Source organism: Ictidomys tridecemlineatus, unplaced genomic scaffold, assembly GCF_052094955.1.
Source record: "Ictidomys tridecemlineatus isolate mIctTri1 unplaced genomic scaffold, mIctTri1.hap1 Scaffold_174, whole genome shotgun sequence".
NCBI lineage: Eukaryota > Metazoa > Chordata > Mammalia > Rodentia > Sciuridae > Ictidomys > Ictidomys tridecemlineatus.
In genome coordinates this window covers 24,895-277,729 of record NW_027521507.1, presented here as the reverse complement: position 1 = coordinate 277,729, position 252,835 = coordinate 24,895, and the positions used below count along the sequence as shown (strand labels likewise).

The window sequence follows — 252,835 nt, the reverse complement described above, 5'->3', positions numbered from 1 at the left end:
TGGGTCGTACTGAAGCCCGAGACTGAAGGCACTGTATATGCCTCTGCATGTGTGCTCCATGGATGTCTCAGTGACCCAAGCTTTAACAAAATTGATTTTGATGATTCAATAGGTCAAGAAAGCAGTTATAATAACATCTGTGTGGGGTATAAGTGAAGTATTTGAATTTAAAAATATTATTACAACTTTTAAGACACCTACTTTTTAATTTTTTTGATTTTTTTTCAATTAATAGAATGTTCTGTGGAAAACTAACTGTGAAAAAAAATCATGGAAATATCTACCCTTCGGATCTGGCTTCTTAAGCTAGCTGGGTGTTCCCAGGTTTGCCCATTCCATAGCACGGGTCTGAATTTCCTTCCTTTCCAGGGCTGGAGGACACCCCGGAATGTGGACGACTACCCTTTCCTTAGCCATTCTTTGGCTGAGGGACCTTGGGAAGGTTTAGTCCATGGTGACCAGCACTGCCTTGTGAGCCCCTATTTCTGACTCTGCCTGTGTGAAATGTCCAGCATATGTGAATCCAGAGGGGAAGAAAGCAGACCAGTGAGGGTCAGGAGCTGGGAAAGAGGGAAGGGTGCAGAGGTACTGGCTTCCTGCTGAATGATGATGGGTCCATCATTTGGACTTGAATCCTGATTTGGTTTCATTGGGCTGATTTTTCTTTTCTGAGGCCTCAGGCACCTGCAGGATGAGCTGCTCCCATTGCTGAGTCCTTTGGAAAAACACCTAAGCCGCCCTCTGAACAAGGGCAGCATGCGTGTGGCTGAGGGCAGCATCTTACGTCTCCAGATGGTGTTGGTCACTGGTCATCATGTGGCTGTGCTAGGTATGAGCACAGTATGAGCCTTTCTGACCACAGTGATGACCTAGTCATTTAGCATGAGCAGGGTCCACTCATGGGCGAGGCTCGATGTCTGTTCAACTTCAGGGCCAGTGGTACAGGAGGAGGTGGAGATTTCCTCTGCTCCCTGGAGTTGGTTGCCATGGCAACCAATGGACCATCGCTGCACAGTCCTGGAAGAACTGGGACAGGGGAATCAGTAGGTCTCAGAACACCCCAACTTTCACCACGCTTCAAGGTCTGACAAGCCTGTTTGCCTCCCTTTGTTTTGCTGTCCTGGGAAAGGAGCCCGGGGCCCGTGCAGGCCTCCCTTCCCTCTGACAGATGAGGAAACTGGGGCTCTGGGGGGCAGGCAGCAGGCGGGGAGCCACTCAGCTGCAATCAGGCAGGTGGACATGCTGGGGACCATCAGAGCCCTCAGGGAGCTTGGGAACGCAGCCCCAGAACACTGCTTGGCTTTTGTGGAGATGGAGAAGAACAGGGAGGCAGGCCAGTCATTGCTACTCCAGTGTGTGAGTGCGCTGGAGAGCAGAGAGAATTCCTGGGGAGGTGTGGGCATGTGCTTTGCTTCTCAATTCACATCGTTTTCTTGTGAACATGAAATAAGAACTTAAGTAACAGCAGGGTGAATGTGCTTATGGCCCTCGCGGAGTTTCTACAACTGAGAACACCTTGTTGTATTCGTTTCCAAGCCTCCTTTTTAATTGCTCGCCATATTCTAATTGTAGGTTGAGGGGGAAGTATAATTAGCACATCAAATGCATCCTTTCATGGGACAAACCATGAGTAAATATTTAAGTCAAGAAAACAAGTCAACTAAATTAAATGTATGAAATTGCAGATGGCTGCGTACCAAGGAGCACAGGGCCACCTGCTGAGAGCCATAGCTGAGTTGGAATGACGCATGGCATTTTTGCCAGAATGGAGTGGTTGAGACGTGAAGCCAGGGATGGTTATGTTAAGCTGTGTATACAATTGTATATTAGACCCCTGCTGTCCGCCTCAGGCGATGGCTACTTGGGAGTTCTCGTGGGGATTCCTGGGGAGTTCTCATTGGTTGGAGAATTGCCGGAGGAGGGATTTCCAGTTGGTATGTGGTGTGTCCCAGGAGAAGGCCATGTGCGTGGCATTCGAGGGAGAACAGAAATAAAGTTTGTTCCTTCTTGAGTGGCTCGTGATTTGTGGCCAGCCAGACTGTGGCAGCCACCAAGGCATCCTGACTGAATCTGCAGGACACCTGGGGTCACTAGGGCCATAGGCCAAAGGCTTTAGCTCTTGCTGTGGGTGTTCTCCAAAGTCTGTGGGAAACTGTGGTCCGAGGTGCCCAGCCCTACAGTGTATTTTATAAAACATGAAAATCATTCCTTCCAAAGGAACAACATACGATGTAATGAGCCAGCTGTTCTGCTCCGGGGTCAGGATGTGAGGGTGGCCTGCTGTCACCACTAGGCAGCTCTGCACTGGTCCTGGTCTCTGCCTCTTCTCCCCTGCCTGTTATCTGTCATACTCACCTGAGCAAGTGAATGTCAGCAGCAGAAAATTTATGTTGCTCTACCCTAGAGGCAGGGCTCAAGCAGACTCTGTGTCCTTGCCACCTGTGTCCTTGAGTCCCCTGGGGCCAGAGATTTGGGTGCCTGTTCCCTTGCTAAGAAGGGATCTAGAGCGTGGGTGGAACAAGCCTGGTCCTTGAAGAAGCTGGCCGTGCTGCAGCTCAGGATGACTTGCAATTTGTTCCCAAGGCCCCACAGTGACACCCTGAGACAGGCATGGGCTGTCAGAGGCTCTGCAGCCTCCACCTGTGCCTACAGGGGCAAGAATCTGGGTGCTTCCAACCGCCTGAGTGACCATAGAAGCACACACAGAAAACTCAGCCCACATCAGCAAGGTCCAGAGCAAACCTGAAGGACCTTTCCAGAGTCCCCTCCCAGCAGGGTCCCACAGGATGAGCCTCGTTCCTCCAGCAAGGAGCTGTGACCACTTGTGTTCAAGTTGCGTGTCAGGCTGCGCTTCAGAGGCTCAAGGTCCAGGGCTGTCCTGGACGTGGGTCACTCAGGCACCTCTGGAAGCAGGTGCTCAGCATGAACCACATTGTCAGTGACAGCAGTAGGGTGTACTACACCATCCTGCACAGAAGGGGTGCCACACTCTAGAGAACCAAGTCCCACGTGTCATGGAAGCCTCTTTCTGAGAGTGGCAGCCCCAGGCCTGCTCTATTAACTCCTGCACAGGATCCAGCACGGGTAAGTGAGCCATCAGGTCCAGAGAAACCTCAAGGACAAGGTGTCCTGGGAGTGGAGCCACAGCAGGCCTCAAAGTCACCCTGGGGTGGGGAGCATTGTGAGGCTGGGTGGTTCATGGGGAAGACATGTGCTGTAGTGAGCCAGCGGTTCTACTGCGGGGCCAGGACAACAAGGGCAGCAACCCCAGCACCTGCTGGGCAGCCCTGCTGGGCCCCCATGGCAGTCTGCTATGGTCCTGGTGTGTGAACAGCTCAGGACCCTTTGATTCAGGGCTGACCATTGCTCCTCTCAGCTCTTCTCCCCCTCCAGCCTCCTCCAGGGAGGAAGCCACACCTCACAGCAGGCCAGGGACGCTCAGTGGGTTCACCTTGCCCCTGAGGCTGAGGGCAGCAACCCCAGCCTGCCTTGCCCTGGGCAGCACTCTCCTCCTTAATTATGGGATTACTGCCAGGAAGGTCTGACAACACCCACCTCCATTCTCAGATGGCACCACTGGACTGGAGACAGGGGGGTCCTGTAAGGGGGCCATTAAGAGATGACTGTAATTTAAGATCTCCTTGATCAAGTGTGTCAATCATTTGGAAGGTTCTAGGCCAGGGAATGTTTTGGATTGTAAGGGTCCGGCGGAGCGTCGGAGAAAGAGACCACAAGTGACTGGCTTCATGAAAAACACACAAGGGGATTTTTAAATTTAGGATCCAATTCAGCGCGCTGAGACTCTAGGCCCACTCAAGAAGCAAGAGCAGCCCAAAGCCCAGAGCAGGAGTTGAACAATGCTTAAGTACACTTTTTGGGGAGGACTGGGGGGGGGCTTTGCATACATCACAGTCTCCTTTAACAAATCACCTTACACCTCGGGAAAATCAAACAATAATTCTTAGACTTGATTAGTACATTTATTGGCGGAAACAGGGCTGGCTGGAGTGATAGGTCTTTCCTAAGGAGGGGGTTACATTTAAACTGATTGGTTTGGACCCTGAATATCTACGTGAGGAATTGCACAGGACTCCAGGCCATAATTCAACTAAATGGCCAGTGGAGCCTTGTCCTAACTGCCTCAGGAATTAACCCATGCTTTGCAGTTTAGAAACTTTACCCTTTCAGGATTAGCTATCAAAATCTAAAGTTGGGGGCTGGGGCTGAGGCTCAGTGGTAGAGCATTCGCCTGGCAAATGGGAGGCACTGGGTTGGATCCTCAGCACCACATAAAATTAAATAAATAAAATAAAGGTATTGTTTCTGTCTACTACTTAAAAAAAATTAAAAAATCTAAAATTCAGGAATCCTCATAGACCAAATTTTCAGATCCTCCTAATTCAGGCAGAACTGTGCCCTGTGGCCATGCCCCCCAGCTGCCATCCCCGGATAGTAGCAGAATCACCCCAGGGGCACCTGTCTGGCCTGTTCTCCACCAGCCCCTGCTTCCCCGGCTCTGAGGCCCCCTCGAGAGGGAAAGGTGGGAAGTGCATTTCTGATCCCTGCTCTTTGGGCCCTCCAGTCCCAGCCTGGGCTGCTGACCCAGCCCTGTGCCACCAGGCTCTCCTTGAGTTTCACAAGCCTGCCCCACACCTGCCTTGGCATAAGGGAGCCAGCAGATGATGCCTGCTAAGACCTCTCCTGTCTACTCACACCCATTTCCTTATTACAGGAGTCGGGCTAATGTGATTTCCTGAACATCTATCACATTAATCCACTGGCTGTCACCTTGTTTTTTGAGCCAAATGAAAAACATAAACTAATCTTTAATTTATAACAAACTAGTGACACCTGAATTTCATTAAACCACGTGGGACTGAGGACACCTTTGCCTTCATTCCAAATGCATGGGGGCAGGCCCACGGGGCACCATGTTTTCTCAGCAGGTGGGATGCTGGCCAAGCAGCTGTCACCAAGGGAGGAAAGTTGGTCATGCCCTCTAAAATCTCTCATCTACTCCAGCTTTTATTTGAGAAAACTTTTCTCATTTTGGAAAGAGATACCCCAGTAACCTTGGCTCTGGAAATACTGTGACAGCCCTCTGGGAACACCTTCCATCACCAAGTCATCTCTGCCCCTTCTCCTTCCACAAATTATTTCATCCGACTCCGGTAGGTACTAGGAACCATAGTAACACTGCTCACCCACCTGGAGCACAGGTTGTGCATAGCCACTGCCACAGCTGGTCCACCTGCTGGCAGGTTCTGCCTCCTCACACTCAATCCTTGGCAGAGACAAAACAAAACCAAAATGCACTTTTGACTTTCTTTTTTGACTTTTTTTGACTTTTTGACTTTCCCTAAACAACGATTTATGTAGCACATGCATCGTAGTGAGTATTATAACTAATCTGATGGTTTGAAGCCCACGGGAGGATTTACACAGGTCCTGTGCAAATACATGGCCACTTTACATAAGTAACTTGAGCAGCCACACATTTGGCTTTCTGAGGGATCCAGAACATGTCTCCTACAGACACCGAGGTGGCGGGGAGGAATGAAGCCTGAGCTCATGTACCCCTGCGTCTGTCATTGTGCATCACACACACTGGCCTGCATGGCCACAGCTGGGAGGAGCGTGTCTCTGAAAAACTCTAAGCTACTAGAGCCCCATGTCCCCCCAGGTGCAGGTAGATAGAAGGCCTAGAGGGGACATCACCTTGAAAAGGGGAGAAGCTCATCAGTTCAGCTGTGACAACCACTCCAAGCCCATCTGCCAGGGGATGGGGACTAGAATGTCCCAGGCAGGCACTAAGAGCAGGTGACCAGTGGGGGCAGCCGAAGGAAGATGGGGACAAGAACACTGGGCCATTAAGCAGCTGCGGTTGCATGGCCTCCAGCTAGATCCCCAGGGGCATGGCCTGTGTTCCCGCCTGCTGCAGTCACTCAGTGGATCATAGCGTGATGCTGAAGCCAGATTTAAAGTTAGGTAGTCAGTGTAGTTAGGTAAATTGGGTCTAATATCGAGTGAAATCCAAAATGGAGGCCATGCTGGGAATGACTCAGGGAAAACACAGGACAATTCATGGAATGTTAATGAAGTCCCAAAAAGGCCCTATGCCAAAGTCCATCCCAAAGAAGTGATAATGAAGTCCTTCCTGATCAGATTACTTCTTTGGCCCACCTGTGTCCCACCCCTTGGGCCCTCCAACCTACATTCCATCACCAAAACTATAAAAAGGGGAGACAACCGCACTTCCACAGATTCCACCTCTTCGGTCCCCTTCTTCCTCTGGGAGAAGTCTTTTCTGCTGTCCTTTAATAAACTTCTAATTTCTACTCTGACCTTGCCTCGGCGTGCTTCTTTGGTGTTATTCTTCAACATCGGGGAAGCAAGGACTCGTCACCGGCCAATAGTCACCGGTCAACAACACAGGACCTGTATACATATGCACAGGACCACGTGTATACATATGCACAGGACCACCCCTCTGTGTCTGCAGGGCCCCTGAGATGTCAGTGACTGTGAGCTAATCTTATTCTGGGTTCTGAGCACCTTCTCCAGCCATCGCACCTACCATTGTAGTTTCCAATCTGGTGAAGGGAAAAGAAAGACTCCTGTCGGGGTGTGGGTAGCAGAGGGCTCTTGTCATCAAAGACCCTTTGAAACAGCCAGTTATTAAGGCTATGGCAGTCCAGAGGGGGACAGAAGTGTGACTTCAATGCCCCTGCTCAGAGGACCCCTCAAGCCCCTCCTCAGACCTGGGTTCTGTATCATTAATTAGTTGCATAGCTTTGAGACATTTCTCTATGGATTTTAAAAAAATGCATTTGTAAATTAAGGAGCTTGTCACGCTATTTATTTATTTGTTTATTTTATTTTTGGTGGTGCAGGGGATGAACCCAGGGCTTGCTTGCTGCCACTGAACCACATCCCCAGCCCCAGTATCAGATTTCAAGAAAAAGTAGAGCTCTTTTGATTGAAGTCCAGGGTAGGAGCAGGGGCAGTGTCCTTTCTCCACTTTTACATAGTAGCCCTGCCCTTCACAAGATCCTGAGGATTCCTGTAGAGCAGGGTTTGAAAACTTTCTTATTTATCTTTTTTTTTGTGGGGGAGATGGTACCAGGGATTGAACTCAGGGGCACTCAACCACTAAGCCACATCCCCATCCTTTTTTATATTTTATTTAGAGATAGGGTCTCACTGAGTTGCTTAGCACCTTGCTTTTGCTGAGGCTGATTTTGAACTCATGATCCTCCTGATTCAGCCTCCCAAGCTACTGGAATTACAGGTGTATACCACCAGGCCCAGCTTTATTGTTTATCTTAAGGTACCTATTTATCCACATTCTATCTCTGCAAATAGCCAATTTTTTTCAAGCCTGGATCCTGTCCTAACTCTGAATTTACTTCATTTGTGTTCATTTAGCTAATTCAGCATTTCATTATACATAGCCTTATTTTCTTCTCTGGTTAATTATATAAGTAAAACTTGTCTCAAGAACCTTGAGAGCAGAAACCTGCTTCTAGAGACAGAATAGGCATTTAGGGTTAGGGTTAGGTTGGGTTAGGGTTAGGGTTAGGGTTAGGGTAGTTAGGGTTAGGGTTGTTAGGGTTAGGGTTAGGGTTGTTAGGGTGAGGGTTGTTAGGGTTAGGGTTGGGTTGGGTTAGGGTTAGGGTTAGGGTTAGGGTAGTTAGGGTTAGGGTTGTTAGGGTTAGGGTTAGGGTTGTTAGGGTGAGGGTTAGAATTGGGGTTGGGGTTGGGGTGGTTAGGGTTAGGGGGTTAGGGTTAGGGGGTTAAGGTTTAGGGTTGGGGTTGGGGTTAGGGTTTGGGGTTTAGGGTTAGGATTAGGGTGAGGGTAGGGTTTAGAGTTTAGGGTTAGGGGTTGGGGTTAGGGTTAGGGTTGGGTTAGGGTTAGGGTTTAGGGTTTTGGGTTAGTGTTGGGGGTTAGGGTTAGGGTTAGGGTTAGCATGTATTATGATTTTATTCCTTTTTATTGGTGAATTTACAGTATTACATTGTATGGCTGTCTCATGTTTTATGTGCCTATTCACTCATTAGTTGGTTGACATTTGAATTTTGGTTATTATCAATAAAACTGCATTGAACATTCATGTCAATATTTTATGTGGACACATTCTTCATTTCTCTTGAATAAATACCTATAAGTAGAATTGCTGAGTCATATGTTCAGTTTGTAACTTTTTACAGTAGCTGTCAAATTTTCCAAATTGGGTGTACCATTTTATATCTCTACCAGCAGTATGAAGGGGTTTTCTGTTTCTCTGTATAGCAGCATTTATTATTATTTTTTTGATTGTAGCTATTATCAGTATACTTAACTATAGGTTTAATTTACATTTTTCTAATGTCTAATAATGTTGAATGTCTTTTCATATGCTTATTTTTCCCTCTGTAAATCTTGTTTGTGAAATGTCTGTTCAAATCTTTTACCTATTTTTTAAATTGAATTATCTCTTACCTATTGAGTTGTAGGTGTTCTTTACATTTATGTGGTGCTGAGGATCGAACCCAGTGCCTTGTGCATGCCAGGCGAGCACTCTACCACTGAGCCACAACCCCAGCCCTGATTATTAGTATTTAAACAGGAGTTGAAAGCTATACTTTTTTTTTCCTGACAAAAATCCTGCTTAGGGGCTGGGGCTGGAGCTTGGGCTTATTGGTAGAGTACTTGCCTAGCATGTGCAAGGCACTGGGTTCCATCCTCAGCACCACATAGAATAAATACATAAAATAAAAGGTATTGGCTCCAACTACAACTAAAAAAATAACAAAACAAAACTATTTAAAGAAAAAAAAGAATCCTGCTTAGGTTGATAGCCACACTAAGCAAATTATATGTAGAAATATTCAAATAAAGAAACTATTACACTATAACTTCCCTGAACTCAGGGATGTATAGTTGACATTGCTAAGGGTGTATAGACCATGAATTCCTTTAAGAGTCCACATAGGTCAGCAAGAGTTTAAAAAAAAGAAAGCAAATCCAGAAAAAGGACAATGGGCCATATTTATTTGTACCTTCTCCTGCATAAGAATTCATAAAACTGTGAGACTGTGAGTAAGTGAATGACATTTTAGGAAAATATATTGTGTGGTTTCCAGCTTTGGAAGCAAGTAAGTAAATGGATGAAAATTTGACTAAGTAACATGGTGGAGCTATCTTAGCAAATGTTAAGATTTCTTGTAAGAATTTATTGCTTAATGATAAAGGATGCAGACTTTTCATAAAGAGGATAGAGACCATTGAGAATACTACTTGATCTTTAAGGATATGATTGCATAGAGTAGAACTCTTATCTAGTACTTGTTTTTTGGAACTGTGATGAACTCTCTTTTTTAATTGCCTTTTTCTAGCTAGCACTTGCTGCCATTCCTACTCCTATACCTCAACCAAAATAGCAATCTTATTTTCAAAATCTTTTGCTAGCTTTTTTCTTGCATTTTTTTAGCATATACCATAAAACTCACTATTTTAATGTGTACAGTGAAGTGGTCTTTAATGTATTCACAGTGTGTTATAACCATCACTATTGTAATTCCTAAAAATTTCTCCTACTCCCAGAAGAAACTTCATACCTGTGTCAATCATTCTAAATTTCTCCATATCCTGGCAACCACTCATCTGCTTTCTTTCTCTATGAATTTACCTTTCCTGGACATTTCATGTAAATGGAATCATATAACATGACCATTTACATCTGACTTCTTTTATATAGCATAATCTTTTTGAAGTTCATTCATACTGTAGCTAGCATATTATCTGAGTTTCATTCCTCTTTATGACCGAATAATATTCTACTGAATATATGTACCACGTTTTGTTCATCCATTAATTGATGGACAATTTGGTTGTATGACTTTTTGATTATTACAAATAATGCTGCTATAAACATTTGTGTACATGTGCTTTGTGCGAACATTTATTTTTAGTTTTTTGGATATATCCATCTAGGAGTTGATGGAGCATACAGTTCCTCTGTATTTAACTATATTAAACTTTTCCACAACGGCTGGCACCAATTTACATTCCCATCAGCAATGCATGAGGGTTCCAGTTTTTTCCGTACTCTCCCTACACCTATTATTTTCTTCATCTCTCTCTTTTTTTTTAAATTATATCCATCTGCATGGGTGCTAAGTAATTATTTTATGATTCTGATATGCATTTCCCTGATGTCTAATGATACTGAATATCTTTTCATGTGTTTATTGGCCATTTTTATATCTTGTTTAGAAACATGTCTAATCAAATACTGTGTCTAAAATTGGTCTTTTTTCCCCCTCTTTCTTCATAAGAGTAAATTTTTGCCTTTTACTGTCTCAGAAATAGCTTTGGATCTTCACTGTTGAGCTTGGACTAGCATCATAAATTCATCCTGGAAAACTCACTCAAGGCCTACCTGCCATTTTTAGATATGATGATAACTGGGCAAGCAGTATTTTCTGTTTTTGATTGGTGGACGGCTTTTCTTTATTTTCCATTAAAAATGTTTCAAAAGCATATTTTGATGGAGTTATTGTCATGGCTGTAATTTGGATTTGGGCAAATCTTATTGGGAAATTAATTATGATAGAATGATAACGTATCTATGGTTGATACTCTTATCGGTGCTCACTGGAAGTGTTAAAGTAGAATCTAGAAAACTATTTATTGGTTGTTTATAGAAGAAATTAGTGCATAATAAAGAAAGTTGAATTATGTGCTTTTTGAGATTCTTTTCAGCTTTAAGATTCTGAAATTTGTCCCAGTGAAATGGTATGAAAAGTATCTTATTGCATCATTATTTTGTACAAACTTTTTTTTGTAAAAAGTTTGATTCTCAGGGTAATGTAGATTTGCCTTGAAAATGTGGAATTACTTCAAAAACAGAACGAAGTATTATGTACTTTATTGTTTTTAAGAGATTTAATTTGTTTTACTTTGTTGCAGTTGAGATAGTTTGCTTTCAGTCCTTAAAAAAAAATGTTTTCTTACAGATTAGCAAGACATCTACAAAAAGAGGCCCAAGCTCAACACAACAATTCTGAATTCACAGAAGAGCAAAAGGTACCATCAAATAATATCTAGATATATTCAATTCCAAATGAAATTGCTCTTGAGTCCATTAAGCAGAAAAATAAACAAAAAACTGTTATATTTAAGTAAAAAAAATCAGATTGATCATGCTTTGCCTAACATTAAGTGAACATTTATACAGATATATAACTTATCACTTAATGAATTTCTTTTCTTAACTATTTAGGCCTTATTTAACTCTAACGGAAGTCATCCACACTTTAGTTGAAAAGCATGGGTAACCCATAGACTGGAGTTTGTTCCGAGTCACTTGGAAAAACAGAAGGATTGGGAATAAGTGCATTCCACCTCAATGCTTAACTCTGAATTTTCATAACTCTTTATGTATCACCTCTCAAACCAAAAAGGAAAACACACACAAAACCCCCAAAACCAAAAAACAAATGGAAAAAAAATTAGGTCAAGTCAAGAACTTGGCATACAGATCTGTCAGCTAAATAAACATATAAGATTGCAAAATGTTTCACTACTGTTCTTTCTTCCTTGAATTAAAATTTTTGTATGTCAAGTTGATTCCTGATAGAGATTATGTAAAAGGGGATACTTTAAAGTAACTTATTCTAAAAGAAGAGAAGAAATGGGAGGAAACAACACCCATTTTCTCCTGGCTCAGAGTAAGTAGTGTTAAGTCAATTTTTAATCTTGTAGATAGTGAAAAATATGTGTTAGTCTTTTCTTCATCTCTTTTTTTTGAATAAATTTTATTTTATTTTTATTTATTTATTTATTTATTTATTTATTATTGGTTGTTCAAAACATTACAAAGCTCTTGACATTTCATATTTCATACATTAGATTCAAGTGGGTTATGAACTCCCATTTTTACCCCAAATACAGATTGCAGAATCACATTGGTTACACAGCCACAATTTTACATAATGCCCTATTAGTAACTGTTGTATTCTGCTACCTTTCCTATCCTCTACTATCCCCCTTTTCCTCATCTCTTAAGAAAAGGCAGTGTGAAAACCCTGGTGACCTAATTCAGTCTTATTAATACTTTTCTTTTTTTGCACAAGGGGAAATGGGAGTAATTTTTTGCATAACTTTTTAATTAAACTTAAGTAAGTTTTTAATCCATAGGCCTGTGTTTATTGATTCTTAGTTCCAGGAGTTTGGGGAGAAAAAGCCCCCAGAGGGTTAGCTGTATTTCTTGCCCAAATATATTTGTATTTTTAAAATATTTAAAATCTACTTAAAAAAAATTATGTTACTACAATTTAAAAGGGTGTTTTTCGTTTTTCCTTAGTAAGTGCTAATATCCACAATAGATTTAAGAGACTTAGGATGTTAGTCCTGGAAAATAATTATCACAAAGGAAATAGCTGATATGCTTAAGGAAAGGAACAAAGACTATACACTATCCCACTTCTGTAAGATTTGTGAAATCTATCTAGGAACTGATTAGGAAGTGATCAGCTGGCATCATTGAATTAAGACTTAAAATATCTAAATCTTGATGAATAGAATCTTAGATATCCAGGTACATAAATTAATAGTTAATGAAGTATGTTATGAATATGAAGACAATAAAAAATGTAAAAAAGTTTTAATGATCCCATATTTTAGTCACCTATTTGCCTTCAATTAGTTAGATTTCTCCAGCATTTGTTGCTCAGGAGTAGAACCTGTGAACCACATGGCCTGAGATTAAAGTCTTTTGACCTCCTAAAACATTTTAAAATTACAAAACAAACAGGTTAATATCAAAAAATGAACCTTGTTAAGTGATGAGGAAAAAATTAACTTTTTCTTCATTTTCTTTATTATTCTGAGACTAGAGTTGTTGTTGATAATGCTATTGATTCTTTAATTTATAGCTGTCCAGCTTGTCTTTGGTTATAAAGACCCCCAGATCTTGTACTCCAAAAGATCCAGGAGGCTGCAGGACCTAGGGGAGAGAGCTGAGACCTAGAGTCAGAAGACTTAAGTCTTGCATCCTGGCTTTGGCTCTGGGGCCTGGTTTTCCTTATATAAGAAATGAGAGATTAGAGAACTCTTAAGTGACTTTAAAAGGTCTTTCCTTCCTAAAACTCCAGTGACCTCTACCTGTGAAGTGGTCTGTACCTCCTCCTTTCCTGGAAGCCTGATTTCTGAGGAACATATTATTTATAATACCTGCCCAGGAGGCATTTCTGGCTGCCAGGTGTAACTGCAGACCATATCTAATTAAATTATATATAATTAAATTATATATAATTAAAATAATATATGATTAAATTATATATAATTAAATCATATCTAGACCTATCACCAAACCAAACTTGATTTAGAATTGGTTGTGGCATATTAGTTTAGAAGAGAATATATACTCATCTCTCTCCCACTTCTCAGCCCTTTGTCTTCTGATTCTCTTCTCTAAAATCTGCAAGGTGCTAGAAAAGGAATAATAATTTATTTAAAGAAGTATAGATCTCTTTTGTAAATTTTTTAAATTGTAGATGGACACTATATCTTTGTTTTATTTATTTTTTTTATGTGGTACTGAGGATTGAGCCCAGTGCCTCACACATGTGAGGCAAGTGTTCAACCACTGAGCTAAAATCCCAGTCCCTATAGATCTCTTATAAATAAAAATTCTTGATTTTAGTAACTGACAGTTAAAATTATCTTGGGATTTATAGCATTTTTTTTCCTACAGAAAACCATAGGCAAAATTGCAACATGCTTGGAATTGCGAAGTGCAGCTTTACAGATAAATGGATTTTTTTAAATGAATTATTCTAAATTGTTCTGATAAGATATTAGACATTCATGCCCAAAGCAATATTATCTCAGAAGGGTTTTATAACAATTGGAATTGATCAGTTGAACTCACACTTAAATGATTTAGTTCATACTTTGTAAACGGTAGAAATAAACGATATGATTCTAATTTTTTCTGTTTCTATTAGCTTGAATATTCCAAAAATCAGTTTGGAACTTTTTATTTTCTACCTTTAAAACAAGAAATATATTTATTTTAAATATTTTATTCTTGCCATTTAAAAGACATGGGGTGCAGTGAAATCTTTGTAATGAAAAGATATAATATGCATATTTTAAATTTAGTCCACACAGTCCCAGGAAGAATTTAAACTGGAGGACCTGAAGAAGCTAGAACCAAGTAAGTTTTGTTTTATATTTTTTAGTGATATTTTTTTAGGAAGAGAGTTTTATCTGTTGTGAATATTAAGATTGTTTAGCACAGAAAGTGATTGGATTTATTTCTCTTATTTTTTGGTGCTTTTAAAATTCCTACAATATTTGTATTTTTAATTACCATTTGGATTTAATCTTTATTATAGAATATATATGTTGTACTTCATCTAAATATCCAAATTAACCTTTAATTTGTCATAATGGCTTTAATAAGATTATAATTATTTTGATAAACATTTTCAGTAGAGTCCAGTAGAGAATATAAGGTTACAGTCATTAATGCCCATTCACATTACATGTTATTGAAAACTACAGTCTGAATGTTGGGAATGCATTACAAAGTGTTTTTTTGTTGTCTCCATTTTTTTCCCTTCTTCAAAATTTTAAAAAGTAAACAATTCCTTCAGTTATCTTGTTGGTTAGGATATTCCCAAATAAAGCCTTTCTGCTGTTTCAAATGATTGCTCTCTTAGAACTGTCTGCAGTATGGGCAAAGGCACAGTGTGAATAACTGAATGAATGTAAGTTAATGTAGCCTTTTTAAAAAAACTTTTTTAGTTGTAGACAGGTACAATACCTTTATTTTATTTGTTTGTTTTTATGTGGTGTTGAGGATCGAATCCAGTACCTCACACATGCAAGGCAAATGCTCTGCCAACTGAACTATAACCCAGCTCCTGTACTCTTTTTTTATTGAGATAAGATTGCACATCTCAGTGCATTTATGTGACTAGGGAATAGTAGATTTTATTTATCCAACTAAGTAAGATTTTTAAGTAGGGAATCATAAAATCAAAGCATTTTCAAACAGAAAGGAGTCTCAGACTTGTGATCACATTCTCTATTGAGGAAAGAAATGAAATGATTTGTTTGTCCTGTTTCACTTCAATCTCCAGTAACTGAGCAGGGCCTAAATCTCAGAACATTTGTCAGTGTATCTCAGTTCACACTAGTGCAATCCTTTTAATGTAAACATGCTTTGAGTAAGAGATAAAATATTAATTTAAGAACTAAAGAGAGCCTTGCACAGTGGCGCATGCCTGTAATCACAGCCGCTCGGGAGGCTGAGGCAGAAGGATATCAAATTCAAAGCCAACCCTAGCAAAGCAAGGCACTAAGCAACTTAGTGAGACCCTCTCTCTAAATAAAATACAAAATAGGGCTGGGGATGTGGCTCAGTGGTCAAGTGCCCCTGAGTTTAATCCCAGTACCCCCTGCCAAAAAAAGAACTAAATAGAATGTTCCTATAAATTCCACAAACTGCCAATATCTAATTCATTATAGCAATTCTAACAAAGACATATATTATTGAGATAGCTGAAATGTGATTGTATTGCAGATCCAGGATAGAAAAAGGATTCTCAGAGTATACTGAAGGGGATCTGATTTTCTGTTGTTTGGGTTGGAAAAGAGAAGTTAACAACAACAACAGACAACAACAAAGGAATGCATAGCAGATTTGTTGTGATTCTGGTGGCTTTTCCACAGTTTTAGATGATCATATTTCATTTCTTCAGAACACCATTCTTCTGAATATGGCAAGAATTCTGTCATTTTAATAGTTTTGGTTTCTTTATGTAATCCAGATCATAAAGTTTTGTTTTCTTTGTGGTTCTGGGGATCAAACCCATGACCTCACACATGCTAGGCAAGTATTTCACCACTGAGCTACATCTCCAGCCCTAGATCATAAGAGTTGGAGATGTTATAAGAGACACAACTTATATTCAGAAATAGTTCTTATGCCTATATCCAATGTATATAAGGATACTAATCAATGTAATATTTCTCACAAATTTTGGGGGTTTTTTGTACCTAAAACTTTATTTCTCAAAAGCATTAATAAATACTTTGTATAAGATTGAGATATAATTTATATAAAGCACAATTCACCAATTTAACGTATCACTCAATTTTTTTAGTAAATTGGAAGAGTTATGCAGACATCACCACAATCAATTTTAGGACATTTTCATCACCACAAGAAGAAACCCTATTCCTATGAGCAGTCATTCACTTCTTGCCATCCCCCTAAAATCCCTTCCAATTCCCAGCCCTATGAAACCATTAGTTTGATTTCTGTCTATAAATTGTCCTATTGTAGACATTTTATTTAAATGGACTCATATGATATATGATCTTTTATGACTGGCTACATATAAGATTATTTTGAGAAAAACACATTGATGGCTTTAAATAAAAGATTGCAACAGTTGTTTATATGGTGGTTCTACTGAAAATTATGTTTGTGTGAGTGTGTGTGTGTGTGTGTGTGTGTGAGAGAGAGAGAGAGAGAGAGAGAGAGAGAGAGATGATGCAGGGGATTGAACTAAGGGCTTTGGGCATGTTAGACAAGTGCTTTACCATAAACTATGTCACCAGCCCTCAGTTTTTTATGATAAAAATTATTAGGATTTTGGCTTCTTATTCAGTCACTATTTCCTATTAGTTGTTTGTTTCCAAACAAAATTTAAGAATCTTATAGATACACAAAGTGGCCGTAAAGACTGTGGATGTTTATTTCATATATTTATTATCTCTTCTCTTTCTCTGAGCATACTCAAGTACTTCTATTGCCTCACAAGATCTTTCATTAATTGCCTTTTTTTTTTAGAATAGCATCTATATGCTAAGCACTCGAATCCTCTCAGTAACATTCTGCTAAGGACAACACCGACACTAGCTTGTAAATCCCAGCAATGAGTTTTAGGGTCACCTGGATTGGTTCTTTCACTATGCTGTTAGTAATACCTGTAGTGGTGCTGTACTACATCATTCCTAAGTACAGCTCTCCAGTTCAAATTCCTAAGAAATTATTGACCCATGTATTAGTCGAAGATCAGGTTAAAATCTATTACTTTTTTGGCTTTTTAAAAAAGATTTGGAATAGAAATGGAAAGAGTATTTTGGAGATTCACTTTATTATACTTTATATAATGTTTTTCATTTGTACTTTTCCCTTCTTGATAGTTATCTTTTTAGATGATTTTAATTTGCTGTTGCTTCTCAAAGAAACATAAGTGAGTATTCTGTATTTCAGTAGGGTAGACTCTGTAATTTGGAATTTATCCAAGCAGGGCACTTGTTGTGAGTTAATTATTGAGTTGGAATTAAATATTTTCTACAAATTGGTATTTAGTAATATTTCAGATTAAGTATACTTATTCAAGCTTTCTTTTTAAAATGTTAAGCCTCTTCTAAGGAAAATAGTGAATTCTAACTTTTAATATGTTGAACTTAACTGGTTTCCTTTCTTTTAAAAAAAGTTTTTTTTTTTTTAAATTTAATGCGTGTGTGTGGTGCTGGGGATCGAACCCGGGGCATTTCCCATATAAGGCAAATCCTCTACCACTGAGCTACATCACTAGCTCTTGGCTGGTTTATTAGGCTGATGTATTCTTTACTTGAACATTTTGAAATCTTTTAAATTCTGCTGAAAATACTAAAACTATGATTGTGAAAGTCTGAGCCATTTTTTCTTATGTTAATTGCAGTAATGTACTGCTGCTTACTCAAGCATATCTCCCCACCACCACCCTGCAAAATTCCCTTCTGTTAAGCCACCCTTCAAGGCTTCACAGAAATCCCACCTCTCCCTGAAAGCTTTCTCTGCTGTCTCTATAGAGGCAAAATTAAACTCTGCCTCCTCTCCTGTATAGAATCATTTTAACTATCCATTGTCAGATTCTCACATGTGTTATTTTCACTTGTATTTGTTTTAGTCCTCAAAGAGATTTGAATGAACTCTTCCCCCACCCCAGAGCCTATTGAATGCTTTAAGTGTAGTATGAACTTGGCAAGATTGTGTTGAGTTAAATAGATTTGAATGTTTTGAAGGAATCTTTTCCTATAATTTAAAAAATAACCTTTCAAAATTGAGGCAGCTGCCCATTTTCCTACCACGAAAATGAAACACGTCAGTCACCAAAAGCAAAATGCATTTTGATATTTGCCTGTGTGTCATCTTTTGAGGGTTAGCTTCAGGAGGTTGGTAGGTCTGTGCTCCAAGAGAAAGGCTGGGAGTGCTGAATTTTCCATGGTGGAGTAGCATCAGATGTCTGCCATGTAGTGATCCAAAGTGTGTAAGTCCTACCAAATCAGCCAATGCTTCATACTTATGATAATGTCTTTTGTAAAATTCAAGCTCCTCCTCAATTCCTCCTAAGACATCATTGCTAGTATTGGTAGAAAGAAAACTCTATGTAAAGTTTAAGCTATTTTAAAAGAACAATAGAATCTGTTATTCCATAGTTGTTGAAAATGTAAACCTATAATACAGTTGTAGAAAGTAAAACAGAATTTGTTTTAAAGCTATTTAAATTTGTTCTAAAGCTATTCACATAAATTAAATGTTTCATAGTACTTTAACTTGTAAAAATAATATAACAAAGCTATTATTCTAAAGCAAATACTTCCTCTTCAGAGCTTTGATACCAAAGAAATGAAAATACTATTTAATTATTCTGTCACAATACAAATGCAAGATAACCACTGAGCCACATCCCCAGCCCTATTTTGTATTTTATTTAGAGACAGGGTCTCACTGAGTTGCTTATGCCTCACTTTTGCTGAGGCTGGCTTTGAATTCTTAATCCTCCTAAGCCTCTGGGATTACAGGTGTGCACTACCACACTCAGCCAAGATATTCTTAATAACCAAGATATTTTTCAACTTTTTTGTTTGTTTTTGACATACTGGGGATTGAACCCAGGGGTGCTCTACCACTGAGCTATATTTCCAGTCCTTTTTATTTTTTATTTTTAAAACATTTTTAGTTGTAGATGGACACTATACCTTTATTTTATTTATTCATTTCATGTAGTGCTAAGGATTGAACCCATTGCCACATGTGCAAGGCAAGCACTCTACCACTGAACTACAACCCCAGCCCTTTTATTGTTTTATTTTTATTTTGAGACAGGGTCTCCCTACATTGCTTAGGCAGATGAACTTCTAGTCCTCCTGACTCAGGCTTTTGGTACCTGGGATTACAGACACATGCCACCATAACAGGATCAGCTTTTAAAAATTATTGTTATATACATTTTTAATGGTTGATTTTTTTTTGCTCATTTCATTAAACTCTTATTAAAATATGATCATTTCTGTGTGTTTGTTTCTGGTATGAGTGAGACATGATCTTTTTGTTACCTGCTCCCCATTCTTGGTATCTATTCCATTGTTGTGTAAGTGATCAATATTTATTAATATTACTTATTAATATTGAGTTGATTTAATAGTTTAGTAACAATGATCATGCAGAAGTATAGAAAAGATGTTCTTGTATTAAAAAATAAACAGTACTTCTTAGTGAGATAAGAAATATTAGGATTCTAGTCAACTAGATCAAAAAGGTCATGGAGAGAGTGAATGTCCATTTTAGATTTTCCCTTGCCATTTTGTATACATTTATTTAGGCTGTAATTCTCTCAATAGCCTGTAAAGGAAGTAGCATTCTCATTTTAGAACTGGGAGATTAGAGTATTTATGTAAATGTTCAAGTTATTGTTGTAATTGTAGGGCTAGGTTTTGGTTTAAACCTTCTACTTTGATCTCCTGCTGCTTCCCCTTTGCTTGTCAGACTTAAGTTCCCACAGTCCTTTCTGTGCCTTGAATAAGGCAAACTGTTTCCTACTTGGAACCTTTGTTGTTGCTCCAGCCTGTTCTTTAATACCTGGGAAGCCTTATGCTAGAGCCACTTATGAATGATTCCTCTCATCTCAGGTCTTGGCTCAAATGTCTTCTTACAGTTTAGTTTTGAAAGGCACCCTGTCTACCTTAGCTACTCTACCAGGTTCTCTCTGCTTTTACACAGCATCCTGCTTGTATCCTTCATACCACTAATCACATCTTACATTATCTTGTTTATTTGTTGGCATATTTATTGTTTACTTTTCCTTAGTAAGGTCTAAGGTCCAAATATGAGTTCTTGATTACTGTGTATCTTTAGCACCTAAAACAGTGATTGGAACATTGTGAGTACTCGGTATGCATTTGTTGAGAAGAAGAAAGAGATAAAGGATGAAGAAGAGCTAAAGGGAGAGAGAATAAGAGTGAGTAATGAGAATCTGGGTACAAGTTTCCAACTTCTTTCTCACTGTATGATTGACTCCTATTGGAATAAGTAATGTAATTACAACCTGTTCTTTTTGAATTTCCTTATTTAGGAACCCAATATGCCATACTCCTTTTAACTGAAATCTGCAAGACTCCAAAATTAAAGTCTGAGTAATTAGAGTAAAAACCATGGGTTGCCCAATTAATAATGCTAAATATTCACCTTAAAATAATTGCAGGTAGTCACTAGGAACCCATAAATTGGGAAATGAAACAATAAATTTCATAAAATACTTTTCCAGATACAGATAGAATTGTAGAACATCTGTCTGTAGGCTTACATGCCAGAAAGTAATCAACCAGGACACAAGAAGTGATAGCATTATGTTGTTTGATGACTTCCCTGAGGAGAAAGTCTGCTGTGTGTGTGTGTGTATGTGTATGTGTGTGTACACACGTGTAAATATATATATATATATATATATATATATATATATACACAAACACACATATATATATATACATGTATATATGTGTGCACACATATACAATAAATTTCATCATAAAAGGAATATTGGAATTATAACCTTGCTGCTACAAACCTTACCAGTGTGATAAGTATTGAGGGAAATCTATTTAGGATAAAGAATAAGATGTGATTATCTATTTCTCTTTAATTAGTCATCTTCAGTATCAATCTTTTAATTAAAATACTTCAGGAGAAGAGGTATTCTCTTTCACTGGTACCCCATATCACCTAGGACCTTGTACATTGGAGAACTATTTTATGGTTCATTTTCTATGAGGGCTCTGAGACTTTCCTTGGAGATCTTACAGTACTCTGAAAATACTGGTACCTGCAGTCCACTATGGACATTTTTATTTTGCTAAGACACTCAGTAGTCAATTGCAGAGTCTTAAAATGATAGTGAAGCTCGGAATTTAAAATACATATATTAATGTGTGCTTAATACACTATAAAATATGATTAAAAGTATCAATTTAAGATATAACATATAAGACTAACTAATATATAAGACTTACATAACATGTAAGACTAAGATATAAGACTAATGTTTGTCTATGTCTTTATTCTAGTCCTAAAAAATATTCTCACATATAATAAAGAATTTCCATTTGATGTTCAGCCTAGCCCATTAAGGTAAATAAATAAGCATCCATATTTTGTCTTCTGATTTTATTATCTATTTTATGCCTGTTTTTCAAATATTTCTGTATTTTTTCCCTATCAAATTTGGTATTGGTGATATGACTGGTAGCAATGAGATGATTGACATTGACATTTATATCAACATCAACCTAATAATCAGCATCTTATCTGGGAAGTTAGTGGCTATGAGGGTTAGCTGGTGTATTAAGTGGAGTAGCTCACTAATTTTTCTGTCCTTTTTTATATAGGAGAATTTTAGCCCCTGGTGAGGAAGAGCATTTGGAATTTGAAGAAGATGAAGAAGAAGGTGGTGCTGGAGCAGGGTCTCCTAATTCTTTTCCTGCTAGAGTGCCTGGTGGGTACAAAAAATGTACATTATATAATTCAAGGTCAGGTGTTTGGAACTTACTTTTGTACTTGTTAGTGGCGGGTAAAACATCTCCAGGTTTGCCAATCTTAAGCAAATTATCATGGCCATTCTGTTAGCGGTAGCTATCGGTTTATTGTGAAAGTATCTTACTATTTGTGTCAGGGATCCTCAAAACATCCCATGTTTAGTGATTGGCTAGGAATACCCACAGGACTCAGCATATAGCTGTACTCACAGTTGTATTCTGAGTCATTACAACAAGAAAACACAAGAACAAAATCAGCAAAGGGTAAAGGCACACAGGCAAATTCCAGAGGAAACCAAACTTCTAAGAGTCCTCTCCCAGCAGAGTCAAATATGTATTTGATTCTCTCAACATTCTTTCACACCTGTGAAATGAAAAAATATTGTCTATTGGGGAAGCACTGTAGAGATTCAGTGCAGAAGACACTTATTGGGGTTAGCATGAACCAAAACTACAGACTCCAGGAAGAAAGCAAGTGTTCAGCACAAACCATATTGTTTGCATGGACGGTTTAGGCACAGTGATCTTCTTAACAGGGCATGATGGGAATCCTGCTGAAATCCAGGTTCCCAGATGCTAGCCATAGACCAACATTGTAAGTAGGCTTTCAAGAGTAACTGTTTGCTATGTTAATTCTTTTCTTTATATATCTAGCTGTTCTTTAAATAATCATATATGATTGTGAAACCTGGACCTGGAGGAATAGATACTAAACAGTTGCCCTTAACAGGGAAATAAAGAATACATAGCAAGTCCTTTTTATTTTTGGAAGATCTTGACAAGGTTGTAAAATACCCTAGTCAAGCACCCTGAGTAAATTATTTGCCTCTTCTACTTCTATACTTTCTTCTGTTCTTATACAGTGCACAGTTTTTACTTCTGATGAATTAGTTCATTTTTGGAAGTGTAGAAATAGCACTGTACTATTGTGATGCATTTTTTTAAAAGACTCTATGCTTTATGGTATAATTAAATATAATATACATATCATCCAGAAAACTTCATAATTAAAGTCATATTCCAGTAATTTAAATACTCTTTGGTAGAAGACGTTTGAAATATAAACAGTATAGGCTTAGACCAATAAGATACCTGCACTTTTGAGTCTAACATCTGCCAATCAGTAGTTAAGTGACTGTACTTAATTCTTTATAAAAGGAGATGTTGACAATGTCTAATTCATAGGGTTACAATGAAAATTAGGCACCACATACAAATCATTTGGCATTATACTTTTCATTTGCTGGGGTAGTGGTGGCTACTGTATTTTCATTATCACCTATAAATGATGCTAACAGTCCTACACCATAGGATTATTAGAAAAATTACAATCACTATAAAATGTTATTGTTAGTGTTTCTTTGGTACAAGGTAATTATTTCCAATCTGCTTGTCTTTATGAATAAAGAGCTATATTTTACTTGTTATATTTGTAGGAAATTCAAGATTGCTGAGATGATGAGGTAAATAAATTTGCTAAAATTTTTCTGCATTTTTTATTTCCTTTTCAAACCACATGCTGTAATTGAAATAGATTCCAGTTCTATAAATTTCTGGGTTTGGTTATTTGTTCACTAGTTATACTTCTGTAGCAAACAAGATCCTTAAAGCAGATGATGTAAGTCATGAAATGGACAGGTCTTTATGGGGTTCAGGTTGCTGAGTTGAAAAGAAACTCTGTAAATTAAGTCTATTTGCTATGAAAGATTAAGCCCAAAGTAATTAGATTTTTTTTATTCTGATATAGCATTTTGGTATTTTATTTCAGAGATACAGAAAGCTAACTAAACCTTTCTATTCCATGAATTATTTTCCTCAAAGTAAGAAAGAGTACATATAGTTCAATTGGCTATATTTGATTTTTGATCATATTTTCCAGGGCCTGTGTCATTATAAAATTGAAAATGTCATTGAAGGACAATTTGACCTTTAACTTAATTGTAGAATGGGAAAAAATTGTTATACTGTGGACATCCAAGATTTCATTCGTGATAAGGCTGTTGTGTCTACATTATCATGGCAGGGTGCTTCTAAGAATTATAACATTTTTATTACCTTTATTTTATGTAATTTATATAATTGTAAGTTTGTTGTACTTTTTTTTTTTGGTACTGAGGATTTAACACAGGGGTACTTTACCAGTGAGCCACATTCTCAGCCCTTTTTATTTTTTATTTTGAGACAGGATTTCACTTAGTTGCTTAGGGCCTCACTTAGTTGCTGAGATTAGTCTTAAACTTGGGATCCTCCTGCCTCAGCCTCCCAAGTCACCTGGATTCCAGGCTTGTGCTATAGCATCTAGCTTATTGTGATCTTTTTAAAAAAAGATTTATTAAGGTGTCCCTTACATATATAAAAGGCATCTTTTTTAATGTACAGCTTTATAAGTTTTGACAAACACACATGGTAAACACTACTACTGTTAAGCTAATGAGATAAAGTATAATATATGAATATGGTATGATCAAGAGTAGTTTATTCCCATTTAAAATCAAAAATGGATTTTTATCCAACCTTTCTTGAAAAGAATAAAAAATTGTTGAACCTTTCTTTGACATTATTATCATTTTCAAAGCCTTCAATTCTCATAAGACAGTAACTTTTTTGTACTGCTTTAAACACTAACTGGCTTAAGTCCAAATAGTAGTTTAATTTTCTTAAGGTAATCTCAGTAGATTTCATTTAAATAGAGGATAAAAATTTATAACCTATTATTTATTACCTGAAAATTTATTTATCATGTTGAATATTAAAGCTTCTAAATAATAAACCAAAGTAATACAAATTTAAAAAAAAATAGCTGGCCAGGATTATATGCTTATAATCCTAGCTACTTGAGAAATTGAGGCAGGAGGATTGCAAGTTTGAGGCCAGTGGGGGCAACTTTGTCTCAAAATAGAAAGAACTAGGGATGTAGCTCAGTGGTAGGGTGCTTGCCTCACATGTGTGAAGCCCTACATTCATTTCCTAGTACCACATGCACAAATAGCCATGTCACAATTTTAGACAAAATTTAAAAAAACGTTTCTGAGTGACCTAAACATAAGCCTAGCAATCTCAACATTATTCTAAATTTGTATTGGTTATTCATCTTTTATATAGTCTTAGATATGTACAAAAAATGTTTTTTTGAAACTCAAAATGAAGAGTGAATTTAACTTCTTTAATATCAAACCTGTACTTGTTTCTTTCCTGCATAAATATTCAATTCTGAGTTGAACTTGAGAGTTAAGCAAATATGTATTTCATTTTCAGCTAAAGTGCAGTTTTTTTCTTACCCATGCATATAGGAAGTTGAAAACTGCAACAAAATATTCATTGCTGTTCCATGAATATTAGGGCATCCTTATTTCACAGAATTTCAGAATATATTTAGGGTTAAACAGTAAATACCACCAAAGTGTGCAGATAGACTCTGGCTCTCCGAGCACATCCTTTCTCTCAAAGTCTCAAATTCTCAGACTGAGCCAAACAGTCAGAGCCAGAGTCCCTCATCCAGTCATGTACTTATATTGAAAGGAAAGGAAAATACCATTCAATGTTAACTGGTAGTTCTCCTAGCTGTTTTTCAATAGTTTTAAGGCTTATTAATATTCTATTACTCTCAAGCAGTTTTGAAAGATTTCTTTTTTATAATTTGTTTCTACATGTTTGTTTGTAGTACTGGGGATTGAAGTCAGGGATGCTCTACCACCTAGCTACATCCCCAGCTCTTTGATTTATTTTTTTATTTTGAAACAGGGTTTTGCTAAGTTGCCCACGCTGGCCTCTCTTGCCTTAACTTGCCAAGTTGTTGGGATTACAGGCATGCAGCACTATGTCTGGCTCAGTTTGTTTTGTTTTGTTTGTTTTGTTTTTTAATCCACGAATCTTGTCACTTGAAGTCAAAAGGTTTTCTCCAGAGCTTTGCAGAAATTGGTTCATAGGAAATGTCTATTGAGTAGGCTCTTCATCAAGGCTCTAAGCAACATCTGGCCTGCTTTTTCTTTCTTTTTTTTAAAAGAGAGAGTGAGAGAGGAGAGAGAGAGAATTTTAATATTTATTTTTCAGTTATTGGCGGACACAACATCTTTGTTTGTATGTGGTGCTGAGGATCGAACCCGGGCCGTAGGCATGCCAGGCGAGCATGCTACCGCTTGAGCCACATCCCCAGCCCCAGGCCTGCTTTTTCTTGAAAGTCCTCTGGCCACTCAAATTTTAACCCAACACCTGTAGTAACTCTTCCTTGCATGCTAAATGGCATCTGTGTATGAAGCATATACCCACTGATTCATCTTAGGTTTTGTGAGAGTATTTATTATTTTTTTCCAGATATGATGGTGACACTTAAGAATTCAGCCATTATCCAAATCACATATTTCTGAACACAGAAAAATACATATTTCTAGTACCAGTCAATAAAGAAAATAAAAACAAGAATATACTCATATAACCTATATACAAACAACTTTAATAAAGTATAATTTTTGACAGACCTAGAAATATTATTGTTTGAATGCTAATGACCCCTAAGATTTTTATCAAACTTTTAATATAATTTCAAAGTGAATAAACTTCTTATGATTTTACTCTTTATCTTGAAAGGTTGGAGCAGTTCCTCAACTACTAATCAGTTACCAACCAAAAGAAATTGTGCATGTGTTTTCATATTTTCACACAATTTGTATGTGTGTACAAATTGCAGATGTGCAGTATAAATTGCAAAATTTTTCTCTTGCTAGATTTTTAAGACCCATTTCATGTTTTGTGCCATTTACAAAATGTTATGACCAAATAATGATTTGACAATACCATTATTTTAAATTATGTTAAAATTATCCCAAAATAATAGAAAATATTATTTTATATATATCCTTTTTATTGGATTTTAAAATTACAAAGAAATGTGCACTTAAAAAATGTGTGTGACAGACATTGAATTGGTAGTATCAAACATCTGAATTTAATTGCAAGTATGATAAATCTAAAACAAAGAAGACATAAATATATAATCACACATATGATAATGCTTAGTTTACATTTTAGATATCAGGTCCATCTCTGTCCTAAAAGTATGGACAACAAATTTTATACTCCTTATTCATGACATTTAATTCACCAAGCACCAAGGCAAAATGAAGACTGACTCACCTCTTATTGAAGTAAATGCCTGTGACAAACATTTGTACAATATCATGTAAAAAGCAAATTCAAATCAGTGTTTTAAAAAAATATAATCTTTGGTAATTTTCCTCTTTTAATGTTCTTACCTAGACAATAATGTACTATTTTGGAACAAAGACTGTCATGCCATTTCCAATTTTGGACTAGAAATTGTCCTTATGGTATGATATGAGATATAAACAATAGAAATTTTTAAAAAGCAAAAATAAAAAGTTGAAAGAAAAGAATGACTTCCTCTTCTGCATGTGAGGACAGGGCCTTAAGGATCCCACTGACCTTCATATCCATGTCACTCCAGACTCATCCTCGGGTTGGTGGTCCTTTTATTGTCTGATTCTCCATGATCTCTATGGCTACACAGAGACTATTGAATGTGAGGCCATCCTACTTGATACTTAGACCTTCATTTTTCTCAGCACCCTCTTGGAACAAAGAAGTTATGGGCGGGGGGGTGAGGGGCTTCAGATGTTCTCCCATTGTTTTTCTGTACCTGTTGCAGGTACAGTGGTGTTTCATTGCTGGGTCTGTGTCAGTGCTGTTGGGTGCCCAGCAGAGGCAGAGGCCTTACTTGCACAATTCCCTTTCCTCTCCACAGTGGCAGTGGCTGTAACATTCTTGGCTAGGTCAGATGTTTTTACACAGTTTTTAAAACATTCTTAAGCAAACTTGTCTATGTTTAACAAACAGCCATTTGGGGGATCCATAGCTACCTTCATAAATTGTTTTCCACAGATGAAGCACAATGAAATAGAGCAACTTAAGTTTTTACCCAAGTACCACCTGTTAATAAACAGTTTCCATCAACAAGATGGACTTTTTGGTATCCCCTGTTACAGTAGTGTGGTAAAATGGTTCCAAACCTTCCAATTCATTGTCATTATTTTATCAGAGTTGTCTTTAGGTTTAGGCTTAGAATCTTCCTCTCACAGAAAATCACACTGAATTCAGTAATTCCTTCCAACTCTTTTTGACACCAGTGAGAGCATGCTTACTCTGGTTGGTGCATAAGAGGTGGTTGGGGGCAGATAAGTCAGAAAAAGACGTGCTTTCTGTGTTCAGTATAACTTGGGGCTCACCAGCTACCAATGGCTTCCTTTGTCTTGCAGTAAAAACTGAAAGTGGAATTAACCAAATGAACACAGTCCTGCTGCTCACTGCTATATGAGTGTTAAAGACCTATCATATTGCTATCTGGGCTACTCAGTCTCTGTCCATTCCTGTGAATGTGCACTGCTCAGTGTACAAAGTTCAAATGTTACTATTTTTTAATCAATCCCTTACTTGGGAGTTCTTAGTGACAGCTCAATAACATCCCTGGGATGTTATTGAAAACTTGGTTTGGACAGCTGTAGCCATTTAGAGTTTTCCATATTTAAAAGTATGAGGCACAAATAGTGGCCTCAAAAAAATGTCTATATTCTAATCCTGGGAACCTGTGACTGTTATGTTTACATGGCAAAAGGAACTTTGCAGAAGCTTGAGATGGGGAGGTTCTCCTGCAGTTCCTTTTAAGGCTTTAGGGACAATTAAAATAAAAATATTAAAATGAGACATGATGGTTAAAAGCATGGACTCTGTAGCCAAACTGCTGTGTGATTATGGATAATTTGTTTTTCTATGCCTCACTTTTCACCTCTGAAAAATAGAACTAAACTATTGTTGTGAGAATTAGATGAGAGGAGTAGGATAGTATGTAGCACAACACAAATACTCACAAGTGTTAGCTATTTCTTATTTACATAGCAGTTCCATTTGGAAGAACATTTCTTCTGATCTTTGCTCTAGATCTGAGAGCAGATGATCTAGCTGGAATAGCACAGTTTACACTGGATTGTGTGTAGTGATTTCTTTCTTATCCTTGTTAGTCTTCGAATTTTATGAATGTAGTTGACTTGTTCTCATATTACACTATATAATTGGATATGTTAATTCTTCACTTAGAAATCTTCCTTTTAATGCATTGGCTCAATTTACAACTATCATGGTTCTATCTTTGATGCAAAAACATGCACCCTTTTTCATCTACCTGGGAGCTATAGATGGTATGGTATTATTCTAGTATTTGATCTTCTTTTATGTTTATTATTTCTTCACTCATTGATATAGATTCTCTAGCCATTTGTTTACTAGAGCATGATAACCTCTAGAACTGGAAATTCAGTTATTCATTCAATAAAATATTTCTTCAACAAAGATCTGTTTATTCCTTGTGCATACCACAAAAGGAACAGTTCCCACACCTTTCAGGATGCTTATTGTGTAGTCAGCAAGACAGAGCCAAAAGCACATGATTATGATTAGAGATGTGCACCAATGTCGTAGGTTGGCAAAAAAGAAGGGCTGAGGGAGTTCAATAAATCTGGCCAGATTTAGGACTCACTGAGTATGTAAGAGTTGACCATGTAGAGAGAGCACATCATAGAGCATTCTGAAACACCTTAAATAGGCACCTTTCTATGTAATCTATGATCTTAATTACAGTCAGCTTCCTTAATTATGGAACACAATGTTTGACATTCTACCTTGAATTAAACAAGAAATTCAGACTTGAAATCACTGCCTCCATATTAAATTATCTGAAGCATAATAATTACATTAAACCTTACTGTGTAGTCTCAGGCAAAAAGATTGTTGGTAAGGAATATAGCATCAGCCCTACCATTTCAACTGAAAGATCTAGATAATGACAGCTTATAAAATTGACTCACCCCAAAGTAACAACAAGTTTAATATCAACTTGGCAAAAAATAATCTTAACATCAAAAAGACTTTGAAAGTTGTAAAGCAATCATCTTTTGAATGTCAAAACAGGTAGTAAAGAGGTAATACATAAAAGAGGTAACATTCTTGGGGGTTTTTGGGGGTGGGGTGGGGTGGGTTCTCTTTTGTCTTTTTTAGAACTGGGGTTCGATTCCAGGATTTTGCAAATGCAAGGCAGACACTTTGCCACTGAGCTACATCCCAACCCAACATTCTTAATGTATAAAGAAAAATGTTAATTGTAATAACCAAAGCAGAATACATGAGAGGAACAGACAATATGAGCAAGCATGTGAGCATGCACACACACACACACACACAAACACACACACACACATTTTAAAAATACCCGTTAAACATATAAAAAGATACTCAACTTTATTTTTAATAAAAACATAAATTAAAGCTACTGTTGGAGAGTCTTAGGGGAAATAGATACTTATTAATCACTGGTGGGAATAGAAAAATGGTGCAGTTCCTTTGGAGGGGAATTGAGCATTCTCTAACAACATATAAGTACATATTTTTTCCTTAGCAATCCCATTCCTGAGAATTTATTCTGAAGATGCACCCCCAAAATACAGGAAAAAGAGGGGAAAACATATGCACATACACAAGATTCTCTGTTTAGGTGTTTTTTATAATGATAAAAAGTTAGAAATAATGTAACTGCCAAATGAAGAGTGACTGAATAAACATAGGATGCTGTGGAAAATAATTCAGAAAATCTCCCTGAACTAATGAGTGATTTTTCAAATTATTGTTAGCAGAATTTATCAAGGTAGTTCACATTAGCAGATTAAGGGGAAAGATTTCATAAAGTTGTCAACAATGCAGAAAAAGTTTTCAGTTAAATTTGAAATACAGCCTTGATTTTAAACAATTCTTGGCAAAGAACAGAAAAACATCCTTAACTTGATAAAACATGGCTACATGACATTTACAGCCCAAAATCATTTAATGATAAATTTGAACAAAACAAGATTATCTATTACTTCTTTTCATCAGCATTGTTTTGGAAGCTACTGCACTAGGACAAGAAAATGAAATATAAAAGGGGGGATGTTCTTTATTTGCATATTTATGAATATATAGAGAATATATGCAAAAACCTATTCATAACTCATTAATAAGATAATGCAGTTCCTGGATATAAAATCTGTACAGACAAATCAATTCTATCTCAAACAAGTAATAGTTGCTTAGAAAATGAACTATTATAATATTTATAGTAGTATTAAATAATATCAAGGACCTTATTATAAATTCAACAAAAGAAATATAAGAATTTTATGTAGAAAATAAACCTTTGTTGAAAAAATAAAAGAATATCAAAAGAAAATGAAACTGGAGCCATCTTGAAATTAGAGAAAAAGATGGAAGAGTGACTTAATAATTGTTATGGTTTGTGAGATGTTGAATTATACATTCTCTTTTACTTTTTTTCATTTCTCTCAATTGAATTGTTTATGAGAATGCATTTTATAAAAACAGTGAAGTCATTATTCTTTTTTTCATTTGTTCATAATAGTTATTCTTGACATTAGATTCATTTGGACTAATTATAAATGCATGGAATATAATTTGCTCCAATTCAGTCCCTTCACCCTCCTCATCCTCCCTCCCACTGTTCCCTTTCATCCACTTTACTGATCTATTTATTTACATTTTTTAAAATTAGTATCTTATAGATATTCAAAATGATGAGTTTCATTATTGTATATTCACATATGTGCATTGGAAAGTTAGTTCGGGTTCATTCCACAGTTTTTCCCTACCCACTCCCCATTCCCTTCTTTTTCTTTTATTGATTTTATTTTTTTTAATACACGACAATGGACAATTCTTATTACACATATAGAGCACAATTTTTTTTATCTTTGTATAAAGTATGTTCACGCCAATTCACGTTATTCATGTACTTGGTTTTTTTTTTGCATTACAATTCTTATTACACATATATACCACAATTTTTCGTATCTCTCTATATAAAGTAGGTTGACACCCAATTTGTGTCTTCAGACATGTTCTTTGGATAATGATGTCCATCACATTCATTAGGAGGCTAATCCCCTGCCTCCTTTCTTTCCCTCACTCCCCTCTTCCCTATCTAGAATCCATCTATTCATCCCATGCTCCTCCTCCCTACCCTATTATGAGTCAGCCTCCTTATATCAGAGAAAACATTTGGCATTTGTTTTGGGGGGATTGACTAACTTCACTTAGCATTATCTTCTCCAATGCCATCCATTTACCTGCAAATGCCATGATTTTATTCTCTTTTAAAAACGTTCATAGTGTATATATGCCACATTTTTTAAAATCCATTCATCCACTTAAGGGCATGTAGGTTGGCTCCACAGTTTAGCTATTGTGAATTGTGCTGCTATAAACATTGATGTGGCTGTGTCCCTGTAGTATGTTGTTTTTAAGTCCTTTGGGTATAGTCCAAGGAGAGGAATAGCTTGGTCAAATGGTGGTTCCATTCCCAGATTTTCAAAGAATCTCCATACTGCTTTCCAGATTGGCTGCACCAATTTGCAGTCCCACCAGCAATGTATGAGTGTGCCTTTTTCCCCACATCCTCTCCAATACTTATTGTTGTTTGTCTTCATAATAGCTGCCATTCTGACTGGAGTTGTATCTTAGTTTTGATTTGCATTTCTCTGATTGCTAGAGATGTTGAAAATTTTTTCATATATTTGTTGATTGATTGTATATCCTCTTCTGAGAAGTGTTTGTTCAAGTCCTTGGCCCATTTTTTGATTGGGTTACTTGTTTTTTCAGTGCTTAGCTTTTGAGTTCTTTCTATACCCTAGAGATTAGTGCTCTATCTGATGTGTGAGGGGTAAAAATTTTCTCCCAGGATGTAGGCTCTCTGTTCACCTCACGGATTGTTTTCTTTTGTTGACAAAAAAACTTTTTAGTTTGAATCCATCCCATTTATTGATTCCTGGTTTTAATTCTTGTGCCATAGGGGTCTTATTAAGGAAGTTGTGGTCTAACCCACATGATGAAGTTTAGGGCCTACTTTTTTCTTCTATTAGACGAAGAGTCTCTGGCTTAATTCCTAGGTCCTTGATCCATTTTGAGTTAAGTTTTTGTGCATGGTGAGAGTTATGAGTTTAATTTCATTTTGTTGCATATGGATTTCCAGTTTTCCCAGCACCATTTGTTGAAAATGCTATCTTTTCTCCAGTGCATGTTTTTGGCACCTTTGTCTAAAATAAGATGATTGTAATTTTGTGGGTTAGTCTCTGTGTCCTCTATTCTGTACCATTGTCCTACCAGTCTGTTTTAGTGCTGAAACCATGCTGTTTTTGTTACTATTTCTGTGTAGTATAGTTTAAGGTCTCATATAGCAATACTCCCTGCTTCACTCTTCCTGCTAAGGATTTCTTTAGCTATTCTTGGTCTCTTATTTTTCCAGATGAATTTCATGATTGCTTTTTCTATTTCTATGAGGAATGCCATTGAAATTTTGATTGGAATTGCATTAAATCTATATAGCACTTTTGGTAGTATGGTCATTTTGATAATATTAATTCTGCCTATCCAAGAGCAAGGTCGATCTTTCCAGAAATAGTAAATGAATTCAGCAAAGGAGCAGGATATAAATCAATACCCATAAATCAAAGGCATTTCTGTATATCAGTGACAAAGCCTCTGAGAAGAAAATGAGGAAAACTACTCCATTCACAATAACCTCAAAAAAATGATACTTGAGAATCAATGAAAGAAGTCAAAGATCTATACAATGAAAACTACAGAACCCTAAAGAGAGAAATCAAAGAAGATCTTAGAAGATGGAAAGATCTACACATTCCCTTCTTAAAAGGAGAAAGGGAGGAGGAGGGAGAGAGAGAGGGGGAAGGTGGTTAGGGTCAGATCAGAATATGATAGCCCAAAGGGTGAGGTTTTTGCCTGCTGAGAACTTCTAACTGAAGGAGATTGGAATCCCAAAAGCAACCTCAGCAGCAAAGCCTCTGCTCTCCTCCTGCCCTCCTTTCCATTCACCCTTCTCTCCCAAAGCCAGTCATAAAACCTAGAAAGCGCTCTTTCTCTCTTTCTCTTTCTCTTTCCTTCCCTCCCTGCTATTCCCTTACTGTCCCCCTACCCTCCCTTACCCCTCCCTTACAAACCCTCATTCCAGACAGGACCTGCCTTAGGTCCAGAAGGAAACAAAGCTATACAGAGAGGCCAAGAAGAATCTGACCAGACAGGGCTTGCTGGGACCCTGGCAGCCTTTTACCATTAGCTCACACCCCCTTTTCCAGTCATTTCTACATGGCCATACATTCTTCATGGAACATAAACAAAAAAACAGGAGTTTTCCCTGGATCTGTAGGTCTTTTTTTCTGAAGGCTTTTAGGTCAAATAAAATTCTATTAAATAATTGTTATGATTTTTAAAATGTAAAGATATATACTAGTTCATAAATTAGAAGAAGCAGTTTATAAAGATAGACTCTTTCTGAAACTCATCTGAATTTTTATTGCAGTTCCTGGACCTTTTATACACCTATAGAATTAAGATACTGTATTAGTGGTAAGAGGATAAACAGTCCGGTAAGACAGAATAGAAAACTCAGAAAGTGATTGCCACATGATTTATGATTGAGGTGGGACTGCAGATCAGTGGTGGAAAATGTCAGTCTTTTTAATGAGTAGTGCTGAGACAATTGAGTATTTATGTGAAATTGAATAAAATTAAAGCTCCTACTATACACCGTAGTCAATAATTCTATGTGACATATAGAATTAAGTGTGAATGGCAAAACTATGCTTTCAAGATAATACCTTTATGATTTTGGAGTGGGGTAAGTTTTCTTAAATATGACATAAAAAGCACTGATTGTAAAGGAAGATATTAAGAAATTTGAATATTACTAGCAGTAATATAATAATATCTTTTGGAAGAGTGAATTGGATAGGGTGGGGGGAAGGACATTCCCAGGAGGCTGATCATATCTTTCCTAGATCTGATACTAGTTATACAGGTGTATTCACTTTGTGGAAGTTCAGCAAACTGTACTAACAATTTGTGCATTTTAAAATGTATATGCTCTACTTCAACAAAAAGTCTTTATAAAGGAAAACTACTAAGAAGCTATTTGTAAAACATTTGTCCAGCAAAATAATAGAGACCTCCTACAGCTCAATAAGATAGACATCTCAATAGAAAATCGAGCAAAATAATTGAACACACTTCAGAAAAGAGGAAATCATACATTTGATTTATTCTAAAAGGTGCTCAACCTTATTAATCTTCAGAGGAATGCAAATTAAAATGATTGATCTCTTTATACCAAAATTGGCTAACATGAAGAATCTGAGAAAACAGTACCTAGTGAGGATGTGGAGCAATGGGAACACTACTGCACTTGGGCTAGGAATAAAAGTTGGCACAACCACCTTGGGAAATGGATTGTCATTACATAGTAGGTATGGAGGTAACATGCCAGGTGACTTAGTGATTCCCCTGTTTCAGAAATGGGTGCTTATGGGCACTAGAAGATGTTAGAAGAGTATTTATAATAGCCTGTTAACTATATCCAAACACTTGAAGTAATTCAAATGTCTATCAACACAAGAATGTGTACATAAACTGTAGCATATTTATACAGCCATGTACTACATAATAGAATGAACTTTTCTGCAGAAAAATTCATATATGATATACATACATATGAATATGTATGTATATATATAAATATAAATGTATACATATTCACATTTTTCATAAAATTTCAGAAGTGTTTCTTAACTTTCTGAAGTTCATCCCAGATGTCCAGGTACAAGCCCCTCTTCTAAAAGTACCTTCACTTGTCAATCAAAGAACATGCATAAAAGGTATTATGTATATATTTAATGATATCAGCCTGAGCCCATTTAGGTTTGTTAATGCAACAGTGGAATGCAGCCTCCAGGCCTTCCTATTATTGCATTTGTCTGTATTGTCTTCATATTTGTTTAAATTAGAAAGTAATACATTTTTAACAGCACTGTTGAGGTACAATTTGCATTTCATAACATTTCCCTTCTGTAAGTATAAAATTCATCGATTTTTGACACCTCTATAGAGTTTTGCATCTGCCATCACTATACAAGTTCAGAACATTCCCATCACCTCCCAAAATTTCCTCAAGCCACATTTGCCATCAATCAAATGTGTATTTTCAAATGTAGTGTGTTGATTACTTCATGTATTTCAAATAACTCATCATTAAAAGTAGCATAACACATTGTTGAATAGAAACTTGAAAAACATCAACCAAAATCTTTTGTTAAGTGTATTTTGAGGTTCTGTATACATACTTGATTAAAATCAGCTTATTTGCATCTGTTCTCTATTGGTAGTTTCAAAAAAGGGAACATACTGAACAGTTGATTTCTTCCTTCATATGTTCTTGGTGGGTGAATGTTGTCATGTTGTTCTGGTGGGTTTTAGTTTTAAAAATTTTAGTTGGTTTTGGAAAAAATGTTCAGTTATACAAATGGCCATTTTATATGTCAGTCTGTATAGTACTAATTTCTGAGGGAATAAATCATACAAAATAGAATGAAGAATAGAAGTTAGACTATATAGTTAAATTAAAACATAAATATCAAATTGTAAATTATTTTCTTTATTAGGAGTAACTAAAGAGAAGAATGTATTGATCAACTGTTAATTAAATGTCTCAGACTATAGAACAGAATAACAAGTATTTTAAAAGCTTTTCTTGTCTTTGTTCTACCACTTCATATTAAGATGCTGAATATAATATAGAAGTACATATTGAATATAAATATTATGTGAGCATATTATACTATTATGTATCATTGGGCTTCCTCAAGTGATGTTTTTAACATACTTTTATTATACATACTATATACTATTATTATAGAAATTATTATTTCTGCTTAAAGGTGATTGTATGGGTGGGAAATGCAGATATATTATGTGTAAATTTAAATATTTTTCTAAAAAAGTATAACATCAGATGTTCATGAATTTTGGAAATAAAAATACATAATGCCTAGCTAGTTCCTAAGAGGTAGGCTATATCTTCTGTTTGTCAAAGTATTTACTCTGCATTATTGGTGGAGCTAACTTTTATTGAGGTTTCTCTGTTGCCAGGTACTTTATTACCAAGGTTGCCATCAGAACCGGGAATGACATTACTCACTATCAGGATTGAGAAAATTGGTCTGAAAGACGCTGGACAGTGCATCGATCCCTATATTACAGTTAGTGTAAAGGGTAAATAACTGGCAAATTGCATTATGTTTTTTCTCATATGGGACAAAGTTTTTGACAGGGGATGATCTTGTATATGTGACAACTTACTTTAATGCATTCTATAATGAGGCAAAATCCTAGAAGAGATCATAACAGAACATAGTTCGAAAGACTTAAAAAAATATTTCCTACTTATACACTCACTTTTGCTTTTGAGTTTGTATAGATTTTTGCTCTTCAGATTCCATCTAACGTGCAGACTAAACATACACATTGTCCTTAAAAGCAGCTACAGCCTTCAGGATGTAGATTAACAATAGCACCCCTCACCTTCTCCTACCCAGTCTATATTCATTTCTCTCCACAAAGCCCCATGTCCTCTTTTCCCATCTCTCCTGCTTCAACCCCTTCTTCTTCCTGTGCTACTGAGGTATCTACTTAGGTGAGTCCTACAGAGGCAGATGAAAATCAGGGGACAGGGAAGTAGGGTGCGTCCATAACATCCATGCCCTGAAAGCAATCCCGTGGGATGATGATGTGATTAAGGAATAAATTATACCATTTTACAGAAATAACTATAGTTAGTACAAACGGCTTATTTTAATCTATAATTTTGCACCAAAGGAACAGATTGGTGCTGAAATTAAATGGAGGAACTTTTATCAATTGACCACAAAGAAAAACATTTATTTAAAGAACAGAATCCACAGCACTAATACTGGTACACTTTTAAATTCCGATGTTACCAGTTATCAAATATATAGTATACTGGAAAATATTTACATTGTTTCATAGGCCATTTGTAAAACTGCATACTCATTCAGAAAGTATACTTAAAACACAAAAATATTTAATGATGTTGTAAATGTTAAATTACCTTTGCATATGTTAAACTGAAATATTTTTATGTAAATATTTTTTAATTATTAAATGTACTAAATTGTTTTTGAGCTTTTTGAGACACATAAATGAATAACACATAAACACTGAGGAGTTATTAAATGAGTCCATGTTGCATTTGACTAAACTGAGATTTTAAAAACCAGAAAATTAAAACTATATATAACGTACCATCTGGTTGTTGTAAATTCAGGGTATGTTGTAAACAGTATAACCAGAATTTATATATATGAAAAATTATTCATTAACAAAAGGTTTTTTGTTGGCTGTTCTCATCCATTTTTGGTTCTTAACAGGGAAATTATGATAAGGTTAGGTTTAAAGGCTTTTCTAAATAAGTCATACTTGATCAAAGTTAGAAATTGGTGGCAGAGCTCCATGTGGCAAATTAAATACTCCAGATTTTTTTTTTGCATAGAAAAATATAGTGGGCTATTCCCTAAGAAAAACATGTTTGTTCTTTTTACCACTTTACTATGAAGATCAAGTTTTGTCCACTTGGCCATGTAAAGGCTTCCTTGTCCCCTTCATGAGGTCTCCTATCCAGTCTATATTCATTTCTCTCCACATACCCCATGAACTTCAACAACTGTCACATACTTGCTCACACTAAATAGGAATCTCTTAACCTGAGAATCTCCTCTCAGCTCTTTCCATGCCTCTTTAGGAACTGTAACCTTTGCAGTTTCTATATTTTCCGTCTGTATATGTGAATGCTCATAAGCAGAAACTTTTCTCCAGATCTGAATGGCATAGATTTAACTCCTGTGCAAGATACTCCTGTGGCTTCAAGAAAAGAAGATACATATGTTCATTTTAATGTGGACATTGAGCTCCAGAAGCATATTGAAAAATTAACCAAAGGTTTGTAATTATCAGTTACTGACTTCTTAAGGACACAGTACTTATCTGGGTTTGTGTTCATAGTGTACTTAACACAAGATCTTATGTCACATAGTTATGAATATTGACTTAAAGTCAAATCAATTTTTTTAAAATATGAGAATTAGCAGTTGCATTATCTAGTTGTGTAATAATGTGGTTAAATATTATTTGATAGGGAAGTTTTTCTCATAATACAGAGTTAAGGAAGCAGGTTCCCTAATAATTACCTTAAGTCCTTTTAGGAACCTAATGATTACTTTCTAACAGTTAAATTATTTTTTTTCTTTCAATAAGATGCATTGGGTAAAAAGATACTATAACTGGCAGTTAGTTTGTAAGAATATGGAAAGGACAATCTGGGCGTGGTTGTTTCAGGAGGGAGAGAAATGATATAAGGTAGAATTTTTTTTAAAGGAACTCTTAAATTTCTATTCTATCTAATATAGGTGCTTATTGAAACCATTTTTATAGGTACTGCTGATACTTAAGTAACTTCTGTTTTTCTTGTGGTATTTAATATTTTATATTCTTTGGTAGTTTATGATTCTACCTGTGCACATAACTTACATTCTTGCTATACAATTTTGTTGTACTTTGTAGAATTAAATGATATGGAGAAATGTCACTCAGACATGCTAGTACCAGAGCTTGGAGTGACAGCCACAGTGAGTTATCAACAGTTGTGTCATCAGACTGTTTGACATGTTACTTTGTAAAATCATAGGCTTCTGGTGACACATAAGAAATGTGTGGTCTCTGGCTTATGTTGTTTGTTTTAATTCCTTAGGTGCAGCTATCTTCTTTGAATTCAAACACTACAAGCTTACAAAAAGGTTTACCAGCACCAAATGTTTTGCTTTCATGGAGATGGATGAGATTAAACCTGGGCCAACTGTAATAGAACTGTAAGTGATATACATATAGGATTCATACTTTTCTAATGGTTACTAGTTCATGTTTCTTCTTAGTCCCTCTTATCGAGAATGTAACATTGGAGTAGATCAATCATCAAAGTATTTTAAATCTATTGTGGTGACAGATACAAGAAACCCACTGACTTTAAAAGAAATTGCAGTTATTGACCAAGAAACCACTTTATCTTCATCTACATCAAACTTTGCACAAGAAATGATTCTGACATGAGTAGTGTCTAATTTCTGTGAATTTTACCACTCAGTAGAAACCATCATAGCTCTGTGTAGCATATTCATCCTTCAGGAGGCAGGAAGTGAGCCATACCTATAGGCCAGTGAGTCCATTGCAAAGCTGTACCACAGAACTAAAGTCTAGCACCTCATTGTTATGACTCCTTTGGATACAGTTTTATTGTAGATTTTGAAACTTGTTTTTACTTTCCTATTAATTGTGCAATTAATAGTCTGTTTCCTAATTTACCACTGTTCCTACCCTGCTTCCTGGAACAATACTGCTGTGGTAGGTATGCTCATCTTCAAACTTAATACAGCAATAAGAATGTGCTAGGATTTACACATTTGCTCACTTTTGCTCCAATATGGTCTTTTGATTTGAATTAACTTCAAACTTTTGAATTGAAGTGGGTAGGATAGTACCAGATTGCTTTGAAAGGAAATTGGATCAGTTATGGTCTGTCTTATAGGCTGTTCCTTAGAGCTGACCTAAATTCACCCTCATCTGATAGTTCTACTTAGAAATAGTGTGCCTTGATCAGATCAATATCCTATATGGGAGTGTTCCCCAGATTGTAGCTGTGATTTTTTTTTCCAGATGACCAGATTGTTTTTCTGAAAGTGAGCACATTTTTAGTCATGTTGATTAGTTGTTCTACATCACATTGCTATTGTTTCTAGGGTTAACATTAATGATTCTAGGGTTAACATTAAAACCATCTCTCTCAGAATAATTACAAATTTTGGGGTGGGTTTACGTCTTCTAAATCATGTCATCTAAAAAATTGAGTCAGATGCTAATGAGATACTTTAGGAACAACTGCTGTTTTTCTGACAACTGATTGTGAAACCTTAAAACCTGCATACCTTGTCTTTATAAAGTGATGAGTATGAAAAATCTGAAAAGATATATATTTTTTTAATATAGGTAGATATGACTGCCATTTATTTCCTATTTAGATATATTGACATTCATATAAAAATATGCAAGTCATTAGCTTATTATAATTTTACTATTTACATTACTTTTAACTTGATGAGACATAAATAAAACTTTCATAGTACACAAGGTGCATATTTGATACACAGAACATAAAGATTTGTGAGGAGCTTTTTTGTGGGTTACATGTAGAACCCACGTATTTTAATATTCACTATTTTAAATGAACAATGCATGAAGGGAATGCAATACTTGGCCTATTTTTAAACTAGTGTAAACCCTAATCATACCATCTGTTTGCTTTTTAAAACAAATAACAGTTGTTTTAGCCCTTGCACTTCAAGAGATCTAGTCTTTAATTTTTCAGTTGTCTGTTAGGTCAGTTTTGTTTACTAGACTCATAAAACTATATGAGCCTGAAAGAATTATCAACCAAATTTAGTCTTTTCTTTCATCTGGATTGGGTTAATTTCACAAGTGCAAAAATAGTTCAGTCTACAGTAGTTCTAGGAAATGAAGAATTTGCCTTAATAAAATGTTCACTCAACTGAAACTCTGAGTAGTCAAAATTTCCAGACTGTAAACTTCTCAAGAGAAGGGCCTCATCTTCTCCATGTCATGTATACTTTCCAAGGTGCTTGGCAGCACTCTGTACCCTGTGGAGTACTCAGTACCTTTTTGTTTGATGTTACTGATGTTTGATGTTGCTCCCTTAAAATATGCTATTAAAATGTAGCAAAATGGATACATTGTTCTTTCTGTTCTCTCATACTATAAAACATGTATATCAAAGTGATAATTTAAAAAAAAACAAACCTTTTTTTTTTGGTTGTAGATGGACACAGTACCTTTATATTTATATGTGGTGCTGAGGATCAAACCCAGTGCCTCACATGCAACCCCACCCCAGCCCCTCAAAGTGATAATTTATATGAAGAAACATTTAGCATCCTTCACATAAGAATGCTTTTTTTAACCTCTATTTATTTATGTGGTGCTGAGGATTAAACCCAGGGCCTTGCCTGTGCTAGGCAAGTACTCTACCACTGAGCCACAACCCCAGCTTCCACCAAAGAATGGGGTTATATGAAAAAAAAAAAAGAGGATGCTTTGTATGAATGTCTTTCATCAGCATTAAACAAACTTAAATTGAACATTGTCATCAGCTTAGCTTTAATTCAGACCTGAATGACCAAACCTCCCCCCCCCAAAAAGGTGATTTTATCTTGAAGCAGTTAACACAAAGCAATCTGTATCTCACAAATTAGTTGTTTAAATTTACTTTCTAGTGTGGGAGGAGATGAGTTACTGGACAATAATTACAACTATAGCAATAATACTTTCAGGTTGAAACACTACTGCTTCACAAATGAAATGATTTTAGTAACTAAATTCAAACACAACTTGCTGGAGAGAACTTCTAAAACTTTTGAGATACAAAAGTATACTTGAATCAAGGGACAGTATTCTCTACACAACCTGTATATGGGCAGCTACCTTGGGCTTTGCTACAGAAGTGGTACAATCAATCAGATGGATGTAAGGAGAGGCAACTATGGGTGGGTTCAGAACTGCTCAGATAAACTATGTAGAATGCATTATAACTTACTAATAGAATAAATACAAAAAAGGCTTTAGAGGGAAAACTACTGTTGCTTTGAATAAAATAATAAATCTGCCTTTTCTTGAAAATCTATCTTCCTAGCTGACATCACCTTTATTTAAATGCTATTTTAAAATTAGAAGTTAAGTAACTTCAGCATTGCCTTGTGTCCTGTAGAGGTTGAAAGATACATTCAAAATGTGTTTGTGACTTAAATTTTATTTTACATGGTTAAAAATGGCATAAGCTATTATATGGTTTTCCTCTTACACACAGCTGCTGCTTCTAATATTAAATGGAGGTTATGTAGATAGAATTTGAGTCCTTTAGGAAGAATTCATTTTTACTCTGAGTTATCTTCAGTAGTTTAGAGATTTTGTTTCACAGAGATTTTGTTTCACACTGAAGCTTTTGCCCCTATTTTGAGAATACTTAGGGGACATAAAAAAACAATGATATGTTATGTTCTAGGTTTCAACAATCCTATTACTTTCTAGAATTTAAAAGAATGGAAGAATATGGTCTAGCAGTAAACAAAAGTATCAGGCTTTTATAATTTTACTTAAATCTTAAACCTCTTAAAATGTACTGTTAAAATTGCCGTAATTAAAATTACAGTTCTGGAGAGCTAGTTCTTAGAAACATTGTTTTAAAGACAGTAGTTACAGATCCAGGACTTGCTTTAATTGTTTTTTAAATAAAATATGTTTGAGTATCTATCAAAAAAAAGAATTTAATTCAGCCCGTAGTTGCTGAGTAAAGACATTATAAGCCTTAGAGTTTCATTCATTCTTAGAGGATTATACTTTTCTAATTTTTTTTATCATATTCCTTGAAAATCAGTGGGAAGGTATGGGAAAGAGAAGAGTGTGTTGTGTACATTTTTAAAAAGAAATTTCCTTATTTTTTATAGACACAACATACCACCTTATATTTTACTGTTACAATGCAATAATGGCAAAAGCAGTAGCTCTTGCTACTAATGTAAACTCATTCTCAGAAAAGCATTCTCACATGGACAGTGGTTAGAAAAAAGTACATGAATGTGCTACAAAAATAGAGCCACAAGACTTCTCACAAGTAAAAGAAATCCTCTGTAGAAGTCCACAGTTGACCAAGGTCCAGCCTCCTTAACAGTGAGCAACAGGGAATATGCTGCCAAGTCACTATCTTCAGTTCTGAGAGTGTGTTTACATGCTTCCCCAATGGCACAAAATCTCATGACGATCCAATGAATCAACAGACACTTGGGAAATATTAATAAACAATTTTTATGAACTATTACAACAAAGAACTTCAGCAAGAAGGAAAATGATGTTTATGATCTTTGAGTAAACATTTTTAGCCCAACAGTCTCTGCGACCAGATATTGAAAGAGAAAAAAAAATCAAGCTTATAAAACACCATTTCTCTGTTATCAACTGGAATACACTAATAATAGAATAATGGAAATACATGTTCTTAAAGCATTTCCACAGGAAATGTCCATAATTATGACATTCTAAATCATTTAGCAATTGTATATGCTACATTAACTAAAACAAAGGTATTCCTTATTGCACATTTTTAAATTGGAAGGATACTCTAGCTTAAGTGGGGGATATTTAGGGGGAAAATATTTTGGCTCAAAATGTATACTGCACCAAGGCAGCTTCATTCTGAAAACATAAACCATTTAAAATAAACTTTTATATTTTGAAGCCAATAATCCTTTAACTCTGACTAAGTGTCAGAGGTTAATTTTATGGGCCCTGTTTTTAAGGCCTGTGAACAGCCCTCACTACTCTTGAGAATTAGGTGGAGTTTCATTTTTAAAGCCTAAAGGCATTAAGTCTTTTGCAGCAGGTGGTGGCCCATAGTCTTGGGGACCATGAGTTGGAGGTGGTAATGGGGCACCAGGAATGAAGTACTCTCTTGGGCCAAATGAGCCTAAAGATCTAAATGGTGCTGGTGCAGGTCCTGGAAAAAAATCACGAGGGTCAAAAGGCAAATCCCATTTTCCAGGTGTAACACCTGGTGCATATTCTCTGAAGCCTATTGGTGGACGCATACCAGGACCTGGAAAATAAAAAGGAAGTTATGTAAATACCAGAAATTTCTGAACTAGGGTGATTTCAAGTATGTTAATATAGTCTTTAATTTCTCCCAAGCCTAGAACATCAGCTGGTGAACATCCTGACTTGCCAGATGAGGCAAACTGAGATGGAACAAGTTTAGGTTATAGCCTTTGACCAACCAGCCATGAAGCAACATATTAAGGATTTAACATGGCTCTACCTAGCTCCAGGCTTGTCTTTTTTCTTTCCCTACTATATAATTGCAGAACTATTTCTATCTCACAAGAGCTCCATTTATATTTGGAAGTATTACCATGACAAGATGATAGATTATGAAATAAGAACTTTACTACATCAAAGAAATTTTGATAAAAGGAAATCTCACTATCTATTACTGTATCCATTAAAAATTCATGAAGTATTTCAGCATGGACTTTACACATGCCATCAGAATCAAGGTGCACGCATGCCCTCCTGGAAAAGGCCTTCCACAGCCACCTAATTAAACCAGGAATATTTATTAGGTAACTGTTAAATCCTCTTTAACACTTCCCTCTGACTTTTTTCAAGTTAAGGAGGGTTTGACTTTTCCTTTTCTATATTCTATAACCTACTGCTTATGCTTCCATTATGGGTGATTACAAACTTTATGTTATAGGATTTTCATATCTGTGACAAAATTTTAAGTTATGGCATGCGTCTCATCCACCTTTCCATCTATTGCAGTGCATATCAACAGATTTTCAACAAACATCTGCAGAAGTAATATTTCTGGCTTTTCTGTATATAGCCCCTTATCCTTGTCTATGAGAGATAGCTATTGCCTATCTCAGTATAAGATTATGTAGTGTCCCATATGTCCCAGAAAACTGGAGGAAAAGTTAAAATGTACTCAGCTTTATCCTTTCATTGTTAAGACCTGAGATAGCAACCAACTGTTTTAGCAAGCAATAGAAGTGGAAGATGAATGTGATTTATAAGTCAATCACTACTGTTCAGATCATCATACCAAATGGTGGAGGAATTGGCCGAGGCCCAAAAGGCCCACCGAGCTGAAGTGGCGGTCCATACCAAATGGGAGGTGGTGGAGGCCGTCCCATCGGGGGTCCCATGAAGGGTACCCCTGAGAAAGGAGGGGGCCCTTTCATAGCCATATGAACCTGCAATTTAAGATTTGAAAGCAGTTAAAAGTTTTAAAATTCCTATGTATTAAGACAAAGTACCAATACCTATAAAAGCTAAAACCCAAAACCTGTCCAGAGAACACCATCAGTGCAACAAAACTCTACCCACCCCTCCTGTGTATTCCCACTGACAGCTTACAGAAGTTGGAAGGATGCCACAAGAGGGAGCAGTTTGTTACTGATTATATCTGCACAGGAAAGGGAAAGGCAAGAGGACTGGCAGGGGTTATTAACAGAGGTGATTTCTGACCAGTATGTCATGCTGTATTCACTACAATCTATTTCAAAGGGAGTCCCCCCATCCCCATCACTTCCCTTTTATCACAATAGCTCATTACTTCCATATTAAGAATGAACAGAATAAAATGAAAAATCCATTCTCTACTCATGTAATAATAGCTACTATTCTACTATATCTTCAGTAAGTCTTTCATATATTATTCAACCTCTGAGATCTTTTAAGTAGACTGTCTTGTTTTAAATAAGAGGGAACAAAAGCAAATGGGATATCATAATTTGTTGAAGGCCACACTGCATATTAAAGAACTCAATCCCAGGTTTGCCTCCAAGCCATGCTTTTTCCCAACTCTATTCCTCTCTAACAATGGGTCTTTGCTCTCTTTTAAATTTTCTACTACAAAGGGGTTTGGGGTCTTATCTAAGCTGCCCTTAGATTTCTCCAGAGATGTATATTCCTGGAATATATATACACTGGAACTTGAGAAGTATTTTCCATCACAGTGCTATATATACAAATTAGGAAGACAAGCCTTTAATATTTACTTTCATTTACTGTACACCATTTGAGATATTTATTTATCATTTCCTATGAGTAGTGGGTTTGAAACTAAACAATTAAAAATTTATTTTATTATAGAGCTGCAGAAGACTTACTAGATATAATAGCAACACAGTTACAAGAGAATACACTTATGTGAACAAATGAGACCATTTCTTGGGACTGGCTCAAGAGGTCATTTCAGATGATCATTGTTTCACAGAAAATCTGATACCAATCTAATTCAAATCACTCAAAATAGGGTTTGCACAAATGGAGGAATTCTTAAATAACATTCTTCCAAACAAAAATAAAAATGATGAATTATATAATTTATAATGAATTTACTTTGCCTTAGAACATTCAACACAAAACACCATATAAAGTTAGAGTGATAACTTTTCACATTCTGTAGTTCATTATAGTTGTACACACTTAAGCAACATTCCCAAGTTAAAGAGAAAAGTAAGCTCAATATTGCATGCAGTTTAAAGCAAACAAGATCAGTGTCATGCTCTGAATATCCTTCCCATAAATGCACAGAATAAAACCCAATTCAGTTCTCAACCTCTAAGTACTTACTCCAACTGGATGCTCAGTCAAAGAAGTAAGGGTGGAGACTGAGGGGGTCTCAGGTTCTTGGGGAACAGTTTGCTTTTTAAAAAACAAATGGGATAGTACAAATAGAACACAAAGAAGGATAAAGCAAAGAGCAAGTACTGTAGGAAAGCTACATGTTCCTGCATGACCACATGATTCACAGTAACTACAGAACTTACCTTGCCCTCATTCGTCACCTTAGCTGGAGAAGAACTTCTGGAGCTGCTGTTCATGTGAGCTGGACCACATCCTGAATCTGTTAGAGATCAAAGAATGGATTCAGACTATTCTAACATGAAAAGAATAAAAATCCTCCATCCACAATTACAGATTCTTTGAAATTACTTGGTCCCTTTACCAGAGGCAACGGGTTTCCCAGATGCCTCAGAAGACCAGTACGAGGTAAAGGTCCATCCATTGACCTTGGGAAAGAAAGATCAGAGCCCTTGTATGTATTTTTCAGAAGAAATAAACCACTGGTGGACAGGTCAGGGTTCAACAATAACTAGAAAGCAACATGAAAAATGGGTTGCCCAGGGGTTGGTGTCATAGCTCAGTTGTAGAGTGTTTGCCTAGCATGTGTGAGGCACTGGGTTTGATTCTCAGCACACATTTAAAAAATAAATAAAGATATCATGTCCACCTACAATTAAAAATATTTTTTTAAATGGGTTGCCCAATACGTAAATCACAATTTATGAAGAGACTTAAGTAAAATAAAGAACTGCCTTGGGTTGATAGAACAGGAGATTAATAAGTACTGGTCCTAAACTTTAAGCTATAGACTTAAAGTATGTGTAGGCTGGCTTTTCTTTAGTCTGTATAACCTGACTTCCAATCTTACCAAGACTACAGTCCTATTTAGAATTTGAAATAAGATTCAGTATTTCATGTTGGAAATATGTATGCTACATAAAGTTTAAGGCTACTTTTATAATATTTGGGAAAAGAACACCATAGAGATTTAATTTAAAGATAAAGGTTTACACTTCGCAGTGTAAAATTTAAAAGAAAAAAACAATACAGGGACCTCCAGGGAAAAAAATGCTTTCTATTCTAGAACAGATTTTCCAGAAAACATTCACTAAGATAAAGTAAGAAATTATCTTCTATATATTGTACAGGCCCAAATTCAATGTTTTCATTAGATATTCAAAAGGGGGAAAAAAAAAACCTTGAAGCAGTTTACTATAAAGCAACATGTGAATGCTCACTAAATCCGTTTCTAGGCATATCTTTTTGATTAAGAGTAGCAGAAGGTGGAGAAGGGGAACATTCTCCACCACTCATGGGGGATGGACCAAAAGAGCCATTATGGCTCAGTGGACCTAAAGACAACAATGCCGTGTTACTACTTTAAGGCAGCCTTCTCCCTGACACCAACCCTCACCTCCTGCTTTAGCAAATCATTCAGATTATTTCATAACCATTACACACAGAAATAAAAAGTAATTTACATACATTTGCACCAAGAAATAAAATAGCCCCTTTTACAAAGTGCCCCCTACCTCTCTGAGGAGGATTTTGTAAATCTGGTCTTCCCAGCATAGGTTTTACAATCCCGGGTTCATCTTGACGCACTGCAATCTTTTGGGTCATTTCCAATAGTCTTGAATATTGAGAAAGAATGGACTGAATTATGAAACAGCAATCTATTCCTTCATAGATAATATCTAGCATAACCTTAAAACACTATAAAACATATAGGAAGATACCAAAATCACATACTTCTGTCTCAAATTAGCAACTTCCCTTTTCTCTTCAGCTATAGCTCTTTCTGCAGAACGAGCTTTGAGCTATTAAAGAGAAAATATTCAAATTCAGTTGCAGTAGGCTATGCTCAAAATAAAGAAAAGGGGGAAAAAATCTTACCCAATTATCATGAGCTTTCTTCTCATGCATAGCAATCTGAAAAAGACAATACATTAAAAAATATGTTTTTAGGGACTCATTATAATAGCCTATAATTGTCTGTATTAGATATCAAGAAATTCTGCAACTACAGGACAGTATTAATTACTACCTGGTTTTTAAACGAGTGCTTGGTTTTCTGTAATGCTTCTTCCATCTCTTCAATTCTCCGCCTAAGAATTACAACAATTGAATAACATTTGAAACATTTCTGACCATTTTCCCTTTATTCCATCAGCTATACTTTTAAAGATTTTATCATACATAAGAAAAACATTTCTATAGTTATATGAATCCAGTGTGATCAAAACTAATACTACAGGCCAGGTGCAATGCCACATGCCAGTAATCCCAATGATTGGGAAGCTGAGGCAGGAGGATCACAAGTTCGAGGTCAGTCTCAGCAATTAAGTGGGAACCTATGCAACTGAGACCCTGTCTCAAAGTAAAAAAAAAAGGTCTAAGGATGTAGCTTAGTAGTAAAGCACCAAAAATAAATAAATAAATAAATAAATAAAATAAAGACCCAATACTAATAACTTCTTTATCATTTAATTGCTAGAGATTCTGAATGATAAATTATAATTTCCTTAACTGTTCATCAGTGTGTTCTCAAGTAATTCTGCTAGAAATATCTTCCTCCTTAAAACTTTTTTTTTCTTTTTTTCAAATTATATCCATAAAAGATTTCCAAGGTCTATCAAATGCCACACTTTTGTGGGTCTTGATACATCACACAGCAAACTGATTTCTTAAAGAATTACTACAACATACAAAACCCCCAGAACTGTTTGCATTGACCAAGTTCCCTATGGTCTTGCCCATTGGGTATAAGTAAATTTTTGTTAACATTTTTCATTTGTAAAGTTGAAATTTATTTTTTCTCCTGTGTGAATTGAATGTATTCATATCCTCTCGTTATTTATACTTCCATGCTATTTTCTTCTATCTACATAATGTAAAAAAAGATTAAAAAAGAAAACCACCACTAGTTTATTAGGCATTGACACCCTCCTTTAGAAACTGAACTCACTTGTAATTTTTAACTTCCTGTACAGCGGAAACCACCTTTTCATCTGCAGCTGACAGCCGCTGCTCTTTTTCTAGTCTCTCATATTCTTCTTGGCTCACTTTCCTAAAATAAAGCCAGTTATCAAATCAAAAGTTTCTTTCTGTGAATATCACTTCCCACAATTCTATAAAATGCTTAGGCACATAAAATAGGAATTCAAACCTGCAATTTCGTAAATCAAACTCTGGCAAATCACTTACATTTTCTAATTTTTCCTCTTAATTCTCTATTTACCAGTAAATAAAATAAATGTGAAAACAACATGTGCCCCAAGGGCAAGTCTCCTGTGTGTAAGATAATAAAAACTCACTTTACTTCAATGTGGAAGATCAGGACTGATAAACCTAACATAATTAAACATATTAGGATAAAGCAAGGGATAATTCTTTTCTCGTTTCTGCCATGGGTAGGACACTAAGTATATCTTTGTCATGGAGGAACTCTTTTCTCAATCCAAGACTGGTACCATAATAAAGATATAGTCAATCAAAGAAAAAATCTTCTAGAATATGTCTTTTAGCTATGCAATTAGCCACAGAACATTTTTCACACTTTAGATATATATTTCAAAAGAATTGCAATTAAGCAAAAAGACAAATCTGCTTTTTGATAATGTCTGTCAACCAGAAAAAGAAGCCAAACTGACCCACCATCAGAGTATTATCTACTGACAAGTTTTAACTCTGATCATGAAACTCAAGATGTTCATCTACTGAGACAAAGGTAGCCACATTTAATGATTTTAAAAATACTATTTTCTGCTATCCTTGTACTACTTTAGCCATAGTTCCAATTCAAAAGATAATTAACTTGAAACTTAATTTTCCATAAATCAGAAGAACTATAGTAAAAAAGGATTATTGATACCAAATAGAAAAAGGGGATTATATATTCTTATATAGCTTCTCATTTAATTCTTCAGCAAGTATTTTATGAGTGGCTATAATATACTAGTTACCTTGTAAGATGCTAAAGAATAAAAGAGCTCACTGTTTCAGGTATAAATGACGCCTAAAGGAATAATAATTTTCCCCACTGGCTTAAGAAGGAATATGGAGAAAACTGAATCTTGAAGGACAGAGAGAATTTTGTTTCCAATTACCAAAGAGTTAGTCTGAGAGCACTAAGAACAATCAAAACATCTTTATAAGAATATAAAATTGTGTTTGAAAGGATACAAGCTAAAAAGGCAGTGAAGATATATGTATGTGGCCAAGATCCATTAGAAAAAGGAATCTCAGAATTACAAGTAAAGCTGGTACTTTAAGGTACTTTTCTCCTAGGTTTACCCACATATTGAAGATAACACAAAGATATAATGAGTCTGAACTAAGCCTTCATCAAATTCCTGGGCTTAGAGGAAAAAAGAAGTGTTTGGGGCTACAAATAAAGGGACCCTTAATAAAAGCCCTAGCCTTTGAGTTTAGATTAGAAAGTACTGCACACTTAAGTGATGAACAGGCAAAAAATCCAAAAGGAACAATACTGAAACATTGAAAAGACAAGTCATTTTTGAATTATCTTAATTGCTGACTAAGTTTGAAGTGACAATCTTACTCAAGTAACCTCAACACTTTTCTATAAGAAGATAACTTCATCTTAGTTCCTCAAATTTCATGTATAATTATCACAACAATGTTAGCCAATCAAAACTGACCAGGCACTCCATAAGACAAAATTCTGTGAGAAAAAATCCCACAGAAAAGGAAACCACCTAATGGGGTTAACCACACATGTTTTAAAATCACTGTGCTTTATATAGTCAAAAAAGTAAAGTCAAGATTATTAATTTCAGGTCTGGGAATATAGTTTAGTTGGTAGAGTGCTGCCTTGCATGCACAAGGCTCTGAGTTCAAACCCCAGCACCACAAAAGAGGAAAAAAAAGATTATGAATTTTGTCAAAGGATTAGAAACTATAAAACCGAGAAATAGTTGGGTGTGGTGACCTACATACAGTCGAAGATACTTGGAGGCAGAGGCAGAATGATGAGATTAAAGATAGCTTGGAAAGCAGTAAGACACTAGTCCCTTATGAGAAAGAGCAAGGAGTCTGGGGAGGTAGCTCAATAGTAGAACACATGGCTCAAGGTCCTGCATTTGAGCTGTAGTACTGAAATAGGACTGGGGTTGTGGCTCAGTGGTGAAGCACGTGCCCCACATGTGTGGGGCACTGGGATCAGTCCTCAACACCACATAAAATAAATAAAATATTGTGTCGGGCTGGGGATGTGGCTCAAGCAGTAAGGCGCTCGTCTGGCATGTGTGCAGCCCGGGTTCAATCCTCAGCACCACATACAAACAAAGATGTTGTGTCCGCCAAAAACTAAAAAATAAATATTAAAATTATCTTTCTCTCTCTTAAAAAATCCTATAAAAAATAAAATAAAATATTATGTCCATCTACAACTAAAATAATATTTTAAACCCTGAACTTTTTAAAATCCTAAACTCAATGAATGATTTTAACAACAGATTTGGGAAGTAAAATAAATCCTACCGCTTTTAAGACAGGTCAGAAGAAAATATCCAGAAGAAGTAAATCCAGAATGTAGGAGGCAGGGGAAATCAAATTCTAATATGCATTATTATAATCAGAAGAGAGAATGAGGTAAAATCAACATTTAGAAAAAGACTCGAAAATTCAAGAAATGTTTAATGGTCCCAAGCAACATAACTGCAAGAGGAAAAAGTGGGTGGGGTGGGGAAAACTACACCTAGGCACTTCCCAATACAACTGTTAAAAAAAGAGAGAAATGACTACAGGAACTAGGGGAGGGAGATAAGACCAAACAACAATGATAATGGACTCCTTAAAGAAAAAAAATTAAAACAGATGGTAATTAATTGGATATTTTCAAATTGCTAAAACTAAGTAACAGTCAAAATTCAGTAGCCAAAAGAAAGATCCTTTAAAAATGGAAACTGGTTTTAACTCTAATCATGAAGTTCATGTCAACCTAATACAGATTATAAAGGTAGCAATATTTAGTGGATAAAATACTATTCTGTTTATCCTTGTACTACTTTGATACACTAATCAAATCTATCATTAAAGGACAATGTTCAAATAGAATGAAAATAATTTCAACTAAGAAACCAACAGTGTAGAATGCAGAACTACAGAAACTTTAAATATGTGTATAAATTGAATGAATGTCTTGTGGAGTTCACAGTATATGAAGTACTAACATAAGATGCCACAACAGTTATCTGATTCAGGAGCTACTTAAAGCCCATAAAAACAAGTAATAAACCTATTAATCTATGTCAGGTTTTTATTAAATCCAGAATATATACCAAGGCCTTTAAATTATGAGAAGATGAATAAAATTATAATTATATAATTATAATTCCATTATAATTTATGATTACATCAAGCTTATACAGGTGATGAGGAAAATAATTAAAAATATTTAAACTATTAAAAAGATACAAGGAAGAAAAAAAGAACAGGTCATCAAATAGAAAGCAAATTCTTCATAAACCACAGGCACATATTGACATGGACAGATTTATATTTTAGAAAGTCCACTCAAGGGGCTATAGAGAAAATTACTAAGAATTTGAAATAAATTATATAAAAAATATAAATAATGGAGAATGAAGACAGATGACCTAGGTTAGAAACAGAAAAGATGACACAGGCATGAACTAACATAGTACATGGGGATGAGAAAAAAAGAGTACAAACCACAGATGATGACTGAATGAATTTTGGAGGAGTTGAGGAAAATAGTGCTACAATTTAACTGCATTACAAAGAAAATTAATTGCCATTTAGGTCATTCATATTACTTGTAGGGACAGAGAAAACAAGTGTTCTTTTGAAAAAAAAAGTGATAAAATGAGAAATGTTTCTTTGAAACAGGCCAGGCATTTAGAACTGGCCTGAACAAAAATTTGAGATTCTAAAAAGGTCGCTTGGAGATCACAGAATTTTAGAAAAGTTAATGGAAAGGTTTCAATATTTAATGCATTAATTAGGCAACAGAAGTCAAAATACCTAAAAATAGTTAGGTCTATAAGAAGGTCTGTCTTTGCTTTAACAAGATATATATATATCTTGTTAATAAATCAGGTGCAAACAAATAAAATCTGACACAAAAAAAACTATTTTTAGAGAATTCAAGTATTTTTGTGGATTAAAAACTTCAAATGAACTTCCAAAAAATAACTAGCTCCACACTGAGAAGATTAATATATAAATATATACTACAAACAAGTACTTCTGTAATCATAACTCCTAAAATCCTTGCCACAGTTCAATTTTTAGTGTGAACATCTGAGATACTCAAGTCCAAAACTTGTACCATCAATAAGTAAATATTATTCCTTTTTGAAGTTTTTATTCTACTAAAACATGTCATTCCAAAACACTCAGTATTTTTAAAGGTCCAGAGTTAGAGATACAAGTTCAAAATATTAGAATTACATAACTGATCACAATGAAAGGAAATTAAAATAAATAGTGGGATCATAGAAAGGGTCTAGATCTTTGAGAGGTATTTCCACATCAGTGACTGTTAATACCAGTTTACCACTTCTTGCCTTCATATGAATTTGACAATTGATTATGATGTCCTCACAGCCTTAGTTTATGGTTCCAACTACCTCAGGACTCTTAAGACTGATGATGGAAAGAAAAATGCAACTTATAGGAAACAAAACACAAAGGAAAAAAGACAAATCTCTACTAGATAAAATTATCTGTTAGTTCACACAATGATAACAATAACAAACAATGGAAATCTTACTTTTTTAGTGCCATCTCATTTTGCTGGTAGAGTTCATTTAAAATCTCCACTTTCTGCCTAAGAGTTTTGCATTCCTCTTCCAGTCCAACTTTAGAAGACCGTAGTGAATTGCAGTCACTTTCTAATTTCTTTATTTGGTCTGTAAAGGATAAAACAGCTTATCTCTATATGTGTACAAGGACTTAAGAACTTGTTTGAGGGAGTAGTGCCAAGAAAAGTAAGAAGCATGAAAGCAAGAAGCCATTCTTTATCTTTCCAATAAATTTTTAAGTCTTTCCAACATGGCAATTTCTTCTCAAGAAGAACCCACCTTCTAGATTACATTTTGTGGACATCGAGGCTCTTAGCTTAAGTTGTAAAAGTTTTAGATCCTCTTCAACTACTGATATTGTAGTTTTTGTCTAAAAATTGCAGAAAAGAGAGGTATTCTTAAAAGTGAGGCACAGGAAGAATTCACAGGTACTATGGGACTCTTACAAAAAACTATACCTGAGAGACATCCATCATCTGCTTAATTTGATCTTTGATCTTCTCGTTCCGATCACCTAAAAAACAAAAGACTTTAGCTTTTTCTTTCCTTACTTTTAACTCTATATTCTCCTAACTTCCCTAAACTAAAGAATGATTGTGTTCAAACACTGGAAGAAAAAAATCAATTAAATAATTATACTGATTAGACTAATGACTTTTAAGAGAATTGCAAGCTTAGATTTAAAAAAAAAAAAAAGAGAGAGGTGAATTTCAGACTGGGGTTGTGGCTCAGTGGTAGAGTGCTCACCTAGCATGTGTGAGGCACTGAGTTTGATCCTCAGCATAAAAATAAATAAAAGTACTGTGTCTGTCTTAAAAAAAAAAAGGTGAATTTCTAGTTTGCACAACTAAAATGTTATCTATGCTATTCTTGTAAGATAAAAGCTTTTCTTCTCTCTCAGATCTATCTTCACCTGGGCAATAAGTGTCTTGTTTAGAAAGATTCAATCCTCTATTTTCTCCCTGAATCTACTACCAGGTGTGGTTTGAAATACTTGCTATGTAAGCAATATCCAACTTGGGAGAAAACATCTGGAAATATTTTCCTCATCAGTAAACACTGTTACACTCCCTCTCTAGCTTTCTGATAGTCTCTAGCCTCTGTTCTCACAGCCTTAGTTTATGGTTCCAACTGCCTCCGGACTGACTGTGGACCTTAAAACCACAGAGCCATAGAGATGATGAGTATCAAAATCAAGTATCATCTGCATAAGTTAAGAAATAAATTTCTCTTACTGTACAATGTTCAATACTTAGAGGTATAGGATATGACTATTGTAGCTGCAGTGTACTTACTAGTTTTCAATAGGATAGAAAAAGTCAGTGTTCTTCACATGCCTATTGCTACATTATACCCCAACAACCCACCTCTGCCAATGCAACAGACATATCTATAGATCCAGTGATATGTGTCTACAACCCTGAAGCTTAAGAAGAAATTAAGCCAGCTGAAAAGTGGCATCTGTATACTTAATTAAAGACAGGAAAGCAAAAAAGGATTCAACCTCCCTGAGACTGATCTTACCTGCTAACTCTCCATTGGTTAATTCATCTGACTCATCTCGACTTTGATCCTCAGATTCAGATTCACATTGTAACCGATTCAACTGTGTGATGTAATTAGTTAGAGCCTAGAAAAGAAGCAAAAGGTTGGAAGACTCTCGATTTTAATTCAGAAGATTTCAGGAGAATTCATGAGATGAAACATGTATTTGGAGTATAAACTTACATGAATAGTATCATCTTTTTGACTAAGAGCTACTTGTAAATCTTTCTGGGTCTTCTCAAATGATTTCATTTGTTCACTGAGCTCAGCGTGTGATGTACTCCAGTCTTTTACTTCCTGCTGCAACTGAAAAGTCAAAACACATGAATTCCTATGGGTTAGGGAGGGGTTTCTGCACTGGATATATCAGGACTACAAGACTTAGACAAAGAAATAGAGAGCCATACTCCTTGGTGGCCTGCCTCAATCGAGGGGGTTGAGACCTTGGTTAAGGAAGAGGGCAGAGTGGCCCCAACTCTCACAGCTGCAGTAAGAACATCAGAGCTATCAGGAAGTTGACCCTGTTTATTGCATTCCCCAGAAAATTGCTGCCAATTCAAATAATTTATCTCCAGCAGGAATGGCTGGGCACATATGACTGTCTCCTAAATTTAGATTCCTTATCATGTAATCTTCCCTTGGCCGGTGAATCAGTAACTATTCAAAAGAGGATCATAAAATACTTAATTTTCTGGTTTAAAAAGTTTCTTTGAGGCTATGCAAGTTAATAACTGATTGACATTTGATAAGGAAAGCAATAATCCAAAAATCCAAAACAGATGGAGACCATATATATGCACTCAATTTGGGGAGCATTGTTTAAACTTTGCATATCTAGAAAAGGTCCTACATGAAAATTCCTTACCTCAGAAACAGATCCAAGAAAGATACAAGATAATGATATTCACTTCTCTAGTTTACATTATGTATGACATCAAATTTTCTTTACCTGCTCTTTCTCCTTCTTAAGCATGGTATTTTCTTTCTGAAGCTGACAGCATTTCAACTTCACCTTCTCTTCACGAAGCTTAGCTTCAGTAAGGAGAATTTGAAGCTAATGAAAAACACTACAGTTAGTGAATTAATTCCAAAGAAGAAACAAAGTTATACTTTCCCAAACAAGACATCATATAGTTCTCATTTTTTGCACATTTTAGCACACCTCAAATTTTTGGTCCGCAACAAAACTAAGATGTAGTACTAATATCCGTTAGCAATAGTTGGCAGCTTTACCTCTGAAAGTTCAGAAGTATTTACTGAAATGACATCTTTAAGCTTCTCTATAGATTTCTTATTTTCCATTATCTGCCAGGTGAAAACAGAACACAAAATATGCATTAGGATTTCAGTAGAAATACGAATATATATCTGTGTGTGTGTGTGTGTGTGTGTGTACGTACACATACATATATATACTAAAAAAGATAAACACAACAAAATTTTTGTCAAGCCATCCCATTACATTTCAGGTAAATGCAGGGGATCCAGCTTTGGACTAAGCAAAAAAATCAAGAACTGAAAGAGATGAGGGAAAATGAAGTCATAAATATTTCATGGCATCCACAACCTTACTGTTTATGAGATAACCAGAAAAAAAGTTCAAAGTATAGAAAATCATAATGCAATAAGTAAATAAAATGTTTTAAAGCATAGAAAATTAACTAATTAATTACTGTTTCAAGTAAACCAGTTCAAATTAGTAATTTTTTTTCTAGTGATAGAGAAAAAAATTTCCCAAGATCATTTTTAAAATTTTCTTATCTGAAGTAAAAAATGATAAAATTTAAGGAAGAATAGACTAATCTCACATACAGAAGAATTCCAAAAAAATTATAAAGATACTTGCTCCTTAAGGAAGTGGACATAAATCTGCAATCTTTGTTTGCAATGCCTGGGATTGAATCCTGGGCCTCATGCATGCTAGGCAAGTGCTCTACCATGAGCTGCATCCTGAGCTTGTAACTCTTCATACTTTAACTGTGGGCTGTGCATGGTAACTTCCAAAGAATGCAATATGAAAAGGATTGGAAAGAATTTTTACAGTGGAGAAATCTGATAAATACTACCTCAGCTAGGTGATCAAGCTTACTTGGGGGTAGGATATTTCAGAACACACTCTCTACCATCTTTTGCAACTTTTATGTAATTACAGAAACTTATAGAAATTGAAAATGAAATATGTAAGTAAAAATTTTTTAAGTTGTTGTATCAGTACTTAAAAGTTCCACAAAATGGGCAGAAGTGGGTTCAACTTCCTTGACTCCTAATCTTACTTTAGTTAACAGCTGGACTAAGTTCAACTTAACCAATTTTACAAAATATTTCAAAAGCCAAATTGCAGTAATACTTAGCAGCAAAACTCTTACCAAGTCCTGATTCTTAGCTTTCTGTTCTCTCTCAGATTCTAACATAACATGAAGACTTTTAGCTCCCTCATCCAGAAGTTCTTTAGCTTTTTCAAGAAGCTTCATTTTATCCTGGAAAAAAAAGGTGTCAAGATTACTCACTCATTACATTTACTTTTGAGTTTAGAATGTAATTCCCCCCAAAGAAGGGATTTTTACCTTATAATTAGTTGCTTCATCAGAAAGAATCATATTTTGTTTCATGGTCTCTTGGACCTGTTTCTTTGATTCCTTCATCTATGTAAATAAAGTATTCAGAATTAAGATACACAAATTATAGTGCTACCATACAAGTTACTTCCAGACAAGTGACCCTTTCCAGAAGAAAGCAGTACTTAATACATATGACTGTTTAGAATTTGGATGATTTGTAGGAAATAATGAAACAAAAATTTTAAAATATGATTTTTAAATTAAAACAGGTAGGAATGATTCAAGCTAGAACCAAGGGAGAAAGAAACAAAAAAATAATTATACCTTCTGTTCATAATTTGACAATTTCTGCATTAGTTCTTCATTTTCTTTCATGAAATTGTTCACCTTTTTGGAAATTTGCTGTTCACTGACTAAAAGGGGGAAATACACAAGATTATTACAATCACTAAATGAAATTCAATTACTCAATCTACTAAAAGCAAAGACATGTTATATGGTACTATGAGGAAATACTTCTTAGCATAACTATTATGCTTTTAAAAAGCAATCTATGCTTATTAGCAATAAGAGTATAAAAATCATTAGAATTTAAGAAAAATATAAGAACAATGATATTTTGCTGGGTGCAGTGGTGCACACCTGTAATCCCAGTGGCTCAGGAGGCTGAACTAGAAGGATTCCAAGTTCAAAGCCAGCCTCAGCAAGAGCGAGACACTAAGCAACTAAGTGAGACTTGGTCTCTAAATATAAGGGGTTGGCGATGTGGCTCAGTAGAGTGCCCCAGAGTTCAATCCCAGGAACCCCTCCCATCCAAAATGATATTTCAATTTAAGCTTATTTCACAGATGGGAAATATAGTAAAGTGTTGTAGCTTTATATTCCCCCCTTCTCAAAACACTTTCTTTTCCGAAAATGGAATCATTTAATTCTTTGCAAAGAAAAACAGAAATGAAAACATACTGATTCACATTACCATTCTTCAAATTATCTACTCAATTACTTAATTCATGATTAAATCATTAACATAGAAATACTCTTCAAATGTAATACATCTGCATTACATCAATATTCAAAGTTAATCTGCCCCAAATTAAAACTTATCATCATCTCCCTATCCACAATTTATTCCTCCTCTTTATCTCCTATCTCAGAGTTGGAACCATCATCATCTACTCTATTATCCATGCTAGCAACCTAGGAATAGTAAAATTTTCAGGAGGTAAAAAAGATAATAGACATTAAAAGTCACTGTATCTACTTCTAACATACATAAAACACACATCAAACACCAATACAAAGGGTTATTACAAGTTTAAGAAACCTAAAAATTTACCTTGATATACTCTATCTTTTACCTAGAAGAGAGAAAAAAGATTAAATTTGATGTCAAACATCTGCTCAATAGAAACAGCATTCCTAAAACAACAGTCAGAATCATAACCAAGTGAGAATTTAATAACATTCTGGTTCAGGATAATAATTTATAGGATTAAAAATAAGTAAAGGTTAACAAGCCTTTTAAATTTAATTGGTAGTGATATTTCATAAATAGCCTCTGACATAAAAACACTAAGATATGTACCTTATTTCACAGCAAAGATGTGTGTATGTGTATGTGTGTGTGTGTGTGTGTGTGTGTGTGTGTGTTTGTGTATACTCAAAATCATTTACTTGACAATTCTAAACAACCAGGATAAAGTCTAGAAACAATGACTATTCAAAAGAAATCTGAGGAAACAATATTAAATGCATAATCTTTGTACTAAGATATGCCACTTTCACTCACCAGAAAACATCTTAGAACTCCAATTTAAATTTGGCTATTGGCTGAATTTAGAAACTAAGAGGGTACATCATCTTATTTCTGCAAACCACTAAATATATAGCAAGAAATCTGAAAGGAAAGACTGCTTGAAGAAAATGCACAAGCAATAAGAGAAATGACAATTAACATATTCTGGAAAGGACAAAAACAATCGTTTCCAAAAAACAGCAATAAACTACCTGATAATAAAACCTAAGCAGAAATTTTTTTAAAACATCACTAAATTTCTTTGTAACTTAGCATATTACTTGTCCTTTCAAATGTTATAAATGGTGATGGGATATTCAGATGTGTCCACGGATCATCCAGGGGATCTTCGTAACAGGAAATTGCATTCAGAAAACTCCAACACAGAAAAAAATGAACATTTCTTTAATGTCATAGCCTTGCTAACCTTTTACTCAAAATGACAACAGAGGAAAATGGGAAGTAGCATAAAAGCAGTCATCTAAGGTAGGGAGACTAAAGTTTTAAAGTCAAATGCTGAAACTGAGGAGCAACAAGCTAGGAACCACATCCCACATAACCTAGTGAAAAGAGAAACAGGTACCAGGGTTCTTGAAATGAAAGAAACAAGAGAGAGAAATATAAAATGTTTTCATGTTTTTCCCTTCTCTTTATCCTTCTATTTCCTTTTTACTTTTAGCTGAGAAAAAGTTCATTGAGATTAGAAAATTCCTCACAGGAATCCAGGCAAACAATTCTTCTATTTAAGAAGGGAATACTTTTTAAGAGATTTTACACTCAATTGTACAAGGAGAGGAAACTTATCTTAACAATGATATGTCTGAAATAATTAAGAAATCAGAAAAAGAACACTCAGATTTGAAAAGATTTGTATCCAATGCTTTTGGCCTCTTTAACTGTTAGGCTTTTCATATGCAAAGTCCATTTACCTAAAATAATTTTCTTCCAATTATGTTAAATAACTATGAAACAGAATGACCTACAGTACAAACATAAGTATGTATAAGCGCATATATATATATATGTGTGTATATATATATATATATATATATATACACACATATATATATACACATATACACACACACACACACACACACTTATACATATATGTACACACATACACAGAGATAGACTAATTCTGCTCAGGAAAAAAAAAACCTTAATGAACAAAACATTTAATGGATTTTTGGACAACACATAATCTATACTTCCAAATAAAAAGGTATTTTCTGTACATATGATCAAATCATAAAATCTGGGAAAAATTTATATAAAAGACTGGAAAAATTATATCATCTCCTTTTTCTCACTTTACTGTATTTCTTTGCAGCATTTCCCCCTGTTTGTATGTTTATATTAACATACAGTTCATCAACATTTAAATCTTAGTTTCTGCTTTTTTTCCCACTTCACATTTAATTGTGAGCATTTTCTGTACCTCAAAGCTTTGAAATAAATAAATCTGCCTACTATTCCACTAATCGAACATACAATAACCCCTAAATGAATTATGTTGTGCTAAGTCTTCAATCTAATACACTGTTCCATTGAAAAACATTACCAAAATCTTCAAAGCATAGTTATTTCTTTAAGATAGATTACTAGACATATATGCTACATAAAAGGATATTTATCTAACCTATCCCATCTTTTATCCCACTTTTAAGACTTCTGATACATATGAAACTACTGGTCAGGATGGCTGTAAGAATTACCAGTTCTACCAACTGCACCCACACTAAATTATTTTATAATGTTAGTTTGACTTAAACCACTATTTTGTGTTTTAGCAATTGAAAAAGAAAAAAAGGGGGGGCAGTGACTATATAAAATAATCCTTGTGCTTATGTGCTAAGGTATAAGTAAGTTAATTTACTCACAAGTGCAGTTCTCCAAGAGAAAATGACAAAGGATACAATCCCAAAGAAAACAGCGAATACTACAGGCTTCCATGGTAGTCCATAAAAATCAGGCCCAGGTTGAGTATCATCAGGCAATGTAGTAAACAGCTTAAACAGACAAATTAGAAGAAATGGGAAACCTTAAATTTATAACAAAACAGTCACAAAGAATCATGGCAATTCTAAACCAACTTCCTCATCAGAAATCCACCTCCTCAATATTTTCCAATAGCTTCTTCAAGAGAGAGGATACTGGCAGTCTCATATTTTTTGTTCGCTTCCAGTGTTTTCAAGTATAATGAATCTAAATACTTTTTAAAAATATTTATTTATGTATCTTTAGTTTTAGGGTGGACACATTGTTTTGTTTTTATATGGTGCTGAGGATCGAACCCAGTGCCTCATGTATGCTAGGCAAGCGCTCTACTGAGCCACAACCCCAGCCCGAATCTAAATACTTTAAATTGAGCATACATTTCCAGTTTGTAACAGGCCCTATATCATCACATAGTCTAACACCTGGCTAGAATCCCTCTGGATCATTCTTTTCTCTTAGATAACCTGGTTTTTATAATTTAAAATATTCATTTAAGACAAAACTTAAATACATGAAAGAACTAATTAATTTTATGGCAACAAATAAAAACAATGACGATATATGTGTAAGATTTTAAATCTTACTTCCATTCCACTCTTATATACAGATACGTGACATATAATTTCAGACAACTCTTGAAAACTGGCTTGGATAAACTTCTCTGAATTTAACATCCTTCTATAAAATTCAGAGCCTAATTTTAAATGGTTGCTCAAAGGCAGTGCAGTAAACACCTGCCAACTCTTCCCTGTTTTCACCGCCCTCTACACGTAATACGAGATAACTGTCACTTGGGCCCAATTCCCCAGCAGTCTCCTTAGGGAAAAAACCTGTAGTAACATTAGCTGTTTGGATTGTTGGCTGCATTTCAGAACATACCATGAGGTTGTCACCTCTATTCCGTCAAAAAAAAAGTGCAAGTGGGGAAAGCTCAAGTACACTCTCACCGGCCTCGCTTAACCATACAGTCACGTCCTGCCTGCCTTGGGCCTGACACACTCCATTTCTCCGTCGCCACGACAGTCAGTGCACCCACTCCGCCAGAACTCAGCCACCCGACAGGGGTCCCAGGAGCTCTGGGTCCCCCAGGGAAACAGTGACAGAAGGCACAGTGGCAGGTACTGAGTCCATGGTGTAGGGACGGCTGAGTGGAAGCGACGCTTCCCTGCAGAACAGCACAGGACCCTCTCTTTCACCGTTTCCTACTTCAGTAGGACCCAGCGCAGGGGGCGGGTACTGGGAGTGAACTTTGCCTTCCTCCACCACAGGCGCTTTCCGCCCAAGGCACGTAAAACCAGTCATCAGAGGAAGCCCCTGGGTGGACTGCAGTGAGCAGACAGAGGATGCTGAGGGGCGTGGCGGGGAGCGGGAAGAACCAACTGCGGAGCCCAGCGGGGGACAGCGCCAGTAGAGCCAAGTGGAAGAGTCCAAATGAAAGGACTCCAGAAGGAAAGAGGCTCACCTGTCCCCGGAACTTGGAGAGGACTGGTGATTTAGAAGGCCCTGGAGGAAGCCAGGGAAACTAGCAGAAGGGGATTATAGGCAGAGACTAGGAAAAAGGAGAAAGTCAGGCCTCCCAGCCCCTCCCAGAGCAAAACCCTTTTGTCAACTTGTTGAGACACCAGGTACCTACCTGCCCCCAAAAGTGCAGACAGAAGAGGAGAAGCTTCTCCTGCTCCCTTCTAAAGAACTACTGCTCGGACTGGGCTTTCCTTCCCTGCTCACTCTAGTCCTGTTACTTTCTCCAATTGTGGATGACACTCTTTTTAAAAAAGCCTAACCCTAAGGAATCATGTCATTATCACCACACGCTGGTGGCTTCATTTCTGGATGCCACATTTTAGGGTTGCATGACTTGTGGAAAAGAACAGAATCATGAATAGCCCAAAAAGCACGTGCTAAAAATTGAAGAAACTGGGGACATTTAACTTGGGGAGGAAATGAACATCTGTGGATCTTTAAAAATCTGTCGTCAAGTTGAATATAGTCAATTCAAAAGAACAAGAATAAGCAGGAAAGCACTGAAAAAGAAGAGCAATGAAGGGTACAGGGAGGGCAGACTATATAATTAATTCATGTACCCTCGTCCAAGCCCAGGAATACATAGAGATTGTGGGACAGAATAGAGAATCCAGAAACAGAACCAACTGGACATTTGGGGTACAATAAAAGTTAGTTTGGGGAAAATAGACTTTCTAATAAGTAGCGTTACCACATGGAAAATTATAAAATTGGATTTTTCTCTACTTATTCAAAAGATAAACTACAAATGGATAAGAAACATGAATGTAAAAATAGAAAATAAACAAGTACTAGAAAATATTAAGTGAAATTTTCTATGTATTATGAGTGGGCAAAACCTGCCTCATTGAAAAAATCTTTCCTGGCTGTATCTAAACCTGCTACACACACACACACACACACACACACACACACACACACACACACGCAGTTTGACAATGACAAACTGAGAAAAAATATTTGCAACATATTATTGTCCAAAGAATCATGTTCCTGAAATATAAAGAACATTATTATAAATAAAATGGCCAGCAAACCTATACAAAAATGGGCTGAAGAAATAAACAGATCTCAGGAAAAGAAATGCAAATAGCTATAACATATGGAAACATGCTCTGCTTAGCTCATAATGAACAAAATACAAATTAAACCACACCAAGACACCATTTCTCACTTGCATTGGCAAGATCCAAACGTTTGACAACATAATCAGTAGGTGAGAGAATGTGGGGGAATACAAATTCTCAGACACTGCTAATAAGTATACAAAATGATACAACCCTTATGAATGAGATTTGGCAACATCTCCCAAAACTGCTTATATATTTACCTATTAACTCAACAATCCCACTTTTTTTTAACTTTTTCAGTGCTGGGGAAGGGTATCTTGGGCAAGTGCTCTACTGCTGAGCTATAGTCCACCAGCCCTAATTTCTAAAGATACTGGGAATACAACAACAAATGTTTAAAACTTGTATTTACAAAACTATGTTATTCAAGCATTAATTATAACAATACAAGATGGTCACAAAAGGCTGAAACAACCGTCATCAATGAAAGTTGTTGAATAAACCAAAGAAGAAAGAAAATAATTTTAAATACTGCTAAGAGCTGGTTTCCGGAATACATTTTTTAAAAATAAAGTAGAGAAAAATATTTATAGAATACTATTTGTATCTTAGAAAGTGAAAAAAGATGAATATATTATTTCTTATAGCTTTGAGGTAAAACTGACATGCAATAAATTACATGTATTTAAAGTGTGCAATTTGATGAATTTTAACATGAAATTATGAAATCACCATTATAATCAAGATAATATACACATCCTTTACTTCCAAAAATATTCTCATTCTCTAGGTAATTTTGCCCTTTGTCACCCTTCTTTCTTGCCCCCCACTTTCCCATTCCTCCAGCAAAATGTCTTATCTTAATAGATTGCTTTGTATTCCTCAAGTTTTATGTGTATGGGATAATATATTGTATTTTCTATGGCTTCTCTTATTCAGCATAATTTGAGATTCATCTACATCAGTTTATCTATCATCTATTTTTATTGCTGAGTAGCATTTCATTACATGTACATACCACAATTTGTCTATCATCTATTGATAGACATTTGGATTTTTTTCCAGTTTGGGGCTTTTACAAATAAAATAGCCAAGAACACTGATATAAAATTCCTCCTATTGCTTTATAACTTATCTTTTCTTTGGAAAAGAATGGTTGGATATGACTGGTGTATGTTTACCTTTTTAAGAAGGTGATTCTACCACTTTATATCCCCACCAGATGTGTACCCATCCAGTTCCTCCATCTCTTCTCCAACCACTCAGCACAATTGTCTTTAATATTAGATATTTAATAAGTATGTAGTGGTAACTCTTATGCTTCAAAATTGCATTTCCCTGATAATTATGTCAAGCATTTTTAATGTATTTACTATCTGTTTATCTTCTTTGATGAAGTGTTATTTTACAGGACTATATTTTTTTCTAATGCGTTCTAAGAGTTCTTCATATATCCTTGATGCAAGTCTTGATAAATGCTTTAGAGTAATTTCCTCCCAGCTTGTGTTTTGTCTATTTCATTGACTTCAAAGAGTATTTTGAATTACAGAGGTTTTAGTTTGATGAATCCCACATTGTCAAATCCTTTTTAATGCTTTTGTTGTCAAATTTAAGAAATCTTTGCCAAACCTAAGTTCAACAAAAATTTTTCTCTTATTTTTTTTCCTAGAGGTTTTGTAGTTTTGAGTTTAATATTTAAGTCTGTGAGTTAATTCAGGTGTCTAATGCAAGGCATGGATCAATATTTTGCATATAAATATGCAGTAATTTCAGTACCATTTGCTGAAAAAACTTTCCATTCTCTACTTGTCTTTCCATCTTTGTCAATGACTGTTGCCATATATATTGTGTATCTATCTCTGAATTCTTGGCTCTGTTTCAATATGTTTTGTCTGCAATCCTGATTACTGTAGCTTTAGAATATTTTTTTTCCTCTTCGTATGGTACTAGGGATTGAACACAGGACCTTGCATATGCTAGGCAAGTCCTCTACCACTGAGCTACATCCCCAGCCCTAGATTAAGTCTTGAAGCCACGTTGCAATCAGCTTGTCATTTTCTACAAGACTCTGCAGGGATTTTGATTGGAATAATGTTGACTCTGGTGATTAAACTGGGATGAATGGACACCTTAGTCTTCTGACTCATAAATTAGGTATATCTCTCTATTTAGGTTCTCTTTAAATTCTATCAGCAATATTTTATAGTTTTTAATATATACATTTTAGTTTTTGCCACGTTTATGTTTAAATACTTCATATTTTTATTCTATTGTACATGGAAATCTTTAAAATTTCAATTTCTAATTATTCATTGTTAATATATAGAAAATATAATTGCTTTTAGATGTAAATTTTATCTGTCAACCTTACAATAGCTTTTTTCTAGATCATACCAGATTGTATCTATATATATTCATGTTATCTGAAAAGAAAGAGAATTTTATTTCTTCCTTTCCAATCTGAGTGCATTTTATTTCTTTTTCTTGCCTTAGTATACTAGCTATTTCCTTACTGCACCCCAGTACAATGCTGAATAGATGTAATGAGAGTAGACATCTCTGTTTGGTTTCTGATCTTGGGGAAAAGTATTCAATTATCAACCATTAAGTATGAGGTTAGCTGCATTTTTTCAGAGGATGTTTTAAGCTCCCTTCTATTCCTAGTTTGTTGTTTGTTTTTCTACATCAATAATCAATGCTGAGGGGCTGGGGTTGATACTCAGTGGTAGAGCACTTGCCTAGCATGTGTGAGGCAATGGGTTCAAATCTCAGCACCGCATATAAATAAGTGAATAAAATAAAAGTTAATCAACATCTAAAAAATTTTTTTAAATAATAATCAGGGCTGATTTTTTTACATGTTGATGCGATTTATTGTCACCTACTTGTACATGCACACAAAATAACAATATAATTTGGCCAATATTACTCCCCAACATTTCCCCCCTCTGCTATATTTTTTAAATGCTTGTTTTGTATCTCTCGAGCTAAACACAAAGATTGTGCTTTTAGGTACATCAATGTGGTAAATTTCATTGATTTTCAAATGTTAAATAAATTTTGGATTCTTGACATAAATCCCCATCATCCGTCTAGTTTTTGTCTATGATGTATTTTCCTTTTACATATTGTTGTATTTGACTTAAATTTTTGTTTAGAATTTCTGTACAGATTCATTGGAGATCCCATGAGAGGTATGTGGTTTTCTTTTCTTATTATATCTTTGTCTTGGTTTGGTGTAGTGATAACACTGGATTCATAGGAGAAATATTTCCTTGCTTTAATATTCTACAAGGGTTTAGTATTACTACTACTATTAGGAATTAGTATCATTTCTTCCTTACAGGTTTAATTGGATCACCAATAAAGCTATCTTGGTCTTATATTTTTTTCTTTGTAGAAAGGTTTTTACCTATACCTTCAATTTCTTTAATAGTCAACAAGGTTTATGAAATTGTCTGTTTTTCTTGAGTGAACTTTTGCAATTTGTGGCTTAAATAGAATTTCTTCATTTCATCTAAATTGTCAAGTTAATTAACATAAACTGTTCATAATATCCCCATTATCAGTCTAGTATCTGTGAAATCTGTAGTGATATCCCTTCTCTGATTGCGAATATTGGTAACCCGTGTCTCCTCTTTTATTTCCCTCACTAGATGTTGATCAATTTTATTCATCTTAAAGAACTAGCTTTGGGTTTCATTGATTTTCTCTTATTTTCCCTTTTTTAAAATTTTACTGACTTATGGTCTTTATTATATCTTTTTTTCTTGCTTACTTGGAGATTAACTTATTTTTCCTTTTCTAGTTTCTCATAGTAGGAACTAAGTCAATGACTGGAGACTTATTTTTTAATAAAGCTATCTTGGGCCTGGTAGTGCTATAAATTTTCCAATAACACTTTAGTGACATTGCACAAATGGATATGTTGTTTTCAGTTTTATTCAACTCAAAATATGAATTTCTTCTCTGATTTATTTGACTCAAAAATTATTTAGCAGTGGGGGCTAAGGTTGTAGCTCAGTGGTAAAGTGTTTGCCTCACATGTGTGAGGCACTGGGTTCGATCCCCAACACCACATAAAAAATAAATGTACTGTGTTGTCCATTTATACCAAATATATATATATATATGATAGATAGATACAGATATACATATAGATATAGATAGATAGCAGATAGCAGCCTGGCACTTAAGTTTTCAAATATTTGAGAATTTTCCAGATTTTTCCATTATTGATTTCTCATTTTATTGTGTTCAGAGAATAAGCTTTGCTTGACTTTGAATACTTTTATATTTACTGATAATTTTTTTAAGATCCAGAATATAGTTTATCTTGGTAAATGTTCCATGTGCAGTAAGCTCCTTGGGGGTTTTCTATAAATGTCAATTAATTTCAAATGGATGGATTGATTATGTCATTCACACTTTCTACAACCTTACTTTTATTTTTCATTTTCTGCCAATTGCTGAGGAGAGGATATTGAAATCTCTAAATGTAATCTATAGGATTCATCATTTTCCTCATAATTCTATCAATTTTGATACTTCATGTATTTTGAAGTTCTAATATTAAAAGTACAAGCATTTAGGTTTATTATATAATCTTGACTGATTCGTTTATCATTAGGAAATAACTTTCTTTAGTCCTGATGATATATTTTGCCCCACAACCTCTTTTGGTTTAATGTAGCTACTCCAGATTTCCTTTGACTAGTGTTTAACATGAGATACCTTGTTCAATCATTTTAATTTTGACTTCTTTGTGTCTTTCTATTTACAGTGTTATTCCCTTAGACATCTATTTGGGTCTTGCTTCTTTAGGCAATATGACAATCTCTGTTTTTAACTGATGTATTTAGATACTTTCCACTTAATAGGATTACTGCCGTGCATAGGTGTAAGCTTAATATAATATTCTATTTGTTCCTTCTGTTCTTTGTTCTTTTTCTTTTCTTTCTGTCTTCTTTTGCAGAAATACCACTATCGGTATTTTTAGTGATTCCTCTATTGGCTTATTAAGCTATAACTCTGTTTTCTAATCTTAGTGCTTCAGGGTTTAGAATATACATCTTTAATTTGTCACAATCTACCTTCAGATGATACTATATTACTTCACATATTCAATAAGAACGTTACAATAGTTACTACCCTTCTGAGATTTATACTGTTGTCATGTATTTTACTTTACATGTTTTCTAAGTCCCATACTACACTGATATTTGTCTTGAAACAGTCAATGACTTTTTAAAATGTTCAAATAAGAAAAATTATTTTAAATATTTATGCACACAGTCACCATTTTCAGTGTTCTTTACTCCTTTATTCCATTATTTCCATCTGCTGTCTTGGTGCAAGTGTAGGTGAATTCTTTCAGCTTGTATGTCAGTACAAGTCTTCCTTTTAGAAAGATATTTCACTGGGCATGATATTATCGGCCAACATTATTACTCTTCAAATATATTAAAGGTATCACTCCACTATATTCTCTTATGCCTAATTTCTGACAAGAAATCTGATGTCATCCTTAGTTCTTCTCTACATAAATGTCTTCTCTAACTGCTAAGATTGCTCTTTATCACTGGTTTTGAGCAATTTATGATATAATATACCTTGATATAGCTTTATTCATGCTTTTTGTACTGTAGTCCCATTTAATATCTTGGATCTGCAGATGTACAGTTTTCACAAATTTTTGGCCATCATTTCTTAAAATATTTTTCTGAATACCTCTCATAGCTCAACTTGAAACTGTCCCACAGCTCACTGATGCTCTGGTTCACTTTTCTTTAACAGAAGAAATTTTCCCTGTTTCATTTGGGGTACTTCTCCTGCTATGTCCTCAAGTTCACTAACAATTTCATCACAATGCTTATTCTGGCATTAATCCCATCCACTGTGTTTATCATATATTTTCAACTCTAGAAGTCTGATTTTCTTAAAATATATCTTCTATATCTCTTTTTACCTTTTTAACACACGAAATATAGTAGTAATGACTTTTTAAAAAATGCCATTACCTCATTCTAACATCTCCGATAGTTCTCAGTTGGCTTTGATTGGATGATTCTTCTCGTCATCATTGTGGATTGTATTTTTCTTGCTTCTTTGCATGCCTGGTAAGCTTTGATTCGATGCCATACATTACGAATTACTATTCTTAATATTTCGTATACAATTAAATTACTGGAAACAATTTGATTCTCTTGGGTCTGAATATTTGTTAGGTATGACATAAATTGTAATAGTCCGAGGTAACACCCTTCTGATTATTCTACCCAACTTCCTTAGATAGTTTTTTCCAGGTGCTATTCTGGTCCCTGTGTTAAGACCTGTTCCTTCTAATCACTTAAGATGGTTTCTCTGACTTGCTAAGCAGTTTCATCACACTTATGTGCAGATCAATACCCTGCTGAACACTCAGAGAGCCTTTCACAGATTTCCAGAATTGTCTCTCAATGTAGCAACCTTCTTTTGGTACTCCACCCTGTGAATTCTAGTCACTTCGGTTTTCCTGGAATCTCAGCACCATCTCTCAATTCATGGTATCCTCTGGTTCTGCCTGACTTCCCCTTCTTTGTCATGGCTTGGGAATCTCTTAACATAGTAAAAGCTGGGGCAACTAAAGAGCTCATAGCATTTGTTCTTTATGTTTCCAGAATCATTCTTTGTTGCTTGATCTTCAATGTTACTGGATCTTAAAATTTTATATGTTTGTGGGTTTTTTTCATATTTATTTTAGTTGTTTCAGTTGGGAAGGTGAAGCCAGTACCTATATAAAGCTATCATAGCTAGATGTAAAAATCATTTGCTTTTCTTTTTCTTTTTATGGTGCTGGGGATTGAACACATGGCCTCATGTGTGGTAGGCAAGTGTTCTACCACTGAGCTGCATATCCCTTTTCTCATTTGCTTATTTTTTTAATAGCAGAATGCATAATGAAATAAATTTTAAAAGTTAATTATAAAAGAGAGTAATATCAGGGTAGACAGAACTGGGACAAAAGCTAGAGTTCTTTCAAAATCAGGCAGGAGAATCACAAGTTCAAAGCTAGCCTCAGCAACTTAGCAAGTCCCTACGCAACTTAGTGAGAACTATCTCTAAATAAAAAATAAAGAGCCTAGGTATGTGGCTCAGTGGATAGGAGCCCTGGGTTCAATCACCAGTACCAGAAAACAGAAACAACTTATTTTCACAAATTAACTTTGGCTCTTCTAAATATTTAAATAATTGTAAAATAAATAAAAAAATCTTTAAAAATTAACACCTAAATATTGAAAGCAAAAATGAAACAACCTGTGATATCATGTTGGTGACAAACCACAGAAATGAATTATTTCAAACATACCTTAGTGGGATATAGCTTAAAGACAAGAGAATTTCATCTCATTTCAGGAATACATTCCTGAAAGTATTTTAAACAACATAAATATAGTCGTGTGTTGCTTAATAATGGGAATAAATTCTGAGAAACACATCTTAGGCAATTTCAGTGTGTAAACATCATTGAGTATACTTATACAAACCTAGAAAATATAGCCATTTCCACACGTAGGTATTCATATATGATATATCATCGCTTTGGGGATAAAAACCTATAAGATATTATTATACTGAATTCTGTAGACAATTGTAACATTGTAAATGTTTATATATCTAAACATATCAAAACACAAAAAAGATTAAAATTACTAGGTGTCAAGAATTTTTTAGCTCCATTATTATGCACTAATGACCAAAATGTCATTAAGTGGCACAAGACTGTAAACAATTATATTTATGTCACTGAAAACTGGAACTCCAACATCAGAGAAAGAAAACACAAATCTAAGATAGATGAAGTGAAGTAAAATCTCTCTAACATCCTGAATTTTCATGGGAATTATCTAAATGACATGATCAAAAATCCCCACATATTTCTGAGCTTTGTTCACTAAAAAGGCTTACAAATGACAGTCAATTTGAGCAATAAGCAATCCTAGTACTTGGAATGTAGCCTCTAAATATCATTTCCTATTGAAAGAAACCAAAGTTCTTTTAGAGAAATAGTTCCTTCAAGGTCTGGACAGGGAATGTTTAAGATGAACTTGGAACATCTCATAGTTCAAAAGCAAGGGAAACAGGTAACAATGACCACTAGGTGGTGGCAAAGGGTCCCAGGAGCCAAGATAAAGAGGCTTCTACAAGGCAAAAGGGAGAGAAATTGAGCATCAGATAAGAACAATTACTATTCCTAACTGGATTAAACACACCAAATATTTTTAAATGCATGACATCATATTGACTCTTAAATAAAAGTTAAAAAGATTTCAAAAGCCCCTTTGGGTATCATTTGATAATGCTAGAATAATACCTTACTATTCTGAAAAGTGTTTAAATGAAGAAAAGGAATCAAATGTTTATCTCCTGCCTTAACTATACAAACTGAATATCTGTGTAAAGAATAATCAATCATAGCCAGGCGCTGTGGCACACACTTGCAATCCCAGTAGCTTGGGAGGCTGAGGAGGAAGATAGCAAGTTCAAAGTCAGCCTCAGCAAAAGTGAATTGCTAAAGCAACTCAGTGAGACCCTGTATATAAATAAAATACAAAATAGGGCTGAGGATATGGCTCACTAGCCAAGTGCCCCTGAGTTTAATCCCCAGTACCAAAAAAAAAGAAAGAATAATCAATCATAAATTTTTATTTGTATAGGCATCCCAGCCTTTAAATGAAGAAAGAAAAATCCCAGCAATTCAGACCATTGCTATTTTGCAATCTGTAATATATTAGCAAATCTCACCAAGGTCACTGTTGACTAGTAGTCAACATCAAAGGAGAGGACATGCAGATGTCAATGCAATATTTCCTATTAAATTTTCATAAGAAACAGAATTGAACCTAAACCTGACTACCAATTTCCAAGAAATATAAAGCAACAGAGAGAGGCTGAGGTTGTTAGCTCAGCACTTGCCTAGAATGCATGGAGCCCGAGGTTCAATCCCCAGCACCACCAAAAAAAAAAAGGCAATAGAGAAAACAGGTTAAATTGTTGTACCAGGGGGATGTCATTTATTCACCCAAACTACAATATATCCTAGAAGTCCCACAAACATATTTTTTTCAATTATTGCAAAAAGTTACAACAAAAGGAGAAATCAATAGAGAGTAACTTATATGAGACTTGTTCTCCCACTGAACGCAACCAGAAAGTAGGAATATATATATTGGTACCAGGGATTGAACTCAGGAGCACTTGATCACTGAGCCACATCCCCAGTCTCAGCCCCATTTTGTATTTTATTTAGAGACAGGGTCTCACTGAGTTACTTAGCACCTCACTTTTGGCTTTGAACTTGTGATCCTCCTGTTTCAGCCTCCCGAGCCACTAGGATTAAGGCATGTGCCATCATGCCCAGTCAAAAAAGATTTTTAAAGAGCTATTTTTCAGATAGAAAGCCACAAGGAACATGCAACTGTCACCCCTAAGAGCAGGAGAACAAATAGGTGAGCATTCTACCTGGAGGCACCCTCTAGACCTCAGTTTGAAAATGGGAACACAAATGGGGCACAACAGTCTCACTGAGGAGAGAGAGACCAGAGTTCCAGGAGATTAAGCAGCCAAAAATATGTAGAGAAAACTACCAGAAACATGGGAGCCACAAAGAAAAAGAGTTCCAGAAATCTGCATGGAGGTGGTCTTCAGTTTGGGGCTACATTCTAAGTAGTACCTGTGAGGGCCAAGAACAACTATAAGCTAACCAATCCCACAGTTGGCACTGAGCTGGGAGAAGTCTGGATTCCAGCTAGCCAGAGAGAGTTGACGTACAAAAACAGTATGGTCAACAAGCTCATGAAGAAGTATTTGATCCTGGCATCATGGCACATATCTGTAATCCCAGCAATCAATCCCAGGTTGAGGCAAGAAGATCCCAAGTGTGAGGCTGGCAACTTATCAAGGGCCTAAGGAAGTTAGTGAGACCCTATCTCAAAAGAAAAAAAAAGTTCACTCAATATCATTAATTATCAGGAAATAAACTCACAAAGACATACCCACTAGAATGGCCCAAGTGCTAGTGAAGATGAAGTCAAGTGGAAGTCTCCTAAATTGCTGGTGGAAGTATAAAATGATTGTGGTCATTTTTTAGCATGGCTTGACAGTATCACATAAGACAAAAACATACATTAAACGTAGGAGGCAATTGCACTCCTAGATATGAGTCCACTTATAGTGGCATATATATGAAACAGTACTGTAGGAAAAATGAATCTATAGTTTAAAAAAAAAGTTATCAATGGTTGCCTGGAACAGGTGGTGAAGGCACTCACTGGGAAGGATCCCAAGGAAACCCCTTTTCTAGTGAAAAAAAAACTGTTCTATATCTTGATTATGGTAGTTTTTACCTGGGTATCTACATTTGTTAAAAGTCAGAGTGTGCTTGCTTTGGCAGCACATATACTAAAATTGGAACAATACAGAAAAAATTAGCATAGTCCCCGAGCAAGGATGACACCCACATTTGTGAAGCATTCCATAGTTTTGTGGAACCAACCCTTCAGCAGATGAATGGATAAAGAAACTGTGGTACATATATGAAATGGAATATTACTTATAGCATTAAAAGAGAAAAAAATTATGGCATCTGTGGGTGAATGGGAATATCAGGTTAAGGGAAGTAAGCCAATCCCCAAAACCAAAAGCTGTATGTTCTCTCTGAAAGTGGATGCTGACCCATAATGGGGGTGAGGTGGGTGGTAAGGGGCATAGAAAGAATGGAGGAACTTTGGGCAAAGGGGAGGTAGGACAGGTGAGGGGGCAGAGGGATAGGAAAGATGGTGGAATGAGATGAACCTCATTACCCGAGGTACATATAGGACTACACGTGTTGTGTACAACTAGGAAAAGTTTTGTTCCATTTATATACAATGAATTGAAATGCATTCTGCTATCATGTATAACCAATTAGAACAAATTTAAAAAACTCACTGATATTGGCTATCAAGGAATTACTGTTAAGTTGTGTGATGGCCCGTGGGTTCATTATACTATTCTCTATGCTTTTCTTTAAAGCTTTTCTAATTAAATTTATTTTTTAACTAGTACATAGAAACAAACATTATAATTATTGAATTAGGTAACATGACATTTTGATGCATGTATACACTATGTAAAGTTTAAATCAGTTAAATATATCTACCTCCTCAAACATCATTTCTTTATGGTAAAACTTTCACAATCGTTTCTTCTAGTATTCTAAAATATACAGTATGTTATGGTTACCTATAGTCCCCTACTATTCTCTCTGCTCTTATTTGAAAGTTTCCATGATAAAAATACTAAAAATAATTTTTAAATTAAGATATAACTTCAAATATTTAAAGGATTTCTATGTAGAAAAGTATTCAATTTTATAGAGGAAATCATGTGGAGGAAAATTTGGAGTCAATACAAGGATGAACTAGACAACAGAAGAACATATAGCCTTGTAAGAGAGTGACTCATGCTAGGAAATACTGGTGTACAGGCCTCATAACTATTCGTCAGGGCCACAGTAAAGAAAATAACAGCAATGAGTGAGAAACTAGACTAACAGCCTTCCAAGGTTTCTTCTAACACTAAGATTCTGCTAAGATTCCATTGATCAATGAATCTGATTGGTGCACATCTCCCAAACACATCAGAGCCTATTATTCTCCAGTCCTATCAGATATCATACTACTTGTTTAAGATTTTACATTGACTTGTTCATAATTTTTGCATATATTTGTTAAGTCCTTTTCTTAAGGCTTTCAAAAATCACAATCATGCCTTACACCTGTTAGACTCTTTTAGTCCTCGCACAATGTCCTGTACATACTGGGCCATCAAAATGCCTCTTTGAAATCTCCTCTCAAATCAGTCTCCTAACGTTGTGCCTCTTCTTTGCCACTCACGTCTATGTCTTACCTATCACCGTACAATCACTGACCATACCTGCACCACATTCATGTCCCCTGACCTAGACCTAGAGGAGGGCTCTGTGCATACCTAAAAATATGAATAAAGAAATCCTTCCCATATCATGAGGCTGTTAACTTTCCAAGTGATGCTGATTCATTCTGATAATCAAATTATGACTGTGGAAGACTGCTTTAATCACTGGAAATATCATTATTCTAACTGCCTGGCTCGTATATACCCCTTACCCAGGTGGCTGCCACCATCATGAACAAACATGGAGCCAACTGAAAAATGGTTTCTCCCCACCACATCTTTTCCACCCTGGTGGTCTTTCCTCCCCAGGTATTCATTGTCTTTATACCACCTTCTGACTGTCTACATGAGAATTAGGGCATGTGTAGGGGTAAAACCCTTCAAAATGCCAGACACCTCACCAGACATTTTACCTTGTCAAATCATTTAATTCTTATGATTGGAGTAAGCATTATCTACATTTTTCAGATGAGGAAAACTTTTTTCAAAAGTTTAGTTATTTGCCCAAACTTCTAAATGATAACCTTGGGATTTGAAACCAGATCTACCTGGCTTCAAAATCTATACATTTTACAAGGAAAACAACAACATCATCTTTCTTACACAAGCCTTGAAATAATACAACCTACAGGAAACAACTTCAGTTGAGGAGGATTACTGTCACAATGGCCCTAGGACCATCTTATCCTCCAACCTCTAAAAGCTTTCTCATTCCTATAATTAAACTCTATACGTCCAATATCAACAAATACCAATAGGGGGGAGGTAAGTCCTAAAATGCTTAGATAAGCTTCTAGACAGATTAAATGTCTTATTTGGATCATGATTTTCTTTAGAAAGATCAGCCTTAAGTGACTCTTTCTAAGAAACAGATCTAACCTAATTCCTTTCATTCTTAAAACTTTCTAAGGATCCCCACTATTAATGGTCTAATGCTACTTTGGCTCATGACTTCCTTTAAGATTTGCTGGCCTCTCCAACAGGCCCATCCCCCTCCAACTTCACACTTTACAACACCAACTATTCACATTCTCCTGCCCTCCCCAAATATCCTTTCTTCATGTTTCCATTTCTCTGAACACATTTCTTCTGACTGCCAGCTTCCCCCGCCACCCTAGCCTGTCTAATCAACAACAAACCACATGTCAGACTCCTGTTTGCCCTTTGCCTGTGCTTCAAACACATCTCAACCACTTTCTGACCTTACTTATCACCCTTCCAACCATAATAAATGCATTTATGGACAATAATGTTCTACCATCGAATAAATACCTCTCTTTCTGCCATTATCTTACTGTGTTTCAAGTGAATGCTGTTATCTCCCTGCCAGAATGAAGGGTTCTGAGGGGAAGAACCAAGTTTTTACAGGTGTGTAAATGTCTAGCCTTGGTAGACAGCAAATCTTCCTCATGTGCTAAACCAAGTAACCATTAAAGCCACACCCCTATGGCTTTTGTTTCAGGAGCTATGTACTCAAAGGGTCAAGAGTCATTTTCATAAAGACATTTTAAGTTTTTCACTTCATGACCAGAAGCCACTTAAAAACTAATAAATAATCAACATTCTAATTGAAGAAACTATGTCAAACTTACCATCTTAGACAAATAAAGCAAGAATGAATATAACAAGAAAAGTATGTTGTCCAAAAGGGTGGCATCTGCTGGCTCTTCGACCTTTATCTCTAGTTGGTTTTCTGTATCAGCAGCATCAACAGGAGTACCTTCTGTTATAAGTAGCTCTAAAATTGAAAGGGGAAATTGCTATTTTATTTTATGCTATAGAATAAGAATTGTCTCTCTTCAGTTTCAATATTCATCGAGTGTTTCACTAAATATATGAGTCACAGTGCCTGGAATATGTGGCTCTCTTAAAGACAATTAACACAACAGAGAAGAAAACTTCAAAATCCTAATTAGAGCTGTCAAACCCTTCAATTATAAAATGAACAATCTCCAGTCTACTCTTCACTACTTCCATGGCCATACAACTGCTACCAAAACAATATTTACTCAAGGAAAATTTTTAAAACCAGAGATATATAGACAGGGTCACATTCAAAAAACATGGATTTAGTGCTGGTGAAACTTTGTGTTTAAAATTTTAGGAAAGCTGAAAGAGAGGGAGTCTTGGTTTGCAGATTTGCAGGTGGAATGGGCCAAGGCTTAACATAGTATCTGGCACCTGGCAGAGATACTCAACAATTATTTATTGAATGGACAGATGACAGCTATTTAAAAAGAACACAGTAGTACCAAGAGAGACTAAAGGGAATTGGGTACAGACCTGCATTGAGGCTCTGTGAATGAGGTAGAATTCCAGTTAGACCTGAGAGCTTGTAGGGGTGGAATTTCAGTATGAGTTACATGAGCCTGGGGTATGTTTGATTAAACAGCAGGAGTCCAGCATGCAGTTATTAAGAAGTTGGACCAGTTGCCTCTAAGGTCTTTCTCAACCCTGAGATTCTATTCACTACTATTTTTTTAAGCTTTTGCCTAATTTTTTTTTAGTTTTTGATGGACCTTTATTTTATTTATTTGTATGCAGTGCTGAGAATCAAACTAAGTGCCTCATATGTTAGACAAGCACTCTACCACTGAGCTACAACCCCAGGCCCTCCATTCACTATTGGTCTATGAATTTGACTGCTGCTGAAGTCTGCCCCATTGGCTCAGCATCTCAGCACCTGAGACACATTAAATGACATTTGGGAAGATTTTACCTATTAAAGGTCATTGACATCATTTTGTGGTGGAACTTAAAAGGCCAGGGAAATAATTCATTCTTAATTTTGTAAGTCAAGTTTTCCCTATTCTTGAAAGTTTTGGAGCATGAAAATAACAAAGCGTAATGGTGCGTGATTCATTTTCATAACCTTATAGAGTTAAAGACAGTTCAGAAGTCAGTAGTGTTCATATATAGATGCAATGTCTTCTGGAAAATGGGAGAACTCATATGTTATTCCTTCTCAAATTAACTGAATCCCCCCTTGCTATGAGTTCTCCTACACTCTGTGTGTGCAGATGGTGGGGGGGAGGTTCAGATCAGTGCTGCCAAGCCCTGCACTGGTGCAGGATAATGCTTATAGCTATGCTTACAGACCAGAACCTTTAAAAACACAAAATACAGTAATTATGGCTTCATAGCACCATACTGGATGGATTAAAATAAACAATTAGTCATCATCTAATTTACTGATAAAATGAGAGTGAGCAACACAAAAGTAGAATGCTGTTGATGCCATTATTGGGGATTTTTTTGAAAAATTGTTTCTCATCTCCCACTGGATACTGTGCACTATGATGAAGTATTCGTAAGTGTCAATCTAAAATCGATTGCAGTTCTGTACTGTTTGCTGTAAGTATATAGTATAAAGATCTGGACCATTGACTGCATTTGAAAAAGTTTAATTACCATGTCCAGGAAGGAAGTAAAAACAGGACTTGAGCTATATTATATTCCATTTAGAAGAAAAGGGAAGAAAAACACAGAATTTATGAGACTATGAACAGTGATTATTCAAGCTAACTTGTACTAGGCCAGACTTTCCTGGAAGGCCTGCTAAACACAGATTGTGGGTCCCACCCCTAGAGTTTCTGGTGCTGTTGGTCTGGTTGAAAACTACAGTTTTAGAGCATAAGGCCTTTGAAGAAAAATATTTTAGTTGTAAATGGTTTACACAAGCTAGTCATACCTAAACATTTGCTTTTAGGTGAGTTACAGTCTCTGGCCTATTTTTGATTTCTAGTCATCTTTATTCTTGCTTTTCTCTCACTTAAGATATTTTTTTTTTTGAACTCACATGTACCTATATCACTCTCTGCTCTATTTCGTACCTTTGGCAACAAATATCCTTGAAAGCCTTCATTATGGTAATGCCTCTACTTTGTAGAGAAAAATTGGCAAGCTTTACCTGGGTCTACTTTCTCAGTATTTGGGATCTGAGACACTTCTGAAACACCCATGTCCTCAGTCACAGGTTGATTCAAGAGGCTGGGCTCTTCAGGATGGTTCATATTAAAATGATGACGCAGGAGGTTTGGCTCTTCATGAAGATTTCTATTAGGACGATTTGTGTTCTCTTTAGGAAAATCATCTTCATGGGGTGGCTGCATCTCTACAAGGGAGAAGAATGCATTGAGCCAGATGGATGACACTATCTACCCCCACTTAAGCCCAATGATCAGCACTCCCCCTCAGCACACAGTTCCAGATACCTCAACACTGCCCTCCATGTCCTGGCATGAGCCCATGAGAACAACTGGGCAAGGATACGGGAGGGTTAATTGTTTTCATCCCATTTAAAGGATGACTGAACTATACAGTCAAATTTATAAAGAAGCCTTTAATCCAAAGTATTTAATCCAAAGTATTTCATAAACAAATACATTTATGATAGAGGCTTCAATAACTTACCTTCCCTTGGCAAACCAACATACACTCACATGAATAAATGTGCAGAAGAGAATTCTGGTCCAGAACAAAAGTGTAAAATGTCTATTCTGCTCAGAAATAACAGGAACTCTTTCATCTACAAGTGTGCTGGTCTCAATGAGCCAGTATAGAGAAGGGAATTCCATAAGTCTAGCTTGCTTAATGTGCCTTTCAAATATGTTCAAAGTAACCTAGGAGCCAAATGGTGAACCTATCTCCTTCCTGAGCTCAGGACATAGACCAATAGGATCCAGAGCAAAGATTATCTCTTTACAGGTTCATATTCTACCCTGAACATTCACTTGCACTTTGCATTCTTATCCAAAATATATCTGCTTTGATTAAATGTACAACTGTTTTCTTCCCCCCAAAACTTTCCTCCTTTCCCATTTCCATATCACCTCGTTCCTTGTCCATCATGTCTACCCTTTTGGCTGTGGTTTCAGTTTTCTTTAAAATCTTCCAAATTATACTCATTTCTTGTTTGTTTTCTTTGGTTTCTAGATAAGGATTGATTTCTTTTTTCAAAAGTTTATAAGCATCAGTCTTCTCCTGTTCGTTTGAGACCTGAGAAATGTCTACCCTTTTGGCTGTGGTTTCAGTTTTCTTTAAAATCTTCCAAATTATACTCATTTCTTGTTTGTTTTCTTTGGTTTCTAGATAAGGATTGATTTCTTTTTTCAAAAGTTTATAAGCATTAGTCTTCTCCTGTTCGTTTGAGACCTGAGAAATGTTGCTGGTTTTGTTTTTTTCACTTTCTGGCACTTTCAATTTATCTGGTAGTATTTCTTCAAAAAGTTCAAGTGAAGTTTGTTCACCCTGAGCATTATCTGTTTGACTATCTGCATGAGGATGGTTCTTCTGAGCCAAAAATTGTTCCTCAACATCCACAGTGTTTTCTGAGAATGCACTTTCAATTTGTTGTGAGTTTGCTACTACTGGTTTAGGTTCAGGTTCAACATCCTGGGAGACTTCAGGAAATTGTCCCACTTTTTCTATAGCTTTCTCAGAATCTTCATTTGCAGAATCATACAATTCCAAAAATCCTAGAAGTTCTTCTACGTTATAATTATCAAAATCATCTCCTCCAACATCAAAACAAACAAAATCTTTCTCCTGTAAGGAAAAGAAAACCATTAATGTGTCAATAACAAAGTATCACAAAAGCAAACTCATCCACGCTCCCAAATTCAGGATTGGTTCTAAAGAATCTTTGAGGTCAACCACATTACCCTCCTCCAACCCCCACTGCCTAACTCCATCTATGGCTGAGTAAATCTGTCTTTTTCTAGACTACAGTGTTAGAAAGTCTATTCTTTCTTTCTTTCTTTTTTTAACATGGGTCATATTCTTTAAAAAGCATAATGAGTAAAAATGGTGACAATTTGGTCTCCAACTGCCTGACTCTTGGGTCTCTCTCAATTTGCTCTGAACATAAGTAGGGAAAGGCAAGGTATCACTTATAGGATCCTCCAGCTCTTAATATCTACACCTATGTTTCAGAAATTTAACTCTTAATCATTTGCTCAGGAGAAGCTGGAAGATCCTGCAGCATTGAGAAAAATGAATCAGTTTTAAAGTATCTTACTGAGATACAAGTACATTGGATGGAATAAAGAATGATATTAAGGAGGCTCCTCACATTATTATTACCACAAGAACAAACTGAAAACAAGATTCAACAAGGTATACACCTTTCTCTTCATCAGGGTTTCACAGTCACTAAGATCTCTCTCAGAATTATGTGTATATTATCTAGTCTTCCTTCTTGCTACTAGTAAGCAAATTGATATAAAAGGAGCCATAGTATGAATGGACATGTTTTTAAAAAATTTCCATTCCTAATTAAATCTTCATAATATTCTGCGGGGGTTCTGGGGGTGGGGGAGGCAGTTCAATGTAGTAGGGATGAGTGATTTCCTCTCCTCATCACATGCATTTCTAAGCCATGAGGGATGCATGTAATGGGAAATACAATGAGAAGGCAGAGTTCAAAACAAATGAGTTCTCTGTAATCAGTGAACTGCTGTCACAGCTTAAATCCCAAGAACTCTCTTTACCAACAATGAAGTCCAACAAGCAACAGAAGTGATTTTATGGCCCCTGAGATTATAAAGAAATTTTAGGAACAGCAACAACAAACAGGATGACTTTATCCATTCAGTCCATCTAATCTAAGAACTGTCCTAGCCTAGCAGTTTGCATATTCTACAGCCACTACAAAGAGCTGCCCAAAGATGTTTCAGTGTTGGTGGGCATCAATTACTATACAATTTAAAACTCTAGAAAATAATCAGCTGAAGTGAGAATTCTAGAACACGAAATCCTTTCAGTCACAAAATCAATTTAAGTCAGAGCACCATACAGGAATGTTGTATAAAGGAAGCAGTTCCGGCCTTAAAAGATCTGAGACTGAACATCACCTGAAACGCTCAGGTCCCCTTTTCCAAATCTATAACATGACTATGATCCCGTATATGACTAAGAATAAGAAACCTTTGTAAGTACATATTTCTAGCCTAGTATAAAAGTTAGAGTTTATTAATTTAACCTAAATATACTTAAAATGTCTAATAACTATCCAATGAGTTTTGCCTGTAAAATGAAATTATTTGCCTCTTAGAATATCTGTTTCAATACATTAGACAACTCTCAGATTATAATATAATCACCCTTGAATGCCTTTCAAACTTTTTTTTTTACAGGTAGTCTGATTTCAAATGAAAATCTGACACACAAATGTTAGATTGCCCCCCAAACACATTATAAAACATTCAGAAGCAGTTAACTGAATATAACTGATGGATTTATAAGCCAGTTTACAATTGAGAACAAAAAAGAAATCCATAACTTACATCTGTTGGAATTTGTAGCTCTTCTTTAGTATATTCACGAACTACCTTGATGAAATCTTTTGGAAAGTATCCAAACATACGGCCAACCTATAGTGCAAAAGAGACAAATATCAAATAAATTCTGTACAAGGAATATAAATAAGAGATTTCTCAGAAGTGGCAGGAAATATACACATAATAGATAGGTATATGGTATAACCAAGAAAGAAAGTTGCTATAACAATTACACTGAGATTATTATTCCAAATAAAAATTAAGTACAGAACTATTAAAAAGCAACATTTCCAACCACTGAAGTTTTCTTTTTAACATTTAGCTTAATTCTCAACACAGAGCATATAAAGTTAAGACTTCTGAAGTAAATAAAAGATCTGCATAGAAGATTATTGGATACTATATGGTTAAAACTATGTAAATCAAAGCTGGTTATAAATGCAATTCCAAATAACCTCTAGCAAGAATTTACCTGTACATTTTGTAGCATTGCTCATAAACCAATATTTATGTCTTTCTTAACCAATACACAACAGTCATAAAAATTAATAAGTAAAAACAATACAAAAATCTCTAAAATGTATTACCACTATAGCAGATGTATTGATAGTATATGCTTTCCTAGCTTTGTCCAAATCTACTTTTACAAGTACTTGGGGAGTGCTGAGGGCCACTGTCAAGTAGGAATGAAGCTTCAAAATTTCCTTGCCAGCGTACCCCATGTTAAATGGATTTCACTGTTGACATTGCATGTAAGGTGACCTTGCTCAAGGACCAAGGCAGATCCGGGTTTAGAGCTGATCAGGTTTGAGGAAGTATCCCACTTCTTAGGGTTTTTCCCAGTTTAAGACAAAAGGAGTTTTAGGGAAGTTGGAGGTTGAAGATTATTGCTGCTGGGAGTAGGGCGTGCCTGCAGGATGAGTTCCCGCTGAGTTCTCCTGGAGAAAAAGTTTTTAGGAGGTGAATTGTTCGGGAGATTGGATTGCCCCCGAACCTGTGTGGAGGCGGTGTGAGTCGGGAATAAAGAATTTCTGTTTGAATCTACAAGGCTGTGAGTGCCTTCTGATTCTGTGCCCAGCCAAGACTGCGGCATTATGGTGGCCCGTACGTGGGATGTCTGAAGCTTGGGGGTAAGTGAATTTGCTCGCTCCTGAAAGAGAGCAAAAAAACGGGTGACCATTTCAAAAAACAATGTGTTCTTGTTTTGATTTATTTTGTTTTCATTTCAAGTGGCCTGTTCCTAGAACTTTCTCAGGCAAACTAAGGAAAATGGTTGACTCAAGGTTTGAAGTTGTTCGCCTCTGAGGAAGAAAAATTGTTAGAGGAAGGAGGTACCCCAGTAAGACCAAGAAAAACTATGGCATATGTTGATACAATACAAAAATGTAGCCCATGGCTTTATAAAGATGAGTTATTAAGTATATCAATGGGACCATTATGGTATCCTGTAGAAGGATTTTTCTTCAACAAGAAAGAGATGACTAGTTCTGTTCACTATACTTGTCTTGGTTTTTACAGACAGCTGATTCATTTACAAAGCTAAAATGTTAAAATATCAACCACTAAATATGAAATCAAGTACTCTTTACTTATTAAGTTCCATAAGGTAATATATTTAAAAATTATGTGTGTTTTCATAAATTGGCAAATGGAAAAATGTTTAATATTGCTTTGGTCTGTGTCTTTGCTGAAACAAGGTTACTAAGTGTTAAGATTCTATCATGTGTAATTTATATACAGAGAGTATAAGAAGTTTCAGCTGGGTTTCAATTACAGTATAACAGTACCTTAAAAACATGAAAGTATTTCATCTTATTAAAGTGGAGTAATCTTATAAGGGTTGTTTTAGAATGTGAATTTATAAAAAGGGTTAATGGTTAAAAAAGAGGTATAAAAAGATTCAAGATGTGGAAATATATTTTAATATAAAAGGTTAAAGGAAAAAGAAATGTTTCTAGTTGAGATAATCTCTGTGTGGTAAAGTGAAAATTTGTAAAATGCCATTTAAAAAGATTTTGAGGAAACTAGATTTAATTTAAAAGCTTGAGAAAGGTAGAAAGAAAAAAAGGTATTTGTACATGGCAGATTGAGACAAAGCTTCTTAATGGAGTAAAAAAGAGCCTTTGGTTGAAGGGCAGCCATGTAAACTAATATTAAGCGATTTAAACAAAATCTAAGCCTCGTTTAAAAGAGTGAAGCTGTAGGTGGTGAAAAAGTACATTTAATAGTACAGTATAGATGATAAATGAAATGCTTTAAATGGTTAAATTGAAGGAAGATTGTTTTACTCATCAAACTATTAAAATGTACTTATTAAACTAAAAAGAAGGAGATGAGATAATCTTTGTTTGGTAAAGTAAAAAGTTGTAAAATGTCTAAGTACATTGCAAAAAGCTTTAAAAGGTTAAATTGAAGGTAGTTAAGATGCCTTCACGATGGAGGAAAAAAAATATAACCCATGAAAATGGGAAGATAATAAGATAAAAGATTTAGATAAAGAAGATTAAAAATTTGAAGTGGAAAACTTCAAAAACAGAAGTACAAAAAGGTAAAAAAAAGAGAGAAGATGTAGAAAGATAAAGATATAGGAAGATAAAAAGATGTAGAAAGACAAGAATTTTATACCCACAAAATAGGAAATGAAAGAAAACTAGGAGAGAAGAAAGCAACTAAGGGTAAATATAAAAACCTTAGAAGAAAACTAGAAGATAGAAATAAGATGGAAAATGGTTAAAAATGTCAAGTAAAGGTATTTCAGATAGAAAATACAAAGGGCTAAGACAACTATGGTTTCAAACCACATCTAAAAATTAAAAGGACTAAAGTAATTCTAAAAACTAAGGCAAAATGCTTTTGAAAGACTTAAATTTAAAAGGATCTTAAAGGGGTATATATCCCCCAAAGATAAACTTAAAATAACCCTTTTTTTACTCTAAACTTTTTAAATTTGGATTCATCAGGACTTAATGCTGCGGAAAGACATATGTATCCAAAAAATGTACATAAGCCTAAGGTACTTTGGAAAAATATTCTAACAGGACATTGGAAAGCTCCTGACCCAGTGTTTGTCTGGAGTCGGGGTTCTGTTTTTGTGTTTCCACAGGGAGAACAGCAGCCGATTTAGATTCGAGAGACACTAACTAAAACAATTTCTACAGACCAAAAAGAAGATAATTTGACTCAAATCCATAACAGCTGATATCCAGAGCTCCAGCTTGGCTATTCTTACATCTGCAACAGTGATTAACCACGGTGCCTTTTTTCAATATCTATTTTATTATTGCATTTTTCCCACATCATAAAGTTCTATTTTATTTTTTGAGCTCATACAAACCTAGGTTAATGTTTTTCTGATCAGCTTTGTTTTTTGACTGTGTTTTATTTTTTGACTGTGGAGTTTCTAAAAATTGCAATGGAGATTTTACCTAGGTAAAGCTACAAGGCTGTTATTACTGTCTTACGTGTTGTATGTTATGAGTGCACTGTTTTGTGTTGCATGTCAGTATGTGTGTATGTCCATATTTTTATATGAGGAGCGCTCATGAAAAAATGGATCCGAATTTTCTTTTTTTTTATTCACGTGATTTAAGTGGTTTAATCTAAATTAGGTAAACAGCTGTTAATGATTGTTTTCAAAGGTGGTTAACAGATCTGTTTGCTTACTATTGTTTTTAAAGGTGATTAACAGATCTGTTTGTTTACTTTCACTTTTCCTTTTCATTATATTTAATAATTCTGTTCAGGATAATGTCTCTTTAACATCATTGCCAGAATTCCCATCTCCATCCCAGTGCCAGTGAAGACTAAGAAAACCAAACTACAGCTTCTATGATAGCTATCACAGTAAACTGTATAAACTGATGCATCAATGAATATAACTCAACAAGTAATGCTCAATCAAGGACTTGATTTACTTTGGGAGGAAATGAACATATTGATAGACTCCTCCGATTTGAACTGCTTGCAGAACTTGCTTGGACTATATATGAGTTGCATGCATTGTGAACTATCGTCTGGTGCAGCGAATTGTGGTACTGCTGGCATATCCTTGCTGATGGTGTCACTAGTGATGCAATTTCCTTGCCAGCGCACCCCATGTTAATTGTGGTAATGCTGGCATCTTTGCTGATGGTGTCACCAGTGACACAATTTTTCCAAAGGAGCCGTCAATTGGCTTGGTGTCGTGGCATTTCTGTATCCTCCTCCCTTCTACTAGTGATGGTCTAAAATTTGGGGGCCAACAGAGGTGAGGCAAGAACCTCACCTCCCCACTGGCACCAAGGTTAAATTTGGGGGCCAACAGAGGTGAGGCAAGAACCTCACCCACCCACACTGGTGCTTAGGCCTATCCACAAGCATGGCTGAATGCTGGACCGGTAGTCAGTGACGGGTTGATCTGGTTGCAGTGGATTCAACCCAAGACAGGAAACTGACGTCTAAAGGTCAGTTCTCCCATGACGGGTAAGAACCATATGTTGAATTGGACAACCTACCAGGCACGGTCCTTTAGCCACATTGCTTGTTGTTTAATTAATCAGAAGGGGGGAGAAAATTAATGCTGCAGTCTTGGCTGGGCACAGAATCAGGAGGCACTCACAGCCTTGTAGATTCAAACAGAAATTCTTTATTCCCGACTCACACCGCCTCCACACAGGTTCGGGGGCAATCCAATCTCCCGAACAATTCACCTCCTAAAAACTTTTTCTCCAGGAGAACTCAGCGGGAACTCAGGCTGCAGGCATGCCCTACTCCCAGCAGCAATAATCTTCAACCTCCAACTTCCCTAAAACTCCTTTTGTCTTAAACCGGGAACACCCTAAGGAGTGGGATACTTCCTCAAACCTGATCAGCTCTAAACCCGGATCCGCCTTGGTCCTTGAGCAAGGTCACCTTACATGCAATGTCAACAGTGAAATCCATTTAACATGGGGTACGCTGGCAAGGAAATTTTGAAGCTTCATTCCTAATGGCCCTCAGCAGGGGAGAAAATAAAATTACAATATAATGCATATGAAACCACATATCAAGCTTCAGTTTCACCCAAAATAAATCCTCTGCAGAAAAGAACCCCATTTATTTTCAGCACCAACAGTTAAATTATATGAAGTTACATAAAGTGTACAAAAGATATATAAAGTTCCCCTTGAGAAAGACACTCCTATTACTAACTACTGACTAAAAGGAACAGAAGATTCTTGCCAATAATTAAAGGAAACTGATAGGCAAATCAAATGCACAAAAAAGAAAATTTAAAAAGGCATCTTATCACTACCTCTAAAATATCCCCATTCATGAATGTTCTTGTTATATCTAGAAACCATCTGAGAGCCAGTATTAGTGGTAGAATACTGCCATGAAGATTAGATAAGATGGAGCAATTAAAAGTTTCATCACTGCAGATAAAGTCAGAGACTCTAGAAAACCAACAACATTGCAGAATGAAAACTGAAAACTCAAAAGGAGAATCATTTTGAAAACTAAAGAGTTTTTAATTTCTTAAGTATAACACTTATGACATGAGAGGCGAGTCTGAGGGGAAATACACTTTTCCCTTCTGATGAAAATTCTATTAAGGTTAAATTTGGAAAAGGGAAAGAAACCAGAGATGTATGGAGAAAGGGAACACATTTATCTCTTCTTAATCTGTGTCAAATGAGACCATAGATTATATAAAGCTCCATAATTACACACTTGGTGGTATCCCATTTCTTGTGATATGAAAAAAATGATGCAGAATCATGGAGGCTCATGAATGGAAATAATTTTTATATCTAATTTTGCTTCCATACATCATCCCTGCTAAGGTGCTGCTGATTTGATTTGTGGGTGGGGAGCCAAGAACTGCCACAAGAGAACAAATTCTGCATAAGCTACTATCAGAACAAATGTACTTAAGTGCCACTGCCCTGAAAGGAAATATTCAAAAGGAAGATGGATTAGACAGGGGTCCTTTCCTAACTGAGTTTTTCATTTTATAGGAAGCTAAGATAAAACACAACCTGACTGAAGGCAAAGAGGACAAATGAATGCCAGAGGAGCAATGCAAACAAGGTGCCACCCAAACACTCATCAGTTGGCAAAGATCCTTTCTGGTCAGGTGCTGAAAGCAGGGCTCCTCAGGAAGACAGGATGAGTGCTGCCACCCAGAATGGCAAGAGTCCTAGGGATGAACAGAGTTAACAGGCTACAATGTGAGAGGAGAAAATGCAAATCAAGCCCATTTATCCAAAAGCTCAAAGAAGGAAAGAAAGACGACTACTACATGAAAAATGCCACTTAGGTACATGGAAAAACAGTTCCAAGTTTAAAGGTTACCAATCCTATTTGGTATACTTGAAAGAAACAATAGATGGTTCTTTATATGGAGTACTGCAACTGGGACTCTGTCTAAATATAAAGTTTGTACCTAGAGGCACCATGTTTCAAGATCATTCCCTAAGAGTCAGAAATGGCAACAAAATGAAACTAGCTTTCCATAGGGATTACTCTTATTTTCTGTCTTATTTTCTGCTGTGTGGTGTTTTATTTAGGGTGAGAACTTTCAAGGATGCAACCCGGAATGTCTCTAAACTAGAACATTCCTACAGTCATCAAAGACCCTTGCTACTATTTTACGTAAACAATCCACATATCACATTTTTTTAAATGAAAAGGACAATACTCATAAGCCACTAGGAGGACACTCCTAGTGAATCTCCCCATTTAAAATATCAAAGCATGATATAAACAATGTCATGTCTTTCATCAGAAGATCCATACAACTGGCTGGAAGTAGAACCCCTGGGGGAACCTTCAGGCATAGAATATAGGAAAAGCAGGAAATGGATGACCCAGAAGTTGCAAAAAAGAAAAAAAGGGGGGGGGGGAAAGCACACAATGGACATAATATTCTGCTTTTTTAGAGTAAAAACAGCACAATTGATTAGGTAAAATACACAAAAAATCAACTTTAAATATGCATGCCTGAGTTACTATCTCTGACTTAATTTACAGGATTAACTCTAATGTCCATGAATCCTTCCCTTTTGAAACAGCAAAGCTAAGAATTGTCATGTTTTCACCATGACGACCTTTATGATGTGTAGAGCCTTCTGGAACTTGATGTGAGGAGTAGCAACCACAACCAGTTCAGTTCTGTTTCAGAAAGTCTCCTGACTTTCTATGCTGTGCCAGGCCTTAGGTGTGTTAGGAGCACAGGGCCTGGCAAAGAGGTCAGGTTAACTCTACAAAGACCCCAAGAAATCAGTCATTTAAATCTACACTGCTACCCATCAAAATTAAGAATATAACACCTGTCAAACTTTTACTTACACTTCCGGCCCAAAGTTCTGGTGATACCTCTGCAAGTTTATAGTAGACAAATACAGGGTCACCTTTTTTAAAATTTACAAAACGACAATCTGGTCCTGTGAAATCTTCAACAGCTTCACCTCGATACATTAACACTGTATATAAACATTGAAAAAAGAAAAAAACAAACATTAGGATTTGATTTTTCACAGTCCATATTGACTCATCAGGAAATATGAATCCCACTATGAACAAAAATCAAGTTTTTCCAGTACTCTCTGGAATCACTTTTAATTCACCTGCTCAAAGTATCTAAAATCCTTAGAGATTTTATTGCTATAAAATACAATATTCCCTGCAATTAGACGAGGGAAAAGGAAGCTTCTCTATTTTTCTCTGTGCTGAGAAATAAAAAGCAAAGTGGCTACCACCAACCATAGCTGGTTTCAGTGAAACTCTTGGTTCTTGCAGGCCTCCTCAATTTTTTTCTGTTTCATAATCATAGAAAGCTTCATTTTGCAAATATGTAAATCCAAGTGTAGACATGGACAGGCTTAAGTATGGCTTCATGCAGAGGTAATAGGAAAGAGGTTAGAATATCCAGGAACCCCCAAGGGGTTAATTAACTTGAACTAACTGCTAAAAGACATTACCTTTAAACACTGTCAATTTCATTTGCAGCAGAGTTGCTGTCTCTGGGTTCAGGATCTGGGTAAATAACCAGGAAATATATTTTCTCTGAGCAAATATTGTTGACTATATCCAACATTAAGATTGTTTCAAAACATCCTCATTCATATTTTTTTAATAAACAAAATCAAAAGTGGGTATCCTATCTGACAAGGAACAAGTTTAACCACGAGAAAAGGTCAGGCAATACCTTCATGCTTAAAATGCAGGACTAGGATCACAATTGATCTAGAAACTGGTAGAAGCAACATTTTTCTTTTGGTTGACCAAATAGTTTCTGATTTAAGATGAAATGGACAATAGATGTATGTAAAAAGCACAAAGAAATGGAAATAACACTTTTTCTAAAAGCCAATTAGCAGTAAAATACACGAGAATGTTTGTTTTATAAAAATATATGTCTGAGGAACAAACACAGATTTGGAGAGGGTAACTTGTTTTTTTGAAGCTAAAATAGGACTATTTTCAGAACTGTCAGCATCCTAATTCATATGTAATTAAGAGGCCAAGTTGAAGGTGAGAGACACTTTAAGGTGGGGAATTCTCATCACAAGTGGAAATGGCAATGTTTCTCTTGTTCCCCCTTAGGTCATAGAGGATTTATAAATCAGTAATATATTAGGTGACAACATAATGCATACTATGGAGCACCTATTTAGTTCTTTTTTTTTTTTTGGAGCACTTATTTGGAAGGCACACAAGGACACCTTACATACACACCTCACTACTTCCTACAACGCAACACAGACCCACCTGTTGTTTTTGGTCACATCTGTTTGGACACAGGCCATTTCTCAAGTTATGTTACCCCACTGAACCTAACCAACACCATGTCTTAGTACTGACGAAGCATCAGTGATGAGATTGTCCAGGTATCCCACGTAGGATAGCGCTCAATAGCAAAGAATAGCAAAAATGAAAGAAAATATCATGGCAGCTGCTTTGCTTCTCTGAGTGTTTATTTATTCCAGCCTTAGGGTTACCTCTAGGAACTTCTTAACATATATTGGAGACATCTTTTTTCTTTATTGGAGTGGAACAAACAATTCAAATTACAAAATTTGGTTTTGGTAACACCAATTTAGACATAAAGAGCTCAATGGTAAACTTCTTGGCCTTTTTAGCATGAATATTTTAAAATGTGTACTGCTTACAATTTATGGACAACACAGTCATCAAGTTGCAAGGTTACTAGAAACCAAGCGGGAGTCCATAAGAAGTATTCTGGGCCAGTAAATATATAGAGGAAAGAGGTTCCAACAACACTAGTGACTGAGTCTAAAACTGAATTGGCTTATAAAAATCTTGGAGTATTTTTTATTGTTATTGCAACAAACCTCTTCATCTGAATCTGAATGGCTACATCCTCCCCACTGCCCACCTCCAATCCAGGAATTCTGTCCGCTTCCTGCGCACAGAAGAGGCTGCAGTTCCCAGGTGGCTGGTGCAGATCCTTGGCCTCTTTCAAAAGCAAAAGATTATTGGCCCACCTGCTACCCTACCTCAAATATGAAGGGAGGCTTCTATGCACAGAAATGACAGGATTGAAGCAGAGTCGGGGCCGAGACCTCGGAACACATTGCGTGCCTGGACTCGGTGCTCTTCCCAAGCCTAAACTCTAGTCCCTGTTAAAAGGCAAAACCAGCCCAATCCCCAGTGCAGCAAAAGGACAAAGGGGCCAGTGAGCCTTTCCCAAGGAGCCCCACCATCAACCTTCCGCGGGAATTAGGGCCACCGAGCCCTGGAGAGCATCTGCCCCGATACTGCACCGGCCCAGGTCCCTGTAGAGGGGGCAGAAAAGCGCTCTGCTACAGCGTGGACACAACCCCATCACCCACTGAGATCCTAGGCGAATCCTGGAAGGGAATAAACTGAGAGCTGTCCCTTGGGAATCGTGTTTCCCAACCCCTGCCTCAGTCAGTAGAGAAAAATAAAACGCTGGCAACAAGTGGGAGTCCAAGCCCCCCACAACCCGAGCGGGCTGGCTGGGGCGCCAGCAGAGCCAGAGGGGACACACGCAGGGTCCCGAGGCTCTGTCACTCCTGCTCCCCACCCGTCATCCTGCGACCCCCCTCACCCAGCCCTTGGGGCTGGGGACGAGGGAGATCGGAGCCCCATGTGGCCCCAAAGAGCCTCAGTGGAGACCCTGGGCTGCCCACCCGCCTGTGCACTCACTGCTGCATTTGTCGTCTGCACAGAGTTTGTGTTTCGACCAGCGCTGGCCGGTGCTCGGGTCCGGTTGGCCTGGCACTCGCCAGTTCGGCCACAGCACGAACAGCCAGAAGAGCACCATGAACAGCCAGAAGACCAGCACCTGCGCCACAGCCATGTTGTGGTCACCTGGGTGAGCCGGTGAAGTAGGCTGCGGCGGGCGTCTGTGGGCGCGTAGGAGGTGGGGCTCAGGGGGCGTGTGGGTAGCCAAGCACAGAGGGGTGGCGCCAGGAAAGGCTTACGCCTTTCCTGGGTGACACTTCAGCAGGGATATCTGGGGGTCAGTCCACAGACTCTACTGGAGAACACACGGAGCTGGAGCTCCGTCCTTCTCTAGTCCAGACCTTCTCCTCAACTGAAGACCTTCTCCTCTAGTCGCTGCCTTGGCAACTAGGACTCTCGTTCTCGTCCAATCACCTGCCTTTGCTTCTGTGCCCTCACAAGTGACCCTCCACATGATTCTAGTAGTCACCCACCCATCCCCCCCCCTGCCAACTGGTCCTTTCTGGCTTTCCTCAACGTCTCATTTCTGGTTCATCCTGAACTAGCCCACTCCACCATCACTCCCATCCCCCATTCCTGGTCTGGTACCTCCTTTTCTGAACTACCAAATCCCACCCCTGACTTGTCACAGCTAGTCTATGGTTCCAGGCTCCCTCCCCTTCAAACTCCTAGAGGTTCCTTGAAGCCCCACCCCAAGATCCCTCTGATTAGGAAAGGGGAAGGTGAATGGAACTGTGAGTGAGGGTGTAAACTGGAGACAGTGGCCTGCTTTTTTTTAAGGCGGGGACAGGTGGGGGCAGAGAGATGGACATTAGTCTTCAGGCTAAGATCTTGAGATTCTTATCTTTATCCGTAAGGGAAGAAATTATTTAATTCAAAAGCATATTTTTAACTCTCACTTTGTGCTACCATTCATGCCAGACGCTGGACAAAGCCCTAGCATGGTGTGGGAGTGAATGAAAATCAAAAGACAAGATATCTGGTCCTGGTCCAAAAAAGTCCACAACTTAGTGGGAACCAACTGACAAAACCGATTGTCAGAGAAGAAAGCTAGTAGCTAACATTTCTTGAATGCTTTCTTTATGTCCAGTTGTTATTCTGAAGGTTTTATACATATCAATTCATTTAATCTTCATAACAATAGTACCTTACAGTAGTAGTAGGTCCTATTCCAATCCTTATTTTAGAGTAAATTGAGGCAGTCACACATCCAGTGATTAATGGAGCTAAGTATCAAGCCCAAGGAGTAGACTCCTTTTCATCACAACCTATCAACTAACAAGCAATTGTACTTTCTGACAAGAGGAGCAAAATCTGATTTAAATCATAATATAGCTGAATTACTGATATGTACAGTTAAGGGGGGAAAGGCACAAGCTAGCCAGCCCAAGGAAGAGTGTCTGCAATGCTCCCATCCTGGGTGGAGCCATTCTCGTTTGTCTGTGACCAAGGGCTTGTTACTATAGTCTCTGCTAAGGTTATTCATCAACCTCCAACAATGAACCCATCAGTTGTTTCTCCAAATTAACTGAATCTTTAAAACTTAGAAAAAAGAATGTAGTCCACCATGTTCACAATGTTAAATAAAGAAAACGATGGGAAAAAAAAGGTGTGCACAAATATTTGTCTACAGGGGCCATGAGAGGTCCCCGTTGGTCCAGTGTACTTCTGCGCTTTCTGGAGAACCAGTGGATCATACAGAGAAACTGTCTATCTGAGTCATTCTTCATTTCTTTTCTACCATGTATTTATTATGTTATAAAATGTATCTAGTAGGCATCTCTAACAACATGTTGAAAACTGAACTCATTTTTCTCTCAAAATCTGCTTTCAGTCTTCCCTATCTCAGAAATAAGAATGACAATTTAATTCCCATTATCCAGGTGCTCAAAGCCCAAAACTTACAAACCACCTTTGATCTCTTTTCTCTCACATTCCAACTCCAGTCCATTAGACAATATTATGTCTTTATTTTTATAATTTTATTGAGATATAGTTGACCTACAATAAATTGCACATTTAAGGTGTAGGATTTGATAAGTTTTGACATGAATATACCCATGAGACTATCACCAAAATCAAAAAAGTATTTCATCCTTCTTTGTAATCCCTCCCCTCTCCTTTTCTGGGCTGTCTCCAAACATCTCCTGTCATCATAGATTGTTTTGCATTTTCTAGAATTTGATATAAATTATAAAGCATTTTATTTATTTATTTTTCTGACTTCCTTCTTTCCAAATAAGCATTTGAAACATGCCCAGAATCTGAACACTCCTCTGCATCTGCTAAGCCAATATACAGGCCAAACCCACATCATAAGTCAACTGAATGATTCCCATAGCCTTCTTCTGTCCTTGCTTCTGCCCTCATTTTCCCCAATATCTATTGTCCTGATGGCAACTAGAGTGATATTCTTAAATATAAATTTGATTGTGTCTCTCTGCTCAAAATCTTCCTATAGCTTCCCATTTCCAAATAAAAGGCAATGACTTTAGCCAGGCCTGGTCGTACTCATCTGTAATCCCAGCAGCTCAGGAGGCTGTCAGGAGGATCCTGAGTTCAAAGCCAGCCTCAGAAATGTAGTGAGTCCCTAAGAAACTCAGTGAGACCCTATCTCTAAATAAAATATTTTAAAAAGGACTGTGGGTGTTGCTCAGTGTTTAAGTGCCCCTGGGGGTTCAATCTCTGGTATCAGGAAAAAAAAAGCCATGATTTTATTATGGATTGCCCTGCCTTATTATGGACTGTTCTTATTCAATGTGACTCCCCTCATCCTCTTCTCCCCATTTCCTAACATTCTTCTCTTGTCTGTTAGTTCCATTTAAATACACCAATCCCACCCCTGCTTCAGAGCATTTACACTTGCAACTTTGCCTCAACCTTAACTGCCCAAATCATCTAACTAGCTAACTACCCCCTCACTTTATCATGTCTCTGTAACAGTGGCATTTCATGTGATAAAGACTTTTCCTGGCCATCCTACACAAAATATAGCCTCTTGTCATGACTATCAAGCCCATTACCCTGCCTTTCTTTCTCTTCAGACTTGCCTTACCACTTTAGACTTCTCTTACCACTTGCCTTACATTTGTTTATCTACTTGACTGCTCTGACCCAACCTCAAACACAATTTCCAACAGGAGCAGGAAATTAGTTATTTTGTTCACTACTGTTACATCAGTGACTAGGGAAATGCCTAGAATGTATGAGAGAGTTAACAAATGATTTGATGGATAAACTCATGGTTCCAATAATATTATAAATATACTACACTATTAACCTAAACACATATATTAACTATTAAGCCCCCATATATAAATAGTACTGAGAGGAAATAAGCTATGAGAACAAGGCATTTAAGGTCCACCTCTCAGCAGCATGCATCCTCAACTCCAGGAATGTACCCCTGAATGTGTTTGTTGAATAAAAACATACTTGTGTGGAGAGTAGTTGTTTGGTTACATGATACTGAAATATTTAAGTAGATCTTTTAAAACTAGTTTTAATTTTTTCTTATTTTTCTTATTATAGAATATGGTATGTTGTAGATTTTTTCTTATTGTAGAATAGAAATTAATGATAATTCATTGGTGGAAAAATCAGAAGAGCAAAAAGATCTAATTGCATATTACCTTCTTGATATTTACTTTGACTCATAATCAGATATACTTTTATATGCATAGTCAGTGCTTCCAGTTACTGAAGAACTAGCTGCTTAGTTTGTAGAGTTTTCAATATTTTGATTTATCAGTATTATTTTTTAAACTTATTGCCTTAAAGACATATTAACTAGTCTGGTGGATAATGAGAAGAAAATTTCTCAACTGGTCACAATAAAGTAGTGGTGGTTCTTTCTACCAGGATACATACAATTAGTGGATGAATCAGCATTCACTTTTACTCATAGCATTTAAATATGTGGCATTGATGTTTAACATGTTTAATATAAGGTTATATTAAAAACCTTCAGAAAAGGAACAGGATAGAATGTGGTGGTGATTGTTGGCATGGAGATAAATAATCTCAAGTGAATTATTCTTTAATACCTCAAAGGGAATTCTTACGGGGTAAGGGTTGAGTAATTGTTAAAGGTAAATGTGACCAGTTTGGGTGAAGGGGACATAAAATTCTAAGATATAAAGGGTTCCTAAAGTCAGAGTACAATCTAAATGAGACAAAAACATATCTGAAACAAATAATTGGCAGCATAATAACATATACCATTGGAAATTTGTGAAGGCACTTGCCTAGGAGCATTCAGTAGGCCTACCGCTGCTGTTACCAGGAAGAACCTCATCTATTGTAAATGATGTGCCAGAGAATAGTGTTAAACATTTATGGAAGACTAAATCTCTCCAAGAGGGGCAACAGATTTACCCTCGCATATGAAACATTGGAAAAAAAGTGGACAAAATACAAACAACAGTTCTCAGATATTAGATAATAAGCAGCATAAGAGTGACCTCTAAGATAAAGTTAGGCATGAGAGATGAGTGCTACGATTATCCCAATTTACTCCCTGGAAAGAATTTTTCAGGCCACATCCAGAGAAGGAAAACTCAAATAGAAAATCTCCTGAGTTGAAGAGATGGATTTTAAAGTCTGAAGAGACCGACGCAGCTAGAAGTCCCAGAGCAGAATAAAGGAGAGAGTAGAGAACTGCAGATGGAGGGAGAGTGTGTACATGCACTAGCTCTCTAGACATCTATGGAGGGTTCCCCTGAAGTCTGCGGCTATGTAACAATGGGCTCACATGTAAGGCCAGAGAAAGAACCTTCAGAAAGGAACAGAATGGAAGGTGGTGGTGATTGTTGGCATGCAGATCAATTTTTGTAATCACCAGCTAGAATGGAAAATCTATAATAAAAGGGCATCAAGTAACATAGTCAGTAAAAGGGACAAAATAGCCCAAGATTGAAGGTAACTCCTGTCTAGAAGAATCGTAAAAAGATAAAAATGTTTCCAAGATAGTTCAGAAAAAAAAGCTGTACACAGCTCAAGAATATTTAAAAGAATACAAAATTTCCAGTACTGAACAAGGTAAATTCACAATGTTTGGAATCCAATAAAAATGTATGAGGCATGCAAAGAGCGAGGAAAATATAACCCATGTTGAAAAGAAAATTAATAAAAATGATCATTAATTACACTGTGATAGAGTTATTATACAAGGACATTAATACAGTTGTATACCATATGTTCAAGATGCTATGGAAAAGCATAAGCATGTAAAGGAGAAAAAGAAGATATAAAAATGTCTGAATTAGATAAAACAGATAAAATTAGATAAAATCAGATAAAACAATGGCTAAGGTGAAAATTACACTGAATGAGATTAACAGCAGATTTAACATTGAAGAAGTCAATATCAGCAAACTGAATATGCAGTGATAAAGACTCCAAAATCAAACACGGAGAAAGAGACTGAACTGAACAAAGCATCAGTATGCACAGCTTCAACCAGTCCAATATATATGTTATGGTAGTTCCTAAAAAGGTGGGAAAAACACATTTGAAAAAATAATAAATAAAAATGTTCTATATCTGATGAACACTCAGATTCAAAAAGCTCAATGAATAAGAAAAATGATAAAGATGACACAAATTTACACTAAATGCTTAAAACCAGTGCTAAGAAAAAAATTGAAAAGCATCTACAGAAAACAGATACCATTATGTACAAAGGAGTGAAAGTAAAATGTCAAAATTCATTCAAGAACCATGCAAACCAGAAAACAGTACATCAACATTTTCAAGTTCTGAAAGAAAAAAAAAACTGATATCCTAGAATTGCATTCCAAATGAAAATATTATTTCAAAATGATATAGTCTTTAATGCAAAAGAATTAAGTTAAGCCCTACCCCACATAAAAATTACCTCAAAATGGACCACAGACATAAATGTAAGAATTCAAAATGGACAACACATATATATGTAAGAACCAAAACTAAATGTAAGAAAGCATAGGTAAATCTTGGGGTAGACAATGACTTTGTATTTAAGACACCAAAGGCCCAAGCACCAAAAGAAAAAATAATAAAGTAATGAACTTCATCAAATTTAAAACTTTTAAAGGCTACCATCGAAGAAAGTGAAAATACAATCATAGAAGAAAACATTTACAATTCATATAGTTAGAATATATATAACTACCTAGAATATACAAGCAATTCTTATTGTTCAATATGAAAAGACAAATGGCAAGAAATTAGAATAGACATTTCTCCAAAGAAAATATGCAAAAGCAAATAAGCAAATGAAAGGATACCCAGCACCATTAGGGAAATGTACAACCTCAGTGAGATACTACTTCACATCTATCAAGATGGTTATAATCAAAAAGATAATAATAAGTTGGCAAGGATGTGGATCAATGGGAGCCCTCACACACTACTGGTAGGAATAGACTACAGACCTAAATGTAGCAGCTAAACCTATACAACTTCTGGAAGAAAATATAAAAAGCTGCTTGGCAGAGGCTTTTAAAACTAACTAGCTCTCTCTGCCTCATGCTCTCTTTTTTCCTCTCCTCAAAAACTTTGTCTCATGCTGGGCGTGGTGGTGCATACCTGTAATACCAGTGGCTCAAAAGGCTGAGGCAGGGGGATTGCAAGTTCAAAGCCAGCCTCAGCAAAAGTGAGGCACTAAGCAACTCAGTGAGACCCTGTCTCTAAATAAAATACTAAATAGGACTGGGGATGTGGCTCAGTGGTGGTATGACCCTGAGTTCAATCCCCAGTACCAAAAACAACAACAACAACAAACTTTGTCTATTGTATATTCATTGTTATGGAAATGGAAAGGTAAGCTGACAGACTAGGAAAAAGTATTGGCAAAACATATCTCTCTCAAGAGAATGATATCTAGGATATACAAATGATTCTTACAACTTATTAATAAGAAAAATCACCCAATTTGAAAAGATGGGCAGAAGACTTTTTTTCTTCACCAAAGTAGACACAAATATGGTGAATGTGCACATGAAAGGATATCCAAAATAAGTTGAAATGTAAATCAAAACTGCAATGTTATTACACATACAGTAGGATGGACAAAATTTAAGACTCATCATAACAAATGTTGACAAAGATGAAGACTATGGTATCTCTCTTAGAACTGCAAACTATAACATGTAGTATAAACAATGGCACAAACTGTTAGAAAACTGTTTGGCAGTTGTTTTACAAATTAAATCACATCTGTCGAGATATTTACTCCAGAGAAATAAAAGCATACATCCACACTGAGACTTGTGCACAACTATTCATGGTGGTTTTATTTGTAATAGTCAAAAAATCCCCAATGTTGGACTGTGGGAACATGTCTGTCTTACATGCCTCAGAACCCTTATACTCATATTAACCATATAGTAGACATTTGATTACTAACTATTACATGAATGTAGAGATTGATTTTTTACTGTTAATAGAGCTTCTCTTTTATTAAATATAACAGACAAAAGAAAATCACGTATAGCACAATGAATTATCACAAAGTAAACATATCCACTGAACCTTAACCCAGGTCAAGAAATTGAACATCAAATGCACTTTCATGAGCCCTTTCTCATTGCTCCCCTAATTATTCCCTCCACTCCCCCAGACTTAGGCACTATTTTAACTTCTAATAACAAGGATTATATTTGCCTGTTTTGTTACTTTATACAGTGTAATCATACACATGTGTTCTTTGGTATGTGGCTTTTTTAGCTCCATATGTATTTTTATAAGATTTATCCAAGTTGTTGAATGTGAAGGTACTTCTTATTTTCATTGCTTAATAATTTTTAATATTTAATTTATAATAATTGTATAAATATAACCTGGTTTACTTAAAAAAATCCCCAATGTATATCAATAGGAAAATAGATAATAAATTTTGGAAACATACTTAGTAAAAATAAAGAACTATTGATAATAGCAAAACCAGGGAGATTCTGAATGAAATAAACTAGACAAAAAGTAATATGTATTGAAAATTCTTTTTTTTTTGTACTCCCTAGTACAAATATCCAGGGGTGCTCTACTGCTGAGCCACATCCCCAGCCCTTTTTATTTTATTTATTCATTTATTATTAATTTTTTTTTTGCTATCAGAGATGAAACTCTTGGGAACTAAACCACTGAGCCACATCCCCAGCCCTCTTTTGTATTTTATTTAGAGATAGGTCCCAATGAGTTACTCAGGGCCTCATTAAGTTGCTAAGGTTGGTTTTGAAATCCCAATTCTCCTGTTTCACCATTCTGAGCCACTGGGATTACAGATGTGTGCCACCATGCCCAGTTTAGTTTTTATTTTGAAACAGAGTCTGGCTCAGTTCCCCAAGTTTACCTCAAACTTGCGATCCTCCAGCCTCAGCCTCCTGAATATCTGGGATTACAGACTCTGCCACCACCTTCCAGCAGATTCAGTTATATTTAAAGGTAGAAAGTTATAAACCAGGTAAATCCTAGTAAAGGTCTTAGTAAAAAAATAAAATAATAGCACTATGCTTGGTCACAATATGGTAAGTCAGAAAATGACAAGAAATATCCATTTTCTGTGAGGTTGACCAGAACAGTATCATTTCTCAATGGATTTCAAAGGGTCTCCTTCCTTCTTTCCCCCCCCCGCCCGCCCACCTTTCCTTCCCTCCCTCCCTCCCTCCCTTCCTTCCTTCCTTCCTTCCTGAGTTTTGGCGTGTGTGTGTATGTGTGTGTGTGTGTGTGTACATCATCTTCTGTGCCAATGTAAGAGATTCAGGCAATGGATCAACCTTTACACCTGTGCCGAAGGACCCCAATCTTGGATCTATCTCCAAGGGTGGAGGTGACTCTAGATCCTCATTATAATCTCGAGAATGGGAACTCCTAAATTATAAACAGGTCTTTCTTGGTAACACCAGTTTCCTCCTTGGTAAAAGTTAGTGTAGTGGGAGGGTGGCAAGGGCCCTACCCTGCCACAAAATAAATGCTAAAATGTATTTTGGTACAAATTGTAAACACTAAAGAGTTAAAAGTAAGAGATGAGTCTTGGGATTTGAGCTAGACCTGGATAAATACATAGGATTCAGATTCTAAAAAGAGAATAAAAGGCAAGTGAATTAAACAGCATAAAAGACTCAGCAGAAAGAAGTATGTTTAAAAAACAGTAAGGACACCTCATTTTGCTGAGAGGAAAGGATTCTATAAAGGATGACATATTTGTGTGCTTAGGTCAGATTATGAAATTCCTTGAAAATCAAGCATAAGGATTTAGACTTAATAGAATAAAAATGCATAAAATATTAGACTTTAAGTAAAGGGATCATATAACTTAAGTGGAATTTAAACAAGTATCTTGTCCTTAAATCCAGGGAAGATGGAGGTTTAGGCTGGGCATAATGAGTAGAGCTGAGGCACTCCCCACAATTAAAAAGTCATGTTGAAGTGTACTGTACTAATGGAAGTGAGTCATATACAAGGCAAGGTCTTCTGCCAGCATCTACTGTTTGTCTAGCCCTGACAAATATTATTCCACTTTCAACTGTACAAAGAAAGAAACTCAAACATCTGAAATTGCCACTAATATATGGCATGTATATGAGTTCCTGTTTCTGGTTCTGCCTAATTTACCTTGGCATTCTTTTCACAGAGGTCAAATATTTGGTGTGTTGAAATAAATGCAGAACAGACATTGGGGACTTGTGGCCTGCACATCTCAATTTCCACAGTGCACTGTTGGGCTTTATCCATTTAGTTTTCAGAAATATAAATTACTTCCTTACGAGAACAACAGCAGAAGTAAGGAATACAGCCAAAAGGATTGTAGTCAGAAGTCTAATTGTGTGACTATAGGCAAATCATTAATTTTCTGAGTCTCAGATATTTCATCTATACAAATATGGGTCAAATTTAAAATTTTATAATTCATTTTTAAAGAAGAAATAGAGATAATATATGAAAGATTGCCCATTTATGTGGTTTAAATAATTAAACAGCAAAATCCTGGCGGTTACAGCCAATATAGACAATTGACAAAGCAACAAAAGTCTTGGCAATAAATGCTTTCATTACTAAGGAGACATTTTTAGATAGTTCCTACTCTGGAAACTGTTCTCTTCTCACTGAAACAAAGTAAGGCTGATAACATCCTCCCAAAGTGTGCTTGGAAGATCACAAGCACCTCTTGGAGGAGACAGGGAGAGTGGAGGAGAAAATATGTTCTTCGGGATAACATATAGTCTACCAGAGCATACACTGAAGCAAAGCAAACCCTCCTGAATCTTCAGCATTTTAACTGATGCATGCAGTATAAAATTAGAAACAGGACCATAAACACTATTATGAAGACTATACTCAGTGGGGGACACTGAACAAACATATATGGGAAAGTAAGTTCTCTGTGATTCGTATGAAATCTCAGTCTTACCCAAATCCACATGAAATTTGAAATGGTTTGGAATACATAAGAAGATCAGTGAATGACATCAAACCCAAATGATGAAATAGGGAATCTGAACATGATCTTTCTCTTATTTCTCACTGATCCCTTAGAACCACCAATAGAAATATAATATTAACTCTACATGTAAATTAAATTTTCTAGAAGTCATATTTTAAAAAATAAGACAGATGAGCTTCATTTAATAACACATTTTACATAATTCAATATATTCAAAATGTCATCCTTTTAATTTGTAATCAAAATTAAAATATAACTGTTATTTTACATTCTTCATAATAAGTCTTTGATATCTGACTTATGGCACATCTCAGCTCAAACTGGGCACATTTAAAGACAGTCGCAGCATAAGAAAGTAGGGATTGTAAATTAACACTAGGCCATATCATATACTTGCACTTATTTTAAAGAAAAGCCAAGTTTAATAGTATGTTTTAGGTTTTAAAATATTTTTGGCCAACCTCTCTTGGTACTTACGCAGAAGTGAGAAAAGATGATTGAAGGTATCTCAACATCCCTCTTTTTTTTTCACTCAGAGGTTAAGATTTCTGTTGCAATAGCTAGGGATTGCATTGTCATTTTTGTCAAGTCTATAATTGTCATTGTCAAGTCTATAATCAAAAAGTGTAAGTCATCATTAGGTTCCTACACTTGTCATTCTTTTATTATTTTTCATTGTTATCTTAAATATACTTACTTCTTGACAAACATAAAGAAATAAAGAATTATATTTAAATGGATAATAAAAAAATTTGACTGCATAAAATCCCTTTTCGTTTTAGGTAGACCCACTGGTACAAACAAGTCACCTGGGTGGTCTATTTTTCTTTGGTAACAGGGATTGAACTCAAGGGCTCTAGACCACTGAGTCACATCTCCAGCCCTATTTTGTATTTTATTTAGAGATAAGGTCTCACTGAATTGTTTAGGGCCTTACTTTTGCTGAAGCTGGCTTTGAACTCATGATCCTCCTGCCTCAGCCTCCAGAGCCACTGGGATTACAGGCATGCAGCACTGCATCGGGCACCTGCTCTGTTCTCTTACTTAACTGCAACTGTGTTTTCCTTGGTAGATTACTTCTTTGCACCAGGGTTTCTTGATAGAACTCTATTGGTACTTTGGTTTGGACTATTCCTACTAGCTGAAGGTTATATACTATCTATGGGCCTGGCCAAAAAATGTTAGTAGTTTCCTCAGTGATGGTGAAACAACAACAAAATGCCTCCAGGCATTTCTAAACTTCTCTTGATAAGACTAGTATTACTCTCCCAGTTTGAGAGTCACTGCTTGAGAGTCACTTGCAGAGTTAGTTAAACTCTGATCATTTAACAAAGCACCTTTAGTTGTAAGTATCCTATATTTTGTAGTTTGCAAGTATTCTGTATTTTGTAATTTCTCTTATCAGCTAAAAAGAAAGGATTATAAAATCAACATTTAAGGCCGGGCTTCATGATGCACACTGTAATCCCAGTGGCTCTGGAGGCTGAGGCAGGAGGATATTGAGTTCAAAGTCACCCTCAGCAATTTAGCAAGGCCTTAAGTAATTTATGGATTTCCTATGTCAAAATAAAAAAAAATGTAAAAAAAGGGCTGGTGATGTGGATCAATGGTTAAGCACCTAGATTCAATCCCCTGTGCCCATCCTCCACAAATCAACATTTTAAAAACCAGAATCACTAAAACATCAAAGAAACTCAAAGGTCCTTGTAAACACAACTGACTTTGCTTCAAAGGTTTTTTGCTTTTTGTTTTCCACTTCAAGTTAACACTACCTTTAAAAAAAATCACATTTTTTAATTTATTTTTTCTGACCTCTAAGAGGGATCTTACATTTTTCTACTTCCCTTTCCAAGACTATTCCCTCTTTTGCACTGTGTAATCTTGAATTTAAATCTGAATTAGTTGCATTGATTTTCCCTTGTGTTAATAGTCAAATTATGATACAATTTGAATTATTGAAATGCATAGAGGGGTTTCTTTTATTATTTTTAATGAAAACTCATATCTTTAAAATTAGCACCTAGGGGACTATAGGTGGAGACTTAATATGTAGAGTCATCAGCATGATAATTGTAATTAAATAAACACAAATCAGTTCATGATAGCTGATTTCATTTACTATTATAATCAGCTTTCTCTTCTATAACATAGCACAATTAGTCCTAAATTGACATTCACTAATTGTATATTAGAGTTTCAAGGAAAACAATGAAGAGTTAGTGACTATCATAATGATTGAGATGTGTTTTGATATCAGTAATTATTATTATTTTTAAGATGGGGGTCTTGCTATTTTGCGTAACCTGATCTCCAACTCCTGGACTCAAGCAATCCTCCTGGCTTGGCCTTCTGAGTAGTTAGGACTACAAGTCACCAAACCAGCCCAGTAATTATTGTTTAGTAGATCTCTTTTTGGACACTAAAATCACTACTAATATGATTGTATATGTTTGAAATTGGTTTTATGAGCAACATACAGATTTGATGCAATTCCCATCAAAATGCCCACGAATTGGTGTGAATATACTTTGTATACAAAGAGAAATATGAAAAATTGTGCTCTATATATGTAATATAAATTGTAATGCATTCTGTTGTCATATATAAATTTAAAATAATAATAATAATAATAAATGTCATTTTTCCAGACCTAGAAAAAAACAGTCCTGAAATCCATTTGGAAGAATAAAATATTCAGAATAGCCAAAACAATTCTAAGTCAATAAGCAAGCTGGAGGCATCATCACAATACCTGACTTCAAATTGTACTACAAAGCTATTGAAATAACCACTGCATGGCTCTGTCATAAAACCAGATACATAGACCAATGGGAAAGAAGAGAAGACACAGAAAAAGATCCAACACAGTTAACAGTCATCTGATTCTTGACAAATATGCCAAAAATATATTGGGAGAAAAGACAGGCTTTAAACAAATGGTGCCAGGAAAATTGGTTATCTATATGTAGACAAATAAGACTAGACCCTGTACAAACTTGAAAGAGATCAAAAGCCCAGGAATTAGACCAGAAACTATGCAAATCCTTGGAAGAAAATATAGGTTTGAGACTCCAGCATATAGGTACAGGCAAAGGCTTTCTTATTAGAACTCCTAAAGCTCAGAAAATAATGACAAAAGTTAATAAACAGAATGGCATCAAATTAAAAAGCTTCTGCACAGCAAAGGAAATTATTAGTAACATGAAGAAAGAACCTACGGAATGGGAGAAAATATATTTGCTAACTATTCTTTTTCTAAAAAAAAAGAGAGAGAGACAATTTTTTAATATTTATTTTTTAGTTTTCGGCGGACACAACATCTTTGTATGTGGTGCTGAGGGTTGAACCTGCACTGCATGCATGCCAGGCGAGCGTGCTACCGCTTGAGCCACATCCCCAGCCCTGCTAACTACTCTTTGACACAGGATTAATATCCAGACTATATAAGAAACTTTAAAAAACTTAATACCAAAACCTCAAATAACCTAGCTTAATTGGGCAAATGACTTAAACAGATTCTTCTCAAAAGAAGAAATAAAAATGGACAACAAATCTATGAAAATGTTCAACATCATTAGCAATTAGGGAAATGCAAATCAAAACTACAGTGAGCTTTCATCTCACTCTAGTCAGAATAGCAGCCACCAAGAATATGAACGATATGGGGCTGGGGTTGTGGCTCAACAGCAGATTGCTGGGGCTGGGGATGTGGCTCAGGTGGTAGCGAACCTGTCTGGCATGCGCGCAGCCCAGGTTCGATCCTCAGCACCACATACAAACAAAGATGTTGTGTCTGCCGAAAACTAAGAAATAAAAAAAATGGCAATGTTGGAAGAAATGGTTTCCAGCAGAGTCAGGTTGCAGCAGCTTCACTAATATATCAGGTACTTAATTAAGAGTTCAGGAATAAGCCTTAGCAAAAAGAACCACACACAAAAGAGCAATGGGGAAATGGTAGACCTAAATTTAAAATCAAAATTGATTCATGCTGAAAATGTATGTGGCAGCCAGAAAGGAAAAAGGAAAAGAAAGGTGTGTGTGTGTGAAAGGAATCTGACGACAATCAAAGGGAGGTCAGTAGAACAGAGGAAAGGGATCAGGGGAGAGAGGAAAGCAGGTAAAAGAGAAATACTCGAGAATGATATTGGCTAAGTTTTATCACTGTATTGTACATATGTATGAAAACATAACAACAAATCCCACCATTATGTACAAGTATAATACACCATGAAATATGGAAATAAAGAAAAATACCAAACCTAGTGAGGCGAGGTGGAATATGCTTATAATCCCAGTGACTCAGGTGGATGAAGCAAGAGGATCACGAGCTCAAAGCCAGCCTTAGTAAATTGAGGTGCTAAAGCAGCTCAGCAAGACCCTGTCTCTCAATAAAATACAAAACAGGTCTGGGGATGTGGCTCAGTAATTGAGTACCCTGAGTTCAATCTCTGGTACCAAATAATAATAATAATAATAATAATAATAATAATAATAATAATAATACCAAATCTAATATGATCAAAACAATTCACCAGTAATTAGCCTGCATGACACATAAAACAGAATATCCTTTATAAGAAGACAATATAATCCAGACTTCCTATGATGTATCATCTATAAATGACCAGAATATAATTAAAATTTTTTTTTTGGTACCAGGGATTGAACCCAGGGGTGCTTAACCATTGAGCCACAACCTCAGCCCTTTTTTTGCATTTTATTTAGATACAGGGTCTCATTGAGTTGCTAAGTGCATCCCTTAATTGCTGAGGCTAGCGTTGAACTCTTTTTTTTTTTTAACAATTTCAATTTTTAATAATGGAAACATTTTGCTATTCCAGAAAAAATTTCAGGGGAGAAAAATCTTCCCTATAAAAATAAACTCATCAAAATTATAAATATTATAACTTTTTTACTTCTGCAATTTAAAATGCTCCCCTGCAATACCACCCCTGCATATAACACCTTTCCTGTACCATCACATTTTGAAGAGAAAAGAGTATTACAGCAAAGCTCAGTTTTAATTTAACGTAACATTTGTAAAATGACTTTTTAAAATCTCTGGCCTTCAGAGCCTTTATTCTTATTTTACAACATTAAAAATGCTGCTGTAGTAACCAGTGTTTGGGAGAGAACATCACTTTTCTAGAACCATGAACAGACAGAATTTTAATACATTAACTTCCAAATTGTAACTTGTAGTACACATGACAGGGAGGTTTGGATAAACACAGAGGAGAATATGCCTATTTCAGACAATCTACTTCAAGTAAAAAAAAAAAAAAAGAATTCACAGTTACCCAACAGCTAATACTTCAGGTTCTAACAGTGTCATGAATCTGAGAAACAAATGCTTCACAAACTATAGGCATATAGAATATCATTAAATTTTGCCAGAATGCAAAGAAGATAGAAAAATGAGAACCACAAGAGAAAATGTCACATATAAAAAAAGTTCCGTGAGCTGACCCAGATGTTAGGATTAGCAGAAAAAAAATTTAAAAAGTTTTTATAACTAATTTCAAGGAATTAAAGAAAAGCTTAATCATAATGAATAAGTAGATATGGGTGTCAACATATAAATGAAAAATTTCTTTTAAAAGAAATAAAAAGTATAGTATTTGAAATGAAAAATTCATGAAACAAATCTATCAACAGATTATATAGTGCAAAAACATCAAAAAGTTAACTTGGAGATAGACCAATAAAAATTATCTGGTCTAAAAATCAGAAAGAAAAAAATAGAGACTTGGTTACTATCATTACAAAGTGACCTAATATACATATAATTAGATTTCTAGAAGAATAGAGGCATAAATTGTACAGAAAAAATATTTAAGACAATGATGGCTAAAATTATCTCAAATTAACAAAAAAGATGTTAACAGATTTAGGAAACTCAGTGAATACTAAAGTTAGTTACAAAGCAAATCACATCTAGATGCATCAAAGTCAACTGTAAATAATCAATTAGGAGGAAAAAGGTCTTGAAGGCAATTAGAAAAAAGTGGTGTGTTACGCATAGGTAAAAATGACTAAAATGATAGCTGACTTCTTATCAGAAATGAGAGATTAAAGTTAACGGAAAGGTTTAAGGTGCTAGAAGACAAAAACTGCTAATCTAGGATAAGTACTCTTCAAAACTGAAAGTAGAATAGACATTTTCAAATAAATAAAAAGTAAGAAAATTCAATACCAATAGATCTCTACTATTAACAATGCTAAAAGAACCTCTTCAGGATAAAAGGAGATGATCCATCAGGTAGAAACAGATGCACTGTGTGTTTTAGTTCACTGTGTAACAAATTTAATGGTTTAAAATAAAAATTCTTTGTTATTTCTCCTTATTCTATGATTTGACTTTACATAACCTGATGGGTCCTTTGCTCTAGGTATTTATTAGTGCTTATGTGGTTTCCTTTAGCAGGGATTGTTTAACCAAAGGTAGAACTGACAAAATAGCTTTGTTTACATGTCTGCTAGCTCAACTGGTTGGGTCAGGCTTATCTCCTCAAATGCTTTTAGTCATTCAGTCATTCTAAAATTTTTTATTTGTTGATTAGATTTCTAGAGGATAAAAGTAGAAGGTATACACCTTCCCAAGGTGTTAGGTCTAGGATTGGCATGGCATCACTTTCACCAAAAATATATTTTGTTCATTAAAACAAGACAAAAGACCAGCCCAGACTCAGCTGGTGGGAAAATAGATATTACTTCATAATGAGAGAAGCAACATGATACAGGAATGTGGAGAATTTGGGGTAGATATTTTTAAAGACAATGCACCATAAACAGAAATGAAAAGTACTAGAAATACTAAAATGTAGGTAAATATAAAAGGCAATATGTATACATATTTATTCTTTTAATTTCTTGGAAACATGACTAAGGTAAAAAACATAGGGTATACAGCTGTAATATGTATGACGACAAAGCACAAAGGACTTGGGGAGATGTGAGAAAGTATCACAATTTAAATTATGAAAACTGTGATAAATTAAAGAATGCATTTCATAATTCCTGGAAACATTGCTAAAACAATAATGTAAAGCAATAAAGCTAAACGCTAATGGATAAATTAAATAAAATTTAATTTTTATTTAATGTAATTTTATTTAATTACATTAAATAAAAATATGAATAGAACGAAAACAAGAAATAGATAAAAATACATCATGAATAGTAAGCCAAGAAGAATGCAGAGGCTATACTAACATCAGATGAATTTAATTCAAGATAAAGAGTTTTATAAGAGATAAGAAAGACATTTCATAATACCATAATGTGTTTTTAAGAACACAGAAACATGACACCATACAACCAAACATTTATATTCCCCAAATATATGAAAGCTGACAAAACTGAAGAGACAAATCTATACTTTGAATTTTTAACACCCTTTTAACAACTGATAGTAACACTATAAAAAAATCACTAATGATACACAAGAGTCTGAACAAAACTATCAACCACCTTAATCTTATTGACATTGACTGACAATGCCCAACAACTCCAGAATATATATTTTTTTCTAGTCCTCATGGAAACTTGCAAGATAGGTTATATTCTTGGCAAAAAATTTTAAATATTGAATTTCAGTTTGTTTGCTGATCACAGTAGAAATAAATGGGGTATTCTTTAATAAAACTGGTCATTAAATAAAAGCCCTACAAATCATCAATAAACAGTGTTTTAGTTATCTATTGTTATATTTTTAAAAATTCCAAAATTTAGTGGCTTTAAAAAATAACCATTTGCCGGGAGTGGTGGTGCACACCTGTAATTCCAGTGGCTCAGGAGGCTGAGGTAGGAGGATCGAGAGTTCAAAGCGAGCCTCAGTAATGGTGAGGCACTAAGCAACTCAGTGACACCCTGTCTCTAAATAAAATACAAAATAGGGCTAGGGATGTGGCTCAGTGGTCGAGAGCCTCTGAGTTCAATCCCCACTACCAAACAAACAACCATTTTATTTCTCATAATTTTGTAAGTCAAGACTTTAACCAAGGTTCTGCTCCAGTGTCACCTAGGCTCACCCATACAGCACACGCCTGATTTAGACTACAAGGTCTGAGATGGCTTTGTATGTACGGAACTAAGGTGCTGACTGTTGGCTTTATATAGTCTCCCTTTCCATGTGGTCTTTCATATGTCAGGGGCTTTCTTCAAATGGACTCTCCCTCCAGTAAGATAGCCTGAGATTCTTTACAGTGTGGCACAGGGTACCACAGAGAAGAAAAAATGAGTTTGTGCCTTTAAAGGATACAGTCAGTCCTTCCTCAAGTCTCAATCTTGGGTAGGATCTTGGTCCATGCATTTTGGGGGAATTTATAGTTGGATGACATTTTAATCTACATTACTATGTGAAATGTCTTTGTTTTTATGATTTCATTTTTGCTACATTGTTCCTTTTCCATACAATTAACTACAATATAGGATAATCTATTAACGATAATGTCTCTTCAATTGGTTGTGTGAAGCTTGCTCTATAATAATTTATATAGAAAGAACTTATGGGAATAATATTCTCTAAATGACAATTTCCTGATTTAAAAACATATAATTTGTAGCCAGTACAATAGTGCATGCCTATAATCCTAGCTACTCAGGAGGTTGACAAGTAGGAGAATGGTAAGTTTGAGGAGAGCCTGGGCAACTTGGTGAGACTCTGTCTCAAGAAAAATAAAAACAAAACAAACATTAATGACTGCAGATGTAGCTAAGTGGTAGAGCACTCCTCAGTTCAATCCTCAGTGCTGGGGGTTAAAAAAGGTCATTCATCACCATACTAAGACACTCCTTAGAGAAAAGTAATTGCAAGAACATTGTTCTCCTTCCTTGGGATATGTTTTTTTTTTTCCTAGATTGGAATCTGGAAAGCCTTTTGTGTGCTTTATGCTCTCATTATGGTTATGTGGCTTTTTAAATCTTGTTCATGCCATTGGATGTAATATCAGATTTTGGGGTTTTTTTAGGTGGTGCTGGGGATTGAACCCAGAGCCTTGTGCGTGTGAGGCAAGTACTCTTCCAACTAAGCTATATCCCCAGCCCCAGTGGATTTTTTTTTTGGAGGGGAATCTCCTCTCAACACATTTTGTGCCAGATTGTACTTGAGAAAGGGAAGTGATATGTACAGCATGGAACGATATTAGTTTCTGATTTTCCCACTTTTTAAAATCTTTTTAAAAAAATTATTTATTTTTAATTCTAATTTGTTATATATGACAGCAGAACGCATTATAATTCATATTACACATATGGTACACAAGTTTTCATATCTCTGGTTGTATACATAGTCACATCAGTTGTGTCTTTTTTTAAGAGAGAGAGAGAGAGAGAGAGAGAGAGGGAGGGAGGGAGGGGAGAGAGAGATTTTTAAATATTTATTTTTTAGTTCTCGGCGGACAAAATATCTTTTTTTGTATGTGTTGCTGAGCATCGAACCCGGGCTGTATGCATGCCAGGCAAGCGCGCTACTGCTTGAGCCACATCCCCAGCCCCTAGTTGTGTCTTTATATGTGTACTTAGGGTAATGATGGTAATCTCATTCCACTGTTTTTTCTATCTACTATTTAGATGTATTTGAGAACTTTAAGAAAAATCAGAAATACTCTTTCCTATTTTCATGAAAGCATGAATTTTTAGCCATATAAAATCTGTCCTGATGGGTTTTGGTTATATTTTTATACCTCATGAAAAGAGAAGAAATGTTCGCCAGGACAAGCCTCTAAACTGGAAGCTAATAGCCATGTTATCTTGTGTGCTCTCTTCTTCCACATCATCACTTAGGTTTGAGTGAGGCTAAAAACTAATGACACAAAGAACAGAAGGAAATTTTCTTGTGATTACTGTATATTGTTTAAAGACAGCAAAGAATCAACTATTTGTAGCATTTTGAAAAATCCACATATAAATTTTTACTAGACTTTAAAATTTCTTCTTTGATACTCTGGTTCTACTCAAATGGTCCACTCTCAGAGGGGAAATTCAGAGAATCCTGGGAGAGTCATTATTTGTGAAGTCATAGTTATGAACAAAATCCTTTCTTGCAAAGACTTTCAAGCTGCCTCCCTTTAGCTTTCACTCATTAGTGCTGGTTGATACCTGATGCTATTAAAAAAAATCTGATCCTTATCTCACACATCCCTCTCACAAATATTGTAGAAGTACATTGTGATCCCACTAATCTTTGTCCATGGCCATCTTTCCCAGAATTCCCCAACTGTCTCTCATTTCACAGGGTTTAATCAACCTCCTTCCATCCTATTTCATATAAAGCAATCAACATTCCTTATAAAAGCTGACAGCACTTGGGTCCACAGAACAATCCTTGTTGAGAAGAAAAAAAAGAAATTCATGACCAAATAGTAGAGAAGGCAGCCGAGTCACTTAAAAGCTAAAATTGTAATAAAAGAGAAAAGAATGATCAAGGAACCAATTAAAAGACTATTCATATATTTTTCTCCTAAGAACCATCAGCCATGCTTCCGTTTGCACAGGTCGTTGGAAAGCAAAGCAAAATCCAAAGGACCACCAGGAAAAGTAACATCTTACTCCCCTAGTCCAGCTGCTGACCCCTCTCCACAATCTCTATTTGCAATGGAAATCTTACACCTTCTGGATGAGACAGAATGATGTAAACTGCTGGCCAAACAAATGGGAAGGCAGCAGCCTATTGTTAGTTCCTGGTTCACTTCCATTAACCAGTACCGGCTCAAGGGGCGGGCAACTCCATTTCCACCTTCAAAGGAGGAGTTGGGCGGGGCTAGGTTTTGGGCATGCTCCCAAGGCAGGTTTCTGGGCATGCTCACCTTACCATATAACTGTGCTTTTTAAAAAACTTGGCATTAAAGATAAAGCAACCTTACTTTATACTTAATTGTGAATGGGCTGCTCTAACTACTCCTCTTTCATATTCATTTGATATTTTTAACCATGCTTTATGTCCTCACTCTGTTTCAAAGAGGCAGCTGGAGCCCACAGGTCTAGACCCTCATCTGGGTCCTGCCAGAGGAACCATCTACCACAAAGAGAATCAAGACAGTCATCGAAGACAACATTCCAAATTTTTATCCAAGTAGAGAATCCAACAGTTAAACTGTCTGCAAAAATGTAATTTTTTTGTAGGTAGACTGAAAACACTACAATTTTATTTTGTTCTGAAAACACTGCAATTTTATTTTGTTCTAGTAAATAAAGTCAATCTAGATGAGTACAGAAAAGGGTGGAAACTTGGTACTAAGGTAATCAAATACAACTTAAAAATATGACCACACACATCTATTTTTTCTCTCACCCGAAACAGCTAAAGGACAATACACAGATTTCTAAAAAGATATATGAGGCAATGGTAGATGAAACAGTGCACGAATTCTTTGGAAGATAAAAAGTGGATAAGAAGAGGACAACAAATTCAAAAGAGCTGTGGAACCAAAACACTGGTATCTAGCTGGGGCTGACTGCAGGAACTAAAACCCTTTCAGTTCTCCAAAAACTCAGATGCACAAGCACAGGCACCACAGTATGGAGGAACTGAGAGGATCCACACACCAAACACCAAGAGTACCACGTGCCCTCAGCTCCCTGTCTTTCCAATTTAAACCACCAATTTCACTGTAATGGTATAGGACTCGTCTTAGGATACAATGATTTTTCCAGTGAAATCTTCAAATATGACTCCCCCAGTGCAAAAGCTGGCTTGCCAACCAGTGCTGTTGGCATGAGGCCCAAAGGCCACCCACCAGTTCACAACAGAGCTGCCTGTCAGCTTTGGGGAATTTCACCAGCACGATGATCAGAGGACACCAGATGTTTCAGATAAACTGCTAATAAGAACGAGAGACTCCAAAACAAAACTTTTAAAAAGAGGAGGAAGAAGGAAAAGCAAATAGGGGAAAAGGAGATAATACAGTGGGCAGGGTAACACTTTCTAAAAAGATATAATAAATATCCTCCCTGAGATATATTTTAAAAAGCTATAATAAATGTCCTCGGGGAGGATATTATATCCTTGAAATGGGAATAGGATACGATTAAAACAACAAGCTGAGAACAAGAAAGAGTTCTTGAAGAATATAAATGTGATACTATCATAACAAATTTTAAAGATAAAACACAAGAAAAGTCCAAGAACTGTGTTCTGTAAAATAATGCCAATTGCCTAGATTTTGAATTCTCCATATATTCCATAAAAACCACACCAGTCAACAAGGATAATCAAACCACCCCTAATCTAAGCCTACCACAAAATTAGGAGTCGGGAACTACTATAAACTTCCACTTGAAGGTAAACAGAGAATGAACATCCCAAACCAGCTGAGCTCTGAAGCCCTCACTGGTCTGGGGAGGCAGACAGAGACTGCACAGGAGCAGGACAGTGGGGCTCCAGGAGTGCCAGACAGATGAAGTTCATCCTCCAGAATGAGGTCACCCCAGGATGACTGAGATTGGTAGTTCAGAGCAGTGGCTGCTTAGGAATTCAAAGGAAGGGCTGGAAGGAGACGCAGTCAGACATCTAGGGACGCTCTGCTCTCGGGTGAGAAAGGGGTAATGCAGACAGCCTTCAACAGTCTATGGCAGGGAGAAAGAGAGAAGCAATGGGAGGAAATTCAGAAGGACAAAACCAAAAGCCTCACCCAGCCCTTTCCCTACCAGTAAAGGAAGCACCCTACTGAAGCCACTGTGCTTCTCTGTATTGATGAGAGAAAGAATTCTTTTTCGTGGCGGGGTGGGGTGGGGTGGGGAGGGAGGTACTGGAAATTGAACTCAGGGGCATGAACCACTGAGCCACATTCCCAGCCCTATTTTGTATTTAATAGAGACAGGTTCTCACTGAGTGCCTCGCTTTTGCTGAGGCTGGCTTTGAACTCATGATCCTCAGCTTCTGGAGTCACCAGGATTACAGGTGTGCACCACTGTGCCAGGCTAGAAGGAACTCTTGAATTAAGAAGCTCAGTAAGGGTGAAAGATATATATATATAATGAAAATTACAGAACCTTAAAGAAAGAAATCAAAAAAAGACCTTAGAAGATAGAAAGATCTACCTTGCTCTTGGATAGGCAGAATTAATATTATCAAAATGACCATACTTCCAAAAGTGCTATACAGATTTAATGCAATTCCAATCAAAATCCCAATGACATTCCTCATAGAAATAGAAAAACAATCATGAAATTCATCTGGAAAAATAAGAGACCCAGAATAGCTAAAGCAATCCTTAGCAAGAAGAGTGAAGCAGGGGGCATCACTATATCAGACCTTAAACTATACTACAGAGCAACAGTAACAAAAACAGCATGGTATTGGCACCAAAACAGACTTGTAGACCAATGGTACAGAACAGAGGATACAGAGACTAACCCACAAAACTACAATTATCTTATATTAGACAAAGGTACCAAAAACATGCACTAGAGAAAAGATAGCATCTTCAACAAATTGTGCTGGGAGAACTGGAAATCCATATGCAACAAAATGAAATTAAACCCCTATCTCTCACCATGCACAAAACTCAACTCAAAATGGATCAAGGACCTGGGAATAAAACCAGAGACTCTGTGTTTAATAGAAGAAAAAGTAGACCCTAATCTCCATCATGTGGGATTAGGCTCCAACTTCCTTAATAAGACTCTTTTGGTGCCAGAATTAAAATCAAGAATCAATAAATGGGATGGACTCAAACTAAAAAGTTTCTTTCTTCTCAGCAAAAGAAACAAATCTGTGAGGTGAATAGAAAGCCTACATCTTGGGAGCAAATCTTTACCCCTCACACATCAGATATAGCACTAATCTCTAGGGTATATAAAGAACCTCAAAAGCTAAACACCAAAAAAAAAACAAATAACCCAATCAATAAATGGGCCAAGGACCTGAACAGACACTTCTCAGAAGATAATATACAATCAGTCAACAAATACATGAAAAATTGTTCATCATTACTAGCTATTAGAGAAATGCAAATCAAAACCACTCTAAGATTTCATCTCACTCGTCAGAATGGCAGCTATTATGGATACAAACCACAATAAGTGTTGGCTAGAATGTGGGAGAAAAAGGCACACTCATACACTGCTGATAGGACTGCAAATTGGTGCAGCCAATACGAAAAGCAGTATGGAGATTACTTGGAAAATTGAGAATGGAACCACCATCTGACCCAGCTATCCATCTCGTCAATCTATATCCAAAGGACTTAAAAACAGTATACTACAGGACACAGATGCATCAATGTTTACAGCAGCACAATTCACAATAGCTAAACTGTGGGACCAACCTAGATGCCCTTCAATAGATGAATGGATTAAAAACTGTGGGGTGTGTGTGTGTGTGTGTATGTGTGTATACACACACATACACACACACACACACACACACACACACACACATACAATGGAATATTACTCAGCAATAGAAGAAAATAAAATCATGGCATTTGCAGGTAAATGGATGGAGTTAGAAAAGATAATACTAAGTTAGCCAATCCCAAAAAACAAAATGCTGAATGTTTTCTTTGATATAAGGAAGGCTGATTCATAGTGGGATAGAGAGTGGGAGATGAGAGGAACAACAAGCTCTAGATAGGGCAGAGGGGTTGGAGGGGAAGGGAGGAGGCATGAGGTTATTAATGATGGTGGAATGTGATAATTATTATCCAAAGTACAGGTATGAATACAAGAACTGGGTGTGAATATACTGTGTATACAATCAGAGATATGAAAAATTGTGCTCTATATGTATAAGAATTATAATGCTTTCTGCTGTCATATATGAATAAAAAATTTTAAAAAAGGTCAGTAAAACCCTCTCACACCAGCCCATATTGACTCCCTCTTACTGATACAGGAGAACAGTCATTTTAAAAATAATCATGAGAAAAAAAAAAAAACCCTTTCAAGTCTGAAATTCAAATATTTCAGAACAGAAAATGGACAAAAAGATAAATATTGGGGCTAGGGTTGTAGTTCAGTGGCAGAGTGCTTACTCAGCATGTGTGAGGCACTGGGCTCGATCCTTAGCCACCACATTAAAAAAATAAAATAAGGGCATGCTGTCTATCTTCAACTAAATATATATATATATATATATATATATATATATATATATATATATATATATGGAGAGAGAGAGAGAGAGAGAGAGAGAGAGAGAGAGAGAGAGAGAAGGGAGAGACACCAAATTTGAGAAAATAAAAAGGAAGACAAAATGATCTCCTACACCTCATGGGTCTTTTTTTTTTAATATGTATATTTTTAGTTGAAGTTGGACACAATGCCTTTATTTTTACTTTTGTTTTTATGTGGTGCTGAGGATTGAACCCAGGCCCTTGCACGTGCGAGGTGAGTGCTCTACCGCTGAGCCACCACCCCAGCCCCCCACTTCATGGGTCTTAAACGACCTAAAGCACATGACATAGTAGTACTGTTGATGAACACAATAAATGTCCATAAATATCAGTTGCAATTTAAAAAACATTCTACTATTGAGAAGAGGAATCACTGTGCAAAGCACCATCATAAAGATAGGAGGTTTACCAAATAAACTCCAGAGAAGATGTCTGCGTCAAGGGAGAAAAGGTTCAAATTTAATCCTTGAGACTGACAGGACCATAAACATTAATATCATCACTTGGATTCAAAGTCCAGCTTCAAGGGAACAAGGATTATTCTGGCAGTTCTTGGACCAGGAAGCCTTAAGAATGTCATCAGATGACTACAGGGCTGGGTAGGAAAGAAAGGTCCCAGAGCAGGACACAGGACTTCCTGTGGGGACGCATCTCACTCACACCCTACCTTGAGGTGATGGAGTCACTGGCTCACCTAACCCCAACTCACTTCCTTCCTCCTGCTCTCTGATCCCTCCTCCAGCTGCAGGCAGGGCATCAGAGGCCCACTGGCTATTCTCTGTCTCTCCCAGGATGGACTCCAGGTCTCCCTCCTCCAGGGTGCTCCCTTCAGAGGACAGCAGTTTATCCAAGCCAAATTTCAGTATGTCACTCAACTTGAATGAAGAAAACGAGAGATCCAGTTAGTTCTCATGAAAACACAGATGAGGATGTATGACTTGCTAAGTGTCTAAATGATACCTGGTAATTCTTTCCCTGTGGACTTTCTTCTCTTCCATCACAAATGACACCTGCCAGGCTGTTTTGAAGTTGGATGAGGAATAAGCAGAGAGGTGATAAATGATGATCAGAGATGTTGACTTTGACAATTATTTACAATACCAAAAAAAAATTTGGGCCTCCAATTTTTTTGAGGAGTGGGGGCAGATAAAATGATTCCAGCATCTTCTATAGCACTTCTCACCAGCATTTTTTACAGGCACTTCCAGCAGTCCTGAGAGAACTCAGAGAACCTGTTGGCTACCTTCTTACCTCTCCCACTGACAAACTCTTATAAAGAGAAGGTGCCACTGAATACCTCATCTCACCATGAGCTGCCACCTGTCCTTGCCAAGCCGCTTTGCTACTACAGTGGTTTATGGGACCCACTTTGGCAAAACCATAACCACCCTCATCACCAGACCCAAAAGCCCTTTCTCAATTTCAATCTCCCTGGATAGTCCTGCAGCACTCCCCATCCTGCCCTCTTGCTCCCCCTAGGGGATATACTCAGCCTACTTCCTATGGCTACAAGAACCAGAATCTTAGATAGTGTTACCTGGCTTTCATTTGCTACTTGCAACTCTCCACCTCCCTAAGTACGATCTCTTAGGAATTCTGAACCAATTGGGATCCACATCATGGGACTTCATTTTCATTTTGCCCTTTTAGATTTGGTTAGTTATCTCTAGATTGCCTATTCTGTAACTTGGAAACTTTAGCTTGAAAATACCCGAGATGAAAACTATGACAAAAACTAAGCAAAACCATACCTGTTATATTTATATTTAACTTTGGTGTACATATATATATATATATATATATATATATATATATATATATATATATATATATATATATATATATAACCAAGCCAAATGGCTTTGGCATTTAGTACCCAAAACAGAAGAAAGCCAAGTATTTATGATGAGGCTCAGTCCATACTGGGACCCTTCCCTCTTCCACTCCTTGGACTATGTCTCCTGGCTTCCCTCGCTACTGCTCACTCACAACATGTCTTTAAGGAACTACCCATTTTTTAAATGAAAACCACTTTATTATAGTAACTAAGAGCATGTAGTTGGAAGTTAAAGAGTGCTCGGATTAGAGTCATGAATCTGATGTTTGGAAAATTTCTTAAGATGGAGGTAAAGACAACGTCTATCTCATTTTTTTGTTATTCTTCTTCTGAAACAACTGGAAAAAGTGCATGTCACACAATGCTTAGCACACAGTACGCATTCAATAAGTGTTCACCGCATCTGTATCTGTTCTCTGTTTCTGTTGTGTTCTCCTTCTAAGGCAAGGAACCTGCTTTCCTTTATCAGAACTTCACTGCTCTATACTGCTTAGATTTATCAAACCAGAACCACGTCTTTTACTATTAGATTCTTTTAATAACTTAAAAAAATGTCCTTCTGTATTTTGAGACAAGGCAGTGAGTTATCACCCTTGTTCCTGGCAACCATAAATAACTCACAGTCTGGTGGGGAGGAAAGAATCAAGACAGAATCAGAGTGTGATTTCTTGCCATGGCTTGGGCAGGAAGTTCCACCGAGGTCCTCTCCACCAGCCCATAGTTTGTTCTGGCCCCAGGATCTGGTCCCATGGCAGAGTTTGTGCCTGTGCATTTCACAATGATGTGCTAGCAGCCAATATCACAGGAAAACCCCTGACTGAATGCCTGGAGCTCCCTCCACTGGGGAAGCATCTCCTCTAACTCCTGACACCTGTGCCTTCACAACAGCCCATGATGAGCTCCTCTCCCAACGTCCTGTAAAGAAGTATATTTAGACACCTACAGTGTACACGCACCTCTCTCTCAAGCTTTCACCTTCCATTTGAAATTGCCTCTTCAATAGTGTGAAAATAAAATGCACAGCCTGCCTGGCCACCATGACAGATGAGCATGCAGAAGACTCAAAACACAAAAGGCCAAAGACTCCAGTTACTCTCTAAGATAAACTAAAGTCAAGCAAACAAACAAAACCTAGGGTTCTTCTTTAGGGTTCTAGTACCCCCAAATCTGTGACCCTTTCCTGCAGGTCAGTGACTCCCTAACAAAAACAGCACCTTCCCTGTCTGCAATGCTGATGTGTAAGGATACAGATGTGAGAAAACTGCCATTTTTAGACTCATGCTTGGGCTAGTTGTAAATTTGATGATTCTGCTTGTAATACTGTGTAATTTTTTTCCCTTTCATATACCTCTTGAATTTTTTTTTGATAAGCTGATCCTTTTAAAGCCTGGTTTTTCTTGCAAACTTTTCTAATTCCTTTCTTTTCTGAGTCTCCCTCTAACAATAATGTATATTGATTTTTACTACAAACTCTGTTGACTAAAGCCTACATTATCTTCATCTTTCTAATTTCTATCCCTATCTTCCTACTTTCTACTCTCATCTTTCAGGCTTAAAGGCTTAAAGCCATCTTGGAACTTGCTCTCTCTCACTGCCTGCCTCAAAAGAATAGCCAACTCCTGTCATTTCTCTGCAGTTTCCTACAGCAGACTTTCCCACAGCTACTACCTTTTCTCAGACATTTATTACTCTCTTCATGCTTGAATCATACTAGATACTAGGGGTTGATCTCTCTGCATCTAATCCCTCAGAAGGACTTGGGGTATATTATAATATAGGTTCAATTTTATCTCAAAGGCTGCTGCTAAGGAATAACTCTAAACCTCCTACCAAAAGAGAGCTCTCTAGGATATTCTAAGACAGCATTTGACTCCCATCTAATTTTTTCTTCTTCAACAAATAACTCTAGTGCTTTCATCCCTATATCCTATGGCATAATTTTGAATTCCTAATCTTGTTCACTCATCTCTGAGTATGGAATGAGTACTGTAAGTCACTACTCAAAGGGTCTGTGATTAAGGAGGAGGTATGGAACTAATCATCACTGATTAAAAAAAAGGAAGAAAAAAAAGAACTTAAACAAATTCTCTCTGAGGTAACTCGTGGCACACTCATCTTTAGAAGCCATAAAGAGATTAGATCCATGATGTTCAGTTACATGCTCAAAGTCATACATCCAATAAGGGATAAGATGTGAATTTCAATCCAAGTTAGATGGTTCAAAGCTCATTCTCTTTATTCTATTTTCTCTGCCTTTAAATGCCACCCTCATTTTTAGCTTGTATGGCACCTTGCATGTAGTTAGGTACTGAGAGGGTAAGAATTAGGCCAATGAAAAAATGTGTAATTTGCAACAATGGGTGGTTAATGCTGGTCTTTTTTATTTGCATTCTCATCCACAGATAGTACTGGTTATAAATCATGAGACTCTAAAAAGAACACATTTTACCTGGAGGTCAGGATCAGCCAAAGGTTTCTGGGCTCCCAGAGTAAAATGGTCTCTTTCTATGATCGTGTTGGTGAGCTGCAGTTTGGAGGCTGCTTTCCTATAAACTATTTCTTCCACAGTGTCTCGGCCAATCAGCCGGATCACTTTCACAGCCCTGTACGGGAGTCAAATGAGAGCAGTGTTAGAAGTCTGCAAAGCTGGGGAAAAAAGCATGCCAGGAAAATACACCCAAAAGGAAGCAAAACCAAATGCCACATTCAGGGAACAATGAAAAGGACACTGCTCATTGGGACCTGAGCATTTGTTAGAGAAATCTGGCCTCAAATTCTTCCTGAACTTTTCCCCAAAAGAGGAAGAGGAAGGAAGACGAAGTGACCACTATTGGGCCTTCATCTGTAGCCAGGATAACCCCTGGCAGGCATGTTACCTCAAGTCAAAGGGTAGCTGAACACAACTTTGTTTCCTCTTTGTGGTACTGGGAACCCAACCCAGGAGAGCTTTACCATGAAGTTATAATCCCAGCCTTAAAAAAAAAAAGTTTTGAGACAGGGTTTAGGTAAGTTGCAAGGTTGGCTTTAAACTTGATCTTCCTGCTTGAGTCTCCCATGCTGATAATGATTACAGGCATGTGCACCCACTGGCTTTAACTTCATTTTTAAACTGAATTAGGATCTAACGTGAGAAACATGAACTAAATAAATTCTAAGTTTCTTCTAATCATTTTGGAATTTAACTGTTCTTTTCAACAAAGTGAGTCTGAACTGATCATGGGACGACTGATCCCCCAACATGATTCTACAACCCAGCAGCACAACGGTGTTCAAACCCAGTGGACTCTAACTCCATCGTGGCATTGTTGTGAGGACTACACGGTCCACCTTCCTCCCCAATCCACAGCTGCAAGCCAACAGAGCAGAAAGGTGCCAATGTCTAACTCACTCACTTGTTCTGGCCAATTCGGTGAGCTCTGGCAGCTGCCCGCAAGTCATTTTGAGGATTAAAATCACTGTCAGAAAAAATAACAGTATCTGCTGCTTTTAAGTTCATGCCAACTCCACCTGAAAACCATACAAAAAAGGAGCATGATCAGCAACACACAAATAAGGAACTAGAAAACACACAAGGCAGGACTGGGTCCTACTGAAAATCTGAAATCAGTCCAACTGACTGGTTTCATCCTTCAAACTGAAATTTCTGCCCCAAACTTCAGGTTTTGACCACCCTACAGTGGTCAAAAGTGCTACCTCACCTTTCATTGCATGAACTGGGAAAATTTAATTATCAAATATAACAGAATGAGAGGTAAGCAGAAGAAAAGGATGCTTAAGTTAATTGCATGAAGACATTTAATATTTGTTTGAAAACCTTGATTGGATTTTGCTTCAAACAGTCTGTGAATAAGGACACAAGTTCTTTCAGAAAACAGCTCCAAAAATAAGAGGTCTGGGGGCTGCAGTTGTAGCTCAGTGATAAAACACAAGTGATAGAACACGTGAGGCACTGGGTTCCTTCCTCATCACCACATAAAAATAAATAAAATAAAGGTATCATCTGTTATGGTTTAGATGTGGTGTCCTCCAAAAGCTCACATGTGAGACAATGCAAGAAGGTTTGGAGGAGAAATGACTGGGATATGGCTTTAACCTAATCAGTGAATGAATCGCTAATGGGATTAACTGAGTGGTAACTGGGGCAGGTGGGTGTGGCTGGAGGAAGGGGTTCAGCAGGAACATGGCTAAGGGGTATATATTTTGCATCTGGACAGTGGAGTCTCTCTCTCTTTGCTTTCTGATCATGATGTGAGCTGCTACCCTCAGTCACACACTCCTGCCAGGATGCTGCCTCCCCTGGAGCTCCAAGGAATGGAGTCGGCCTTCTATGGACTAAGACCTCTGAAACCATGAGCCCTCCAATAAACATTCCTCCTCCACAGTTGGTTCTGGTCACAGAGGTGAAAAAGCTGACTAAAACAGTGCCCATCTACAACTAAAAATGTATCTTAAAACAAAGAGATGTCTGCAGTGGGCAGTAAGAAACACACATGACCACACTTGCAGCTTCAACAAGGTAGGAAGACCTGACACTAGCTATGATTAGAGCAGATGATACCTGCCTCTGAGTGGAGAAAACCTGAGAGTGTCTTCCTGTACTGGTTTCCACACTGATCAAAGAAGATGTCGTAAAATCAGTTCAAGACAAGAACACTCAATGCAACAACTCTCTGGTCTTTCTCCAATGGTGCAGGAAAAGGCCAAAAGAGCACTTTGGGTTCAGGAATTTAGAGTACTAAGAAGCAAACCACAGGCTTCTCTTTGATAAATGTGGAAACTGTACAGAACACACTCTAGCCAGGGTCACTGGAGGTCATTGCTAAAACAGGCCTGAAAGGGCTTGTTCCAAGAACTGAATGAAGGGTTCCTTTCTACAGGACTACTAACTCCTGGCTGGATGTAAGACAAGCCAGGCAGGAACATTCTCATTGAAGTCTTCCTATAAAATCAAAGTTGGAATAAAGAAATACTAATGACTGAATACGGAGAAAGGCTAAGTTATACCCAATAATAAGAGCTACACTTCTGTTTTACTACTGCCAAGCACTGCTCATGGCACTTTACATGTGTTGACTCTTCTAACCCTCACAACAACCCTGTGTCCTTGCTAGCACTATTCTCATTTTGCAGATGCTGAAATGGAAACAGCTAGATTAAGGGATTTATTTGAAGTTGCACCAGTAGAAGGTAAAACAGTCAGGATTCCATCCCATATTCCAGAATCTGAGGTCATTACTCCTGGGACAGAGACAGGGTCTCACAGTGTTGCCCAGGCTGGCCTTGAACTCCTAGGCTCAAGCCATCCTCCTGCCTCAGCCTCCTGAGTAGCTGGAACTGTAGGCATGCACTACTGTGCCAGGCTCCAGAACCTTTTTGTCCACTGTATGCTAATTATCAAGGCAGTCATCTCATTTGAAAATGTGTTTGTGTTCCATAAGAATTATCTTTCTTGGGCTGGGGATGTGGCTCAAGCGGTAGCATGCTTGCCTGGCATGCATGCGACCCGGGTTCGATACTCAGCACCACATACAAACAAAGATGTTGTGCTCGCCGAAAACTAAAAAAAATAAATAATTCTCTCTCTCTCTCTCTCTCTCTCTCTCTCTCTCTAAAAAAATAATAATAATAAAGTTGCTTTGTCATCACTAAAAAAGTTTAAAAAAAATTATCTTTCTCTTGAGTTAATAGTGGCTAGTGCAGCCCTTCTTCACCAAAGATGATATTTTAAGCTGCATTTAGTTGTTTGGGACATATTCCTAAGCTATCGCTGCCATCTGCCGGCAATATGTGGTAACAACCTCGTGGAAAGCTGGAAGGAAACATTAAATGAAAACGCGGCACAGGTATAGCTACAACACGATGGCACGTATGACAGTTAGTGCGTGGAAAAGGCTAATGTCCAGGACTGCTTCAGCTTCTAGATAATCTACTCTGAGGCCTCCAAGGAGATTAACTAATTTTAGATGTTTCAAACATTATTTGCTCTCTAAATATGAAAAAAAATCTTAAAACGCGGGGCTGGGGATGTGGCTCAAGCGGTAGTGTGCTCGCCTGGCATGCGTGTGGCCAGGGTTCGATCCTCAGCACCACATACAAACAACGATGTTGTATCTGCCGATAACTAAAAAATAAATATTAAAAAATTCTCTCTCTCCCTCTAAAAAAAAAAATCTTAAACACATAAATGGAATTCCTCTCCCAACACTGACCATGCCTTTGACCACATCCTTTGAGCTTCCCCAAAGAATAATCATGAGACAATGGGACTGAATGTGGTATGTGACCTGGGAAGAGACTGGACCAAAGGAATCTGATTGTATCTTATTATTGGCTTTAAAACACACACTAGAGAAATGATCTCCTGATACTCAAGGGTCATATCTAACACTTCTTTTATAAACCCATATAGTACAAAGCACTTACTAAGTGCTTTCTACATAAGGATGACCTTTCGTTCCATAAAGACATTAATTTCTTTATCATCAAGGACACAATTCCTGTTTGTGTTCCTATATCTATTCTATCAGGATTACCATCAAAAAAGTAAGATCATGAAACTCAGACTATGAATTCAAAATTAATTTAGGGCTTTTTGATTCAGAATGTAAGAAAAATTCCATTTCCCCAAACCGATTTCAAATTATTTAATACTATGTGAAAGCAACTGGGAAAACCACAAGTGTCATTTATTTATGATTAAGTCATATGGACAATACCATGATAATTATAAATAGCTGTCAGTTTCACTTTAGTCACATTTTAAACAACAAATCTTTATTAAACTTTATAACACTCTTTCAGAGGTACTCCTGGAGGAAGGGAAACTAGAAAATAGATTATCTTATTTTCCAAATTCATGGCTAGGAAGGAGAATGAATGAATGTGAATAAAACTTTCCCCAAAATTAAAAACAAAACAAAACAGGACGTTCCCGGTCAGTGGTCTAAGTGGATTAGAATTACTTTCCAACAGGCCCAGGTTTCAGCCTCCCTTCTCATGATCACAGCTTCACAGGTTGAACAGAAAAGAGCTCCACACGTGAAGTCCAGTACTAGGCTACGTAAGTGTTTTGATTCTCTCCTTTTTCAATACTCCTTGGTAAGAACCTCTCCTTTAAGAGAATTAGGGGAAAACGTACCAGTGGTGGGATGACTATCTGCTTCCTCAACACCCATAGGCTTACCTGCCCTGGTGCTCAGGAGAAAAACAAAGATGGGCTGCTGTCCAAAGTTCTTGATGGCCAGGTGTCTCTCTTCGCCTCTCACAGAACCGTCCACACGCTCATAGCTGTAGCCTTTACGTAGAGAAGACAACAACCACACACAGGTCCTTACTCTTTGCAAGGACTCTTAGGAAATAAAATAATCGAGTCATTCCTAAGCCAATGCCTATTTGTCCTTTCCACACCCAAGCCTGCCCTACTTTCAATAAAGCCCAAAGGAAAGATCTCAATTGTTTTATAACTTGATCTTGTTTCTTATTTTATGTGGTACTGAGGATTCAAACCATTGTCTCTCACATGCCAGGTAAGGGATCTACCACTGAGCCACAACCCCAGTCTGAAAGATCTAAATTTAGGGGAACAATTCATCACTTCAGTCAAGAGCTTTGTAATGTTGTGAACAACCAAAAAAAAAAATTCATCACTTAATCCCTCTCGCCTTGCATAAAAGTCAACTCAAAATGAATGAAGGACCTAGAAATTAAACCAGAGACTCTGTGTCTAATAGAAGAAAAAGAAGGCCTAATCTTCATCGTGTGGTATTAAGGCCCAACTTCCTTAATAAGATTCCTATAGCACAATAATTAAAATCAGGAATCAATAAATTGGATTGAATCAAACTAAAAATTTTCTTCTTAGCAAAAGAAACAATCTGTGAGGTGAACAGAGAACCTACATACTGAGAGCAAATTTTTACCCCCTCACACATCAGATAGAGCACTAATCTCGGGGGTATATAAAGAACTCAAAAAGCATAAAAAAAAAACCCAATCAACAAATGGACCAAGGACCTGAAAAGACACTTCTAGAAGAGGATATAGAGTCAATCAACAAATATTTGAAAAATTATCATCTCTAGCAATTAGAGAAATGCAAATCAAAACTACTCTTAGATATCATCTCACTCCAGTCCGAATGGTAGCTATTATGAAGACAAACAACAACAGTGTTGGTGAGGATGTAGGGGAAAAGGGCACACTCATACATTACTGGTGGGACTAAAAATTGGTGCAGCCTATTGGAAAGCAGTATGGAGATACCTTGGAAATCTGGGAATGGAGCCAGCATTTGACCCAGCTATCCCTCTTCTCGGTGTATACTCAAAGGACTTAAAAACAGCATCCTACAATGACACAGCCACAACAATGTTTATAGCAGCACAATTCACAATAGCTGAACTATGGAGCCAATCTAGATGCTCTTCAGTGGATAAATGGATAAAAGAAATGTGTCATGTATACACAATGAAATTTTACTGTTCAATAAAAGAGAATAAAATCATGGCATTTTCAGGTAAATGGATGGCGTTGGAGAACATAATGCTAAGTGAAGTTAGCAAATCCCAAAACAACAGATGCTGAATGTTCTCTCTGATATAAGAAGGCTAACTGATAGAGGGGTAGGGATGGGAAACATGGGAGGAATAGATGAAATCTATATAGGGCAGAGGGGTGGGAGGAAAAAGAAGGGTCAGGGGACTAGCAAGGATGTTGGAATGTGATAGACATCATTATCCAAAGTAAATATATGAAGACACGAATTGGTGTCAACATACTTTATATACAACCAGAGATATGAAAATATTGCTGTATATGTGTCATAAGAATTGTAATGTGTTCTGCTGTCATTTATTTTTTTAAATCAATTTTAAAAAGACTGGCAAAAAAGAAAAAGAAAATGCAAAAAATAAAAAAGAAAGAAAAAAGAAATGAGAGAGTATATGCTAAAAACTAAAACCAAAACTAACAATAAAACCCCAGAATGCTTCCAGTAATCATACTGTGGAAGTATTGCAATTTTGACTGATATGTATTATGGGACAAAAGAAATGAGCATTTATGAGACATGAAAATTAAATTATTCCCTCTATGCTTCCAAACCAGAGTTATCAATATGGAAGAAACAGTATTCAAAAAAATAAAGATGATAAATAGAAGCTCTACTCTCAATTAAGTATCAATATACACATGGAAGTATAAAGTTCATAAGCATGTATGTATATACACACATAAAATATACACACATATAAAGACACGATAAACATGTAAAATATATACATATATACATACATATAAAGATACCTAATAAGTAAATACTTATATATACACACATATTAAAGTATATCCTCAAATCCTCCCATCCCCCTCCTGTCTCTCCCAGGTCCAGTGGAACTGAGGGGTCCCTGAGTGCTGACAGAAGGATGCAGTAGTCACTGTGAGCCAGCATGCCTGGTGCAGTCAGCCAATGACTGCACCTCCTAGCAAACCTGGTGAGTGGTGCTGGTAGGTGGGTGAGAGGCCATAGGTCAGATTGGCACTCCCCCCTGTAGACCCATGCTCCACTTCCAGTGGCTGAGAAAGTGAGTGTTGCATTTGTTAAAAATAATGTGTCTCTGGGCATTGATCCCTAGATCCTCCCTCACACCATGGCAGGTGAACTGGTGCTTGTCTTGTATCTTCCTCTGATGTAGCTGGGACAGGAAGCTCCTTGCTTGCCTGCACAGGGTGAGTCAGAGTGCTGTCCGTCCACCCGTCTGTGACATGGGCAGATTTCTGGAGAGTGACCAGGATGCAATATTTCTATTTGTGTATTTATATAATCTAATATAGAAGAGTATTTTAAAGCCACAATTAAATATCAAACTTTTTTCACTAAAATATATTTCTTCTTATACACATCAAATTTTGTCTCTTGTTATTATCCCATAGATTTCTTGTGTGCTAGATAAGCATTATGAACTTTCGTAGATTATTTTCACTTATATATCTTTTGCTAGTATACACAAACAATCCATGGTAAGGTTCTATTTACATTGAAGCTAATTATATCTGATCAATATATTAGTTTTCTTTGGGGATGCACTCAAGTAATTTTAAATGATATAGAAAATTAAACTCACACTGCCCTTAACATAACACTTTCTCTTCTGGTATTTAGTAAAAATGGATCACAAAACTAAGCAACTTGAAGGTTGAAGCGGGAACTGCTTTATTGAGGAGAAACTCAAGAGGGAACTGAGCAGGAACTCAAGGTATCGGGTACTCAAGGTAGCAGGCACCACTTTATTGCGGAACAGCAGAGGTATATATACCTAACTGATTACACACAGCTTGACTCAATTAGCATTATCTAGATACAGCAGTCAGCCAATAAAGAATCCTTATCATCTTAATGGCTCCGTGGCATTGACTCACAAACCACTCCTCCTGGCAAACTGCCAGATGCCATCTTTACTTGATTTGTGGTCCCCAACATTTTAGAAGTTGTGAGAAAGCAATTTAGATGTTCCTGATGATGTCTAAGAGGCCTGGGTGCCTAGAATCAATCTAAAATCTAAAACTAATTCAAGGATATTGAATAGGAACACTGTGTCCCCTACCATTTTTGTATTTGTCTTTGCTTGTTGATCTGCAATCACTCTTAAGACATTAATTATTTATTATACTGTTCCATTTAAAGAGTCAGAGAATGAAGACATAAATCTCCAAAGACCAAAGTGATGTTCCTGAACAGGAAGTTTCTCTATGTGTCCTGTATCCATGACTACTTTTTAATTTTTCATTATATTTCAACTATAATTGGAAAAACTCTCATATTACTTTCAGGTCTATATTCATGTAAGTTTTGACTTATATCTTTAATGTCCCAACTTCAAGAGATAAGTCAAAACTAATAAAAATAATTTATTATTTACCAAAGACATATTTAGCCTAAACTTCTATGATAAATATGTCTTTGTTAAATAATAAATTAAAACACCTCATGATGTATAAAGCCATAAATAACTTTCCACATCATTTATTATTTACTACCAGCAAGACATCTGTTAAGAGTTTACACACATTATCTAATTTAACCCCTATGGTTCCTAATAGGCTCCATTTAAAGATGCTCAAAGATCACTGACTTTTCCAAGTTTTGAAATATTAATGGAGAAAATGGGCATTTTAACCCAGTTCTTCTCAGGCTGAAAATCAAGTATATTATTGTTTAAAATATTAAATACAAAATCATAACTGTGTGAAAAATTTAATGGCCAATTTTTAATTTTACATTGAACTGGCTTTATGTAGAAAAGGTAATGAGAGATTTGACTGCAAAATTATTTTAAATGATTTCACAAAAAAAGAATCCATAAATTGCAGATAAAATTAGTATTATATCTATCAACTAGTAAAAATTTACATGAAAAAGTGATATTATCAATTGAAAAAAAAATAATGCTTGTACAATTAGGAAGAGACAGGGCACATACCTTACTAAATAAGAAATACAGAAGCAGCATTAACTTATAAAAAATGCTGAAATACATAATAACTAATATGTAAAAATTTTTAAGGTGAAAAATCATTTTAGAATTTGGAGATGGGCAATATTTTTTTAAAAAAATCTAAAAATATTTGTAAAAGAAAAAATTGCTTTGAAGGAAAGAAAAGAGAATTCCAGGTTTTAGATATGTTGAAAGGGAGAGAGAAAAAAAGGAAAAAGGAAGAGTAACCAATATGAAAATCACTCAAATCAGTCAATGTAATGAAAAACCAAAAAAAAAAAAAAAAAAAAACAAATAAAAAACACCAATGCGCAACAGAATGATCAAATTTACTGGATTTAAAGTCCACTACTTATGGTGAAAAAAGATAAATTTATTACCACCATATATTACAAAGGTAATATATTACCTTAGATTAGAAAAATTAAGAATAGTGTTACTGTATTAGATAATTAACAACTTATGCAAATGCCTGGAATTTTATTGAGTTTGAAGCTGAGAATTAAACCAAGTGTCACAAAGATTTATAGATTATCTCTTAGTGATAACATTTTTTAAATTTTTTTGCCTACTAAGAGTTGTTTCAGAGTAATGTCTTTATTGTTTCCACAATTAAATAGCTGAAAACAACTGTGTTGTAAAAGATGGAGGACAATGGGAAAAGTTTAAGCTGCATTTGGACTAATCAAAGAGCAAATTAATGTATTTTCTGATTTTAAAAAATTCTAAAAAATATGAACACCTTTTAGCTCATGAATATCCTTCCAAAATATAACAAGTATTATATATATACACATATATACGTATATATATATACGTATATATGTGTGTATATATATATATATATATATATATATATATATATATATATATAAACTATTTATATATGAAGATTACTGTGACATTGTTTATAGCATCTGAAAATTGGGTGTAGATTCTACAAGTCTATATAAAGGAATGGATTTAATTTTAGCATATCCATTATGTGAAAAAAAATTATTAACTTAAAATTATTATGCCAATTTATTTACTCTAATAATAGGTAAAAAAGGTAATAAAGTTGAAATAAACATGTTTGATTCTGGTTTTAAAAAATGCTAATTCAGTAGTAATGATTCATAAGATTATATAGAAAATATTAGCCATAATCAAGAGGATAATTCTTTTTTATTTTACACTGAACTTTATGAACATAAAAAATTGACATCCTATTCCTAAAGTATTGTTAGATGTTTGACAATAGGTAGAAATAACACAAAATTAGAGAATGAGTACTAATGCTAAAATTTAAGCTACAACTTTATTCCCACCTATGTGAATAATGAAACACATTATTTTTAAGTGTTCCTCATTCTTTGGTCATTTGAAAATGTAAGGCTGTATATGAATATACTTTGAACATGAAATAATATTTATAAAATTACTTTTTTTCAGAATAAAGTTTTAGAACCCCTAAATTTTCTTATGCTTCATAAAAGCACTATTGTTGTTCTTACCAGGCCAATAATAATAACAATAATAAAAAAATATTTTCAAGGCTGAGATTTCCCTTTCATGCTCAGAAGATAAACAGACAATTGGCACCAAATTATAGATTTGGGACAAACAAAACCTTGAATCTGTCAGTACAAGTAGAGAAAGTGAAGCTCAAGTGCTGCAAAAGGATTTGATACTACAACAGTTTGTTTCTTTGTTTTGGTACCAGTGATTGAACTCAGAGGCCCTGGACTACTGAGCCACATCCCAGCTCTATTTTGCATTTTTTAGATATTTTTTTAGTTGTTGATGGACCTTTATTTATTATTTATTTATATGTGGTTCTGAGAACAAAACACAGTGCCTCACACATGCTAGGCAAACACTATATTATGAGCTACAACCCCAGCCCTCATATTTTGTATTCTTATTTAGAGATGGTCTCACTGAGTTGCCTAGCGCCTTGCTGTTGCTGAGGCTGGGTTTGAACTCATGAGCCTCTAAGCCACTGGGATTACAGTTGTGCACCACCGTGCCTGGTTGATAGCACAACAATTTATTAAAGCAGAAGCATCTTCTGTGAATTTATTGGACAGCTTCTGCTAACACCCTTTCAAGTGCAATCATGGGTTTCTTTCATTCTAACTGATGACTGATTCCTTTCTCTTCTTCTGTCCAGATAACTTTAAGCTCCTTATCTTTATTGAATCTAACTTAGAAAACAAATGTGTTGTATTCTAATATCAAATATGAAACACATTTTTGTAATAGAACATTGTTGTCTTTGATTTTCCATATTATATCCCTAAAATCATAGACACTTCGAAAAGACATTACATTGTGTTTTATGAACATTCCAAATAATAAGTAGCTAAGATAAATATTTTCTGAACTCTGAATGTTAAAATCTGGTACTTCTTTATATTCTCATATTCTAAAATAGCTACTATTACTTCTTTGTATTTTCATATTCTAAAATAGCTAATATGATGGGCATAGGTGTTCAAACTGGAGAGATTGAATAGGGGTTGAAAATTGTTCGCCTTGGTTTCTTCTACTTTAATTATCATTTTTAGTTGAGTTCCCCTTAATTTTATGTTGGAATACTATAATAATATCCTGACTCTCCTGTGTGTGTGTTTGTGTGTGTGTGTGTGTGTGTTTCAATTTACTCTTTAAGCTCATATGTCTGATATCAGCACCTCCTTATATAAGCACCGTAACTGTTCCCAGTAAAAAGCAAAAGCAGACACACTTAAAATTTTGCATCTACAATTTACCCCTTTCCCTCAAATGTTACTTTCAATACATCATCATTTTGTTGTTAACAAGTTAAATATTCTCCAATTCTCCTTCTTCTATCCTCTTTGTTATTACCACAAATCAGTGTTCTGGGGTGGGAGACTCCCCTGAGAACATCTGAAAATGCCTAAAGATATTGAGATGTTGTTATACTGGAGGTGAGGGAAATATTACTGACATCTAGTGAGTAGAGCTTAGTTACTGATAAACTACTACATTTTTACAGCAAAACCTCCAACAGCACAGAATTCTGCAATGCAGAACCATCATAATGCTGAGGTCCAGAAACTGCCTGAGATCAAGACATCATTAACTGGTAAGTAGATACCTGAAACAACAGAATGAATGAATGATCTCTCTCTGTTGCTCTGGCTCCCATCCAAGACAAATTTCCACACTATAGCAGAGCCAGTCTGTCCAAAATGTAAAAAGAGCCTGTATTTTATACTTGAAACTTCAATTACTTAGTACAAGGGATGGAAGGCATTATAAAATTCTTCATAAATTATTTCCTCATTAACTCTTTAGTTTCTTCTCACCTCCCTTTTTCTTTCTATACCAAACTTCAGCGCTACTGCAGAGTTTTCTATTATTTAAACGTTCATCTTCTATCTCTGTTGTCTGATTTCTGACATTTTGATATGCTGAAGCTTCTGCATGATTGCTATGACACTCAATTGATAGGACTTGTTCCCTTTGGGCATAGGTCCCGCTCTGAGGAAAAAATAGAATATAATCAGGAAAATGCAAATAACCACTGCATCACTGTAAATTCTGAGAGAGCTTATTAGACTATTTTGGAAAATTAATTTAGTACATTTTATAATTGAGTTGGATTCCAAAAAACAAACACCCACCTCAGTTTGTTATTTTTGCCATTTTAACACACAAAAAAATACTTCTGAGACAAAGTTTTTCTCCTGATTGGTTTTGGCACTGGAACCTGGAGTCATCCCCTAGGACAGAGTGGTTAAGGAAGATGGACTTCCCTTCATTTTCAGATGCCCCAGTTGTGTGAGCATTAAATATTATTCCATCTACTTAATAGCCAGGAAGTCACAAAATAATTGAGAAAAAAATAGCAGGTTTTGAGACAGTGAGGAATTTTTCCTGCTTATACTTTAAGAAAGGCAAATCAATATGAACAAAATTTCTAGTGATATTAATTGGCTTAGGTAAGGTAGGGGATAGACATTTGAAAAAGTCACTGACATATCAAATGTTACCTTTTGGAATTTTAAGCAATTTTATAACAAAGGAAACTGATTTTGCCAATCTGATAGATAGTGGAGACTTTTTCTCTTTGAATAAAATCATCCTACTGACTTACACAGATAGATCTCAAATTTTTGTATCATGCTGCTTGATTTTGCAAATCAAAAATTGATTTGTCCAATTTCCCTTAGATTTTTTTAAGTTCTCCTGTGTAATATTTTGGAGTAGTTTCTTGGCCTGATGGGCCCAATTTACCCTTTGTGACACAGTGAAAAAAAGGATACTGGTAATAGACATCAATAAGTTCCATTACAATTTTTAAAGAATTAGCATTTACATATTTAGCTTTCAAAAAATAAAAATCAAACAAATGTTATTCCTCATAAAAGACTTGTGACACAAAATATTTAATTTTTATATTTTGCTGTTTCCTTCACTTATCCACAATAACATACTCTTTTTTAGAGTGGAAGAGATAAAAGCTTTTGTATTGATGACATATTAAAGAGAGAAAGTGAAATGAGCTTAAGTTTGATTTAAAAAATGTGTTTTTCAGAATATGTGTAAGTTCAATTTTTATAAGCATTAAAACCAAGCATTTCTAAGTGATCAAACTTAACTCTTCTTTTAAATTTATTCCATAGGTAATAGCAGGCAATTAAAAACTACTCCCCACCTCCACAGAAGCATTATTTTACACTTGAGAAACTCAAGTACCTTTGTTTCATTATCTATTAGAGGATAGAGAAATAGTAGGTCTGACAAAAATAGATGTATATATAATATATATGTATAATAGATGGGCGTATTTAAGTATGTAAATTGTATCTCTGCCTATCTTAAAAAATGCTAATTAAAAAAGTGAATGCCATTCTAATTTTATTCTGTTTAAGAGGTAATTTATTCAAGAATATTCAGAAATCATCTATCTAATGGAAGGTTAGATTTTATTAGCATAATCCAAAAGTAGCATTTATTACTGGGGAAAGTAAGTGATGTGGGGCTTTCATTTGGGCTTTAAAGTTTATGTCCACCTGCACTGTAGAATTATTGTAAGAAGTTCCTTGTCACAAAATATAGAATTAATATTATAGCTCTGAATATTGGATATAATACACAGTAACTAGAAACTTTAGATATATTTTATATTTAGATTATTCTTTCATTCTTCCTTTTATATACTAGATGTTGATGATATAAAAAATGATACAATATAATACCAATCCTGAAAGAATTTGCATCATAATGGAGAAGATATCTATTTGTAAAAACTGAGACCAAGCACACTTAATGTTATGATTAAAGCTTTTGAAAAAGTATATGAAAATTAGATTAATGAGCTCTCACTTCTATTAGGATGGGAAAGTAATGATGGTGCAGCAGAAATTCTTTGGGGCATGAAAAAAAGAGAATTCAATGTGGAACTTAAAGAGCGAGAGGCAATGGAGGATATGTTGGCAAATGTTAAGCATAAATAGAGACAGAGAAGCAATAAAGATCAGAAGAGGTAGGAATTGTGTGAAGCAAAGGAATTATGTGAACAAGTATTAGTGGGGCTGAGTTTGTTCCTACAGGGAATTTGGAAGACTATTTGTGATCATGCTTGGAAGAGCTGGGGGACATATAAATAAATATTGAGTTTATTACATAAATAATAGAATATTTTCTTACTTTTGTGGGTATGGCATGGTTAAATGTTTATTTTAGAAACTAATGCTTGTGAGAGGGGAGAATGGCACACTTGAGAGAGGCTCATGACAGGAAGAGCAACTAGGGGCAGGTCACTGTTCTCTAGGCTAGAGATAAGAGAAAGGAGGGTTGTAAGCACTGGCAATAATGACAAAATGAGAACTCATTCAGAAAGCAGAATAAACAAAACATAATAGTAAGGATTTGATTTTTATTTGGTTTGTTGTAGCTAAAATCACAAAATTTAGAGATTTAAAATTGCCTATAGTTATGTCTCAATTATGGTAAAAACTGTTTTAAAATAATTGAATACTTGGTGTGTCACAGCAACTCATGTGGTGGGAACAGCAGCAGTGGCCAGGCAGCACAGTTTCAGAAGGTTCCCGAGAGCCACTGCCTGCAGCACCTGCATGAGCCTTGTGCTCTCAGCCAGGAAGCTCCAAAGGAAGGTCAGCTCTGAAGAATGTGAGGCTAAGAAGAAGCCTAAGAGGAGGTCTTCCAGGCTGTCTTCTCTGACTGCTGCTGCCAAGGCAGATGCCAAAACCAGAAAGGTTTTCTTTCATAGTCAACAAATGGAAATAGTGATGTGAATGAATAACTGTGATATGAGGTAATAAATGCAGTTTTGAAAATGTTTCCAAAATAGAACTGATGGGAAGCAGCAAGTCATCAAGGAGACTGTATAAAGTGTATGTTCACAAAAGGGAGATTTTTATAAGGATCCCAAAGAGGAGTTGGATATTTCCAGATGGAGCAGAGTGAGACTGAGAGGTCTGTGAAAAGAAAATAGGATTTCAGGAGGTGCATCATCATCTGCCTAACTACAAATATATTAGACAGTTAAGGGAACTGAAAGACTTTAATTTGATTGAAATGCACAATATAATTCTATAACAAAGGGAAAATAGGCAAAAGAGAAATTAGAGAGTACATTGCTTGGTCCTTTAATAAGTAAAGACAAGAATAACATAGGGACATTTACATTTTAGAATAATCTCATTGGCTTTATTGCTGACGATGGGATAACAGATGTAAGACCTATGAATGAGGGGCTCAGAGTAGAGTTTACTATATTTTAGCAGAGAGATGATACAAATTTTACTGTCATTTTCAGTTACCAGACGATGTTATTTACAGTCAACAAAATATGATTACATAGAGAAGTAAATTGAGAAGTAAAGTTGATATATGTTTGATTTGATATATTTTGACCTGGAATTTATATATTTTAAAAAACCTTTTATAATTTACACTAAGTGTTTGCTGTGCCTCTATAGATGAAATATTTGAAGGATTTACTGAGTCTGACAATTTTAGTGTTTTAGCCTCCTTATTCATTAATATAAAATGTTACATTTTAAGTAAGGGAAGTATTTTTTGTTTGAATTACTGCTGTCTAAAAAAGATATTTAAATGATTATATCAAACAAGAATTTATTATATCTGTTTTTATTATTTAATTTTCCTTTTAATGTGTTATGGAAAACAAAAGTTTAATAATGGAAAATTACATTTATTTTACATAATTTTGGAATAATTTTTAGCTAAGTTATCTAAGGCAAAAAATAAAAAGTAAAAGTTTTAGAAAGCCTGATATGTGGTAGGAGGTGGGAGAACTAGAGGTGTGCAGAAATTGTGGTTAGACACTGATCCTTCCCATCTCTTCCAGATGCTTCCCTTATTCTTACCATTTCTCCAAATTTGATATTGATAATCTCTTCTCACATTTTTCCGAAGAGGCAATTACATTACTTTCTATGATTGCAGAAAGTTATGATTACATTATATTAGATTTTGACACTAAATCATACACTGGTGAGAAGGCCATACTCTTCATTTGGTTTTTATTTTCATCACTAAGACAATACAAACGTGACTCCCATTCTGTAGTCACAAGTTACTTCAATATTCTTAGTAAAACATAACAGAAACATATATAAGTTTTATTTCATTAAGATCTCCTGAAGGGAGACAATTCTTTGTTGTATACTAGAGCTTTTTTCCCCAAGTTTTGAAAAGCAAAATGTCTCCAGGTATTGTCAACTATCTCCTAGGCTATGAATATGGGGGAAGAGGCAAAAACTTCCGTGATCCAGATGCAAAAGAAACATTAAATGTTTAAAGATATTTCATCTTTTAAATTCTAATGAAATGCCCAAACAGAATTCTTTCTTTTAATTTAACTTTTAGTTGTAGTTGGACACATACCTTTATTTTAGTTATTTATTTTTATGTGGTGCTTAGGATTGAACGCAGGATTAGGATTGAACTATCTAAGTAAACACTGTATCACTGAGCCACAAGCCCAGCCCCTCCTAAATATAATTACTGTCTAAAGAAATATGGAAAGGAAAAAATCATCACTTTATATGCCTGTAGATATAATAGATCTACAAGTGGTTTTGTTATATCATATTTGTAGAAAAGAGGAGAATGAAAGATAAAGTTTTCCCATTCAGTTTTCTCAATCTGAATGCTCTTGTACTCTAAGCAAGACTTGTTGATTTTCCTCATAATTAAACATAATCTACCTTCTGTTACAGCAACACATTCAAGGAGAGAATAAGGTACCAATCATTTACTTGCAGAAAGAAAATTAACAATTTGCTTCATGTTGCTATGAAGTAACCATTTAGGTTTTTAAAAAGTACACAAGGTTTTCACCCACTTTCTCCTTACATTATCATCACTGAACATAATAGACAGCTAATAAAAATGTGACCTTATATGGGGGAGATATTATTTTCAATCAATCACTCCTTTGGATAAATGTTTTGAGTCATTCAATGGTAACTGAGTCCTTCTGCTCCACTGGCATATATGGGAGACACAATTAGAATTACTGTAATTATCAACTACTTCCTATAAGCAAATAGAAATGATAGCTAAATAATCTTTAAGTGAATAATATTAAATATCACAATTATGAAAAAAGTAAAGAATATGAGTTATTTAATATTTTTTTTCGAATTCCAACTCACTGTTTTGCCTGGAATTACACTACATTATGTTGAAGTAATTGGTAAACTATACTATTATGAGTGTAAATTTTACAAATATTGAAATTACTGCATTCTGAATAAAATCACAAACTCTTAAAATGGGATAATTAAAGAGGGGAAAATAGTAACTAATACAACTATCTAAAAAAATTTATTATATTTTACTGGGCAGTCATAGTCATAGTAATCTTATAAATATTTTTTAAAACATTTTTTTGTAGTTGTAGATGGACAGAATGCATATATTTTATGTTTTTTTTATATGGTGCTCAGGATCAAACCCAGTGCCTCACACATGTTAGGCAAGCATTCTGCCAGTAGCTTCAGCCCCAATCCCAAGGCATTCTTTTTAAGTATCATTAAGTTTACACGTATTTTTTTGGAAGGGATTGAGTATTTGTTCATCTATGATCAACACTTTTAGGCTAATTTTCTGTTTTAACTCAAGTTTTAAAAAAACCTGCTTTTATTCACATTAAAAACAAACTGCTTGATATGTACTCAATAATTAGATGATGAATTAAGATGTAATTATTCCAATAAGTAGGATGTGGATGCACTGGAGCAAACACCAGCAAGAGTGAGGACATGCTGCTAAACTGTCTCACCTACTTTTATCATGCTATAACCACTTTAGGAATCCAATTTATGTGGTAAACAAAACTTTCAACAAATTCATTTCATCCTCACAACAATTATACAATGGGGAGATCAACTTAATCTTCATTTTACAACTTGGAAAACTGAAGAACAAAAATATCCCATAACTTATATAAAGTGGCATGCCAATAGTGGCACAGCATGGATCTGAACAGTCTTGCTTCAGTAGCAGGATTTTTCCAACCTCAATAGACACACAATTCAGTTAGCAATCTTATTAAATTCAGATTCGAACTCAGTACTTCTGGTTAGGGGAAAACAACATTCTGATTTTTAACAATCACACCTGTGATACAGATGTTGCTAGTCTGAAGATCACCCTTTAATTAGCAAAGTTCTAATCTACACTGGACAATAGAGATATGGCAACCATCAGAAACAAAGTTTATCCTCAGAAAATTATTCTTATGTGCAAATTGCCAACTTCTTATTTAGAACTTATGCTACTTCTTTTTCTTTCTTTTAAAAACAAAAGTTAAGGGCTGGGGATGTGGCTCAAGTGGTAGTGCGCTCGCCTGGCATGCGAGCAGCCTAGGTTCGATCCTCAGCACCACATACAAAGGTGTTGTGTCCGCCGATAACTAAAAAATAAATATTAAAAAATTCTCTCTCTCTTTCTCTCTCTCTCTCTCTCTCTCTCTCTCTCTCTCTCTCTTTTTAAAAAAAGGGAAGTTAACAAAATTTGCAAGTATTATAATATTTACAAGTATTATAGTAGCTAATTTCAGGTTTTGATAGTCAACATATGATTAATATAAACTTGAAACTGTAATATCTACCCCCCATAAGGCCTTCTCTTCATCCAAAAACGATTTACAATTACTCTTAAATATCTTCTTTAACATAGATTCAGTCCAAACCCATTAATATTTAGGAGTACATGTTTGTACCCTCTATACAGGAAAAGAAATTCAAGGTTAACTTAGAAATCCAGCACCTTTCCAAACTTTTGCTGTTTACACAAGTGCTGACTCTAAGTGGAAAAGGAAGCACATCTTTGATAAATAGAACGTAAATGTCAACACATTACTAAACAACTCTCGTCCATAACTTTCTGTAAAACAAAGGGATGTTCATAATAATTTCCCTTCATGCTCACTGGTGAATTGATTTTTATACCGTAATCTAAAATATAGAATGTAAAAAGTATAAAAGTAAACCAAAAAACATATATTATTTCCCTGTGTTTAAAATGCATTGGCCCACAGGCCTTCAATACTTAAAACCTAAAATACCATCAAATCATTAGAAATTAAATCTTTATCAACCTTTTTTACTAAAAGAAAAAGAAGTATTCCTATTGACATATAATCAAACACTTTTAAAGTCATGCATTTAATTTGACAATGATATCTTCCAAAGGCCGTCCTGGATGTGTATATTAGACCTAATTATGTAACTAAAGAATAACTTATTAATTAAAACAAAAGATGGGATTTAAGACAAATCTCCCTAGTACAAGTAATTCTGGTTTTCCTATATCTCATTCAACATTTTCCTGAATGTACCCAGATACACTTAACATTTCTTCCCTGAGGGATAATTAACTGCCACATACTTTGACAAGTTTACTACACACACACACACACACACACACACACACACACACACACACACACCTTACCAAAAGCCATAATTAAATAATTGCACCTGGAAGTAGCAAGCATAAGGTTTCAAAGGTCTCATGCAATATTAACACACAAATTCTAAATATACTTATGATTGTGGAATCCCATTTTTAATTACAACATAAATTAACAAATCTAAATAATACAATTACCATAAAGCTAAAATTCTCATTTATGCAGCTATGAGTTAAAAGAAATATAATACCACAATCTATTGCATTTTCTGGCATGAAAGCAAAAACACAATACAAATGTAGGCTTTTCTATCAAAATTACAAGAACTAACCTTCTACCCAGAAAAATCCAAAGACACACAAAAGCATCTGCATTATTTTACATATGAGGTGTATGGAAAAAAGTCTCTCCCCAAAGTAGTAAGAAACAACTTCTAATTTCCTAAGAAACTTGTATTTTACATTTGTTTTTTTCCTGAATCACTTACACAGCCACAAAGAAACTCAGATATTAAAGAACTAGAGAAGTTAAAAGATGTCCTTTTCAATAGCCAACAGTCACCAAAGACTGTGACAAAAGAAAATAGATATAAGTATTCCATGTTACTGTGCACAAGCAAGCCCAAAGTTTTACTGCTTCACTAGTTAAATCACTAATATTAAGCATTATTTCATGAACCTAAATGAAATCTGGTATATAAAGAGAAAAAAAATATGTGATAAGTGAAACTTACTTTCTATTTCACAGAAATATTATTATTATTTTAGATTATTTTACTTCATCTAAAATAATCCTGTGACCTTGTGGAAACAGTCCTGGGTTAAACACTTAAAGTACATTCCTTTACCAAATGTACCAGTACATTACTGCTCTGAAAGTATTCAATATGTCTACTATGTTCTCTAGATGTAAATTCATACACTGGTTTAAGCCATTTGCAGAAAATCAACAGAAATTATGAGAATATATTCTGAAAGTTAAGTGATTCTTCCACAGAGCAAATTTAACTTGACCTCCTAAATGGTACAGATTTGACACACCACTTAGAAGGCTAAAAGAAATACTGATTTACTTCTTCTCTAAAGCAATACTGTTCAACAAAATTATAATACAAGTTACATACATAATTTTGGATTTTCTAATAACTATGCTAAAATGATAAAAATACAATTTTTAAAACACTACTAAACATGCCAAATATTATTTCAAGATGTAATAAATATCTTTAAAATATTTATTCTTTTACAAATATTTTAAAGATATTTATTACAAAATTAAGTTTTCAAAATCCAGTATGCATTTCACACTTACAGCATATCACATTTTCAACTAACCACAACAACCTGGTCCATAGTCAGAATGTGGCTAGTGGCTACACTATTGAGCAGTATACTTTTTAAGTAATATTTTGAGATCTGACATACCACTCTGTTTATAATTAGTTCACATTCCTGTCTCCTTTTTAAACTGAAATGACTGTGACTACAAATATAAGCAAAACTGTTAATTCACTGGATAAATCAGGATCAGATCCCCCTTATCTGGGAATCTGGTTAACACACATAATAAGTAGCAAATGGATTTTTCTTTATTATGTCTCAAGTAGACTTCAGAGATGGTGCTGATCAACATGAGCAAACACAATTTGTAGCAAAAACACAGGTTAAACACCAAAATATTTTTATATCAAATCATAACACTGCCTTAATTCTAGCATCCCTTCCCGTCTCATTCTTGAGCACATACTTCTATGCAATTTATTTATAATATTGCTCTCTAAATTTGATAAATTTTGTCAACCATACAGTCATCATTCAAAAATGAACAGAACACTATATAAGACACAAATGAAAAAAAGTCAACCAGCTACTTTTAATACAATTTGTCAACCAATCTTAAATTCTGAGTTTCACTGAATTTGATTCTTCTCACAATTCCAATTAATTTACTGCTAAGAATTTTCCCAAGTCATTAGGATATTTGTTTAAAATGTAAATAATTCCAACAATGTGTTTTCTAGAAAATGACAACTACAACCATAGCTTAGCACATAAAATTTGTCCTTTAGGCAAGTTACTGAATAAATCAAACAAAAACAACTATACTCCTGTTTAATGCTTTTACATTTTGTAACACCATATTCAACAATTTATAAATTTGGAAAATCAGTTCAGATTGCACACAAGCACTAACTTTAAAACTTAAAATCTTACAGGTTTCTACAAAATACTTGTGAATAAATGTATTCCACAGAAAAACAACAGAAAAATCAACACCAGTCAAACAATTCTCAGCAAGAAGCACAAGATCAGTATATTCATAAGTACAGAATATATGATACATGCTAAAGAGTATTTTTCCCCTAATTTAATTTAATTCACCTAGGCAATTTTTGTTTAAAGCACTTGCAAAGCTTTAAGGAAGCAAACATAGCTAGCTAGCCTCTTCTGCTGCAAATACATACAAGGATAATACATTCATCTCCTGATATCGTTCCACAATTTAGAAATCAAAATAACAAAATTTGTTTCTTACCTGCAGTTAGGAGAGGGTTAAGGGTTATTTCAGCTAGTTCCTTCTGAATTCTATTAGTGAAATGGGAACAGACAAAAAGGATTTCAGACAGTCTACAGAATAACCAGAAAATCAGAATGCCCTCTACCATCATGCAGGTAACTGCAAGGCTGGTTTTGCCTTCAGTAATCCTAACATGGCTGCTTCCTCTTTGTTCTCAGAGGCATAACCCAAACTGCTTAACAGAAAATTGCAGCTTTTTTCTCACTTGCTACTGTAAATAGGTAAGTCATTTACACCTGATTTGAGAAAGTCCTCCACTACTACTCAACAAAAGGATATAAAATCTATTTTAAAACTCTTTTTACCAAAGAAATTCTCTTTTCAAGCTTATATGCAAATGAGACAAACGGAAGGAGGAAAAGCACTAGAATATTTTTGACAATGACTTCAATCCACTTTTACTGTGGTAAAAATTAGAAAGCTATTGCAAGAGCACATTAATAGTTTTGTCAATATTTTATCTGTTTAAAAAAAGTTTAAAATTTACAAATACCTTTACCAATGAAAAACTTCCAAGGACTATTTTAGCAATCTTACTTAACCATTTATTTTCTCTGATCAGCACGTACATTTAAATTTCATACTCTTGGAGGAAAGAGGGCCTTAAGGTAAGGGGAAAAAGAGCATTTCTCTGATTTTCTTGAAATTTAAAATGTTTTGAAAAGTTGTTTAATGTTCTCTCCACAAGATTACAACACACTGAGAAGAATTTTAAATTATTTCAAAGACTGCTGCTATTCAATATAATATTCTCAAGTTCATTAGTGTTTGATTAATGGTGCAATGACTGTGAAAATGTATAGAAAAATAAGAACATGAATCACCATAAAATGCAATAATTGATCAGTTTTTATATTTCCTTTTTCTTTTAGTTGTGATCAATGAAAAACCACAAAACATCAACATTAGGTAATGCTATAGGTACACTTTATGTTTGATAACAAGAGTTCTACTCAATACAACCACTATCACTGATGGAGTCCCATTGATGGATTTTTTTTTAACCATCATAAAAAATAAAAGTCAGCAGGAAACAAATAATCTTTCACTTATAACCAACAAAATGTTTTTTTCCTGCTATTGATTTTCACTACTATGTCAAGAACATCCAGGAGTTTTAAAGATGTGCAAAGTTTTAACAGCAAAGTGACACTTGAGATTGTTAATGGCTACTTTTCCATTTTATTTGTTCTCACAAGAACAAAGAGGGATAACTATAACTACAAAAAAATTATACCTATTATGCAGGATTTAAAGACTTGTTTGTAAAAATAAGCAAATTTAAAATCTGCTTTCAAAAAAAGCCAAGGCCTGACATTCAACATTTTTTAGCAAATATAAACTTTTTTGATCATTTCCTTTCATGAAAAGTGACATATTTCCTTTTATGAAGTTGCCACCACAGATGCCTGGACTGACACCCACGTGGACACGAGCTAATTTCACTCAAGAGTATAACTCACAAAAGGAAACATCCCCAATGTACCATCTAACTCAGTTTCACAAATTTTCCTTGCCAACTCCTTAAACTCTCAGGATGAGAATTCAGTCTCTAGGACTCTTGCTGAAATTACCAAAGTACAGAATAAGTTTGCTTAGAAGCATAATTTTAGTGAGGACGTTTTCATGCTCCCTAAAGGATGACAATTCATTCAGGTACAAATAAAATTGTTCATGAAGTATTTCTGGAGTATTGTTCTTGATGTAAAAATAAAAGCATCCAATTGCTTGAAAGACAACCTGACAATGTTACCTTTTAGCACTAGTGGATAACTTAGCAGTGGTTTTGCTAGAGAGTTTGGTGCTCTTCTTCCACTGGGTGGCAGAAGGTTCTTTCTTCATGATCTTCAGGCTCTGGAGCAGCAGGGTCTTGCTGGTCGGAATCTGAACTGCCACTGCTGGTGCTGGGGCTGTCATCATCGGACATTTGCTTATCACTGGCCATTTGATGAATTATCACTTGGAAAACTTTTTTAAAGAGGAAAGAGAAGAGGGAAGAAATGTTAATCTAAGAAATCAATCAACAGCTCTTCCTTATCTTAATATCATTCTCAGATTGTATCTCTATAAAAAGGCTTCAAAAGTGTTCACATTTATTGTATGAAAATGTTACTGGGGATAGGATGAATCTTACAATGCCAGCTCTCACGGATTGTCCGAAATCACCCACTCACATTTTTTTTTCTATTCCTTGGATAATCTATGAATTGTCTACTTTCTCAGAAGGCATGAAAAAGATTTGCCGGGGAACTTAAGGCAAGGAGTATTAACAACATAACTGTAAATAACAGACTGTTATGAAAAATGTTAAAAAGTCATTACACGTCTAGATATTCACAGACTGACATGGGTCAGAGCTACCAAATTCCCTTTCCCAGAGGAAAACATTCCCTGTTAACCACTCATATGCTTATTTAAGGTGAACATTCCTCTTCTATGCACGTAAAACCTTTAAACACAACACTGGGAAATTTAAAACTCAACTAACAATCTTCCCTAGCCTTTTCCACAGCCAGCAGTGAAGATTCATCCAGCCGCCACCATGGGAAAAGCAGAATCCAACTGCACTTTCTGCAAACCTCCCCACGTCACCAAGGTTCCTTGCTCAATATTTACATCACGGGGAATATTTTATCCAAAATTAATGAAAAGAAGGGTAAAAGCCCAAGGAAAAACAACAAAGCCCCAAGAACTGCAACAAATGTCAGCGCCCTCCTAGGCGAGCCGCAGCTGCTGCTGCCAGTGTCCACGCAGCTCCGAGGCCCTTTGTGGGAAAGGCCGCCCACGGACAGCTCCCCGCCCCAGCCGCCAAGTAATAGGAGCAGCCAAAAGGCCCCGCAGCTCAGGGACACCGGCGTGGACGCCTGGTGTGAACCTAGCTATCGCCCCCCTAACTGCCCACGCCCCAGGACCCCAGCCCCACCATCCTACCTTGCCGCCTGAGGGAAGCTGCCGCCGGCCCCTACTGCCACCGACATGGAACCCAGGCCCCCCGCCTTACCTCGCTGCGGGAATGAAGCTGCCGCCGCCACCGCCCCAGCCAAAGCCCACGGGGACACCATCCCCGCTGCCCTACTTCCCGGCGGGAACGAAGCTGCCGCCACCGCCGCCCTAACTGCCCACGCCCAAGGACCCCAGCCTCGATGCCCTACCTTGCCGCCTGAAGGAAGCTGCCGCCGCCCCTACTGCCCCCCACGTGGACCCCAGCCCCACCGCCTTACCTGCAGTGGGAATGAAGCTGCCTCTGCCACCGCCTCGGCTGAAGCCCACGCGGACACCATCCCTACTGCCCTACTTCCCGGCGGGAATGAAGCTGCCGCCGCCGCTACCACAACCCTAGCTGCCCCCAAAGCCGACCGAGGTGGCGGCGGCAGGACCGAGAACGAGGCGGCGGCGGCAGGAACGATGCGGCAGCAGCAAGGCGAGGCCACTGAAGTCGCCCCTCGCCCCCCTGGCTGCCACCCCCACGCTGACCCCCACGCCAACCCCCACCCTCCCTCTTCCTTACCCCGCGGCAAGAAAGAAGCAGCTGCCACAGCGAGGCGGCGGCAGGACCGCGACCGAGGCGGCGGCGGCAGGAAAGCGAGGCCGTTGAAGTCGCCCCCCCCTCCCCTGGCTGCCACCCCCACGCCGACCCCCACGACGACCCCGACCCTCCCTCTTCCTTACCTCGCAGCAAGGAAGCAGCCACCACAGCGAGGCGGCGGCAGGACCCAGAACGAGGCAGGACCCAGAACGAGGCGGCGGCGGCAGGACCGAGGCAGCGGCGGCAGGAACGCGAGGCCGCTGAAGTCGCCCCCCGCCCCCCTGGCTGCCAGCCCCACGCTGACCCCCACGCCGACCCCCACGCTGACCCCCACACCGACCCCGACCCTCCCTCTTCCTTACCTCGCAGCAAGGAAGCAGCCGCCACAGCGAGGCGGCGGCAGGACCCAGAACGAGGCGGCGGCAGCAGGACCGAGGCAGCGGCGGCAGGAACGCGAGGCCACTGAAGTCGCCCCCCCGCCCCCCTGGCTGCCAGCCCCACGCTGACCCCCACGCCGACCCCCACGCTGACCCCCATGCCGACCCCGACCCTCCCTCTTCCTTACCTCGCGGCAAGGGAGCAGCCGCCACAGCAAGGCGGCGGCAGGACCCAGAACGAGGCGGCGGTGGTAGGACCCAAAACGAGGCGGCGGTGGCAGGACCCAGGCAGTGGCAGCAGGAACTCGAGGCCGCTGAAGTCGCCCCCCCCCGCCCCCCTGGCTGCCACCCCCACGCTGACCCCCACGCCGACCCCCACGCTGACCCCCACGCCGACCCCCACGCTGACCCCCATGCCGACCCTGACCCTCCCTCTTCCTTACCTCGCGGCAAGGGAGCAGCCGCCACAGCGAGGCGGCGGCAGGACCCAGAACGAGGCGGCGGTGGCAGGACCCAGGCAGTGGCAGCAGGAACTCGAGGCCGCTGAAGTCGCCCCCCTCGCCCCCCTGGCTTCCACCCCCACGCTGACCCCCACGCTGACCCCCACGCCGACCCCCACGCTGACCCCCATGCCGACCCCGACCCTCCCTCTTCCTTACCTCGCGGCAAGGGAGCAGCCGCCACAGCGAGGCGGCGGCAGGACCCAGAACGAGGCGGCGGTGGCAGGAACGAGAACAGAGGTGGCGGCAGGAACAATGCAGCAGCAGCAAGGCGAGGCCGCTGAAGTCGCCCCCGCCCCCCTGGCTGCCACACCCACGCTGACCCCCATGCCGACGCTGACCCCCACGCCGACCCCACCCTCCCTCTTCCTTACCTCGCAGCAAGAAGGAAGCAGCCGCCACAGCGAGGCGGCGGCAGGACAGAGACAGAGGCGGCGCGGCAGGACCGAGGCGGCGGCGGCAGGACCGAGGCGGCGGCGGCAGGACCGAGGCGGCAGCGGCAGGAACGCGAAGCCGCTGAAGTCGCCCCCCGCCCCCCTGGCTGCCACCCCCACGCTGACCCCCACGCCGACCCAACCCTCCCTCTTCCTTACCTCGGAGCAAGAAGGAAGCAGCCGCCACAGCGAGGCGGCGGCAGGACAGAGACAGAGGCGGCGCGGCAGGACCGAGGCGGCGGCGGCAGGACCGAGGCGGCGGCGGCAGGACCGAGGCGGCAGCGGCAGGAACGCGAAGCCGCTGAAGTCGCCCCCCGCCCCCCTGGCTGCCACCCCCACGCTGACCCCCACGCCGACCCAACCCTCCCTCTTCCTTACCTTGTAGCAAGAAGGAAGCAGCCGCCACAGTGAGGCGGCGGCGGCGGCGGCAGGACCGAGAACTTACCTCGCTGTGGGAAGGAATATTCTTCTGCCTCAGTCCTGACTGACCACCAAGCAGACTCCAGGCTCCTCCCCGCCCCTTACCTCAGGGCGGGAACGAAACTGCCGGCCGCCTGGCGCCGCAGGGCCCCCCCTGCCTCTGGCTGCCCTCCACGAGGACCCCAGCCTTGCTACCTTACTATTCCGCTTCAAGCAGGCTGCCTCCGCTGCCCAGGCTGCCCCTCACGCGGACCTCAGCCTTCCTCCTTACCTTGCCACATGAACTATGCTGCCGCTGCCACAGTCGCCTTCGCCGTCGCTGCTCCAGCTGCCCTCTACACGTACCCCAGCCAAGCTTCCTTACCTCACCGGGTGAGTAGTTTTGCTTGTTTGTGTATGAGTACCCCACAATAGACTTTTGTTATTGAAGAGGGCTACAGGAAATCTTTGCCTGTTCTTATATTTAGGAATACAGTGACAAGGAAAGTGTGAGTTTCTGCATGGGTGCACTCATAGCTATGTGAATTGAGTGCTTAACCCACCACATTCATTCACTGACTGCAGAACCATGCCCTGTGCTCCTGACAGAAAATATGTGCAATATGTATGTCAGCAAAGCTAAAACCATCACCCATCACAGACTACCCCAACTTCTGAGAAAGTGTGAGAATCAGTGATCTTTATATTCTAAGGTCTCCCTATCATATGTAACATAGAAATATATATGTGATATAATTAATTCTAACATATGCTTTTTATCATCTCTAAAATCAAAATGTACCATCCAATAAATGATGTTTTCAATCACTCTTAGACAGGCAGCAATTGTGATGCAATTACATTGCTTGGGACTGCATGAACTTGTCCATTGCTCTTTATATTGTGATGTACAATAAAAATCCAAGAACAAATAAGTTTAAGAAAATTATTTCAATAAACATAAAATAAAAATTCTAAGTAACAGAAAATATTATTACAGTTTAATTGGTAATGATTTTTCATTTATAATGGCAAATAAAATGTTGCATCTTTGAATTAACTCTTTAACTTGATATTATAATTTATGCCATTGTTTAACTGACAACAATTTTTCTTCAAGGCAAAATAATGATTATATTATAATCAAACTTTCAATTTCATGTCATGGCAAAAGCACATACTAATTTTTAAGACTAGTCATTTATCAATTTGTTGACTATGTTAAAGAACTCAGAATTATTGATATAGTTAAATGCATTTATCTATTAACTAGGCAGTAGACATTACAAAATGTTTATACTAGATCTGGAAAGATGATTATAGCTAATAGTTCTTAAGCACTTACCATATATCAAGCACTATTCTCAGTTCTGTACGTGTCCTAGGACTTAATCCTTTTGCAGCACTATAGGGTTAATATTATGACTATCCCCATTCATTTTATATATTAAGAAACCAAGGCATTAGAGGCCAAAAAATTGTCCAAAAGATACATAATAAGTGTGGAGACAGGATGTACGTTAAGATTGTCTGACTGCAGAAACTCTGATCCACGTAGACACTATAGTCACAAATGTTTGTCCTTGCCCTTAAGCAACTAAGTCTAACAGAAGAAAAAATATACCAATTAAGTTTACGGGTAATGTCATAATGGAGTTAGATATAAAAGATCAAGAGATGTGCAGGAGAAGGATCATGTAAGTTCGTTTGTCACGACATATTTGTGTATCGTTATCTAATAAAATGTCTGAGTACTTTAACTTAAAAGTCCAAATTATCAGCAATTTACATTTTGTAAAAAGAACAACACTGTCCTTGTAACTATTCCTGCTGATCCTGCAAGATCAAGTACCAGAGAGGCCTCCCAGGCATTTGTCAGTGGTTGCTTAGTTGAGCCAAATTGAGAGCTCTGCTCCATTAGTGAAGCAGCAGCTTTGTAATTTTCTAAATCATTAATGAAAACACTAACTCACAGTTCTCCTAGCTAAAATTTTTGTTGGAATTGATTTTATTAGCATACAGTTCTTTAAAACTTTATCTAAAAATATTAGATTCAATTGCCAAAACTCTAAATTTCATTCAAGGAACTACATTCATTATGTTTAAGTAAACATAAATTCATGCCAGGACATCATAGAAAGAAGATAACACATACATTTTTGATAATTTTGGCCATAGATTTTTTTTATTTATTTCAGACAGACCCTGATTCCAAATTATATGGGAAGTTTACACTTTGAACATTGTCATTGTTTTGTTTGTGATTTGTGGGATTAAAGAAAAAAAAACACCTGGTATAGTTTTGTTTTTTTTTTTTTTTTGCAGGGGGGGGTATAGTTTGACTTTTTAAAAAATGTTGGATTTTTTTTTCTGATATATAAGTAAATAAAAGGATGAATTACCTTAGAACTTGATAACTCTTTTCCAGGGGAATATGAGTTTTCTAAGATTCATTTTATGATCTGTATATGAATATTTTGAGCATCCTTCTGAGATTATTTAGTTGTAAGATTTAAGAAAATTTAACTTTTTAACCCAGGTTATTCCAGATTATAGCCAGTGTAAGATTTAATTTAGATATTTTATTTTCAGAATGTGTTACAGCAAAAAATAATAGCAACAACAACAACAACAAAACAAACAAACTCAAAATTATATGGTAATTTGCTAATTTATTTTTTATTGCAAATAAATTGCAAATAAAACTGTATAAGTTCTCAAAAATTATTTTTGAACAATGCATTTATTTATTTTTCCAACAATTCAAGTAAAATATATGCCAAATATACATACACACACATATATATACAGATATACATACACACACACATATATATACAGATCTAAGTCTTTTCCTTGAGTATATGTATATATTTGGGAAGTAAAGCATATTTTTGTTTAAACATAAAGCATGTCTCAATTCCAGATTTTTCTTTCATTAGTATGTGGTTCTTAAGATATTGATGTTGCCATTAAAACATTATAACATTTCTATGACCTAATTTGTATGCCTTCTATTAATATTTTATAGTCACATCTAAGTAGAATTATTTTGCTTTTGTTTACCTTTGCATTAGCATATAGTACTCATTTGCTTAATCTTTAAAACCATTAAACATTTACCTTTAATTAATGTTTTAAGCTTATTTAATTTAGTTCATTAATCAGTAATCGCTTAGCTTTTAGCCAAATGACTTTTCCATAATCATGGCACTTTTTCTCAATGTACTATACCCACAAGCCATTCATCTCAAAATGTGGATACTTATTAAATAATAAAAGCACCTCTTCTATGCTGATGTTAGTTTGAACATTGCTACTCAGGCTCCCTTTGTACTGTTTTTGGAGCAAAGTGTTCCACCATATCCCATTGATTAAAATAGCATTTTGTTTTCCTCACCATTAACAAATGTTCATCCCTTCCCAACCTCTTTCTTGTGCATTTGGAAGATTTATTAGCTGGAGACAGGAAAAGCCCTTGTAGCAGTATACCCAGGAAATTATTGTTGTTATTATCATTTAGTTATTGTGATCCCCTTTGAGAATGTCACTGGCCAAAGTAATTTGAATCGAAGTGTAGAGTATGTTATTCCACTCTAGATTCTGCAAACTGCACATTAAATAATAGGTACAATAAGTTTCTCCTTTAACAGGGGCTCCTAATTTGTGTGAAGTTCATAGAGATTGAGGGTCTACTTGTTCACTTTTCTATTGTCATGGTTCAATTTAGTTAGAACAGCAATGTTCATTGGTATATTTATTCTGAAGCTAAATTTTATGTTATAATTATATGTTTTTAATATAAAATCACATGTTCAATTGTATTTTTCTTGAGATATTATCAATCCAGAAATAATATAGACATGTAATATGTATATTCTGATCTAATGATGCATTAATGAATATTAAGAGCATTTTCCATAAAGATACACATTTATATCAGAGAGTGATTAGTTTCTTTATAAAAGAGTTTTATATCATGCTTTTTAAAAGTATATTCTTCTAAAATTTCTCAATTTTCACAAAACTGTCAACTGTACTTCTAGTTTGGCCATAAATCAGTACTAACTTACATTTTGCGGGGATTACTGGGGATTGAACTCAGGGACACTCAACTACTGAGCCACATCCCAGCCCTATTTTGTATTTTTATTTAGAGACAGGGTCTCACTGAGTTGCTAAGTGCCTTGCTTTTGCAGAGGCTGGCGTTGAACTTGCAATCCTTTTTCCTCAGCCTCCAGAGCCTCTGGATTATAGGTGTGCACCACCATGCTGGGTTACCATCTTCCATCTTGATAGGGGACATGTAATACTTGTTTTGCCAGAATATTGGCAAAGGAAGATAACAACTAAACTAACTCATGACAAACACAAAGAATGACTGAAAAACAAATGATTATGTTAATAGTAATAATACTTGCTGCGCCCCTCCCCTGACTCAGGCAATGGCAAGGCCCTACTGAGGTGGATGGAGCAAGGCGTCCATCCTCTGGAGGAGCGCAGTATGTTTCTGGGAATGGGATGATTTGTTTTTGTATTCCTTTAATAAGTATAGTTTTGATTTCTCATATGACCATTAAGTATAAAGGAAAAATCATGACTTTCCCAATTAATGTAACTACTTCTAAAGCATAGATCTGTTTGCTCTAAATGCAATGATTCAGCTGTGGAGTGTAAATTGTTAATGTCTAAAGAAAAACTCCCTGTATTCCTGTCAGGGAAGTTTTTGAGAAATTAAATTAAAATCTAGAGAAGAAAAATTAATGTTAAGAAGATAGATTAGTGCTTAGTACTGGGCAACTTGTTCTTGTTCCTGTGCACAATGGCTTGTGCTCTTACTTTTGTTTGAATAAAAGTAATAACAAGTCAACCCCTTGCTGTAACCATAGCACCGGTTCCAGTCAGTAAGTCAAGAAAGAATAGTCAAGGTATAGGCCAATAGTTTGGGACATTTGTAACTATTATTAAAAGTTAACTAAGCAGAAACTGCTCAAAGCAAAACGCGAACTGAAAGTACACATGCTTGCTTATGCATAAGCCAAGATACATTCTTCTATTCTAATTGTAGCTATGTAATATTTTGTTTTGTTTGAATAATGATTCCTGTTTTGTAACCACAAAGTACTGTAAGCCTGCCAAAATGAAAAGTATATATGATCAACTTCACAAGTAAAGATTGGGATCAACACCTTCACTTTGGTGTCTGTGTTGTTTCTCCACCCCCTCTTTCGCCCACTCCTCACCATCCGTTCGTCTCCTGAGACCCCCTGTTGGAGCTGGTCTCCGACAAATACTAATGTCCAAAGTAATGATAATAATAATGATGATGATTGAGAAATACATTATTTTTATGCTATTTAATTGGATTGCTATAAATATTTTTCCTGGATCCTGGTAGAAAAAGTGAACATGTATCTTTTTTTTCATGCTGCATTTACAGAATTGTTTTTGATATGTTATCCTGGCTCCTGTTGTTAGGAAGAGAACTTAGTTTATTTCAATTCACAGACAACTTCAATTGTTTTATATGGTTAATCTTTTTAAGTATTCTTGCATTTGTGAAAATTCTAATTTTGTTTAAATAAATATAAATTTAAGTTAATAAGGAAAAATTATTAGACAGTTTAATATTTGAAAGAATATATGTGTTTAGAGTGATTTAGAGATACAATTTTACTATTTTCATAACTTATACTTGTATAATCTTAAATATTTGGAGATAAAAAATTATGACACTTTTTAAAAATCAAAACAAAATTTCAAATACCTGATATAAATTGACTAATTAATGCTACCTAACTAGTCATAAAAAATATTAAGCTGTATGTGGAATATGAAGACCTAGAAATATGTCAAAAACAATAGCTATAATTGTGTAATATTAGAGTATTTGTGAGCATAAATTATAAAGTATGATGTAAATAAAATCACTGGATAAACATAAAAAGTTTTGTGGTAGGTTGCATATGGCCACTGAAAGCAACTGAAAGAAAAGTAAAGGCAAAGATCTAGTTAGGTGCTTATTTTCAATTGTCCTAACTGCTAATAAAAAAAGGAAGAAATCGACACCATCAAATTCCCAAAATAATTTAGTTAATAAGCATTTTAAGGCTCCATATACTCAAGAAGGTTAAGTGATTGACTTTCATTGTTATGATTTTAACAACCACAACAAATAATAATTACCAAAGAGAATTTGCTAAATATTTTAAAGTTGAAGCTATTTTGTAGTATAAGATAAAGCTAAGACCAGTACTAAAATAATCAAATTGACTAAATTCTGTTTATTTTCAGAATATTATGTTGCTTCTTATGAGAGCCTTAACAAGTGTATTCTCTCTCTTTTTTTTTCATTTAATTTGCTATATCCATCTTTTTATATATTTATTGTCTTCCAATTTCTAATAGTTTTTTTTTGTTGTTGTTGTTGTTAGATTCCTAAGTTAGTTACCTTCAGATATCCCAAGACACAAAAGACATATCAAGTAGGAAACCTACTTCCCACCTGCTTTTTCATTTAACCTCATTAAAAAAAAAAATCCCTCACTGGAGATCAGATTAAACAAAATAAGCCAAACTCAAAAAGATAAGAATCATATGTTTTTCCTCATATGTGGAATCTAGGAAAGAAAAAGAAAAAAAGATGTAACAGGTACACTATTGAGGAAACAGGAGGAGATCAGGGAGAGGGGAGGAAAGGGTGAGGGAAGCTAACTGTAACGAGATTACCTGGTGATTCGAGTGCAAATTGAAGTTGAACAAGCACTCTCCAAATCCCAGTTGGGTCGGCAAGAAGCAAATGGTCCCAGAATATTTCTACTCATTAAACGTAATAACCCCATTACTGAGTATTCAGTGTGAACAAGCATTTCATGTTAATTGTGTCTTCTTATTGCTAGAGTTGGTCAGGATAACTATCTTTAATCCTCTTTTTCAGTTGAGAGGACTGAGCCTCAGAGAGATTAAGTAGTGTTGTAATGACAAAGCCAATAAATGGAGGTTCCTGAATTTGGACACAGGTTCATCTTCTGACAAAGCTGTATAATTTCCCAATGTTATTACTGATTTTTGAAGAATTGTTTTTGACAAAGTATGTGTTATGGTTTAGATATGAGGTGTCCCCCAAAACTCGGGCATGAGACAATATAAGAAGGTTTAGAGGTGAAATTATTGGGTTATGAGAGATTTAACCTAATCAGTGCATTAATCCTCTGGTATGGATTAATTGGGGGGTAACTAGGGCATGTAGGGTAAGACTGAAGTAGGTGGGTTATTTGGGATGTGCCTGTCGAGTACATATTTGTCCTTGGTGAAAGAAGTCTCTCTCTGCTTCCTGGTGCCATGTTGTCAGGTGCTTTCTTCTGCCACACCTTCCAACCATGATGTTTTGCCTTACCTTGGATTCAGAGCAATGGAGTTGGCCACCTATGGCCTGAGACCTCTAAAACCGTGGGCCCCAAATAAACTTACCCTCCTCTAAAATTATTCTTTTCAGGTCTTTTGGTCACAGCGGCAAAAATCTGACTAAGCCAGTGTGTTCTGAGGTCATAAAAACAACAGAATTTTGCTCATTTCACTCTTTCCTGGACTGAACTTCTCTGACTATACATTTCAGGTACAGGATTTAATCAAAAATCTTCCATCTACCTAGTGAATTAAAGGACTGTAATAAATAATGCAGAAGTCAGTAGATAGTCTTAAATGTTATATAAATAATTATAATTGTGATTATTATTAATAATATATAATCATTAATAGTATAATGTCAACTTATTATATCAACCATATTATATTAATATAATAAAGTATATTAATAATATTATGATTATTAATAATAATATTATTGTGTACTAATCACAATTATTATTATTATTTTACTTAGATTAGGTTTTTAGAAACACTGATGAATATCCATTGGGTTTTAATCCTTCCAATTCCCTGAAGCTAAATATGGCCTTTGGAAAAGCCCTGTGACTTCTAGACCCACCAGTAGATGGCGGTGTTTCTTTGGACACCACAGCAGTTGCAGTTTTTTTCCTATCCATCTTCATCACAATAGAATGATTCTGCTCCTTGAAAAAAAAAAAAAAGAAACTTTGCTTTAGATTAATCACATGAAATCATTTGACTGGTATTTTAAGAGACTTACTTACAGGTATCTGAAGAAACTTGCTTTCCTGACAAGGGAGGTTATTAGTAGCTTCTAGTGAGGGATAAAAATTCTGAGAGGGATTAAATAAAAGAAACACTTTCTGAATCATTAGATGCTAGACAGGTTAAAATACCAGAAAAGTACACTGTAGCACTCAATTTGGCACTAGGTAATGACTTAATGGTTCTCTTGATTTCTAATATTCTATGTGGAACATTTAAAACCTGTGGAGGCTTGATTAGCAAACAGGTTTACTTCACTTTGCAAAAAGAGGATGCAATCGGTTTTGGGTTGGAAAATTCAGAAGTGCTTTAGGATTATTCACAATGCCTGTTTTATAATTTGGTAATTTTGTAGATTGATGCTAAGAGTCATTATGTTCAAGAAGTTTGAAAATTTAGTAGTTTTAGTGTTTCTGAGAACCTAATGTATTTTTAAGCTAGATTTTTTTTTTAGTTTAGTTTAGTATTTTATATTGGTTGAGAGCACATATTTTGGAACTGGATTTACAGCTTTACAATTTACTAGCTGGGCCACCTTTTCAATATTCCTTAACTTCTATCAACCTCAGCTTTCTCAGTTGTAAAATAGGGTTTTGGTTTTTTTGTTTTGTTTTGTTTTGTTTTGGTGGTAGTGGTGGTAAAATGGGGATTTTAATGCTTGGTTTATAGGATGACTGTGAGGTATCCATCGTATAACTGGGAAAACATCTTTTCTCTCTCTCCACATTTCCCACCCCAAGGGCTGGTTTTAGACCTGTAGAGAGAAGTTGGCCTTCCTAGATTTGATTTATTTATTCAGCCATCATCTATAATGTACATACTGTATACCAGGCAGTATTTGATGAATGTGAAGATACATCAATGAACAGACCAAGAAGGCTCCTGAGCTCATGTGACTTCCATTCTAAAAGGGGTTCCAGAAAGTCATCAATTAAGCAAACAAGTAAGTATATAATGATGGAGAGTAATGCATGTGTTGGAGGGAAAAAAAGTGTTTAGGAGAAAAATAAGGTAGATGAACGGGGGAAAAATGAAAAAGATCAAGGGAAGTTACTTTGAGGAAGTGACATTAAAAGAAAATGATAATTTCAGAGCTTTAGCAAGGAGGCCTTTGATAATTAGAGAAGGCCCTGAGAAGATGAATGGATACACAGGATTTCTGTTCTCAAATGCAGACAGAGCCAAAGCACAGTCTGAAAAATGAGAGGATGAAAAAGGAACAATGTCCTATCTGACAACGTCGTATTTTTCCCCTCAATGGCAGATTGGAGGAATATTAACAGATCATGCTTCATTTAAGTAAATATTCTTCTTTAATAAGAACCATTGTTTCTAGTGACAAGCAGGTAACTGTGGATGTTCTTTCTAGAGAGGGCACTGTAGAACACAGCCAACTGACTGTCACCTCAGTATGTCCCTCTGCATCTGCTCAGAACCACTGTTACCTCTGGGCTGTTTGCACCAGTGATGGATCATGGTGGGTCCATTTGCCTCAGGAACGATTCCTCTAATGAACAACTTTAGCTCAAACCACCTCCCCGACTGCATTGTTCTGGTCAATGATTTTCTTAGAGAAGCACTATAAGAAGAGCCTCTAATCCATTCTTCCCCCTACCCTTCACAGATGGCAAACTTGCACTGGGTTCTAAAGGCTCTCCCTAGCTATAGTTTCCCTAGGCCCGTTTTTTTTTTTTTTTTTTTTTTTTGAGAGAGAAAGAGAGAGAGAATTTTAATATTTATTTTTTAGTTTTCGGTGGACACAACATCTTTGTATGTGGTGCTGAGATCGAACCCGGGCCGCACGCATGCCAGGCGAATGCGCTACCGCATGAGCCACATCCCCGGCCCCACCCTAGGCCCTTTTATCTGCCCTAAATATTGCATCTAATAAGCATCTTAACCATCTAATGCTGTCTTGGCTTCTACTTCTTAGAAGATCTGAACAGACACAGTTGGGACCAGGAGTGGTCAGAGAAAGCAGATGGTAAGATGAGTTCCATAGGCCAAGGCTGACAGTAGGCAAGGCAGACACAGAGCTGGGCTTGGTTATAAGTGTGAAGATGAGGCCATGTGGCATCCCTTAGCTATCAGATGCCAGGGAGCCACCATGACGGTAAAGACTGGCAAGGATGAAAGGGCCTTCTAGGGGGCTTGACTCTCAGGACATTGTGGAGATGAGTCATAGAACCTGGCTTCTTTCAGGGCAAAATACAGAATTAATCAACAACGGGCCTTCTTAACTTCAACAACCAGAGGAAAGAAAGAATGGAGGAGCCGGAGGCAGGTGGCAGTCACCCAGTAAAAAAGTTTTGATCCCTTGCTTAGTTTTCTTAAGTCAACTTTCAGATCTAGACACATTGACTGAAGAGATATGGGGTAGCTTAAGAGAAAGAACCCTGCAAATGCTGCAATAGTAACTTCTGTAACATGTCCCAAGTCCTTCAAAGGGACAGGGTCCTGCAGCCATTTATTGGAGTAACTGCACACTGGGGAATGAGAGAATGCCTAGACCTTTTGAGGACTTTCAGACACATGGTCACAACTGACAATAGTATCAGAGATCCAAAGGAGCAGCAAACTCTTGTGTTAAATTGGAGGATTATAGGGGTCAGGAAGCAGTCTAGAAAATGTCTAGTTCACAATGGGCCCACTGGTACTTTTTCTAGTCCCTGAGTGTATTGTTGAAGCAACATACTTGAAAGTTTAGGTGTCTCCACATTGAGACAGACATTGGCCTATGAGGTAAGAGTTACCATAGTAGGAAAGACCAAACAGAAGTCTATGAATCTTTCTCCCTTCACCCTTCATCTAGGGTAATAAATCACAATATCACATCCCAGGGAAATAGCAAAAATAAACGCCATCATTAAAAAACCCAAAAGAATGTGGGGATGGGGTGGGGGGTTCTATCGTATCTATTTAATCCATTAGTCTCTGAGCCTTGCAGAAGCTGGCTAGATCCAGCAACATGAATGGAGATTACTGCACATTCAGCCAAGTAATAGCCCCAATTTCAGCTGCTGTGCCGAACATGGCAGTGTTGTTAGAGCAGACTAAAAATTCCTCAGGTAAAGGATGTGCTCCATTAATTTAGCAAATGTCGTTTGTATTTTTATTTTACTCTATTTGTCTCAGAGCAATCTGTATTCCCATAAAATAGACCGAAACATTAGTTTACAGTTTTGCTTCAGCTTCTTTTCACTCTCCATTGTCAGTTGTGATGTAATCCAAAGATATCTAGACATCCCACTGAGCATCCCATTGATCCACTCCATCAATGCCACTATGCTGATTGAGCAGGACCGGGAAGTGAAGTTTAGTGTCCCCTGGTAACAAACATGCTCCAGAGGGTCAGATAAAGGTCCTGGGAAGAGTCAGGGACCTGCCCCTTCAATAAAGTATTAGAGACTCAGTAGTCAGGGGTATACCTGAATATTCTCTCTAGAGTGAAAAAGAATAATGTAGCTGCATTTCTTTTCTTCAGAGAACAGCACACCACTGGCTAGATCCCTTTGGGCTATGGGAGCAACATATTCCACACATAAGTCTCCCTCCCCAGTTCACATCTGTGGTCATCTGGGCAGAGGTGCCAACCAACTGAAAGAGAAATAACTTGAGCTTGGTTTACAGGTAGGTTGGCTCAATTTGTGGGTCTAAGTTGAAAATTTAGAAATGGTTGCTGCCAACCATTGCTGCCACATTCACAAATGATCTTAAAAGATGGTGGAGATGGTTGGGGAGATGTCCCAGTGATAGGATACATGAATAAACTTGGCATGAAAGGAGAAGTAGCCCAAAAGAAACTACATAGAAATATCAGGGCTGAGAGCAACAATGTCTGGCTAGTCAAAGACCTAGAAATAAATGCACTGGGCTATTGGACAAAAAGAGGACTGGGGAGGAGGCATGTGGTTCTGAAAGCCAAACATAGGCCTGAGCATGTCGAATTCTTGAATAGAACAGACTGGAACTGCATGGATGACATATTCTGCTTCCACTTTGCTCTGTCAGTTTGAAGAAGAAGAAAAAAGAAAACCAAACTCAAACAGTAACTCATAGGCTTGATAGGTGACAACACACAACAGGCAGAATTTGATTTGCTAATGCTCCTGGCCATTGGAACAAAAACTGCCTGCTTCTGTCAGATCCCACAGGGAGAAACATTTTGAAATGAAATTTGCCTTGGGCAGATTGTATTGTTTCATAGGCAGTTCATCCTATCTACCACATGGGGAAAGCTTCAACCTATCCGTTTCTTTTCTCTCATAGTAAACCAACTTATGATCAATGAATCACAGAGGGAGAGAGAATTTATTTGGAGGTAGTGGGGAGAATGTTCAATTATCTGACTATACTCCCAAACCTGCACGTGTTCCATGACATAACTGCAGCTTATAGTACCTGTATTTAATTGGAATTGTGTTGTGCACAGGTTAAAGAGTCAATGAACAGGAAAAGAAAGACTTTAAAAATTGTCAAACATAAGGCTAGCTTCCTAAAATGAACTTTAGACTATATATATATATACACTCATATATATTCATAGTGAACAATTAGATACAAAATTTGTGTATTTAATAATCTTTAGAGAGTGAGAAAGGGACATTAAAACTACCTAGTCATCATTTCTTTTCTCCAAGGAGGGACTTGCTTCAAGTTTAAGATGAAAGTGGCCAGAAAGAGAACATTGGGCCCATAGTACAGAAAGCCAGTGGAATAAAACTAGTATATAATGATCCCATTTCCTTGTTAAAAACCCATAGTAAAATTATTTTTCAATTAATACTTATTAGAACAATCCTTATCATAAATAAAATTTTCATGCATGTGCTGATTTTGGCATACTCCATTAAATTCTCTTTGTGTCTATTCTATATCAATCTACATCACTATATTTTGCTACAAGATACCACTGTGTATCAGGACATTTTCCTACCTCGATGTTCTACTTCTTGTCTTATCAAGGAGTGTCTCATCTTCTCTTGGCCCTTTGCTTTTTCTTCATACATAACTTGTCTGTAAATAGTTTTGAGTTTTCGAAATAATCAATCTTGTCATTTACAATTTCTGGCCTGTTAATCTCCCCTCTTTATTTTCTAGTCTTTTAATTCTTTACTTTTTCCTGTAGTATAACATTGAGTAGGAGTGGGGATAGCAAGTTTCTTTGTTCCAGTTGTTTCTGTGTATACACTTGGTTTCTTATAGTTACCTGTCATCAAGTTTAAAAAGGTCTTTGCATTTTTATATTTAACTAGATGTTGAATTTTGTAGATTTTTTAATGTATCTATCAAGTTGATCATAGGGTCTTCTCTTCAATCTATTAAAATGTTAAATTCTGTTCATCGCTTTGAATATTTAAAAATGTTGCATTTCTGAGCTATGCCAAATTTATCTATGATTTTGATGTATTTATAATACATACAGACATTTTAAAAACACATTGCTAGCTTTGAGTAGCGGCAAGGAAAATACATCAGTAACATCCTGTGCTTCAGGGGGCATAATTAACTGACAGCGCCCCCTGCTGCTTCTCTGGATTTGCTACAACATTTGGGTCAAGATACATTTCCTCTGGACTGTACATGGTGAAAATGGTAGTGACCCATTCCTTCTGGGCCTTGAGATTCCCCTGATGTGAGACTGACTTGAGGATCCCTCATTGACTTGGTTGAGACATTTTCTGCACTGCAGTCTGAGGCTACTGCAGTTGCTCCCTCTTTCCCTGTATCCTTTCTTGGTGTCAGGCCTGCGTCACAGCCTGAAGGCTTGCCTATCTACTGATGTTCCTTCCAATTTATCCTTCTAAATAGATCACTTCTGCATATGGTCCCAACTTTTGTTTTTTCAAAGAACCTGGGTCAACACAATTTGGTTGGCTGATATGTCTTGAGGATATGTGTATCTGTCTCCATGAATAAAGTTGACGTCCCGTGTTTATCAGCTTTGGTGTCTTTGTCTAGTTTTGTAATTGTGTCCCTTCCAACGTTCACGATGAAATATGAAGTATTGGGAGGGATGGTGTGACAGTTAGGAGGTGACTGAGTCATGAGAGCTCTATTCTCATGAAAGAGATTAAATGCCCTTATGAAAGGGCTTGCCAGAAATTCATCCCTTTCCACCCCTTCTATCCTTTCCATCATTTGAGGACACTGCATTCATCTCCTCCAGAGGATGCTATGAAAATGAAGCACCTTGGAAGCAGAGACCAGGCCCTCACCAGACACCAAACCTGTTGCATCCTTGATCTTGGACCCTCAGTCTCCAAGAACAGTAAGAAATAAATGTATGTTCTTGGTAAATTATCCATTCTCAGGTATTTTCTTGTAGTATCACCAATGACTAAGTCAACTATCTTCATATAATGAATTAGAAGATGTTCCCTCATTTTTATGATCTGAAAGTGTTTATGATTTGAATTTTGCAAATTAAATGTTTGGCAGAATTCAAGTGTTATACCATCTGTTGTTTATTTATTTTTTTTTTCAAGAAAGACTGTCAGGTTTTCTATATCTCTCTGCAAGCCCCTGGATCTCAGACTTTCTGATCTCTAGAACAATAAGAAACTAAACTCCTGTTGTTTAAACCACCCTATGTGCTCTATTTTGTTATGGAAGCATGAGCAGAACAATTCAGACCCTTCATTTAGTCGAGGTCAGGCAGGTTGGAGAGACAGCATTCTCTTGGACATACTGTTTGCTTTTCTTGCTTACTTTAAGAAGCCCATGAAGGCTTAGTCTGTCTGAGCTGCTGTAACAAAATGCCTATATTTGGTGTATTAGGAATAACAGAAACCTAAATTCTTATGATTCAGGAGGCTGCAAAGTCTATGACCATGCCACCAACAAATTCCACCTCTAGTGAGGGCCCGAGTCCTACTCTATACATGGTGCTTTCATGCCGTGTCCTGCTAGTGGAAGGACCAGATAAGCTTTGCCAGGCCTCTTTGATAAGGCACCAATTTCACTGATGAGAGCTCTGCCCTCTTGACCTCGTACCTCAAAGGCCCCACCTCTGAATACCATCCATTGGGACTTTGGTTCCACCATATGCATTTTGGGAGAACACAAGCATTCAGACCATAGCTGTAATAGAAGATGGTGTCCCTCCCCTTCTTCCTCTCCTCTTTACTCCCTTAATCTCACAGTCTTAGAAAAGAGATTTTGTTTTCTGAGTGGCTTTGTTAAAAGTCTGGTTGTGGAAAGGGAGATTACTATTGTATATTTCAGGGTAAAATAAGACATTTGTTTCATACACCAGCAGTCTCTTCCATTTGTCATGGTTGTGAGAAAACTGAGTTGGATTTAACAGTACCCTGGGTAACTTTCTACAGAAGTATCCTTTATGTCTTAATTTCCTTCTCTCCACCCTCTACATTTTTCTGTTATCTCCTTTAATCTTGGAATAATGTTATATATAAAAGAACCCAGCACTAATCTCTGCTTCACCCTAGGTGGTGAGAACATGGTTTCTTTTATGAGTTTTTCAAAGTGGAAGATAAGGAAAATGCTAACAGCATAATTAAAGACAAAAATAAAAGAAGACTTAATGAGATTTTAATTCCTATGACATGGGCTCCTGTGAGGCCTTTTCATTAAGGTCTAATTTCTGACAGTCACAGATAAGAGAGGCCAGCTCATGTTTTCCACTTCTGGGATGTGATTTTTGAAAGAGCTATAAGGGATTTTGAAGGATGGGGACCCCAGTAGTCTTGAAGGGTATGGGCCAAACTCCTTGTCATGAATTCTCTCTTCCCTTAAAACAAAACAAAACAAATTGTGACTGACTTCTTAATTCCTTTTAAATACTAAAGGGTCATTTGTGTGAAGAAAACCAACATGAATCTGAGGCTTCCTGGGATGACATTCATATAAACCGAACAAAGTGAGAAAGGAAATAGGGTCAGGATGCTGAGGGGGGAACATGGTGAGCATGGCTAAAAGACTGAGAACAAAACCAAAAATCAAATAGAAAAGGTTTCTTGATCCATTTTGTCCCATTATCTTAGATGTAGAACACTTATAAAAATTCACATATAGTATCTGATATATAATTATATAATATAAAATGAGAATTTAATTATTAAATCTGATATTAATATAATAATTATATTAATTATATAATTAATAATATATATAGGCTCTTGGTTATGACTTCCAACTTATTTTAATGCACCTGTGTCAACTGCATTAAAATATTTGCAGAATTCAGAACTTGGGGCTTAATGGGTTAAGGGCTTAGATATCTGCTAGTTTACACTGGTGAAGCAGATCATACCATGGCAGTTGTTGGAATAGGGGTCAACCACACTCAAGAAATCCCAATATGAACAGAATAGCCTTCTTACTAGATTATTCTAAGGATAGGATGACAGGGGTAACCTATTGTCTGAAATGGTACATTTGTGAGTCTGAAAGGGGCAGTTCTAATAATTGTGCTGACACACAGGTGTGAACTATGACTACTCCAGGCAAGTCAGGGTTCAAAGTCACCCTAGCTAGGAGTCACTTCAGTGGCCAATCATTTCTTTACTTCTGCTGTGCCTGTTGTCACAAAATGATAAAAATCACAGCTAACATAGCTGCCTATAAGCAAGAATTCCCGTGAACTATTACTATTCCCCTCAGCAACTTCAGAGAGGGATACAGCAAGCACAGAAAAAAATTACAACATATGTCTACTGTATTATTTCTGAAGGATATGGGATAATAATAATAAAGATACAGGAAATGGTGGTTTAGAGAAGTCCAGGAATGTACCCAAAGGAGTTTCACTCCAAAATACACACTGTCAACCATTATAACAACTCTCTTGCCTCTGGGCAATACCTTCCTTCTTCTATTTCTCTAAATTTTATGAACTTTCCTAAGGTCTGCCCCATGGCAGGTCTATAGGAAGCTTTTTATGACTACACTACTTATTCTTAGTGCTCCAGGTTTTAAAACCTTATTACACTTACAGTTAGCACTGTCTGGCCATGTGATGTACATGTAATAATCTCATCTCCCCAGTTGAAAAGGCAAGGATTTTTATTTTGTGTCTGATACCATTTTCCAAACACAAAGGTCATTAAAATATCTATTCTATTAACTCTGCAGGTGCCAACTTTAATGACAGATCAGCTGGTTGAAAGGGCAGGCCTGAGGGAAGAATTCTATTTTAAAAGTTTAAATCTATAGATGTAAATACAAGTTTACATGTTATTTATGCTCATACAACCGCATACACCAAAGCACGCCACTTTTCATAACTTGAAACTTGGTGAACTTGCCCCATTTCTCTACATCCTGCAAGTGGAAGTTGCATTTCCTGCAACTTTGGTCATTGCTTAATGATTCAAATCCCATAGTGGAATTTGTACTAATCTTGTGCTGCACATACAGAAAAAGAAGTTTGCATTTTTTAACTTTATGAAGTCTCTGGACTTGAAATTACACGTGAACATGGATCCAGCTGAACTCATGTTATAAAGAGGTCTATCAATTTTGCACACGTCATTTTATTACACAGGTTCCCAACTACTTACATCTGGGTATTATTCTAATAATCTCATCAGAAATTGAAAACATTGTAAGTTGAAAATGCATTTAATAAACTTAACCTACAAACAAGCTCAGCAACACAGTATAGTGCAGTGTCTCTTGTTTTGTGTGGTAGACTGGGAGCTGTGGCTCACTGCATATAAGAGTATATTACCATATATCACTAGCCTAGAAAAAGACCAGAAGTACAATTTCTACTGAATGCACAGGGATTTTTGTTCATTAGGAAGTAAAAAAATTCTTCATTGAACCATCCTGAGTGGCGGGCCATCTATATTGTATCTAATTGTAAATTTTTTCTTTGGTGTACAGGATTGAACCTGTATCTTACCACTGAACACTGCCAGCCTAAATTTAAAAGATAATAGTAACAACTGAAAAGAAGTGAGCATAAAGAAATAGAATTTACTAACTTAATACCTAAATATTATTTTAGTGGCAAATTAACAAATAGGATCAAAGAGATAATTGTTCTAATGTTATACAGTAAATAACACCGTAGAAAAGTTTTTCTAAAGATTTATTGAAGCAGAAACAAGTTGCTCAGATACTTGCTGAAAAAAAGAAGTTTTAATGGTATTCAAAAATACTTTTTAAAAATTATTCTAGCACAAGACTTCTTTGTAAACTAGATTATGTTGTAAACTTTTTTTCTAAATCTTTTAGGAGTGTCGGTTGTTAAGATCTAAAGCTCGTTCCTATTCCAAATCTATCTTGCGCTCCTAAAAAACTGCAGAAAGGCACTTGAAAGCTGTTTCTTTAAGATATGGATTTTTTTATTCTTGCTGGTAATATACTGCTCCACTGAGTATGTACAGCTTTTATTCAAGGTCATCATGATGCTGAGAAGTTTCGTTGATAACCTGTTAAAAATAAATAAAACTCAAATCAAATATAATACTACATGCAAAAGTTTAAATTATTCCATAAATCACAGCAAAGAAAAATCTTATTAAACATATATAATTTATTGTGCCATGTGGAAGGTCGCACTGATTCTACATGGTAAGAATTGCAGCATAGAGGGACTGATACATGTACAAAATGCCTGTCATCTATAGGCAAAGTAACTATCCATGGAATTTATGACATACCAAAAGAAAACTTTTCAAAAACCTGTGTTTTTGAAGGATGCCATAAAAACTCTATGCAGTAAAACTTAAAAGCAATAAAGGCATATTAAAATGAATAGCAAGTACATTTTAAATTTATGTGTAAGGGAAGATTTCATGATTACACTAAAGTGCAACCATGTATTTCCTAGTACAGAGCGGTAACAAGAAACCAATTGATCTGTAGGCACATTCTTATAATAAATGAAGAGGTTTAGAAGTATTTAGGCAACAGTCATTAAGACAGGGCCATATGTCCAAGATAAAAACAATCCTGATATTGAGGTAATGTGGTGAAGTAGTATAGGAAGTAACTTAAGGAAGTCTTACTTCCATTTCAAATTAAGTACCACAACAGTTTGCTAATTCTGGAATGAAGGAAGAGAATTACTATACAATCTCATCCTGGAGCCAAATAATTACTAGGCCATGTGTATTGCTGGAACAAGCAGTTTATTCTTGTAGCAGGCATGAAAGGAAGAAAAGGCAACTTCTCAAATTAGCTAGCTATTTCTGATATATAGGTTTATTGACTTGAAAGGGGATTGATACCCTTCTGAAATTACTCCATTTTATTTATTTTCTTTTAATTTGTTATTGTTTGTTTTAATTATTTTTTCCATTTTTCAATTTTAAAGATACCAACCTGTCCATCTCTAGTTTCAACCGTCTTAATCAGAAGTGTCCTTTTTGAGTGGGTGTCAACCAGAGGGAGTGAATCCAGATTAGTTTCTAAATAAATAATACAAAAAATAAAACTTTTAAAAAATGTAACCCATTTTACTCAAAGAATTGATTATTTTGCAATTGTTTGAAAAAAAAGTGCTATTCCCAAATAATTCTACGATATATTATCTGTTTGAAAAACAAGTTATCTAATACCTCCTTGCCCTCATGAATGAAATGTTACAGTGTACTCCATTAGGAAGGAGCAAAATTAAGTTTACATTTAACTTGAAGTGTAACATTCAAGAGAGTATTTGGATTTGAAAATTATGCATGTTTTCTGACATTTTGGCATTTTTCAGGTATCAGAAAAAATGAGGGCTTTACCATAAACAGATAAGATATGGATTTCTTCTTTTATTCTTGCTGGGAATATACTGCTGCACTGAGTATGTACAGCTTTTATTCAAGGTCATAACCTGTTGAAAGTTTTCAAAAAAGGAAATAAAATGCTTACCCCTCAGGTTCAGGGAGGAAAAGTTGGGAAGAGGAAGAGAAATCCTATAAAAAAGAAAAACAGTAAAATTGTTATCCTCTAATAGCAAGGAATAAATTTATATACTCCTCATTTTCATCCAATAAAAATTACTCTTGCAATTCACATTAGAGATGTGTCTCATAACTATTTACCTGTGGTTGGTCCCATTAGTACATTTAAATTTTTATTTCAAGCATTTCCTCACAGAGACATAAACTAGAGACATTACAGAGGGGAAATAGTGTGGATTTTGACAAACTATGGGTTCTAATTCCAGTTCTGCTATTATTAGCTCTGTCTGTGGCAGGTTGCTTCCTCTGAACCTGAAGTTCCTCATCTATAAGGAGTGGAAAGGAGTTACCTTGAAGAAATGTTCAAAAGATAAAAAGAGGGGCAGAGTGCCTTGGAACTCCAGCTACTAATTCGCACATAAGAGTCTGTGTTCTCTACCTGCTCTCCTCGCCTTCCAGCATCTTCCTGTAGGTGGCAATCTCAATGTCAAGAGCCATCTTAACATTGAGCAGGTCTTGGTATTCACAAAGGTGATGAGCCATTTCTTCTTTCATGTTCTGAATCTCATCCTGCAGGTGGCCAATAGTGTGTTGGTAGTTAGCAGCTTCCACGGCGAAGTTCTCTTCCATTTCACGAATCTGGCGTTCCAGGGACTCATTTTGCAGGAGGTGAGAAGGGCTTCTGATGTTACTTCCTGGAAACACCTAGCTATTCCCAGAACCAATTATAGATGGTATACAATGGTCCATTAGTGGAAAAGGGTGCCCACTCTAATTTTGGATGGAGAATGTGAGCAGCAAGTTTCTCTTACTGCAAGCAACCACAGATTAAGCTAATACCTCCAAGAATTCCATCTAGTGCTTTGTGCGTCTATCTGGAGCACTCATTTTCTTTGGACAAATATATAAATTTTCTTCACTTGAAATTTTGTTCAGGTGTCACTATTAGCTTGGTCAACAAAATGGATCCAAGCTCATAATTTCCTCCTTTTACTATGGGGTGGTACTCACAGTTCCTTTAAGTGCATCCACTTCGCAGGTGAGAGGCTGCACCTGTCTCCGGTACTCATTTGACTCCTGCTTTGCCTGGCGCAGAGCATCATTATTCCGGTTAGCAGCCTCAGAGAGGTCAGCAAACTGTTGGGAAGAAATCAGAAATGGATATTGTCCACATTCGAGTCTTTTCACTCTTAGGGAAAGAAATCATAATTCTGACCCAGTGTTTTCTGAACTATGTCTAGTTTATGTTTTGAAGTTACAGAAAGAGCATTAGAATGCTGACTTTAGTTTTCAAACAGTATTCATTCTATTGAACTCATTTAAATATAGTGGTGTTGGGGATTTCTCTGAAGTACTGTAAAAGATTAGTGAAAACAGGGTCTACTATTCTAAAAGAGGCACAGTGCATGGTGGGGAGGCTGTAGCAAAAGATTTAAGTTAAAGCCAGCTTTTGAGCCAAGCTAAAAAATAGTTAGAAATCACAGACAGGTGTAGTGTTTTCAGAATTGCTTTTCTTTTGTTCTACCACACAGACTCACTGCATACCTTGGACTTGTACCATTCTTCTGCCTCCTGAAGGTTCTTGGCCGCCACACTCTCATACTGTTGACCTACATCATGCAGGGCAGCCGTGAGGTCAGGCTTGGAGACATCCACATAAATCTGGACATGCTGTTCCTGAATCTGAGCCTGCAGCTCCTGGATTTCCTGAGGGAAAGGACAGACAGAAGGTCAGTCAGGTGGACAGGGAGCAGCTTTCCCCTCATTCATTCACTGACAGCTATGCCACTGACCTCATCATGTAGTTTCTTCAAAAACGCGATCTCTTCTTGCAAGGATTCCACTTTACGTTCAAGGTCAAGACGTGCCAGAGATGCATTGTCCACATCCTATTTTGAAGAGAGAAAAGACAAGATATAGAGGGTGCAAATGTCTACGGTTTATCTCATTTATTCATTTTAAGTTAATCACATGAACCTAGTCTCTTTACTATAGAAAAGACATTGACAAATTTTATGACCCTTGAATAAGTTTATAAATCACTTTGTGTTACACTATGCTATGTTCTCTTTTCCTATTTATAAATTTGAACTGGGACTCAATTGTTTGTACTCAAAGGAACTAACAGACAGCCTAAAAATAAATAAATGTATACTAACATGGTAATGAGTGCTCAATTATTCTTGAATCTACATTTTTATCAGTAGTGTTTTATTATTTTTTAAATCTAGAAAATCAATGCTGCAGAGTTTTTACGATTTAATTCCATGGAATAACATGATGATCAGGGTGAGCAAATTTCATTTCACAATTTCATGTAACATGAGTACATGTAAAACAGAAATTTGTGCTTCAAAAGTTTAAGCATATATCTAAGTTCATTTTCTCTCTCTCTCTCCCTTTCTCTCTGTGAAAATGTTCTGATATTTATCCTTGGGATCCAGAGCAACTATTTCATTTTCTGGCATCCAGGTTACAAGACTAGATTTATATCAAGTAGCTATTCAATCCTCCAATTCAGGATATGCACAGGCAAAGGTGCAGCCAGGCAAATAAGAAAAAGAACTATATTTGTTTTGTCTTTTCTAGTGAATTCTTCTCCTGAAACTTCCCTGACTCATCCTATATGGGTGTGTCTATCTTCTTCACTTGTTACTGTGTCAATTCAGTTACTTAACCAGTTTCACAATGACTGGCCAAAATGTTTGCACAGAACAAAACTACAGAGAGACTTCTTGCTGATCTTGTTCTTCTTTGTTTTCACTATTTATGAAGTCTACATTCCAAACCAGAATGTGTGATCTTGCAAATAAGATTTTATTTCCCCTCCAGGGAATGTTTAATATTCCTTATCTTGTAATAACTTGGATTACAGTTTATTAATAATTTGCATTATAGTTTATAGCCTTATAGTATTAAAATGTTGAGACACTTATCATCTTCATGGAAAAATGTTTAAAAATGGAATAGAAAAAATTCATTTGGGCTTCCTGTTAAGCCCTAAAAGAGATATAAAAGATACTTTATTAACCTCTTTTTAGATCTTCAAAGTGACATTCTATTTCATGGAAGAGAATGAAGCATTTATTAAATCCCAAAACAGGGAATCTTTCATATTGTATTGTTTTATATTAACTCATAACTCTGCAGAAAATATTATAGGAACAATGGTCATAAATGCTCAAGGACTAAAATAAGGCACATATAGCTGTGTTTCAATTGGTTTGGCAAATGTGTTTCAGATTAAAAATTTTATCCTAGACTATTTATCTGAAAAGAGTTTTGCAGCAAATCCCATTAAGTGTTCCCAAGAGCAAAACTATGCTGGGAATCTCCCTGGTTTAGGATACCAATTTTAACTCCATCTAATTTTGGAGCAAAAATAAAAAGCTTTTCATATAATTCCATTATTCATCCTTGGGTTTATTTTTATTAATGGAGAGAATAAAAAGAATATAAGGACGCAATAAAGAAAGGCTTCTCAAAATGTGAGAAGTGACTGTAGCTTTAAGAACTTTACACATCACATAATTTACCAGTCTGGGGCAGATATTAGATAACGGATGTTAGCAAATACTTGTGCCCAATTAAAACTATGCTCATTACATATTCAATAAGAATGTAGCCTGTTGCATAGCTGCTCTGGGAACACAAAGACTCCTATTATTTCTGTCCAGAGCCATCACATTTGCTAGAATGTGTGTATCTACATTCCATAGTGAAGCCCATAGAAACCATTAATACCCTTCAGCCACAGAGATAGATGGCTTCTTTTCACCCTTATTATATCACAAAATAGTTGTACATAGTGATACCTCCATCTAACTTTAATGCCACAATAGGACTTGGAAAGAAGAAAAGAAACTTATTGGCTTAATTCCAGTTAAACTAAATTTCTTATCCTCCAATACTTTTTACATTTTAAACTATAGGGCTTTAAACTATGTGTGTGTGTCGTGATATTGTAAAAGTGAGCCAACTTAGCTTAAGTAAACGACAAACTAAATCAAACTGTATGTGTTTGAAACCAGAATGCCAATGTGTTACAAAAATGAGACAAGAGCTGCTGCGCCATCTCCACCCTCACCAGAGACTAAAGCTTTTAGAACTCCCACCTTCTGCAGTTTTAGCCGGACCTGGGGGTACTGCGCTGAGACAAAACGCTCGCTGCAACAACTTCCAAGACAAACCCCTCTCCCACTACCCCTGAAAAGCTTCTTCCATCCCTTTGTCTTGCTTCCTTCAGAACTATCCTCTCCCCCCTCCTTCCTTCTGGCAACTGGCAACCCCCCAGGAGAACCAGGAAACTTTCTGAAAGTTTGGGGAAATCTCTCTCATCTGTCCGATGGCCTTCAACAACAGATAACGTGGTAGTTTGAAGAAATCTGTAACAAGAACCGGAGCGTTCTTGGGCAATAAGTAGGGGGAGAAGGGAAATGCTAACTGCGAGGTCTAGGTTCAGGGCGGGGCTGCGCCACTGCACCCACAGCCTCACTCCCCCACGTTCGCCCGAGAGCCACAGCCCAGGCCTCTTCCCCAAGGACGTGGCAGCCACTCACCGGGGTGCTGTTCCCCTCTCCCTCCATTTCCGTGCCTCCAGTGGGGCGCCGTGAGCACCGTCTTACTTCTCTCGGAGGCGCATGATGTCCTCAGCCAGATTGTCGCGCTCCACTTCCACGCGGGCCTTGTCATTGGTGAGTTGGTCCACTTGCCGTCGCAGATCCCGAATCTCCTCCTCATAGAGGTCCCAGAGACGCGACTTGCCCTGGCCCTTGAGCTGTTCGAGCTCGGCCAGCAGGATCTTGTTCTGCTGCTCCAGGAAACGCACCTTGTCTATATAGTCGGCGAAGCGGTCATTTAGCTCCTGCAGCTCTACTTTCTCGTTGGTGCGGGTATTCTTGAACTTGGTGTTGATGGCATCGGCCAGTGAGAAGTCCACCGAGTCCTGCAGCAGCCGCACCCCGGGCACGCTGCTCCACAGGCGCACGGCCAAGGAGCGCGAAACATAGGCACCGCCTGGGGACGAGGCATAGAGGCTTCGGCTGGTGCTGGGGCGCAGCGCGCTACCCAGGCTATAGGTGCGGGTGGACGTGGTCACGTAGCTCTGACTGGAGCTCGGCCGGCTCGCTGTGCCTGGGCCGCCGAAAATCCTGCTTTAGGAGGATGAGGACACAGTCCTGGAGGACATGGTCAAGGAGGGAAGCGGTGATCTGGGCGGCTGCAGAGGTGCGGACTGTCTCCGGGAGGAGAGGTTAGCGAGAGCGTGGTGGGTGTGGGCGGTGGGAGCGCTGCTGCGTCTCTAGCATGGGGACCCGGAGCAAGAGTGGCAGAGGACGGGACCCCGCCAAGGGCGCTGTCAATGGCGCTACTTTTGGGTACATAAAGCTATGTGACTTTAGTCATCCTGTAGACTTATTTTTAGAACTGAGAGTTTACTAGAAAAAGAAACCAGTGGAGAAAGTCTAGACAGAGTGCCCAGTGCAGCCACGTTGCTGCACTGAGACAGGGCATGGTGGCCATAAGGTGGGGGCCATGCCACAGCCAAGCAGCGCTGCCCAGAGCAGCAAGAATACACACAGGACAGCAGGAAGACTGCTGCGGTCATGCAGCCTTGCCTCGGGGCTGATGCCAGAGGTGGTCAGCACAGAAATGTCATAAAGCAGAGCATAGACCCAGGTCTGCTCTGTCAGGCTGAATCTGACTTAAGCATCACTGATTTAAGAATCAAGACACAGGCCTGTGAGGCCTGCAGAAGTATCCCGGACACAGGGAGGGCTGCCCTCAGGAGAGGCGGCTCACCTGTTCTCGGGTCTGCAGTAGTCCAGCCGGCATGTCCCACTGGTGAGACTGAACAGGGGGTGGAAGGCACACTCCATGCTGTACAGCGCTCGCTCTGTGGGCAGCAACACAGAGGCAGGAGTCAGCCACAGTAGGCGCCTGCAACTCCCAAGACCCCAAACAAGCGAAGCACTGGAAAGAAGGGGTCACAGAATTGGGACCCTGCAATGGGACCTCCTAGGTTTCCCTGGTGCCACGGCATTAATTGCAGCCACAGAACATGTGAGCCTGAATGAGAAACGCCCTCGACACCATGGGGTGCAACTGCCACATGTCCTGTTCATGCCCAGTCCGCAGGTGATACAAACACGGCCCAGATGCCCACAGCAGCATGCGTGCACACACGGAAGAGCAACCAGAACCACCACTGATGACGGATACGCCAACCACGTCTGTCCAAAGGGGGAGTACTATCCAGCCAAGAGCACACGCAAACCTGGGTCACACAACACATGGGGCACACAACCATGGGCAGAGACCACGCACAGTGCTTCCACTGAATGGCTCCCCACACAGGTAGGGCCACGGAGAGTCTGACCAGAAGTCAGGGGTTCTGGGGCCTGCGGGAAGATAGAAGATGGCAGGTGTTTTCCTGGAATGGACTGCAGTGATGGCTGCCCAGTTCCGGGACACACTAAACCAGGCATGACACACCTTCCACAAAGTGCTACATGACAACGTCCCGCCACCTGCATCTGCTCTAGTGGCGAGAACAGGCAGGCTGCACTGCCTACTGGGTCTCACCTATGAGGTCTTGTGCCATCTCCTGATCCTCTTGAAAGCGGTAGGCATCACTGAGCTGCAGGAGTGAGTCCACATGGTAGGGGCTTGTCTGGAGCAGAATCTACCAGAAAAGAAGGGCAGCTCTGGAGGAAGGTCACAGGCAGGGACCCAAAGGACACCCCTGCAGTCCACCAGGACCTGTGCACACCAGGAGAGATGATCACCAGGTGACAGACGAAATTCCCTTTGGACTCCAGGTGTGCACTGTTATTACCCAGCCAAGGCCTGGACCTGGCTCCAGGTGGGAACTGGGGAAACTGCCTGCCCAGTGGGGCTGTATTCGCTCCCAGGTCTCAGGACAGAGGACTGAATGCAAGCAGGTTCCCGCCCCCCCTACGTGGGGGACATGGGGCCAGCAGGATCTACATGCTCCCCCTACCTCCCCAATGAGGCCCAAGACAGAGGCAGCACCTGGGAAGGACCATAGTGCCACTACACGCAGCTTCCAGCAGGAGAGCACCTGAGTGCCAAGTCTTCACAGTGCCCCTCGGGTCCGGGGGCCCACTGCCAAGGGAGCAGCTGCCCGGGCACTCGCCCTCCACCCACTGGCAGCTGTGGGGCCCACATACCACAAGGTTGTTTGGCTCCATGGACTCCACGGCCACCAGGAACTTGTGCTGTGCCTGCTGGTACTCCTCACTGTGTTCAAACACAAAGAAGGAAAGCCCTTTTTTCGATTCCAACAGCCACATAGACAGACCTGGCAGGTGAGAGTGCACAGAGTGGGTGTGCTGGATGCCAGGACATGGCGCCTCTACAGAGCACAATAGCCCCAATAGTCTCCCTTGTGCTGTTCTCAGAAAGAACTCTGTGATACCAACCCACTCGATCTGAGGGGTCTCACAGGTCACCCAGGCCTGGGGCTGGGCTGCCTCTGGGCCAGAGGCTGACATCCAGGGACTCTCTCAGAACACCTGGGCCTGCTTCCCACTGCTTCCTTGGGCTGTCCCGGGAGCTGGCCTCCGTTTGCTTTCCACAAAGACTCACTTCTCTATAGAATTCAGATGAGCTCTGGGAAAGGATGGAGCCGAAATGGCCCAGGACAACAAACCTCAGGGATGGGAGCATGGAGGTCCATCTGGGTGCCCGATCACGTCTGGTTGGGACCAGCAGCCAGGGTGGCTGTGAGGGGCTGGGGCAGGAGGCGAGCAGTGGGCACAGGGCCAGGTCAGAAGCCTTGGCCATGTGTAATCCCTGACCAAATATGGTTCTGCTCCTTTTGTGTGACTGTGTGGAGGGACCATTTCCTCTGGTTAACCTGAAAAACTCAGTCTGCTAAGACAACCGCTAAATGGCCAATGGTTCTCATGGGCTTCCCCTGAGCTACTCCATCCTGAGAGCCCCGCCCAAGGTCCAAGTCCTGCAGATTGAGACAATGAGCCCCTATCTCTACCATGTTCGGGTTCCTTTGCAAGAAGGGCAAGAGACCTGGTGGAAAGAGAAGATACATGAGAGGCATCAGGGTTGATCCTACAAGTACAGGCCCCGAACTCCCAGGCGATCCTCACTGGGAGTCCAAGGGGATTCTTCTAGAATCCCCTCACCCCACAGGCACAGCAGGTGAGGTGCGTTGGTTACCACCCTCCACACATGTCCTCTACACACCCATGACCTCTTCTACAGTATGTGCCCCATCAACCTGCAGAGGGCTGTCTGGATGCTTCTCTATGCTGTGTAGCCGATGCCCAGAAAGGGCATTCACTTCCTACCCTGCACCTTCTGCATGGCTGTTTTCTTTAAACATAAAACTATCATACATTATTGATTTTTTAAAATATTTTTAGTTGTAGATGGACACAATACCTTTATATTGCTTATTTAGTTTTATGTGGTGTTAGGAATTGAACCCAAGGCCTCATACATGCTAGGCAAGTGCTCTACCACTGAGCTACAACCCCAGCCCCCAAATTATCATAATGTGAAAACAAACTCAAGGGCTGAGGATGCAGCTCAGCAGCAGAGCCCAGCCTGGCATGTGTGGCTTGGAGGGCTCAGGCTCAGTGCCAGCACACAAACAAAAAAACACTTAAAAATGCAAGCCTCTGTTCAGCTGCTTCCTGTAGCATGGCACCCAGAGGACGAGGCAGACGGCAAGGAAGTTGAGAGCTTCTGCACAGGTCAGGCCAGCTGGGGACATACAGGCTGCTGCACCCTCAGGAACACCATACCTCACACGCAGCTGCACATGGTGCTGCAAGGCCCACCCAGAAGGCACTGAGGCCAGCATGCCAGCCCCCTGCTGCAGGAGTGACAGAATCACCTGGCTTGCTGTACCGCGGCCAGGTGCTCTTGGGGGTCGTCAGCCACGTGCACTTGGGTTATACATGCTGCCTCTGTCGCGGCCTGGGGAGGAGGAGACAGGCACAGCTTTACCTCCACGGGCCAGGGGCCAGGCTGGCCGCCCAATCCCTCCAGCCCTCCCTGGAGGCAGAGCAGTGGGCAGGGGGGCACACAGGGAGGGAGAGCAAAGCACTGCTGCATGAAGAGGGGACCCCAGCTGCGACCTGTGCAAGCAGCTACCATCAGGTCCAGGGGAACAGGGAGGCCAATAGTCCAGCACAAAGGCAAGAGGGACAAAAAGGAAACAAAAGTGAAACCCTAGAACATGGTGCAGAGCAGGAGCTCAGGGCCACTGAAATTCCCTGAGCAAACGAGCTGCTTCCTGTGGGACAGGCTGCACAGGAGGAATGCCTGGCTGTGGCCAGAGGCAAATTAGGGAAGTGGACCTCTGACCCAGACCCCAGTAATATGACTCCAATCTTTGAAAAGGAAAACATGGAAACAATGAGGAAAACTGAGGAGGAAATTGGCATATATCTGCAAGGAAGAAGACCGAGAGCAGAGTGTTGAGGGTCCTCAGGCACCCAGCTCCCTGCGACTCTTGTGTGAGCGACAAGTTGAGAGTACCAGGCCCCCTTTGGGCAAGAGTTCTTAGCTGCTGTTAGGGGGTCTGGCTCCCTTGCCAGGTGGCATCTTAGCCAGGCCTGGAAGGGCTGCACCCTGAGCTGAGTGATGGGATGTGGATGTGTGTAGACCAATCTCTAGGCTTTTCAACAGTGCCCTATTTCACTAAAACAAAACAAGGAATAAGGAGCTGGACTACCCGGAACAGGACAAAACAGCATCTTTCTTTTCTCAAAAAGAGACATTAAAACTGTATGAGAAGAACAAATACACAAAAAGAAAAGCATGGCCAGAGGCTGAGAGGCACAACATGGCACAACTCTGCACACGCAGCAAGCAGTGGAAAGGAAACCACCGGTGCCTGGAAGTCTACAGCATCCTGGGCACCGCCAGGTCTGTCTGAGGTGAGCTTCCAGCCAGAAGTCTAGGGGAGGAGGCAGCCCTGACAGATGCTGGAGGGAGGGTCAGGAGGAGCGACACAGGGGGTGTGGAGACAGCACAGACAGGGGGAAGGGAGCAGACCCCATCTGTCTCAGGAGGAAGTCAGATTCCCCCCAAAGATCAGTACACAGCTATATGGAAACCCTGAATGGTCACCAGGAGGGAGGAACAGAAATGAGCTAAGGTTTGGTCTCTGAACAACAGGACAAGGGTGGGGGACCAAGAAGGAGGGAACCACAGCTTTTCACTGAACATACTTCAGTAGGACTTAAATTTTTGAAGAAACAAACAACAAAAAAGTGTGCTACTATAAAGGTAGTAAGTGAGCTGACCTGGTTACAGACCTGTGGTCCTGGCTGCCTGGGAGGCTGAGGGGGAGGCCCATGCCGACTCATGAGTGTGCGACCAGCCTGGGAAGCACGGAGGGCCTCACCTCAAAAATAGATACATAAAACTGAAATATGTGCAGGGGGCAGCTCAGAGGTGTGTGGCTCGGAGGTGTGTGGCTGTGGGTTCACTCCCTAGCACCACAAAAACTAAAAAAGAATGTAATTATTAACTAATGACTGATAATAACTATAATTTACAAAAATAAGATGATGCAAAAATGTAACACAGGGGCAGGCAGACAGACCTGGGCTGAGCAGCAGAACTCAGCCTGAGCAGCGCAGGTAGTGGCTCATGTAAGTGCTTTTCACAAATAACCCAAAACACACAGAAGTCAGAAACTCATGAGTCCTCAAACACTTAAAAACAAAAATACAAGGCAAAAACTGTAAAACACAAGGAAAGTGGGGACAAACGAAGTCTAAAAATAATCCTTGGCCCACTCATGACCCAACAGACACCAGTCAGACAAGGGCGCCACGTGCACACCTCACACAGTTTCAAGGCACTGTATTGTCAAGGATGTAGCTGAGGACAACCGAGTGCAGGTGGGCCTCGGTGGCACCGTTCCTGGGAGGGCAGCTGGGCAAGGCGCAGGTACTCGAGGAAACCCACAGTGGGCCACTTCTTGGAGGGCTGCATGGATGCAGGGGGCCTGCAGCCAAGGTGTGGACACACCTATCCTTGGCCTAACAAAGAACCCTGTGCATCAGGCACAGAGGACACCTGGGACTCCGACATGCCAAAGCCAGCACAGCTTCCTTGAGAGGCGTGCAGAAAGGCCTGGGGACATGGCCACAGGTGATCAGAATAAGAGGGGAACATTTCTACACTGCTTCAGAGCTTTAACAAAAAGCATTCAGCTCTATAATCAGAAAACACATACTTAAAAAGACACAAGCTTCCGGATGTTTCGGTACAGAGATGGAGAGTGGAATTCCCACCTCCTAAAGAAAGTCCCAGGATGGGCCCTGACTTCCCCTGGAAAAGCCAAGGGACACTCCACTGCCTACTCACCATCAGCTGACACTGCAGAGGCTGACTAGCCAGGAACGAGTTAGGTGACATAAAACTGATCTCAGAACCCAAACTTTTTGTCATTTTTCCTGCTGGTGGAGAAACAAAATGGATCTGGCTAAAATTTCAGGATTCAAAGTTTAACAGCTTGTAGGACCTTTTTAAAAATATGGGGTGCACAGTTGAGAAGGTGTGAAACAGCCTGGCCTCCTGGCATCTCAGCCACCTGCCCAGGCCCTGGAAGGGCTCCATCTGTCCAGTGTGGCTTTCAGTACTCTCCCCCAGGGTTTTCAATGGCTCCCCCACCCATAAGAAATGAAAGCAGGTAAAAACAGCTTGAGAATGCAGCTGCTGTGGGCCTTACCTTTGCTCCCCCAGGACCGCTCGAGCACCAAAATACCGTTTCAGTTCTGTGTCGGATTCAAGTGTCTAGAATGTGGGAAATGTGAGGAAGAAAAAATTAAGTCAGGCTTTCCTACAATGACCCGAAATTACAGAAAGCTAAGTAAGAGTGCAGCCAAAGAACAATGATTTTGGGCTTGAAAGGTAATTTCTAGGCCTGCTTTCTTTAAATCTGCCACCTGTAATAGGACCTGACCACTACTGGCCCCTTGGGGAACTCAAGGGATGCAGTGGGTCACTGCTAGGAGAGAACCTGGGGTAGGTCTCCCCTGTGGGTCCAGTGTTCATCTGTCATGCTTCGTACAGGGAGCATGCACCCTGACGCGGAGTGGAGGGCCTCAATGATACAGGCAGCTTGCTTGTCAAAGCTGGCAAAGATCAGGTTTCATTAAGCACCCACCAGACCAAGAGATGGGTGATCGTCCAAGGGTGACACTACACTGGTACAGCTCAAAACGCCTCATGAGACATACAAAGGCAAGCTGTTTGGAAGTCCTGAGCTGGGCATGATGGTGCCACACCCGTGTCTACTCAGAGGCCAAGGCAGGAGGACTCCTTGTTAGAGGCTGATCTCAGCTACTTAGCAAGCCCTAAACAAGCTAACAATACCCAGTCTCAAAATAAAAAATAAAAAGGAGCCAGGTGCAGTGATGCTCAGGTATAATCCTAGCATCCAGGAAGATCGAAAATTTGAGGACCGCCTCAGCAAATTAGTGAGGCCCTAAGCAACTTGGTGAGATCCTGCCTCAAAAAAATAAAAAGGGCTGGGGATATGGCTCAATGGTAAAGCACCCCTGGATTCAATTCTCAGTACCAAAAAAAAAGTCCTTTGAAACAGATGTCTTTTCCTTACTTCTTCTTTTTTTTTCTACTTCCTAAATGTTTAATAATGAACTCTTAACACTTCTAAATAAATAAAGACAGCAAACTGTCCTCTTTCTAAATCACTCCTCTCCGTCAAAATCAGAGGCTGAGGCCATACCTGTGCTCCACATACAGGACATGCTTCCTGGAGCTCAGTGGTGGGGGACCTGGGCGGCTGAGCCCACTGCCATCCTCAATCCTCTCCAAGATGCGGTCGATATCCTCCATCCCACTTTCCTAAAAGCCCAGAAGGAACTGTTAATCGCCACACTGGCTTCACTCCAAGTGCTGTGACAACCAATAACAAGGAATTACTTTGAAAAGTTATTTGGTATATACTTTCTAAAAGATGATCTAACTCAGAAGGAGGAGATGTATTATAGGAGGAAGCTCAGAACCATCACTAATCCAGAAGGCCCTGGGAACCATCGTGCCAGAGAGCCACACTTCATGTCTCACAGGTGAGCTCACATCCTCAGCTGAATGGAACTGGGACCTGTGACTCCAACTGAACAGCAACAAAGCTACCACCTCTCTTCAGGACGAACAATGAGACAAGGAGGATCAAGGCAAGAATGGTAACATTCTGACTGAGGGGGATCTGGTCTGTGGGCTTCCACACCCAGCACCCCTCGTGCACTGGCGGGATGAAGGCTGGGTGAACAGCAACAGGGAGCAGGGCTGAGAAGGGACTCTCCCTGCAGAGGGCAGCTGGGACACGGAGACTAGGAGTAGGCCATGACAACCAAGGAACAAAGGGGCAAATCACAAGCAAAACTGTAGGTGACTCTTCTTTGTCCTTGACTTCTTAGATAGTTATACTCCTGACAGGAAAAAATGAAGACATCAAATAAAATGGTCTTCTCCCAGCACCACCGTGAGGGACACGGCCCAAGGGGCACGGAGGGATTGGGCAGGGGCCAGTCAAGTCTGGTCACATACTGAGGCTTCTCCTGCACTGTTTTTCTTATTTTTCTGCTTCTTTTTCTTCTTCCGGAGTTTTCCACTTGCATTAGACTAATAAAAATAAGATGTTTTAATCAATGGAGAGAGAAGCAAAATCTTAAAAACTGAGAATCAAAGCAGCAAACCAGCACCACTTGGAGCACCTGCGGCCCCTCACATCCTTCTGCAGCAGGACCCTGCCCGTACCCTCTGCTGTCAGTGTAGCCTCTCTCTCCCACCCTGCCCTGCTGCAGAGCTGGTCCAGGCTGCCTGAGGCTCCCACCTGCTCCTGACTGGGCCAGCTCCTCTGGGCAGCGAGAAGCTCCTCAGTAATGCTTCACCAGAAGTGGTTGCTCCCAGAAGGCACAGAGCTGCCTGGAGCACAGTGGGCAGCAGGCAGGGCATGGACCTGCATGCAGTACCCCTGGGGCCACCACTGATCTCAAGGACTTTAGCACAAACTTCATCAGGGTTCCTACGGAATCAGCCAAAGCAAATTCAGAAAATTGAATTGCCTTGAACTGTGGTCCTCCTGCCTCACCTGGGATTACAGGTGTAGCCCTCACACTTGACAATAAATGTTAATTTTTTATACATTTATTTTGTTTATTTGTTTTTATGTGGTGCTGAGGATTGAATCCAGGGCCTCACATGTGCTAGACAAGCTCTCTACTGCTGAGCCACAACCCAGCCCATAATTTTTTTTTAATACTTCAGCAGCTAAGGTCTCCCTAACGGCAGGAGACCCCTCCTATCTTGGTGTTGATGTGAGCTAGTATACCACCCCAGGGAGAGTAGAGAAGAGACCCGTCCCACCGGAGTGTCAGGGTAGGGGAGCTAATATAATGCAGCCAGGGTAGTTGGGACTTGCTCCTCCAAGAAGAAGACTACTTCCACCTAGGTGTCTGTGTGTGTGTGGGGGGGACTCCCAAACAGCTGCATCCAGGGTAGTAGAAAATCGCCCCTCCAGAAGGGAGACCACTTTCACCTGGTTGTCAGGGGAAGATTGTAACCAGCCCCAGCCAGGGTAGAGGGGACTCTCCCCTCCAGGCAAGAGACCTCTCCCACCTTGGTATGGGGGGAGTTCATATACCTCTGAAACCAGGGTAGAGGGGATTCTCTCCTCCCAGGCGAAAGACCCCTCCAACCAGGGTGTCTTGGGGAATGCTTGTCTCCGTAGCCAGGGTAGAGGGGACTCGCCTCTCCAGGCTGGAGACCTCTCCCACCTCCGTGTCTGGGGAGAGCTCCTATACCATAGCTGGGGTAGAGGGGACTCACCCCTAAAAGCAGGAGACCCCTCCATCCTTGGTATGGGGGGGCTAGTATACCACCCCAGCCAAGGTAGAGAAGACTCATCCCTCCAGGCGGGAGACCCCTCCCACAAGTATGTCAGGGTAGGGGAACTCATGTACTGCTGCAGGCAGGGTAGAGGGGACTCGCCTCTCCAGGAGGGACATGCGTCCCAACTGTGTTTGGGGGGAGCTTATTTACCGCCTTAGCCAGGGAATAGGGAACTTGCCCCTCCAAGCGGGAGGCACCTCCCACCTGGGTGTCTGGTGGAGCTTGTATATCTCCCCAGCTATGATAGAGGAGACTTGCTGCTTCAGGCTGGAGACCCTTCACCTCTGTGTGTCAGGGGGAGCTCTTATACCACCACAGCCATGGTAGAGGGGACTCGCCCTTCCAGGGGGGAGACCCCTCCCACTACCTGGGTGTTGAGGGAGGAGCTCCTATTCCTCTGCAACCAGGGTGGAGGGAACTCGCCCCTTCAGGAGGGAGACCTCTCCCACCTGGTGTCAGGGGACGCTCTTATATTGTCACAGTCAGGGTAGAAGTGATTCGCCCCTCCAGGCGTGAGACCCCTTATACCTGGGTATCCAGGAGAGCTCCAAAACCACCAAAGGCCGGGTAGAGAGTACTTTACCCTCTAGCCAGGAGACTCCTCAAACCTGGTTGTTATGGGAGCTCCTATACCACAGCAGCCCAGGGTAGAGGGGATTCGCCCCTCCATGTGGGAGACCCCTCCCACCTGGGTATGCGTGGAAGCTCCTATAACACCATAGCCATGGTAGAGGGGATTCACCCCTCTATGCAGGAGACCCCTCCCACCTTGGTGTCTGGGACAGCTTGTATCCACCGCAGCCAGTGTAGAGCGGACTTGCCCCTCAAAGTGGAAGACCCATTCCACCTGGGTGTCAGGGGGAGCTCATATACTGCTGCAGCCAGGGTAGAGGAGAGTTGCTCCTCCAGGCCAGAGACCACTCACACCTGGGTGTTGAGGGTCAGGTATAAAGTTGCAGCCAGGGTAGCAGGGACTGGCCCCTCCAGGAGGGAGACCCCTTTCACCTGGTTTTCAGGTGGAGCTCTAATCCTGCCACAGCCAGGGTAGAGCAGACTCTCCCCTCTAGGCAAGAGACCCCTCCCACTTGGGTGTGGGGAGGGGCCACATATAAAGCTGCAGCAAGGGTAGCAGGGACTGGCCTCTCAAGGCAGGACACCCCTTTCACCTGGGTGTCTGAGGGAAATCATATATCTCTACAGCCAGGATAGAGGGGACTTGTCTCTCCAGGTGGGAGGACCCTCCCAACCTGGTATCTGAGGGAGCTAGTATGATGCCCCAACCAGGGTAGAGGGAGACTCGCACCTTCAGGCGGAAGACCCTTCCCACCTGGGTGTCCAGGGGAGCTCATATACCACCGCAGCCAGGGTAGCAGGGACTCGCCCCTCCAGGCAGGAGTCCCTTTCCACCTGGGTATTAAGGGAAACTCCTATACTGCTGCAGGCTGTGTAGAGGGGACTCTAGCTCCAGGCTAGAGACTCCTCACACTTGGTTGTCATGGAAGCTCCTACACTGCAGCAGCCAGGGTACAGTGGACATGCCCCTCTAGGTAGGTGACCCCTCCTATCTGGCTATGAGGGGGCTGCTCTTATACTTCTGCAGACAAGATAGCGGGGACTCGCCTCACTAGGCAGGAGATCTCACAACCTTGTCGTCAGGGGAGCCCATATACAGCTGTGGGCAGGGTAGAGGGGACTTACCACTCCAGGTGGGAGACCCCTCCCACCTGTGTTTCTAGGGGAGCTTGTATACCGCCTTAGCCAGGCATGAGGGGACTTGCCCCTCCAGGCGGGAGACACCTCCCACCTGGATGTCTGGGGGAACCTGTATATCTCTGAAGCCAGGGTAGAGGGGACTCTCTGCTCCAGGAGGAAGACACTTCCCAACTGGGTGTCAGGAGGAGGTCCTATATCACCACAGACAGGGGGTCCTATACCACCACCTCCAGGGTGTATGTGTGGGGGGAGCTTGTATATCACCTTAGCCAGGGTAGAGGGGACTCTCTGCTCCAGGAGGAAGACACTTCCCAAATGGGTGTCAGGGGGAGGTCCTATATCACCACAGACAGGGGGTCCTATATCACCACCTCCAGGGGGGAGACCACTCCCATCAGGGTGTATGTGTGGGGGGAGCTTGTATACCACCTTAGCCAGGGTAGAGAGTATTTGCCCCTCCAGGCGGGATACCTTTCTCACCTGTTGGGGCGAGCTCATATACCACCGCAGCCAGTGTAGAGGGTACTTGCCCCTCCTGGCAGTAAACCCCTCCCACCATGGTGCCAGGGGGAGCTTGCATACAGCCACAGCCAGGGTAGAGGGGACTCCCTCTTCCATGCAGGAGACCACTCCCGCCTGGGTGTCTGTGGGAGCTCATACACTGCCATATCCAGAGAAAGGGGACTAGCTCCTCCAGACAACATAGCTCTCCCACCTAGGTTTCCCAGATTGTATTCTGCCTTAGCCTTGGTAGAGGGGACTTGCCTCTCAGGCGTCAGACCACTCACACCTGGGTGCCCGGTGGGAGGGGTCATATATGGCTGCAGCCAGGGTAGCAGGGAATCGCCCCTCCAGTAGGGGAACCCTCCCACCTGTGTGTATTGTGAAGCTCCTATACCTCTGCAGCCAGGATAGAGGGGACTCACCCCTCCTGTTGGTAGACCCCTCTAACCTGGGTGTTGGAGGAGAACTTGAATACTGCTGCAGCCAGGGACACCTGGGTGTCCTAAGAACTCTCATATGGCACCAGACAAAATAGAGAGGATTCGCCCCTCCAAGTGAGAGACTGCTCCAACCTGAGTGTAGTGGTGAGCTACTATACCTCCAAAGCCAAGGTGGAGGAGACTCGCCTCTCCAGGCAGAAGACCACTCTGACCTAGGTGTCAGGGGAAAATTGTATACCAACTTATCCAGGATAGAGAAAACTCGCCCCTCCAGGCGGGAGCCCCTTCTCACCTGGGTGTCAGGGAGAGCACATATACCACCGCAACTCAGATGAGGGTACTTGCCCCTCCAGGTGGGAGACCCCTCCCACCAGGGTGCCAGGGGAAGCTACTATAACCCAGCAGCCAAGGTAGAGGAGACTCGCTGCTCCAAGCAAAAGACCCCTCCCACTTGGGAATGGGGGGGGACTCATATACTGCCACCACCAGGGTAGAGGGAACTCACCCCTCTAGGCAGGAGATCCCTCTCTTCTGGGTGTCTGAGGGAGCTCATATACCTTCTGTAGCCAAGGTAGAGGGGCCTCATCCCTCCAGGTGGAAGACCTCTCCCACCTGGGTGTCCTGGACGGGCTCTTATGCGGCTGCAGCCAGGGTAGAAGGGAGTCGCTCCTCTTGGCCAGAGACCCCTTTCACCTGTATATCCAGGGGAGCTCCTAAACTGCCGCATGCAGGTTAGAGGGGATGCTACCCTCCAGGCGGCAGACTCCTCATACCTGGTTGTCTCGGTAGCTGCTATACAGCAGAGCCAGGGTAGTGGGGGTTAGCGCCTCCAGGCAGAAGACCCCTCCCACCTAAGGTATTCGGCCTTAGCCAGTGTAGAGGGGACTAGCCCCTCCAGGAAGGAGTCCCCTCCCACATGGGTGTCTGGGAGGGGGCCTCATATATAGCTGCAGCTGGGGTAGAGGCAACTCGCCCCTCTAGGCGGAAGACTCCTCCCACCTGGGTTTCAGGGGGACTTCTTAAATCGACACAACCAGGGTAGAGGGGACTCACCCCTCCAGGCAGGAGACCCCTTCCAACAGGGTTTCAGTAAAAGCTAATATACCACTGCAGCCAGGGTAGAGGGGACTCACCCCTCCAGTCGAGAGATCCCTCTCACTTAGGTGTCAGAGAGAGCTCCTATACAGTCAAAGCCAGGGTAGAGGGTAGTCGCACCTCGAGGCAGAAGCCCCCTCCCACCTGGGTGTTGGGGTGCTCATATAGAGGTAGAGGTTACTTGCCCTCCATGTGGGAGACCTCTTCCACCTGGCTTGTATACTGCCGCAGCCAGGTTAGAGGGGACTCACCCCTCCATTTGGGAGATGCCTCTCATCTGGGTTTCTGGGGAGCTCATACACAGCTGCAGCCAGGGTAGAGGGGACTCACCACTCTAGGTGGGAGATCCTTCCCATTTGGATGTCAGGGGGAGCTCCTATACTGCTGCTGCCAGGGTACAGCAGACTTCCCCCTCTAGTGGGAAGACCTTCATATACTGTAGCAGCCAGGGTAGAGGGGACTCGCCCCTCCAGGCAAGACACGCCTCCCACCTGGGTATAGGAGTGGAGATCTTATACAACTGCAGCAGTGTAGAGGAGACTCGCCCCTGATGGCAGGAGACCCATTTATTCTGGGTTTCCGGGAGTTGTATACAGCCTTAGCCAGGGTGGAGGGAGAAGTGACCATGTGCCCCCCTCCCTCATGCAAGACCACATAGGAAATTCTTTCTAAGGAAATGTATGTATGGCTAGAGGTGGGAGGAAATGCCAGAGAAAACTGTGTAGGTATCTTTAGAGGACCCTAGGATAGAGAAGCCTTCCCAGGGATGACTTCTGGACAGTGATAAATAGTCCTCTGAGATTAGCAGGAGGCACATGCAGTCATGCTGGGAGAAGGAAATAGTTCCTAGGAGCCCCATCTTCTCACACTGTGCTCTCTCCTACAGCATCTGGACCTTAGCATGTTCTCCCTAAGGAAATTCAACCAGCATGGTCTGCCATGCTTACACATACAATCAGCCTCCTTACAGGTGAGGTCCTCTTGTGCTTTGGCTCTTGCCAGTGTCCTGGGGGTGACCCTGTGTTAGTCTGACCCGCAGAATGTGGTTACTGCAACCTCAGACAAAGTTTAAACTCTCCTGATGCCCATTCCTCCTGTTCACTCCCAGGACTGGCCTCACTCCTGAACTCTGTACAACCCCAGCTTCTCTCCTGGATTCCTCTAAATGCCCCTCCACTGCTCCTTTCTTGTTTAGGTTTCACAGAGTATCAGCCCACCTCCTGAGGACCCAAAATCTTCTGTCACTGGAGAGCCTATTGCAAGGGTGTCCAGCCTCATTCTGTGCCAGTTGTGCCAAAAGGTGTCCTGTCCTGTGTCTCAGATTGGTGGCATTGACAGAGCATGGGAAGTCATGGCAGGTCAAGTTTGTGTTACCAGGTGCATTGTTTCTGTTAGAAGAGAATCCATCAAACCCAAGCTTATCTCCCTAATGCAATATTGTAGAGAAATTGTGTGAAACTTTGTGTGGATGCAGGCTTCTTAGGTATTTAGAAACCAAGACTCATCTGTCCCATCTAATGTCATCACAGATAATGAAAGACTTCTGCCAATGGGCTGTTTTTTACATGTGTTTTTTCCTTTGTTTTAGGTTCCTCACTGCTCCACTAGCAGCTTCCATTTTGATTGGTTTATTTATTCCCTATCATACCACATTTGTTACCTTTTATATCCTTTTATCTATATTTGAAATTTATTTTTATAGTGGTTTCTATGTGTTTTACATCAATACCAACATATGCAACATGTATCTCCTCCTACCCTCATCTCTTCCTTATTGTTTATGATGCTGTTGTCACAATTATGATGTGCACACTGGAATTTTTGTGTTCATTTCCATTATTGATTTAAACTATGAAATTTTTTCTCCTGTTTTTAATTTATAATATAATATGTTAGAAACTAAAATACAAGGATATGTCATTGTTAGGACTTATGTTCAGCTATGTAAATACCTTTAGCAGAGATATTAATTTCCCAGGTTCTCAAGTTCCCATCTCTTACCCTTCTTAAGTCTTAGGACTCCCCTCAGTATTTCATGCTGGGCAGGACTACAAGAAACACTAATGTGCTCTGCAACTGTCTCATTTGTGGTGGTCAGATCTTCTTCACTGTGACCATTTTACGTGACAGGAACAAGTTAGAGGAGGGCAGATTAATTTTTGGCTAATGGCTTCACAGGTCCCCATAAGCTTCTGACTCTATCACAGAAACAGCATGATAGAAAGTCATAGTGGAATATGTAGAAAAATAAAACTAGACCCTATTTCTCACATTGCACAAAAATTAACTCAAAATAAATCAAAGGGCAATGGTGAGCCATGTGCACCAGCAGCAGCAGCAGTCTAGGCCACATGGAGAACAGGGGTGGAGCCTGCCGGGGCACCATAAGGACAGGACTAAGATCTCTGAGCAGGTGCCATTGCCAATGAATTTTCATTGGCCCCACACTTCTTTGCCAAAGCTTGAATAGTCATGGTGGCCTTGCTCAGGAGAGGCAGCTTGCATGAGCAGGGCATGTTCCCCTCTTAAAGGAGCAGGTCACTGTTGTGCAGGCAGGTGTGCATAATGAAGCTTTGGCACCAGGCCTGTTATCAGCTCCAGGGTTGCCATGGGCAAGGATGGCCCTAGGCACGCGCTGAAAAGCTGGGACCAGGCTTTCTAGCATGAGGGCAACCAGTCTCTGCCACTGGGAGCTGTGGTGGGAGGGCTTCTGAACATAGGCGGTGAAAGTGGCCCTATAAGCAGATTGGTGTGGGCATGGCTCCAGGCAAGTTAGCAAGCCTAGCTCTGCTTGTTGCCTCATATCTGACTCCTGCTGGGCTTCGGGCTGGCCACACAGGCTTGTCCTACCCCGTACTTCAGAGCTGAAACCAGTGGGTTAGTGGTGCCATACTAGCCTGAAGGACTGCTGGTGGGCAAAAGGATCCCAGGCCTGTGGGGCACAAGAAAATGTCTGTAGGGCACAGCTATGGCCACAAGGCTTGGCCCAGTGGCAGCCTCGCATGACAGGAAACTTCTCTTTGTGGGAGTCATGACCACCCAGAAATACTTCAGACTCCTGCTGTGGCTGCCTTCAGAATACGACCTAAAACAATTTCTGGGAAAGTGGAGTTTTTCTCTAGTGAGTGTTAAGACACACCTGTACCATTTCCAATTGTGCCACTATGGGGTGTGGATGGCACTTACCCACCCCAGAAGACTTTCATGATACTCGAGTATATGCTTGAGCACTGCTTGGACAGTGATCTGGGAAGTAGATGATGATCTTTACATCAAAAGAGATCATCTGAAGAGTTTCCTGAGGAGTTTAAATATCATTGAGTCCCTGCTCTTCAGGCAGACAGGACTGAGCATTACAGAAATGTTTTGGGTCTTGTGAGATATATCAGCTTTTTTTAATGAGCATTCTGAACAGAACAAGAAGGGGTACATCTGAGATCTCCAGAACAGTAAGATTCACTAAGCTATCATGCTCACCCTGAACAAAAACCCAAGATACCTGTACAAACTGCACAGCTACATTCTCAGTTGCCAAATTACAGAGCAGAGTTATCACACAATTCAGATTCACTGAGAAATCATCCTAATGAGCAAATACAGCAACACATAGATGCATAGAGGACCATGCATAGGAATTCCTGCTTCCTTCATGAGGTTTCAGTCCTGCCCTCAAGAGGAAGTTCTGCAATGAGAATTTCTGACTGGGAAGAATTTGTGTTTGGCTGTGGACCGTTAGCCACCCTGTACCCCTCCCTCCCAAGAAGAATGGACTCAGCCTAGATGGAAGCCTTGGTTGACATCATCATGATCAAGTAGTAGAAATGATCAAGGCCACCACCAAGACCCGGATATGTATCATGAACTTCAAGGAGATCTGGTGTGGCTATCGCCCTGTGGTGAATTCCATGCATGGGGCAGAGTACATTCTGAACCTACTGCTTGTACACAGGAAGTATAAAGGAAAGATGTCAGTTGCTGTGAGGAGGCATGCAGACCTACAGAATATTTTCAGCAAGATACAGTTAGTGGAGCATGAGGAACTAGAAACTCAGGAGCTGGCCAACAGAATCAACCAGAAGTCTGGATACCTGTTCTTCCTCTCCAATTCCCTGAAGTAGCTTTTTCCCTTCTACTTCCCTGGATCCAAGAACAAACACAATGAGGTCAAAGATGAAAATGTCATATACTGGTGCCATTATCTGGACATTTTGACATGTTTGTGAGGTTTCTGGAAAACTTAGGAAAGACATGTCCCATCCCAAGTCAGCACGCCAAAGTGGTTGTACTACTTTTTTATTCTGATTCCAACCCTGATAAGGCCAAACTAGTGGAACTGATGAGAAATTATAGCAGGAAGTACCCTAAAGGTGATATGAAGGTTTTGCCTTCGTCTTCAGAATTTTAAATTATTCTGACCCTCAGGGTAAGATCTTCCCATTTCATAATAAATCTTTGCACTTCTTCTGTGAAGTTGACCTGGTGTTTACCATGGAACTCCTGCAACAGTGTTGAGCAAATAGAGTTTGGGGCCAATAAACATATTCCACAATCATCTTTAGACAGTATGATTGAAAGATTATTTATGATGGGAAAGTTCCCAGGGACAACCATTTTTTTTCCTTTTACTCAAAAACTGGCTTCTGGAGAAACTATGGGTTTGGCATTACTTGTAATTATAAGGGACATCTTGTCCAAGTGGGTGGCAATTTCCATCCATGGCTGGGGCTGAAGGATGTGGACATTTTCAATAATGTTCTCCAAGTATGTTTGAAGATGTTAAGAATCCATTAGGTAGGAGTAGTGCATGTCCAACACTCTGTCTTCCATGACTCCAATCTGGATCCCAAACAATACAAAGTGTGCTTGGGGTCCAAAGCATCATCACATGGTTCCATGCAGCAATTAGCTGAAATGTGACTGGAGATAAATGATCCAAGTTACAGTAGCAGCCAGCCTGATGTCCAGCTCTGCTGGACAAAATATTTTTAATTATCTATTTTTTTTAAAAAAAATTGTAAGATCAACTTTTGAAGTCCATGCAAGGATATAATTTCTAAGTGTTTTTCTTACATAGGACTCCTTTAAATTGAGATTTGTGAACAAAATTATGATTAGTCTTTGCCTTTGAACACATCTTCCTTGTGAACATGATGTGGCAAACCAGCTTAATTCTGATTTGAAAGTCTTGGATGAAATTTTTTTTTCATTTCCTTCCAGGCCCCTTGTCTACAGTCCTATGGCAAAAACATGAACATTCTCATGAAATATTATTGTAATAAAAAACCAAAACACTGTAAGATTCTGTTTTGCTAACATTGCACAGTTTCTAACTTTTGTCTGTTTTTACAAGTTTTTTAAAAGCCATCTCAAGTTCTAGAGCAGGAAGTAGAGCAGCGAGTGCAGGTAGAAGGGTCCTTGATGTTGCAGCCTGGCTTTATGGCTGTGTTGAGATGGCAAAACTTTTAAGATCTGGGGCTTGTGGAAGGTCTCCAGTCATAGTGTGCCCTTCAAGGTGTTAATGGAGTCCCCATTCCTCTCTCTTTTCCTCTTACCCTTACCTGCCATGTGGTGGGCAGAACCTCTCTACCATGTGCTGCCCAACATGATAGACTCCATTACTTCAGGGTCAAAGTGATGTAGTCAACTGCTCATGGACCAAAATGTAGACACCTGAAAGGAAGAAGAGACCTTTTATTCATATTAGTTCATTATTTCTGGTGTTTGTTAGGATGATGAAAAACTAACACTGCAGGAATGCAGAACCAGAGTTGTATCCCTGCATCCCTCCTCCTGTAACAACCCCTGCAGCCTGCCACTGGATGTCTAGCCTCCCCCATGAAGAGCTTCAACTCTTTCCAGCTCTCAGCTCCCCATGTCTGGTCTCTGCTGCCCCATATTGGACTGTCCATGTCAGGCATTCTAAGAACTTGGACGGAGAGATTGAAGTTACAGAATTAAAATTGCCTAAAAAACAACCATCCAGTTTCAGGCTCACATCATGCCAGGTGTTTTAAAATGTCTCGTCCTCCCAGGTCTTGGCTGATATTGTTAAAGTCCCAGGACACAGAGTTTATACAAAGTTGCTGTGTGCTTTATGCAAGAAAAACTCCCTCTCTGTACCTCTACTAAGTGATCAACAGAAGGAACTAGAATATCCCTTCCAGGTCAGTGAGTCTGTGATAGCATATATTCTACTAGGGGAAAAGAGTCTCTCCCAATTCCTGGAGAGAGCTGACGTAGGAAATACTGTCCTCCCCATATATTTCTAGAGGAGGCAGTGTTCTTAAGATCTTGGAAGCCTCTACAAAGGGGCTTGGTTCTACAGAGCTAGCTCCTAACTGAGAATTCTGAGACTCAGAACCATTCTTATGTCCCCAGAACAATACTGTCATCCTCTGTCTCAGAATTCCCAATTCTCCACCCTGCAGTGGGACAATCACATGAGTTGAGAAGAGCCATTGGGGATGGCAGGAGCAGGAAGCTGAGGACAACTGGGCTAGGAAGAAAGGGCACCTTATACCCACAGGGAGAGTCTCTGAGGACTGTGAGTAGAAATGAGGCAGCAGGAGGCTAGGGCAAGTCCTTCTGATAGGGGAGCACTGAAATAGCATACCTACCCCTTTTCAAAAGGAGAGACACTCCAGGCTCCAGGGACACTGAGAAAAGGGCCAGCTGGACCCAGACTCCTCTCTCACTGCCAGAATTCAGTTCTCAGTGTATATCAGTCTGGAGCAGGGGAGGGCATGGGCATCTAGAGCTGCAGCTGCAACAGCTGAGGAGATCCCCTGCCCAGCCCCGTGAGGATCTCCAGGATCCCGCCAAATCTGAATTTCCAAATTTCTGAGTGTGGTCACCTTGTGAGGATGTGGTCTGTGGTCAGACATCTGCTGCAGGTGCAGGAGCTGGAGCGGGGAGAGGAGCTGAGGCTGAGCGTTGGTATAACTGGGGATACTATGTTTAGGGACAGTCTCTTTTTTTCTCCCTGAGACCTGGGACAGCCCCTAGGGGAAACCACAGCTTCTGGGTCCTGATTAGTCAGAGAGTCATGCACATATGGGGGTGCTGTGGAAGAAGCAGCTGCAGCCCAGACTCCTAGGATGGAACCTGGCACCAGTCCCCAGGATGTGAGGAGTCCAAGGCCAGAGGCAGGAGTTAGACATGCACCCTAACAGGAGAGAAGCAGAAGTGGCTCAGGGAACTCCCAGGGACTCCCCCCCCGAATGCTGAATTAAATCTTTTATACCATCTTGCTCATCTACAAGGTCAGTGACATGTAGGGTTTATTAGCCTTCAGCATCAGGCCTGGCCCTCAGAAAATGAGAAAACAATATTGTGTAATGGAGAGATTCAGCCTGTAGATAAAGACAGCTGATGTGATGAGTTAAGGAAAATCATTCAGTCATGATCATTGTCCTTGTCTTTATCTCATTCTTCCTTCTAATCATAATCATCACTGAGTTGTTTGACAGTTATTTGAGATTGAGTGATCAAAATTCATCATCTGTACTGGGACTTTACTGGGAGTGGAGAAGACAGTAGTAATAATCATGTGAGGACAACAGGTACAAATTAGGAATGTCTGGAATCCCAGGAAATAGGCCTAGATCCCTTCTGCATAGAGCCCCTGTGGTCTAGAGTAATTCTGTGTAATTATTGACCTAACAGATTGGTTTGAGATTCCAGGTAACTAGGCAGTTATTCAGGAAGACTGACCGTGACCCTAGCACTCTCTTCCATGTCTCTGTGTTTATGTTCCCATGGCCTCTCTACAATTCTTCAAGAAGGCCAAATAAGTGAGCATTTTCCTCAGGTCACCCCAGATGGAGGGAGTTCTCATGCAAGGTGCTTTTAAACAATCTCTTGACTCTTGAGGACTTTGCACAACAAAATGTTTTTGAGAAAGAAGCAACCTTCCTAGACCGTGTCAGTGCTACTTTGAGAGTCATCCAATCTCATGTGTGTGAGGGATCCAGGTTGATTTAGAACTGTTCTTCATGCATATCTCATTGAGTAGCCTCAGAGGGAGCTTTGATTCAAGGTCATGACATGTGGTCTCTTCAGAGCCATAGAAACCCATCCTGAAGAGGGGATGAAGATGGGGCATTCTGTGAGATTCTCAAGGATTCAGACAACAGTAGGAAAATTCCCTGGAGATGAGGTTGGAGACAGGGAAAATGGCCCAGGAATGACAGAGACCCTGTTGAAGAAGCTGATGTGTCAGGAAGAAAGGATAAAGTTTACAAACATTAAATGTCAGTGGGCACTTCAGTGGACAGTGACTATGTCACCTATACTCCTAGAAGCTCAAGGTTCTAGTTGGCTTGAAAACTTTGTTTTGGACCTGTGACATGGAAAGTACAGGCTGGGAGTCAGAGTACTATGGGATGAAGAATATTGGTGTCTCCTGTCCAGACCTGGTGGAGGATACTCTCCTGGTGCCTTTGTAGGTCTTGCAGTTGGGAGCATGGACCAGATGGGAGAGTAAACCTGCTCAACTCAGGAGGAGCCACTGGCTCTGCTTCTCCCTTCCACCAGAGCCCCAAATAGCCACTTGATTCCCCTCCCCCAGACCTGACAGCCACTTCACTCTCCCTCCTCTAGAACCCCAGAGTCCCCTCCCTAAGTATCCCCCACACCCACCTGTGCTATTCTGGGGTATGACTTTTGCTATATAGAAAGCCAGTCTCTCTCCCCCTTCTGACTCTGAGAACCTTGTCTCATCCCAGGACCCATCAGCTACTGGACCCTGACATCTTCCTTGTACATTGAGGGGCTTACCCAACCTAGACCTGCTGTGTGGTGAGGCTGTTATTCCCTAGGGTCAATATAGGTCTGTGCTGGGTATAGAGATGGGAGCAGATGGGTGAGTTTATATCTGGGTCTGCTGCCTTTGGCCTATGTGGAGTCTGGGCAGACTGTGTATGTCTCTCAGAATCACCGTGAGATGGGCAACCATAGCCCTCAGGTCTCAGAGGCACTGAGGGTCAATGAAATACTGTGACGTGGCCAAAGTGGCCAAGCACAGGCAGCTGAAGCATCACATGGATGCTTCTGTTGGTTAAATTTATCCCAAGCTTAGGGGGAGATTCCTGTGTTGCATCTGACATTATTGGTCTGCGTGGGTGGTGCTGACCTCCAGGAACTTGAGGCAGGGAGCAGTAGTATAAATTCCAAATTGTCCCCCACTAGTTTGTGAATTCCTCCAGGGTAGGTGGTCCTCATGTTCCTCCACTCAGCAGTTGGCCCATACCACAGCTATGTTCACTAAGGGATTGTCGAATGAATGTGTGATTGAATTAATGATTCAATGACATGGGCCACAGGGATGAGGATCTGTGGAAAGAGCCTGGGGATGGGTCGCCCAGCAACTAACTGTGACCATGATTGTTCATCCATTCATTGTTGGAGCCTCAGTTCTCTCATCTGGAAAATGGGCATACAAATACCTGGTTTGCTTTGCTTTGTGGACCCACTGAGACAGAGTAGACAGAGTAATCCAGGTGCTCCAACTCCACAGACCCACAAGAGTGTTCACATGCTCAGCATTTTCTCTTAGCATTGTATAGGCACAGCCTGCCTAGGAGGGAGAGTGACCTAAGGCCAGGCAGTTGGGTACCCACTATCCATGTGGCCTTTAATACCTATGGCACCTAAGCTGGCTTTTCCCTTACAGTCAGGCATGGGGGAAGATATAGTCACCTTGGGTTGACCTTGGACCATTGGACCTAGGTACTCACCATCTGTGTAGCTGTGGGACTCAGACAAGCTGCCTTAGTTCTTGGAACTTCTGTTTCCTCATCCACAAGGTGTGGTAGTCATATGTCATGCAGTCATATGCATATGTCATGCAGTCATATAGATTCACACAGTAATAATAAAGTCTGTTTCATTCTCTATCCTTCTTATCTCCCCAACCCCTTCCATTCAAATGTCACTCCTTCCAAGGACTTGCCTGACCATCCGACCTCACTTCCCAGGCCCTGCAAACATCTCCTTGGTATTTCCTTCCCTGCACTATGATCTGAATCTTCCTGTGGGTTGTGGTTTTTGTTCATGGTCTGTTTCCCTCTAGAGCACATGCTCCTTGGCCCAGGAAGGTGCCTGTGTGGCGAAGTGTCAGGAGTTCATGAGCAGCCACCGTCTCACACGCTGCCTCTCATGATTACACACACCAAGCAGCCTTGTGCTCCCAAACAAGTCTTTGCACTGCCCTCATCATCAGGAGCATCCATGCTCCTGGGTGAGTCACCTGTTACCATGCAACACAGTAGCCCTGCAGGGAAGTTCTTGACTTATTCTTTTCCCTCTCAAGTTTTGATCATTTTAAGCTATGAAGGAAACGGAGCAATAGACAGATTAATAGGGAACTTACGTGGTAATTTAGGCACTATATGCCTAAACACAGGAGGCACACACTCCTCCAAGAGGCCCAGGGAAGGTCAGGATGGTGGATGGGGTCTTTGGGTTCCTGGGGCACAGGCAGTGGTGCTGGCTTCAGAAGCTTGGGGGAGGAGCAGAGGGAGCCAGGGTTGTCCTGTGGTCCGATAACTTCCACAGCACAGGCACTTGTGACCACCTCGGACTGGGCAGGTGTCAGAGCCCCATCTTCTTTCTGCAGAAGAAACTCTTCCAGGCAGAAAGGGAATGAGTGTCAAACAGGAAGTCCTACCTGCATCTGCCATTTTTCCTAGTATGGATGGATGTAAATCTCAGTTACAAAGGGCATCTTTTCAGCAGCTTCTCGGTATTTCACCTTGAAATATGCCAAAGACATGCTTCAGGGTGGCATGTTTCTGGCCCCATGCCCCCAAAATAAAAAAATAAGCATTGATTATCTTACTCCTGCTTTGGATCAGAATCTGAGGTGTGGTTTGGCCAGCTACCCAGGCCCCAGGTCTCTGTGGCCAGGGCTGCAGTCTCTTTTGAAGGCTAGGTTGGGAACTCCACTTCCAAGCTCCCTCCTGTGGCTGTGGACAGACCAGCCTCTTCTGGGGCTGCCTCAGCACATGGTAAGTGGCTTCCCTGAGGATGAAAGTAAAGCCAGAATGTTTTTACCATGTCAAAGACAAGGTTGGACACTGAGCTGGGGGCTCAGTGGTCAGGCCTAAGGAGGGGTACTCTGCTTCTTTCCCTCAGCCTGTAAGGACAGAACTGGTCACCAGAGGGCACACTGACCCTTCTGTACAGCTTGCAGCAGCTAGACCCAGGATCTGGGAAGTGAGGGCTCCCTTAGGGAGATAGATAGGCTTCCTGCTAGACCACTGCAGCCTGTATTCCTCTCACTTCTATGTCACCAGACAGAACCCAGCCATGAAAATGAGAAAACCTGGATCGACAAAGCAGGCGGAGGCTCAGAGAGCAGGGAATACAGCCGAGCAGGATGCTGGCCTCCAGTCTCAGGGTCTGGTGGTAGGAAACAAGCCCTCCCACCTTTGGAGCCCTCTCTGCCTGTGCCTGGGCTCTGGAGTCCCATGGAGAAGTGATCACAGTGGCAGAGGGGAGGGCCTGGCAGTTTACCAGCACAGCCTCTAGCAGAACACATCTTCTCTCTGTGGTCCTCCAGAGTCGGGGGCTGAGCATCTGAGCGTGGGGTCCCTTCCCACATACCATCAATGAGGTTCACCTGACACTCTCTCATCAACATCTAGTACAGGAAATGTCCCCACATTGTGTCCTTCCTTCTGCTCACTCCCAAGAGAAATCCAAGAAAGAGCCTGAGGTTTAGGTGCTGGCCCCCAGTGCCACCTGCACCAGAGGGTCCCCTACCATTATGGCCTCTCTAGATGCACAAGCTCTTACACAAGGTGACCAAGCCCATGACCCTGTCCAAAGCTGACACCTGCCCAGCTTCCCACACAGCCCCCAGGGGGCAAAAATCCTCCTTCCAGCCCTGTTGCACCTGCCTGAATTCCTGTAGCATTGCCCAAGTGGGTGTAGGAATTCCCAGAGTATGTGTAGAAAGTAAGGGTGAGGAATCAGTAAGCTTCACAGAAAAGACAAATGCCTTAACAATAGCAAGGCTCCCAAAGTGTGGGCTTTTTTTTCTGGACACTAATTCCAGACTCATGTTCCAGGAAGGATCTTTCCATAGCTGTTTGGTCAGGACACCTGACCTGAGTCCCTCCCCACACTCTGGGAGACACTGCATTGACTCTGTGACCCTAGGGTGCAGGTTTGCAGATCTGAGCATGTGCACACATCTAGGGACTGACCCAGCTTTGCAGGGACTATGGGATAGAGGAAGAAGGGCTGTCTCTCATGCTGGTCCAGCAGTGAGAGCTCCTGTCAACAGCAAGCACCTGGCCTCCTCAGCGTATTGTGTGATCTCCACAGGCCTGTTGCCCCCATCTCACCCCATTCCTGGCAGGACACTTTCATTTTCCACCCCACTGGTAAACTCCACCTTCTGAAGCCCCTGAAAACTAAATACAAAACCAGCACTCCAGGTACCACTCCAAACCTGCTAGAATGCTAAATTTCAAAAAGTAAAATAACAGGTGTTGATGAGGATGTGGAGAAGTTAGAACCCTCTTGTATGACTGGTGAGGTTATGAAATGTGGAAGGGCAACTTCTCACGAAAGTTAAGCACAGAATCACACAGAACACACAATTCCAGTCTCCGGCACCTGCCAGAAAGGACTGCAACTAGTGCTCAACAACACTTAATGTCGACAACCTCATTGCCCACAATGGCCATACAGTGGGAGCGCCCCAGGGCCATCAGTGGGTGAATGATACAACTGTGGTCCAGCCACAGGGTGAATGCTATTCAGCCCCAAAGGGAATAAAGTTTGACACATGCTTCAACATGGATGAACTCTGAAAACAGTATGATCAGCAAAAACAGGCATCTAGTGCAGGACTCCAACTAGAAAAGAGTCCAGAAAAGACAAATCCATAGAAACAGGAAATAGAGTTGTGGTTACCCAGCTCGAGGGAAGGAAGAACAGGGGTGACTGCTTGGTGCTACGAAATGTGTCAAGAGTTAGGTGAAATTTCAAGTTGTACAACATTGTGAATGCAAAAAGCACCACTGAATTTTTCACTTTGAGCTTAAATTTATATTGTGTGAATTTTTTAATATTTTTATAGTTGTAGTTTAACACAATACCTTTATTTTGTTTATTTATTTTTTGTGGTGCTGAGGATCAAACCCAGGGCCCTACATACGCTAAGCGGGCACTCTACGGCTGAGCCACAACCCCAGCCCCTGTAATGTGAATACTATCTCAATAAAATAAAAAATAAGCCATGCAGGCCATATGTGCCCTGCACTCAGCCATCTAGCTGTGCCTGAGTGCTAGTACCCAGCTGTCCCTAGAACTCGAGCCCCACCATCCTCAGCCAGATCAGGACTCTCTGGGCTGTGGCTAAGAGCCCTACTCTCCCTCCACCTGCATCCCCCTTCTGCTGCGTGTCCACGACGACTCCTCTCTACCTGATCTGCCCTCACCAGCTGCAGACGAGCTCCACCTCCTGACACTGTTCCCTGCAGAGGGGACCCTGATGGCTCACCTCTGCCCACACTGTGGCTTCAGTCATTTAGCAGCAACCTCTGAACCTTTGCACCTCACCGAGCCATTGGCAGAAGCCCTGATGACCCCCTCCCTACCTTCCTCCTCCTTCACCAACCTTGAACAAACCCCCACCCATCAGGCATTCCTGCCCTTGGCCTGATGCTGGGGGTTCACCTCCCATCTAAGTCTGACCTTGCTTTGGGGGAAACTTTCCTGGATCTTCAGCCCCCACCTCAGCCCCTTGGCCCTTAAACATGTTCAGTCTCTCACCAGTCAGGCCAAGGGTCAATTCACCCTGACCCTGACTTTCTTCACTCTGCCTCTCTCTGACCTCCTGGTCAGTTGTCTAGGAAGAGAAGTTTGCAGGTATCTCACCCTGCATGGGCAGTGGGCTCCACCGCCTTCAGGAGCAGATCCAGCACTATCCTCTGAGTCAAGGCCCTCCTCACTTGCCAACCCACTCTTGCCAGTTTTAAGGATGTACCGCAGCAGTGCAGCATAACCCATGGAATTATCCTCACCCACCCGTAGGCTTTGATAGTGGCATAAGATGCAGACCTTGGCTGGGTGCAGAGTTGTCCCTCATGGTCAGTCTCTTGGACCCCAGCCCCTCCACATGTGCTCAGTCTACTGTCCTCCTACTGCAAGAGGTGACTGTATGCAGCCAGAGGTCCTCCTGGCATGTGACCTGGCTCTCAGAAACCAGTTTCCCACCCTCTTTTCTTTCCTGCTCAGAAAAATGGAGAGAGTTCCCATAGTTCAGCAAATCCAGCTGTCTCCACCTAGGATGAGACTGGGTATTGAATCCAAGGTCACAAGTGAGGGGGACATTTGGGGAGATGCTGAGAAATTTAGCCAGCCACCACCCACCTAAAATGCAGAGGAGCCAGGAAGATGGTTTGGGACTGCCCTGCAGTTGCTACAGGACTCTGGGTCCCAGGTATCCCTGTCCAACCTGTGGGCTACAGCTGTGCTGAGACCTCCCAAGCCCCAACAAAGAAACCCAGAGAAAATGGACTGCAGCAGTTCTGATCAGGTGAGACTCAACCTCTCCTTGATTGGAGGGGCTGAAGGCCCACGTCCTCTTGCACACACTTGCTACCCAGACCTCAGCCGAGTCCTGGGGAACTGAATACGTGTAGTAGAGAGGCTGAGGCTGTGGAAACCCTAGGAGCCCTAATTTTGAGCACCTCTCTCTCTCCCTTGTCTCCAGTAGTGTGCCCAAGCCTTTCCTGTCATTCTCTGGCTGACCAATGATTTCTGTTCCTTAATGTCTTATTTTCTTTTGTTTTCCCTGGTGCTGGGTATTGAACCCAGGCCTCATGGTAGAGCATGCTGGGCAGTGCTCTACTACTAAACTACACCTTAACCCCTTAAAGTTCTAGTTTTTGTTGTTTGTTTGTTTGTGCTGGGGATTTAATACCGGTCACTTTACCACTGATCAACATCCTTAGTCTTGTCTCTCTCTCTCTGTATGTGTGTGTGTGTGTGTGTGTGTGTGTGTGTGTATTTTGTTTTTTGTTTTTGTTTTGTTTTATTTTTGAGACAGGGTCTTGCTAAGTAACCAAGGGTGGCCTCAAATTCATTATCCTAATAACTCTGGACCAAGTCTCTGGGATCATAGGCACGTGCCACAGCAGCCGACCTTTACGTTATTTTTAAGGCTCCTATCTATGGTTCAAATGCCAGTCTTGTGTGAGAACTCAAGCTGGCATTGCAGTGGGCAACAGGGGTTGGTACAATGTCTACCCCTTAGCCCATCCAGAGTCAAAGAGAGGTTGAGTCTCACCTGATTGGAACTGCTGCAGTCCATTTTCTCTGGGTTTCATGACTGTTGACTCTTCCTCCTTGAGATCCAAAGATACTCCCACTCCCAGGGATTCATCATCTGCAGACCCTACTCAGAGACTCTGAGAATCCAGAGGCCCACCTCCCCACAAGTCCATTTCAATTCCTGCACCATCTCCTTGGGAGGGAGAAGAGGAAGGGGCAGGGGCCAGGAGAGAGGGGAGTGAATGCCTTTAGTCCTGGTGCAGGAGGCAGGATCCAGTTCTACCACCTGCCAGAGCTGAGCCAAGTCCTGGCCTCTCAGAGCCTCAGTTTCCTTGGCAGGCCCTCTTGACAAGGTTCATGATTTGCACAAGGAGCTGGGTAGGGAGCCCAGCATACTAACAATTTTAGCAGAAATTGTCATTATCCAGTGTGTCCTCACTGTGTCCCTGTGGTACAAGGGGAAGACAGCAGGCCTGACTGCAGACCCTGGGAAAAGGGGGCAGGAGGGAGGGGCAGTGTCCTCAGTGACCTGGTCCAGCGTCTTTCTCCAGCCTGAAGCTCCAGTAGGAGCTGCTCCTGGGCTGCCCACTGGGGCCAACTTAGGCACAGCGGATGTCAGCTAGTCCCTGAGACAGAAGTGTTAGACCAGTGGAGACCTAAGGGTTAAGCCAGGCCTGGGCACGAGGGTTAGCCCAGAGAGACTAAGGGTTAAGCCCATGGGGGCAGGCTGGGGGCAGGCCAGGGGCAGTGGCGGCGCGGCTGCCCAGACTTCCCGGACGCGCCTGGCGCCGCAGCCGCCAGCCTCCGGGGACGCAGCCGGCGGCTGGGGACAGCTCCACCAGCCAGTGCCCCCTCCAGCGCCCCCTCCCGTCTCCGCCCCCGCTTCTCTCTGGGCCCACAACCATCGTGACTGACAGGGACTGTCACACAGCGAGGCGCCCACCATCCATGCTTCTTGGCCAAGATTGAGAGGTCCTGCAGGACTATCTGACCCATGTCCAGCCAGGGGGCTAACCTGCCTGCCAGAGGGAGGCTGCTGGCTGACCACAGTGGAGGGAAGTCCTGGGTCTGCTCAGCCCTCCCAGACCCCAGAACCTTGCCCACCATAAGCAGTCGGGGTGAGCTTGCTCTCTGGCACCTGCGCCTCCCAGCTTCCACCCACCCAGCCACACACATCCCACCCAGGCCTGGGACCTTGGAGTGGGTGAGCAGGCCAGAACCCCAAATCCCACCGGCAGCAATGCAGGTTCCCTCACCAAACACCTGGAAGTGACCAATGGCAAGTGTTACTTTGTTTATTTTTCTTAGTTGTAGATGGACACAATACCTTTTATTTTGTTTATTTTTGTGTGGTGCTGAGAATGGAACCTACTGCCTCCTACCTGCTAAGCAAGTGCTCTACTACTGAGCCCCAGCTCCAGCCCCAGCGGGCAAGTGCTACTTTGAAGTGTGGGTGTGCAGTAGCTGGTAAGATGGGCATTGTTAAAAACAGTGGATTAGCAGGGTTGAGGACGGAGGATCTCAAGTTCAAGGCCAGCCTGGGCAACTTAGCAAGATCCTGTCTCAAAATTTAAAAATGACAAGGGCTGGGGGTGTGGCTCAGTGAGTTCAGTTCACAGTACTGCAAATTAAAAAAAAAAAGGAAACCAAACAGAAACACATGGATTCAAAGAGAATCTGATTGCTGTGGCAATTTTCAGAGGAAAGCATCCCCACTTTTTCTGTTTGGATGCTGGAGTTACACATCTGCCCCTCCATACTCCCACCTGTAGGGCCCTCAGCCCTAGTCAGGACGTGGGGGATGGCTATGTCCTGGTTTTGCCCTATCTGGACAGGGAGACCTGCTCTGCCTTCCCTGCCTCCTCACTCCCATCTGGAGTGGCCAGCCACCCTGACGGGGCTCTTTCCTCCCCAACTGCCAGTCTCCACTTATGGAGAGGCAGGATTCCCCTTCCCCCACCCTCTGGAGAGGAAGACAGCAAGGCGACCACCTGCCCTGCTCCCTCATCTATCACCCTGAACTGTGCTTCACAATAAAATTACTCATCCTCGGTCAGTGATAAATGAAATCAGTCTAGAGGCGACCACACGGAGTGGGGGTGGGGACTCCCCATTCAGGGGCTCCAGACCTGGGTGAGGGAAACCCAGTCAGCTGTCTTTGTGTTAATGCACAGCCTGGCCAGGGCCAAGTCAGTGGACTGTGCATGCCTGGAATGCTCCCGGGGTAAGGGATTCTGTGTGTGTGAGCTGGGGCCGGGAGGAAGCCATCTGAGGTAGAGGGTGTGGTGTGGTAGCAGGGAGGTGGCCAGACAGGCCACAGGGGACAGGAGCAGAGGGACCAGAAAAATGGGGAAGGGCAGACCCAAGCAGGAACAGCCCTCTGAGAGCCCAGCCTGGGGCTGTGGAAAGCCTGGAGCCTCTGGACCTTCAGATATCCCGCAGACCTCAGCCCTGCCCACAGCCAGCCAGAAGGACCGTGCCCTTGGTTGGCTCTTCTCTTCTGGTTTCAGTTAAAGAACCATCAGCCAAGAATGCCAGAGTGCCATCCACTGGGGCTCCCGTCCAGTTAGAGGAAGACAGGATTTCTGTGGGAGTCAGAATACCACGGTTTGGATGTGTTCAGAAGCTCCAGGAACAGGATGCTTTCTGACTGGAGGATCCAGGAAGCTTCCTGGCAGAAATGGCATTCAAAACTGGCATCAAGGATGCAGAGGGTTAGAAAGAGGGACCCCAGGGCTGCTCTGTGTCTCAGGCCCTGATGAGTGGTCTTCAGTGCCAGGTGCAGGGTGGGGGCTTCCTGTTCTGCCACAGCAGGTGGAAGAAAGTCTATGCCCTAGAGGTAGAAAGTAGCCAGACTTGGCTGCTGCAGGGGCTGCAGCCTCCCAGCCCCTGCCCACAGAGCCCCTTCAATCTCTCCCTGGGGAATGTTCAGGAAGTCCCAGGCCTAACCAAAACACCATAGCAAAATTGGATTGGCAGGGCTATAGCTCAGTAGCAGAGCGCTTGCCTAGCATGTGTGAGCACTGGGTTCCATCCTTTGTACCACACAAAAATAAACAAATAAAATAAAGGCATTCTGTCCATCTGTACTACCAAAAAGAAAAAGTGGGTTGGCAGCTGTTGGGGCTGAGGGTGTGTTCAGCAGGTTGCAGAGGGCATGGGGTCAGCTATGTTGTGCAGCCCAGGCACTGTGAGAGGGCTAGCTCAGAGATGAGGTGTAGCATGTATGAGGCCCTGGGTTTGATCCTCAGCACCACATAAAGATAAATAAACAAAATAAACATGGAGGGAGGGATGGAAGGGAGAGAGAGAGAGAGAGAGAGAGAGAGAGAGAGAGAGAGAGAGAGAGAGAGAGAGAGAGAGAGAGAGAACACCCTCACAGGTGTGCAAAGAAGCAAAAAACACAGCCCAGCAGGAAAAGAGGAAACCAGTCAACTGAAGGTGACCCAGAAATGATAGAGATGACCTGGGAGGAGACAAGTACATTGGGACATTCACTACAACTCTGTCCAGATGTTAAGAAAACAGAAAGCAGATGGAATGTGGTCAGACTTTTTGAAGCCTGAAGGATGGAACTGCCCAGCATGCAGGGCTGCAGGGGCCACCCCACTCCACCTATGACACCTGCACACACCCCAGACACTCAGTACATACTAATTTTGTCTCCTTTTATCCTCATTCCCATTTTACAGACTGAGGTTGGAAGAACTGACAGTCTCTCCAAGGCCACACAGCCAGGAAGTGGTGGGCAAACAGCCGTGGGCGCAAGGCCTACCCTCTAGGTTCCACATCCTCACAGAGATGAAGTAGGGCTGCAGCCCAGGAGGCACCTGGAGGGGCTTGGCAGGCAAGAGGCAGAGGTGGGTGCCAGGTCCCCATTCCTCCCACACCCCAGCTTTGCCTTAGCCTTGCACTCCCCAGCTTGGCTGGGAGCCTTGCAGGAGGGTGTGTGCTTCTGTGACAGTAACCACCTGGTCACCATCTGGGCTGTGGCCTTGGAGTTCAGCCCCCAGCCCACACACCTCAGCAGCTGTACTTGGAGGGGCAGACAAAAAGCCCAGGAGACCAGGCACAAAGCCCACAGAAGGCTCCCCGTACCCCCACCCAGACCCTAGCCAGCACCATCCCTTTCCTCAGGGTCTCCTCAAGCCCCTGGCTGTTCTGCAGGTGATGGAGCTCTGACTGCCTAAGGCACTGTGGCTCCCAGAGGGGACTTCCTCTCCTCTCTGGCCAGGGACTAGGCAGTCTGTGCCCCTTGGAGAGCACCCTGATAAGGACCCCACCCTCCCTGGGCCAGTGCTTTGCTGGCATGTGAGGTCTGGCTTCACTCACAGAGAGGATCTGAGGCTCAGAGCACAGCACTGCAGCTCCCATGCCTGTTGCAGCCTCCTGCTCCAGGGGTCACACTCCCAGAAGGGCTGGGTGGGGTAGTGCTGAGCCCCACCGGGAGTCTCCAAGAGAAGCAGCAGCTCAGGGCCAGCAGAGGAAGCGGGGGACCTCTGCCAGCTCCCACCAGGTCCTGACAGCATGAGCGATGGTGGTCCGAGCGATAAGAAACTAATAATTCATGTTTCCAGCTCCCGAAGCCGGCACCAAGGGAAGGCTGAGCCGAAGCCACCCCCACACTGGAGCAGCCGCAACCCTTTATTGCACAAATTATTAACGACCAGAGAATGAATGGCTGTAATCAGATCAGGGCTGCCAGCACTTTTCATTTCACTTATTTGTATAAATCCTAAAGTCAGGGTCTGCCCTGGGGCACAGAAAGCCAGCCTCCTGCTGGCCAGGTGCCCACCCAAGACAGAGCCAACCCTCCTCCTACCCCACCCCTGACTCCAGGGGGTGATGAGGACAGAGGGCTCCAGAGGGCTTAGGTGGGGGCCATGGGTTCATGGTCACCCATGGCAACTCCATTTGGCGGTGGGTCCCTGGGCCAGAGCCTGAGCTCTGCTGTGACTGTTCTGAACAGGGGCTCGCCCACGGCTGAGGGCCAGGCCTGATACCAGGCACAAGATCTGCATCCTCAGCACAGATGGTCCAGGCTGGCCCTCTCCAAGACTCCTGCCACAGCTGTGGCCCCGCCCGACAGAGTCCCTCTCTCTCCCACTTACACCAAACGGCATGCCTCTCAGGCAGGGCTCTCCTTGGCGGTCCTTTCCCTGTTGGGCCAGGCTGGAGTTGGGGACAAAGACTGTGAAGTTTCCTTACAGCACCTGGGAGTGAGCCTGCCAGCTCCTCTCAGGAGCCCACTTTCAATCTCATTGACCTCTCCTTATACTCCGGCACATAAATTCAGATTTGGAGATCTTATGTTCCATCATAAATTGGGCTGGCAGACTTCCGATCAACAAGATAAAGCTGTCTCCTGTGAGGTGGGTGTTTTATTACTCTCTGCCTCAGTGCTGCAGGTGGGGGCTGGGGTGGGAGTAGGAACTGCACTGTTCAGAAGGCTAGATGGTGCCCAGGGCCCTGCGTCCCTCCTGCCATCACAGGCTAGGTTCTAGGGAACTGGGCAGCCCCTGGACCTGGCCTGCAAATGCCCACACACCACTGGAGTGAGCAGCCATAGATGAGCCCTGCCTGGGTTCCCAAGGCCCTGTGTTGACCGTTCATGCAGACGGGTGAAGTACGGCTGCAGATGTGTGCACCATTCCTTCCAGGTGGCTATCATCAGGTCATGAGCCTCTGCATCTGGGCTCTGCACAGGGCCTCAACACATTCCCAACTGGGACCACAGCTGGGGTCATGGCCATTCAGCAGCAGAGTCCTGGTCCCAGGGAACAGCACTCAGGGCTGCCCCACCTGCCCTCACACAGTGCAGGAGATGAGATGGTCCCAGGGGAGCCTGCCTAGTCAGGAATAGGAACTTACACATCCAGAGGGCCTCACCGGACATCCATGCACAAAGCCACCAGTGCACCTCAAAGGATGTCATTGTCAACCTGCCCCCCAAGGACTGGGGCTGGGTGGCAATGGGAGCCTGGAGTCAGACTCGGTCTATACATCAGGAAGCCAGGACAGTGATCTGGTCCACCCAAGCTTCCTACCTCCAACAATCCCGACATGACAAAGACACTGGTGTTGATGAAGGGGCTGCTGGCCCTCCAGGTGGGGCCTCACGTGTCCATGCCCTCTTCCTTTTTTTAAATATTTATTTTTCAGTTTTCGGTGGACACAACATCTTCATTTTATTTTTATGTGGTGCTGAGGATCAAACCCAGCGCCCTGCGCATGCCAGGCGAGCGCATGACCGCTTGAGCCCCCTCCCCAGCCCCCATGCCCTCTTCTTGATGCAGCTGGTTCAGAGGTGTGACCTACTGAGCACAAGGTGACAGTATTATAGCATGAAGAAACACTGAAGGGACAGCCCCAGACAACTGGGCAGCCTCGGGCTGTGTGAGGGAGCATGCTCCACGTCAGGCACTCTGCATTGAACACCCACGTGTTGTCCCCGGGTACACACCTGTGTGTGCACCACTGCTCCCTGTCACTCACCTGAGTGTATGCTGCTGTTCTGTGTTCTGTTCCTGAACACTTACCACTGCTCCACCCCAAATGCCGTGTGCAGGTTGACTCAGGCCACACTGGGGCAAGGACATGAGACATTGGGGGGCATCTGGTACACCGGCCTGCACCTGGGCCACCATCAGTGTCAGGCTCTCAGCAGGTGGCCTTTAGCTTTTTCTTGTGTCCTTCTACCCAGGAGAAGGCCAAGGCTGTTACCAGGCAACTCTGACTAGTTTTCTCTATTTTGAGCTTCCATATCTGCTTCTCCTAGGCCTGAATCCTGCCCTGTGGGGCCCCAGACAGCAAAAATTCCCCACGAGCCCTCGCTGGTGGACAGAGAAGGCACTTCACAGGAGAAACATGGATAAGCATCAGGAGATCTCAGGCAGCCAGCACTTGGTCTGCAGGATCTCAGACCCTCTATGGTGTGACCACTGCCTGTCGCTGTGTGTTCGTGGGCACTCTGCCTCACCCTTGTGTCAGTGGCAGGGTCCTCAGAACAGCACCACATCCCACTTATGCACCCTTAGATCTAACCTTACCTTCCAGCTTGGGCAGTGCTTGCTGAAGACCAAGGATGTCTACCTAGGCTTCTTCATCAGAAGACTTTCAGGTATCTCTCTCTGATGAAGAGGGTACCTGTGGCAGTACCCTTTTTTTTTAGTAATGAGGATTGAACCCAGAGGTACTTTACCAATGAGCTACATCCCCAACCCTTTTAATTTTTTTTTAATTAGAGAGAGGGTCTTGTAAGTTGCTTATATTGCCGGCTATGTTGCTAAGGCTGGCCTGAAACTTGTGATCCTCCTGCCTCAGCCTCCCAGATCTGTAGTCCAACTCTTAATAAGCTTCTGGGGACAGAAAGGTATGTAGAGATTCCAGGGCAGGTGGTAGCAGAGGGGAGCAGTCAGCCAATGGTGCTGCCCAGGGACAGGGTAGCCATGTCAAGTTAGGAATGACTCAGAGAGCCCAGAGCCCAGCAGGTACCAGATCAGGGTATGAGCTGGATCCACCCATGGCCACATTGGGTTGCTCCATGGGCAGTCCTTAAGACACTGGTACCTGCCATGTGCCAGGGTGTGTCAGGAAAGACACTACCCCAGCACTGAGAATCCACCCTGCAGCCTGAACAGCTGAGGGGGCTCTCAGATGAGTCAGAGCAGCAGCTGACCACCTGACCCCTTCTAGCCCTTTCCTTTTCCCTCCAGCACCATCCGTGATGATTCAGCACATCCCACCCAAGGTTTTCTTTGTGAAGGAACTGCCCAGATGTCCTCTTGTTTCCACCTGGCAGTCTGGCAGAGATCCCACCTGTACCCACTCCTCTCCCCACTTGGGGATGACCTCTGCCCCAAAGCTCTGCAGACAGCATAGCCTAGTGCCCCTATCAGGACTTCCTGGTGGGCTCTGGCCCTAGGGCTCACAGTGCCTGTGAATTGTACACAGAGTGAACTCTAACCAGCACTGCTGGCCTGGACCAATGAAGGCCCAGATTCCCAGAGTAAGGAACATGGGTCCCTGAGGCCTTCACACCGTATTTGTGCTGAGTGTCAGCTAAAGTGAATGGCAGGAGGCCAGGGCAGGCACACATAAGCACACGAACACCCCTCACGCAGCATTGACACACATGAGCACAAGGGGCTCCTCACTCCACCCCTGCTGACATACCCTTGGGACATGGAATGGGTGAGACTGCACTTAAGGCCTGTGTGCTACTTAGCTCTGGTGGCCCTGAGGGTGCACAACATTTCTACAATAATTTGAGCCATGAGGGAGAGAACTGCACCCTGCCCCCGCATCCACTCTGCAGGACAGCAGCTGCACCAATGCACCCCTGTGTATGCTCTAGTATCCAGACTGGGCCCAAGTGCGGCCATACTGTCTGCAGGGAGGAGAAGAATATAAACCACCCTCACATCTATCTCAGTGAGAGACAGATGAGATAGATTTGGGGGCCTCAGGGGGCACTAGAGAACTCATTTCTTTCCCTTTGCTTGGCTCAGAGTTGATGGGAGCCCTGAGGGGTTTTTTCCTCTGTAAATGGTTTCTGCGCTCCAGATCCATTTACAGAGGAAAGTGTCTAGGGTGTGCAGGGGTTTGGTGCTCCCACCTCCCATAGCTGCTCTGCTGACTGTTTTACTTCAAGCTAAAGGCGGCTTTAGAAGGTGGGTTTTGAGACCACCTCTCATTTTCAGATGGGAAAGTAAGGTCCCAAGAAGGGCAGAGAAGACTGGGTCATGCAGCTGCTGCAGGAGGGTCTGAGGCTCTGCACACCTGCTTCAGCCTCCCCAACAGAGTCTACCTTTCGGTGGGACCACAGCACCAGGAAGACTGCCCTAAGATGGGGGCTGCTTCTGCCCCCATGTGGTCAGAAACAGGCATCTCTGTCCCTTCTGCAGAAGGTCCGAGTGTACAGATCCATTGGTGACAGAGGATTAGGCCCATGCTGCCAGGCCAGGAGGAGAGGCCTCTGTGATGCCTTGAGGGTGAAGTCAGGAGTGCTGAGCACCTGTGCATCACTGCGCCTGTGTCTGGACACTGCCTGTGTTGACACCCTTGAACATGACATATGACTGTCACTGCACAGGTAACGTCACTCCAGCAGTACAGGGCGCTGTGGGTGCCTGCTAGAATTCCTGCATGTGTGCATCTGGACAACAACTGCATGGCCACAGGAGTGGGGTGAGGCTGAGTTCAGGCCCTCTCTCTTTGTTCCTTTAAGTGGCAGAGACTAAGGTAGTGGACAGCCCCAAAACACCTTCCTGCATGCTGAGAGACAAGGCATGGCTTCTTTTCAGCTCATAGCTAGCTGCCCAGGTAAACCAGCAAGGCAGCTCTCCCTAGGTCTGGAAAGGCCACATTCCTGAAGTTTCTAGCTACTTTGCAGGAATGTCTGAGGGAGCCTCATCTGGCTAACCACTAACCCCTGACCTTCCAGGTTAACTCTTTCTAGACCAATAGTGCAACCAACTGGGTGTCACCTGTGCCTGACACCCTGCCTTGGCAGGTGAACATGTGGACCTGGGTCCATCTGTGCCTGTGTTTCAAGTCCCAGTCTCGGGATATCTGTGATCTGTATCTCTTAGCACACATCCTGTCTGTGTTGGTGCTTGTGGGAAGCATTTGAGGATTTGTGTGCTCCATGAACCTGTCCGATGCATTCAGGCTCAGCAGCTACTGTGCTGGCACACAAAAAGAAAAGGGCAAGATGGAGGCTAAACTTGGAGTTAATAGTAATAAGAATAATGCTGAGGGAACATGAAGAAACTTAATGAGATACTAAATTTAATCTTTGACTGACAAATTTACATAGTAAAGCGACTTTTTATCAATGTCAGCCAAACAAATTATGATCCTATGAAAAATGGTTCAGCTAGGTTTTTTCCCCTCTCCTCCTTTTAACCTATACAATGAAAACAAATTTAAAATAATTTATTCAATGTATACATTATTTTGTACATTTAAAACTTTCTATTTCACACACATGACCAAACAAAAAATATCAATTACTTTAACACATCATCTCTCAGAATACATATTATCCTATAAGAACATGTAGAAAACATATAATATTATGTTCAAAGTGAAAATTAAAATTGAACAAAGGGGTTTTGAAAGCTATATCTTCTCCTCCAAAATATTCTCAAACTATGGAATTGTTTCTACTTTGCCTTCTCTTTGAGATCATAGTCTTCAAAATATAGCAGAGACCTTAGTCTTATTTACCAATGAGAAATACTTTGAGCAAAAGTAGTCTGGTGCCATTTTAATAGCTTTTTTCTGAAGTACTGCTCTAGCATTCTAAAACTTCTTATATGTGCCCATGTCAAATTTCAGTTACTATAAAAAAATACCTGCGACTGGGTGACATCAAGAAAAGAAGTTCATTTTTGGTTCATAGTGCTAGAAGTCCAAGGCCAAGAAATAACAACTGGTGATGGCTTTTTTTTCTGGCAGAATCCCAGGTGGATACGGGTACCATATGGAGAGGCAGCAAGCATTTATATGTGTGTGTCCTCTCTCTTCCTCCTCATCTGTAAAATGGGCTTAAGAAATCCAACCTCATAGAATTGTCTTGAAAATGAAATGTCACCAGGAGTACAGATTGCTAGGCAAAGTGTATGCACTGCATTGAGAATTGTATAAATGATATCTACAATTTTTATTTTTATAGTTAGTATTATCATTATTCCAGGAAGAAAAACAAAACAAAACAAAACAAAAAAAAAAAACCTCAGTAAATGCCAATATGTAGGCAAGCTCTGGGTAAAAAAACTACCTCAGTGATTTCATCTCAAAGGTTATTTGGAAGTGATCAGTTAGAAAGAAAAAAATCAAAATGATGGAAGCAAAGACAGAATATTAGCCTGTAAGGCAACTTCTGAAAGGTGGTATTGTTCAGTATACACACTGAACAGGCATACAAGGTAACCCTTCTTTTAATTTAGAGAATAAAAGACTTTTATAAGGAAATACGCTTTTAGCCTACATCATAAAACCGTAATATTAATTAAGCACTTAATGTTGTCAATGCCTTACATGAATATTTATATCTACATATCAGAGTATACACATCTATTTACTCATGTGTGAAACACGGCACAGAGAGGATATATGAGTTACTCAAAGTTACACATCTTCTAGCTGGTAAATACAGTATTCAAATTTCTGCAACCTGATCCTCAAACTGATCCCTTAGACTTCACTGTTACTTTTTTTAAACTGATGAATGGAGTTAGAATAAATAAATGCACAATCCTAGAATTATAAAAATGTTTAATAAGCAAAATATAAAAAGCAATAATAAATCAAAAAACTCACTTTGGAAAATAGCAGCTTATCACATCACTGACTTCTTAGAGAATTTTTTTTTAAATGTATATATTTCTAGTGTAGGTGGACACAAAACCTTTGTTTATGTGATCAAACCCAGGGCCTCACTCATGCTAGTCAAGCATTTCTACCACTGAGCCACAACGCCAGCCATACAGAATTTCTAAAAAAGAAAAACAACATATACAATTCAGAAAACATCCTGTGAGTTATAGATAAATAACTTATAAGTTTTTGTACCAGACTAAAATCCTTTTCATAGAGAGTAAGTCAGAAAAGTGGTATCATTTGTTTTGCCAAAATTTTTTTCACTTCCAATTAGCTTGGTCCATAAGTAGCAAAATAAGTTATTATCATTTTAAGAGCATGTTAGGACTATAGATTCTCATTTACCTAATTGCGGAGAAAATTATTTTAAAAAAAATTTTCCCCTCAGAAGCATTATAAGAGTAAACATTAAATATGCATAGAAGATACAGCTAAGATTTTTCCTGAAGTAAATAAGCAATTTTTAAAGAAATATAACTGAAGACAATTGAAGTCAGTATATTTAACTACTAGGATTCTATTGTTTATTTTACTCACATAAAAAGAGATTTGAAATATGACATTTTTCCTGTTTGCACACTGAAAGTCTGAAATTTATGATTTGTTACAGAAAGGTTTTGAGAGTGACAGAGGTATAGCTTGGTTAAAACCATAAAAATAAAAGAAATCTGAAAATTACTCAGGAAGATAAACTTATACTATGCTTCCTTGTCATAACTTAAATACATTTCTTAATCAGAAATAGGAAAAACCAAAGATTATATATATATTATGGAACCTCTTATATTTGGCACTTAGAGCATAATAAGAACCCTCAAAGCTGTAATTTCAAAGTTATCAAGAGGATACAAACACAAGAAAAATAAAGGCAACTAACTGCTAAGGTGAGAGCATTGACATTCGTACTGTTACTCTTTCAATTCCCATCCAAACTGCTTATGGGAATGACTGCATAGACTGTATCTTTTGCTGCAAAATACTTCTGCCAAATCTGTATAGAAAAAAAGAGGGTGAATTTGTTAAATAACTAATCTTTTCAACCTATGCCAAAAAAATTGATAACTTTCATTGCTCCCAATAATATACAATTTGATACCAATAAGGAAAAACACACTGTAGTGCTTTTATAACTAATATATAATTACAAAGAAGATTTAATGCCACATGGTCTTCTAAATAATTAAGATTTTACTCTTACTAACAAATTTTATCAGAGAAATTGATTTTATGATGTTTGAAATCACTATTTTCGAGATGTGCCTTGTGTGTGAGATCCTCTTTTTTTTTTTTTTTTTTTGGATCTTCTTTCTTTTCTTCCCAAACCCTCATCTCCCTGCCAAATGTGGGCCTGTTTCTGAATGACATAACATCAGTCATTCAGAGATCAGGGTCTGGCATCAGGAGGACATGGATGTAGATCCTCGCTCCAACAATTTGCTAGCTATGCTACATTGTGCAAATCATGAAAACTCCCAAAATAACATCATTAAAATTGCAATAATATCAACCTCACAGGATTGGTGTGAAGACTAGATGAACAAGTACAAATTTGTGCTTGGCACAAAGTAAGCACTCAAAGTAATGCTAGCCTGTATTAGTTATTCTTGCTGTGTTATAAGCAGCTTTTGAAATCCTGCTTCCTGAAAGTCTTTCATATAAGGAAGAGACAGAATATGCTGGGTGACTATGGTATATATCAGACAGAAGTCTTCCCTCTGCCTGGAATCAGAGAACAAAGACAGCACAGTAAAACCTTATCATGTAAATACCAAATTGTAAGGAATAAAAATTTATATAATAAAATTATAAAATTAGAAAATAGGGAAAAGAGAAATATGCCTATAGTCTTACTACCATAAAAGAAGCACTTTTTTCATTTTTGATAAATCTGTGTCTAGTATGTCTTAAGAATATTTTTCTGTTATAGTATAGATACAGTACATATGCAATACTGTGTCTTGCTTTTTAAAAATCTCTTAACATATCATAAACAGCCTCTGTATCCATATTTTTACTACTATTATTTTTATTGTCTTCTGTACTTTTTATGTAATTGACTCTCACTGAAAACCCATCTTCACTATCTCTGGCCCCCCAAGTCTTTCCTGTTCTCTGAATCTGAGCCTATACACTTTTTCTTTCACATATTCTCCCTTGATCACTTCAATCAGAAGAAATGAAATAAGGCAGAAGGATATAACAGACACATTCTAGGCTCAGCATGACATTATAGACAGCATAGAATTCAGAAAAGATGTCATAACCAAAGTGACCTCTGAGTGAGCAGGTCTTTAAAAATGGGTCAACCTACCTCAGAATTGCTCTGCTCTATCAACATTCTCACTTAAATATAAGGCCCCAGGATGACGGCTCACTGGTAGAATAATTATCTAGCATGTGGAAGGCCTTGGGTTTCATCTCTGGTACCACACACACACACACAAGTCCCAATTGAATATACTAATTAAAGTGTAGTCTAGCTAAAGAAAATATAGCACACAAAAGGACTCATTACCTCCTAGAACTTAAGCAAACCACTCAACTAATGCAGCCTAAAGTTCCTTTGTCTTTTTATAAAAAAAAAAGCATGTCAAAACATTGTCTTATTTTAAGGAAAGCATAGTCTGATAATTTTTAATTTAATTTATAATATCAGCAAAGTTTATGAATCAGCATTGAAATTTATGAGACTAATTCCAGCTTCATCAACTATAATGTGAGGATAGCAATACTGCCTTCAGAGAGTAGTCATGAGAATTTAATGAAATAAGTCATATGAAGAATTAGGCATAATACCTGACTACTCCTTTTATTATTATTTTCATAATTAGTACATATACCTAAAATAAAATTCATGAAATGCCAAAAATAGCTTCTTAAACTCTAATTAGAGAAGACTGAGGCATGAAAATGTAAGTGGCAATGAAAACCAAGGAACATATGGTGGCCAAATAGGCAGAATAGATGATGAGTACTTTGAAGAAAGGAGTTCAGGAAGCTTCTTGTGAAAGGTTCTGGAATAATGGAGAATTACAAATGCAAATAAAGGAAAGAAAAGAAAAGAAAAGAAAAGAAAGAAAGAAAGAAAGAAAGAAGAAAGAAAGGAAGAAAGCAATGAGAAGTTACTTAACATTTGCAAGCATGTTCCCAATATAATATTTATTTTTATTCTTTTAAGAACATAACTATAGCCCTCACTCTCTGCCAGACATTATTCTAATGCTTTAGCGAGCTTAATATGTTTAATTTTCAAGTAGCTTTCAAGAATGTACTGTAGTTATCTCCACTTTATAGTAGAGAATCTAAGGCTCAAAAAATTAATAGACATGTCCATGTTAGACAGCTAGTAGGGTAAAAATCTAGGATTTAAAACTGGCAGATTGGTTCTGGAGTCTCTGTTTGAACCAGTATACTATGATTCCCTATCAGGCAAGCAAAATTTAAGAGAACTCAGCTGGTGAGGATATGATATATAAAGGGAGAAAAATGGGAGCGGAAGACCTACTAGAAAGATAATGCAATAATCCAATATAGGGTATTGATGGTTTTATATTAGTTGTAGGTAACAGGAATGAAAAAAATGAAATAGAAGTATATTAGTTAGGTAAGAGTAAGACCAAGAAAGACAAGTTTGCTAATGTTCATATAATTTATCTCGTTTTCCTCATATTTCTAGAAACTGTTTGCACTTTCCACTTTCAGATTGTTTCACAGAACATGTTTTCATGGAATATGCCAATTCATTTTCATTTGTTATTTGTTTTACTTCTCCTGAAGTTGGGTCTTACACCATCTAAATGTTGAAAGATTAAACTGAGAGTCTTAAAGAGAAAATAAAAAGCAATTAACACCTACAATAAAAAACCCTCCCCACAGCTTTATTCTGGCTCTAATTCTTGTAGGAAACAAAATATTTTTTTTCTTTTGCACATTGAAACAGATCTTCAATAAGCAGAGGAATAGTATATGAAAAGCTATATAAGGAACTGGAGTTCTGGCTCACTGGTAGAATGCTGGCTGTCATGTATGAGGTCCTGGTTTTGATGATCAGCACCAAGTATAAAATAATGATTAATATTTATTTTGGTGGTGCAGGGGACTGAACCCAGGGCCTTTTACATTGGAGGCAAGAACTCTACCAACTGAGCTATATCTCCAGCCCATGCTTGATCAATGTGATTCTGCAACCTGTATACTCAGAAAAATGAGAAAATATATCCCATCTGATAAAAATGTATGATATGTTAAGATCATTGTACTGTCATGTGTAACTAAGTAAAACAAATAAAAAAGTAAATTAATAATTAATTAAATAATTTAAAAAGAAAATCTGTATGCTCAGAGACATAGATTTCTCACCTAACAGAGTCTTTTATATATCTATTCTTTAGGAATATCTATTAGTTCTCCGTGTTAATGCTTCACAACATTACTATAATATCCTGAGGGTGTAAAGGCCCTTTCCTGGGGGCTGTTCTGTGAGTATCACTTATGAAGTTGGAAACAGACAATTCTGTGTTGGGACCATTCTTTGAGGGAAGACAAAAATGCTCATGACAGGTCACAAGATGGAGTCACGTCCTTCCATTAACTGTCACCCACTCCACAACAGCCACTCCTGGAATTCCCAGTGCTCAGAACCCAGTGACCTCATCTTGAAGAAATAATGGGGCTGGGGGCCTTCTGAAGACTCCCATTGGTGGAGCGAGGAGTGGGTGAGTTCATTCTGTCCAGAGCCACAGTCCTGGTAACAAGCCTCATACGAATGGACTCCTCAAGCCTCAAAATTATGGATTCCCCAATGGAGGACCTGGACATTCCTGGTTGTAAGTGCCCCTCTCATCCTTAGAGAGTAGGGGAATAACCTTTGTAGGCATGGGGTGGTGGTTGCCTCCATAAAGTGCTAAGCAGTTCATAGATAGACTCCACCAGAAAAGGGAGGACTCCTCGAAGACAGACAACATTCTGCCCAAATATAAAAGATACATGGGAGTCTTTGTCAAGTGGGGAGCTTTGACGTCCTCAAGGACCTTGCCCTTAGTGAGACTTCTCAGTCTGAAAAACGGCATGGGTCCCGGACTGGGAGCTGGAAGTTCTAAAAGAGTCCGCATAAGTCATGGCCCCTGTTACACCTAGTGTTCCTCATCTTTCAAAGGCCAAAGTGGACTCTCAACTTCCTGCCAAAATAGCTTGAACTCTATCAGAATACAATGTGGCAAGTCTTGCAAGAGGGAGGGAAAGAATAAATGGATGACTGAGCCAAATCAAGGAGAGGAATTAGAATCAGTTCAGGACTCAAGCTACAGCTGTCAGACAACTTATCTCTTTTCTTTTTTTTTTTTTTTTTACTGCCTCAGTGTGGGTCCCATTGTACTTTGTATGGCTGGGGCTGGGCACTCTGATAATTGGTGGATGCATGATGTTTCTACACTGGAGGAAGAAGCTGCAGCGGGAGGAGCGTGCCCAGCAGTGGGTGGAGGTGATGAAATCTGCAACATTCACTTACAGCCCATTCCTATACTGGGTCAACAAACAACGCAGATATGGATTGACTGCGGCCATCAAGACAGGCCCTCCCAGGGCTGTTGCCAATGCTGAGATTAAAGTCCACATTTCAGATATTATGTGGGAGCAGGAACTCCCATAAAGACAGATGTTATGACTTCAGAGTTAGCAGCCCCAAGGCAGAGGACCCTTTTCTCCTGCAACTTGCTTTGGTGGCTGCACAGCATCCCCTAGTTAACCCAATGCCAAATCAACAGACCACATCCCCATTCCAATGGTCTTTCTGGAGATACCCTCTGCCCCACCCCTCTGAATGTCAAACCAACCTCACATGCTGGACTACTCTGGCACCTAACTCTTTCTTAAGTCTCCTGAAAGGCCTATCCACTTTTAATCCCTTCAGACACTGTCCCATGGGGTGAAGTATTTCAATGTGTCTCCTCTGGCTTCTCAGTTGTAACCACCTCTCACTGAAGGAGGTAGCTTCAGCTACCAGAGGTAGTAGTAAAGGGAACTAACCTAGAGCATAAGATAATTACATAGAGGTCAGAGCCCGTAGATTTGTTACATTATTAAAGATTTTTGAAAAGTGAGAGTCTTTTGTGTCTCATGTGCTGGTAGAAGGGCAATGTCCTTCCTCTGTTTGATGGGAAACAAATCTCACTAATACAGTGAGAAATGGAGGCTGACTTAGAAGAAACACATTGAACCAGTACTTGTGGATGAGCTCAATTACCTCCATCAAGTGTTAAATGTGTTCAAGACCTTTGGTTAGGTCCCCAAAGGCACTGCTGTTCTATAGGATGGGAAGTACAATTTCCACAAGAGTGAAAGTTGCTGAGGGCACATGGCTATGTGAGTCCCACGGTGCCTATGCCATTGGCCAAACAAGTCAGCATGAAGGCAATGAATCACACCACACTATGGGCTGAATGGCTGGTATCTAGTATATATGAATTTGGATCTGATGGATTTTTTAGGATATCAAATAAAGGTTTCAACTCTCCTGTTGGTATGCCTAGATAAGGCGTTACCCAATTTATGTCTCCTAATAACTTTTGAAAGTCATTAAGTGATTTGAGTTGATCTACTAGTATTGAATTTTGGGGGGATGGACCATGGTTGAGGATCATAGAACTCCTAAATAATTAATTGGAAAATTTAATTGTACTTTATCTATTGCTATCTCTAGATTATAATTTTTAATGAGTTTGTAAGAGTGGCATAACATTCTAGCAATCTGTTTTTATCTTTGTGTGCTAACAATAAATCATCCATATAGTGAAATATTTGTAGTTTAGGATTTTGATTTCTAAGTGGCTGGATTGCTTTGTTAACATAAATTTGATGCATAGTTGGGCTGTTAGCCATCCCTTGTGGTAGTACTTTCCATTTATATCTCTGATCAGGACCTTCATGATTCAGTGCAGGGATAGTAAATGCAAAACTTGGACTATCCTTAGAATGAATTGGAATTGAAAAAACAAAAATCTTTAATATCTATAGCTAAAACATACCAGGTTTTGGGGAAAGCAGACAATTGGGAAATCCCCAATTGCTGAGGGCCATTACCAAGTAGGAATGGCGCATCGAAATTTCCTTGCCAAGCGTACCCCATGCTGCTTAGAGGACATTCGATGGGACATTGCATGCCTGCTTTAATAAGGTGACCTTGCTCAAGGACCAAGGCGGATCCGGGTTTAGAGCTGATCAGGTTTGAGGAAGTAACCGGCTCCTTGAGTTTAAGGCATTGCCAGTTTAAGACAATGGGTTTTAGGGAAGTTGAAAGTTGAAGATTATTGCTGGGATTAGGGTGTTCCTGCTGCTTGTTCCCATTGAGTTCTCGTGAGATTAAAATGGGATTTGGAGAGAGCCTCGTGGAGTAGGTGAATTGTGCGGGAGACGGCAGAACGCAATTGCCCCTGGACCTGTGTGGAGGCGGTGTGAGAGGGGAATAAAGAATTGCTGTTTGAACCTACAAAGCTGTGTGGTGGCTCGTGATTCTGGTGCCAATTGGTGCTTGGCACCCAATTGAGCAGGTCCCATAATAACCATCTCATTATTAATGGCTCTTAAATCTTGCAATAATCTCCATTTACCAAATTTCTTTTTAATGACAAAAATGGGAATATTATTTGGAGATATGGAAATTGTATATGTCCCTCCGCTAATTGTTGTTCGACCAGATCATGGGCTTCTTGTATCTTTTCTTTAGTCAGGGGCCACTGAGGAAACCATACTGGTCTTTCTGATTTCCAAGTAATTTTTATTGTCTCAGTGATCCCTTCTGAAAATCCAATCCATGTTTATTTATTTCTTGATCTATTTGAATTGGTGCTGCTATACCTTGTTCTTGTTCTACTAATCTTTTTTTCTTTCCTAAAACCTTGTCTAGCCCTAATAGTGGGCAAATTATGATTGATGTTATTTGTTAATGTCAAATCTAATTGATCTAGGACATCTTGTTTTATGAGGTTGAAAGTTCTGAATGTCTCTCAGTTGAAATGTTTCTGTCATTGTTGTCATGATTAGACTGGTGTTACATGTGTGGATGAGGAAGACTACAAAAGTAAAGCACTCTTCTCAGAACCTTATTGTGGGTGTTCACACTATAAAGATAATTACTCTTGATGCTAACTTTAGTCACCTGACTAAGGTAGTGATGGTGAGGTGTTCTAGAGTAAGGCTCTTCTGTTTTTCTCCTTTCCACTGTGTAGAGATAGCCCATATTTAAGGAGTACAGATTATGCTTTACTTTTTTGAGAAGAGATAATCTAACTTTGGAATTCTTATGCATAGATTTTTTTTTTTTGATGTACTTTCTGGAACAGTCCCGAAATTTATATTTCATTTTTTTTATTTATTTTTGTTTCAATTAGCTATACATCACAGTAGAATGCATTTATGCACTTTGATATATCATACATAGATGGGATATAATTTCTCATTTTTCTGAGTGCACATGTTGCAGAATCATATTGGTCATGTAGTCACATGTACACATACACTGATAATGTCTGTTTCATTCTACTACCTTTTACATTCTATTAATTATAATTATGTAAACTTCATTTTTTATACTTTGCTGGTATATAGGATATCTTATAATATAGTTTACAGAGGGAATCCTTAACTTTTAGGAACATTTTGAAAACCAAACAATTTATAAATATTTATTTATTTATTTTCTTATAGTTTATAAATCTGGTCCAGAAAATAAAATTCAACTACATGTGTGAAATGATACATTTGATTTATATCAGAAAGTGAGAAAATCAACACTGTAGCCTCATTAAAAAATACCAGTAAAGGCACATTTAAGCATCAATACCCCAAAACACTAAAGTTATGCTTTTATCCAAGCACTTCCCAAATTGTTAAATTTTTTTTTGAAAGTTAAATTATAATACAGGTTTTGAAGCCCATACCATAAGCATAAGACTACCATTTTAACTACACCAAGGCAGAATAACAGTATATCTTTCTACATCATTTTCTGTCCTCATCCCAAGTTCCAGGAGTCACTGCCTAGTATAAACTCTTTTTACTTCTCCAAGATCACCTCCTATCAATCTCACCCTATATATCGCTGGGTCAGATATACTGAACTCCACCAACCTATGGGGATTTCTCCCCTCTGTGACATTGCTTGCATGTCCATCTTTTTCTCTTTTTTAGGTCACCTCCACTCAGGCTTTTGGTCTCAGTTTAAATGCTACTTCCTCAGGAAAGTCATTCCAAGTCTTCCACTAAGTCATGTGCTCCTGATGTAGGTGCTAGAGTATCACCCTACATTCACTTCCCTATCACAGCATTTACCATACTGTATTATAATTACTTTTGTCCATCTCCTCATAAATGCCACTGTATCTTGGATTCATTTCATTTGCTATTTTTTATACCAGAGCTTAGAAAAGAATGCCTGGCATACTGAAGATGTTTAATATGTATATTCATACGAACAGTGTTTTAGAAGAAAGAATATTTCAAGGCATTCTTAAAGTGATCTAGGAAATATTTAACTTCATCTATGTTCATTACCAAAGAAGAAGGCTGTATGCCAAAGGCAACTATCTTATTCCTAAATTTACCCCAAGAATGGAAGCTCTCTAATTTCTTCCCAATTGCTGGTCAATGGAATAAAGTAAATAGGGGCTGGGGTTGTAACTCTGTGTAGAGCACTTGCTTAGCATGTATGAGGCACTGGGTTTGATTCTCAGCATCACATAAAATAAATAAATATAGGTATTTTTTCTGTCTACAACTAAAAACAAAAAAAAAGTTTTTAAAAATTCTATGATTCAGTTAAATTCTTAAATTAGTACATTTTAAAATATTTTATTTCATCTCTTTCTTGCAGGTAATTTCCTTGATTCTCACACCCTTAACTACCAGGTATAAAATGCTATTGACAATTTTTTATCTCTAGGTTTCACTTTCCCCCTTATCCATAATATCCAAATTTCCAGTTATCAATAACATTTTTTTACCTGAATGTCCCACAAAGACACAAATTCCTTGAATTCTCCCCTTTCTTTTATCTTGTGTTCCCAATTTCAAATGATGACATCATCATAAAGTCATTGGAGCTTCACAGTCAAGTTATTTTACTGTAGCTATTTAAACATAGTACATGGACAAAGAGTATTGACATCACTGTGAACCTATCCAATGCTAAATCTCAGGCCTTGCCCTTCTGCATCTGCATCAGAACCTATCTTTTAATTCCCAGGCAATTAATATACACATAAAAATTTTAGAAACACTGGTCTGTAATTCCTTCTATCCCTACCCCTATACATCAACTCTGACACCAAGTCTACACAGCCAAATATAGAGGAACACCACAATGGCCTCTTAGCTGATCTCCTTCTTTAGTCCACTGGTTCTTGCTCAGAATATCAGAAGAGACACTCTTATGTACAGCTATAGTAAGATCACAAAGTTGACTGGCTAGAACTGTGTATAATACAGTTTGTTTTACCTATGTTGCATTCTAAAATATGGGGATGCTTACTTAACTGTTACATGGAAAAGCATTCAACAACAACAAAAAAAAAATAAGAGTTTAAGAATCACTTTTCTTTTGTCTTCTTGTTATAATCATTCTCCACATTGTCCTCAAGTTTCTTTCAAAAGAACAAACCTGATCATGTTATATACCTAACATCTTTCAGTGGCTTATCCACATATCCTTTACTTCTATACCTCTGCCTTTCTGTTCATGCTTTTTTTATCCATTCCTCCTGGCAAAAATTTTTGTCCATTTTCTGAAGTCCGGCTGAAGGGTTCACTAGTGAAGAATCTTGCATATAACTGGACTCCTTTGGTAAAAAAAGAAAAAAAAAAGAACTACTTCTCTCCCCTGCCTTCCTTTACATTTTGTTCATCACATGCTCATGGCCCTTATGGAACAATATAAAGTGCCTCTGGATTTGTCTCTCTTCCCTAATGAACAAGAGTTTGTCTACAGAAATTCTCTATATTGGTCACAGAAAGATGATCAAGACTCAAAATATGTTTAAGAAATCAATTACCAATTATATTTGACATCCTTAGAAACTATAGAGTTTATTGCTGGTAATGGGAACACATTTGTAAAGTAAAAATGAAGCTCTATGTACTCATAAGATACAATTATTTAGAAAATAAAATATCTCAAGCTATATGCATTAAGATACAGTGTAATTTCAAATATGCTTGAGGACCTAATTCCACTCACATAAACACAATTAACCTTAAAAGTTCACAAAAATATGGAGGCCCATACTGCTACATGTTAGAAAACATAAATGTACAGGAAACCCAGAGTAATTTTGTGATGGAGGAGGTAGAAGTCAAGTTTGTCAGTTGATTGTTTGTTTGTTTATTTATTTATTTATTTATGGTGGTGCTGGGGATTGAACACAGACTTTGTGCATGTGAGGCAAGCACTATACCAACTGAGATATATCCCCAGACCTCAGTTGATTTTTTAAAATTACATATTTTGTCATAAAGACAACAGTAAATTTGAGAAGTATATCAATAGTCTTAAAAGTTAAAAGAAGCTCATTTTATGCATATTACTTTTCAAGTACAGTTAAAATTACAGTAAAAATAACATTGTGTACTAATTACAAAAATTTGCCAAACTCATACCTCCAATAATCATGTTATTTCAACAACCAACATGCTGTAGTTCATTAAAACATTCATCAAAATTCAATGATTTAGGACAACAGTCATCTAACAGTTAATGGGTGCCACAACCTACTGGAAGATCTGACCATCCCAAACCTCAAGACCCACTTTCCAGTGGCAAGGACTGACTCATATGCCAATGCCCACAGTGCAGGGTGCTCACCAGTGCTGAGTTGGGGGGAATGCTCCCAGCTTCTCACTGCAGCTCTGAAAGTGTGAAGATCTGACAGGAGACCAGTTGGTAATGGGTAAATACTTATGAGGTACCAGAGTCTGAAATCACACAAAATATTTAAAGAAAAGCAGTGATTAAAAATAGATAAAGCATGACAAACAAAAAACTATGAATGGGCTCCTTTCCTTTAAAACTCTCAAGAACATGGAATTATTTTAAGTACTTTGAGAGAATGGAAATGGTAACTCAAGGTTGATTTAAAATGCATTTATTTGATTTCCCAGTTATGGGAAAAATTATGGAAATATTCCCACACTTTACTGTACTACTTGTTAACTACTAAAATACTCTCCTCACTTATGCACTGAACTTTTAAATTTTTATTTATAGTCAGACACAATATCTTTAATTCAGTTATTTATTTTTTTCTAATGTGGTGCAGATGATCTAACCCAGGGTCTCACACATGCAAGGTGAGTGCTCTACCACTGAGTCAAGACCCCAACCCTGGACTTTAATATTTTTACATAATTAAGTTTCAGGGAACTCTTCATGTATTTGGGATATCAATCTTTAATCATGCTTAATACATTGCCAGGCATAGTGATGCACACTTGTAATCCCAGCATCTCAGGAGAATAAAGCAGTAGGATTGCATGTTCAAAGCCAGCCTCAGCAAAAGTGATATACTAAGCAACTCAGTGAGACCCTGTCTCTAAATAAAATATAAAAATAGGGCTGGGGATGTGGCTCAGAGGTCAAATGTCAAGGATTCAATTCCTGGCATATCCCCAACACCCATCGCCAAAAGAAAAGTAAAAATAAAAAAATTCAACTGAAAAAAAACATAAAAATAATTCCAAATCTAACTTGCTATGTGTATTTATTACTTAGAGCACTTCCATCTGTATTCATTAAAATATAGGCTAAAATGCTATAAAACAAGACCAAAAATACAATGACTAAAAATAAATAAATAAGTAGATAGATAGATAGTAAATTTACCTTTACAGAGAGTACAGGGGCATGCAAATGGTTCAGGGGAGGTAGACAGCTCATCTCTGCAAGGTCTTCCAATGCCAGGTCATCCAGTGGGCTCTTTATAGCTTTTCTTGTGGCACTTCTCTTGTCCCTAGCTCACCAACAATTCATGGGTAGGAAAGTGAATGGGTAAAAGAGTATGACAGAGAAACAGCTTTTGTAATACAAATGTGTTTAAGAGTAGCATCACACATCACCTTCACTCTCACCTCACTGCCCAAACTTAGAAACTGGTTTAGTGACTTTATCTAGCAATAAGAAACCTGAGATATAGTTTCTTTTTATATAGAGACTATATACGTAGCTAAATATCAGAGTTGCAAGTATGTCTTCTTCCCAGTATACAAGAGACATCTCCTTTCTCAAGAGTAAATTGAAAGTTCCACTCAATTACTGGAATTTGTTCAAAGTCTAGGATCTCTGGATGATGACAACCCACTTCAACAGGTACCATGTGGCTTCTTCCCTATTAGTGACCTATAACTAACAGATAACTAATCTTTGCTATATATTATCACCATCACGCCTAATATTCAATGGTCAAATACAATTAAGTGTTTATTCTGAAAAGAATTCTAAACACCTATTTTATCAATAATGAAATTCTGTTGGAAAAGAACTGCAAAGAATTCATGCTCCAAAATAAAATGTTTCTTGGTTAAATTAAGGTTCTGTTCCCTGAAAGAAATTTTTTTATCCATTTGATGGTGGGAGCCCTGTCTTGGCCTCTGGAAGATTTTTTCTTTTCCAAAATGTTTTCTGTCCATATATGAAGTGGACACAGAAGAGAATGTGCTTCAACAAGGAAGCAAAGATCTAATTGTATACTTCTTGCTGGTGTATATTTGGGACTAAGAGTTACTCAACTACTTAAGTGTCAAGCAACATCAAAACACCACAGGTTTTTGCAAGTCAAACTTTTTTGATTTTGGACAACAAAATCCTCTCAAAAACCTAATAGATGTATTTGTTTTCTGTCAGTGCCACAAGAAAGTAATCACAACTAAACATTTTGTTTGTCATGGATATTAAACTTGTCAACTCTGTTTTTTTTTTTCTGACACCAGTGGAAGATCTAACCCTCTCTCTCTTGATTTACAACTAAGTTCCTTGAAGTCATCTGATTCATACCAAGAGGATTTTTCACCCCAATGACATCAACGACTTGAGATGATCCTGATTACCTGAGTGATTTCAGACTCAGTCACTTACTTGCTTTGCTTTGGCCAGTAAAATATAAACAAATGTAATGTCACTTCCAAGAAGCTGGTTCTGCCATTTCTTTTTTCCTCTGTCACAAAAATGGCAATGTACCCCCCCACACACACACACATGGCAATATTTCTTCAGCTTAAATCTTGGGTGTGAGAGAGGACATAGAAGAGAGCCACAGCTAACATATCATGGGTAAAAAAAAAAATAAGCATTTACTTTACAGGGAAATAAGACTATATTTCAAACTGTAGCTTTTATTTAATTCAACTGACTAGTTCAGGTAAAAAAGCAAATACTTAATTTGATTCTTGCCTGGGCTAGCTTCCACAGTTGAGCCAAAAAAATATAGCAGGAGGTTTTTGAGAATGAGTACTTTAATCATCACTGTTTGGCACACAGGAGCAATGTTTTTCAACCACCCTAATGCTCCACCTGACAGTTTAGACCACAAACAATGGAGAAAAAGAATATCCAATAGTTATAAACTACAGACACACTTTGAACTCTAAATACAAACTAACTTGCTTGTTCTTTGATGCCCTCTTATAGTAACTGCTAAAGAAACAAGCAGTAATCACTATATTAGCAATCTGATTCTAACTACTTCCCTGGAGGTATAGACAGGATAGAGAAATTGATGCCATATAAATATTATCAGAGGTGGCATTTTCACCAAATATTGTACCACTGTATAATTGAGTGTCACTGAATTTTTTTAGCTTATAATGTTTTTTATAAAGTATTTCAGCCAATGATTTAGCATGTATCACGCCTTTTAAATTTATTATTATAAAATACCCCACTTCAGGTACTCAATTTTGGTATTTTATAGAATATTGGTTAAATATTTTTAATGAAGTGATACCAAAATACATTGGCTCAAAGAAGAAAAAAATGTATTCTTTTTCATGAAACAACATGGAGCTACACAGGTGGCTGCTGGGAGAGCAAGCAGTACTGGTTTTCTCCACAAGGTTTTCTGGGGCTGATACCCTCATGAAAGGAATTCCATATAAGTTCAAGGCAGTTGCCATTAGAGTAAGTGGAAGGGAAAAGAAGATGGACGCAAAAAATCAAGGACAAGGACTTTTAAAAAGATAATTCAGAAGTTGCATATTTCACTGCTCTTCATATATAACTGGCCTAAACCTAACCACACCGCCAATACTAACATTAGAAGATGATGAAATTTAGATTGTCTAACCGATAGCCATGCTGCCATCTAAACCACAGGGATCTCATTCTAGAAATAAAGAAGGAGGAAGTGGATAATGGAGAAGTATTAGCTGTCTCTAATTAGAATTAGCCATACCCTCATACAATCCTTCCACAATAGTCATCAGAAAGCTTCTTTTTAAAAACATTTTTCAGATTAGGACACCTCTGTTGAAAATCCTCCTATTCACTTCGTGTAAAAACCAAAGTCCTCACCATGGCTTACAAGTCTTCCCATTTCTGTTCCTCCCATGATCTCTCTAACCTCATCCCTAATAAAAATCGTCCTCAACTTAAGTTGGTTACATCTCAAAACAATTATAATATAAAATAAAATTCAGGTATATGTTTATTATATGTGTTCTACCAAACCTCAGAGCTTAGCAGCACAAAACAGAGTACCAGTCATTTATCTTCATGGTGGATTTATGATCTGGGATCTTCAGTTCCCTGCTATTGTTCAGCATGAAAAAAGAAGATCCTGCAGGCATGATGGCACTTGCCTGTAATCTCAGCTCCTTACAAAGCTGAGGCAGGAGGACTGTAAGTTGCAGGTCAAATTGTGTAGTTTTGCAAGAGCCTGTCTCAAAATAAAAAGATCTGGAAATGTAGCTCAGTGATAGCTAACCGCTGGATCTAATTTCTTTTACAAACAAATATTATGCTGCATATAACTAGTGTAACAAAAGATTAAATTCAAAATCTGAAATACTGTCCTACTGAATATATATTGCTTTCAAGATTAAAAAATCCTTGAATCAAACCATCATAAATGTAGCCATTTTAAATGTGGAGCCACCAATTCTCTTCCCATGAAATAAAACCAAATAGACTATATATGCTATAAGACAAATAAAAGACAGAATAATATATTTGAAACTGTAAATGATGAAAATTTTTAAATAAAATAAATGTCTAAGCATCATGGGGAAATTTTGATTAAACCGACTCTGTTGAAATTATGGACTTGTTTTTTTTTTTCAACAAAGGACAATATGAAGTTAAAAGACAGAAAACACCAGAAGCATTTGTTTGAAACATCCAAAAAAGACAAAGGACTAATATTCAGTTTATGCAAAGTCCTCTTACAAAAACAGGAATTATAACTGAAAATTTGATAAAAACCAGAAAGTAGAATGATTTTTCCATGGGCTGGGCTTGTAGCTTATTTGTAGAGTTTATGTGTAAGGCACTGCGTTCAATTATCAGCAACACACATAAGTAAATAAAATAAAGTCCCATGGAAAACTAAAAATGAATATATTAAAAAAATGAGCATTACAAGAAAATTCAGTATGCCCAATTAAATTTGAAATTCAGATAGACACTGACTTTTGTTCAAGCATAAGTAGATACCCTATATTGCATGACACCTTTAAAAATATTATTTGTTATTTATCTGAAATTCACATTTATAATAGCAAATCCTCTATTTTTATTTCATAAATTTGGCAAGTGTAGGTAAAATCCACACAGCTAACAAGCGAATAAAGAGAAGTTCAGCTTTACCAGCAATCAAAGAATGCAAATTAAACAGAAAATGTCATTTTACCTATTAGCAAAGACTAGAAAACAAAGCTTTTATTGAAAAGTGTACAATGCTCGCTTTTTTTCCCCAATTAATTTAAAAAGACAGCCTACCACCTTACCTATGATCCTTTTTAAAATCAGTTAACTAGGCAATAAATGCTCAACTAGTCACTGGATATGTAAAGAGACACATTTGAAATCCATTACTTTATATCATAAATATCACAGAAATAAACAAATAACCACATTTGGGACAACAACAATTTCTTCCTTATAAAATACAGGTGCTAATTAAGTATAATTTTGTGAAGTTTAACTCTTAAGAATAAAACTCCTGAATACCATGTGGTAGAAAAACAATAGCTGTTTTGTATATATCAATTTTAATGTTGGGTTAAGATCAATGTAATTGGTGATCCTCATAGGTTAATAAATTTGGCTGGTAAACAAAAATAAGAGTCAGAATTTACATTTTTTCAAGAGATTTCATGTAAAATTATTTTATCAAAATCACAATTATAGCTTCATTACTAAATAATACCTATCTGGAAGTCACAAGGTATGACACAAAAACTGAGGTTAAGAAAAAAAGTACAGGCTTCATATAAAATAAATGCCCACTATTTTAAAAATTATTCTGAAATTATAAATATAGTACTTTAAATAAAATTTGAATATAACAAAGAAATTATATGAAAAACTCTCTTTGGCTTCTCTTACTTCCAAGATAACAAATGCCCCACTTTATCTTAAATCTATACAGGAAAAAAAATTAAATGAAGTCACAATATATCAATTTTAAAAACTGTTTTGTTACAATTCCAGCAGTCATAAATGGTAACATTTTATTTTATTCTGAAAAATATATTATAAATATTAAACAGCTGAATGAATTTATATACATAGTGCTATGATATAATAATTGTTGTAGTGTGATTCAAAGAAACTAAAATGATTCAGCATATCTTATCAAACAAAAGACATGATCATCAAACCTTCTAAAATGTTAACAGGAATAATTGCTAGTTAACTTTCCTTCCAAAAATATTCTATTTTAAATATATCTCTAATAAAAAAACAAAAACTTTCAGATCCATAATTCATCATCTGTGAAGGTTAATCTTGGCAAATACATGATCAACCAGAATAATAGACATAAAAGTAACACAATCTTCACCATAATTTTTACAGAACTTCTACCAAAAAAAATACATTTCACTATATAAATGATTCTTGAAGCAGCCTGAGTCCCAAATATGAAATAATCCTGATTTTGGTAGATAACAAAATGTAGAATTTGTTACCTTTTTTTAAAAAGTTCAAAAGTAAAACCAGAACTCTATTATCACAATAGCTAACATGAATATGTGTAACATAAATAAAGAGAATAAAGAGTACCTATTCTTCAACTTCAAGAAAGAAAAAGATCATTCTTCTGCTCTTGCCCCAAGATGGAAAAAACTCAACTACAATTGTAATTTTAAATTTGCCATGACCAATCAATCTTGAAGGTCGACTCAACTTTTTATTCAGTGAAGAAAATCAACCAATCACCAACTTCCTGAATTTAGTAATGTCCTCAAAGTAAGTCAGTTTCTAAAATTTCAAGCTTAAAGTTAACCAATCCTTAAATTGTCTAACTTTTGAAAATCACCCAAACTTAAAACTCCATGCTTTTTCAAACTCCACATAAGAACATTTTTCGCCTTCTGGGAGAACAGTGATCTCAAAAAGCAGAGTTCTCCGTTGCTTAGAAAGCATGCAATTCAGCTTTATTTCAGCAATATTTAATGGTGATCTCCTCACTCATTATTCTAATAAATGAGTATTTAGATATTAGTATTTTTCCTCACTGAAGTAAGAAAAATATTTGTTACAATAATGCAACATAATGTCAAGTTTGGAATCTTCTTCATTTATAAAAAAGTACATTTTTTCATGTCCAACATATATGCACACTAGCAAAAGTCAGACTCCTTCTCTCCCTTCCTCTAAAATCCACAATATCATATTATCAATGGTCCAAATCCAGCCAATGAATGTACAATATAAAATATTTTAATATTCAACCACTAAAATTTATACAAAGAATTGAATAATATCAAAAATATTTTAAATACAGCTTAACTATTTAAGTTTATATTCTTTTTAACCTAATAAAATGATGATCTAGCTTGTTTCTGTAAAACCTGACACTCCAAATTCAAAATCCTATCTTGGATTTAATTGGACAAAGTAACAAACTCCTAAATTCCCCAATTAAGAAATAAAATAACTATCACCAGTTCCTATCACCTCATAAAAATGATATGCTCATTTAGCATAGAATAAACTCCAAATGTTTCACAAAGAAAATAAAAACTGTATTATTATAATTTACTCTGTTGTTAAGTCAGTTTGAGGTTTAGGTTACAATGAAAAGAAACAGCCTCAAACATGATGTAAACAATGACTACCCAATTTATTTCACTTGTCTATATGATCAAATTAGAAAATAAGATAAATGGGAAGCTTAACCCTTGCATAAATCTATCTGTATCAGAATGGCAACATAAATCCCAGCATGTTGGACACCTGCCTTAACTATGCTCAAAAAACAGCTGAGAGCTACACTTGGACTATTTTTGGATTAAGTGGTCTCAAAAAATATATTCTAAATAGCAAAAAGAGCTACCTTATGATAAAAAAAAAAACTCAGTGAACTTTCAGTATTACAAACAGTATTACAAACATTCAATTTACCAACCAATTCAAGTGGCAAATTAACCTTTGTGTCAAAAGAAATATTAAGTAATGTAATCATAGATTTCGTGAATTTATACAAAACTTGACAATTTTATTTTTTGAAGAATTATAATTTAAGAAGCAACACAGCTCAAAGCAAACAGTAAAAATTACATTATGAGTGGCTGAGGTTATGGCTTGAGTAGAGCATTCGCCAAGAACATGTGGGGGGCCCTGGGTTCAATCCTCAGCACAACATAAAAATAAAATAAAGTTATTGTGTCCTACAACTAAAACAAAATATTTTTAAATTACATTATGAGTTTGGTGATCTTGAATATAGAGTGTAATTTCCCTAAATCAACTTTCTTATCTATAAAGTGCGAACAATTACTCAATTCAAGGGTTTTTAGGAAGATTAAATGAGTTAAAAATAATTGGTGACTTTAAAAATAACCCAGGCATTAAGACCTACCTCCAAATCTTAGTCTTCCTCATCACTAACTTGCCCCAACAATATGGAAAGTCCTTTGACCTATGTCTGTTTTATTATTCATCAAATAATGAAGATAATGTATTGCTATGTATTTTACGGGGGTTATATGACAATGGTATATGAAAACTAACGTATAAAGGGTCATTGAAATATATAGTCAAGTAACTCTAAGATAGCTAATTGTACAAAAAATAAAGAAAATTTATTCTAGCAAACCTGTTACAATGCAGGACTGTATAATGCCCAAATTAAATTAATTTTATAAGAAAAATTTCATAGTTCAAAAAACACAAAAGCTCTAGATCAATGCCAACCAAAAGTATTTAAAGTTATTGTCACTAGTTTCAAGAACTATTTTCTGTGCAATTAATGAACCAAATTATCCCAGCTATACAACAAACTAAAAGCAACAAAACAAAACCTTTTATTCCAGTTCAGGAATTTGCCACTTAAAACGACCACCTCCATTGGGGAAAGCAGAAAGTATAAAGAGGATAGGAGAGAGACAGCCAAGAGAAAGACAGATTAAAAATAGAAAGAGAACACAGGAAGAGAAGATTTGGGGGAAAAAAGAAAAGGAGGAGAGTAGAGCAGAGCAGAACAGAACAGAATAATGGTTTTGATCTTGAATGTCCACCAAAGGTTCATGTACTAAAGGTTGGTTGCCAGCCTGTGGCCTTATTGGGAGGTGCTGGAACAAAGCCTAGTGGAAGAAAGTCTGTTCATTGTAGCATGCCCTTAAAAGTTTTATTGGCATCCCATCCCCTTCTTCCACTCCTTCTCTCTCACTCTCTGCTTCCCAGCCACTATGCACTCCCCATCATGATGTACTGTGCCACCACAGACCCAAAGCAATGGGCCAAGCAATCATGGACTGACCCACACCAAAATACTAGGCCAAAATAAATCTTTTCTAATTTTAATCTCAGATATGCTGTCCCAGTTATAGAGACATAACCCAAGAAGAAAGAGTGATGTGAGCAGAGTGGAAAGGACAGGAGAAGAAAGAAGGGAAGTAATAAATGAAGTGATAGGAGAGATTTATACAATTTCTCAACATCAGCAGCATTGAGCTTTTACAACATTTTTTGTTGTTGTTAGGAGGTGGTCAGATGAATGGTAGAATGCTTCTGGCATAAACCCACTATATATCCCAAACACAGTTATGACAACCAACATTGCAAAATATCACCAGAGTGGGTTGAAGCAGATAAAATTATCTTTTTACTAGTCTAAATTCATAGCATCAAATTCCAATATTTATCTCTCTACAGATTAGTGGTTCAGAATGGAACTTGACACTAGCAGCTTTGAAACAAAAGAACCAAATGAAAAACTGCTGCTTGTGGAATGGCAACAAAGACAACTATAGTTATAGTAGGTAGCTATGGATAAGCTACGTATTCCATCAACAGGAAAGGGATAACTTTTGCTTATGATTATCTTTTGGGGTGACAATTTGGTTTATCTGTCACTAAATCTTAGTCTCACCCACACTTACCAATTATTAGTCATTAGTTTTTATGTAAAAAAAACTAAGAAACTATGAATTACAATTCATAATTTAAGTTTACATAAATTATTTAATTTATTATTACATTTACAGTGTTAAAAATACAAAAAAGTACTTAGTTAGCACTCCTAATCTCTATGAGCAAAAAGGTGATATGCAAAAACAAGGGTAACTAAAAGAAGTAGCATTTTATGAATTATATTTAAATGCCTGATATGCTCATCACTGGCTATATACATTGTTTTCTACAATAAAAAAATGTCCATATATTTATATTTGCACTCTTGCAATAAAGGATCTTTAAAATTAGCTTGTTTAGGAAACTGAGGGCAGGTAGTTATTTTATAACTTATCCTTAGTGATTTGGGTCCTGGAAGGATCTCACAGGAAGCCTGGACTATTGTTGACATATGTTAGGCAGGCCCCTCCTTGTGTAATCTGTATAGTTTATGTTTTGGGCATTTTCTTTGAAAAATTTGATTTTCTCTTCTGAATCAAAAATAAGTGTATTTGTGTTAAATTTAGAATGTTTAGCTTTTCCATTTATCTTTCAAAATAATTTCCAGGCTGTGCTCAGATGTTGTGTAAAAGTTACCATCCAATACCATGTTTTCTAAGAAACCTTTTCTTCAAGGCACTGGCAATTATAATTTAAAAATAAAATAATATAACTAGTATTGGAAATCTTTGTGACAATGGGTCTCAAGAGCTAAATCAGATTTCTTTTAAGACAGAATTTTAAAAAAATACTGAGGGACTCATATCTGACAATTCTGATAAAACATAAAACCTCCCAATGCCCAAACTATTAGATACATCATTTAAACAGGATAGAAAAATTATAAAATGGAATTTCATTTCATTTTATTTCTCCAATACATATAAATAAACCATTTTAACCATCATGTTTGCTAGCAGAATCATGAAATAAAAACAACTTCTGCATTCAAGAGAAAAAATGTAAATGCTCTTTTTTTACCTAAGAGCCCAAATTATTCTTTGTTGTTTTCTACACCTGTATTTAAAAATCATTACCAAAGGCCAAGAGTCGATTGGTTTACCTGAATTGAATAGTCAGTAGGTTCTATTGTTGCTACATACAGCATGTGTGTCATTTAACAAGCCCAGAACTCAAAATGTTGGAGCTTTTCTAAAAAAAAAAAAAAAAAAAAAAAAAAAAAAAAAACATATTTAGGAATACTTGAGAATTCCAAAGTGACTCTGAAAGTCGAATCCTAAAATCTAGTAGACATTCATCCTGAGCATTTCATGGGTACTGAAGCATGTCTAGTATGCACACAAAATTACTTGCTCAAATTGACGTAAAACAGAGAACAATACTCAATACTTAATATTAACAGAAGTTGCATAATTAAGACTACCCTCCTTTTGTTGCTTATTTCACAATCTTTTAAATTTTCTCACAATAAAGAGACCCTCAAACCAATTTTTCTGATTTCAGTCATTGAAAAATTAAGACATTTCTTTCAAATCCATTATTAGTGAAGAATGTTTTGAAGGAAAATGTTTCCCACAGAACCTAATAAAATTTCTCATTGTTTTTCAAATTTAGAAACAACTAATGCCTGGAATTGATATTTTTTCAGACTAGCAAACAATACTAACAGGATTCATACATAGAATTTTCTGACATAAGCAGGAAAGTCTGCTAACATTCACAACATTCCTACCACTCTTCTTTCAATCAAAAAGATGGCTGAGAATTAGCAGTTATTTGTTGTCAGTACAAATATACATTTAAACTTTTATTTTTTGGCTAAAATTTTAAATAGTCAAATTTTATTCCACTTCCAGGGCTCAAATAAAAAAAATGAAAATTAAAATGGGCAACAAGGCCCATATGCCAAAGTTATTTTTAACCAGTAATTGTAACCTATTGCCAGTAATTATTTACATATATCTGCTTGTTTTATGAAATAAGCACTGGTAAGTTATATAGGAGAAAATTTGCAAGAATGGTACTTGCCAATGGGTTATCTTAAAGCTTCTGGAATAAATAAGCATTTAGAAAACATCAGCTCTTAAGCCTTTTTTTTAATCTGTAATTTGAGTTAACAAAACATTTTCTAATATTACTTTTCCACTGTTATATTCTGGAGAGTCTAGTTACATGTAACAAGGGTGATTTATTAAAAAAATAACTAAGTCACATGTAATGGAATGCTATATACTTGCTTTTAATATGATATGGAAACAGTTTAAAGCAGACAAAAAATCTGTCAAATCAAAGTAAATAAAGTTCATTTTATGTACCCCCAGCAGAAAACTGTAAAAACATCACAACCAAAAGATTACCCACTCTCCTCACCAGGCCAAAAAAAAAAAAAAATCATCACAATTGTTTTATTGGTGAGCTTAACATTTCCCTAGGATTTAATTAGAAGTTGTAAAGAACTTAAAGCTTCAGCAGTAACTGTTGAAAGTGATACAGTACAAAGCTAAAGCCCGAAAGGGTTCAGATTGCCCACCCATCATTCACCACTCCTCACCCCACTAATATGTAAAAGCTCCTGATAATTTCTTTTTTTTTTCCTTTTGAAGTTTTTTTTTCTTTAAAAATGTATTTGCTGATTGTTTTTCTTGGTTGGCTAAAAATATTAATGCTAGTTTCAACAATAAATAAATTAATTAAATATTTTAATAGAAGGAAGAAATATGTAAAGCAAATATAAGGGAAAATTACTTAGGACACTTTTTTGGTTTTGAAGGGGAATGTGACACTTTGCAGTCTTGAAGTGCTACGTTATTGCTATTTGTTTGTTTTATCAAAATCTCAAATTTTGAGAATCACTGAAATATAGACATGGTCTGAATGAAAAAATATGGTGGAAAAAAAGCAAAAACAGAATAATGAAGGAAATTTAGCTAATATATAGTTCCACAGCATCATCTTTTCCATTTTGAAAATAAGTCTTTACAGGTGTGTTTCCTATCTTGATTTCTGCTCAACAATGTTTATTATGTTCTGAATTCAACAGTAATTGATGTGTGCTGAAGGCTCATTTGTTTCTTACTAAATGTAATTAATTCATTTTTGTCCTCTTAAATTTGAAAGACCTGCTACCCATGGGAGGTGCTAAATCTTCATAGAATTCTGGATTCTGTGTTTAATGTCTGTCTATCAAGGGGACAAGGGAACAATGTGCTTTAATGCACATATTTTCTCTATCCATGTGTAAGAAGCTAAAACTTTAATTTTGTTAATAAAACTTACAATTGAGTAAAAATAAACACTGATTTTAGTGACATTTGAAGCACTGTATTTAGTTTTGCTTGACGTACCATAGCTCCTTAATGCTGCTTTGTTTCTATAGAGTTATATTTTTAAATATTTGTGAATTAGAGGGACTCATTTACTGAAAGAGTAGCAGAAGAGGCCAAATGGGATGTTAAAAACAAAGCAAAATTGGAAAAGAAAACATTCCTTAATTTTAAATTGGTTTATAATTCATTTGCTGATTATATTTTAAAAATTGATAATCTTTTAAACATTTATTTGAAAGGAAAGCAAAAACTGTAACTTTATCAGTAAATTCTTCACTAATATATAAGAAAATATGAACTTCAAAATCATCACTACATTCTTGAATTTTCAAAATTACAATGTTTTGTCATTTTACCTTGTGTTTTTATTGTTATATTATTGAGAATTGATTATTTTTATTGTAGAATTTCTTGAAGAACAGTTGAATTTCCATAAAGGTGATTAGTATGTTTTGAAAAAAAGTTAAAAATTATTTTCATGTGGAAAATATTGGAACCCTGGTGTTCTACCCTAACTCTAGGGCAACAGTTAGCTTTCTGTGTTTCTAGTAGTCTCTTTTCCTATCTGTTGAATTCCACAAGCCCACGCACAGACTTTGAGCAAAGCTCCTGTTGGAGCTATTCTGACAAGGGTGTCGATGTCCTGGAAGCCCATGAGCATGGGATAGTAACGCCATCTGTGCCCAGGGGCCAGTGATGGGAGCATGGAGCCAAGTACAGGGAGGGGCACAAAGGATGAACCACCTCTATCCTGCTGTGAAGGCAGAGCCAGAGGAGAGCGCCTGGGCCAGCTTGCCTGACCTCCTGAACTCAGGTATGAACTCAGCAGGTCTTCACTCCACCATAATGTGCCTGCTGTAGGAAAACTGAGTTTTTACAGATTCTTGCACTCTCCTAGTTTTCTTTTGGCTCCTGGCCGCTGCCAGTCCTGTGGCCGTGTTTGCTGTGGGCATTTAAATCTTGGAAGATCAGGGGAGCTGCTGGACATGGTGAAGGCATTCATGCTTTTCAGAGCGGGAGCCTGCTGTTCGGGGAGAGAGGCACCAAGGTTTGGGAAGGCCAGGCCTCACCCAGCAGGTCAGGGTCATCACTTTTCCCCACAGAGGCTGAGAGAGCCTGTGAGCCAGGGGAACATGCAAATGGACATGGCTTTTAAGCATTTCTGGTGAAGGGATTTAGATTTATAATCCTTTCCCCTCCGTCCTTCAAGTGGAAATGTGAAGTCTGGGATGTATTCTAAATTTAACACAAATACACTTATTTTTGATTCAGAAGAGAAAATCAAATTTTTCAAAGAAAATGCCAAAAACATAAACTTTACAGATTACACAAGGAGGGGGCTGCCTAACATATGTCAACAATAGATGTGAAGTTTATATTTTCATCTTTTTATTAAAATTCCAGAGGGCTGGTGAAAAAGTTTGATCAAACTTCTTCTTTAAGTCAATTGTATAGAATTTTAAACTTATTATATAATTAACGTGAATGTGAAAATGTGTATGTCTTAATAAACTCACTTTGAAAAAAAACAAATCCCCTCAAGTTCCCATTTTGACTCCATGAAATAGAATTTTTGAGTCTGTCACATACCCTATAAACTTATTTTTAATTTCTTTATGTTTAAATCACAACCCAGCCTGGGATCTTCTTCCAATACCTCTCTCTGTAGACTTTAATGGGGAATCAAAATGTAAAGCAAAAATGTGATTTGAATTGCAAATTTCCAAACTAAGTATCACAAGCTTAGTATCAAATGGTAGATTTGGAGTTAAGATATAATAACCTCATAAATGGCATATTTACTATCACCATTATTATTCAAAATTGATTTGAAAACTTGTGTTAATACAGAAGAAAAAAATATGAATGAAAATAAGGAATGTTTTCTTTTCCAGTAAATGAGTTACTTTCAGTACTAGAAAACCATGGGCAATTTACATTATTTTCAGATGCTATAATACCTAGAATGCCCAAGAAACAATATTAAAACACGTTTTTAAATAATAGAATTAGGTGAAATGGAAAAATGTAAAATAATTATACAAGTATCAATGGACTTTCTCTGTACTAGCTGCAGCTTTGTTGAATAGCCAAAGGACTGTATATGTCACAGCGACTCATAATAGCTAAACTTTCTTATTAACATCACAAGAAAGCTGAGGATTATTATTGAAGAAAACTCCTACAAGGGTCTGTCACATTCTCACATGTCTTGCTAGATATAATAAATATGCAAGAATCTGATCTTTTCCTACCCATCATTTTATCAGGGTTGTTTTTAAAGTGAGAAACCTTGATAGATGAGTTAATTTCTACTTCTGAAGAAATTAACTCATCTTGCTCACTGCATGTGACAAAATAATGGGATTTCAAGCCCAGAGCACTTTTCCTATAATGTAGCCCAGTGTTTATCCAGGCATATATCTATACCCATTAACATCACCACTGCAGGAATGGAGATTTAGGAAACTGATCCAAATGTGCTGATATCTTGATTGCTGCTTTTTCTGTACAGAACTGAGCTGGTGCTTCACCATGTTCTTGAATCCCCAAAACTGTGAGCTAAATAAACTTCTTTTCTTCATAAGTAGCATGCCTCCAGTATTTCATTATGGTGCCAAAATGTTGACTAATCACTAAAGTATATAGAACAAGCATGGATATATATAATCTTCTTACCAAGTAGGGAAGAGGTAATGGCCAATAATAAAGTCAAACATTCGAATGATAAACAGATATAAATGGAAAACCAATTTTTATTTTTTTATATTTTTGGTAAAAAACAAAATTTATGACGAAATCTCCCACTAAAAGGCAAGCTCTAAAATGACTGAGAGGCACCAACCCAGCATCCAGCTTCAGAACCAGTTGTGTTGACAGATGATCAGGACTGGGGGCACAGAGAATGTATGGACAGTGTTTCGTATAGGGCCTGGAACCCAAGTCTGTGCAGGGTTGAGGGGTGTTGCTGGACAGGCAGTTCAGAGGGCAGGATCTTTATCACACATAGTTGTTGATGGACCTTTATTTTATTTATTTATTTATACACAGTGCTGAGAATTGAACCCAGTGCCTTATGCATGCTAGGTAAGTGCTCCACCACTAAGCTACAACCCCAGGCCCTTCACAGAGTCTTTTAAATTTGAAAACTATGAAGTATTTCTGCAGTATTGTTCTTGATGTAAAAATAAAAGCATCTAATTGCTTGGAAGACAACCTGACAATGTTACCTTTTAGCACTAGTGGATAACTTACCAGTGGTTGTGCTAGAGAGTTTGGTTCTCTTCTTCTGATGGGTGGCAGAAGGTTGTTTCTTCATGATCTTCAGACTCTGGAGCAGCAGGGTCTTGCTGGTTCGCATCTGAACTGCCACTGCTGGTGTTGGGGCTGTCATCATCATCAGACATTTGCTTATCACTGGCCATCTTCAGGAAGTTGTCACTTGGAAAACTGTTTTAAAGAGAAAAGGGAAGAAATGTTAATCTAAGAAATCAATCAACAGCTTTTCCTTATCTTAATATCATTCCCAAATTGTATCTTTATAAAAAGGCTTCAAAAGTGTTCACATTTATTGTATGAAAATGTTACTGGGGATAGGATGAGTCTTACAATGCCAGCTCTCAGGGATTGTCCGAAATCACCCACTCACATTTTTTTCCATTCCTTGGATAATCTATCAATTGTCTACTTTCTCAGAAGGCATGAAAAAGATTTGTCGGGGAACTTAAGGCAAGGAGTATTAACAACATATGACACACTGTAAATAATAGGTTTTTATGAAAAATGTTAAAAAGTCACTACAGGTCTAAATATTCACAGACTGACATGGGTCAGAGCTACCAAATTCCCTTTCCCAGAGGAAAACATTCCCTGTTAACCGCTCATATGCTTATTTAAGGTGAACATCCCTCTTCTATGCATGTAAAACCTTTAAAAACAACACTGGGAAATTTAAAACTCAACTAACAAGCTGCCTTAGCCTTTTCCAGGGCCAGCAGTGAAGATTCATCCAGCTGCCACCATGGGAAAAGCAGAATCCAAACTACACTTTCGGCAAAGCTCCCCACATCACCAAGGTTCCTTGCTCAATCTTTACATCATGGGGAACATTTTATCCAAAATCAACGAAAAGAAGGGTAAAAGCCCAAGGAAAAACAACAAAGCCCCAAGAACTGCAACAAATGTCTGTGCCCTCATAGGCGAGCCGCTGCCGCTGTCGCTGCTGCTGCCGGTGTCCACGCAGCTGCACGGTCCTTTGTGGGGAAGGCCGCCCACGGACAGTTCGCTACCCCAGCCGCCAAGTAATAGGAGCAGCCAAAAGGCCCCGCAGCTCACGGACACCGGTGGCGTGGATGCCTGGCGTGAACGTAGCTGCCGCTGCCGATGCTACCTCCCTACCTTGCCGCCTGAAGGAAGCTGCCGCCGCCCCTACTGCCCCCCACGTGGACCCCAGCCCCCCACCCCTTACCGCGCAGCGAGAATGAAGCTGCCGCTGCCACTGCCTCGGCTGAAGCTCACGCGGACAGCATTCCCGCTGCCATACTTCCCGGCAGGAATGAAGCTGCCGCAGCCCCACCGCTGCCGCCCCCGGCCGCCGCCCCCCACCCCACCCCCACCGCCCCCCCACCCCACCCCCGCCGCCCCCCCACCCCACCCAAGCCGCCGCCACCCCCGCCGCCCCACCCCCACCCCCGCCGCCCCACCCCCACCCCCACCGCCCATGCAGACCCCAGCCTGGTGCCTTACCTTGCCGCCTGAAGGAAGCCAACGCGGCTCCCCTCCACTGCCCCCACGGGGACTCCAGCCCAGCTTACACCGCTGTGGGAAGGAAGCTGCCGCTGCCACTCCAGGGCTGCCCCCCACACAGACCCCAGCCCCTACGCCTTACCTCACGGCCAGAAAATGAAGCTGCCACTGCCGCCACCGCCGGCTGAAGCCCACGCGGACACCATCCCCGCTGCCCTACTTCCTGGCTGGAACGAAGCTGCAGCCGCCGCTATCACAGCCCTAGCTGCCCCCAAGGCGGCAGGAAGGAGGCGGCGGCAGGAAGGCGGCGGCGGCAGGAAGGAGGCGGCGGCGGCAGGAAGGAGGCGGCGGCGGCAGGAAGGAGGCGGCGGCGGCAGGAAGGAGGCGGCGGCGGCAGGAAGGAGGCGGCGGCGGCAGGAAGGAGGCGGCGGCAGGAAGGAGGCGGCGGCAGGAAGGAGGCCAAGGCCGCCACCCCTGCGCCGACCCCCTCCTTACCTCGCGGCAGAAACAAAGCTGCTGCTGCCACCAAGGCTGATGCCCACAGGAGCCCAGACCCGCTGCCTTACCTGGAAAAAGAATGAAGCTGCCGCTGCCCAGACCCCAGCCTCGTGCCTTACCTCGCTGCCTGAAGGAAGCCGCCGCCGCCCCCCTCCACTGCCCGCATGCAGACTCCGGCCCCGCTTACATTGCGGTGGGAAGGAAGCTGGTGCTGCCACTCCCCGGTTGCCCCCACTCGGACCCCAGCCCCGACACCTTACCTCATGGCCAGAATGAAGCTGCAGCCGCTGCCCTGGCTGACGCCCTCCGGACCCAAGCCCTGCCAACTTACCTCGCTGTGGGAAGGAAGGTTCTGCTGCAGCCGCCCTGGTTGACCACCAAGTGGACCCCAGGCTCCTCCCCCGCCCCTTACCTCGGAGTGGGAATGAAACTGCAGCCATTGTGGCGCCCCCCGGCCCCCCCTGCGCCAGCTGCCCTCTACGCGGACCCCAGCCTCGCTACTTCACACACCTTCCTTTTTATAATCTCCCATCATCCTTGAATTACACTATACCCAGGGACAGAAAGGGTGCTATCTGTCTAGAGCATCTCACAGCAAAGTCTTTCACACAGTAGTCTCTTCCCATCCTGCACTCACTATCAGTAACATTTTAGCAGAAAGACAGTACCTGTAAAGGCTCAGTTCTTTCACTAGACAACACTTTCATGTTCAAAGTAAGTCATTCCATCAATGCAAAAAAAAAAAAAAAAACCTCAACCACCAATGTCTATTTCTGTCAAATATTACCTTTGAATTGATGATTTAATTTATTTTAAAATGAATTATTAAATTTATAAGAAAATCTTTATGTATGAATAATATGTTGGAGGTTGCTTAAATTAGGAAACAACTTAATGACCTAAAAACCACTGTCTGATTGATTTTTTTGCATGTATATATTTTCTTTTTTAAAATTTAATTTGTAATATATAACAAAAGAATGGCTTAAAATCCATATTACACCTATAGAACACATTTTATTTTATATCTCTGGTTGTACACAAAGTAGAGTCTTATCCTTCTGACTTCATACATGTACTTCGGGTAATGAAAACCATCACATTCCAGTGCCTTTCTTACTCATATACCCCCTTCCTTCCCCTCTACCCCCTTTTCTCCTTTGCTTTATCTGGAGTCTAATTAATCCTCCCATCCTGCCCCCTCCTACAATATGTTATGAATTAGTATCCTTAAATCAGAAAAATAATTTCGCATTTGTTTCTTGTGGATTGGAAAATTTCACTTAGCATTATATTCTCCAGCTCCATCAATTTACCAGAAATTGTCGTAATTTTATTCTCTTCTAATGCTAAATAATATTCTAGTGTCTCTGTGTGTGTGTGTGTGTGTGTGTGTGTGTGTGTGTGTGTATCACATTTTCTGTATCCATTCATCTAATGAAGGGAATCTAGGTTGGCTCCACAGTTTAGCTATTGTGAATTGTGCTGCTATAAACATTGATGTGGCTTTGTCCCTGTAGTATTCTGTTATTAATTTCTTTAGGTACAGAACAAGGATTGGGATAGCTGGGTCAAATTGTGGTTTCATTCAAAGTTTCCCAAAGAATCTCCATACTGCTTCCAGATTAGCTGCAGCAATTTGAAATCCCACCAGCATTGTATGAGTATGTACATTTTACCCACATGCTCGCCAACAATTATGTAGTTTATATGCTTAAATGAATGGAGTAAGATGAATTCATACAGTCGTTTTAATTAGCATTTCTCTAATTGCTAGGAATGTTGAACAATTTTTCATGTATGTGTTTATAGATTGTATATCATCTTCTCATCTTCTGAGAAGTATCTGTTCAATTTCTTGGTCATTTGTTGATTGGGTTATTTCTTCTTTTTTTCTTTTTTTAAAGATTTTTTAGTTCTTTATATATTCCAGAGATTAGTTCTATATCTGATTTGCATGTGGTAAGAATGTCTTTCCAATTACTAAGCTCTCTAATTACTTCACTGATTATTATTATTTTTTTTTTGCTAAGAACAGTTTTAGTTTGCATTCATCCTATAAATTGATGCTTAATAGTAATTATTGGGCTATGGATTATTATTTAAAAAGTGGTGGAATAAATAGATATGATGGAGATCCGGGCCTACTTTTACTTCTAAGAGAAATAGTATCTCTGGTATAATTTCTATGTCCTTGATTCAATTTGAGTTGAGGTTTGTGCATGGTGAGACATAGGGGTTTGATTACATTTTATTGCATATAAATTTCCAATTTTTCCAGCATCATTTTTTGAAGATGCTATATTTTCTCCAATGTATATTATTGATGCCTTTGTCAAATATAAGATAACGGTAATTATGGGAGTTAGTCTCTGTGTTATCTATTCCGTACCATTGTTATACAAGTCTATTTTGGTGCCAACACCATACTGTTTTTGTTATTATTAATATGTAGCATAGTTTAAGTTCTGGTATTGTGATGTCTGCTTCACTCTTCTTGCTAAAGATTGCTGTAGCTATCCTGTGCCTCTTATTTTGCCAGATAAATTTTATGACTGCTTTTTCTATTTCTATGAGGAATGTCATTGGAATTTTGATTGAAATTGCATTAAATCTGTATAATGCTTTTGGTGGTATGGTCATTATACAACATTAATTCTGTCTATCCAAACAAAATAAAAAGGTAAATCTTTCCATCTTCCCATGTTTTATTTGATTGTTTTTCTTAAGATTGTTTAGTTTTTATTGTAGAGGTCTATCACCTCTTTTGTTAAGTTGATTCTCAAGTATTTTATTATTATTTATGATACTATTCTAAATGGAGTAATTTTGTCATTTTTCTTTCAGTGGATTTGTCACTAATATAAAGAAATGCCTTTGATTTATGAGTGTTGATTTTGTAGCCTGTTAATTTTCTGAATTGTTTTCCTAATTCTAGCAGTTTTCTGATGAAATTTGATGGGTCTTCTAGGTATGTAATTATATTGTCAAAAATAGTGCTAATGAGTTCTTCTTTACCTATAGATAGTCCATTAGTTTCTTCCATCTGTTTAATTGCTCAGGATACTGTTTCAAGAACTATATTAAATAGAAGTGGTAAAGGAGAGCATCCCTGTCTTTTTTCAGTTTTAGAGGAAATGCTTCCATTTTATGGTTTTGTGTTCTAGAATAATGCTACTTAACATTGTGGCCATGGCCATGTAATCCATTGAAGGAACAAACTCAGTTGTTTTGTCATAATATCTATATGCCAAAATATTATTTGCTTGAAGCTAAAGATTAGAATGGAAAGGTACAGAACATTTCCATAATAGCAAAAAATATTGAATGATGATGTTCTATAAATTAAAGGTGCAAATACTATGGACAATATGACCTATTTAGAGTTCAGATTTAGTATCTTGCCACAAATTCATAGTGGTAACTGTGTTCTGATATAAATTTTTGCTAAAAAGAATTAATAAATAAATTAAATAGTGTGGTGTGGATACAGCCATCAGGTGCTAATTTTAAGAATTCTGTTCCAGATAATCTTCCAGGTTATACCTGAACTCTTCCAATCACAAGATTCCAAGCACCTCCCTAAAAAGCCCCCTCCCATTATGGTAAATGCCAGCAACTCTTAAAATGTCCATCAGAATGCCTCTTACCTTCTAGGCTAAGGAGGGAACTGGCCAGGCAGATGACCACTGCCACTCCATATAAGTCCTGTGAATGGGCATTCATTGTCATTCTATGAGTATGACTCTGCTGGCATTGGGACCACACTTAGAGAACCTCTGCTCCAGAATACTGCAATATTTAGAAGATTTGGCTGGTTTTAGAACAGGTAGTAGAAGAACATGACTCATAAGCCAATTGCTTTACAAGTAGAAGATGTTGATGAAATAAGACACATATGACCACTACCACCACCACCACCAACATAAAGCCCTCAAATTGGTTATTGCATAAATAATTGGGACACAATACTCCAGGTCATTTTTAACGACTGACATCACATTTTTAAAATTTTTATTACCTAAGGCTTTATAAATCTCTCAATCTCCCAATCTCTCTCTCTCTCTCTCTCTCTCTCTCTCTCTCTCTCTCTCTCTCTCTAAATCTCTCTCAATCTCTCTCAATCTCTCTCTCCCTCCCATCCTCTCCCTCCTCCTACCTCCCTCTGTCTCCCCTTCCTCACTCCCACTCTATGCTCATTCACACTATAAGAAGGGGCCAAGAAAAAGAAGGCCATATCAGACCCCTGGCCAGCCAACATGGGCTGTTTCCTCATGGGAATGGGTCCTGGTTTAGATTGTAATTGACAGAATGTTCCAACATTTTAAGTTAGTTTGCAAAGTCCTTCTGCAAATGGCCCAAATGATACGGTTTCCTCCTGGTTTTCAATAATGCCACCAAATTCAGAGTGGCTAGGTTTTCCAATACAGACCTTGAGCTGAATATTACAAGGACCTCACCATGCATGGTGATATTTATGGCAAAAAGGGAGCAAAAAGGGTCACAGTCCCAGCCCTATGTTTTAATCATACTGATACGTACTTGAGAGGTGGATGACTTCCCGCCACTTCTATTTCCAAGTTGGGGCTGGGAATGACCAGAATAACTGAGTAAATATAAAATCACAGGGAAAATAATTCATTTCATAATGACAGCTTCATTAACTCTGACAGGCACTTTCAGCGCAATATTCTAAAAGATTTGTAAAAATTCATTAGGTTTCTCTATAACACTATGATGTGGACTTACTATTTATTTTCTGCAGATGAGGAAACTGAAGCACAGAGAGATGATGCACTTTGCACAACATCATGCACCTGGTGAGTTATGGTTGGAAGCTGTGCAGCTGTGACCCCAGAGTATCGCTGGTGTCTCATAGTAAATAATGAGAATTGGGAGTATCCTCTGCTGGATATCTCTGCTGGCAGC

General features: G+C 38.8%; 5 protein-coding genes, 3 long non-coding RNA genes, 1 other non-coding gene and 1 pseudogene across 31 annotated transcripts; 5 read left to right on the top strand and 5 right to left on the bottom strand.

The window, feature by feature from the left end:
• The first annotated feature begins 21,372 nt into the window (after nucleotides 1-21,372).
• Nucleotides 21,373-39,721, top strand: LOC144372851 (axin interactor, dorsalization-associated protein-like). The gene is made up of 5 exons (XM_078036110.1): nucleotides 21,373-21,461; nucleotides 21,719-21,825; nucleotides 36,911-37,033; nucleotides 38,654-38,776; nucleotides 39,585-39,721. Exons 1-5 carry the CDS (start codon nucleotides 21,373-21,375, stop codon nucleotides 39,704-39,706), a joined length of 564 nt encoding a protein of 187 aa, XP_077892236.1. The 3' UTR covers nucleotides 39,707-39,721.
• A 4,019-nt stretch (nucleotides 39,722-43,740) lies between these two features.
• Nucleotides 43,741-152,406, bottom strand: LOC144372842 (transport and Golgi organization protein 1 homolog). Of its 15 annotated transcripts, none has more exons than XM_078036091.1 (32): nucleotides 152,386-152,406; nucleotides 148,924-149,138; nucleotides 147,129-147,178; nucleotides 129,358-129,522; nucleotides 125,567-125,681; nucleotides 124,624-124,777; nucleotides 121,047-121,212; nucleotides 91,913-92,046; nucleotides 84,608-84,694; nucleotides 82,154-82,868; nucleotides 81,232-81,435; nucleotides 78,914-79,059; nucleotides 62,658-62,786; nucleotides 60,316-60,337; nucleotides 59,304-59,392; nucleotides 58,986-59,063; nucleotides 58,788-58,898; nucleotides 57,655-57,726; nucleotides 57,371-57,475; nucleotides 56,605-56,727; nucleotides 56,401-56,506; nucleotides 55,335-55,390; nucleotides 55,156-55,246; nucleotides 54,846-54,984; nucleotides 50,052-50,153; nucleotides 49,131-49,191; nucleotides 48,980-49,015; nucleotides 48,836-48,903; nucleotides 48,616-48,716; nucleotides 47,287-47,363; nucleotides 45,555-45,705; nucleotides 43,741-44,546 (listed from the first exon to the last, which is right to left on the bottom strand). In XM_078036091.1, exons 2-32 carry the CDS (start codon nucleotides 149,088-149,090, stop codon nucleotides 44,269-44,271), a joined length of 4,098 nt encoding a protein of 1,365 aa, XP_077892217.1. In that variant the 5' UTR covers nucleotides 149,091-149,138; nucleotides 152,386-152,406; the 3' UTR covers nucleotides 43,741-44,268. The 15 variants fall into 15 exon arrangements, with proteins under 15 accessions (XP_077892217.1, XP_077892212.1, XP_077892218.1 ...); XM_078036086.1 differs by lacking the exon at nucleotides 152,386-152,406 and adding an exon at nucleotides 151,948-152,014; XM_078036092.1 differs by lacking the exon at nucleotides 152,386-152,406 and adding an exon at nucleotides 151,948-152,013 and having other exon boundaries at nucleotides 129,358-129,468.
• Nucleotides 75,783-75,889, top strand: LOC144372854 (U6 spliceosomal RNA). The gene has a single exon (XR_013432708.1). It is a non-coding gene; the product is annotated as a U6 spliceosomal RNA (small nuclear RNA).
• On the top strand, nucleotides 151,694-174,593 carry LOC144372844 (uncharacterized). Of its 5 annotated transcripts, XM_078036105.1 has the most exons (7): nucleotides 151,694-152,799; nucleotides 159,902-160,021; nucleotides 161,301-161,503; nucleotides 164,045-164,190; nucleotides 172,709-172,895; nucleotides 173,004-173,096; nucleotides 173,960-174,593. In XM_078036105.1, exon 1 carries the CDS (start codon nucleotides 151,703-151,705, stop codon nucleotides 152,390-152,392), a length of 690 nt encoding a protein of 229 aa, XP_077892231.1. In that variant the 5' UTR covers nucleotides 151,694-151,702; the 3' UTR covers nucleotides 152,393-152,799; nucleotides 159,902-160,021; nucleotides 161,301-161,503; nucleotides 164,045-164,190; nucleotides 172,709-172,895; nucleotides 173,004-173,096; nucleotides 173,960-174,593. The 5 variants fall into 5 exon arrangements, with proteins under 5 accessions (XP_077892231.1, XP_077892232.1, XP_077892230.1 ...); XM_078036106.1 differs by lacking the exon at nucleotides 172,709-172,895; XM_078036104.1 differs by having other exon boundaries at nucleotides 172,709-173,096.
• On the bottom strand, nucleotides 170,634-172,455 carry LOC144372845 (uncharacterized). Its single transcript, XR_013432701.1, has 3 exons — nucleotides 172,396-172,455; nucleotides 171,859-171,944; nucleotides 170,634-170,963 (listed from the first exon to the last, which is right to left on the bottom strand). It is a non-coding gene; the product is annotated as an uncharacterized LOC144372845 (long non-coding RNA).
• On the bottom strand, nucleotides 172,863-177,013 carry LOC144372850 (vimentin-like). The gene is made up of 5 exons (XM_078036109.1): nucleotides 176,987-177,013; nucleotides 174,221-174,316; nucleotides 173,973-174,134; nucleotides 173,439-173,564; nucleotides 172,863-172,997 (listed from the first exon to the last, which is right to left on the bottom strand). The coding sequence occupies exons 1-5, from the start codon at nucleotides 177,011-177,013 to the stop codon at nucleotides 172,863-172,865; spliced, it is 546 nt and encodes a 181-aa protein (XP_077892235.1).
• LOC144372843 (vimentin-like) lies at nucleotides 176,058-186,361 on the bottom strand. Of its 3 annotated transcripts, none has more exons than XM_078036102.1 (9): nucleotides 186,292-186,361; nucleotides 186,006-186,080; nucleotides 185,182-185,300; nucleotides 184,162-184,226; nucleotides 181,309-181,391; nucleotides 179,618-179,748; nucleotides 179,010-179,109; nucleotides 178,227-178,320; nucleotides 176,058-177,577 (listed from the first exon to the last, which is right to left on the bottom strand). In XM_078036102.1, exons 6-9 carry the CDS (start codon nucleotides 179,738-179,740, stop codon nucleotides 177,049-177,051), a joined length of 846 nt encoding a protein of 281 aa, XP_077892228.1. In that variant the 5' UTR covers nucleotides 179,741-179,748; nucleotides 181,309-181,391; nucleotides 184,162-184,226; nucleotides 185,182-185,300; nucleotides 186,006-186,080; nucleotides 186,292-186,361; the 3' UTR covers nucleotides 176,058-177,048. The 3 variants fall into 3 exon arrangements, with proteins under 3 accessions (XP_077892228.1, XP_077892229.1, XP_077892227.1); XM_078036103.1 differs by having other exon boundaries at nucleotides 179,618-179,687; XM_078036101.1 differs by lacking the exons at nucleotides 184,162-184,226; nucleotides 185,182-185,300; nucleotides 186,006-186,080; nucleotides 186,292-186,361 and adding an exon at nucleotides 182,726-182,796 and having other exon boundaries at nucleotides 179,618-179,687.
• A 7,708-nt stretch (nucleotides 186,362-194,069) lies between these two features.
• LOC144372849 (chondroitin sulfate synthase 1-like) lies at nucleotides 194,070-196,090 on the top strand (annotated as a pseudogene).
• A 13,883-nt stretch (nucleotides 196,091-209,973) lies between these two features.
• Nucleotides 209,974-211,695, top strand: LOC144372848 (uncharacterized). The gene is made up of 2 exons (XR_013432706.1): nucleotides 209,974-210,252; nucleotides 210,970-211,695. It is a non-coding gene; the product is annotated as an uncharacterized LOC144372848 (long non-coding RNA).
• A 4,621-nt stretch (nucleotides 211,696-216,316) lies between these two features.
• LOC144372847 (uncharacterized) lies at nucleotides 216,317-247,720 on the bottom strand. 3 transcript variants are annotated; one of them, XR_013432704.1, is made up of 6 exons: nucleotides 247,551-247,720; nucleotides 245,918-246,112; nucleotides 230,649-230,775; nucleotides 229,632-229,741; nucleotides 218,658-218,771; nucleotides 216,317-217,895 (listed from the first exon to the last, which is right to left on the bottom strand). It is a non-coding gene; the product is annotated as an uncharacterized LOC144372847 (long non-coding RNA). The 3 variants fall into 3 exon arrangements; XR_013432703.1 differs by having other exon boundaries at nucleotides 217,659-218,771; XR_013432705.1 differs by lacking the exons at nucleotides 216,317-217,895; nucleotides 218,658-218,771 and adding an exon at nucleotides 221,839-228,609.
• Between the last annotated feature and the right edge of the window lie 5,115 nt (nucleotides 247,721-252,835).

What these genes read in the sequence shown, in the direction of transcription:
- LOC144372844 (XM_078036108.1), top strand. Translation starts at nt 151,703, where the DNA reads ATGCCGACCCCGACCCTCCCTCTTCCTTACCTCGCGGCAAGGGAGCAG.
- LOC144372851 (XM_078036110.1), top strand. Translation starts at nt 21,373, where the DNA reads ATGTTTGTCTATGTCTTTATTCTAGTCCTAAAAAATATTCTCACATAT. An exon ending in TTTTCCTGCTAGAGTGCCTG is followed by an intron (nt 21,826 to 36,910) that starts GTGGGTACAAAA and finishes CTCTGTTGCCAG; the next exon opens with GTACTTTATTACCAAGGTTG. An exon ending in TATTGAAAAATTAACCAAAG is followed by an intron (nt 38,777 to 39,584) that starts GTTTGTAATTAT and finishes TTAATTCCTTAG; the next exon opens with GTGCAGCTATCTTCTTTGAA.
- LOC144372843 (XM_078036101.1), bottom strand. Translation starts at nt 182,788, where the DNA reads ATGAGTCGGCATGGGCCTCCCCCTCAGCCTCCCAGGCAGCCAGGACCA. An exon ending in GACCACAGGTCTGTAACCAG is followed by an intron (nt 181,392 to 182,725) that starts GTCAGCTCACTT and finishes CCTCCTCCCCAG; the next exon opens with GCCGCGACAGAGGCAGCATG. An exon ending in TGGAGCCAAACAACCTTGTG is followed by an intron (nt 179,110 to 179,617) that starts GTATGTGGGCCC and finishes CTTTTCTGGTAG; the next exon opens with ATTCTGCTCCAGACAAGCCC.
- LOC144372850 (XM_078036109.1), bottom strand. Translation starts at nt 177,013, where the DNA reads ATGGAGGGAGAGGGGAACAGCACCCCG. An exon ending in AAGAATGGTACAAGTCCAAG is followed by an intron (nt 173,565 to 173,972) that starts GTATGCAGTGAG and finishes TCTTCCCAACAG; the next exon opens with TTTGCTGACCTCTCTGAGGC. An exon ending in TGGATGCACTTAAAGGAACT is followed by an intron (nt 172,998 to 173,438) that starts GTGAGTACCACC and finishes GGCCACCTGCAG; the next exon opens with GATGAGATTCAGAACATGAA.
- LOC144372842 (XM_078036091.1), bottom strand. Translation starts at nt 149,090, where the DNA reads ATGATGACAGCCCCAGCACCAGCAGTGGCAGTTCAGATTCCGACCAGC. An exon ending in TCTCTTGGAGAACTGCACTT is followed by an intron (nt 60,338 to 62,657) that starts GTGAGTAAATTA and finishes TCTCTCTTCTAG; the next exon opens with GTAAAAGATAGAGTATATCA. An exon ending in AAAAAGATGATACTATTCAT is followed by an intron (nt 56,507 to 56,604) that starts GTAAGTTTATAC and finishes CTTCTTTTCTAG; the next exon opens with GCTCTAACTAATTACATCAC.